The 288,358-nt window shown below is 40.6% G+C and overlaps 1 protein-coding gene across 1 annotated transcript; it reads left to right on the forward strand.

Annotated features, from left to right (window-relative positions):
- The first annotated feature begins 8,677 nt into the window (after positions 1 to 8,677).
- Stxbp6 (syntaxin binding protein 6) lies at positions 8,678 to 210,729 on the forward strand. The gene is made up of 6 exons (XM_038338171.1): positions 8,678 to 8,939; positions 67,453 to 67,641; positions 164,728 to 164,858; positions 165,656 to 165,821; positions 201,973 to 202,130; positions 207,542 to 210,729. Exons 2-6 carry the CDS (start codon positions 67,488 to 67,490, stop codon positions 207,563 to 207,565), a joined length of 633 nt encoding a protein of 210 aa, XP_038194099.1. The 5' UTR covers positions 8,678 to 8,939; positions 67,453 to 67,487; the 3' UTR covers positions 207,566 to 210,729.
- Positions 210,730 to 288,358: the final 77,629 nt, after the last annotated feature.

Consider the following 288,358-nt stretch of genomic DNA (forward strand, 5'->3'; position numbering starts at 1 on the left):
AATGGGAATCAGCAACCAGCATGGTTCATTTACCAAATTGAATTTATGTTACAAGCCATGTTCATGCTAAGGTGACTAGTTCATATCATTTTTTTTTAAAAAAATTCTAAGTTTTCTGCTACACACTATTTCCCAAGACTTCTAATTCAAATAATTCAAGAAATATTGGGTGATAGATGTATCTCAGTGATAGATCAGTTGCCCACTGTGTCTGAGGCCCTGCTTGTTAGTGGGGCATGTTTGTGGAAAGAGCCATATTTAACTACTGGTTACCAAAATTTAGTAGTTCCTGTTTAAGATTAACTTACGGTAGAGAAGCAATTTCTTACAAGTCTTCATGGAGTCAAAACCTAATAAGCAAGGGGCTGGAGAGATGGCTCAGTGGTTAAGAACACTGATCGCTTTTCCAGAGGACCTGGGTTCAGTTCCCAGCACCTACAAGGCAGCTTACAACTGTCTGTAACCCTAAGGTTGGCCACTCTCACCCAGACTTGCGTGTGAACGAAACACCAATGCATATATAATGAAATAAACAAATTATTAAATAAAAACTAATAAGAACAAGTGCTGAAATCACTGTTATCAGAATGTACCTGCTTTGACCTTGCATTTATTTATTTATTTAATATTTATTTATTTATTTATTTATTTTTCAGGACAGAGTTTCTCTGTGTAACAATCCTGACTGTCCTGGAACTTGCTTTGTAGACCAGTCTGGTCATATACTCACTGAAATCCCCCTGCCTCTGCCTCCCAAGAGCTGGGATTAAAGGGGTGCGCCACAGCTGCTGGCTGGCTTTTCTCTTTAAATATAGTAACAGGTGGGGAGACATTGGGACGTCTGAACCGGAAAAGTGAAATAATCTCAGAACACTTTCTGGGTATGTAAACTTGTTTTTATAATGTCATGATTGTCTCTGGTTGATAAAATAGATGGCAAGTAGCAGAGGCGATACTTCTTAGAAACAACTTGGATGAGAAACTTCAACTACATGATTGATTTCCTCTCAATTTTCTCAGTAACCAAGATAAATGGTTAGGATATTGAAGTAGCAATTCTCATGTAGAATTCTGTGTGCCAAGTGCCACGCTAAGTGTATTATATATGTTCTCTGGACCAGAAAAGCCAACTCTGGATAGTAATATGAATATTTTAAAGATAAGAAATCCCATAGAGAATTAAATTTGCCCAAGAGTCTGAAGAGCTGATTCAAGTTTCAAACTTGAATTTGTCTGGTATAAAATCCATGCCTTCCCCACGACAGCATGCTGCTTCTACACACTGGCCACTGGACCTCTCTTCTGAAGGAAGGACAGCTGGCTTCTGTGTCAGCAACTTAGGAAGAAAGGGCTTTTTGACTTATATTTTGAAGGAGTAGCCCATTGTGGCAGGGGTGCCATGATGGCCTGAACTTGAATGAGCCAGTCACATTGTACCTGTGGTCAGGAAGCTGTGAAAAATGAATGTTAGTGTCCAGTTTACTTTATTCATTCATTCATTCATTCATTCATTCATTCATTCATTCATTGGTTTTTCAAGACAGTGTTTCTCTGTAGCTTTGGAGCCTGTCCTGCAACTAGCTCACTAGCTCTTGTAGACCAGGCTGGCCTCAAAATCACAGAGATCTGCCTGCCTCTGCCTCTGCCTCGACCAGTTTCTTTTTCCTCCATTCCTCCCAAATTTTTCTATTTTATCCAACCTGGGACTCCAGTCCATGGAATGCTGCTGTCCACATTCAGGGTGGGTCTTTCCACTTCAGTTAAGGTACTCTAGAAACTCCCTTACAGACAGGCCCAGGATTTGACAATCAAGGTTAATCATCACAGGCAGTAATGTGAACAAAGACCTTCAAATTCTCTCTGAAGCTTTCTGTACTTTCTGTATACATTCTACCTTGGTTCGGCTTACTATGGCTGTGATGAAATGCTTGGATCAAAGCAAGGTAGCGTTTATTTGGCTTACACTTGCACATCACTGTTCATCATCAAAGGAAGTCAGGACGGAAACTCAAGCAAGGCGGGAACCTGGCAGCAGGAACTGATGTAGAAGCCAAGGAGTGCTTCTGCTTGCTCTTCCTGGCTTGTTCAGCTTGCTTTCTTATCGAACCAGGGATGACACCACCCACAATGGGTTGGGCCCTCACCCATACAAGATTGATTAACAAAATGCTCTTCAGGCTTGCCAACAGCCTGATCTCATGGAGGCAACTTCACAGTTGAGGCTCCTGGCTCTCGGCTGACTCTAGCTTGTGTATAATTTACATCAAGTTAGCCAGTGCACCTGTCCAGTAAAGTGCATGCTACTTTCTCTGCCTGAAATTCTTTCTTTGCTACTTTTTGGCTCAGTTCACCATTGTTTCTTCAAAAATTCTTTTCTTTGTTTATCATTCTACTCTAGACTTTTCAAAACCTGGTGTGCGTTTTGACTGTAAAACTTATTGCAAACATAATTTTATGCTTGCATATACATTTAAATATCAAATTGCTTATCTCTAAAATTAACTATCTTTGATCTTTAATAATACGCCCTAAAAGTGACATGCAATTGTCATTGTTGCTGGGCTTCTGTCTCTGTGCTAGGCATTGTGTGAGGACAATTTAAGGCTCTAAAAGCTTGTTCCCAGCACTTGAGGAAATATAAGTCTGTTTGAAAAGAAGTAGATAAAACACAATTGTTACAGAATAACCAAGTTCAAAGTACAAACATGTCTTTTTTCAAGATAAAAGTTTGCTTTGCTTTCATCGTCCTTCTCCCAAAGAACTCTATCTCTCTCTAGTTAGTTTTGGTCTTAGTCCTACACTGGCACACAAACTCTGATACATCTTAGAAGATAAAGTGATATAATCAGAGAAGTAGAAAGGAATCTGAAGAACAACAGAAGACCCACTCACCTGTGACAGAAGGAAATGTAGAACTCAAATAATGGCCTGGTCTTTCAGAAACTGGCCAGGATGCGGCACTGAAGTTCATAAAATTTGATGTCAAAAGTCGATATTTATTGTGGTTCTTGAAAGCACAGAAGGAATGAAATGATACCATGAGTACATTGGCATCAGAATACTGTACCATGAAACCATAAAGAAAAAATGGGCACAAGTTACAAATCGGCTAGGATAGTTATGGTTAGATAAAACTGCAGACTACAATTAATTTCTCTGAGAATAGAACAAAATCTGAAGCACAAGTCTATCTGAACTCTGAAAGTTTCTTATATTCCAGCAAATAGATGTCACTGGATGTGTAGATGTCTTAGAAAAGTGGTCCGTTTCCCACACAGAAGCATAGGTTAATCTAACTAAGTAGTTATATTCAGTTCTCAGTTGTAATACACTAAACTTGCATTGATTCTCAGATATGGGGAACAATAGACAAACTAAATGAGATGGGAAAAACCAAGGTGAGAAGGAGGGGAATAGCTGAGTGGGGGAGGAGGGGAGGAGAGTGGGTGGATGAGGGAGGAGGGAAGGAGAGTGGGTGAATGGGGTGGAGGGGAGGAGAGAGGGTGGATGAGGGAGGAGGGGAGGAGAGTGGGTGGATGGGGGAGGAGGGGAGGAGAGAGGATGAATGGGGAGGAGGGGAGGAGAGAGGATGAATGGGGAGGAGGGGAGGAGAGTGGGTGAATGGGGTGGAGGGGAAGAGAGAGGGTGGATGGGGGAGGAGGGGAGGAGAGAGGATGAATGGGGAGGAGGGGAGGAGAGTGGGTGGATGGGGGAGGAGGGGAGGAGAGAGGATGAATGGGGAGGAGGGGAGGAGAGTGGGTGGATGGGGGAGGAGGGGAGGAGAGTGGGTGGATGGGGGAGGAGGTGAGGAGAGTGGGTGGATGGGGGAGGAGGTGAGGAGAGAGGGTGGATGAGTGAATGTTGCAGGGGAATGGTAGGAAGGCAAAGTGCAGAAGAACAAGAAGGGGACTACATTCTTCTGACCTACTTCAGGACCAACTAAAGTCCTGCTGCTGTTCTCACATGGAGAGGAAGAGGGACATTTTCCTCTTCTATGTGACTCCCAGGCACATTGAAAAACTTAATACATTTCTTGGGGTTAGATTATTGAAATCACTTTTGTAGGAAAATGAGCATTATTGCAAGCGGTTTAAAGAATATATTCTTAGCCGGGCGGGGTGGTGCATGCCTTTGATCCCAGCACTCGGGAGGCAGAGGCAGGTGGATCTCTGTGAGTTCAAGGGCAACCTGGTCTACAGAGTGAGTTACAGGACAGGCTCCAAAAACTACAGAGAAACCTTGTCTCAAAAATTCCAAAACAACAACAACAACAAAGAATATATTCCTTGGCTATTGTAGGGTAGCTGAAAGGAGGAGATGCAGAGACCCACAGCCAAGTTCAAGTTGAGATCTCCATTTGGCCTCTCCACTTGGAACTCAAGAAACCCTTGAAAGAGAGAGAGAGAGAGAGAGAGAGAGAGAGAGAGAGAGAGAGAGAGAGAGAGAGAGAGAGAGAGAGAGACAGACAGACAGAGAGAGACAGAGAGAGAGAGACAGAGAGAGAGAGACAGAGAGAGAAACGTAGAAGTCAGAGGGGTCGAGGACATCAGGAGAATATAACCAACAGATTTCAACCTAGTAGAGCTCATAGGGGCTCACAGACAGAAGTGGAAATGATGAAGCCTGCATACAAACAATTTTTACAAACAGACTCTTCTAGATCTATAAACACTAATTTAAAGGGATATAAAAACATAAAATTGAAGCCAGGTGGAGGTGGTGCATGCCTTTAATCCCAGTACCCGGGAGGCAGAGGCAGGTGGATCTCTGAGTTTGAGGCCAGCCTGATCTACAAGAGATAGTTCCAGAACAGCTAGGACTGTTACACAGAGAAACCCTATCTTGAAAAAACCAAACCAAACCAAAAACAAACAAGCAACAACAACAGAAACCATATGAGATTTCCAACATTCAATAGTTTATGCTAACAAGCATGGTAGTTAGAGACTGTTCAACTTAAGAGGTAGTAAGCTGATAGATTCCAAAGTTGTTATTTTTTAATCTAAATTAACAGCATCCGAATGAAAATTTGAGACGGTATTAACTATGCAGTATAGAAGAATGTTTAAAAATGTAGAGATTAGAGGTGTTTTTAGTTCTATATGTATACTACGTTTGAATGGCACCATTATATATTAAATGAAGCTATTAAAACACTGTCCTATAACAAGATTAATAAAGACCTAGAGACAGAAATTGGGGTTCAACCTGAAGGTCAGAAAAGCAAAACAGCCAGCCACTGGCTCTTACCTCTACCTCAGTCTGAAATGGCGATCCAGCATCCAGGAATTTTAGAATGAGACTGTGTGTGACAGCTGTCTCCTCCCATTTCATATTCGTCTCCAGTTCTGGGATTAAGGGCGTGCACTACTACTGCCCGGTTTCTATGGCAAAACAGTGTGGCTACTGGGATTAAAGGTGTGTGACACCACTGCCTTTTCTGTAAGCCTGACCAATGTGGCTGTTTTACTCTCTAAACTGCAGGCAAGATTTGTTTATTAAAATACAAATAAAATATCACTACATAATGTGATTACCATTAATTAATTGATCCTATGACATCAATCCCCCATATCAAACTGTGACCGTGTCAATTCATTGCGTGTTTGTTTATTGGCTTTTGAGTATAGTCATGTTATATAACCCTTGAACTCATGGCAAATCCCCTGTCTCTGCTTCAGCCATGCTAATATTAGAGGCAGGAGCCATTCGTCAAAAATCCAGTCCGTTCATTATTTAGACAGCGCTTCCTCTACATACAGCCTTACAGGACCTACAACATAGATTGAGGTTCACAGTGAGCTCTAGGGCACTGTAGATGAAATCATTGTTTCGCATCACTTAATACCCACACAAAGGGTCCGGTGTCTCCTTGCAACCATGACATTGCCTGTGCCACAAAGGAAAAAGGAAAGGCCCCTTTTATGTCTCCCCCCTTTCTCACAGTGCTGTCAGTTAGAAGAGTTTTAACTTGCCAGTTTGTTGAACAACAGTGTCTTTTTTATTTCTATCATTTCAAGATTAAACTTCAAAGACAAAAATAAAAAGATCTGTGCTCGCTGTCATCCACTTGGCCATTTCTGTAACTGTGTGCAAGGAAAAGACAAGGCTATCTTTCCACGGCGTGGGAACTGGCTCCACTCTGAGACGAGTTCCTTTGCAATGCGTTTAAAAAATACCATTTGACATTTACTCCTACAAATTTTAAAATGTGATTATTTTAATATTTAAGCTGAAAGACAAAGTGCATGAAGCAGTTAGTTCAGTCCCTAATGCACATGCTCATGTGCACACATGCATACACACATTATCAAACACACGCAAAATATTTTTCTTGCGAGCCCCTCCCTATATAAATGTTTACATCCTGTTCTTGTTCTTGATGACATTATTATTATGAGTTTTTAAAACAATAATTCTTAGGAACTAGCGGAGGTGAACAAAGACCCGGAAGATTTTGATGATGGAAACTTTTATTTATTTTGTAAATATTTATGACTACCTGTTTGCGATAGGTCCTGGGCTAGGTACTTCCTGGTTTCCAGAACTTCTGGAAAGCTTCTGTGTAAACACTCGAGCGTTTTTTCTCCCTCCTTTGAGAGTTCTGCATGCTTAAAATACTTCCAATAGATAAAGGGTAGTCTGTTCTCTGTGAAAGGAGCAATTGATGAGCTCTTCTGGAAAGAGACTCACCACAGGGCACTGAGGGAAGCCCCAGGTGTCTAGCTGAAGCAAACACTACCCTGACAAAGTGTTCCAGAGTTAGAAGGCGCTTTGTACAGAGAGCACAGTCATCTTATATCGACCTTCAATACTGAGGCCGAGAGGGATTCTCAGCAGATCTTAGTAAACAAAACAGCTGAGCTCCTCAACAACTGATTCCAGAGTTTTATTAGCAAATTCGGATTTTTTTAAAAAGAAAAGCTTTTCAAATGGATGAAATTTGCTAGTTTAGACAACTTTTGTTCTGCAGCCGAGACTTCTTTATTCATAATGATCATGGTCAGTGCTTTCCTATCGCATAAACTCTCACTAGTTAAAAAAAAAAAAAACTTCTTCTAAACCTCTCATAAATAACGAGAATTGTCTTCTAATTCACAGATGAAGAAAAGAGCTTGGAAAAGAAGCCACTTGCTCACCATAACTCTTGGAGGCATGGCTGGGATTCAGCAGCAAAAACACCGTTTATTACTTTTTGGTGAAAAGGTAACCCAGCCATGTCTTTCTGAGACAGGCAGTACGTGGATGGCTTTATCACAGAAATGCCTCTGATTTTCATAAAACAGTGACCATGTCATAAGCAACTCCCATTTTTCACCTCCCACGAACATTCCAAACTACTGCTCAACACATCTTCCCTAAAGAGTTATCTTTGGATTATATAGCTCCCCCCACACCCCAGCATCTTAGTTGGTTCCAAAACATTCTACCAAATAAAGTGCTGCCATCACAGATTGGCGATCAGGACCTCGGAGCCCACCTTGTTCCATTTCTCTGAATGTACTACATCTTGCTGCTTTTACTCCAGCTAAGTAGGGTCAGGCCTGGATGAGGTAGGACACAAAATGGAAAGGCTGGCCAAAGAACTTGGCAATCAGTTTAAAGTTTTAATGCAGTATTTAAAAAGAAAGAAATTAATGCAAAATGCATGATAAAAATATCAAAATTTTAAGTAAAGGCAGGACTGGTACTATGGGGGGGCTTCCGTTTGCCTCGAAATCAAAAATGCCTTGAAGGGGCTCTCTGGCAGCTAGAATGAATCTAGCTTATCTTGCAGTGACCTCCCAGTCAGATGTTCGTACTCCTGAAGTGTCCTCACAGTTAGTTCTCAAAGCCCCTTTCCGCACTAGTTACCTCTCTGAATGCGCCAGCATTTATCGTTTGCTTGCTTCTGTCAGGAAAACCTATTTCCCCTTGCACTTTGAAGGCAGTCTGAATCATCTTGGATCCTTTCCAGCACCTTCCTAAACCACCCTGGGCAGGCCCTTAGCATCTCTTCGCAGAACTCTGCTTCAAACAGGCTGAGCAGGCACTGGACCCAGCCATAGGTTTTCGGTCTAGACTCTAGAATGTTGTTGTTGTTATTATTACTACTTATTCCTCGGGCAAGATGCAATAACCGTAATATTTTGCATGAAAAAAATCTATATGTCTACCAATTACTTATTTGTTCATAAAATAAAATCCAGCAAAGCCAGGTCTAATTCTTTTATGATAGCAGTGGGCATTTCTAGCAGGACAGCTGCTCTGCCTGCGGAGCTCTCTTAAACTGGCCTCCTCCTTCCTGCTTCCCTCATTTACTGGGCTTGCCAGGCCCCATTAGCTCTTGGATTTTGTCACCCTTGGTAAGCTTGGGACTGAATAAAACCCCACCTGCCGGGCCCACATTCCTGTAGCGTGTTTTCTGGTTGTCCTTTAATACTGGCTGGCAGAGGCTCGCAAAATCAGCCCACAAACTTCTCACAACCCTGCGACTCTCACTGCCTTGCTCTCGCTGACCCGCGACCCCGGGCCTTCCTTCACTTGTCCCCTGGGCTCGGAGCCTGAGGCCCATCCCCCGAGCCCTCTGCCACCGATCTTTGCCCCCGGCCAGGGCGCTCTGGCTCGCCCACGGCCGCACTGGGCATGCTCATAGGCAGCGGCGGGGGCAGGTTGGCTTCGCTAGCTCGCACTCGCGGCAGCGGGCTGGCGCGAGGCTGCAGCTGGAGCTCCGGTGCCGGGACTTGGAGTTGCCAGGAGTTTCCCCGACCCCTCCCTCCTCGCCGCGCGGCAGCAGGAGCCCGCGCGGGAGCGGCGAGCAGCGAGCAGCCAGCAGTCGAGCCGGGGCAGGCTAGTCCGTAGCCCCGGTCTCCGCGCGGGGCAGCAGCGGGGGAGCAGTGTCTCCGGTTGGGACGCGTGCCGCGCACTAGGCACCGCCCGAGCACGAGCCGGGCTGCACGGTAAGCTCGGGGACGCGGGGAGGCCAGGCCACCGGGCGTACAGAGGCAGCTACCGTAGCTGCCGGCTGGGATGCGCGCAGCGGGGCAGGCGCCGAGGGTAGGCGCGCGGAGAGTGGCGCGAGCAAGTTGGAGGGCGGCGGGAAGAGGGGGCTGCACGCCTGGAGCAGCTGCTTTGTGCGCGCGAAAAGGGATCTGGCTCGCTGATTCTCCCCGAACCCGGGACCTGGAGTGCAAGAAATATTGGTCTTAGCCTGGAGGGCAGTTTCCTGTGAGAAAGTTGGTGACAGAGCGGAGCCCTTAGGTCTGCACGGCCGGCTTGGCGGAACGGCCCCCAAGGGTGCCGCCTGGAGGCTCTGGTTATGGAGAACTCAGTGGGTCGCTGCGCCCCTAGTCAGAGCTCTCTCAGCTGAAATCAGCGAATCACCCCAATCTATGAATCCTGCTGTCTTCTAGGAAGATCGTTGCTGCCAAAACTGAGGCAGATACTTCTTGCGGGACAGGCTTCTGGCCCCCATATCTTTTTGCTCCTGTGCCTAACCTAAGAAATGGTCAGGGGGCTAGGTCAAGGCCTCCTCTGAGCTCCGGGTTTTTGTTATTATTATTTTTTTTTTCTAAAGAGCGCTCCAGAATCCGGCTCAGACATGTGGCCGGTCTGGGGTAGATGTTAGCTTGCCCCCCCCCCCCCGTCCCCCGACTTTTCCCATGTTTATATCATCACAGACCCCAGGACCCTAAGGTCAGTTAGACAGTTTAGAATGGTGCACAATTCTTCAGGAAGAGTGCATGGGAGCTTTTTTGCCTCGGACTTCACAGCAACCCTCTCCTGTTTCTAGCATTCTTCCACCTGGACTTTGTGGGAAGGAGCAAAACCAGGGCCAGAGGGCTGTCTGCTTCCTTACACTGGCTCTGAAGGTCTTTTGGGAGACTCAAGGGTCTGAGCCTGGCTGTAGCATAGTGCAAGGATGTGGAGGATGTCTGTGTTCTTCCTGGGTCCACTTTTTTCGCTTCTTGTTTTGAGTTTTAGGGTTTTGCCTACACACTAGTCCGAGCGGAGTTGTCATAACAGGGTGGGGTGTCAGGGAAGGTGGAGGAGCGGGGTTGAAGTGTGTGGAGCTTCACCCTGGGCTCTGAGTGGCTGTTTGCCTTCCCTAGGAGGCTGCTATGGGAGGAAGCCCGGAATGATTATGCAGGCTAGAAATAAGCCCCTCTCTCTTTCTTCCTTCCCTTTTTGATTTTTCTCTTCTTCCTTTCCTCGCTTTTGGCTGAGCACCTTGGCTGGTTGGTGTGTGAAGTGTTTAAAGGGACCTTGTGAGGAATTGCTAATGTTTTAGGACCTCACCGTTTCTGCTGTACACTTTTCTCTTGGGTTCTCCCTTGGGGACTGCACATTTGGGGAGAATTTCCAGATGTCCGGATGCCATTGGTGGGGTTATGCCACACAGGTTCTAGAGTCAGACAGACAGACCGGAGCCCCACATTTCCCTGATGACAGGCCTGGTGGGCAAGCTATTAGCCACTCTGAACTTCAGGGCTTTTCTCATTTTGTCTTTGTAACAAATAAGAGATGGTGGTGACACTATTGCTCTCTGTGGCATTTGTGAGCCTTGAATGACACCGTGGAAATGGAGAGAAACATAAGGTGGTATCTGCGCCTTCCGTATTGTTGCTGCGTACTGTACCCAGGTTTTAAAAAGTCTGTTTATTCTTGAAGATGACAGAGACAATTATCCTCCCGCTACGCAGTCCTTACTACAAGGTTTAGTTGCTGAGATCCATGGAAACAGCGATTTACACACCCTGCCCAGCTTCTCACACCCATGGGTCTATGGGTTGGAAATCCCTCTTTTCTGTCTGAGGGAGGCAGTGTGGTATAATGGAGGAGACCTTGGGGCCTGTGTTAACACTGCTCACAGTCCTGGGGCCCCAGAATTGTCTGTGTCAGCAAGGCTTTCCTTTGTGATTCAAGGCTGGTGAGGAAATCAGCAAGTCCTGCTTTAGTTCTCTCTCCTCCTCCTAGTGACCTTGAACTAAGGACTCAACCTGTCTTTGGTAAAAAACAGTCTGTGAGATTAAACACCAATTTAAGAGGCAAGGACAGGAGAGTCTGCATGCCACCCAGTTAACAAGGATTTAATGAGGGCCCCGAGCTTCCCCAGAAACACACCCCGAGCCTAGAGCAGAGCTTTCCAAATATGAGCATTAGGCCTTGCTAACCCATAGATTGCTGGTTTCCACTTCCAGTCTCTAGGTTTAGAGCAGAGGCACAGCAGTTTGTGTTTCTAACTAGCCTCAGATGGTGCTGGGCTGTTCCCCAGGCCATGTCTATAGAATCACATATTTGTATAGGAGGAGAAAGAGAGATGAGGGCTGTTCCAAATTGTCAGGATTTTAGTTCTTCATAGTAAAAGCAGGGTTTCTTAATTGCTGTAAGCATTTTGAACTCCAGGATGTGCCAGCTTCCCTTCCTCCTTTTAATGATTCTAGTCGCTTTTCAAATGAGCGATTTTATAAAAAGATAAGATTGCCCCTTTCTTACTGTCAAGTACTTAGTCTCTGGTCTCTAGAGACTTGGTAGGCATGGTGATCATGCTTTGGTAGAGAGAGATTGGTGATCCTTATATGTATACAAATCTCTGGGACAGACAGTCTCTTGCTTATAATTGATGTGGGAGGCTCAAGTCCAGTGTGGGTGGTAGCACCCTGAATGGTGCTCCTGGGTTCTTTAAGTAAGGAAGTTGAGCAAGCCATGGTGACAAGCCAGTAAGCAGTGTTCCTCCAAGGATCCTGCCTATGTTCCTGCTTGAATTCCTGCCCAGACTTCTTTCAGCGATGAACTGTGATTGGGACACGTAAACCAAATGAACCCTTTCTTCCCCAAGTTGCTTTTGGTCATGACATTTCCTACAGAAAGCAACATAGCACAACAGGTTAAGACCAACAAGTATCCTGTTTCTCTTTTTGAGGCTCTTGGCATTTAGTTTGCACACAGCGTTGAAGGCTGGAACGATGTGGTTTAAGGGACAGCTAAAATGACCAGAATGCACATTTAAAAAGGAGTTTTACTGATGCTTTCTCTGAACACACAGCTTGCTCAGGCCTTCTAGAAGTGGGAAGTGGACCCAGTGCCAGTTGACCCATCGTGATCAGACTTAGTCAAGATCTTCCATGCTTTCTGAAGGCTGATGGCCTTGGCAGTGACCTACGGCTTTCAGAGGCAGCTATGCATTATCAGCAGGGTGCCAGAGTGAATTAGCTTTTTAACATTGTTTAGACTCAACCAATCCAAAGCATTTTCCTTGTCTCCTGCACTGTGGATGGTTGTGTGCAGGGAGATCTTACTATGACTTGCTATGACCTAGATAGATTGTGTCTGCATTTTAACTAGTTTGCATCAGAGAGTCACTAGGAACCTCCTTGGAGCAGGACGGTTTCTGGGGAAGAAATGAAGTTTATGTAATACAGCACCCAAATCTGGGCATGTGAGATCAGTTAGCACTTTCACTACTTCTCGTGTTGCCAGGCCAAATGGAATCCCGGCTCGCCCTCAGCTTTATCTTAGCTTTCCATTTGTACTTTGTTTTTAGCATTAAAATGATTAATAGTGGGGACACTTATCAGTAAATCAGAAGCCTATTCAAAAACTCAAGTGTGCCTCTTAATGTTTTAGTAGATAAAACTGAAGGCCCGAGCCTGCCTTCCTGACTGTAATCAGCACCTAGAGAAGGAGCAGTTGCCAGTCTTAAGATTCAGTGGCTCTCCTAGCAGGAGCCACGCTCCAGCTTCAAGCCTCCTCCCCATAACTTGATGTGTGTATTTTGGGTGGTACGCTTACTTTTGCTGCTCTTCTGATTGTTTTCTTTCAGGAGTGTGAGTAGTCAGTCCCTTTCTTGTCCCTGTTGTTGACTTTTCTCAGCAGGAACTCCCTGGTGTCTTTGTTCTCTTAATACGTTTATTGTGTGACAATCATTATCATATTTCATTTCTCCTTGGTTGTCACTGGCAGTGTTGGGTCACAGGGAGTCAAAACCCAGCACCATTCTGAGCCTTTCTGAGGGCGCTTTAAACAAACAAACAAAAAAGTCCCTGGAACACTGCACTAGCTCAGTTCTAAAATACATTTGGTTGTTATTTGCTCTTCATTAAAAAAAAAAATCTTTAAAAAGCAGACAGCTTTTACACATTATGAGTCCATGTGTATTCTTTTTGGTAACATGCTAAGAGTGTTACCAGCAGATGACATCAGAAAACAAAGCAAATATACTTTGTTGTCTCCATATAAAGTGTTTTCTCTTCAGTGCTGTCCCGCTGATAGAATTGAGCAATAATTGGATTAGCTCAGCAGTTCTGAGTGTGTTGGAAGGATGCTGTTGGGGTGGCTGTTAATAGGTGTGTTCTTCTAGAGCACATATCAGTTTGGGGAACCCTACCTATTATTTTCCTCTCATACAGAGACGCTCAGCATGTGCACCATCATATCAAAGAAACTGAGGTGTACCCCACTGAATACTGTCAACAGATACTCGCTCGTAGTCATTCTAGTCAGGATTTCCCACATCACAAGGCGTTATTGAGGTTGTTTATGAATCGTAGGAGATGTTCCACTAAATTAGGATGTACTAACAATTCTAATATACATTATAATACTAGTATGAATGGAGTGGCTTCACCTACTATATTCCTAAAATGTTAGGGGGCATTTTCTGGATATTGGTTGATTAAAGAGTTCTGTAAGTGATGACTGGCTTGTATTGCAGAGAAAGAGTTTTAAGCTGTGGTGGCTAAGAAAATCTCCAGAAAGGGGCAGAGGTGTAGTAGTGTGACTAGGGACCCCTACTCTCCTGCACACTCAGAGCATTTTGGGTTGGTGGTTAGATGGAGTCAGACTACAGAGACAAGCAGTTGTGTCTGTGTGGATGACGGTCAAGGCACACAAAACAAGAAATGGTGCCTTGCTCAGCATGAGTCTTAGAGACCCTGTGGTGGTGGTCCAAACACCTGTTCTGTGCTTTCTCAATTCTGGAAATTCACTAAGGTTACAGGTAGGTTCTGATGATGGCAGGAGAGATGTTTGTGGACGGTAGAAGGCTTGATGTTTGGAGCATGACTGGTTCAGGGACGGAGAGTGGAGTTGATAGAACACCATCGTCCTTGCACAGTGGAACTCATGCGGCAGCTCCATGGAAGAATGCTGGGTAATGAGAAGGACTTTCCAGGAAGAGAATTTCTCCCTAGAGTTTCAAAAATAGCAAGAAAGAACTCTCACCATTCAACAATAAAGAGGCAAATCACCCAATTTGAAAGTAGATAGAGAATTTGCATAGCTATTCCTTTGAGGAGGACTGTGAAAATTTGCTCATTGCCATTAGTCAGCAAGGAAATGTAAATCAAAAGCACAAGGAGACACCTCCCATCTGTCAGAGTGACTGAGCAGAAGACACAGGGAGTAATTGGGTCTTCACGAAGAGTATTGGTGGAATGTGAACTGTGCAGGCAGTTTGGAAAACAGCTGGATGGCCCTTCAAAACGTAAAACATGGTCAACGAAAAGAAGCCCCCCCACTCCTAAGTATATTCCCAAAGGAAGTGCAAGCATGTCAAGATAAACTCTTAGGAGTGAATATTTATAGCAGCATTTAGTCATAGAGCTCAAAGATGGTAAGAACCTTCCTCCATCAACCAGCGAATAAACAAGACACAGTATGCCCCTACAATGGCAAACAGTCTTTCTGTGAAGAGGAACGAAGTTTGGATTCACGCTACAACATGGCTGAGCTTTGAGCCTACTCTGTGAAGAAGAGTGGGCCACGGAATTCTTTCTGAACTACCCAGAAGAAAAAGCCCAGGGAGTTCGAAACGAGTGTGAAACAGGAAGTGACAATGGTGAGCTTGGGGTTGTTCGTTTGGGGGTGATGTAATGTTTTGGAATTAGATGGTGATGGTTACATAATGTTTGGTAACTATTGAGTTGCATACTTTAAAAGGGTAATTTTTGTGGTATGTGAATTACAGCTCAATTTTAAGAATAGGAAAAAAAAATGTGCTGTGGCTTGAGAGTTTTAAAAGGGGCCTAAACATCAGTAATGGTTTCAGGTCAGCTTCTGCTACTGGAAAGCCATCTGGCTTACTTATTTCTCTTTATTTGTGGGACCTCTAGGTCCTCTGTGAACTTTCAGTAAACTCCCCTCCCACGAATTGAAAGGATTTTGCTCCTTCACCCCTGGGTCCCTGGTGAATGCCTGTTGTCTTCCCCTCCCCTCCTGTTTCTAGATTCCCTTTCTGAGACAAATTCCATATTTGGGTTCCCTGATCCTCAGCCAGCAGAGGCTCTAATGATCTGGCAGCTCATACTTAGCGTCTCCCTTCAGATTTGACTGTGGTAGACATTTATGTCATCTACAGGTTCCTGGAATTCTGTCAAGATCTCCCTCCTTGTTTTAAATCAAACTGTATTCAGACCTCCACGGGCTAAATCCTAGTGTGTGAGCATCAGTGTGTCTGAGCCAAGAGTTATGGAGCTCTAAGTATGTTTAACACCACTGGGGCTGAGGCAGTTGTCCTGTGGGCGGAGACACTCTTCCCTCTTTCCTGGCTTGGTGGAGCAGTGCTCAGCGAAGGAACGCTGGAAGTGTGAGGGGATCATGTTTGAATGCTGACTCCCGCTCAGCCAACTGCTATGTCGCTTGAGGTTCTGCAGTTCTGTCCAACCTGGAGTTGACACAGATGCTGTTTCCCCATGTGTCATACTTAAAGTGAAGCTGATATCCTGCAGAGAAGGCAGCTTTGGGATGGGGTGGGACTGACTGTGAATCACAGCTCTGCCCTGTGTCTGCTATGGGACCTTGGCAAGTTAATTACCACGTGGGCCAGTTTTCTTTCCACATCACGGTAAGACAGTACTCATAAAAACGTGTCTCAGATTAGCAATGCTGTTTGCCTTTTCCTTTCCCCAAGGGCTAGGAATTCCATGGTGAAAGCTAAGACCAAACAAAACAAACTATATATATGAAAGAACAAGTGATTTACGTTGTGTGCATGAGTTGGTATAGGGAATGGTATATGAGATTTAATCTCAGTCCTCAGGGAACAATTTTCTATTTATATTACGATACTTTGGGTGTGGTTTCTGTGTCACTCTCAGCTGAGTCTGGGTCATTTTAAGTCATGGGGATGAGTCTCTAGTCAGCTTTTGTGGGTCGTCTTTTGCTGACCAGAAGGCCATCACTGACCGAGCTGTCAGTCAGTGCCACCGTTCCTTGATAAAGCGCAGATCTGCCCATCCTTGTCTTGCTGGTTTCTGCCTTGTCTTACTGATATCAATCTCTAATGCAAGGGAGGCAAATGAAGGGAGCAGACACACACAGGTGTGCAGCCTCAGAAGATGTTTCTGGATTAAGATGGTAAATATTTGCTTCCTGGTGACCTTTGGAAAGCCTGGCTGCTTCGCTGCCTTCTCTGAGTCTGTTCGCCGTGGGTGGTTAGGTGGAATTAGGTTAGTAGGGAACAACTGAAGAGGAATCCAAGACTAAAGCCGTGACCATAGCTCTAGCTGGCATCTGTACTGGGTGCTGTGTGGAGTCTCAGTATCCTGTATGGTTAATTGACCAGGAATAATCCCTTCTGGCTGCCCACATGGGGTTTACCCAACAGTTACCATGTGAATTGGTGATTGTGGACTTTTGTTCTGCTTCTGTCACCTTCATTATGTGCAATAGAAGCGAATAGGGAATCATGTTTATATTTCAATTTATAGAGCCTGCTTGCTTTCTTTTGGGAAACAAGATAGAAGTACGATCTTTAAGACAAACAAATCCAGTTGCAGATCAGTAAATCTAAACAGCTTCCAGTTGTCGCAGTCTGAGGGTCACTGCTTTTGTAAAGGTGGGAAATGGATCCCACGAGACCCTGGCCCACACTCTGGTTTGGCTCTTGAAAGTGGGAAGTGTCTGATTTCTAGGGCACGTGATGTGTGTGATCTAGTTACTTTCTGTAGCTATCGGTATCAATGTTTTGTCTGGCAGGGCACAAATCAGTGAGGCTTTTTTGTTTTGGTTCTAGACTGCCTTGAAATGTGTTGCCTCACATAACCTAAGGTGAAAGCTCATAGTTCCTGGTGATTGTGAAGTCAGTATTATTCTTGATGAATTTAATCTACCCTATCATTAAATAGCAGCGAGGAAGCTGTCCTGCTGCTGAGGGGTGTAAAGCTGGGTGTTCCTGAAGTCAGTCCTTTAAAATTAAATCTGTAGACAACTATAACAGTAATTACAAAACCAAGCAAACCTCTACTTTTATGCTAGGATATTGTGCTTGTGGAAGCAGCTCAGTGCTAGTAATGAGGGTCTTTCTCCCCATTTTCTTCTGGTAAGTGCAAAATGAGACTGTCAGATCCCTTTCTCATATTGCCAGTTACACAGTGGTTTATCTTGTATTTAGTTTTGGTAAAAGAATGAACCAAGGATTCTGAACTCAGATGCCTTTTTTGGGAGTTGTCTTTGCTCTCTGGCCCCACACAACTGAAGTCCTTCAGAAGCAGAAATAGGGATCTTGACATGTAGTTTGCTTGCATCCCTGCAGATACTATGCACATCTGGTAGATAGAAAACAAACAGCAGTGTGTGGAACTAGACAGCTGCTTCCTCTGGGATTCCTCGTCACTGTCTAGTCTATTCATGATTCTGCCAGTGTTGTTTTCTTATGTAACTCTTGCCTACAGATTATATACGCCACGGTTTTGAGTACTTTACAATTGATCCCCTTAAAACTCACAGCCAGCACTTAGAAGTTTATAGAAATATGTAGCACTTCTATATTCTATGCCTTTTGTTTGGCATTTATTTTAATAGACAAGTGAAATCGTATGTGTCTATTGTATACAACATATTTTGATATGGGTGTGCATTGTAGAATAACCAAGTCAAGCTCATGATGCTTCCTGTTTGTGTCAGACAATTGAAACCTCTCGCGCAGTTTTCAAGTACACAACACACTGGTGTTGATGACTGTCATTTTGTTTGGTGAATCTTTTAAATTTATGTTTTCTAACTGAAATTTTGTATCCCTTGACCAACATTTTTCATGTCCATGAGTCTATCCCGTACTTCTAGGAGTTTGAAAGTATGACTTCTGCCCCCCTGGTTTTGTTTATGAGATTTGTCTATGCTGTGTGTATCACAGTAGCTTATTCATTTTCATTGGTAGATAATATTCCTGTGCATAGATATGCAGTAACTACGCATGACACACATTTGAATAGTTTCAACCTTAGTAAGAATACTTCTGATGTGAACGTTTGTGTTTATCTTTCTGGGTGACTATGGTTTGCATTGCCAGTTGAGTGTGTGTATATGACTGCTGAATCCTAAAAAGTTATGCTAGCTGGTTCTATGTCAACTGGACTTATCTGAAAGGAGGGAGCCTCAATTGAGAAAATGCCTCCATAAGATCCAGATGTACGGCATTTTCTTAATTAGTGCTTGATAGGGGAGGCCCCTTTTTATTGCGGGTTGTACCATTACTAGGCTGGTGGTCCTGGGTTCTATAAGAAGGCAGGCTGAACTAGCCATGATAAGCAAGCCAATGAGTAGCACTCCTTTATGAACCTCTGCATCAGTTTCTGCCTCCAGGTTCCTGCCCTGTTGAGTTCCTGTCCTGACTTCCCCAATAATAAACTCCGATGTAGAAGTATAAAACAAACAAACCCTTTCCTTCCCAACTTGCTTTCGGTCATGGTGTTTCATCACAGCAATAGAAACTTTTACTAAGACAAGTCGGTACCAGGATAATTGGGTGCTGCTGTGACAGACTTGTTGTTTTGGGAAAGATTGTGGAAGGCCTTCAGCACTTTGGGCTAAAGAGCAATTGAGTGTTGAGAGCTCAGTGAGCTGTTCTGTAGAAACTTGGAAGATAAGAATATTGAGAGCAGTTAAGACAATGAAGGTCTCGGTTATAAGGTGTAAATGGAGACTGCTTATTCATTTCCCAGCTGCCCAGATCTGAATAATCACACGGAAGCTATATTAATTACAACATTGTTTGTCCTGTTAGCTCAGGCTTTTTAATAACTAACTCTTACATCTTAAATTAACCCATTTCTATGAATCTGCATATCGCCACAAGGCTGTGACCTACCGGTAAGAATCCAGTGTTTTCTTCTTTTTAGGCAGCTACATGGCATCTTCTGACTCTGCCTACTCTCTTTCTGTATCTCTTTTTGGATTTCCCACCTGGGTTTCCCCTGCTAAGCCACAATGGCCAGACAGCTTTATTCATTACCCAATGAAAGCAACACAGAAAGACATCCCACATAATCTCCCCTTTTCTGCCTAAATAAAAAGGAAAGTTTTAACATTAACATAGTAAAATTATATATAATAAAACAGTTATCAAGCAAGAATTATAGTTACAATATTTAGTCCACTTATAGTTGGCAAATTAAGGAAAATACTCTATCATTTATTCTATCTTTGTGAGTCTAAAGTTTTATATCTAATTTATTCTTTATTATATCTAAGGAAAACTATAACTGTAACTCTCTGTTTTCAACTCTAAAGTCCACAGAAGGATATAATATTACCTAAGGAACAGTAAGTGCATTGTAAACAACTTCCAAAGTTCTATAATTGACAGAGACATTTTGCTGCCTCGCCAGTCACCCAAAGTTCTTCAGTAATGTTGGGGCATCCATCTTCAGCCTACAGGCCCATAGTATCTAGCAGACTTTCCCATGAAACAAGAAATTTGAAGATCTGTTCTGCCTAGTAATGACAAAGTTCATCAGTTGGTAGAGTGGAGCCAGTTGGAGTCTAGAAGGCAGGCAGTATGTGCTGCAGTGGTGGAGTGGAGCCAGTTGGAGTCTAGAAGGCAAGCGGAATGTGCTGCAGTGGTGGCAGTGGTGGAGTGGAGCCAGTTGGAGTCTAGAAGGCAAGCAGTATGTGCTGCAGAGTGAAGAAGTGATGAGCAGTTTCAAGGACCCCAGAAGTTCCTGAGTGGATCCCACATAATTAGACATCGAGTTGCTTATGCTTTTGGAATTTGGTTTTGCTTTGTCCAAAATATTGTGATCGTACCCTGATTCATCCCTCTGGAAGTAGGACAGTATTTGATTTCTTTTGTTTTTACAGGGGCTCAGAGTTGAGACGTTGATTTTCAGAAGCCTGTGGATTTTACTGCTGCCCCGCTCTCTGAAGGGGATGTCTCAAGACAGGGTTTCTCTGTTTAGCCCTGGCTGCCTGGACCTCATACTGTAGACCAGGTTAGCCTCAAACTCACACGCTGCCTTCCCCGCAAGTGCTGTGCCACTACTACCTGGCTCACTCTTTGGGTTTTAGAAGAGTCTGGTGATTTTAAGAAGACTGAATTTTTAAGTGTTTGAATTTGAGACTGTGGGGCTTTTAAATTTTGGATCATTTATATTAATGTGTGATCTTAAGGAAGAACAAGAAAGGGTTATAGCTTAACAATGATGTATTTATGTGTTAAGTTGACAAGGGATCAATTGTGATGTCTAGTTTTATGTCACATTGACCCCAGCTGGAGTGATCTGAAATTAGGAAACTTCAATTGACAAAATGCCTCCATATGATCCGTTTGAGGCCTTTTTTTTTTTTTTTTGTGCGATTGATGAGGTGGTGGTTATGGCTTCTATGGGAAGAGCAGGCTGAGCAAGCCACAATGAGCAGGCCAGTATGCAGTCCTGCCTCCAGGTTTTTGCCCTGACTTCTTTCAGTAATGAACTACAATGTGGAAGTGTAAGCCAAATAAACCCCTTTCTCCCCAACTTGCTTTTGGTCCTGGTGTTTGGTCATGGCAATAGAAACTCTAATAAAGAAAGACATGAACAGTTTTCTATTGTACTCATTTATACTTTATTAGATTTGAGTTTGAATTTTATAATCTTACCAGCATTTAGCTTGGTAAGTCATTTTGGTTTTAGTCATTGTGATGTCTGTATAGGGCTTTATCATTACGGCATTAAATTATATTTCTTGTGTTACAGTTTGAAGCTTGACATGTTTTTTTTTTTGTTTGTTTTTTTTGTTTTTTTTTTGTTTTTTTTTTTTGGTTTTTCGAGACAGGGTTTCTCTGTAGCTTTGAAGCCTATCCTGGAACTAGCTCTTGTAGACCAGGCTGGTCTCGAACTCACAGAGATCCGCCTGCCTCTGCCTCCCGAGTGCTGGGATTAAAGGCGTGCGCCACCACCGCCCGGCTGCTTGACATGTTTTTATGTGTGTATTAACAGTTGGATATATTCTGTGAAGTACCTGTTAAAGCTTCTTGCTTACTTTTCAGTTTGCCCACCCAGCAAATTACTGAGAACAGCCTCAGCATGAAGGTTCAGTGCCTAGTTATATCTTTATATTCTGGGAGACGAGGGCAGGGAGGGGTACGTAGAATCCTAAAACCCCTTTGTATGGAAAAATCTCCCAAAGAGGTAGAGCTAAACTAGAAAGTTATAAAGTTATGAGAGATTTAATCAATGTATGAGCTTTTATTTTTATAAGATTACTTTTGGAAGATGAGATAATATTGCTAAAGAACGCTTTGTGTGTTCTTTTGAATAGTTTTCCTCGGTTTTAAAATGCCCTTGGAGCATGAGTGAGATTTAGGAAAATAGCAATAGACTTCTCTTTAGATGAGGGGTATAGCTCCATGGTACATTAGTATAACACACAACCCCGCGTTCAATCTCCAGCACTGCAGAAACCAACAAAATACCACCTCTTGTGAATGTGGATAATCCTTCATCGGTGACTAAAGAAGGGCACTGTTCATGTGACAGAATTTTTGTTTTTTGTAAGCACAAGGTATCTTAGCAGAGTAGAGGAGCGTTCCATTTCATTACTTCTGTAGTTGAAATAGCAACCAGAGGTGATTACGCCTAGAGAAGGTTTAGGGATAGAGAACGTGATTCAGGAGTTGAGCCTAGCTGTGTTCCCATTTCCCTTTCCCCATCCTGCGTGCATCAGTCAGCTTTTGACTGCTGTGACAAAATGCCTGAGATCAGCAACTTAAAAGGAGACAAGTTTGAGTTTCCCTCTTCATGGCAGTCTATGATCACATGGCCTCTTTGTTCTGGGCATGTTGCATGGCATGGCAGAATCATGGCGGAGAGGAAGCCAGTAAGAAAAAGAGGAGAAAATTTCAAGGTTCCCGTATCCCCTTCAAAGGCCTGCTCTTAGTGACCTAAGTCCTTCCAATCGTCTCTCCTCCTGAAGTCCACACTACTTCAGGAAGCATGAAGTGAACTTTTGGAAAACTCTTAAAGTGTTTTTTTTTTCTTCCCCTTTGTTATTGATGCTGTTCCTTTGTTTTAAAAGAGTCTTGAGGTGTATCCCAGGATAAGTTTAACCTCACTTTCCCTGCCCTCACCTCAGCTTCCCAAGTCTTGGGATCACTGCTATATGTCACCATGTTTGGCCCGTTGAGAGGCATTTAAAATTTAGACCATAATATTGCTCCTCCTATGACAAATAAGAAAGGAATTACCTTTTAGCCAGATAGTCACAGTGAAATCTGTCCTGTCCTGTCCTGTGCAGTCTCAGGAACAGGCTGGGGTTGAGTGTTGAGAAGCATTTTCCTGACACTCTGGCTTCAGGACACAGTGACTGTGGCTGTGAAGGATTCTCAGTCCCTGTTGTTTGTGTATGTTCTTCAAGGCCTGTCAGAACTGATTGGCTGGGCTGGAAGCTTGACTATATCTGTTCAAAACTGGCAAATGCTATTCAGAAAATACTTCTGCAAGGCTAATAAACAATGTCATGGTTGGAAACCACATTCTTTGTAGACAATAGTATTTTTCTACCTAGGTATAATATCTGACCATAGAGGAAGAGTATTGCTGAATTCCTTAATGTTTCTTCATTACTGATCTTGAAAGCAAATCATCCATTGTTCTTCCCTGAGATTGCATGCGTTCATGTTTTTGGTGTGGAGTAAGGACTTGCAGAAATTAATACTATATTCTGGGATAGTTTCTTTCTCATAGACAGCCAGCTGCCTTGACATAGGAAGGAACTGGAAAAAGAGAATACCTTTGACTATCCTTGGCTGGCTTTCACCCTTGCTAGACTCCTGAGAGCAAGGCCTAGTTGGAGTACTTCTCCTAGGGCAAGAAAAGCCATCTGCTTTCTTGACTGCTCAGTGGGAACTCAGGATCCTGCAGAGTTCTCTGGAGACTCCTCAGTAGTGATGCAGAAGTCATGTTGTTCCTTTCTTTGCCACACCTTTAATCTAAATTGCCTTGATTTTCAGAAATGATTTGTGCATTTTTATAAAAACTTCCAGGGAGAAGGGATGGAAGAGTAGGAGACGAGAGAGAGAGAGAGAGAGAGAGAGGAGCGAGAGAAGAGAGAGTAGAGAGAGAGAGACGAGAGCGAGAGAGGAGAGAGAAATGAAAGAACGAAAGGGAGGGAGGGAGTGGAAGAGGAAGAAGAAGAAAGAATGCAGAAGAAGGGAGGCGAGGAAGAAGAAGAGGAGGAGAGGAAGGAGAAGAACCGCTTTACTCGCCTCTAGCAACCTACCTTTTCTTCTTCCTTCTCAGACTCCTCTCCCCACCTTTGTTTTTATTTCCCCTTTCCTCCCCTTCCCTCTTCTCCCCTCCCCCTCCCCTTCTCTTTCCTTCCCTTCCCTTACCCTCCTTTCCCTACTTCCCTTCCCTTCCCTTGTTTCTGACAGGTTTATAACTCTGGCTGTCCTGAAACTTGCTCTGTAGACAAGGCTGGCCTCTTACTCTGATATTCTTCTTCCTCTGCCTGTACTTGGAGACCAAACTCAAAGGCCTTTAGGTATAGAGAGATGTGCCTTTGCTGGGGTTAAAGGCATGCACCCACCACTGATGTGGGATTCCTCTCTGTATGCTGTGAATATCATTGGTTAATAAAGGAACTAATTTGGGCCTATAGCAGAGCTATAGGGGAACAGAGCTAGTGGGGAAAACTAAACTGAATGCTGGAAAAAAGGAGGCAGAGTCAGAGAGAAGTCATGTAGCCCTGCTGGAGACAGATGGTGGAACCTTGCCGGTAGGCCATGAACTTTGTGTTAAAATAATGGAGATAGGTTAATTGTAGATGTAAGATCTAGCTAGCAATACACCTAAGTAATTGACCAAGCAGTGTTTTAAATAATACAGTTTCTGTATGATTATTTTGGGGCTAAGCAGCCGGGAACCAACAAGCAGCCTCTCCCCCACAACATACCACTACCTGGCTAAGGGATTTGTTTTTATACCACATTTAATTCCATAGAGGATTACAGAGCAGGTGCAAAGAAGTGGGTGTTGCTAAAACTTAGCTGGTCTCGTCTTCAATGGCTGTGAATAGCTGGCACGGGTATCCAACTAAACCACTTCCTTTATGATTACATTAACTTTTATGTGTGTAGATGTGTACATGGCAAAACTGGAGTGGCTGGCAGATGCCTCAACTTAATACTCACCTCCTGCCAAAAGAAAAATGGGAAAATAGTGCTCGGTATTTTGAATGTTACAGTGAACAGAGGAAGGAGGAGATACACATTGTGATAGGCATAGTAAGGGCCTCCTGCATCCTTATTCTCTGGGAAGGAGTTAGGTAAGGTTCCAGTGATGGTGTTGGGTCAGTATGTTACCTTACAGCTGCAGTTGTCTACAGCTCTCCAGCAGGTGTTTAAGCTCTTCATTTGGAAATAAGGACCTTACCCCAGTCATATTAATATGTAATATTAATATAATATATAATTTATCATATAATTATTACATTACATAATAATTAATAATCGTTATATAATATATTGTATGGTGTATAATATAGTAATACATAATATATAATATTAATATAATATTAATTATATTAATTACTTACAGTTGTAGACAGGTAGGTTTTAAGGACATTTTATGGATTTTTTTGAATTATGTTATTTATATGTTTGCTTTACAAACTTAGAAAGCAAGAAAGCTTGTCCTTTTATACTTGATTCATGTAGCCTTTAGTGTGACTCCTGAATTCCCTGAGCACTGTAATGAGCAGTCGTAGTAACGAGCAACTGTAGAGTGTCATCAGAACCTGCAACTGTAGTGTCATCAGAACCTGCAACTTGTCACCCAGAAGTGCCTGTCAGTAGAAACATGAGACAGGTATCAATAGGAACTATATTTCTAAAAGAAACTTCCACATTTTAAATCAGCTCAGCTTAAGTGAGGCATGGGAAAATGAATTCTAGTAGGTACTGAGAAAAAAACAGGTTTTTCAAGAAGTCTGTCACTGACATTTGAACAAGGGCGAAAGACAGTGGATTTCATTTAAGGTCAGAGAAATATCTGTTGAAAGATACCATGTGTACTCTGTGGGGAGCAGCGGTCACTAGAGCAGTTAGTATTGTTGGAGAAAAGTCTTGAAGCCATGCAGGCAAGGCATGCAGGCATAGAGAGATGTGCTGCAGATCTCAGAAAACAACCTGAGGTCATTCTGAGCCTTTAGTGTTTGAGCTCTGTTTTTTCTATTCATACCAAATTCAGCTTTCTTTTGTCTGTAAGAGCAATGTAGTGATAGCAGTGCCCTTAGGCGTCTGCCAGGGATACATATGAAAATTCCTGAAAGGTTTGACATGAATTAAAGGCGATCTTTAATTATATTTCTTCCTATCGTGCAGTCCTCCCTACCACTAGTGGACACTGTTGCTAAGTGGGCATAGCCCCCAGGATGACAGTTGACTCTTGGCAAATACAGTCTATTTCTTGGATAAGTGCTCACATATAGGTAAATTCCTACCATCCTTCCTTGGTCCAAATTCATCAAATATTATCTTTTATATTTATAAATATACAGTTCTTGTACTTATCCCTTTGTAAGTGAATTAGTGGATGACTTTTGATTCATGTGACTCTAAAGACTGAAAAGGAGTGATAGGTTCAGTCTTTTATTTTTTATTCAGAGTACGTTAGACTTCAGGTTCTGGCTTCCTCAGACAAGTTTCAGCCTCAGGGTTGACAGCGTGTCAAGGACCTTGACTCTTTGTAGATGAAGAGGCTCACACCAGCCTTCCTAAAAATGGGGGAGAAGACAGTCTGAAACCTGTAGCCGACTCCCAATCTGCCCTCTTAGGGTTCAAGAGTGACCCTGTGATGTGTCTCTGCTGTTAGAAAGTTATCCTAAGTATGCCACAGCCGTGCTACTCTTTCTAGTTAACCTGGGGTGAAGAAATCCTTGTTTTGCAGCTTAAGACACTTAAGACTAAATAACACACTGCTTGAGAGCTGCGTGCAGGAATCCTAAGAGAAAGAATTATCCCTCACTCAGGTAAATGAAGCAAATTTATTGGCCACTATCCTTTTCTTTTATTTAAAATGTATTGATTTTTAAAAAATGGAAAGAGAAATTGTTTCTGTCTACAAAAGATCTATTTTGTGAATATTACAAATTCACTGCTTTTAGCAGAAAACTTCCCTATGTAACTAATTAGATGCTTTAATGTTCTCTTCTCCCCACCATATTGTCTTTCTATGTAATTCTATTTTTTCCAATGAAGAAGATAGCAGCTGTATAGTTCAATCAGGACTCCACCTGAACCTAGGTAGGACCCGTGACTTTGTATAATTTTAAATTTTTCAAAGGTTCTTTATTCTGTAGTCTGGTTCTCAGTTACCATCATTTTCTTAGACACTATTACTTTGATTTTTAGTAATTAAGTTAATTGTTTGTGTATAAGTAGGAAACCAAGACTTTGTCTTATTGTAAAATTAGTATGAAGATTTATAGCCTGATGGGTATGGTGCTCCATGCACTTGGGAGACCGAGACAGGGTAGAGCTCTGTGAGTTCAAGGCCAGTGTGGTCTACATAGCAATTTCCAGGCCAGCAAAGTTACACGAGACTCTGTATTGAAGCAAAACAACAAGGATTTATGGCTCTATAAATATTTTTGTTGAATTTGGCAATATTAAACGTGCATCTGAATGAATAATTTGAACTGTCAAATATTTTATGTCTGGACTGGTCACCTTTCCCACAGGAAGAGATTCAATCTGTGACTGTAAAGCATGCATCCTCCGTCAGTTACTATTTCGGTCTTTATGAGTTCTTGTCCTTGGGGCTTCCCAGTGTTTCCAGCTATCACACTGGGTGCCACGAATTCTCACAACAGTTGAGAACAGTTTTTACTTTTTTGGGGTAGAAGCGAAACATGGTGTATACTGAGGAGACACTGTTCTTCCTCTGAAGAGAGAGACCCTGAGTCATGCAGAGGGAGCACTGCTCTTCCAGAAAGCATGCTTAATCCAGAGACTCTCAGTGCCCCAGAGGAGCGGGCGGGGAGCGCAATGACTCTGTCAGTCCTTGTTAAGCCCTGCTATTGTGGTGGCTACTGAAGCTATAGGAAATGTGATCTCTGACTGACCTCTTTCTCTTCAGAAACTCTGCTCCCTGTCTCTGCTCATCACATTTTGTTTTCTGTGCTGTCTGCCAGGATGAAGAGCTCTTGAAAGAATCGCATCTTATCCTTAAGGTCATTGGGTTAGTCTCTTAGCAAGGCAAGAGACAAGCTTTCGGAATTCACAGGGCCTGTGGTAAGAAGAGAAGGAGAGAGAATTGTAAATTGTGTTGGGAAGGAGTGGTCATACTTTTCTGTGCCCCCTCTGCCTGCTCAAGTGCCCCAGGCCTTGCCTTTCTCGTCCTGTCAGGGAGGGTGTTGTTCTGATGGCTGAGATCAGGCAGGTGTGGAGGAGAGGAGTGTACCGAGATGGGTTTTTCTTCCTTGCTCCTCTAGCCTAGTGGCCTGTCACTTTTTCATTGTGGATGTTCCGTTGGCACTCAGTACTGATCAGAGGTCCTTGAAATTATCCACATCATTCATCTTTTGTCTATCCTGAGATCTAGTTAAGGGTTCGCAACTTCTTTCAAACTATCTGTGAAAATCAAATTTCCACGCAAGGCAGAGGTGCCATGCAGCTCCTCATGTGTGGTTGTTTGTTTGTATGTCCAGACTGAAAACTTGGTTAATGAGACAGTAACTTGTAGTTTTCTATCTTCAGCACACCGGTCACATCTTGAGTCCCTAGAAGGGGTTCGATGGGTTAGTGGGTGCAGTACGCTGAAGGCACAGAGAGAACTCATTTTTAGCATGGACAAAAGAGTTGCTTTTGCCTCGTGCTTCCTAAAAAAAAAAACCATGTATGTTATGGAGAATGAGACATGCCGTTCTTTTTCAGAGTAGAAACGAAATGGCTGACAAGAGGTAATATCATAGGTATTGGGATCTTTATTAAAATGGCACATTTCTCCTGTGTATAATGAGATGATCACTTTGTGAGACATGTTTTAATTAATGTGAGGATTAACTGAGATTTTCTAGGTAATAAGCTTCCTGCCTGGTCTGCAATGAGGTCTCTTCGGGGTAAATTGTAGATTGCTATTAATGTGATTGGTCTCTAGTGTGTGATAGCATCAAATGGCTCTTGCTACAAAGACCTAAGACAACATTCTCCCCATTTCAGAAATAAAAATTCTTAAATTCTTGGGTAGTCACAAAATAGGTGCCCAGGTGCTAGGATTTATCACAAGTGAGGTCACATATCTTCTTCCTCTGAATGCAGCTCAGTATTGTTATGGGGAAGGCAAGTACCTGCTGGTTTCCTGGGCAAACTCTACTCTTGCCGTCATCTGGCTCTCAAAGAAATTTTTCACATGGGCTATTACGCAAGGACCTTTCTGGTTGTTTCAGAGAAGATAGGCTGTGCCTTCATCTCATTATTTGGTACCCTGCAAATATAGATCTCCCTTTCAGTCACTCAAAGAATAAGTATTGAGCAATCACAGGTTGGACCTTGTACGGGGTATGACAGCTACTGATGAGACACAGCCTTTGCCTTTCCTTGAACTGCAGAAGAGCAGAGTCACAGGGGAATCTGGAAGACACTTCAAAAGCAGCCTATGGAGTCCTGCGTTTAAAAGAACAACCATACCCTGGAATCCTATCAAGAATTCAGGGGCTAATTGTGGAAGAGAACATGATTGGGGTGCAGCTGTATATGTGCTGTGGTTGAAAAGAAAACCTAGGGATAGGGTGCAGAGGAGCCAGCGTCTGCAGGCTCACTCTCCAGCAATAAGGTATCTGTCTCTAAGTCTGGGGATGGAGGGGCTAGATTCGGCTATCACATCTCAAAACTTGATGCAATAAGTCTTATACTCAACAGTCTTAGAGTATGATGTTGAAACATTTAATAAGATGCTAAGTAAAGAATGCTTAAAGGTATTCTCCAATCTGCCTGCCTTTTATATTCATACCTACTGATGTGACTGCCAAATCTCTTATATTCTACACTTGTGGTGATACTTGGTTTGTGATCTAACAATTAAAGCTTGTCTGAAGATCAGAGTGTAGAGCTAGCCGCAAGTTAGCCATAGAGGCCACATAGTGGTGACACACATCTTTAATCCCAGCACTTGGGTGGCAGAGGCAGGTGGATCTCTGTGAGTTCAAGGCCACCCTGAACTACACGAGTTGATTCTGTCTAAAAGAGAAACAGAGCCAAGTGGTGGTGGCTCAAACATTTAATCCCAGCACTAGGCAGATGGAGTCAGGAAGTGATATGGCTGGGCAGAGAGAGGATATAAGGTGGGAGGAGACAGGAGCTCAGGATTCAGTCTGAGGATTCTTGGAGACAGGATCTTGCCCCCTTGGGTCTGGGATTCGGTAGAGGTAAGAACTAGTGGATGGCTGCTCTGCTTCTCTGATCTTTCAGCATTTACCCTGATATCTGACTCTGGGTTTGTATTATTAAGACCAATTAGAATTCATGCTACACACATGCTACACATTGTTAACTTTAATATGGCTTTGATAGACGCCAGAAGCACAGTAGGCACCACCGGAAACTTACCAGCCTGTTTCTCAGCCAGCACCATCGCAGGGCTAGGAAAGGAGAAATGTTCTTTTCATTTTGATTTCACACGCACCTGTGGCACAACTTCTGTGTTGAGAACACTGCTCAAGGAATCGTGGAGAGTCCAAAATGGAAATAACCAAACTTATCTAAAAAGAATCCTGCCATGAATCAGGCCTGTCTTAATTCAGCTCTCATGTTATAAGTTCCTTAGCTTTTAAAAACAACAGAATTTTTATTTTTATTTTTTAATGCATGTTGGTGTTAAAATGAAAAGGCCCTTGCTCAGATGATGAGGGCGATTGAGCTTACACATTTGCCTTGCATTATTTTGTTCAGTAATTAGGTGTAAATTGGTACCCTTCCAAATGGTATTTTTGAGATGACAAAACAAAGCAGCCATTAAAGGATCCTGTTTGTTTATTACAGAAGACATTTCTGCTTGATTAGAGGCCCAACATGATGCTTCATAAATAACAATTGCTTGGGGTTCATAAACAGTCAGATGTGAGGTTTTTGTTGGTTTGGGTTTTTTCTTTGTTAACATGTCCCCTACTGAGTAGCTACCACACCTAGCAGAATGCTTACTACAGAAGTATTTTTAGGAGCTAAAGAAAAGTCAAGTTCTTTCGTTTGTTTTACTTAAAAGATGATTTATTTATTTTCATTTTATGTGAGTTGATGTTCACCTGCATGTGTGTCTGAGGGTGTTGGGTCCCCTGGAACTGGAGTTATACTGGAGTTACAGACAGTTGCGAGTTGCCATGAGAATTGAACCTGGGTCCCTCTAAAAGAGCAGACATTGCTCTTAATTGCTGAACCATCTCTCCAGCACTGAAAAGTCAAATGCTAATTTTGTCTATTTTAGAATCTATGCTTTTAAAGGGATTTGCTGAACTGATTCATTTATTTTCACCTGTTTATGAAAAAAGTTTTGGGGCACAGAGGGAATTCTATAGGAACTGGACTTTCTAATGCATCTAGAGTAGAAAACAGACCCTGAAAGTTGGCTGTTCTTCAGATTACTAACTGACTTTGGGTAATCTTTGAGACCACTAGTTTCTTATTTGTGAAGGGAGTTTTTCTGATTATGTTTTTCACAGAATCTGGGCCATATATTTTTGTTATGTTCTATTGTAGCATGTCTAGAAACAACAGTTCATTGTATAGCGTAGTCCAACTATGATGGTCATCCCCTTAACACAGTATTGCATCCATGAATCATGTAGGCAGTGACTCTTTAGCCTTGTCAGAATATGATATTATTTGCCCAATCTCCCATGCTCTTATGAGATAAATAAGAGCATGTCTATGGTTGTACTGATAGAGCAGGGAAGGCACATTTGGGCATGCCTTGAGGAACTTTTTCTCTTTTGTGTTTGTTATGGATACATTTTGTTTTTGTGTATCTTAAAAAATAAATGGAAAGGAAAAATTGAAAATATATGAATCCAGATACCAAGTAACTTTCTTGAGTATTCGAAATAGCAAATGAATTTCAATGAGATCTTAGAGTTGGTTTCCTGAAAGTTATTTTTTCTTTTCATATACTACTTGAGACATATTGGTCCTAATCGAAGGGATAGAGAACTCTGTGAAATATGGATGGATTTAAAGTAGAATAATCCCCATTAGATACTACCAAGTAGGATATAATTTTTCCAAGTTGAAATATTAGTTTTTAACTATAAAAATTTTTTCATGGTCCTTAATTATTATTATTAATTTCTAGTGTTTGTATTAAGGTCAAAATGCTTTGGGGAAGCTTGTCATACTAGCATTTAGGTTAGGATTGAATGATGAATCCCTGGTTAAGATCACTTTTCCAGAGATAATTTAATTCCAAAGTAACAAGTTGTCCCTCCTATTTCTCTTTCAGCTTATAGTAAGAACTCTGAGGAAGGCCACTTTTAGGTAGGTGATTAGGTGGGGTAGTCAGAAGGTCATGGATTTTATTTTGGATAAATTAAATTTGCGATGAGTTTGAGGCATCCAAGTAAAGATGTTGAGTAGGCGTTGAGTTTGTGAGTCAGAAATAAAAATGTGGCATTTTGGCGTAGAGATGGTAGATGAAGTCTCAGTATTGGATGAGATCACCTAGGAAACTAGGAACATTAAGGGGAGGTTGATGAACCAACTTCAGCCAGCAAACCTGTTTAATTTTGAGTGTACAATGTTTTAAAAATATTTGAATGAGTTGCTGCAGTGTGTGTTTATGGCTTTTTGGCTGCCCAGAATATATTTTCTGTGTTGTTAGCAGCAAATGTTTTTTTGAGACAATCTCCGTCCTCTGGTCTCAGGCATTGGACATTAGACACAGTTCTGGCTCTGGTTCCATACGAAGTGGGTGACCCAGGGTGATGACAGTGAGGGTGGTAATATCTATAATTAAATGGAGCCAACATGCCTGTTTACTTGGTACAACCCAAAACTCCTGGCTACTGTATGAAAATTCACAAGGTTGAAATTCCGGCAATTGCATTAATTAAAATTCTTACTAGAGCAGCTAAAAGAACTCCTGGCTCAAACTGGGTTACACCCAAAGGAGAATTTAGTGGCTCGTTTAACTAAAAAGCCTAGAGCTGTTACTTATCACAGGGTTTAGTTAGAGTAATTGGCCCCAGCCTCCTATCCGGGGTCCTCCTCTTTGTTGTCCCATGCTAAAGTAAACTGTCTATTCCACAATGCCAAAGCATTTCCTGGGACCACTAGTCCGTGTTCTGCCAGCTTTAGGCAAAACATAAATCTCTTTATAGATCATCCATAGCCTCAACATTCTCTGTATTTGGGCTAACTTAGATTATAAGCCGACTTTTGAACTGGATGTTGTAGGTAGGGACACTTGGGGTTGAATAAGAATGCCTTTATGCAGGATTTGGTATGTGTATTATGGATTTTTTTAAATAAGGGAATAAAACTGATAAATTCACACACATACACAAACACATACACACACACGGGTATCAGTCAGTTCTTTGCAGTCTATTAAAAGATAATTTAGTAGAGTAGTTTACTGGCACTGATTCCAATAGTCCAACCATGGCTGTTCCTCAGTGGAAAGGAAAAGAATTAGGTAGCTTTTTAGTTCACTAGACTGGACGTCTCAGTAGTACGAATCTGGTGCAACTAAAAGAACTAAAAGAATCCCAGAGGATTCCTAGAGCGCTGCTGGTCCTCAGTCTCTATTGGAGTCCAGGAGAGTTTCTGATATTAGGGAAGGAATACCTCAGCTACAGGATCCATAAACTTGGCAGCAAGAGTGGGAGCAAGCAGACAAGAAGTAAAAGCTTCCACCTTCCACATCCTTTTATGTGTGCTGCCACCAAAAGGTGTGGCCCAGGTTTCAGGTGGGCCTTCTTCCCTCAAATGATCTAGTTAAGAAAACCCTTCAACATGTGTCCAGCTGCTTGGGTTTTGATTACAGATGTAGTCAAGTTGGAGCCTAGAGTAGCCACCACAGTATATTAAAATGCTTGACTGGATGGGTGTGGTTGACAATTTAAATGGTTAGGAGAACAAAGGGGATACTGATAATGAGCCAGAGGAAGTAGAATAAAGTGATATCCCAAACCCAAATGGAGTTGTTGGCTTCAGACGAGAAGAGGGAGCAAAATCCAACAAATGGCATGGTTGGTATCCATGTACCTTAGCCTAGTAACAGTGGGTTACTCGGAAAGATGTTTTTTTTTTTTTTTTCCTGGTAGCAGTCTGAGAATGGGGTGGCAGTGTATGTGTCAAAAAGGATAGAGGTTTGACAGTGGTGGCATCATCCAGCACTGCTAAGAACGTATGTACAGCTGATACTTACATACGCTGAGTGACATAGGCTGTGAGTGTCTTTCTTTAGTGCCCGAGTGCTCAGTCATAGACCCAGAGATGCAGTTGATGCCAGAGTTGGGTGGAAAGTGAGCAAAGTCAGTTTAGGAGATTTGGTAATAGTGTCATGGGGAAATGTGATGTCAAGAGATGGCCGTACGGAAGTAAGGTGGTCAGAATGGACATGAAATTCAATGTCTAATGAGGCAGAGATTGTGGTTGCAGTGACACAGGGCAATGTCATTAGGCTTGGATGGTGAAAGTGTCTCTGCTGACATCAAGACTAGGTAAGAAAGAAAGAGTCTGACTAGCATTCAGATGAACTGATTGGGTGGCTGTCTACTAAGAATTCATTTTCCATTTCCTTTAAACCTCTTGAGTTTTGTTGTTAGTGAAGAGACACATGGAAGTGGCTCTGTGCCCAGCTGTCTGTTTTTGGTGTGTGTCCTAGGAGCAATGTTTTCAAATGTGTCTTTAATCAGCTTATATTACACTGCTAAAGGAACTGTTGTTATCTCGAGCTCAGTAGAGGATTTGTTACTTGATTTTGCCTTATGTGGTCATGCTGCTTCAGAAGGTATCTGACCCTGGAGTCAGAACCTCCAGCAACAGGGCCGGTTTTACCCGAATATCCTGCGGCTCTGACTGGGATACAGGAGGAACGGAGAGTAAGAAGGAAGCCATGCGGAGACATCTGTCGTCATGTCTGAAGTGGACCAGGCTTGCTGGGAAATGGAGCCAGGCAAGCCCACCCCACTTGCGAATTTAACTGAGCTCCAATATTCCTCAGAATGTAAGCAACCCAGCCAGCACTGCTTACACGTGAGAGGAGTTTGAAATACTTAAAAAGGCAGAAAAAGAAAGAAAAAGAAAAAAAAAAAACCAACTTGGGCGTTATACTATAATTCAAAAGTTTAGTCGTTTCAAAATGTCTAGAGAAAAAAAAAAAACATCTAGAGTGTGATGAAAATCCTCGGCATGCCAAAAACCATCATCAGGAAAAGAGACAGAAGATCTTCCACATGGAGTCTTTCAAACACTGTTCAACACTCATTACTAAGTCTGAAAGGGTCAGTGAACAACAGCGGTGGTGGTGGCGGCGGTGGCGGTGGTCCAGGTAATAAGCACTCAGTGCTCAAGGTGTCTGCCGTACAGTGCAGTGTTCTGATGTTATAGGAGGGCTTTGCAGTCACTAGACAGTTCAGTTCGATCTGTGTTGTCTAAAGCTCTTTTTAGCCTTCCTTAAGGAACGTTCTTGTCTGCCACTGATTTTGCTCTTATTTTTTCTTTTCTCCACCCTAGTACATAGTTTTCTCCTCTCTGTGTCTCATTGTCTCACCCCTTAAAAAGAATTAATCAAACGAAACACAGACATATGAACACGAGAAAAACAGAACCCCAAACACATTTTCTTGCATTTGTGTTTTGTGGGATTGCTGCTGTATTTTTAATAGTGTCATAGTTTATTCGGGTTCTGAGAAACTACCCAAACTAAGACACAAATGACTGCATTAAATAATTCGACTTAATAACCTTTTTAAAAGATTTTAAATGATTTTTAATTATGGTCACTGTGTGTGTTTGTGTATTGGTATGTGAACATGAGTTCAGGTGCTTGCAGAGCCAGAGATGTTGGATCTCTCTGTAGTTAGAGTCATAAGCAGTTATGAGCTGTCTGGTTCCCTGCCAGAGCTGTAGGTGTTCCTAACCACTGTGCCATCTCCCAACTCCAAAGGCTTAATAATCCTGACAGCTTCTGCTTGCCCTGAGGTATTCAGTAGTCCTGATACCTGTATTCTGGGGCTTCAACCCTTTGGGCATTGCTTTAGTTTTCTCCAAGGAGAAGAAGGAGTCGTTGATGAGCGTAGCCCTTCTGCTACTCTGTTTTTACTCATGTAATAGTGTCTCCTTTCTTTCCAAATGGCTCAGTTGCCTGCTTTGTTTTTTGCATTTTCCTGAAGACACGTGTTTAGTCAGTTCTGGTCATAAGTAGCTGTTTATTCTTCTGTGTTTTCATGAACATCTTCACTAAGCATTTTACATCCTGAAAAATGGATGCATGAGGAGTAAGGCCACAAAGTCTTCTTGGCTTTAACAGAACAGAAGGCAGTTGAGGTCTATAGAACCAGGCAACCCTCACTTTTTGAAGAGCTCTTAGAAAATCTTAGTTAAGATCAAGGTTGAGGAGACTGGGCATAGTGTCAAACACCTTTAATCCCAGCGCTGGCAAGGCAGAGGCAGGCAAATCTCTGTGAGTTCAAGGCCAACTTCAAACGATTAGTGAGTTCCAGAATAGTCAGAGATACACGGTGAGACCCTGTCCTGAAAAAACAAAATAAAACAATAAAAGAACGATGAGCATACCTGGCATAGAGCTGTGTGTTAATTTGTGGTAGATATTCTTATGGCGACTGGTTGGCTGATCAGGAAGTGTATATAATGGAAATTTGGAGTTTTTGTTTTTATATTTATTACTTATTATTTATCTATTTATTTGTTTGTTTTTGTGTTTAAATTAGGATCCTGCCCTTAAGGCTAGAAACACCGCTGTCACAGGAAAGGCACTGGGCCTGGGAAGTTTGTGACTGCACCCAAACCAAGAGAAGTTGTTTACATTGGCAAATTATAACTAGGACTCAGGTATCTGGAATTTGGAACCAGGTTTTTCTACCACATCAAGGTAAATGGCTCTGCAGAAGTCATCCTTACTGTAGGAGTGTGGAATGATAAGAGGAAAGAGCTAGGCGGTGTTGTTTGTCAAGAATGTTGTAGTCCTGGGTGGTGATGCCAATGAACAGCCTCAAATCTTTGTTCTGGTGTCCTGGTACTTTGTCCCATTACTCTGCGACGGTTGCCTTCTGTCTCTGGTACTTTTTAGCAAACTCTCTGTTGGTATTGTGGAGAGTTTCTTCCAATGCCTGGAAGGAATCCTTTCTTCACTCTCTGTGAGATGCTCATTAAGACACTTTTCAAAGAAATTGGTGGAAACATTAGGTAAGTTGGTTAAAGCAAAGCAGAGGAAACCCCTGTTATAGTCCTCAGATGCTGTCTGATAATAATTCTTAGCTTTTTGGTTAGCTGGGAAAGCTAGTGGTTAGTTTATACACTCCAAGTGATTTAACCAAGGGTCACAAAGCTATTAGTTCATATACAGAGGAGGGCAATAAATGGCTATTAATAGAACTGAAGGTGCCGCAAAACTTGTAACATCTCAATCTCCGTATAACGCTGAGGCTATAATCAGTTAAACGGCCTTGAAGAATGTTCAGTTGAACTGCAACTTCTTCTTCTGAATATTCATCAACACAGAGAGCAGCCAAAAATGTGTTTTCTGGTTATGCTAAGTTGGATGCTGTATATAATTGTATTGTTGCTATGGAACAGCCTGTTTTCCATCCTGTAGGTCTTTCCATAGGGAGATCTACAGTGATCTGTAACCACAAACATCTGGACAGAGGGAAAATTCAGGCTGGAAGCAGGAGCAGAAAGAAAAGGTGTGGAATTAGAACAAGCAGGTTGTTATCTTAGAATTCATCCTTGATGGGTTAGATTCATGTCGGAGAGCTCAGCCACCTAGGACCTGTCTGCTCCACTCAGCTGCCTGCTACGATCCAAGGCCAGGGAAATATAACCAGTCCACAAAGTAGTCACCGGTCTAGAAGCTGCTTCTGTGAATGTTTGTTCACAGAGTCAGAAGCCAACTTCCTTGGACAGGCTGTTCTTTGATGTCCCAGGAGGAACTGCTAACAGGGAAGTAAGTCACAAGGAGGCACCAATGAGCATGCCTTGCTGGTCCCCGAGAAGATCTAATCATTGAATACACAACATCCTTACCTGACATGCCAGCTTTTCATCCCTGTGACCGTCCACTTCTCAGGCCTCTACCACTTCCCCTCCTGATTTCCTGTCCTTGCACCTTTAACTCACCAACCTAATCTTTTTTAAATGCTTCCCGATTTCCTTTCTTCTGAATGAGTAGTGGGAATTTAATATAACTAGGAAAGAAATCCCCCAAACAAAGAACTTTGCAAGTTAGGTCCCAAATTCTTTGGCTATCCTAGAATGTCAGAAATGATGTGATTTTGTGATTCTGGGTTCCAAAAGTTAAGAAACAGCAGCCATTCATGGCTAGAAAAAGCAAAGTAAGCTCTAACACTGTCTTTATTTTTTCTTGAGAAAATGCTAGTTATTAGAGTGAAAGAAATCGAAATGTTGAGTTTTAAACAGTATTCACTGATAGAGCTTTATAAGCTTTTGCTCCTTAGATTAAGAAAAGAAAGAAGAAACGGGCTTCAGAGCACAGCAGAGCATAGTAGTAAGCTGGCCTTACTCAGGATGCGCAACCAGGCATTTGCAAGCCCCGGTACAACAACCACATTACACCTCTTTATCTTTTATGGTGTGGCGGAGGAACTCAGGAAGGCCTTCAGTTTCCCAAGGTCACATGCAGCTACTAAATGACAAATCAGCAATTTTAGCCTGGACAATTTTAGCCTGTCACACTGTGACAAAACCAAGCCGCCAGGTAATGAGTCATTTTGATGTTTTTCTTCATTGTGGGCAACCTCTGTAGTGGTTCTCAGTCAACAGGAAGATTGGCAGCTTCAGATTGTTTTCTTTTCTTGTTTGTTCATTTACTTTACAGAATTAAAAAGGCACTGTTTGATCTAAATCAAGTTTAGTTGGAAGCACATGGCCAACATAACAGTTGTCTATCCTAAATTTCTAACATTTTTCTTTTTTCCTGTTTATCATGAATGAAGAGTGTGCATGTTCCTAAGTAGGGCAATCGGAGAATGCATTTGATCCAAAGATATTGAGCATATCTTTAAGAACCTTTACCTAGAGGGATCATTTCCTTTCGAAAATAATAATACCATTTTTCTATGAGTAGTGCATCTTCACTAGGAGAGTATAGTGTTATCAGGTGTTCAATCTTGGCAGGAAACTAGACTTCTCCTTCCTTCCTGAGCTGATGGAAGAAGAGGACCGGGGGAGGTGAGCAGAGAAAGCTTGTATACGGAGGCAGCCATGCAGGACCCAGAAGCACCCCCTTCTTTAGGTCCAGACCAGTCCTCACTGTTGGCCTGAGCTTTGTGTGCTGACACTGAGGCTCCAGAAGAACCTGAGAAAGATCCTCAAGTCTAGATTTCCTTGTAAACAGTTCTCCTTAGTTTTGTCAAGGATAAGATAATATCTATCATCTACTTTCCCCAAACAAAACAAGGGTACTTTTTCTTTTATTATTTAGTTTTCAAGTTGACCAGAATATTTGTTTACGTTTTGTCTTTTTAAATTTATTCTTTTATTTTGTTTTTGAATAAATTATCCTGTAGTCCAGGCTAGTCTCAAACATAGACTCCTCCTGTCTCAGTAATGTGTTACCATATCCGCCTTCATAAGCACTTTAAATATTTTTTTGTGTATGTGGAGAATTTGAAGTTAGATGTTTATGAACTGTGTTTTTTTTTTTTTTTTCTCCACATAAAATAGGATTACTGTTCTCTCAAGGTTTATTATTAACTAAAGTTGAGAAGCTTTAAGCACTGCCCACTCTGCTACCCATAATGTTTTTAAGGACCACGGAATAAAATTAGACATTCATTTTCTTAAGAAGTTTGCCACTCAAAAGAGGAAAACAAATTCAGCCTGAGGGGCATGTACTGAGACTTCCTGGGAAGACAGAAAACAGAGTTCTCAGTAGTTGGTTTTTGTAGTCACAGCAGGACGTCAACGCTAGCAGAAGCTCAATCATGGTCATGGCTGAGGATTTCAGCCAAGGAAAAGCCTGCATGGCCATGGGGTTGAGTGATGGATTTCCTACTCATTTTTTGAAGCCAGGGTCCAACAGACTGTTCAGCTATGGTTCTTGTAACTACTTTATTTTAAATTCTGCATTTAATTGAAGAAAACTCTGGAGGAAAACATCCTGAGAGTGTATCAGTCAAAAAAACAAACAAACTAACAAATCAGTGATTTAATCATTGGCCTCTCATTTTTCCAGCACCTTGTATCTCTACAATGTGGATAGTAAAATCCCATAGGTTTTTGTAGTAGCTGGGGCCTCAGGAATCTTTATTTTATTCTGTCTCACTGAATTCAGTAGCCTGTTGTTTCATTGCCCTTCCCACTACCAGTAGCTTATCTTGGCTACATTAATTTCTGCTTTTCAGGGTCATGGGGCCGTTTCCACAGTCATAGCAGAAAGTCTGCTTTCAGAACAGCTGCCAGGGCCTTCAGAGGCTGTGCACATTGAAGAGAGGTTCGGTCTTATGTAAGGTCCCTAGTACTTTTCCACGTCAGTTAAATAGGAAATGTATACAAACATATACATCCTTAAATTTCCTACTAAATTTGTTGAACAGACTCATCTCCATACAGAGAACATGTGGTATGTGTTGATTGGTGCCTTGAAGTTATAGCTGGGGGATTCCAGGAATTTGGAGCGCTGTTGTCACCAAGGAAAATGGCCCCGCCTTTCTGCAGTTTGTTAGCCTTTTGAGAAGGGTCTGCTCTTTTAGTAGAGCCTAGAAGTTCTGAAAGGAAAGGAATTTTGTGTGTGGTGTATTTTTCCATGAAGTGCACTCCTAACTATAAAGTCATACTAAAGGTAGTTAAATGCCTTATTAATAAAGTTATAAATAAGCGTGCACTTTTTCATTTTAGTATTAAGTATATAGTAATAGCCCTTAGTAATTTGAATTAAGATTTAAAATTTGTATTTCTTTTAAGAACAGAGAATATAAATGTCTGGCAATTAGAAATTGGAACAAATTTTAATTGCTGAATAGGTTTTCTTTTTTTTTTTTTAAGACACAGTTTTTGGGGTAGTCCAGAAGTCTGTTTCTTTTCTTTTTCCTTTTTGGCTTTTTCAGGACAGGGTTTCTCTGTGTAACCTTGACTATCCTGGAACTAATTCTGTAGACCAGGCTGGCCTCAAACTCATGGAGACCTGCCTGCCTCTCAAGTGCTGGAATTAAGGGTGTGCTACCACACCTGGCCAGAAGTCTGTTTTGAAGTGGGAAGATTCCTCATAAAGTGAGCCGTACTTAACAACTTTTCATGATTGTCTTGGTTGAGATTCCTTCTGGTGTGAACACAAAATTCCAGTACTGAATCTGCAGGAGGAATCCATAATAGTAATGATTCCTACCGGACAAAGGCTATGACAGAACACGTGTGTCAGAGTGTGTTTCTGAAACACGAAAGGCTCTGCTTGGCCATGCACAGTGTCTTGGCATATTCCAGAGTTAGCACACAGCCGGCACCTGTTCTCCTGCGGAATCGTGGTAGGCAAGGAACGGCAAATGAACAGCAGAAAACGTTCTAATCTTCCTTGCAGTGAGAATTTGGTCCTGTGATGCTGTGAACATACTGAAGACCATTGGCTTGTGCGTTTCCTTTGATTTGGAGACAGGGTACTGTTTTACAGCCCAGGCTGGCCTCAGTTGCATGGTAAGACCCCTGACCCTGGCTTCCGAGTGCTGGGATGTCTGTGCAGCAACCTGCCTAGCACCTTGCACTCTTTCAGAGGATGGATAGCATTTCACTCTGGAGAGCACCAGTGTTTCTAGGAAAAGAGGAGGGATCTGCAGGTCCTGCCATGGTGTCACTGTTCAGAGTGTGGCAGTTTGTCCTGTAGAGCATGTCCAGCATGTCCACGTATGTCTTGGTGGCATTATGACTTGCTCTACATTTTTCTTGTGTGTGTGATCTCATTTGGTATGAAAAGAGGATGTTTGGGATCCGGTAACAGGAACCAGTGGTGGCAAATGTGAGCCTCTTAGAGGGTCAGCATTGTGTAGGAGTGTCTCACACTGGTACAGGCTGCAGGGTACGTACTGTGTAGTGTACGTTTCCTCAAACTCCAGTTGGTCTTCCTTCCTCAGTCTCCTGAGAACTGGAGGTTACAGAGACTTCAGAGTGCCGTCTTCTAAATACGTTTTTATTTTAAATATTTTATTTAATATCCATATAGTCCTATGATGTGTTTTGAAAACAGTCCACCCTCCCAGATGCTGCGAGTTCAGGTGAGGGCAACCGTGCCATCCCTGTAAGATAGCATTCAATAACACAAACAAGCGACATTCAGAGGGGAAAGTCCTGTGAAGTTAAATGAAATCTGAAGCTGCGTGTTTGAATTTTAGAATAGAAAACATCGAAGTGATAAGAATTCTGTACTTGAAGACTTCACTGCTTGCTGACTGGTCTCAACTCTTGTGTACTTGTGAAGTTGTGTGATACTTCTAAATCGGTCAGCACAAATTATCTGGAAATGGTGCTAGCTGTCCCTTAGGACAGTTGAAAAATTTTTATATGGAGTCCAGTATCTCTTGATAGAAGTTCTATCTTAGTCTCAGGGTTTTCTACATCATCTGTGGGTTTAGTACATAATATGCAGAGGCTGGCTGGCAGGTCTAGTTGGCGGGTGACTTTTGATAAGGAAATTGACTCATGAGACTCAAGAACCTTTTGACCAGAGCATGGTTGAAGAAAATCTTGAAAACTGAAAAGTGTGGAAAAAGATCTTAGAACAGCTTTTTTTTAGCAATGAAAAGCCATTTTATGAATTATTAGATATTAATGTTTGCTGTTCTAAGGATTAATGGAAGTTTAAAGTGTTCTGCACATATGAAAACTTCTGATGTGTACAAAGTGTTTTGTGTAATATATCTTCAAGCTTTAGTCTTTAATCACTATTTTTGGTGGAATTATTTAACCATATTTGAGAGACAACAGAAGAGTAAGTAAATAGGATCATTTTACTCTTGAAGATACTCTTCTTCATATGCCAAAAAGCTAACAAAGAGGCAGCTCTATAGACAATAGCTTGGTGAATAACAGCATCCCATGATTCTGGAACAGGTCAGAGTAATTTATCTGACCAAGTTCATGGCCAGTTGGGGAAAGTTGAACTTTTGCTGGAGCTACATTTTTCCCCTTTTAATAAATTGTGACTATTTACCATGTGTAGAGATAGGTATAGTGGCTGAACTATTTGTTTATATGGGATTCAGAGAGATTTCTTCCTAATGTAAAGGAATTTTCCATCGCTTCTCTGTAGCTTCATGGGGTGGGTGCCGAGGATTGGTCTGGTGAGGTCTTGGAGAGGACTCCTGGGGAGGACTCACTGAAGTGAGCCACACCTATGCTTGTAGTTCTTGTTTGGTGGCAAGCTACCAAAAAATGTGTCCAATTCCAAGACTGTCCATTCTTGATTCATGTGCAGGCATTAAGACAATAACCTGGGTTTCTGGAAACCCTGCTGGAGGCACAAAAAGTTTTAGTTTTCTGCGATGTTTGAGGGATTGAAAGACAATGGGATGTGTTGTGAGGGTCACTTCTTTGTGGCTTGAGTCTTCAGATGTGGAGGAAATCATCCATTTCATTGATGCCTTCCACAAATGCTTACTGAGTATTTGTACCCAGAACTGCTTTGGGTTGTATAGCATACACAAAATCCTCCACACACAGGGCTTCTGGTGGAGGAAACTGACACCCAGTACGAGCTAGAAAGAAGCAGAGAAGCAGGTGGGAATTATGTTGTGGTGATAGGGGATGGACTGGCAGTCTTGGTTGTGGTTTCTAATTGAACCCACAGGCATGAGGTAGCACAGAGGTAGGGTGTGACGTTCACGTGCTGTGACTGTTTATGCTCTCAGAGTGACTACTGCTGTTGTCACAGTCAGAGCACAGCCCTACACCTGTAATTAGCAAAGCTGTCTGCAGAGTGACTCATGAGGGCTAAGTGTTTTTCACTAAGATTGGCAGCCTTCTTACAGATACATGTAAAGAAGGTATTAATAAAAAAAATCAAGTGACTGTTTATTCAGTAGCTGTTTAATAAATGATGGTTGGCACAAAAGGCATTACGAGGAAGAGCAGAGTAAATCTCATGTCAAAGGAACATGTAGGTTATTATATTCATGGGACTGAGCATTGAACATCAGTGGTTTAATATTTGAGAGATAGGAAGAGTCTATGACATATGTTGATTCTTCCTTTTGCAAAGGCATGAGTTTAATTTGGATATGTTGGAAGGCCCATATGTAACTAATTTATCCAGTGTTTATCCAGTTGCCTGGTATCCACATGTTAATTGGGTAATTTTTGCCCCTTGTTTGAAGAAAAACATTCTTTCTTTGTGACATATGGCTCTGAAGAAAACTACTTTCCAGTGTTAGAAAGTGCCAAGCCTAAGATGAAATGGGACTTGGAAAATGCTGAGCCAAGATTAGATAGATCTTGGGTAGGAATGGAATTATGGAAGGCCTCAAGGCAACATTTACCACTTTGCTGCCTTTACAAGAGAAATGCTATGCTTTACTAATGTTTGAGGTCTGGAACATGAACCCTTCATGAACGTGTTGTACATGGGGACCTGATAAGGACCTTAAGGGTGCCTTTTCTGGAAGCAGAGTTTCTTTGTTAGCTTTTTGTTCTAATTTTTTGTCCTAATCCCAGATTTTTCTTTCTTTTAGAAGGAGAGTATCAACTGTGTTTGTAACTAAAGTCTTGGCATTTATACATCTGGGATCGAAGTTAGCTATGCAGAAAAATAGTTACATACATTTATATGTGCACACACATGCATGTACATGTATGGCAAGGAAAAATCTTCAAAGTGGAAGGAAAAGCTATAAGGTACGGGGAGAGAGGCTGTGAGCATCTCCCTCAAATCCAGGTTTTCCTGTGGCTATAACAAGAATACATTCTTGCGTCTTTTGCAGTTATGTGCAGCCATATGACCGAGTAACCAGTCACGGTGAGGACATTATGCCCATCAGTGTGAATCTGTGGTTCCTCTTGCGGAAGAACATCTCATTCACCTCACCGGCATTTTCAGAGCAGAGATATTAGACATTTCTGGTTTGTTTTGCCAGTGATTTCCTTTTCCTAATATTGTGATAACGTGTGGTCAGCAAGAGAAGCAAAGGCTGCATTTCAGGAACTGAGCCTCAAGCCTGATTATTGAAGCTAGTTGTTTCAGCGTGAAGGAGACAGTCCTTGCAAGAGGGAGGTTATTGTATGCTCAGACTGTGCAAGTGTCTGTGCTGTACTCAGTATTAATTAGGTCTCTGCTTCTTGCTCTACTAACCCCTCACCCACAGGCATAGGGTGGATTCCAAGGAGCAGAAACTGATGCTTGGTTTTCCCTCCTTTCACTCAATTGTTCTATTGTTTGCCTCGTAGGTAAACAATACCGGGAGCATGAAATGAGGGGAATGTGGGTCCTAGCCTGAAAGAGCTAACAACAGTATTAGCAGTGAGACATTCAGCTGGGGGTAATAAGTACTTAGTTCGAATTTCTCAAACAATAAATGATTTATTAGGAGCTAAGTGATACCTTAACTTTAATTGTTTTCCCTTTGAGTCCCAATCTAATTAGGTTTATCTCCTACCTATTGAGGTGTCCAACCACAAAGTCTAGTAACAGCTCCACTCAGCAAGACCTTTCCCTTCTTCTATGATCTGTGACGTTATCTGGAGCAGTGTGTTGAAGACCTCATTTCTCCTTAGATTCCATTGAGCTGGACCTACAAGAATCACTTGTGCTTTTGCTGAGAGTGTGAAGAGTGGAAACATAGAGACGGAGGCACTAGAGTTTGCAATCTAAGAAAATCTTAGCCAGTTGGGCTTTCAACACATTTTTTGTCTCCCTTAATTTGACAGTGAAAATTCAAAGATCAACCCATTTCTTCTCCTTTAGCTCTTCATCAATTTGCCCTTATGCCCCCATTGACTTATTGCTACCAATTTGTTTGTTGTTCCCCTGAGACCCTAAGTTGGCACCTTTATGCTCTAGGGGTAGGTGCCAGACTTCAGCCATCTTTGTGCTGTTCAATCTTCTGGTGCTGTGTTTTATGTGGCTCACATAAAAGTGTTTGCTGCATCAACTGATTACTCACTTTTCTTACACGGGTGGAGCTTCTTGCACTAGTTTCATGTTTGGTGATTGTTCTGTTCATGTTGAAAACTATATCCTTAGACTCGTGTGATGTTGTGTCTTGTCATTTGCCTCTATGACACTGACCTGGCCTTGGTTGGTAGCGGGACTCACTAAGAATTAGGTTGAAGAAAAGAAAGTGATGTTGTACTAAATGCTTTCTATTTAAGTGTGTTAAAGGTTTTATTTTTCCCAGATTTATTTTATTTTATGTTTTGAGTCTGAGTGTATGTCTATACACCATGTGTGAGTTGGGTGTGCATAGAGGTCAGAAAAAGGCATCCCCTAGCAGGAGTTATATATGGATGTAGGCCACCATTTGGGTGCTGGGAGCTGAACCTGGGTCTCCTGCAAGAGCACTAATTACTCTTAACCCCTGAGCCATGTCTCCAGTTCCTAGAAGATGTGTCTTAGTCTGTTCCAACATATGATGCTAGGTGCATGTCCTGGAAGACTCTGGACCACATTGCTTTTCTTTTCTTGGCAAAGAATCATCTCCATGCTACATGTACTATGTTGTCTAATTTAATAGAAGGAAACAAACTGATATTTTCCTGCCTGTTAGTAAGATTTGTATCTTAGATCCACTTTGGTGCACTGGAGAATTCTCTGAAAAAGGACTCATGTCATGCAGTCCATAATTAGGCCTGTTTTCCATTAAAAAATTACAGCTGAAATCCTTCCCTTGGGGGCTTGTTATCCTTCTTCTGAAAGGTACATTTTAATTGTGATAATAGTACCAAGTGGCGACTTACCAGGATTTAAGACAGTAAGTAGGGGAGATTGGGTGACCTCCAGGAGGAGCGGCCACTCTCCTTTGTAATTAGCTGCCTCCCTGGCATGTCTGTTTCACCGTGCAAGAGTGGGGCTATCATCCACGTATGTAGCGGTTGACCTTCCTTTCTTCTCCAGATGAGAGACAACTTTAAAGAAACTGACCAGACCTTTTCATCTGATCCTCTTCCGGCTTTTGTAAGAATCTTTTCCCAAATGACAGGGAAGCAGAAGGTCATCTTCACATCTGATTCCTCCAATCCGGCATTTAGTAATCTGCAATGTGAGTATTTCAGTGCTGGCTTGTAAGCAGAAATTTCTGTCCCATCCAGGCCCATAGTCATTCAGTCCCAACGAAACACACAGAGGCTTATATTAATTATAAACCATTTGGCCTATTAGCTCAAGCTTATTATTAACTAGCTCTCCCACCTTAAATTAGCCCATAAGTCTTGTCTATGTTTAGCCACATTTCTTGGTACCTTTTCTTAGTAAGGTTTTCTCATCCTGCTTCTTTTACATCTGACTGGTATCTTTGTTTCTGCCTTTCCTCTTCCCAGAATTCTCCTAGTGTAGTTGCCCCGCCTATACTTTCTGCCTGGCTACTGGCCAATTAGCATTTTATTAAACCAATATAAGTGACAAATCTTTACAGTGTACAAGAGCGTTATCTCACAGTTTAACTCTGGCCAACTTTGTGAAGACAGGGTATGATCATTTCTTTAACAGGATTTCCAAAGCCAGGATACAGTGGCATGGTGTTTACCCACAGAAATTAACTTCAAAATATCTAATCATTTCTCTTGATAACAGGGAGCTTATTGTCTTGTCTCAGCAGAATCTGATTGGTCACCTGTGAAGGAATTAAACACTCCCTGTATCTAACTCTCTGTGTTGTGATACCAGCTTGGAAGTGTTTCTGTAGCGATAGCTGCTTTTAGAAAACATGTTTAGAGAGCTATATCTTGAAGTATCAGTGTGCTGGGTTATAAAGAAAAGTGAGTTTGTAATGTACATAGATTATTGGTGCTCTCTTTTAGCCATAACAGATGGCGTGAGTCCAACATTTATAGTTGCTTGAATTATATCACAGATGGTCTCTTGAGAAGCTAGTTTAGTATATGGCCATACCTCCTGAATCCACCTGGTCTTGTCTGATCTTGAAAGCTAAGCAGGGTGGGGTCTGGTTAATACTTGGATGGGAGCTGGTCTTTTGATTGTGTGTGTGTGTGTATGTGTATATATTATATCATAAACCTAGCAGAAGGTACATATTTGAGCAGAATAATCATATATAAGTTGAAACTTATACTTTATTGTAGAGGAAACTATCACTCTTTGTCTTTGAAATTGCTATGAAGAAATAAATAAGAATAAGCATAGATAAATTTAATAATACGTTTTATTATGGAAGATAGTGCTACCTTATCTCTTCATTGTAGTCATTATGAAGAAAAATAAATTGTTATACTAGAAGTATGGTTACCTCACTTTCTATTACGTCACATTCAAGAAAAATAATATAAGATATGCTAAAAGGAGAGATAAAAGCTCACAGGAAGGACAAAGTAATAACACAAAACCAGACTGTGTCCTGATGCAGATATTGGGATTATCATATAAGGAATTTAGAAAAAAAAAGAATTCAGAAGACTATGATCTATTAAGGGCTCTAATATACACAATAAACGACTTTCAAGGACAAATGTGTGCAATTACCAAGGAGATGAAAACTGCAAGAAAAGGTGGAAGGAACGTGCTAGGGATAAAAGTGTGGTAACTGAAACAATGAATTCTTGAGCATGGAGCTGAAGGCTCTAACCTTCTAAACATGCCCTGGTGTTTCTGGCCACAACCCCATCCTGAAGCTGTTGGATCCTTGGGAAGAGTCATGGTATTAGTCTAACCTCAGGTCTCGTTGCAAGGATTTAGCCCCTTTGTTTCAGTCTGTGACTTAGACTTCTAGGAGGAGTGAGAAGGCAGAGGCTCTCTTTCTGTTACAGTACTTGAGTGTGTATCTCTGCCTCTGACTCCTGCAGAAGATAATGTGCCATGTAGACAGCAAAGAAGCCTAAGATCTCCATACACAAGGCTAACAAGGATCCTTCATTACAGGGCATTCTGGCTCTGTGTCAATTATAGAAGCAACCAGCCTTCTTCCAACTAATAATTAATGAAAAGGGGGTTTATGTTCACTACTGTGAGAGCAAGGAACATTTATAGCCAAGACTTAAAAAGCTGCATATCCTCCACAGACAGCATTGTTTCTGTTCATTTTTGGAAATGGGTTAAGTTGAACTTTTTAACCTGTTAAATATGACAGGCAGCATTGATGTTTTGAAGACAGTTCTTTGAAGCATTTCTATATGGTAAAAGTAATATTATCTCCATATAGGTTTCTGTTTTACACAGGAATGAAAAAAGGAGAACTCCTCAAGGTCGGGGCCCAGATCTCGGTAACATTTATGTCTTTAGTGTCTGCCAGACATTTAGTGTTTAGCTATCCAGTAAATTCAGGTGGATTTGTAGAAATGTATGAGTCTTAACAAATGGGCCAGTGTAGCTTCTGAGTCCTGTGCTAGAGACCAGTCCGTGTCTGGTCACCAGTCCTCCAGTAATGGCACAGAGCTCAGTCAACACATCCTTTGGTTTTCCTTTAGATGAAGGAGAATTAGGGCTTCTATGGCAACCAATGAGTGACTTTTTCTTTTATTTCTAAAGTTTATGTGATCTTTAGCCCAGTGGCTAAACCCAAAGACTTTGCCCTCATTTTTTATCTCTAACTTACGCTTAAGAATATATGATTTGATATTATTAAAAATTGGTTTTTGTTTAAAGGAACCCCTTTTATCTTCTGGACAACTAAGATGATCACCTTCTTATAACTTCAGAAATGAAAATTTTAATACCAGCCTATCTTTCCCTTATCAGATTAGCAGAAGCTAGAAAGACTAATAATTATTAGTATTGAACTGGAAAAGAACAATTACATACACCAGGGGAACTGTAATTAAAATTTGTGCTACAGTATAGAGATTGGCCAAATCTATCAACATTCAAAGAATGCATCAGATTTCACATAAATATTCATATAGACACACAGTAACTGTCTTGTATCTTTTATTACTGAAAAGCTAAAATATATGAATATACACTATTAGAAAAATGGTCCTATTAAGTGACATATTTATGTAAAGAAATAACATACTACACTTTAAAATGAGGTATGTTCTCTCTCCCTCTCCATTTGCAAATAAATGTGCATATATATATATATACATACTTCATATACATGTTATATATACATATCTAAGGGGGTGTTATTGTGATTCTTCCTAATGTACCACTGGAAATGTGAACTGTATATTCTCAGAAGTCTAGAAGATCGCACAGTATACTTGCTAACAATTACCTATGAAGGGCTGGTTCTTATTCTGGCCTTTTGCTTCCATTCTTCATTTTGTATTTTACAATGTAAAGAATTATAAATATTTAGAAATATATGTGCACATGAGCAGAGATATCTACGGACACTAGGCAGAATTTAGGAGCATTAGGGTTAGTTTGACTGATGGAGGGAGAGAATTAGAATCAGAAATAAGAAAATAAGAAAACAGCTATAGAAAGTCTTTCAATATGTGATACCTAGATATTTTAAACAAACTATTGTATATAAAATATCATACATCATAAATACTTAAATATATATATAGAAAATTGATATAATATATTTTATATAATGATTTATATAAGTCATGTTCATCTTCAGTGTCCCAATCTCTGAGCATTTAGACTACAGGAGTCGCCTCCTGGTCCTTTGTTTTCCTTTCTGTCCATAGTACTTGTCTCTCAGAGGAAGTTTGCTTAAAACTAGGAGAAGGCAAATTAGATAAAGATGGAGCTGATGCACTCTACGTCTTGTAGTTGGCAGGTAGAAGGTATCCCCACTGAGGGTTCTGCTGTGGCCCTGTGGCATGCCCGGGGCTTCAGGAGTTCACCAGTGTGTAACCAGTTCTGGCAAAAAGGAACATTCTCTCATTGTAGAAGATGGCAATCCTCTGCTGGCGAGATGGCTTCCTTCACTACTAGAGCTGTCTTGATTTGGATCTGTTTTCTTCCTATCCCAGGTCTGGCTGCAGCATACAGAGGCAGGGCCATTTCTCCTTATGCTCAAAGGACCTCTTTGCCTTATGCCCGTCATGTTGACATTCTCACCCTTTCCTGTCTTGTTCATTTCTTCTCGTTTTCCTTATTTTGTGTGAGCAGGCTGGATCTTCTTGCCTGATAAAGAAAATTGTGAGGGGTGACACTTACTGTGTCCTGTTAGTGTTACTCCAACTTTTTATGTAATTACTGTCCTCACACCTCTCCCAAGGCAGATGCTAATATTGTGGATTTATGGATGAGGAAACTGAGGTAGGCTGAACAAACAAACACTGTGTGAGGTCAAAGAATAGCAGAATGGTTGAAATGTGACTCAAAATTGGCAAAGCTGTGTCTGGATCCTTTTCGGTAATCGCAGCCTGCGCTTGTCTCTTGTCGTTTGTCACTTCCCCCCTCCTGGTTATTACTTTGCAACAAAACAGTCTCCATTGGTTGGTGTGCCTTGTGTGCTCTGGGGCTGTCTCTGCCGCTGCCCTACCCGCCTCCTCTCCCACTCCTAAAGATGAAATGACTGAAGTCTGACTGAAAGTCACACCAGAAGTGATTTTGAAAATGTTTTGAATGACCCCCATTGTGATTCTAGCGATGAGTACGAACCAAAGGTTCGGGTATAGGAATACCCTATGAAACTGACGTTTGCAAGTTTATCAAGTAATTTGGTGCTGGCCAGGAGAAAACAGGGCCCATCATTTGCTCTGTTATCAAAGTAGACGATAAGGGTTGATGGTAGAAACTTGTGGTGACGTCCCAGCTGCAAAAGCAACGCTCTACTCTTCTGTGCTACTACACCGTTTTCAGCGATGCCAAGGAATCTTAACCTGAAGATAAGTCTGAGAGGATATATTCTGAACTCGTATTTCTGCGAAATATATTGTTACTATCTGAAGATCAAGGAAAGAAGTTAGAAAAAATGTTCATGTTGGTTTATCAATTTTACCCTTAAAATTAAAGAAAAGTAATGGGAGAATTAAGTTATTTCTTTTATCTCAACTATTTGGGTTCGGGAGAAGGTAGATTCTAAATATAGAAACACACCTGCAATTAATACAGAAAATCTAGAGAGAGAGAAAAAGAGAAAAAAAATGTTACCTTTCTGAAAATACTCCGCTCACCGAGAGCTGAAAGTCGTGTTCAAACTTAGAGCGCATGTGGTTTAAACCTTTTCTAAAACCTCGGGTGTGCGTTTTGTGAGAGGAGAACAGCGGGCTGGCCTTGCAGAAGCAGTAAGCTCAGTTCACATGTCACTCTTCCCGCAGAACTTACAGGCGAGCCTTCCCCAGAGGGAAGCTGGGGCTGACAGACAACATGGCGTTGGCTCCTGTGCATTAGGTGGCTTGTGAAAACCGCCCTTCACTCTTTTCTTCCCTTTCCTATTAAAAAAACAGGGAAAAAGAAACACTAACACTGTCCGTGTGTATGTGCAGTGGTCGCTGTGCCTTCAGTAGAGATATGGTCTTGCTGTTGGCATTTGGGCAGCAGGACCAATGGGGAAAAAAGCTAGGGAAAGGTAACCGTGGTCACTTTTATAGCAAGGGGCCTAAGTGGTTTCTTTAGAAGAGAACTTCTAGAACTTATGTGGAATGGGGAGGAAGTCCGAGTATACACATTTAACGTATTATAGTAGGGACTGGGATTTAATAGCTCAGAATTCGGTTGGAAACAGAGACCCATGAGCATAAGATGAAAGTCCCCAAAGTGTGCTTGGTACAGGGATGAAGTTGTGCTGTGGTACGAAAGGAGGGTATATATTCTGATGTGGTGAGAGACAGGAAGAGGAAAAATGTGCAAACCGAGGAGGTGACCAAGGATTTTCCATTCCATGTTGCTACCCTCTCTCTGAGTGTGTTTTGTTTTGGTATTTTTTATCTTGTTGATTTTTTTGTTTTTGTTTGCTTATGTTGATTTTTTTGTTCTTATTTTTTCTGTTCTTTGTTTTTTTTTTTTGAAGGAGAGAAAAAGCATAAATTTGGGTAGTTAGGGAGGTGGGATGAGCTGGGAAGAGATGGGGGAGAAAAAAGTATGCGATCAAAATATATTGCATGAAAAATTAAATAAAAGTTTTATGTATTTAAGTGTTTGTCTGCATGTATGTCTGTGCATCATGTCTGCCTCATGTCTGGATGCCAGAAAAGGGTTTAGACCCACTGGAATTTTAGTCACAGAGAGTTGTGAGCTGTCCTTTCGGTTCTGGGAATTGAACCTAGTTTTCTGAAAGAGCATTCATCACTGGAACAGGATGCTGAGGCATCTCTCCAGCTCCAGTTTCCCTTTTAAAAACATACTTAGTGTGGGCTTGGGTTTGTGAGAACTGCAACCTTGATTTGGTTGGTTTCCCTCTTACATAAAGTACAAAAGTCATCTTGCATTAACGTGTCTTTTGACTGCATTCATCTTGCCTTTGGGGATGATGAAAGCTAGGCAAGTGAGCATCTGATAGACAGTGAAAGCCCTCTGTGTTTAAAACTCTGAACTGGCTGCCATTATATGATATACATCCCTCAATCGTGACAAATTTCGTATTCACATTAACCTGTGTTCTCACAGTGACTTGTCGGAGCCAATTTGGGCAGCTAGTAGTCCTTTCCTTTATAAATACAGATTAAGGGACACACACTTGCAGTTTTTATCTTGTGTACCACTGAATGTTCTTGACCATTAGATTTATTTGGTTACGTGTAAGAAACAGTTCTTTCTAATTACTGGAGGAAGGTTGAGTTTGTCTTGTGTTTGCACGTGAGCTGAGAGGGGGATGAGCAAGTACGTTCTATGTGTTTCTTCTTCTTTTTTAATTCTTTCTCTCCCCGCATCCTGCTGCTCTTCCTATCTCTACCACACTGTCTTCAGTTGCCAGGTGAACACTATCTGTAATTTTGCATGGGTATAATTAGTCTCGTCTACACCTTTCTTTGCATTGTAATTCTCAGCAGATCTTCAGCTCTCACTGCTGGCTTGCGGGTGGATGATGTGTTGTGTTTTCAGCCCATGGGTAGGAATAGTTGTGTTTCCCAGGAGTCTGATTTCAGAAGATAGGGCTGGCCTGACTTGTTTTTCCAAATGAGGTCACACTGTAGATAGATTGACTCCTCTTGGCCAATATTTCTTTTCTCTAGCCCTCAGTTTAGACTGAGAGGCATACCCAAGTGGCTCATAAAACAGGTCTTCCCCCTCTTCAGAATCATAGAGTGAGACCCAACGTCTTCTGAAGCAGACTTTTCTCTACCTATTGCATAACTCATTTTCTTAAATCTTCTCTAATACAATCAATCCTCATAGTAACACTACATGCTTACTGACTGCTCTTTATAAGAAGCAAGCAGTGATGATGTAGTCCAGTGCTTGCAGCCAATTAACAGTTGGGCGGCTGAGGAAGGAGAATTATAATTCCCTTTAAAACGGATTTAAGGCCTGTCTGAGCTACAAAGTAAGTTCAAGGTCAGTTTGGGCAACTTTGTGAGATCCTGTCATGGCTGCCACTGCCTCCTCCTGCTCTTTTTCTAGGAACTAGAACTTGAACTTAGGCCATAGAATAATGATGTGTGTATGTCTGCCTTACTTAGCTCGTGTGTTGTGGTGAACACTCTTCATGCTGATTTAACAATCATGAGGAAACCTTACCTCTCAGTCTAGCTTGAGGAAGATGCACCATGCATTGATCACTGGCTTAACATGTGCTCTGTGTAGAAATGCAGCCAGTACCTAGAGATGAGCAAGCCCAGCTGAGCTTCTGAGGTCAAATGCTTGGCAATAGCTTTTCAGGAGGAGCCCTGACTCCTAGGTGCCCACTCTTTGTCTGCCTCTTCTCCCATGAAGTGACTGTCCTGCTATGTTAACAGCCCCTTCCCACCGACTCTCTCTGGGTTGTATATTGGTCTAGGACTTTGGAAACACCTTGGAATCTTTTCCTTTCTTATCTTATGTGTTTTCATCAGTTTCTCCTCTGGTGCCTTTAAATTGTTTTTGAAGTTGTTTGTTGTTTCTTCCAATTTTCTTTCCCTAGATGATTTTTTTCAGTACCTTAATGACATGGCAATGGAATCTCAGCATAGTAGTTATATATCAAACCAGAAGGTTTTTTTTTTTCTCCCCCTCAGACTTCATTAAGAAGTTAGAGAATTTCAGTTTTGCTTTGGACCAAATAGGCATCCATCGGACATGGATTTTGTAATCAAGCTTGTTTAGTTCTGGGCATTTTATCTTGGCCAATTTCCAGGTGGTTTTTAAGTTCATTGCTTAGAAAAGGGATGAAATATTTCATTTTCTGCACTGTGTTGTTATGGCTTTGACATTTACTCGCTTGCTTTCTCCAGCTCACAAAGTACGGAGAGCTGCCTTTATGTTTACACACCACTGAGAAAGATTAGGATAGACGATGAGAACTGGAATAGCAAGTAACATAACCACTTCTCAGATAACTCAGCGTCAATGCAGTGCGCACCCAGGAGCACCCGGGCCATCAGCAAACACCAAATGACTGAGTGTTAATTATGTCATTGATTCTTTGAAGAGATGTGGCATGGAGGGCATTTATCAGCCTTAATTTGTTCTAAGTTATTTATCTTAATTTGGTGAATAAAAGTTTCTGATCTGTAGCTCAGTTCTCTTTCTCCTCCTAACTTCCCAGCTCTACTGGCATGGGTTAGTTAGGCTTACTCTGTGGAAACCATCCCAAGCGGGAGAGAGGTTTCTTTTTTATGGAAAGACACATGAAACACAATCAGACGAAGTCCTAATGTGTAGTAGAATGTAGTCATACAGGGACTAAAGCACACTGTCGTTGTCTTACATTGATCCTTTGGCATTGGTTAATTCATCATTCTCCAGTTATTTTTGGAGGTAACCACTCAGATCTAAGACATTTTCTTCATAGGACTTCCAACATGGCTAGTTGCAAATAAAAAATAATAATAAAAGGAGTAAAAGAAACACAGCTCTTCTGTAACCGAGCCACCAGGTTTTAACCAGTGGTCCTTGGAACACCAGTCCTTGTGCAGTCCCCTCCCACACACACAAGGTACTCTGACAATGTGACCCTGCAGTCCCCACCCCACACAAGGTACCCTGATAGTGTGACCTTACTGGGCCTTTCCATATATTACTGGAGAAGTGGGGGTCTACTTGTAGCTTCATAGTCTCATTAATAAAATAAAATTAAGAAATGACTCAAACAGAAGCTCAAGGAGAATGTTACTAGGTTTTAGAAGGAAAGCCTCGAGGCAGGCAAGCTGTAATAGAGGAGAGAAGGGGGAGAAGCCATGCTGTTTTAGGTCAGCAACATGACAGACAAGGGGATCTTTGGAGGAGTGAAGCCCTAAGTGTTAGGAAAACCACATCCAGAAAAGGGATAGAAAGAGGAAGGAAAAAGGAAAAGGTATCCTTTTTGCAATAATCCCCAAAAGCAGTCCATAACCTACGCCACAGTGTGGCTGTGTTACACAACCAACTGTAAGGTCAGGAATTCTGGGGTGGAAAAGCAGATGATCTCATTAACATCACCCTTATTCCTCCCTCTCTTTAGCATGACTTCAGGTGAACCCGCCTTCCTGAGGAGTGGCTCCTTAGTCAGGCCATTGACCAGTCAGGCTGGAATGCTAAGTGTCCACTCATCCGGCCAGAGGTTGCATTCTCCCGCTAAAAGAAAATCAGTTTCCCTTTACGGGCCTCTACTTCCACAGTGACACATCAAGTGGCTGTCCTATTTCTGGCTGAGATTCCTAGCACAGACTTGGCACATAGTAGATACACAGTGACATGCTTGACTGGAGGGAGGAATGCATAAATAAGTGGAGTTTCTATGGAATGCCAGCGTTTGTGCGGAGACATTAACTAGGTTGTCAGAGGAAGAGAACCACCAGGGTGGTATCTATAATGCTCGTGGAGATGCACCCTGGGGTATGCATCTTTGTCTACTCGCCCACTGATTTGTTCTGGAAAAGTATTTCTGAGCATAATTGCTATTGTGCTGGGTGTACCTATTTGAAAGTTTTTTTTTTAAAATAAACATAACTGAAATGTTCTCCGCAAGTTTATGCTAGTTGGCGACACGTGAGTCTCCTGGTAGTCCACATTCCTCTCACCCCATCACACATTTCATGGTGTTCATCTTTGTCTCTCTGGGGCCTGCATTTTTCCAGTATGTGTTGGCATATTGGAAGACAGAGCAAGGAAGATGGTTATATGATAAAAATATTTGCCATATGCTTGCTTTGTTATTATTCTTGCCTTCCTTCCATCCACCTAGAGGTAACGATTTTGTATCTCAGCTTCACTCTCCCAGTATCCAGTGTTTTATGTTTGTTTGTTTGAATTCAGTTCTGATTTACCTTTCTGAAAAACTGTGTGTTTTGAATGTTCTGCCTGCCCGCAGATCCACACTACAGATACCCAGTTTGAAGATCTTGGCTCCGAATTGATTTTCCAACCTGATAATTAGTAGTGAGTGGCAATAACCCAGCTTTATTCTTTTGCCTGGTCAGCTTCTCAGCTACTGTGTTGATTTGTGGCCTTGTTAGTTATTCTTGTGAACAAAGCCTCCTGAGAAGAAGCTGTGTCTGTAGAGACGGACAGACAGGTTAGAATGTCAGTAGTGTGGAGAGTTTGGACTGTAATCCTTATCTTGGGCTAGCTTTAGCCCCAAGAATAGCTATTCCTTACTCAGCCTCTGTGTCAGAATAATGTCCTATGACTAATAGATACAAACCTTCAGAGTCTACTGACTTAGTAGACACACTGGCTTTCACCAACCCAAAGCTAAGTGTGTTGTCGATAGTATCAGGAGGCCACAGAGAAGCTTTCTCAGGTGTCCTGTATCCATCTCTCTGATCTCCCCATCAGTGTATTTTAAACTTCCCCTGCTCTATGACTTCCTTTGTTTTGTAAAACTATAAAACTTAAATGGCTTCGACCTTGGAACATGGAATTTGGGGTAACCGAAATCCGTGTTTCTGAGCCAAGGTCATTCAACATGCTCCAAAGTTAACTATCTTTTATTCTCTATAAGATGAGAATTGTGGCATTAGCGTTGACATTCTTCGTACTCATAGGGATGGCAGCTCTCTGGAGGGGAGAAGACTCCTTTGCTCATTATCGTCAGAATCTTCTGTCTCTAGAAAGGGCTGCCACACTGAGTGAACACAACATGTTCTCTCTCAGTTTTGTTCTCTGTGAACATTTTCTTTTTTTCCTTTTAAAAAAAATGTTCCTTCCATCCTGCATCTTCTCAGGTCATACTATTATATTCAGTGCATGAGATTTCAGCTGTGGCCTGTCAATTATTTTCTCTTTAGGCTAGCAATTTATACGCCTAGATAAGGGCAGTAGCAGTGGAAGGCAGGCAGAATTGCTGGGGGCAAGACCCACTGTTTCCCTTTTTCTAGCCAGGAGAAGTGAGGCTATGTCCTCTTTCTCCTCACAGATCTGAAAGATGAAGGTACGGTGCTGCTGCTTGAGAACAGCTCGTGTCAAATACATTGTGCGGGACATGTGTTGACAAATGCCCTCAGATATTCTGATATGCTGGCAGCCTGTCAAGGGCAAGGCCCCTGAGGTGGGAGCTGATTTCCACACAATACTTCTCAAAAGTCTTGTGAAGTAGGTGCACCACCCTATTTCAGATATGCAGACACAGGCCTCAGAGGTGGGGAGTTTTACCCCGATTTACAAAGCAAAAGCAAAGACTGGCTTAGATCCGTGATGACAAATGTAGACGCCTTTACACTCTCCGTCAGCTGTCAGGTTGGGGTAGGAGAAAAGTCACCATTAGGCTTTGACCCCAGCTTCTTGATCACGTGGACTTGAATATCCTTCAAATTTGTCAACGAGAGACACCTTTAAATTTAGTGTTGGGTTCATTTTTAGGTAGTATTCAATGGAAAGATATTTTCCCCCTCATCATTATCAAATATTGCTCTGGCTAGTTAGGTCAGAAGTTAGTTATCTTCTGGACCCTGTTGATTAAGAGGGATTGACATTGAATGACAGGACTGCTGATTGGATGGAGCAGACTCTGCATTTGCATGTGGGCCTTGAGTCTGACCTGGATTTCTAAGTTATTCTGTAACAATCTGAGACAGTCACTAGGGCTCTCTCCCCACTATCTATTCCAACCGCATAGAGATTTCAGTCTTCGGAAGCTGGATCCTAACCTTGGTATTCCAGCTTACTGCTTCTGGGGAGTATCAAGGGAACCTGTAAAGACTCTGCAGTTACCCAGCAGGACCTCATGCAGCTGCCTGCGGAAATCAGGGTAGTCCTACCAGTTCTGAGAGCCTTTTAATAGAGCACTGATTACAGATTGCAGGCACCTGGTGCTGTTTTTGTATTGCGGCTGAAGGGTACCATTTCAAAGACAAGCACTGGGCTTGACTGATTCCTATTTCCTGCTCCATTGCTTGCCAGGAATAGGTACCAAGAAGCCCATACAACAGCTGATCTGGCTCCCAGTGTGGAGACTGCCAATGCCAAAGTGTTAATTCCCAGAATGATAATGTGCCTGTGAGTCGCGCTGAATGTATTCACCTGACAGTGGCTCAGGGCACCAAGGTTATGGAAGGACTTCTGCTAACTGGGGTCAGCACAGAGATCTGTGGGTTGGCACTAGGCCAGGGTTATTCTGTGCTTCTTGGACTCCCCAGCATGGTCCACTTGGGCCTGTTCCATTTTAGACCTTAACAGCCAAATGAGTGAATGTAAACTGTGGAAATCCAACAGGAGAAGAGGTGCTGGCCCTAAAATCAAGGCTTAAAGATCTATGGGCTCGAGTAAGGTATTGCAGGCTAGGACTTAGTTTGTGTCACTTCTCAAGGAAAAGAATGGACCTGAGCTGCATCGCAACTGTGTGGAATCATGCTTTCTCTTTGTCTTCTCTCCACTCTGCCAGCATCCCAACCTGTTCTCATGTCCACAATCATGGGACTGGTGTGATACTTTATACCCTCATACCATCCTTTTTAAATTTCAGTTGGAAGGAGCAGTATAGTGAAGTGGAGACCAGCATCTAGTCCACATGTTGGCTTTCTTTCTCTTTGGATATAAGACCTTGGAACTCAGCTTCTGCGTTAGATGGAACTGAATGAGACAGACAGTCACCAAGATGTTTCTGCTACTAAAACTTGAAGAGTCCAAATGCTCAAGATGCATTTGGACAGCATCTTTCAGTCTAAATATTATTGTGGTTAGGTAGGAATGAGAAAAGCTGTCAAGGCAATGGTTGTAGGTTATGAAAGCCTTTCTGAGAGCCTTCTTGGTAAAGCAAAGTATATGGAATACCCATGTGAAGCCTGGGGCATTGCTACTGACAAACAGGTTGCTTGGAGCATCACAGAAGAAGATAGGTATAGGATGTATGAGGGATGGCAATCAATGTTGTGCTTTTGAAATGCCAGGGAGAGGCAGCCCAGTAAAGGAACTCAAAGAGGAGTATCCCCTTAAGGACCAGCAGAAACCTTGGAAATCCTTGTCTTTTACAGTTAAGTCTTTTCCTCTTAGGAAAGTAGCTTACAAACTTCACAAAACGGCCTCATGGCAACCATCTGAGATCTTCTCAGGAACTGACTCCTGGCTGGAATCAAAAGGAGGGAGGCTCAGTGGGCATTGTCTTCTGCTGGTGCTCTGGTTGGTGCCCAGACCCTGGGAGAGTGGGGACTAAAAATGGCAGGAGGAATAAAGCCTCATGCAGTAGCCAACTTTATTCAGAGTGTCAGATAATTTATGCTCAGAGGGTCAAGAGAATCACTTGCGTAAAGTATACAATCACAAGGACAAGCCACACATGGCAAAACATATGTTTTTCCATAGAGGCCTATGAGTAACCACAGCCGAAGTGAGCTCATTCCTACTCACTACACCTGGGAGGTGCCTGAAAACACATTCCAAGACAATTCTCTGTTTTGAAAAAATTGAGGTACCAAGATTCTTATCTTCCTTTCTTGGAATTTTCTTGTAAGCACTCAGAACTCTCACACAGCTCCATTCTTGGATTGTGTTCTTTCTGGAGTGGGACATCTAAGGTAGAGTCTTACTCTATGCATTAAGCTCCAGTTTAAATTGGGGAATGAAAGCAAGTTATCTTAACAATACTATGTGATAGTCTTTGCCAACTAAACTTGGACACATCCAAGATGAACTGGTAGCAATGAGGAATGACCAGAGCCCGATTTGTGGACTTTGTAGTTGCTGGACAAGGTTAACAACAGTGTCTTGTCCATCAGAAAGCAAAGCTGATCAAAGGAAAGTCGTGAAATAATTAAGTTCGTTTCGATTTACCTAGAATGTGGTTCTGTCTCCTCCCTCCCTTCCTTTCTTCAGTATAAGATGGTGCAGAGGAACAGACAGACACTCTTCTGGAATTGTGTTTCTAGGTTCAGATTCCTGCTTGCCCTTTGATGCTGTGGGGTCTACAATAATTTACTAACCATTTACTTCTCTCATCTATAAAATAATTTCTCTTCTCCAGATATAAGCATGTCTGTAAGGAATTTTAATGCCAAATTCACATTTGTGCCTCTCATGTCAGAATCTGAGGCAGTAGCATAGAAAGGTGCTTGTGGGAGCTGGAGCAAGTCTGTCTATCCACATTCTCATTGACGATACAGGTACAAAGTCGTGAAGCCGAGGCCTGGAGAGAACAGTAAAGCCTGGAGTCAAATCCTTGGCCAGATGATGATACAAAAATTGTTGAGGAACCCAACTGTAATTTTCACTTAGGAAGTTAGGCATTGAAGGCCCTAGAATCTTGCTTTTTAAACCAACATGGTGAATATGAATAAAATGGACCCATGAGGTATCATGTTTTTATGTACCGCCCCCTTGACTGAGGAAGATTTCATGGCAGAAGGTACCATTGGTGACATATCAACTATAGAAGACACACTGCAGTTCTCATCCAAACTGTAAAGCAGGGGCATTTCCCATACTGGGCTTTCTGATATGGAGTACTAGTGTAAAGTTGATGTTATGATGAAAGTCTATTTTGCAGTAATTTAAAAGTAGTTAAAATCATACTGGTTTCATCCATACTTAAAGTATTTAGAAAGCTTGTATACATAAAAATTGGAAGTTTACTCTCAAAGGTTAGCTTTTTAATGTTATAATTCAGGTGTATTTTGAAATAGAATTTGCTTAGTTGAGAAAACTTAAAATTTACCTACGATTGCAGTCAGTATCTGCTGTAAAAGGCAAATCCTATTCTTGCTAAAGATTTCCCCCTGTGTGTGTGTGAATGTGTGTGTATGTGTGTGTGTCTGTATATGTGTATGTGCATCCACACACGCGTGTGTGCTTATCTAATCTTCAACACTTTTTTTTTCTTTTTCTATCTTCTCTTTAGCATCAATGAAGCAAGGGCAGTAATTCAGAAAGCATACTGAGTATAGCTCATAATTAAGTTGTTTGTGTATAGAATTGACCCTGTGTGGTTTTGACTTTGTTTGGACATGATTGAAATTGGCTTGGCCACTTCCTGTGTTCCTCATGTAGGTGATGGTCTCAGACCAAAGTACTGTTGTTGTTGTTGTTATTATATTTTGGTTTTGTCATACTGTTTGTTAATGTTAGGATGTGGCAGATTACAATACTACACTGTAAACAAATTTATAAACCAGGTCCGTAGAATTTATTTTTGACTATTAAACCTATAAGAAGGATGGACTTAGCAAACACATAAACAAGGAAAAATGAGCTGAAAGCAATGTTTGTAACTGACGTAGGCATGAGACATAGGTACTGAGAATCCTGTGACCGTATCTCCTACAGAGGAAAATATATATTTAGGGAAAAGAAAGCCCACTCTCTCTTAGCAGCAATGATGGAGACTCTTCCCTCCTTAAAGACATCACTGTGGCCAAGGCTGCTGTCTGTGCTGGTCAACGGTCCATGTTTACCAGGTCCAAAACGTGTGTGGTTACTAGAGCAATTGGAAGCTGGTGTATGGCTGCTGCTCTTCTGTCTGGGTGGTGGCCAGGTGGTCACTGCTGCTGCCCAGAGGGAAATGTCCTCCCCCATGACAGTCTTCCAGCCCCTCGACCACTCGCAGAATTAACCCTCCTCTCTCACAATGATTTGGTACTGATTGGAATCAGAGACAGTGAATCGAATCGCTGGAGCCCAGTGAAGTGTGTTTTTATGGTTTTCAGGTAAAGGAGGGAATAGTTCTGAAATCACAGATGTTTATGGTAGCATTCTAGTTTAGTGATGGTGAGGACAGCAGGAAGATTCTCTGGAGTATTTTCTTAGTTTGAAATCAAATAACGATATGAATTTAATAGAAAATATGTTTCTAGATGTTTTCTGGGAATAAGTATATAAGTATGCTAGGCATGGTGGTACACACCTTTAATCCTAGCATTTAGGAGGCAGAAGCAGGTGGATCTCCATGAATTCAAAGTAACCTGGTCTACAGAGGGAGTTCTAGGAAAGCCAAGGCTACAATAGAGGCCTTGTTTTAAAGAAACAAAATCCAAGTAAGAACAAAACAGCAACAACAACAAAGACACAAGTGCAATTGTACACTCGGAAGCTCATTTTCTGTTCTAGATCCTCCCTATTTTCACGCTGCACTATTTCATTCTTATTCTTCAAGTCTGTATCTATGAGTCCCCTCCCCCACATCGTTCCATTTTCATGTGTATGTGGTATGCATCTGTACATATGTAGTGTGTGAAGGTGCCTGTGTATGTGGGTGGGTGTGCACCTGGAAAATTATCTTGCCTCTCATTTAATGAGGCAGGGACTCTCAGTCAAATCCACGGCTCATTGATATGGCTAGTCTCATCAGCCACCTTGACCCAGGAATCCTGTCTCAGAGGCTGGAATTATGGCGGTGTGTGTGTGTGTGTGTGTGCGCGCGCGCGCGTTTGTGCCACACTCACTTATGAGTGTGTATGTATGGCCCTAATTGAAAACAAAACATATGTGATATTCCAATAGGTCAATGGGCTTCAGTTCCTCTGTATTTAAATATGAAAAGTTATGAGTGTTATCCATAAGGTGTTGCTTTTGAAATGAGCCCGAGGCAAGCTTGTGTCTATACACACGTTTCTCTGATAGTCGTTTCTGCCTCAGTGGGTTTCAGCTAAAACACTGTCTCCACAAGAAGAAATTATAACACTTTCCCATAATCTGTAGCCCAAAAGAAATTGGCTAAAAATGGCATAATTTGCCATTATAAAAATACATATCTAATGATCCTTATTTGCAGTCTTGAGATGATACATTCAGCAGCTATCTTGACCTACATTTGGAATTGAATGTGGAAGTGCTTTGTAAATAGGGCTGTCAACACTTAAGGATTCCTTACTAGCGCCGGGCAGAGCATCTGCCATGAACACCTGCTCAGGAAACATTTTTGTTAGTGTGCTTAACAAGGAAGTCTTTCAAGACAGGGGGTCACCGCCCCACCAAAAACAACGGTTCTAAACCTGCTTGCGCAGCAGAATAGACTGAAGACATTACATGCAAACAAGTTCCCTGGATCTCCGTGACTCAGAGACCTCAGATATAAAGTCTACTTGAACCCCCACATCCTATCCTGAAATGTCCCGTCTCTACCAACTGCCACCATTCTGATGGAAGTTTTGGCTTTGTATAGGGTAATGGCTTCTAAACCTGGTGGCCAGATGACCTGTGGAACCTGAGAATGAGTTAGAGAGTTGTTAAAAATAATTTACAGAATTCAGATGTGCAACTGGATGTGAGACAGCTACACACTGGCCTGCTTGCTTCCTGATTATTCTCCTTCTAGTTAACCTTCCCAGAATGACACTCAAAACAAACATCTTCACGTACTTCAGAAAGCCCTGAATGAATAACGTGACACTTGACCCTAGAATAAATATGATTCTCTCTCAGTAGTGAATTTTCAGAAAAGACCTATAACTCTCCATTTTTGTGTTTGTATAGAGGAAACCATCTATTTATGTGTGTTCATACATGGAACACAGCAAGGCTTTGCTAAGTGAAGCTGAGTATTACTCTTTTAGACATCTTCTGCTTTGCATGGGTACATTCATTCAATTTTTATAGTTCAAAAGATATTTCATAATTTGTATCATAATAGGAGTTAATAAAATCCTCCACCTTTAAGATTTTTTTAAAAAAGTATTGAGGAACTGGAATATGTGATCTGAACATATTAACCTATTTAGCTCTTCAGTTCCAAGAAGGAGGTAAAGGCATCTCCATGTTGTATTAAGTCAGTGGTTCTCAGCCTGTGGACTGAGACCCCTTTGGGGTTTCACAGAGATTGCCTAAAACCATCAGAAAACACACAAATATTTGTATTAGAATTCATAACAGTAGCAAAATTACAGTAATGAAGTAGCAATGATATAATTTTGTAGTTGGGGTGGTCACTAGAACATGAATAACTGTATTTAAGAGTTGCGGTGTTAGGAAGGTTAAGAACCACTGAACTAAGTAAACTGAGAGTCAGAAATGCTAAGATTTACCCATCAATTTCAGGCCTTATATCTTGGATCTGCAATTTAAATCTGAGCTTGTTTTATTTTGGATGTTATTGAGAACATGGCTTGCTTTCTTCCTTGGCTTTCTTTTCTGTGTTTTCCTTAGTGGGAGACATGAAAGACCTCAGAGCTAGAAAACTAATATGTGTTTCTCTATTTAAAACAAAAAACCCCAAAACCCAACAATAACCCAACAAATCATAAAACTGTCATAGGCACAGACAGTAAGACAGATGCATGCTGGGAGAAGTTCTTTTTGCCAGCTTGAGGGCAGCCACAGTGGCAGTGCAATGGAAACCAGGCACACCTGCACTATTTCCAGTATTGCATGGCCAACATGGAGAGAAACCCTGGTGTCAGTGCAAAGGCTATTGTCAGAGCACAAGTAAATCAGAATATACATACATATCTATTTCTATATCTATAATCTATCATCTATCTACATTATATATCACATCTACTAGACCCATGATATGCATCCTTAGTGCATGTGTCAGTACATCTTTTTGGTGCTAATAGAACCTGCTTTATTTCATAATTAAAGTGAGAAAAAATTTTAAGCCTGGAAATTCCTTATATTTCCTACCAGGGGCTTAGAAATGTAGACAGGTATGATTTTGCCATTGAAAGATATTTCCGTAGTCTTCCTTCATAAATCACTGGAATCCCAATGAAACTTTAAAATTATATTTATTATTTTAGGAGGTGCAGCATGCCACAGTGATGCATGTATGGAGGTCAGATGACAGCTTGTGGGAGTTGGTGCTCTCCTTCCACTCAGTGGGCTCTAGAGATCAAGCTAAGGCTGTCAGGCTTGGCAGCAAGTGCCGTTAATCACAGAATTGTTTCACTTGTCTACTGCTGAAACCTGTGATGTGGTCTGTAATCAACCCTTGTAGGACAGAGACCATATCTTGATTTATTATGGGTTTTCTAACATCAAACACAAGGCATCATATAGCGGGAGCTTCTCTATCATGTGGTCAGCTTTCGGGCAGTTCCATCAAGCCTTGAGCTACTTCCATGTCGTACACTGTGCTGCCAGTCGGTATACAGGATCTCACAGCACTCCACACAACCTGTGTGGGCAGGACAAAGGCTTCTCCAGACCTTCCATTCTGATTGGTGCATGTGATATTCATGTGTGTGCAGGTATGCGTGCATGTATATGTGGAGGCCAAAGATCAATGTTAGATAACTTGCCTCAGGCACTGGCTTCCTGCTTCATTTTTGAGTTCCCTTGGCCTTACACTCACCGCGTAGAACAGGCTGGCAGGCCAGGGATCTCCAGGTCTCACCAGCACAGCCCTGGGAATACACATGCATGCCACCACAGCTAGCCCGTTTCTTTTCTTTTCCCACCTGGACTCTGGGGATCAAACTCTGGTTCTTGTGTCTTCATGAGCTTTCTCCGTGAGACTAATTGTGAAGTTTTAAGTTGCCCGAATAAGTATTTGTCAGTGATAAGTAAATCCTTACCTGTACCGCAAGGGTGAAGACAGTAGATTTGCCAAGAACTCTGGAGCTGTGTTTATGTTCAGATTGATCTTGAGCATGAAAGACAGAAGCAGAATTAAGACCGTCAGGGAAGTACAACTTTGGGGAGCCATATGTAATGTGTGGGCTGTGACAGCACTAGTTCGTGTGTTGTGGGGGGAACTCGTGAGCCATAACATACTGCTTCATTTTCTTCGCGGCTGGTCACCCACTACCAGTTAGCCACAAATGTGGGACCTGCTCGGTAGCTTTTCCTAAATAGCACAAGTCTGACATGGCCACTGGGACTGCAGGAAAAAAGTGCAGATTTGGCAAGGGTCCAGATGGTGGTAGGCCTCTGCAGCGGAACATGGGACAGCAGGGCCCACAGCAGGAGTCTGGTAAACAAGATGATGATGAGAAGTGGCTGAGCACTGGCGAAATCAATGCTCTTCTGTTTCTTATGTGGCTCTTATGTAGAAGATGACATAATGATTTCCACTCTGAATGGAATTAGGAGAATGTATTTACATTGGAGTTAAAAGAGATCTGGAAGGAGCATAAAGAACTCCATTGAGGGGTTGTTAGTCAGTGGCGAGACTTCTCAACTGCAAGTGTTATTCTTGACAAAGGAGGAAGAGGATGGATACTGTTTCCAGTTAGGTAGAAATTCACAAGCCCCCTGGAGCCCATTGCTTGCTGTTCCTGCCACGTTGTGCTGGGTGTTTCAGGTAGGGGAAACACACTCCCTTTCCCTTTGCATCTTTTTTTTTTTTTTTTTTTTTTGGTTTTTTTTCGAGACAGGGTTTCCCTGTAGTTTCTAGAGCCTGTCCTGGAACTAGCTCTTGTAGACCAGGCTGGCCCCCTTTGCATCTTTGTAGACATACACTAGGAAGAGCTTGTTGTGAATGTCTCTGTACTTCGGAGCTTAAACTGCAGACTGAGCAACACTGCACCTGTGAACACTCCCTCCTCATTCCTACCAGCCCAACAGTATTGTCAGTTCCAACTTGCCTTTTCTTTTTCTTCAGAGAACTCCCTGCGTGGCCTCCTCGGTTTCTCTACAATGAGTGCCAAATCTGCCATCAGCAAGGAAATTTTCGCACCTCTCGATGAAAGAATGCTGGGCGCTGTCCAAGTCAAGAGGAGGACAAAGAAAAAGATTCCTTTCCTGGCGACTGGCGGTCAAGGAGAATACTTAACTTATATCTGCCTGTCAGGTAATGAAAACTAAATATTAACATCAAAGCAACTTTTGTTTTAAAATGCTTCATCGAAGGCATTTGGTAGAGTCATGCTCATTTGGTAACATGGTCCTTTCCACTCTTTTCTCCTGTCTCCCATCCTTGTTCCCTTGTGCCTTCTCCTCTGTTGTTGAGATTTCTGTGTACTGAAAAGATCGTGAAGTTCAGTCTTTCAGTCCCTGAAGAGTTTGTGCAGAGCTTGGCAGGCACTTTCTGATTCATTCCTTCCTTCAGCGGGAGTGGTCTGTCCTTTGGGAGTTTGTTTTAGAATCCTTCTTTTGGTTAATTGTTACCACTAGCAGACTGAGCTTCACTTTTTTTCCTAGACCACTGCCAACAATTAGTAACAGTTTTCCTTGAGACAAATATTGCTGCTTTAAGGAGCAGGAGAAAGAAGATTTCCTTTACAAATCCTTGCTTTGCCTGACAACCCCAGACATGTGAAAAATAACCATCTGTTTTTATAAGCTTAGAATTTGGTTGGATTATTATTTTCTCTTCCGGCTCGTGATGAGAGGAGATCCGTGGGACTTACAGTGGATGCGCACCAAGTTTTTCTGTGATAAAGTTGAGATAAATTTTCCATGAGCTTCCGAGTGATCCTAAAGCGAAGCACTGAGGGCATTTGTAATATTTCCCATGATATTTCTTATGATAGGAATGGATAAACTAAACCTACCACAATTCATTTCATCTTTTCTAAGATCTTTTTGAGTTGTGGTTCGGGAATACAACTTTAATTTTAAAACCTATTTTTAGCTTTTAAGCAAAACTCAGCATCTGGTAAGTTAATCATAATTAATTTTAAGGAATAAATGACTTTTCATTAGATAGATAAGAATTTATCAGACTTAGATTAGAATAAAATGAGAACATAGCATTTTGATAAGCATGCCTTTATAATTGTTAGAAGAAAACTTTTATTCATTCAGAGGGTGTGGGAATCAACCTGGAAACACTATTCTCTCCTTCCTAAACAAGGATTAGGTTGACCAAATTTGGGTATGGTTTAGAAAATATTTGTGTTTCATTAGTATAACTAAGCAATGCCCAAATGGGAGCTAAATTAAGAAACAGTGATTTAAGTTTTTTAAAAAGGAAAAATCAGCCAGGCTTTGGTGGCACACTCCTTTACTCCTTTAATCAAGGCCAGCCTGCTGTACAAAGGGAGTTCCAGGACAACCAGAGCTACAGAGAGAAACCCTGTTTCAGAAAAAGAAAAGAGAAAAAAATTCTTTCTTTTCTTTGTTTTGTGTGTGTGTGTGAGGGGGGGGGGGCTGTTTTCTGTATGACTTGTGTACAATGGTAGCGTGTGTATGTGTGGTTTGTGTGTGTGGGGGGGGTTTCCCTGCCTATATGTCTTCTGACGTGTGTGCAGTGGTAGTGGTGATGAGAGGCCATCAGATCTTCTGGAACTGGGGATACAGACCTCTGTGAACCACCCTGTGGGTGCTGGAATTGAATATGAGGTTCCGGAAAAGAAGACAGTGCTCTGAATCATGAAGTCTTCTCTCCGGCCAAAAGGAACTTTCTCCAAACCAGCCTAGGATTTTGTTAGTAAGATCAAGGTGTTAAAAGTACTTTCATATTTTAAATTTTGGACCCTAGAGGTTTTTTTGTTTTGTTTTGTTTATGAATAGCAACAATGGATGAAGCGCATACCAAAATCTTGTTTTGTATTTGGCTGAGCACAGACACATAATATTCTAATATTTAAAGCTTGTTTCTCTTCACTGCTCTGAGACTTCTTACAGGCATGTATTTGAATGAACAGTGCACAGTCCAGAAGGCAAGTCGGGTTTTGCCAGGTATATACCTATAACTGAAGGTTAACAATTTTCTTTGTCTTTTAGACTTAAGATTTTTGTCTGCCTGATTCTAATCATAAAGTCTCTGAGAGTGGTAATGGGGTTCTAACAGGCTCATCTCAGGGAAGCAGTGTAACCATCCCTCACAGCTGGAGGTAATGACCTGGGACTCTCAGCCGCATTCCTGTTACAATTACCAAGTCCTTCAGGACTTGGAAGTGTAAAATGACAAGAATTGTTTCTTCCTTGCATTCTAACAGAGGGGAATCCCTTGTTCTGAAAGTCTTCATCCTTATCATTTCTTTTTTAAATTGTGAGAAGCTACATAAAGTGGAGCTGACATTTTGGCAGACAATAGAACGGAAACCAGGGCAGTAAAGGGCCAGGTGGCTTTGACATGCACATTTGTTACACTGTGCGTTTTTCTTAAAGAACAGAGTAATAGCCGCCTTCATTTTCTGATTTATGTACAACTTGGAGGCGTTTCAGTTCTGATAAAGTAATGCTTTAACTAACAAGTTAATCAATATGTTTTATCTTTTATATGCTGAGTGTCCTAGGGGCTAAGGATACAGTTATAAGAAAAAATTATGCAGGTTAGGTGGGCTCCTGTGGACATTAATTTCTTTAAAAAAAAAACCCACATAATTATAAACTATGAAGAAGGCAAAAAGGAAAAATACAAATATGCATGTCTTGGGGAATTAGTCCTGTGTGGTAGATTGGGCTTCCATGTTTTGAATTGCGTTGTGGGTGGGCAGCAGTCAGGCAGAGCAATGGTGGTCTCATTGGCATGCGAGTGGTCCCTGGTTTCTCCCATTTCCTCTGAGTTACTAGGAACAGCTCTTTGTAGCTGACCACCGGTAGGAGGTTTTGAAGTAAAAGTTCCTTCTTGCTATTAGTGTAAATTACTATGCATTCTGGTAGGCCAACCCAGATTATAGCATGGTTGATGAAAAACACATATTCATTTATCAGAGGTGAATTTTGTATAAATTAGGGAAAGGTCTACAAATAATTTTTTTACCTTCCTTTCAGTACCATGGAGCATTATATCAGAGGTTAAAAAAAGAAGCTTAAAAAATCTGCACCTAGGCACCGATATATTAATATATTTTAGCTATATATATATATATATCTGTTTATTCAGTTTTTTCTTTGTCATGAATAATTTATAATCTGAGAACCAGAGGTATGTGACCATAAAGATATCTATGTATCTATCTATGTATCTATCTATGTATCTATCTATCCATCCATCCATCCATCCATCTATCTACCTATCTATCTATCTATCATCTATCTATCTATCGTCTATCTATCTATCTATCTATCTATCTATCTATCTATCTATCTATCTTTGTATCTATCTAAACTTTCCTGGATTATTAAGATATTATTTTGGAAGTGAAAAGATACTCAATCCAACTTATTCACAGTGAGATTACTGATTTTGATAGTTTCTTCATGGTCACACAGGTCTAATTTTTTTGAGCTGGTCCGTATCCTTAATCCCAGTACTTAATCCCAGACAATCACAATACCATGTATATAGTCATGCCCTCAGGAAAGCTCTCACAAACTATTGCAAAAAACCACTGACTTGTTTTTGCTCATGACAACCCATTATCATGTTTTTGTGCTTTAAGGAATTATGAGCTCTATGAGCCAAAACCTTTTTGTCTTTAATTACACATACGCTTTACGCATGGTACTTCCTGTGAAAACATCAGTAAATCTAAAAAGAGTAGTATGATGGTGAGTTGAAGAGCATACTTCGAGCAACAGACATTTTCCCAGCATGCAAGACACCTTTTACACAGCAAATTGGGCAGAATTTTTTCACCACCAAGTCTCACAATATTTAAAAATTTAATTTATTTTCATTTAATTTTTTTACACTCTTACTGTGTTGCCCATAGATGGCCTCAAACTCATGCCTTCAAGTGATTCTCCTGCCTCAGCTTCCCAAGATGTTGGATCTATAGCTCCTGGCTTTGTGCCTAGCTTAATGTTTTATAATTCTTGCTTTCATGTATACCTGCCCAGCTGTTCAAGTCTCTCTGTGAATCAATTTATACTGTTTTTCTTACTGATTTTTCAAATTAAATTCCAACATAGCCACAAATATACTTCCCCCAGAACACAACAGCATACACATCATTAACCAGAGTTCAGTATTTACTTACATTTTCTTTTTGTAGCATCCTTCTAGGTAAACTCTGGAATGGTATACAAATGCTTCCATTCTAAGATAGCTCTATAATTGGCATTTCGAACACATCAGTTCCCATTTTTTTCCTCTCAGTAATGATACAATGAAAAAGACCTGCAATAAAAATGAAAAAGACCACTAATGCCGAGTGGTGGCGAGCATGTCAAGGTGTGTGAGCTCTAACAACCAGGAAATCTGAGAGCAATGTAACTACGTTGGCTGGAAATTTGGCAATGTTTAGTGAAGTCAGATATATATCCCTATGCTAGCCATTTACATACAAGAAATAAAATCCCATGTCCACACAAAAGCTTGTTATGAAATGTTCCTATGTTTTACTCATCACCATAAAACCCAGAGATAATTAAAATCTCCCCCACGTGTTGAATGAGTAAAGCAATATTTTATATATAGGCAGTAGAATTTATCTAATTCTAATAGTGAAAAGAAACAAACCACCAATACATGCAGCCAAATGGACAGACATGTGTGAAAAAAAAAACACTAGACTGTTCAAAGCTAGAGCTGATATCCTCTTCTCGGTTCCTCATGGCACCTCCCACACTGCTGGCTAACCTTATGTAGTATGTGCTTATGGGAGACTGTTGTCTGGATTTATTATTTGCTGCTTGCCTGATTAGGGAATAGACTCGACTTGGGACTATTAATATATCCAAAGGATAAAGACACAACTTATCTCCCCATAGTAATTTGAGTCTGTAAATTAAATATTACTTTATTATTAGAATTCAGTTTCTACTAAACATTCTGTAATTTCATCCTCACAACCTGTTTACCTAATCCCATTTTAATTTTGTATGTATGATATTTTATATTAGCTTTCATATTTATAAATGGATAAAATCTTTCTCTGGCTGCCACTTTGTCCCCACAGAAGGGACACATGGAAACCAATTTTTGTGATCAGCACATTCTTTTATATATTTGTTGAAACAGAAAACCTTAGTTCTTTTCAAAATTATTGTCGATTTGTAGAAAGAACAAAATTGTCCCGTTAAAAAAAAAGTTCTGAATACACTGTGATGAGGTAATTTATGAACATACGTTCCGTGGAAGGCTGCAGTTTGGAGTAGGAGGATGGGAGCTGGTGATCCTGCCCTGTATCTCAGCAGCTCCTAACCCTGGGCGTTACTTGGATGTGGCCCCTTCCAGGGAGCTCGGGGAAAAAGTGTTAAATGTGTGGGACTCTGAACTAAGGTTGAAGCATTTTCACTATTTAAGGGTCTTACAATCTGGTTTGTCCACTGAAATATTTGACATGATGACTTATTTGGGGTACTCAATTTTATTTTAAAAAGTGCTTTTTAGTCCCCATGTTTTCTTTAGCCCTTGTTAAGATTCTACAGTTTTATATGTTCTTCAGTTGAAAAGATATCTAGGCTGGGGCTATAGTCCCCCCCACCCCTCTGACTTAGCTCAACAGGAGTGGTGTTTGAAAGGGCAGATTCTTCTGTTCATGATGATAGAGAAGTACCATTTTTTACACACACTGTATCTTCCTACTCGTGTCTAAGGTGTGGAGCAGTAGGCTTATCTACAGATGTTGTATTGTCAGGGTAAGTTATGTTATGAAGATTTGTATGTGCCTTAAGCCATAACATTAAGAAACTCTGGAAAACAATGACATACCAAACTAAATTTCCCTACTGTCTTATTTCTGTGACTTTGTTTGTGGTCTTTTTAATTTTTACAAAACTTTAATTTTCTCTGTTATAATGATTATTGAGTATTTGTAATAAACACTGGGCTAAAGTAGCAGTAGTGACCATTGGTTATGGTGAATTAAAAGAGAGGACTTTCTTCTACGCTTTCTGGGACTATAGACTTAGCCACTGTGATTACACATAAAGGGCCTCTCCGAAGATCCTGCTGGACCTGTGTCAATGAAGTGCCTGTAGTAGGCATGGTTATATCCTTTACCCTGCATTCACTCATTCTGACTTTACATTAATGCTATGAAGTAGTTCTTTGTAGGTGAGGAACTGGGGACAGACATGATTAGCTTGCTTACGATTGCTGTCACAAGTACCTGGATTTGAACATGGGTAGCTTGATTACAGTTTGTTTTCCCTCAGTGTCTGTGTTCTGGTTTTTTTTTTCCTGCTAGGTATAAGAGTTGTGTGAGAAAAGAATTCCAAAACCAAACTTCCTTCCTCACTATCTATCTCAAGCAACAAATGACCATTTCTTGGCTTTGCCTTGTTTTGTACAGGTGTATGCCTTTGGTTTTGGCTGGATGGTAAGATTTGTAAGGCAAGCCATTAAACCTATGAACAGTCAAAGATGCTATTGGCAGATCTATTTGACTCTTAGAAAACTGATTACTCAGGGAATTTCAGTATCTCCTCATAGTGACCTGTCTATGTACAAACTTGGTTTGTTCATTCATGTAACAAAATGTTCTTAGACGTCCTTATGATTCTAGATTGTCTCTTGTGAAAATTGATGGTAATATCTTTTCTCAGGCCCCATTGAACAGAGGAGCCCAGCAATAGATAACTAAGAAGTTAATGTGTACCCTCCCGGTTCATCTTCACACCAGCTTCTGTTATTTCTACTCTCCAGATGGCCCAGCAAAGGCTAAGTGGATAAGTGCCCTGCACACCGTTGAACAGCTAGAAAACAGTGCTGAGACCACACGTGAGACTTTCTGCTCCAAAGTATACACACTTCTAAATATTTTTTTTTCTCCAAGACAGGGCTAGGTCTGAGGAACAGGGTTCTCCCATTCCCTCAACACAACATGATAACATTCCTTGAGTAGAGTGTTCTGGTCTCCTGGGACTTAGAGGAAGTGCTGGCAGGCACTCCCGCTTTTCTAGTGGTTTAGCACCCGGCAGAGTTTTCTTTTTCCATTCTCTCTTGTGTGTGTTCCAGGACCCAAAACCAGATGGAAACAAGGGAAAGCTCTTGACAGAGGCCAGTGCCAAAACTTTTCATTTAAAAAGGAAACACCATCTGTGCGCTCCCCACCACCAGCCCTCTGCTTCCAGGAGCGGGTGTCACAGTCAGCTCACTCCTGTTGCTGCCGATGAGCTCCCACTAAATGCAGAGGTAGTACAAGTGGTTCAGGCGTCTGGAATCAGAGCTCCCTCTGGATTGTGGCTGACAAGGAGCCGTAGATATCTCTGACAGCAGCTGACCACGCAGGGATTGTTGTCAATGAGCACGGTTCTTTGGGGGATTTTCTAAGTGTGTGCGCTTTGCTGTGGCACGGAGAGTCTAACATCATCATCTACGGTTTATTAGTACTCTGTAGGCAGAGTAGGCACTAAGGGTCTCTCCTTCGCCTTACATTTCTACCCCTGCTATTGTAGAGAAACAAGCTGGGCATTCTACTGATGCCCGCTAAAGCATTGACAGCTGACTTTGTGGCAGCCTTGAAGCTCTGTGTTCTGATCTCAAGATGGGAGTGATTTCTGTACTCAGGGTAGCCTGAAAGGCAGCTCGACTCTGCTTGTGTCTGTGCAGTGCCTGGTACAGAGATGGGGTTCCACTTGGGCAGTGTCAGGGGTGTCCTAGGCAATCTCAGTTAATCTGTGAGCTCATTGATGCCTGTGACGACATCAGCACGCGGGTCATGTAAAGCGCTGTCACACAGCAGCTCGGATTCACTTACCTGCTGCTCCTCTGGGCCTCCCTGTTTAGGCATCTCTCGCTCTCCTCGCCCGCCGTGGCCGTGGTCCATCCAACAATCCCAGTCATTCCAACCCGTGCTTTCTAAGTCAGCTTCTCTTAAATCTCCCTACCCAGTCTCCCTCCCCCAACTCCACTACTAGGCGTCTTCGTATGTACTGTTCCATTTCAGGAATTTGGGCTGAAAAAAAAATTGTGTATTGCTGGGTATGTTGGGCATTGAAGTCAATTATGTTCAGGCCCCTGTGTCCACCTATGTCAGGAGTAAGAACTGGCTTAGTCCCTCAGGTTCCTGTCTCTGAAATGAGAGATGTTATTTGCCTACACCTATCTTCACTACATCAAAAGAAAAATTCAAACAGAATAGAACAAAACATTCTCTGGGGTCAGTCAAGTGCAGTGTTACTCAAACAACAGAAGTGGGAGAGGCTGACACGGATGCCTCAGGCCCAGCTTTCCAGCCAGCTCGGGTTCTTGTTTATGCCTCTGCAACTCTTTCCTGTTACTGTGTGTGTGTGTGTGTGTGTGTGTGTGTGTGAGAGAGAGAGAGAGAGAGAGAGAGAGAGAGAGAGAGAGACAGAGAGTGACAGACAGAGAGAGAGAGACAGAGAGAAAGACAGAGGCAGAGAGAGAAACAGAGAGAGAGAGAGAGAGAGAGAGAGAGAGAGAGAAAGAAAGGTTCAACATTTTACCCTCGGTAGTCATGCTAAGAATATACAGAGTTCTCTAGAAGAAACTACAAACGAACAGAGTCACAGCACATTTAGCATGTTTTCCGGGACCATAGAGCTCAGGGCCAGTTAGCCACAGCGCTCTGAGCACAAGCTCCACCCAACTGCACACTGGCACTCAGCTCAGCTCCAATCAGCAGGGATCAGCAGGTGTGAGCCTCTCTCCGGGATGGGCTGGTAGCAGTGATCTCTGCCCCCACAGCTGTGGTCACAATTCTCCCACAGATCCCTGAAGCCTGAGGTGGAGCAGATGCGAGCCTCTCACAGGGATGGGCTGGTAGCAGTGATCTCTGCCCCCACGGCTGTAGTCACGGTCCTCCCACAGATCCCTGAAGCTTGAGGTGGGAATGGGATGCTTTTTTTTTTAACTCCTGCTGTCTTTCTGGGTTCTACAATCTGAGGCCTGAACTCAGGGCTAACTCTGAGGTTTAAGCTGGATTGTGACAGAGGGGGGGTTTCTTCGTTTGATTCTTCACAGAAATGGCCATTTCTCACAGTGAGATGCTGCTGTTGGTGCCTGTCTCTCAGTGTCCTTTGCATTCATTAAACTGCTGAGCAGAACATTTTATTCCACCTAATGGCCCAGTTACCACGAAGAAAAGAGGGAAGTTTCTTCAGTCTTTTAGAGGCATTCAAAATGAGCAATTTATAAAAGCTTCCATTGTGACCCACGGTACAAAGCTGTTATCTCAGAATTTTGAAGTACCTGAGTATGTTCCCTGAAGAAAGACTTTATATGAAGAATAAATGATCATTTAATGGACACTGACTACATCAGACCTTCTCCCAAATGCTCTTTCCTCACAGGAATCGTTTCCAGTCTGCCTTTCCTTCAAGAGGGCTATCAAGATTAAATGGAGACCGCATTTTGTGTTTTAGTACTGACCTTTCTGATGGTGTTAATGCTGTCATTCCTGCCCCCCCTTTCAGCACGTTATTTTTTTCATCTACCATATGTGGACCCCATGTGACTGAGGTTGTAAACCTCAAGTTAGACTGTGTTCTCTGTTCATATCTGCTTCAGGAACCACACTGCTCTGAGAAGCCATGAGCACTTGGAAGTAGATTGGAGATGCCAAGCTTATATCTGACCTTTAATCCTTAAGGTACACATTTCTGTTTTCATAAAGGAAATAGTGGAGGCTGGGAGTGGCCCTCCTAAGCAGCACCCACACAGTTCTGACTTCTGGTAAGAATTTTTTTCTCTAGTAGAGAGATTCATGAAGCTTAGCTCATTTCTCTGAACACTTGTGCATGCACATACACATGTACAAGTAATATACACTAGACAGAAAGAAAACTATCTGGTGGGAAACATGTAAAATTCCTGACATTGGCTTTTTAATGTTCATGTTTTTCAATAATCCTTCTTTATGATATTCTAGATGTGGGGCTATCCCCTGGAGTGTGGTCAGCCTATAGGAGTCACATACTAAAATTCGGGCTCTGTTTCCCCTGCAAGCCATCAAGTGTCCATAGCTCCTTGGTTAAGGGTGGGAGCCCATGGAGTACCCACCCTCATCCAGACTGTTGACTGGCTTGGTTTTGTACAGATAAGGTCCACAGTTGCTGTGAACCTTCTAGTACTGTGAATGCTAGTCTGGAGGGAAGAAGTTTCTAGTTGGGCACCAGCTCAATTCTCCATGTTCAGTAGCATAGATAAGTTTTGCTTTCAGCAATAGAGCCTTACCTTCAGGTTGTGGAGAGTAACTAATAGCCTTGTCGATAGTGTGTGATGTTTAGGGATTTAGGAATATGTAATTTCTGTATGTTAGGAAGCTTCTATGATAGTAGGTTTCCATATGACTTTTCAAGTGACCTTTAATGTTAGTTGGCCCTTTCCATGTTCCCTCCTTTACCTTGCCTTCTGTGAGGCGTGTGTGTGTGTGTGTGTGTGTGTGTGTGTGTGTGTTTGAGACAGGGGTTCCTGTGTAGCCTTGCTGTTCTGGACCTAGGTCTATAGAACAAGGTTGGCCTCGAACTCACAGAGATCCACCTACCACTGCTTACCTAGTGCTGTGATTAAAGGTGTGCACCACCACTGCCCATTACCCTGCCTTCCAATTCTCCCTGTTTAATACTCTTATTCTTATTTCCCATTTCTCTCTCTATAATATTATATTCCATCTCCCTTTCTTTGGAAGATCCCCTTATTCTACCCTTGTCCCTTTATTAGGTACCTATAGCCTCTGTGATTATTCAGATGCATATCTAAAACTTAAAAGTATACACACACATCTCAGGAATCCACAAGTATGAGACAACATGCAATATTTGTCTTCTTTAGGTCTGGTTGCCTCAGTTGGGATGGTTGTTTCTAACCCTATTCGTTTAGCTTCAAACATCCTAATTTCATTTTTCTTAACAGCTGGTTAATATTTCATTGTGTAAATGTAATAAAAACTGAACATCAAGAAAACAAATTACCCTATTTAAAAATTGACGACAGAAATAAATGGAGAGTTCTTAAAAGATGAAACAAAAGTGGTTGGGCTGAGAAATACTTAATGAAATGTTTAATATCCTTAGCCATAACGGAAATGCAAATTAGAACTATTTTGAGATTTCATCTTACTTCAGTCAGAGCAGCCAAGATTAATAAAACAGCTGACAACTCATGGTGGACGATGCAAGGAAAGGGAAACGCTCGGCCCTTGCTCGTAGACGTGCAGACTTGTACAACTGCTGTGGCAATGCAGGAAGCTGGGAACAAGTCTACCTCAAGACACACCCAAAGGACTATACATCCCACAGTATAAAAGAGAGACTTGCTCATTGCTTCTCCATTCATAATAGACAGAAATTGGAAACAGCCGTGTTACTCATCAACTGATATATGTATTTGAACTTCTTGAATGATTCTTATGGAAATAAAGTAAAATAAAATCAAAGTTCCAGACTCCTGACTAGAGTTCTCAGTGGTAGTAGTCTCGCCTACTGTACTAAGAACTCTGTTCACTGCACTATATTCAATTTGTAAAGGCTCTGGCTTAAGAAGTAGCTGCTTCATGTGGTGAGCACGCAAACACAAGGAATGCCCATTGTAGTGGCTAGCAACTAGTGTCTCTAAATGATGGTGTCAGATAGTTGTGCCCTACCTCAGGTTGTCTGTTTTTCTGAAACCTGGCTGATATAATTTTTTTTGTTTCAGTTTTAATGTTTGTTTTAAACTGCATGCAAACATATGCAACTTTGCTTTTGGTACCTTATCATCAGATTGGGTTGGAATTTACTTAATTCTGATGCTTCTTGGCTTTTGTACAGTTTGTTAAAAGAAAAAAGGAAACCTGCATTTCCTTTCTGGACTGATTCATACAAGGGAGCCTCCCCTTTTGCTGATACAGCAATGTCCTTGGTTGCTGGATGGGCCATTCTCTTGGGCCTAGTGGTTTTCATTATTTGTACATGATTATATGTCTCTGTTGGTTTTTATATTGCATATGTATAGATTGCTTGTTTTAGAGTTTCTATGCCAACCTTCTTTAGGAAAGACTTTTTTTAACTTAAATTCCAACACAGTGGCCCTATACCCACATCCCCAGCTTGCACTCCAAGGTGTCTTATATATGCCATTCTCTCCAATGTCCCTATAATCCAGTTCCACTAATAAACTAATGCAGTGAGAGATAAGCAAAACAACAATAAAGAATTATAACAGTATACTTTACTTAACAGAAGGTATTGAGAACCTGAGTTTATTTCTGGAATTTTCTAGTTAATATTTTTAACGGCTGTTGACTACTGGTAGCTGAAACTAAGGGAAGCTGACTCAGAGGGGAAGGCCGCTGCAGTGTTTTGTCTGAGACGTTTAATCTTGCCACATCTCCTAAGGAAAAAGTAAGTGACAGGCCTCTCTTTTCCCCTGGATTTTGGAGCTGCTACAAATGCCACTTTTTCTCTCTCCAGAAACACAAGAGTTGGCCCCGAGGTTGAACTCTGTTTCCTTTCCTTTTATGCATTGGGCATCAGAACAGAGCCGCATGTGTGTGAAGCAGACACCCCACATCTGAGCTGTGTCCTTGGCTTTGGATGTGAGCTTTTGAGTTTTAGGTGGTCAGGGAGAGCCAACCCTGCTCTGCCTGTTTCTCCAGCTATCACTGGCTGCTCAGATGCCCTTGGCTTGCCAGCGCCTCTGCATCCCATCATGCAGGCTGCTACTTCTTCATTCTGAAACCTCTCTTTCCCTTTCCTCACCAACTCTCTTAAAAATTCAGCTGCACACAAGGTCTAATCTAAGATGTTAGTCAGGGAACATTACAGCTCATGAGGTTTTTGCAAACTGCTGTGTTGTTACTGATGGGCACATTTCCCCACATTTCCCCGGGGTTTGTACCTGTAGTAGATTACTTTGGAAAGTAGTGGTGCCAACATTTTACAGGTATGGAACAATGATTATTATCCATTCTGTGCTTTCCTAAAGTTTACATTTAGGGTTGGAACACTCAGTGACTAACGCCGGGATTGCCATTTGATCATTGTACTTTTGTTCAGAACTTTTTGTATGGTGTGAGATTTACCCGTAATTTAGAAGGTAGCCTAATGAATGGATTTTTAGTTTTTTAGTGTGTGTGTGTGTTTTAACAGAAAATAGTACTGAATAAATAAAACTTGATGCCAAAGAGCCTTGAATTATGCATTTTTATAGATTGGCTCACTAACACCAAGAGCAATGCAAATGCCTTCTTCAGTTGCAGAAGCAATGTTTGTGTGGTTTTTAAAATCTCTACATAGCCAGGCTTGCAAATAAATGTTCTCTTGCTTAGCACTGTGATGATAGGAGTCTTATTGCCAAGACTCTCAACATAATGTTTCAAACTCGCTTCCTTCCCAAATCTCATTTTATTTTGAGCTATAGCATAGCTCTGTGAACACTGAGGTCAGGAACAAAAAGGAAACTTTTTCTCTATTTAATATATTCATTTCTGGAAATAGCAGGTCACACGCAAGGGGAGAGTTTTGGAGAAATGACTTTAGATTTCCTTTTGACCACTTTAATTTTTACTTAGATGTAAGAATAGACCAGCGGTACTCAAAATTCTTCAGAGGATGCTACACTTGGTTCACTCAAATCATCCAGGGTTTACAGGATAATTAACAAATTAGCATCATAGCCAGTTCTAGATTAAGAATGAAATCTGGCTTGAAATAATTTTGTAGGTTTAATTTACTCTTTAAATAAGTAGACGGAATCAACTATTGCTCCTGAGTCTTGACAGTTTGTGGAATATCATTTTCCTAAATTTTGTGTGGGTCACAAACACAGAGTTGTCTGCATACACTAGTAACTAGGACCACTATGTGAGTGACAAGCCACTTAAGTTAATCCCCTCCATCACTCCAGCAGGACCAGTGGAGAAACATGTGGCTCAGTATGGTTCACGTGATAGTTCTGTACTCATGATCCATGATTTTTCCATTTCTTGGATAGCAGTAGCTCAGGGAAGTAACTATGTAAGAGCAAGGACTTGGAGGAGAGAGAAACATGGACTTACTATAAATGCTGCGATGTTCACAAGGAATCCCTTGGCCATTTAGAGCCATAACTTTCACATGTATAAAAACTGATTGTGAAACTGGTGTTTGGTGGGCACACTTGTAATCTTAATACTCAGAGGCTGCAATAACGTTTTTAAGGTCAAGTCTGGTCTGAGGTATACCGTTAGACCTGTCTAAAATGCCAGATCAAAAAACTAAAAAAATATGTAAATATTTGAGTGCTATCATGAGACAAGCAGCGACAAGCTGATGGAGGTTAACCTGAACGAGGCTGGATGTGTGCAGAGGCTGAGGATGCTGGGCGGTTAGGGTGGTTAACCTGAACGAGGCTGGATGTGTGCAGAGGCTGAGGATGCTGCACTGTTAGGGTGGTTAACCTGAATGAGGCTGGATGTGTGCAGAGGCTGAGGATGCTGGGCGGTTAGGGTGGTTAACCTGAACGAGGCTGGATGTGTGCAGAGGCTGAGGATGCTGGGCGGTTAGGGTGGTTAACCTGAATGAGGCTGGATGTGTGGAGGGGCTGAGGATTCTAGGTGTTTAGGGTGGTTAACCTGAATGAGGCTGGATGTGTGGAGAGGCTGAGGATGCTGCACTGTTAGGGTGGTTAACCTGAATGAGGCTGGATGTGTGGAGAGGCTGAGGATGCTGCACTGTTAGGGTGGTTAACCTGAATGAGGCTGGATGTGTGCAGAGGCTGAGGATGCTGGGCGGTTAGGGTGGTTAACCTGAACGAGGCTGGATGTGTGGAGGGGCTGAGGATTCTAGGTGTTTAGGGTGGTTAACCTGAATGAGGCTGGATGTGTGGAGGGGTTGAGGATTCTAGGTGTTTAGGGTGGTTAACCTGAACGAGGCTGGATGTGTGCAGAGGCTGAGGATGCTGCACTGTTAGGGTGGTTAACCTGAACGAGGCTGGATGTGTGCAGAGGCTGAGGGTGCTGGGCAGTTAGGGTGGTTAACCTGAACGAGGCTGGATGTGTGCAGAGGCTGAGGGTGCTGGGCAGTTAGGGTGGTTAACCTGAACGAGGCTGGATGTGTGCAGAGGCTGAGGGTGCTGGGCACTTAGGGTGCTGCACCAAGTGATGGTCCTACATGACTGTTTATGTCTCAGCCTCGTCTCTCTAGTTCTGATCGCAGAATATGCTCGACCTGTGTGAACCACTTTACTCTCCTGATAGTTAAGACGCCTTGTACCTTATGGACTTGGTGTGGAAGTTGTAGGAGACGACCAGCTCCTAGCCTGGTGCACCACAGACCTCAGTCAGAGCTAGTTGACAGTGCTGAACGGCGTGTGCTGTGGTCTGGTGAAGAGGGCAGAATCCTGCCGAATGTGGTTCTAGTCTCAGGGATTTGAAGATCCACAGGAGTTACACTGAAGGCTAACGTGTAAGTGCAGAAGGCAGTGAGACACACCACTTGCTCTGTGTCTCTGTTACCTGCTGACACCCAGAGTGCCCTGCCCTGACCTCATCATGACAGAGGGTTAAGTTTTTAGCTTTAAAGGTGACATCAGTGTATTGCAAAGCAAGACGACACAAATACCTGCCTTATTGTTTTGTGTGAGCTTTAGATTTCTTTTACTTTGATAACTAGATAAACACCTACTGTCGTGGTTTGAATAAAAATAGTCCCTAGAGACTTGTAGGGAATGGCATTATTAGAAGATGTGGCCTTGTTGGAGTAGGTGTGGTCTTATTGGAAGATGAGGTTTCAGAAGCTCAAGCCAAGACCAAATAGCTCACTTGCTCTTCCTTTGTATCCAAATGTAGAACTCTAAGCTACTTCTCCAGCACCATGTCTGCCTGCATGCCACTATAGTTCCTGCCATGGTGATAATGAACTAAACCTCTGAACTGTAAGCCAGTCCCAGGTAATGCTTTCCTTTATTAGAGTTGCCATGGTCATGGTGTCTTTCCATAGCAATGAAGCCTTAATGAAGGCTCCTAGCTTCCTGCTTTGTGTTAGGTTTTGTTTTCTTTTACTCTGTTTTTAAGCTGTGTGCTGTCAGTTCTTAGTTTCTTCTTCAAACATCTTTGTGGTATAGAGAGTCTTAAGCTCCAGTAAGCTATGAGCTTACTGTACATCCAGTCCTCAAGGATCTTGAATTCCTTGAAGCTTGATAACATTCATTCAGGATATAAAAGAAACTTCCAAAAACCAATTTCTGGCTTAAGTTTTTTCCATGTTCATTTTTATGCTAATGTTGTTTGCTTGGATTTTTTCCCCCTTCAAATGAGGACTTACTTTGCGATGTCTCAGTCCCGGAGTGTGTCCTGCATATCTCCACATGCAGTGCACAGTCCTCCGCTGCAGGTGCATCAGCCGCTAGGTCAGGATGCTGGATTCCCCACTGAAGTCCTGTTGTTTACTATAGAACTGCAATCAGAGGTGCAGTGAACGGCCCCTTAATTCTGACCCGTGTGACCAAATCAAAAGAGGCAATGTCTTCTGCATGTTGCTTTACCAGCTGCCTGTCAGTTAAAAACCAAATTTTTCATATGTCGGAGAATCAGTAGCCAATATTTGACATGCTACAGTAAAGAAAAGAGAATGGGTTTTTGAGTCAAATCACCATGAGCAGATTCTTAGACACCACTTGCGTGAGTCTTACACAGAAACCATTGAGACTGGTTACTTCCCCTTTGTGTGCTGTTTCCTTAGCTCTGAAGCTGATTGCTGTAAACATGAGAGGTAGCATGTGTGGGGCATCTTACTTTTCTTCTGGCACCTGGTGATTTCGATTGAATAATACCTGCTGCTATTAGGGCTGTTATCTGCTCGGTTGGTTTACTGTGGTGGCGTTGGTCACTGTAACCTGCTGCAGAAAGCTGAATCCCACCCCCAGATCACCTGCCAGATGCACCCCCACTTTCTCCGTCCAGCTACATGGTACCAGGTGTAAGGGTGGTCCTAAGGGCTCAGACTCTGACCCCAGTTTACCGAGTCACTTTGAATGTCCTTAAACATTGCTGACAATGAAAGCTCCATGCCATTCCATGCTGGTTAGTTGGAACTGTCACCCTGACAATGTAGAAGCACCTGAAAAAGAGTCTTAATGAGAGCTCACCTAGATCAGGTTGGCCAGAGGGCATGTCTGCGAGGGATTGTTTTAATATTCAATGGCAGAGAAAGATGGGAGAAGAAAGGTAGCTGAGAGCAAAGAAGCAAGCGGGTAAGCATCCATGTGCTCCTTCCCTCTCTGCTCTGGACATGATGTGAGGCTTTGAACACCTACTTTAACTTCCTACAGTAATGGAGTGTAAACGGAATTAGAACCAGATAAACCTTTCTTCTGTCGTGTTTCTTTTGGTCACTGTGTTCTATCACAGCAGCAGAAAGGAAATTGGAACACATGCCTAGAGGACAGTGCACGGTGGATATATTCTGTGTTACCTGTTCCTGTGAACAAGGACAACAGCCAGGAGTTTGGGAAGGTGAACAAAGAAAGGGGATGGGTTCTTCCTTGCTGCACCGTGCTGAAGACCCAGAGGCTACAGCAGGTGGGAAGGCTTTTGAGACAGCGAGAGCAGATGACCGGCATGAGTGGCTTGTGAATGAATGGTTTTGCATACCACAATCTTCCTGGTCAAGAGAGATGGTAGCTAGCATTTCAAGTGGCCACCTCATGAGTCCTTCTGTTATTTGGGATGGGGTAACTGTGTTAGCCATCCTCCTTAAGAACGTTATTCTCTTTTCCTGCCATACAGTAATTACCATAAAATATACTTATACATGCATGTATGGGTGTGCACATGTGGTGCATGCACATACACACAATTTTGGGGTCAGGGGCATGGAAAAATGCGTAGTTTAAGGTTTTAAAACTATATTTAGCTTAGTTCATATTGATTCAGAAATTCATCCATTTCTTTTTATTTTAGATTTTCTAAGATAGTGAAATGTAGTTTTAAAAGATATGTCCTAATCATTTTCTGGATTTCACTGGTATTCATTGAAACATCTTTTTTATTTCTGATTTTTTTAGGGGTTTTCTTGTCTTTCCATTTGTTAATTTGGCTAAGAGTTTGTTGATCTCATTTACCTTTCCAAAAATGAACTATGTGTCATTGGTCCTTTGCATTTTATTTCCTTTGAATTAATTTCTTCCCTGGCCTTAATTATTCCTTCCGTCTATGAATTTGAAAATTGCTCTTACATTATCCAGGGCCTTGAAATGTATCATTAAATTATTTATTTGAAATCTCTCTGACTTTTAATGATACAATTTTGACTTTGAATGAGATGATCCTAGATTAACACCCAACCAGGCCTTAAATTCCAACAAATGTATCTTTATAAGAAAAAGTGAAAATAAATGTCCCACATAGAGGGTAGAAGGTGATGTAGATGGATATCAACATATTGCCACCAGAAGTCCTAGAATTTTGTCACTTCACAGAATCTGGAAAAAAAAAACAAGGAACAAATTCTCCCCTAAACACAGAGGGACCATTGCCTGCTGATTTTTTGATTTGGAACTTTTAACATCCAAATCTGTTGGAAAATGAGCATATTGTTTTAAGTGATTCATTGTGTAATAATTTGTGATAACAAATGAACAAATTAAACATTGCTCCCCTTCAAGACACGTAATCAATACCTATATCTTTAGACATAATGGAATCATTTGAAAAGTACCAAAGATACCTGCACACTCCTACTAGCCAACAAAATTTTAACAGAATTTAAGTAGACACTTATGTATTGAGCATTTGCATATGCCTGCAAACAAGCAAAGAAATAAAATGTGTTTCAGGCCATCTCCCTATTTTTATAAGCTTCCTGATATGGTGTCTTTCTCTGGACCCCATTGCTTTTGAATCACATATTGTGGCTTTTGCTTATTTGAAAATTTATTGGCAGCATTACAGAAATGAAGAAAGAAGTCAACATTTCAACTTTCTTTTTTCTTTTAAGCTTAGTGAAATGATGAGGTGCTTATTTTATTGTGTGTATAATGAATATCAATAGTTTAAAAATATTTCAACCTAGAACCTTTGTTCTAATGATAATGAGTTTTAATTGTGGGGTTGAAAGGAATATTTCATGATGCATCACATTAAATCCCACTTGTAAAGCATGGGAAGTTATAATTCTGTCACTTCAAAGGGTAGTTTTATCTACAACAGCTCTAAAAAAGAAATATGAAATGTTGAAAATGTGGTTTTAGTAAGACTTCTACATCTCTGACTTTGAAATAAGCTTATTATTTGACTTGATGGCATTTTATAAGGATTTTTAAAAATCTCTTAGTAAAAATTTTGAGTGTACAGTAGTCAGGGTATGAATTTAGCCATCTCCCATATACTTCTTATCTAGGTAATATTCCACCCTCCTCCCCTGTTGTGTTGCATCTGTTTCCCCACTTTTGACTTTATTGCTTTTATGTAAATCACCTTTTTATTTATTCATATTTTATTGAGTCTATATTTAAATATATATTTAGAACAGTTTTAAATGTAATCAAATTAACATCTCAATAAGAGACTCAGTATTCAGCTTTCATGATTACCCCATGTGTATTTATATCTAAGAGACTCAGTATTCAACTTTAGGAATGCTCCATGTATATTTATATCTCATAAATATAATGAAATAAAGTAAATTGGATGAAACTAAATATTTTTTAGGTAAGAATAAAATCCATTTTATAACAGAAAAAACTGAAATATAGAAAAGAACTTATGTCTCTTCAGTTTAGCAATTATATAAAATAAATAAAAATACAAAAATATAAAAATTAAATTTTATTAGATGTATACAATTCTTCTCCATGTCATTATTCCCCAAACAATGTAGTATAGGAACTATTTGCTTACATTTTACGATGCTAGGTGATTAGTTTTCTATAAGTGCTGTAGAGGGGGGGGGCTTGTAGATTATAAGTAAGCACCATTCCCATTTTATTTAAGTGATGTGAGCGTTCCTGGATCTTGGTATGACTAGGGTTCCTGGACTCCATAGCCTCAGATAGCCAGAGACTACACAGTTGTGTTGACAAAGGTACCATTTCCTTGATTTCTGGCCCTGTCATTTAGATTTACATTTTTATGGCTTTTCCATAAGTATATACCGTTGAGTACTTGGCTTCTTTCTCTTGGTTCATGAGATTCATTCACTCCTCTTGCTTCGTGTAGCTATAGTTTCTCACTGTCATTGCTAAAGAACGTTCAATCATACAGAGTCTCACTATGCTTCATGGTAATGTTGATTGACTTTTAGAGGTGTTTTGTTACGAGTTTGGACTTTACAAGTTGTGTTGTTCTGAGGTGCCCCTTCAGCTTTGGTAGACACAGATTTTTCACTGTGATATTTATTATACTTATGATTTTTGTTAAGTTAAAATGTTAAGGAAATAGATTTTTGCTCAGATTAAAGGCTTTTTGTTGTTGTTGTTTGAGAAAGAGTTTCTCTGTGTAACAGTCCAGGCTGTCTTAGAATTCTCTTTGTAGATCAGACTAGCCTTGAAGTCACGGAGATTTGCCTGCCTCTGCCTTTCAAGTTCTGGGATTAAAGGTGTACGCCAATACTACCTGGCAATTAAAGACTTTTTAATGTGTATATTCTATGTGGACTATATTTTCATCTACAAATTATCTCAGGCTCATTTGTTTTGTCTGTCTCTGTCCAGGAAGCTGAGAAGGAAGGATTTGCCCCAGTTCCTCTGGGACAGTCTTAGAAATTTAGACTGGTGTTGAAGGACACTCTTATGCTCTCAAATCCAGGAAGTCTACAACTGGCCCACTTCTATAGAGTCTGCGACTGTTCTGGAATCCTTTTTAGTTTCTGCGTATTTGTGAAATTATGTAAATTGTGGAAAACTTCAGAAGTATTGGATAATCATTGTTCAGGTTAGAGGCAGAACTTCTTCAGTCCTATGCTTGTTAGGCTTTAGTGTTTATAAATGGATAATAAATGTTAAAATGGTGACACTGTTTGATGAGGTGGCCAGCTCTAGCCAGCTTTGTCTGCGAGATCAAGCACCTTTATTCTAATGTTACTTACTCTGGTCTTCTATTGAACTTAGCTTCAGTTCAGCACCTTTGTGTTTGTCCCATCATTAGCACCACAGTTACTTTTGTTCTATTTTCACCTCTCTAGCCTCCTCCCCCTTTTATCTTCCTCTGATGCTATCGGGTATTGATGGGCTTTAGGATGTATGCAAAGATATTACAGAAAAAAACAGAATCTGTTTTAACTGACTAAATCTTGCTCTCCATTTTCTGCTTCAGAATATGTTTCAGCAATATAGGGGAAGTCCTACTCCAGTACTGGTTCATTAGGTGATTTATGGTTAATTCATCACCAGTCTCATGACCTCTGTCTTATTTATATAGAGGAAAAAATAGTGACTTTTTTTCTATTCCTCTTGTTGATAGGATACTGTTTTTTTTTTCCTACAGAATCTATTATTCATTTAAAAATTCTTGTGAAAGTTATATACTATGGTTTATAAGTCTCTGGATAATCCAGAGAAGTTCCTAACAAAGTGAGAAAATAGCAGGATTTAAGAAACATTAAAGATGCTGTCTCCTAACAGGAAGAGAGACTAGTAGATAAGAATCATTAAAGATGTTACCTCCTACTCATTGCCCAAACAACTCTCACTTGCTGCTTGTTAGTTGAAAGAAGGTCCATAAGCTCAGATGGCCATCCATGTGAGCACCATGTCAGGAATTCCCCCTATGGTCTGGTGATAGCCCCATGCCACAGAACTGCTGGGTGCTGTGCCCCGTCCGCAGCTTTTGCCACTTCCTAGAAAGTCTTTATATAAAACACCAGCATTCCAGACATTGGCAGGAAGGTGAAACGTTTCATTAAGAACATAAAGTCAAGACTTCTCACAATTGTTGGTGGTCCACTTGGGTCCAGATTCTGGCCAATGCCAATGTCGAATAGACTCAGCCCCAGAGAATAATTTAACAGTCGCCACTATGCATTCCAAAATGGACCTTTATGCGTGAGTTTAGAGCTGTGTCCCAGTGTAGGTCCTTTTCAAGCACTCTTGCTTTCTCCACAGCCAAGTAGAGCTAGTACCCTTGTCCATTATCATCTTCATGCACATAGCACTATCTGCCTTCTGTGTAAGAGTAAGGTGAAGGGTATCACATCTGGAGACATTTTTATTAATATTTTTGTATTACATTCATATTTCTTTCCATATTGGAAGCTGATTCTGACCTAAGAAGCCAGTAACTACTAGTAAAAATTGTAGTGATATTCTTCAAGGCAGAAACCAATCTGTAAAGAAATAAGAGTTAATGTGGAAAGAAAATGCTTCTGAGTATAGATCCTTGGTTGTTAAAAGTACATTTCATTCTGAGAAATTGGAGACTGGCAAGATGTTTCTTTGACTTTGCAAAGTATAGCTACATAGAGAGATATGTGCGATTTGGAATTTTGGTGATTAAATTCTAGATATAATGTTACAAATTCTCACCCAGTCCCTTCCTATGTACTATACAGTTGACTTTCCTACTCCTCAGCCTCTCTTTGTTCTCACTGACCTCCATCCTCTGTATGTTAATCTTCTTAGTGTCTAGAAGCAAATGCATTGTTTGCAGAAATGTCTCTGTTTGGGATATCTGATGAGTGAATTACATGCTTCCTCCCCTCCCTGGCTTCTTCCTTCTGTGTTTGACAGTGGACCTTGATGGTAATAATTTTTCTGTGTCATTCTTGGGGAGTATGTAGGCTGAGCCCACATATGGGCATATTTGAGTGGCATTCCACTTAAAAGGTCCTGGATGTCCTGGTTATTTTTCTATCTCTTGCTTCTCTCATCACATTATGCTCCTCAGTCCCTTGGCACACAGAAAGCCATCTGTGTTCCCTTCTGTAGTTGTTACACCATGGCTGTCAATACTATGAGCGCACAAGCTACCCAACCAGAGAGGTAAGAACCCTGTGAATTCTCTTGTTTTCTTTGTACAGATGCAACTTTGGATTTAAATTGTTTTTCTCCTTTGTTTTCTTTCTAGAAAACTTACCTTACTTTGTCAATCAGGATTAAATTATTTAGGGGAGAATTTTTTACTAACAGATGGGCGACTTTTAATTCATTGGTGCTAAGCCCTTGACTCATAGAAATCAACCACAGCTTCTGCCTTTGTGCTCTTGGGTTGTCTCTTCTGAGCAACTTCTTAGGTCTTCATATTCCTCTTAAATTTAAGAGTTTTGGTGTTTTTGATTTAGCTGAATGAAGTCATGGCCTGAATTCATTTTGGTCATATGGCTCCTTTCTAAGGCTAGTTCTTCTGTATTGCCACACCCTTATGGTTTGACAAGCGCTGTGCTCCTCTGGTTATCTACCATCCAACACTCAGTAAAATTGTTCCTAAGTGCATATTATCAGCACTGCTGTATCCTCATTGAAAAAGTTATCCATCCATTACAGACTGTCTCTGGCTCATTTCAATCTTCTCCTACCATCACAAGTATCTCATTTTCTCTTCTACCTTGTTGCTTACTTTGTTTTGTTCCTATTGCAAATCTCTAGCACCTTTATCTCTTAAATTTGCAGACTCTGGGTCTCTGTTCTGGGTCATCTTCATCACACTTTCTCTTGTTTCCTCACATTTTTAGTAGGGAATTTTGCATTCTTAATGACTACAGGGTAATGCTTCTAGTACTTTTATATGTAAGTTAAAGGGCAGTGACAACAGTAATATGGAAGTTGACATAAATGTTCCAGAATACTGAATATAATAAAAATTGTTCTGTTGGCAGAGTTTCTGTCCCACCTGTCCCACAGTCGTTCAGTCCCACAGAAGCCACATGAATTATAAACTGGTTGGCCTATTAGCTTAGGCTTTCTATGAACTAATTCTTACAATCTTACATTAAATCCATTATTCTTGTCTATATTAGCCTTGTGGCTTGGTACCTTATCAGTGAAGGCATTTTCATCTTATTTCCTCTGGCATCTGAGTGACAACTATAGACTGAACCTTTCCTCTTCCCAGAATTCTCCTGTTCTGGTTACCCCGCTTATGCTTCCTGCCTGGATACTGGCCCAATCAGCATTTTAGTGAGCTAATACAAGTGACAGATCTTTACAGGGTACAAGACCGTTGTCCTACAGCACTGTTCTATTGCTTTATGTTTTATCTAGTTCCCCTCAGTTTTTAAAATTATTGTCAAATTTTTGGTGATAGCAAGAATGGTTGAATTTATTCTTCTTTTTATTTCAAATTTTAAACATCATAATTTTAATTCAATATTACGTGCTACCTAGCCCATCTAAAATTATATATATTCAGTCTATCAAACATTGGTGTAAATATTTTAAGATAATTTTTTGACCCACTTATCATTGCTGACTTAAGCTCTTTTGATCACTTTTGCAATCAAAATAGCTTAATGATTGACTTGAACTCTCTTGACTTAAACTGTTTCAATCATTTTTAAGTGGGTTGTGTATGTGTCTGAAAGCCACCTGGTGACTAATTCTGGAGAAAAACTTGTTAGATTATTTTTCTAAGTAAGTTGTTTTGGTGAAGGATTCAATGAGCTAGTAATCCTTTAGGACAGCACATAGCCAGTCAATGTTCAATAATGGTTGCTATTATTTTGTAACATAGGAAATTCCTTTAATAAAGAGCGTACTCATTTATTATAGTATAATGAAATCTGGCCTGATTCTTAACCCTCCAATGATTTTTTATTTGTAGTCCAATGCTGGTGAGTTCAGAATTAAGCAAGGCACTCAGAATATAGGAAATTATTTTTTTATTAATTATGTGAATCTGCAGAGGACAAAAGAGCTAGAGTTTCAGGCCATTGTGTTGCTGTCCTTTGTGGGTGCTCGGAACTGAGCTCCATCCTCTGAAGAAAAGCAAAGAGAGTATTCTCAAACACTGAGCCCAAGCTAGAAAAATAAAGGAAATTTCTGGCTAACTTAGTTGTAGGAAATAAGTATAGGTGCTTTCGAAAACAAAAATTTCCGGCTCATTCCTGTATAAGATGTGAGAGCTTGAGAGTTATTTTTATACTTAATAAATCATGAGCCTTGGAGGTGTATCTCTTAAACTATCATGTCACTCAGGGGCGACAGTTAGAGACATAGCTCAACTATCATCTTCACCAGCTCAGTGAGGGGTTAGAGACACAGCTCCACACTGTCACCTTGACCAGCTCAGTGAGTTGCGTCTGACCTCAGTGTAGAACCAAACAGGATTTGGTGGTTTTGATATGGAAATGGATTTCTGGCCTAGGCATTTTAAGCAGACTTGGAGCTTTTTATTAAACATAATTTAATATAGATTTTATCTCTAGAGTTAGGAGAAAGGAATGGCCAGCAAGGAAGACACGCCCATGCGTGGCTTTCTTAGGAGTGTCACAATTAAGTATCCTAGCGTTAGTCTAGTCATACATGCCGTTTTGGTGGCTTTCAGGTTAAGTCTTTAAACAAATGCTAAGAAACCTGTCTCCCATTTCCCTTCTCTTTGATAAGAGAGACAAGAGAGATCTTTACACAGATACTGTGGACAGAATGATAATCTCATACAAGAACCATAATCTGCTGGAGTTACACAAGGGACTTAGTACATGTCCTTTCCCTGTAAATGGAGTTAGCAGTTTAATTCTAGAAAATGTGGGGTTTACATCATGGATTGTAAGAGGCCTTAAGCAGTTGTTAATTGTGCTAAAAGCAATACTTTCCTGATGACATGAATCATCAACCAGATTCCTGGGTAGGAAACTCCTTTTTTTTTCCTGTTTCTATAATCTTCCCTGTCTTTCTATCCTGCCTAAATCACTTACAAAGTGGTTCGTTGAATTAAAGACCTTAAATAGTCCTTTGTCCTCACATTGCCAATAGTAAACCAACCCAGCAAGAATTCCGTCCCCAGTCATATCCTTTGAAAGTGGCATAGTCATGACAGGTCCATAATCCAGCTCAGGTGACATTTCGGATTCACCTGCCATTAAGCAGTGTATGAGATATCTTAGATTCAAGAGGGAGAAGATTCTGAAGTACTAATCAAGAACAAAGGGAGACTCAAGAGGAGGGTGATTGAGATCCGAGAAGAACATAGGTTTAAGACCAGAAGTATAGGGCAACACAGAAAAGAAGTATTTATTAAAAACAAAGAAAGGCCAAAAACCAAAACAACACAGGGTTTGAAAACTGGTGTAAGAACAGTAGTCCCATGTTGGTTCATGGTTTAGAGTAGTGACGGAAAGGCTAGCTTTGATGTTGGTTAAAACCTCTTTGACAGCTTAACTAGGTAGGCAGGAAGTAATGAAGGAGGAAGATCCCAGTCAGTACCTCTCAGTTTTTGATCTCAGGTGCGATGATGCACACTATCTGTAGACTTTAAAAAACATTCACATTTTCAACAGAGCAACTCCAGAGAAAAACTCTCTCACGATTTATCACGCTCCCAACAAAGTTATCTGGCTGTGCACACATTCAGCTGATGGGTTAGGACGGTTGCGACCCCGATGCCAATTAAAAAAACTTTAATTAGAATGTTATTCCTTGGATTTTTTAAATCCAGAAGGACTGATGTCTGTGTTGCTCGGACTCTGGCAGTAATCGGGGCTGTCTGCCCCCAACTGCAATTGTTATTGTGCTCCTTTTGTGGGGTAGCATGCCTCCTCACCTCAGAGATCAGCTGACGGAAATTCCTCATCTTGGTGTGTGACAAGCAGGCTTACTGCTGAAGAAAAGGTGGAGAAGTGTCGGGGAGAGAAACAAAGCAGCAACAATTCACCAAGACCTGAATGAAAACACAGACAGAACTAAGTGCAAGGACATGAATTTTAAATCTGTTTGGGGAGAAAGCAAAGCAATTTGCAAAGTTGCAAGACAGTTAGTATGCCAGAAAGCAACAGATGAATTGCCAGTTACAGCATTAGGGCTGTGCCACTATTTTGAGTCACCCAATTAGCCTTTTTAAAATGAGAAATTGTGTATTCATTCCAGGTTCCTGGTGCTTTAGAATCAAAGCTAGAGCTTGTAATGTCGGGGGTGTGTAATGAATTATTAGCAGGTTATTCTAATGACCAAAACCAGTTTTTACATCTTTCTGGATGTTATAACCCAATAATACGACATTACAATTGACTGAACACTCAGTTTAGTGCTGAGTAAAAGCCAGCTTTCATTATTGGTAGAAATTACAATTTCAAATGTCCTCTAGTTCAGAATAAAATCTGGCAGCTTTCGTTTCGTTTGCCTTTTAGAGGAAGAATTAGTTATGAAATGGTATAAGGACCATAAGACTGCTGGACATACACAGATTTTTTTATTATTAAAAATTTCTGCCTCCTCCTGCCTCCTATTTACCCCCCTCCCTCCTCTACTCCCCCTCTCTCCTGTCCAGAGAGCAGGGGTTCCCAGCCCTATGGGAAGTCCAAGTTCCTCCCCCCATCCAGGTCTAGGAAGATGGGCTTCAACACTAAAGTATTTAGAATGACTCATTTATCACCTAGGCTCCTCTTCTGCTAGCCTAATATACCAATGGCATTTTAAAAAAATCCAGAGCGTGTTTCTCCTTGGGCTCCCAGTGGTTACCATGACTCCTTTGCCTTGCTGCTCTGCCTACCTTACCTGAAATCTACAGGCCTTCCTTTACTGGACCCTCTGTGAAGCCAAGGTAGTTTCCCGCTGCCATATCTCTTTCTTAAGGACAACCCTAGTCTATTAATGAGACGGGGGTTGAAAACAAACTGTCGACATCCCATGTTTCACATGATCACCAAAATCAACGTGCTATTAAAGAGGGCGACTGTGAGTAGGTGTTCCTTAGTAACACTGCCCGTCTCTGGTTCCTGAAGTTATCTCACCCTAGAAGGCTAATGTTCCCAGCTCCAAGACTTTCGTTTTTCACACTGCTTTACTCTATGGCACTTTCTTCCTCCCTACCAGGGACAGTGGGGAGGAGCTGTTTTCTCTGGTGGTCTGGAGCTGTACCATGGTACTCCTGCAAGCCACAAGCTATCACTGTTGGCTATTGATCATTTACAGTTAAATAATAATCCCAGTTAATGGTGCCGTAAAGTCCAGACCTGTCCAATTTTGAAGATTTAGTGTAAGAAATAAGAATATGAAATGATGTAACAATCTTTTTATTTTTATTGCATACCATATCAAATAAGAATGTTTCACATTGCCGTTTCTTTACAAGCTGTTAATACACATTTCTGTTAGGAAAATGAGGATCAATTTGGGGTATGTTTGGTACACACCTGTAATTCCAGCTTCAGGTAGCTACAGCAGTGGTATTTTGCTATGGTTCAGATCAGGCCACATACTATGGTACATAGTTGAGTATAGTGAGTAGTCACAACCTTCCATGAGCTATATACTTTGGCTGAAGAAAAGAAGGAGGAGGGGAAGGGAAAGACAGATTTTTTGATTTATCTCTTGGAAACCAATGGTCTGAATTTGTGTTTCAATATGTAGAGATACCTAGTATTCATGAAGTACACAGATTGTAAGACTTCAGTAAACTTTCGTTAAAAACTTAGACTAAAGGAGAATGGTCACTGTTAACAGAACGCAGAAATCCCTGATTTTATCTCCCATAGTTGACTATTTCAGCTATAACTTCAGAGAAAAGAGTTAATCACAGTTGAAATATGGGCTGAAGGTATACTTTGCAGCCACCATGTAATTGAATCTGTTTCTGAAGCCTTCCATTAACCTCTGTTGTTATAAAGGAACCTACCAGACCTTTTAGAGTGCCAACCGAGCAAGTACAATTGGAATCAAGACTTCCTAACCTGGAATATAAGGCGAGAAGATACCCAGACCCCCAAAACTGTATTTTTCCATATGTCCAGATGGTTTGCTAGCAACATGTTTGTCTTGGTCACGAGTCAACCTTGGGAATGAAAGCTTTCAGTCATGGCAGAAAACTTCTTGATATTGACTTGATCTAAACCAAATATTCCTCCTGAGATGAGACAAATGAATGCCTCATGATTTATTTCTGTTCCTAGAATATCAAGGTAGAATAAGATTTATTTCCACTCTCTTGCTCTGATGCAGCATCTGCTTCCTTTCTGTGTATGTGACTGCTTTCTGTGTGTTTGGAATAGATCATATAATGCACAATTTTTGCCCACCCCTAAACACCAGCCCCAAACATGGTCAGTATGCGGTAAGGACCTTAAACCAGCAAAGTGACTTTTTAAACAGCGACATCCAGGCAGACAGAAGATGACTGGATGTTAAGGAGTAAGGTGGATCCTTTTGAAAGCTTTGAGGCATAAGCTCAACAGGGAGATACTTTCTGTTCTGCTACCAAAATGGCCAGGCCTGGTGTGCCTCCAGCACAGTAAGCAAATAGTCCTTTAATACACCCCAACATTAACATAAGCTGACTTGTTGTTTTTGTTTTTTTCTTATTAAAATGTCAAAGAATTTTATTTTCCTGAACAGTCTGGAAAGAGATCTGGTATAGTTGGTGTTTGCCTAGAACACTGAAGAAGGTAGCTTCTGCTATAGTAACAAATGAGGGTCTTAGGGGATTTTACTTCCAGTTTTAGCTTGACGATAATACAAAGATCAAATTACTGGGGAGAAGTAGAATCTCATAAAAAACCAAATCTTTGCAAGACTAAGATTTTTAGGAGATTAAAGACTGTATGCTTAGCTGGGCAGCAGACAGCGTCTGGTGAGATAGTGCTGGCAGTGTGTCATAGGACGCTTTGGTTAATGTTCTTGTATTTATAACAAAGGTTCTGGTGGGGTTTCGAGTGCTCACCATTCTAATAGCCACATTCTACATTTTCAGGTCAAACAGCCAAATACCAGGATGTGGTTATTATATATTTAATTAATAAAATCAAAGATCTCTGACCAGTATGTGGGAAGGGATGAACATCAGTGTTGAAAAAGTGAAGTAACTGGACTGGAGTAGGCTTAGCAGTTAACAGCCTTCACTGCTCTTCCAGAGGACCTGATGCTATTCCAACTGTCCAGGTCAAGTGCCTCTCACTGCTTATAACTCAGTCCCTGGGGGTTCAGTGCTGTCCCTAGGCCTCTGCAGGTTTCTGGGTACATGCACTGAACATCGACTTACACAGGCAAACACATGTACAAATAAATAAGTTTATCTTTTTTCTTTTTAAGGTTAAGCTGTTAGACTTATGGCTCTATGGCTCTATGGCTCTATGGCTCTATGATGCCATGCTAACCTGGCACAGGGCCTTAGGGAATGGAGCGAGCCTGTCTCGGACACAAAGCATAAATTAATTTCAGAGGCACCTGACCTTGTCAGACTTCAATTTGCAGTTTTAAGTGTCATGGAAAATTGTCACATACCCTTGTGACTCTACACACTGTTCGTTTTTCTCCGGTTTGTTTTGGAGTCTTGAGCTAGGTCCTCCCCTGAAGAATAGGTTACCAGAGTGAGAATCACAAAATTGCTTGTCTGGTCTCTTCAAGAATGAAAAATTTTTCTGCAATGTCTTCATTAGGAAAAGATTATTTCCCAAATCAATATTGTACCTGAGAAAAGACATGAGGCTATCATCCAATTTCTGAAAGACACCAAAAACAAAGCAATCAATGTACTGTCTAACTTAGTTAAAAGTCTGCACCGCCACTGTAACTGTACCATCTACAAATAAAAGTCTTGTATGCATTTGCTTTCTTATCTTACAGAATATGAGCATTTTGTGCACAATGCCCATCTGATTCCACGTAATAACTTCACTTTATCTCACAAACCTTTTATCACACACATCTTTATTACTTCTATTTTCATGCCAAATTCACATTGCTCTTCTTTGACTTAATTTTCTTTTTGATTTTGGTGAAGTGTCTCATTTGAATTAGTCCATATTGTGTATACACACACACGCACACACGCACACACACACACACACACACACACACACGTATATTCCCTCTGGTTTTTGTTTTTCATCTGTTTTTCTGTTGTTTTGACACTTATTTTCTACATCTATTTTTTTCTTCACTGCCCAAAATTCATTCTTCTGTGTAATTTGGAGATTCCTTATTACACATTATCCAATTAAATCTGTCTCCCACTAGGAGTCCCTGGAGAATAGATTGCTGGTGAAATCCTTTGTTACACTGAGAAGCTGAGTATGGGTGATAGATAATGCTTTATCTGCCCTCTCACATTTTCATATTTACTACATGATATTTATTCAATAAAATGTTAGAAAAGAACCAGGTTTCAGAATATGGAGCTCTAATGCTATGGAAAGAGAAGTCTCCCAGAAAGATATCCTTATACTAGGTGAATATGGACTAAAATACATATATTAAAAATAAGCCAGGATTTTCTTTTAAAGAAGAATACCTTATTATTAACTAAGTTCCTAGAGGTCTTTCTTGAAAGCCAGGTGGTGGTAGTACACTCCCAGCACTCGGGAGGCTGAGGCAGGCAGATCTCTTGAGTTTGAGGCCACCCTGGTCTATCTACAAAATGGGTTCCAGGACAGCCAGAGCTATTCAGAGAAACCCTATCTCGGGAAAAAAAAATATTTCTTGGTGTTCTTAACACTCAATATGTCTGCTATTGTTTTTCTTTTTAAAATTTAGATATTCCAATTACTTAAACTGCTTTGCTGTAATGGTTTGATAGAAGTGTATGATGTACTCTGATCATATTCTTTGATTGTGATAGTTCATCCTGATTGTCAACTTGATTATATTGACAGATGCCTGAAAGATTAGTGAATCACACCATTCTAGAGATAGTTTGATCATGAGGCCTGGGATTTAATCAATGTTGTCATCAATTGAGAGATTCAAAATTTGAATAGACCATTTGGAGGTAGGAGAATTATAGAGAATGGGTTCTGCTGTGGAGGCAAGCCTTGAGGATATGGATTGATTCTGGCCTCTCCCGGTTGTTTTCTCTGCCAGGAAGTAAGGAGTTTTTCCTCTACCAAGTTCTTTTGCCATGGAACCAGCCATCTTTGGACAAAAGCTGAAATAAAAATCCTTTCCTAATTTAAATAGTTTCATTCTGGTATTTAACACAGCAACGAACAGTGACACACACTTTGCTTGAGGCATTTTATATTGGAGAATGATCTTATGAGTTTTATAAACATTAAAACTTACCAGAATCACACTCTTAGACTTCTTGGCTTTTATTAGTTGTGTTATTTATTTATTTATTTACTCTGTCAGTGACTATATAGTAGGTACATTCTATTCTGACAACATGTTGTTTTCCAGTATTTTACTTTTGGTTCTATATATCAATGAGTTTGATGTCAGTTCTAAATCTTTTTTACCGTGGTCCCTTGGTTCCAGAGTTTCTCTTCTTGCACAGTCTAGATAGACTACATTTCATCTTGGAGCATTTAGTGATTTTTGTCAAGAAGTTATGAGCTTGTTCCTAGGGTCCCTGTGTTCTTTTGTGTTGATGACAGTGTGCTTATTCTGTGGATATTTGGACTTTTTCTCCACCATAGCTATGTGGCTACTGCAAAGAGAGGCTGAGAAAGAGTTCATTATTATTTTTGCTCAATTTCACATTAGAAAAGTATTTCATTGCATTGCGGATTTAACAGTTTACCCTCTATTTTTTTATTCTGTTAAGTCTCTATGTTTATTTTTCTTCATTATTTCCCCATTATGTGTATTAATATTCTGTGCTCCTTTGGGGAGGGGGCTTTTAAAGTATCAACTGCCTTGTGGAAATCTTTTTGGATTCTGTTACTGTCTCTTGTAACAGATCTTTCTTTGTTACTACCAGCTCCCAACTAATGATACAGAGACTTTTTATTAAGTATAAAAGCTTGCCTTTAGCTTAGGTGTGTTCCCAACTAGGTCTTAAAACTTAAATTAACCCATTTATATTGACATACATTGCTGCATGTCTCATTACATTGCCTCCATATTATACAGCCAAATTTCTCCAAGACTCACTAGCAATTGCTGTCTCTCCTCTCAAAGTTGCTATCTCTGCCCAGAAGGCCCACATATATTCTCCTGCCTACCTATTAGCCATTTAGATCTTTATTGAAACCAATCAGAAGGTACCTTGGCAGAGATACATCTTCACAGTGTACAAAAAGATTATCCCACAACAGTTCCTGTCGTGTCTCAACTTTGATATTTCTACCATTATGTTTACTATCACATTTTTTTTTGTCTTTGCTTTACCCAGGTTCAGTGGCTATTAGGTTTTTGATCTTTAAATTGCTCTGTTACCTTGGGGAGTATACTTACATCCATGAAAAATATAGGTTTTGTTGTAGAAATAAAGTTAGTCTTATATTTGGATTATGTACATTTTGACTTTTCAAAATTGCTACATTAAATATTATAACCATTCTTGATAAAATATAAGATACAATTGAAATTTCATAAATAAATTTATTTTTAAAAATTTCATAAGGTCATTCATTCTTTAATATTCCATGAAATTGACTATTCTGCAAAGATAGCACTATGTATTGAAACTCGATGAACTGTGTTCTTAGATTTTAAAGAAAACCCTCTTTTAGGGGGTAATCTGGATAGGCTATAAAAGCAGATAGCCCAACTAAGTTCTGTGGAAGCTCAAAGGAATAAGGAGGAAAAACAGGGAAGAAACTCTTAACATGAAACTTTTCATATTGGTAGGGCTAAATAGTAGCTTTTGGAGGATACAAAATATACTGTAATAAAAATGGCAGTCATTTTAACATATTGCTGCTTATGAACAAAGTTTCTTTTCCTATTCTCACATGCATCTTAGGTACTGTTTCAGTTTTCTTAACCTATGCTCTCCATCAGAGAAGCATGTCTCTGTATAGTGTTACTAGTTCCTATGCACTAACTCCACCGTAAGTGATATCTCTTGGACAGTGAAATCATTTATTTCGTTTGCCTGGAATAAGCAGAGAACATTTCCACTATAACAGTTGATCATAATTTCTTTTTAGAATCCTATGTGCAGTTAATAATTTGTTTATAAAGTCTCAATACCACAATACCATGACCAGAGAAATATAAAGTGAAGATTTTATCATAAAAGGGATTGTCTGGTTTTTTCTAATGAATATGACCTGTCTTCAAAAACTAAAAGTTCAGTGGAAAAGTAGTTAATTTTACTGAAATACTGTATATTTTTAGTAAAATGCAGGAACTGTGACATCTCCATATTGTCTCTGTGAGATTCATTGTGGGTCTGCTTTACCCAATGGTCTGATTAGCCATCAAAGGACTCTGCCACAGCTTCAGGGGGATTTCACCCCCAAAAGTAGATTTGTTTGTCGCCAACGAAAGCACTAAAAATGTTGAAGAAATTTAATAAGATAAACATTTCTATACCTGTAGTCTAGGGAATATTTTTCATTTAGAGTGACTCTAAAAATTTCTACCTTGCAACTAGGAAACAATGTTTTGTTCATTCTTACATATAATAAAATGCTGTTTTGTGAGTCAGAGGCGTGTTATCGTGACTCTTTCCAGCCAGATTGTTAGGCCTACCGCCCCTTCTCTCGGATGTCTAGCCAGCTAGTTAACTAGCTGTGAAGGTGTGTGTGTGTGTGTGTGTGTGTGTGTGTGTACAAGAGTGCATAAACACTCCCACACATACAATTTCATATGTGTGTACAATGTATTTTGATCATGTTCATTCCACAAAATCCCAAATATTCTCCACCTCCCTCCCACATTCAGATTTTTCATTTCTTTTTTGTAGCCAACTGATTCAAAGATGTGCTGCCTTTTGTGTATGCAGGTTTGTGTCCTTTCTCAGGAGCAGGTGCAATCAAGGGGCCGCATCTGTAGAAAACACCTGACTCTCCCTTCCCCAGGAGCTGTCTAATGCTACCACTCCTCAGCTGGGGTAACACCTCGCGAACTCTTTACCCTAGCCACGCTGAAACATTGACGGCCTTGATTTTATGTGACTCTTTCAGCAACTAAACTGGCTGAAGTGAGTTCCTGAGTACAACAGTTCCACCATGTCTAGAAGGCAGTGTTTTGAAGAAGTCCTCCCCATATCCTGCTCTTCACAGTATTTCTGCTCCCTGTTTTCTTGTGAGGTTCCCCCAAGCCTTGTGGACAAAGGTATAATATATAAGTCCCGTTTATGGCTGCACTCTCCACAGACTCTTATCTGACCAGTTGTGAGTTTCCATATCAATTACCATCCATCACAAAAAGAAGAATTCTCTTATAAGGCATAGCAGCTGACTAGTCAGAGAGTATAAGGGTAATTATATACATGCCCACTCGATACTATGTTCTTTAGCAAAATAATGATAGATTCTCCCTGTCATTGTGGCTTATAGGTTTTTGGCTGGTTTTAAAGGACCAGACATGAGTTTCCTCCTATGGAGTGGGCCTTAAATCTATTGAGAAAGCTGCTCGCTCCTCCTGAACATACATAGCACTGCGGTACCCATGGGCATATCTTTCCAGACTAGTTATTATAACTCTTAGGGTTCACAGCTGTGTTAGACTCTTGATGGCTTCTCTCTCCTAAAAGTCTCCAAAGGACCTTCTGCCCTGTGGAAGAATCGCCATGAGGGTGGAAACTTCCAGATCAACACCAGCTTGATTTGTCCATGTCCTGGGATCCAAGTATAGGGCATGTTTAGTAGCAGGTCTTAAAACCAAGTGTGATGAACAACCAAGAGGAATGGTAACAGCCTGTATTGTTTTGAAGGTCTCAGAGGCCCCTGACCCTGGCCAACAACCTGAAGGACGGTATCCCATACTTTGAGACTGAATTTTGTGTCACATAACTTACAGCTTAGTGAGAGCCATTAACCCCTGTGTATGTCATGCTTTTTAAAAAATTATGTTTTGGAAACTTATAAAACAGTAGTTCTTTAAATGCCTACAATCATAGAGGAGGAACAGTGAAGCAATTAGAGGAAAGTAGTCATTCCATTTCATTGAGCAATGTCCTTCCTGGGTGAAGTGGAGGTCACCTGGCCGTCCTCTGTAGGGCCTTACTTCTCTACCTAGGCCGTTAAAGCCAGAACATTTTGCTGATGATGTAAATTTCCAATTGGACAGAATTCCTCTTGTGTTGTGTATTCTTTTCCTATTGAAATATCTAAATGGGAAAGCAGACAAATGCTTATTAGCTTCTTTGGAAATTCAACAGTAAAACTCCCTGAAGCTACCGATGCGGGCACAAGGGCTCTTTACTACTGTGGACCACAGCTTTAAAATTCTGCAGACTCCCAGGAGAGACCAGATCATCTTCTGTAAGACAGGGTACCGTCTAAGCTGTGCATGGCCCCAAGCATATGTGTGTATCCTTTCAGAAGTCTGGTGGAGTACAGTATGCCTTGAAGCTGCTGAAGTTACAAACAGTCCATGAAAGAAGGACTAGAAGGGTTCGTCATGTGGGCCAAATATCTGTGGAAGTGGAAAGTTGAAAGGCTTCTGGGGATGCCTTAAGTTCTTAACAGCTTTATCTACGAGGTCCATGGCTTTCCCAAGAGAGTAACATCTCACAAAACTACAGGTTTTGTTGAAGTAGCATGTCCTGCTTGGTAACAGGCACAGACTTTTCAAGAGTGGAGTTTTTAGCTTGCAGCTTCCAGGTTGTTCTGTTTTGCTGTGAAGTGTTTTTCCCTTTTTCCCTGCGTTGTGCTTCCCTCTGTTGCCTGTCATCGGTCTTGGTCTTGTGAAATGATCTACCACCATTTCTCTTAATCTGACACATGTTGAGATTTAATAGAATTTCCAACCTAACAATGGCTTGGATTGATATATAGTGGTTTGTTGGTTTTCTTTCCCCTCAGAGAGTTTTTAGAATTAAAAGCTGTCTTTTCTTCTTAATGCCAGTGAGACAAATTATTAGAAATATTCCAATTCTGCCAGCACGTGGTTGTCTTGAAGTACCTTTGGAGTGAATAAATTGAAATAAACAATGATTAGGTATGACAGCTGCAAGTGCCGTTGAGCCTGTGCGTTACTGACTGCATGTTTCTTCTTTAATCACTGGGGTGCTAAATTATTTCAGTTATGTGTTCCTTGCGTCTATATTTAGGGTTGTCAGGATCTGAAGCGATTACTAAAGAGCTAGAAAGTGGTGTCAAAAACTGGGTTGGTTATCCAATTCTAATTTGTTTTCACAGTGTGAAGTTGTTAATAGACTCATAAGCTGGTGGAAGCAGAAATAATGTGCTTATGATCTAGAGACACTATTAAAATTGTAAATGAACAGATTAGCATATGGCTATGATGAAAATACAAACAAAACTGAGAAGACAAAAACAACAAAGGAAATATTGACAGAGTGTAAGGTTAATGAAAGGTGAACTTCAGCCTTTCCACCTTCTAGAATATTCTCTCTCTTATCTAGATCTTTCCACAGTGTTGCAAGTGTCTAGACACTCTTCTCTCCCTATATTCTTTTATATAGTTTGGGCTTGATTGATAAGGAAAATGAGAAGAGTGATCTGATAGATTAATGCAGTAGGGGATTATTATTTTAAATTCGGCTGGACTGTTTTGCTATAGGCAGGGCATCAGAGGCTCCTTCATGTTTTGATTCTCTGCTTTCTCTTCACCATTCCCTCCACTCAGTTGTCTGTGTGTGCAGAGGTCTAAGGTTCATGAGGAAATTGAGAAGAGCGGTCTGGTAGATGAATCCAGTAGGGGATTATTAGCCTAAATCCTGGTGGACTATTTTGCTCTAGGAAAAAAGTATTTGAAGGCCCATTCTCTGGTTTCTCCTCCTCTCTCCTCCTCCTACTCAGTTGTTGATGTGTGTAGAAATGTAGCCGGACCAGAGAGTAATTCAAAGGCTATCTGTGCAGTAAACTAAGATAAATGAGAATTTGATCCCTGGCTGATTATATGTTCCCCAAACTAGAAGGGAAAAACTTGTTATTAAAGTTCAAGACATAAAGGTTTAGGAATTTTTCACTCTAAATGTTAACCTAGATTGCTGAGTGAGGGGAGGGCCTAATAAAGAAAAAGAATTTCAAACATATCTGGTTAACATTTCTGCTTATTTTCACCCAAAGGAATGCTTCTGTGTGTTTCTTAGATGAGAAGCACTGAGACTAAAGTCTGTTGCGGCACAAACGCATGGAGAAAGACAGCATCAGAAGTGATTGCAAAGAAGCCAGCTGCTCTTTGAAGATGTCTCTAGAGGAAAGGTTATTGGAAAGTACGACAGTAGTAGACGTAGGACCTACGATCCCACTGCTTGCAAACTTTTGATTGAGTTTACAGGACCAAGCATGTATTCTCTCCTGCGGAAAATGCCTCAAATCCCAATCACAGAGCAGTTGGTTACCCCCAGCACACAGTCGTGCTGCTCTTGCACCAATGGATATATCCTGTCTAGAAAGTTGATATCATACTACGCAGGTCCAGTGCCTGCCGAGACTGTTGATAGCCCTATCCCAACTGCCTGCATAGCACCTTCAGGCTCTATGAGTACTAACTGGTAGAGAAGAAGCTTCCTTCTCAGTCCCAGCTTGATGTCTCCATGTCCTGTGGCTAAAGTATGTGGCTCTTCAGCATTAGGACTTTATTATGTAGTTCTGATGGACAGCTAAGGAATGACAACTGCCTGCATTCCATAAACATTCTTCTTGAAGAGTGGGTCCACATGCCTTCCACATAAGAGCATCTGCATGTCATACAGCATGAGAAGAACATTAGACATTCACCCCCCGGTAAATCTCTGCTCAAATTTTTAGTAAGAATAGTCTACACACAAGGGTTTGCTTGATTTTGTTCATCAAAAAAAATGTTGATAGTGTTATTTTCTATTTATAGATGATCAATCAAGCGAAGAAAGGTCCATTTACCTATCCACATGTACATAGACTCCTAGGTATAGGCTGGGATATGGGCATGCTCAGAGTTCTTCCATAACTCTGCTGGAAAATGCTTAGTGTCTACATTGAAAATATCTTAAAATCGTAATTCATGATTTACTTGTTATCAATTTTCTCTTCTGCTGTAGTTACAGATTTTCTTAGCAAGTAAGGAACAATAACAATCAAGCAGATTGGAGCTTTTCATCCTATATATTTTTTCCATAATACAAAGAATAAAGTATGTAAAAGCTTAATTATTTTGCATGCTTATCGTAAAGGATTATTTGCTCCAAAGGATGCCCCTGATACTAACTCCATGTCATGTATATGTAGGAAGATAGCTGTGTGAGTAGCCAGGGAGGTGTGGACATCTCCAAGACTCCAAAGAAGTTGTTTTTAAAAGTGGTTACACTTCTCCTGAGCATCCCTTACTTCACTGGCACCCACAGGTTCCTTCAGAAAGACTTTTTCTTTCGACAGTTTTCCAGAAGAACATTTTAGACTGATTGCACATCAAATAAATGCTTATTTGTTCATGTAAAGAAGAAGAATTAAAAGGAGAAAAACAAACATAAAATCCATTGCCAAAAGTTAACCAAACTAGGCAGTCAGCAGAGCAAGGCCGTGTTCATGTCTACACTGCATAATGCTTCCACTTGAGGGACACTGCCCAAGCTCTGCTTTCTGCTCCAACCGCCAGAAACACTGGCCCTTTGCCAGGTTTCTTCCTTGGTGAGATATTTCAGGGACTTTTGGCAGAAGAAAAAAAATACTGTTTCTATTTTTATTGGAGGTGGAAGATAAATTCCATGTAAGTTAGAAGTAGTGTTCTAGTTGAATTCTTCTTCCCTCCCATTTCAATGTAGGGAAGGGATGGAGGTTTAGGACATTTTCAGACTGTAAAATATTTTAAGACCTATTATGTGAACTTGTTTAGGGTTTTCCAAAGACAGTGAATTAAGTGATTACTCCTGTCAGACTGTCCTGTGTCTGTGTTCTTGTTAATCTTAAACAGTTGAATTTCTGGTTTATGAGAAGTAGTTCAGGTAACCTGGAGAGGTGGAGGGTATCTGACTGGGAAAGTGCTAGGGCTTCTCCTTGACATCTCCAGGAAGAGTAATTGCTGGACAGAACAAGAAGACTCCACCCCCCACCCCCACCAGTCTGCATTAGGATCTCACACTATGTTTTCTGACCAATGTTACCTTTGTTGTATTGTACCTCTCATGGTTTGGTTTATGCTTTGGGCGATATCAGGCTTTTTCAGTTTCGCTAGTAATGGGGGGAAAGGTTCTGACCCCCAGCACCCTAACATCTCTGTGTTAAATAAACTGTTTACCGTATGCTTTGTGCAAAACTGGAAGCTGAGCCAAGGCTCTGCTCAGGTTGATGTATCTTATAGTACGCAGTAGAACTATTTGGATACTGAACCACAGTTTTTCAATAAGTAAATAAAAATGTATTCAGAAGTCTTCACCATTTACTGCAGTTCAACATGAATTTACCCATACGAATTTCCATCCGGGTTTTAGTCAGTATTCTATTGCTGTGAAGAGACACCATAACCAAGGCAACTCTTATGAGAGAAAGCATTTATCTGGGGCTTGCATACAGATTCAGAGGTTTAAACCATTATCATCAAAGCAGTGAACATGGCGGCATGCAGGCGGGTGCTGGAGCAGTAACTGCAAGCTACATTTTGATCTATAGGCAAAAGGAGAGTAGACCAGGGCCTGGGACCTCACAGCCTGGCTCCAGTGACACACTTCCTCCAGCAAAGCCACACTCCCTAATCCTTCTAACCCTATCAAAGAGTTCCATTCTATCAAAGAGTTCCATGCCCTGGTGACTAAGCATTCAACTATATGGTGACCTTTGGAGGACATTCTTATTCAAACCACCACAATATCTCTATATTAACCATTAAATATTAGAAGATGTGACTTTGTTGCTTACTAAATGCATTGTATTATCCTTAAAACAGTACTAACTTATATTTTTTATATCTTAGCTCTGAGTATTTAGAAGATAAAATAGAAGACAAAAGAGTTCAACATCTATTGTTTTTATGTTCCACCAATTTCTCTTACAGATCTATCTATGCGGGAAAGAGTTCACAGGGTAAGGTGCCCTGTTACTTGTCATATTCTGGCACGTTAGATTCATCCACATAGGTTCTCCACATTGCAGACTGTGGATTAGTCATCTGGCTGTTCCCTAGAGCCAGCACAGCAATGAGCATAGACTGTGATAGATGATGAATGTATGCTTGTCTCTTTGAATTCTCAGTACAATTAAGACAGGCACAGTGGCTTTTAAGAGTGTAGAGTGTAGAATCACCAAACAAGAATAGTTCTTCTTACTTTGTTTTGTTTTTGCTTTGAGATAGTGCAGTATAGTACAATTGACCTCGAACTTACAGGCGGCCTTTGAGTTCTTGATCCTCCTGCCTCAGCCTCACAAATGCTTCCTTTAGGGATATGTGTGTGCCACTATGCCTGGCATCAATCTACATGTGTAAGAACTAAAAATAAGTCATGACTATTGGCTACCCTTGGATTTATTTTTGGTTTTTTTTCTTTACTGCTGCCTTAGATTTAAAAAAATTGTATTTCTGAGAGTACTCAGGTATTTTTAGTGATTTTTAAAATTTACATGAGTAGTGATTCCATTGCTGGGGTAGGAAAGGCCAGTGACTCATGAACACATCTGAGGTCCATTTAAAGTGAGAACACAACTCCATCAGCTTGGAGAAAGTTCTTGAAGCTTGGTGGGTCAGCACAGTGAAGGGGTGGAGCAGAGGAAACTTTAACACTTGTGAAAGGGAAGTGAACTGGTATTTCTGTCAATACCCTTTCTCATTTCCTACACTGTAAATGGAATACTCTTATTTGATTTCAGAAGGAATGATAAGAAGTGGTGTGATCCTCTATACCAGGACCTTCCTCTTCAGCGAGTCTGTATGTGTTTAGGAAAGCAAATACCACCTGAAGGTGTAAAATGTTCCTATAAGGCTCAGCTGCTACTGACTTCACTCTGGAGAACCTGACTTCCTCTTAAGAAGAAAGAGTGTTTGGACAGCATAGCTTGCAATATTGAAACAATGAATGGTAACATGGTGGTACTTTAATGATGTATAGGAAGGATTCTTTCCTATGCTACCACCTGTAGAAAGTTTAATCAAGCCGGGCGGTGGTGGCACACGCCTTTAATCCCAGCACTCGGGAGGCAGAGGCAGGCGGATCTCTGTGAGTTCGAGGCCAGCCTGGTCTACAAGAGCTAGTTCCAGGACAAGCTCCAAAGCCGCAGAGAAACCCTGTCTCGAAAAACCAAAAAAAAAAAAAAAAAAAAAGAAAGTTTAATCAACATAAAATATTAAATATCTTGAATGTGGTTATATATCTATGAATATATGGCTATGATTACACATACATAGTATTAATATGTGCATATCATTAAACATCTCATTCAGATGTTTGGCCAGCTTTGCTGAGGACAGGGACAGTGTCATGGAGCACGAATAATAAAAACCCAGATACAGATATTGGGGTACAAGCTGAAGATCAGAAAAGCAAAGCAGCCAAGCCATTAGAGAGTTCCTACCTCTACCAAGACTCGGAGAAGCAAAGGGGCGATCTGCCGTCTACATGACTACAATGCTCTCCACCAAACCTCAGACTGCAGTGAGCTCTTGTCTCCTGCCTTATATCCCCCTCCCTGCCCAGCCCTTTTATTCCTGTCTCCACCTCCCTAGTGCTGGGATTAAAGGCGGGTGACTCCCAAGTGCTGGGGACATCTTTGTGCCAGTCATATTTCTCTTTTTTGACGGATTCAATCTCAGTAGCTCAGGGTGGCCTTGAGTCTGGGACTAAAGATGTGTGCCACCACTCCCTGACCTCTAGGTGCTTAACTCTGCAGTATGATCGCCAGGCAAGCTTTATTTATTAAAACACAAATAAAATATCACTATAGTGTCACAGATTTTATATGAAAGCACCAGTGATTCTTTCTGTTTGTTTTTCCTTTATTGGGCAGTAGATACTTGTGTGTTTGCGATGTTTTCTCTATATCTTTTTGTCAGAGCATTTTGCCATAAAATTTAAAATATTGGCAAAAGGCAAGAATACATAACAATATAACAACACCATTAAAGATTAGATCTTTGAATCCAAACCAGTGGGAATCCAAGGCATTCTTTCAATTAAGTTTTTTAATGACCCAGAACCCCTATTACAATGTCTTAATATATTGGGGGTAGTGATAAGATACCATGACACTTTAATAGGGGGAACTTTAAAGGTTCCCCCTATTATGTAGACAGTTCTTAAGGTGGAATAAGCATGAAGTATTTCCCAGGCAGATATAACATAAAGGGCATGTCAAGGTCAACAAATGGAAGGATTCATTTATCCAGCATCAGAGATTCTGTTGGAATGTCAATATCTCTGTGTACTTATATGGCTTGGTAAATTGCAGAGACAGAAGAGTTGAAGTAAGCAGAAGTACAGCTTCCAAGATTTAGCAAGGGGAAATGAGATTATATTCACAGTAATGCTAGCCTGGCCATTGCAAGTAGAAGATTTGCCTTTGGCTGTGCATTTTAAAGATAGCTCACCCCAGGCTTTTCCTGATTCCATAGAAAACAGAATTTATTTCTATCTTCATGGAGATATTATGTATGACATTGCATGAATTAAAGACATCACAGAAATTTCTTTGATTCCTCAACCCATCCTTTTAGGTAGACATTTTACAGATGAGAAAAATGAAGTTTAAAAAGATTATGTGTCATTCTTATGAAACTGCAGTTACTAAAAGTTGAAGAGACTCTACATTCCTATCTTTGTGCCCGTGGGTTTGTGCGTCTTTCAGTCCTCATTGGAGAAGTGTCTTCTCATAGTGATCAGTTCTTAACTCGGGAACTCACAGCTGGTCACAGTGCAGAGAAAAAGCATTTGTGGAGTGCTCAGCCACATCTGGGCCTGTGAGACATCTGTATTCCATCCCCTTCCCTAAGACTCAGAGACTGTCTCAGAAAGGGGCATGAGAAGACTCTGATAGCCTAAGAGGTTGAGGATTGAAGCGAAACCATCTCTGTTGGGACTAAACAAGATCAGTGCATCGTGAACTCCCAGCAGCTGTGGTTGCCTGCATGATATTCAGCCAGGGAATATTCTAGTATGAAAGGCAGCAGTCAGACCCACCCCTGGCTGAGCCACCATGTATGGCTTCTGGGAGAGGAAAAGTCCGTTTTGTTTAAGGATAAAGGCTCTGGTAAGCCAACTACACTGTGGTGGTTGGCCCCACACCCAGAAGTCACTGGAGAGCGTAAGTTGGGACTGTACGGTATAAAAAAGCAAAGGAAATAGAGTTGAGAGGGAGTGGTGGCAGATCTGGGAGGAGTGAGAAGCAGAAATATGGAGGTATATGTGATCCAAATACATCACATGCATGTATTCAAAAAGTTAATTTTTTTTAAAGTTGAGGCTATTTGAAATCCAGTTAGACGTATATGGTTTTCACACCCCATTTACTAGTTAGTCCTTGCCTTTGATATCTGTGTCTTTCACACTGCCAACAGTACATGCCATGCACCTGACCTCAAGGCTTCATGTTGACATCATGTTGGGTGGTCGTAGCATGCAGAGAATTCTCAGTAACTGAACCCCTTTTACTGTTTACTAAAAGCTAGCATCATAGGTAACAGTCCTCATGAAAAGATGGCCTCCACTTGTCAACAGGAGCTTCTTGTGTTGAGGGAAAGATAGACATCGGGAAAACTGATATGAAAGGCAAGAGACTGTGGTTTAGGGACATAAAGGATGTGACACTGGAGACGCACTGGAGAGGAGGTGATGCCAGGATGGCTGAGACCAAACTTCCTAAGGTTCTCTGTGAGCACCAACTCTGCTGGGCACAGAACTTGCTGAGTAATAGAACATTGTCAATTCATGTCAACCGTAGTGTGTTTTAATAAGGAGAACTGCCAAAAGTGTGTATTTACTCAGGAGCCTTGGGCTCTGCTTTTATCAAACTAGGTAAAAACCAGTTTAAAACATCATCAACAGGGAAAAAATAATATTGCCTCCAAAGGGATGCCTTCAAATTTTTGAGCTGGAAATGAAAATATTAGATAGTATTGCTGAAACATTGACAATAGTTGAAGGTTTTCATGAGCAAACATTTTCAAATTGTCAGAAAAAAAGGCATTGTAAACAGATCTGAGTGGCAGCGTCCTAGCAAACGGCTGCACTGATCCATCCTTTAGACAGTGGTATGATGCGGCGGGTATGTACCTTCTACCAGTACGAGGAGTCCTGAGCCCCTCTGACTCAGCTTTCCGAACGACTCCACCAGGCCCGCTGCTGAGCTTCAGCGTCCATTGAAACAAAAAAAGAGGTACCGAGCTGCATGGCTTCTGGGAGAGTTTAAGCTTAAGAAAATGAGAAGTGGTGAAAGTTCAGCTCGTGGTAAATCTTGACATCTAGATGTTTAATGTTCCATCCATTTACAGTGAAAAGATAAAAACTTGCTCCTGAGAGTCATGATGACTAGATGTGAAAAAAGCCTGGAACGCCACACTTTCCCCCAAGGTTTCCTCCTTCTTGTTCTGTTTCACACTCTAGTAGAGTGTGGATGGAGTTTTAATCTCCCAGCCTGTCCCTCCTAGATACTATCAGCTCTGTGGCTTGTTCTCCATCCCAGGCACATTACTATGATTTAATCTTAGCAGCTGACGTTTTCTGAGAGCTCAATCTTACAGCCTCTGTCCTAAGTAAGCACCTGCCCTGGTTAGTGCTTCTCAGCTCAACACAGTTTGAGTTATCTGGGAAGAGGGTTGCCAATTAAAAATCTGCCTCTGATGGAGAGGCAAATTATCCATAGGCAAATCTTTAGGGCATTTTTTAAAATCAATGATTGATGTAGGTGGCTCAACTCAATGTGGGTAGTGTCTCCCCCTTGCTTGTAGACCTGGCTTGTATAAGAAAGCAGGCTAAAAAAACTACGAGGGAAAATTCAGTGAGCCGTGTCCCTCCATAGTCTTTTCTTCAGTTTCTATCCCCACATTCCTTCTTGAGTTCCTGACCTGACCCCCTAACTGTATATTATATGGTAAACTCATTCCTCCCCGAGTTGCTTTTGGTCATGGTGCTTTGTCACAGCGATAAAAACCAAATTAAGACAGTGCCTATGCAAGTATATTATATATGCGTTTACCTGATCTTTCTCATCGCTTCCTCTGTTAGCAAATATGCACATATCAAATTCAGTTTTCAGTAAGAAAATTTTCCATTTCACCAAACCTCAAAATTAATATACAAGGCAGAGCTACAGGTGTGCCGTGCATTCAAGGGTTTATTAAAGCCTTTGGAGACACAGATCTTGTCCCTTTGGAGGGGGTGAAACAGATCTTCTGTTTTCTTTTTCTTTGCTTGCTATTTTATTTTATTTCTTACTGATTTTAATGAGCTCTACATTTTTCTCAGCTCTTTTTTATTGATTTTATTGTGCTATACATTTATCTCTGCTCCCCTCCCTTTCTCTCCTCTTGCCTTCTACCCTCTTCCATGGTCCCTGTGCTCCCAATTTACTCAGGAGATCTTGTCTTTTTCTTCTTCCCATGTACATTAGATCCATTAAGTCTCTCTAAGGGTCCTCTTTGTTGTCTAGGTTCTCTGGGATTGTGATTTGTAGGCTGGTTTTTCTTTGCTTTATGTCTTAAAGCCACTTATGAATGAGTACATATGATATTTGTTTTTCTGGATCTAAATTACCTCACTCAATTTGATGTTTTCTAGATCCATCCATTTGCCTGCAAATTTCAAGATGTCATTATTTTTTCTGCTGTGTAGTACTCCATTGTATAAATGTACCACATCTTCTATATCCATTCTTTAGTCAAGGAATATTTAGGTTGTTTCCAGATTCTGGCTAATGATGCTGCTATGAACATAGTTGAGTATATGTCCTTGTGGTATGATTGAGCATCCTTTGGATGCTTTGCTGGGTCTTGACATAGGTTCTACATTCTTGAAAAAGCTGGTGTATCTTTTTATTGCTAGAATGTTCTTTTTGTATTTTGGATACAGCTTCCGTCATCAGGTATGTGGTTAAGGAGCATTTTCTTGGAGGCTGTACAATTGGCTCATCAGTAGTAAAGAGTACTTGTTGCTCTTGCAGAGAACCCAGGTTCAGTCTCCAGCACCAACATGGTGGCTGCATCCATCTGAAACTCTAGTTCTAGGGCATCTGACACCTTCTTCTAGTCTTTATGGACATCAGGCACACATATGGTGCTGAGTCATGCTTGAGTGCACAACAATCATACATTCAAATAAAATAAATCTAAAAAATATTTTATTGCATTCTGTAGATCAGTGCCAAAATGTTTCTAATTTTATAAAATATCTGTTCAACCATCTTTTTTGTCTCTTGTGCTTTCAGTTTCATATCTTAAAAAGGTAGTTTTGATTCAAGACTCACAAAAGGTCATGTCTGCGTCCTTTCTTTAAGATTCTTAAACTTTTATCTCTTGCGTTTAGTCCTGAAACACATGCTAAGTTTTGCTGCAGTATGAGATGGGTGCCTCATATATGCTTTATGTGTGAAAGTGAGTTCTCCCAGCATTGGGGATGCAGTTAATTTCTAAATGAGATGCTCTTTGAGTACTTACAGTGTTCCTGATGCCTCAGAGAGACTGTGTTGTACTCTGTGTTTGCTACCTGCCATTTTGGCTTCTTCTCATTCTCTTTCCACTGAAGAATGTATGAGGCTGCTGCTCTCCTCATGTGAGTCCAGTACCTTGTCAAATCGTATGCAAAGTACAGGGGCTAAATACACCCTTCTCCTTCTGCTTTTCCCAGCCTTTCATCTATTTTTTGTTTTTCTCTTTTACAAGACTTATCTACAGAATCGTTATATGAATTGGTGTGATTAAGAAAAGTTGCTGGGCATGGTGGTACACAACTTTAATCCCAGGACTGGAGAGGCATAGGCAAGTTGATCTCTGTGAGTTCAAGGACAGCCTGCTCTACATAGCAAGTTCCAAGGTTACATAGCGAGACCATATCAAACAAAAGAAAGTCATCATTGAAAATGGGTTTTAGTATTAATAATTTTGGCCCTGTAGTATGGAGTTGTACAACACTCTGACTCTCTTCAAATGCTGGAGTGTATCAGGTGCACCACTGCATTTTCTTCCTACTCTTAATTTCTTTATTCTGTGCTTCCTGCACAGAATATGTGCACACTAATTTTTTCATGACATGATGCTCCTAGAAAGTATGGTCTAGGAAAGGTCATATTTTCCAGACAGTTAAGCACTTGTAATTTCTTAGGTCTTCACTCTGAAAAAGTCTGTCACTCTAAGTTAGCAAACCAGTATTTCAAACTTGAATACGCATGCCTATCAGTGAGGAGTTAAAGGGCAGATTCTGATTCATTATATGGGTGGAGCTTGAGGTTCTGAATTTAAAGCAAGATTCCATAGAGTACTGATGCCTTTGACCTCCTCATTGCCTCACACTTTAAGAAATAAATATTCTCTGATTGTGTTTGGATCTTTGAAGTCATACTAAACAAGATTCAGTTATCTATAACTTTTCTTTAAACAACCCAACAAACAAAACACTTCCAAAAAGATAACATAATGCTTCCCTTGCACCTGAATAGAACAAATAAATCCATTCAAATATGCATGCTAATAGCCACAGTTGGGAAATGTTAGATTGGTTAAAGAGATTTAAATCTCTCCTTAGAAAAATCTGTAGACATTTTACTGTGAACTCTATAGCTGAAATGGCTGTGTTTGATTGGCTAGAATTTCTCCTCTGGTCTTTGTGTTCTCCATGCTGCACCTCACTCAAAAAGATGTTGCATTATCTGTGCTTAGATGAACAGAGTATCTAGATTTCCCTATCTGGTTAAAGAATAAGATAGGGTAAGAGTTGGACTCCTTTTACCTGCTCAGTGTTACAATCTTTCATAGCAATCTTTAAACTTTGTGTGTCACATTTCTTTGTAGCAAATTTGGTTTGTTATACAGTGAAAACTACTTACTCTTAACTTGTCAGAGTTCTTCTGATGAAAACTATAGCAATTCTCCTAGTAGTCACTTAAAATTCAGCATGAATGACACTTGAGCACTGTTTCTTTCTTCTTTTTCTTTCTCTTCCTCCTTCTCCCTTTTCCTCCTCCTTCTCCCTCTCCCTCCTCCTCCTTCTTCCTCTTCTTTCTCTTCCTCCCCTACTCCTCCTTCTTCTTTTTTTGAAACAGGGTTTCTCTGTAGCTTTGGAGCCTGTCCTGGAACTAGTTCATGTAGACCAGGCTGGCTTCAAACTCACGGAGATACTCCTGCCTCTGTCTCCAGAGTGCTGGGATTAAAGGCATGTACCACCACCATCCAGCATGAGCATCATTTCTAATGGGGGATGAACACCTGTCTGTTCATCCTATAAACCACTGCTGAAATGCTACTGAAGTTCTCAGTGCAAGACCACATTTCTTTTGGTTCTTAGGATTATTGGAGTTCTGTATGTTTGTTTGATCAGATGGTTAATTTATATGTCATCTGTTGTGATCTGTACACTTCAGCCTAGGAAAGGAATGGGGGATTGTTTGATCAGTAATGCATTTATTAATTATACCTTCACTTGATAAAGGTTGCTTATTTTGCAATTCAGTTGGAACTAATACAGTAAATTTAGTGTTCATTGTTAGGAGTAGAGTAGAAAGAAGATGTAAACTACCAGAACCTCATGCTTTATTCTAATTTCTGTGACTTAAAACACAAATATTTTTAGAAAGGTTTTTTTTTTCTCCAGAAGAAGTTTGAAACATGCCTTTGCTGGAACATAAAACACAAAACTGCAAATAAGAAATTATATAAATTCAGAAACAGAACTCAAGTCCCAATTCATCTAACGGTACTCCTGAAATTACCTTTAGTGCTAGGCCTTTCTTCAGCTTTTGATTGGTCAAGACCGGTCCCTTAGTAAAACTAAGGTAAAAAAAAATGCTGGAAATATGAGATGGGTGAAGATCAGCCCATGTTCTTAAGTTCTGGTAGATGAAGGAGCTCTCCCATTTCTTGGTTGCTGCTCTGTATCAGTCCCCTCTTGGTGTTTCTGTTATAGAACACCACCGGACAGCATGGTATGGTGATCATACTTTGAGTAGCATTAATCTCTTCTATTCAGTTGTGGATGAGGCTGATCCGTGTGTTCTTACTTTTTAAATAAATTGGCCTTTAAACCACAACTTCTTAAACTGTAGGACATAACACCACAGGGTTATATAGTTGAAACAGTAAGAGATTTCTGTATACTCATGACCAAAAATTAATTTAGAATTGAATAAATATAAGCTCAAGGTTCCAGAAGCATGATGTATCTTATGACTTCTCTGCATCTGCCATTCGGAGCACACAGCATGCACTTGGCACTAAGCAAAGCCATACAACAGCAACCAATTCTGCCTGGATGTCTCACCCTAACTGTGGCTCACAGCAGTCTGTTTCCAAAGCCTCCATCTCCTCCCTGGCTGTTTCATAGTCAGTTGCCTGGCCACACTTGGCAGTTGCTCAGCTCAGTCACAAGAGATGTCCCCTTCCTCTCCTCATCTATAGTACTGGATCCTTGCCAAGGTGTCTTCCAACTTTGAGAAGCAGATAGTCAGCAACTTTGCTCGTCTGTGAGGAAGATAACCCACTGCTATGGTTCTTGTTTGTTAACTGTGAAGCAGTTTAGCCATACAGAGAAGCACAGGTGAAGTTAATGTCTGGCAATATTCACATCCTCCCTCCTGCTCTTTGTTTCAGATACAGCTAACTGCTTGCTCCCACCTTTCCATCTCTAGTTCTTCAAGAATCCCTGTTCTGAGATTCCCTTGTCAGGAGAAATGTTGCCTTTACTCTCCAACCTTTTCACAGCCTCCAGGGATCTGTGTGGTGGATCAGTGTCTGATGCTAAGAGCTGAAATAGGAGCAGATGTTTGATGGTTTTGATAAGACTTAAGTTGTCATCTGTGCTTATGCTCTAGTAACTAATTATCATATATATGTGTTTCCTAATCCTGTAATCTTCTAGCTGGTATAAATTTATGAACTACAGCATTTATTGAAGACACATATTTTAATGTGAGAAATGTTATGCATTACTTGTCACGTGGAAGACAGACCAGGGCAGGATTAGAAGATTGTATTCAAATAATATCACAAGTATTCGTACAAGTAGCTCATCCAGTGCTTTGATTCATTTGTTAGGTCGGTATTCAAAGGATCTGCACTGTGCCACCATAGACCCTAGGCTTTGGAGGTACTAACAAAAGTAGATAGCCTTGCTTTTGTGAAGCTTATGGCATATTTGTAAATAAGCAGATGAAAAAATACACTAGACAGTAAAGATATATGTAAGTGCATAGTAGAGTAAGTGAAGGATTGGGGATGGGGTTCCTGTTGTATCTTGGACAGTTAGCAAAGACATCTAATCAGGGAGCCTGTGGGTAGTGGACTGAAGGAAATGGGGACCAACTACAGATGTCGGCAGACAAACATGTTAACGATTAGATTCACAGGACTTCAAGTGGAAGGGCGCCTCACATGGAACCTTGCACTGCTCCTTCATACAGTTCTGTGGTGTAGCTAATGGAGCTGCCATTTTATCCGTTTTTGTACGTGGTGACATTAAGGCAAAATCGTGACTCTCTCAGTACCATACTTGATAGTTGGTAACAGAGCCAGCAGTAACCGATCTTCTGTATCCTAGAACATTCTAGTTGAGAGGTACAACAATTTACTCTTTAATGTGCCAGGATTTGCAGCAGCACCATCTGTGATTACCTTTATAAATGATTCTTTTGTAGGATTACATAAAACGTTGGAACACCAGTCCCCAGAACTATAAAATGGGAGATGTAGCATCCTGCATTGTGAGAACCACAGGGCAGTTGGGGGCAGGTTCTGTGAACTGTAATGCACTTGCACACATAATATGCTGTCAGAACACAACAATTCTGTGGCAAGGTGTCTCATTGGCCAACGAAAATTTCTAAATTTAATCTATTCAAGACAAAGCTATATATCAATGTGTAATACTTTATATTTGTGATGTCTTAGGAATCAAAGGATAAATTGAAATATAGATTCAAACAAACCCCATGCCTATATTTTCTTTTCTGCTTGTCCCTACAGATAACATAGAAATGTAAATAGGGCTTGATGTATTTGGCTGGGACTAACTCTACTACTATATATCTTACCTATTTCTATTTGAGTGCATTTCCTATTGTAATTTCTTGATTCCCTTTATGTTCTGCCAGTTCTCATTAACTTGTCCTTGAGCTGTGTAATCTTGGGCTTAGCTACTGGAGGATGATGGGACTTGCCTGAGGTGAGACGTGACTCCACAGAGTCATCAGTCATGCAGTGCTGTAACTCAGCCTGCCCTCCGACTGTGGAAGGGATGTTAGGTTTGGAAGAGAGAGGTCTGTATGTATCAGCACCAGCTGTGCTTTATGAAGAATCTGAAATAAATTCATCTGTTTCCATCTGAGTAGTAGAAGGAGGACCATTTTAGAGACAGAACTGAGAAAGCTTCCCATGCAGAAAGGCCCCAAAGACCCAAAGAACGATCTAATTGAGGAGCCGAAGAAAGGCCAGAAAATATGGAATGGAGTGAGAGTAGAGAAGAAAAGAAATTGAGGAGGTAGGTGGGTCTAGATTTTGCAAAGACAGGTCTGCCAAACTCTGTACTGTTACTTTTATTACACACTTAGTAGGACATAGAAGATGGTTATTGCGTAAAATGTTACTTGATGCATTTGACATTCTGAGTGCCATAAAGATCGGGCACAGAGCTCACACTTGGGAGCCTTGTACAGATGTTTACTTGTACAGAGTCTTGTGTTATCTAGATGACACAAGAGAGAAGAAGATGAAAGACATGTTTGAGGTTCAGTGCGGTGGCAGACAGCTATAATCCTACCTACTCAAGAGACTGAGACAGGGGGACAATTTGAATTCATTAGTTCATCACTAGTCAGCTTAGTGATGTCCTGTCTCAAAGAAAAGGGCAGAAAGAGAAGGACAAGGACTATATACAACATATATTGTGGTGGCACGAGTTTGCTAATGATTGAGTTGCATGAGATGGTTAAATAAGGAGATTATAGGTAATTTGTAGATTTTCGATGTCAACTGAGTTAATTAGTGATTTCACTTACTGTAAAGTTATAAGACTAGAAAGGGTAAAGGCAAGAAATCAAAAATGCCACTGATGGAGTTACACACAAGAGGCCCATTGCAGACATCCATGCGATAATGCTGGTTAGGTGGCTGTGACCTGGAGTCAGTAGTTAGAGGGGCAGTAGATATACAGTGCTCTAACTCAGCCTGTGTTCTGGAATGCCTTAGTCTGCTGCTGCTATTTGAAGCCTGGACAAAGAATACCTTAGAACTCTTATCGGAGAAGGAAAGACGAAGGACTACAAACCCCAAACCTGCAGTCCATGGCGGGATGTCTATAACACTGTTGCCTCAACAGGAAGATTCAGTGTGCCAAGCTAGAGACCTAGAAATTGCATGTCTGTATATTCAGACATTTCACTGTGGTGGCAAAGACCTGAGGAAAGCAATTTAAGAAGAAGAAAACTTGGGACTGCAATAAAAGCATATTGTTCTTACAATGGATTAGAGTTCCATTCCCCATACCCTTGTCATACAGCTCAGAAGCACCTGTAACCCCGGCTCCAGGGCAATCTGGCCTTCCTTGGCACAACACATGAGTGTACAAACATACATATACACATAATCACATTTTATAGAAGGAAGAATGGTTTAATTTGGCTCACAGTTTGGGTGTGAGTTAGCTGGCTCTACTGTTTTCAGTCTGGAGCTGGTACAGGGAAAAGGAAGTTGCTCTCCTCATAGAGGAAATGCAGCCAGAGGCAGAAAGGACAGCAACAACTTATACAATTCCAGGGCATGCATCCTTCCTCCAAGCAGGCCCTACCTCCTACTTCCTGTGACCTTCAAAATTGCCATTATACTATAAATTTATCAAGGGATTGTCTACTAAGTGGCTCAGAACCCTCAAAATGTATCTTAGGGTTTCTATTGCTGTGAAGAGATGCTATGACCCCACAGCTATTATAAAGGAATGTATTTAATTGGTGCTAGCTTATAATTCAGAGGTTTAGTCCTCTGTCATCATGTCAGGAAGCATGGCAGCAGGCAGGCAGACATGATGCTAGAGAGGAAATTGAGAGCTTTACATCCAGAACAGCAGACAGCAGGAAGAGAGAATCACACTAGGTATGCCTTGAACTTTTGCAGTCTCAAAGCCCACCCCCAGTGACACACTTCCTCAAACAAGGCCACACCTTCTCCAACATGGCCACACCTAATAGTTCTACTCCCTACCGTCCTATGGGAGCTGTTTTCATTCAAACCTCAACATGAGGTCACCACCTCTCAGTGACTGGAGTAACAAGCTGGAGACCAAACTTTCAACACACAGGCCTTTTGTTGGGGATAATGCATATCAGCACCATAACATTTTCACTCTTAAAAAGATAAGATTATAAAAGATATGAAGAGAGGAAGCAACCAAAATACTAACTTAGCATGTTTTTCCAATTTTTTTCCTTGTGTCTCTAAGACACTGTTTAGGTAATTTAGGTAACAATACACGGATTTTAACAACTGTGGATCATTTTCTTTATGGTCTCCTTTATAATGGGAGTCATTTCCCATATTGCAAACTTTTAATTAAACATTTAATTCTTGAATCTATATTTTTAAACTTAGTCTTTGAATGCTTCCAAACCTTTATCTTCACTATTTTTGTGTAGTTCCTACTTCCTTTGTTTTTTCTCTGTGTGAGGTAGGCTGTTCATCTCCTCAGTTTGATTATTTCCCCTTCACATCAGTTCGTACGAAGTAAGGTAAAAGCTTGTCAGTTTGCCAGCTTGGAACTTGGATTTAGTGAGATTTCCCACAGTGAGGGAGACTCTTGATTTGAAACCCATACAGTCCTGCACTGTGTCTTTCTTTACTTTAAATGAAAATAGATGATGAATGTACTATTCTCAGGTTAGGTTACATAAGAAAACCAATCTTTTAAAATATCTAAATCAAATGACTTTCAAATAAGATGGCTACTAAAAATATTCAATGATATTATATATATATATATATATATATATATATGTATATATATGTATATATATGAGGTTCCCTAGGCACAGGAAGCTAAATATATTTTCTGTACACAAAAGATCATTATCAATGTCAGTTGAGACAATGATTATTTTTGGCTTTTTCTTTGAATTGCATTACATAAATCTTTTAAATGGCCTCATATCTAAACCTAAGTAAAAGATAAATGCCATGCCAAAAAAATAACTGTTTTTGAAGTTTTTGTACTGCAGAGGATTATTATGTCTTTAGATCTTTGTATTTTAGCTTAAGGCATTCATATCTAAATTGAAAAATAATATGACATCTGTTTACTGATACAAGGTGTGGGTTGAGAAAAGGCCATCATAGAGGCCTTCAAAATAGAGGAATACAATTGTTATTCTTAAAGCCTTTTAAAAATTAATCTGATTCTTTGGAAAAATAGAAGCATATCTTCAATGAAGATGAAATCTTTGTTAAAAATTCCATTGCTAAAAATGGTAAAAAAAAAAAAAAATTAGAGGTAATCAATGGATTGTCCTATATCCACACACAGTTCCTTTATTCTACTCTAAGTTTTACCCACTTTCTATAACAATTTCTTCTTGTAGAGGATAGCTTTTCCTCTGGCCCGTTGAGCTCAGATCATACACGAGTGTCCCTTTCTACAGAAGAAGAGCCCTGTGGAGGGAGGCTCTCTGGCGTGGGAACACACTTCTCAGGAATGTCTGGGAGAGCTGCTCCAGTCTTGGTTTCACACTGTGTACCACCTGAAGCTTCCATTTAGGAACTGGCTCACTGAAAAGTTTTAGATATTCCCTTTTCAAAGTCAAAGGATGAAGACAGACTGCTGCTTCAAAGGGCAGCTGTGGAGTAGAGTGTAGATAGCACAGGACCCAGACAACAACTTTATTCTGCCCGGAAGGTTTGCTCCTTAGTCTATGGTGCTCAACCCTGTGCTGTTTGCAGATCAGAAGAGCAGGCTCCCCTAGAGGCTCAAGGGTTCCAAACCAGACAGGTGGGAGCAAAAAGCCAAAGACTAATACAGTCTTAGGGTGGGAGGATAGAAAAAGAGCCACATTTGACAAACATTGCGTATCTATCTGCTCAATTCTGTACGCTGCAGTAACCACCTGTTGAATGCTCCTCATGAGACACTGCCTTCAATAGATGGCATTGGGCAGTTGTTTTCATGAACAAGATAAAGCTAATGTTTGTCCATTCTCAGGCCTAAGGGTGCTGTATGTAAGGAAATCCTGAAACTTGAAACTTGAACAGACATCTCCTGGCACAAACACGAAGGAGATTTTGAGATAATGCAAAAGAGAAAATATTATTTTGAAATAATCCAAAAGAGAAGTTGAGTCAGTCCCATCTGAAATAACAGTGCATGTCCTTTACTGTAGTAAGCATATTCATACAATCAGAGGAGATTTATATAAGTTCCATCATACTAGTAGAAAAGATGCCCATACTTATGGGAAATTGAGATGTATAGATGGCTAATGATTTTCTCAGCAACTCCTTGCTACTAGTAGTAAAGGCCAATACTCCTCTCCTTGTAGGCTGGGATATTTCAACATCTCCATTTTAGCAGTTGTGAATAGCATAAGTGATGGACCTCCCCCCTACACACAACAGTAATAAATTCTAATGTTCTGGTGTTCGTTCTACAAGCCGGCAAGGTAATGGTAGGTCATAATAGCTTGTCAAATATTTCACTAATAATTACAAGAGAGGAGCATGAAGGCTTCAGATCTAAGGACATGAAAATGTTGATTGCCCTGCTGAGATCTGGGCATGCCAAATGTGTGTATTAAAATTATCACACTGGGAACTGGAGTGTTGACTTGGGGTTAAGAGCACTTGGCACTCTTGCAGAAGACCAGAATTTAATTCTCAGCACTCACCTGATGACTCACAACCATCTGTATCTCCGGTTCCATGTGATCTGACAAGTTTCTTTTTGCCTCTGTGGTCACCAGGCACGATGAGTGTGGTGCACAAGCAAAATATCACGCAAATAAGAATTTTTAAAAAATCACATTGTACCCTGAATGAATTATACACATTAGTGATTAATTCCAAATTACCCATTATGCTTTGGTGTCACAGTCAGAAAAGAAATAAAAATATTTATTCTTCAAGTTATTTAATCAAGAAGTGAGTCTAGATTTGAATTCTGTTTCATGTTTCCTGTGTCTTCTGTTTGTTGATGTCAGTTGCAAGGATCGGTGCCTGCCCAAAGGCTATCTTGTGATTCTGTCCCTTTGACTGTGTCTTCTGTTCTGTGTCTATTATGTGACTGTCCCTAACAAAGGGCTTTGTTTTGTATTTGTTGAATAGTAAAGAAGGCTTCACATGGGGGAAGGAATGAGGGATACTTTATAGAAATATTTAACAGTGATTAAGTTATTGGCTCCAAGTGATCCCAACTGACCCAGACAACAAACATCATTGTTTATCAACCAATATCCATTTTTAAAAGGTTGCTTTGAATTTCTGTATTTGCTGATTTCAGAAAATGATACACATACATTCTCTGGATCAGGAACATGAAAGAGTACATAATTTAAGATTACAGCTATGCCTAGGTTGCAAGAATTGACTTCATGGGAAATCCAAGGCAAGTAAGGTTTACTGTTACCAATGTTGTTTTCTTAAAGGTTGTTTAAACAAACAGGCTGAGTACACAGTAGGGCAGAAATCTTAAATTTTTAGTGACTTCAAGGTATATTATGAACTCTGTCTCTGTGTTCTAGCAAAAGTTCTAATGTCTTAGAATGTAATAGACATTTTCAGAATATTGTATTGCCTTGCTACCCCAATAGTTACAATTATGTATTAATAAAATCTCATTTTTTAAAAGAGGGAAAGTCTTCTCCAGTAACCATTGGTTGGATAGAAGGGTATTTTCTCCAGTACTGGCTGTAATCAAGTACATTTGCTCTAGGTGATTTTTATTCATCTTTTTGGACTGCTTTAACAGTACTGTAGAAACAACAGGAATTACTTTTCTTACAATTCTGGAGACTGGGGATCTAAGTTCAGGGTAGCCATGAAGAAAAGTTTGGGAAGTCTCTCTCCCTGGCTTCTAGACTATAGCTATTGCTTCCTTGTGCATCCTCTCTGCAGAACTCCTACGCTGGTCTCTCTTCCTCTTCTTATCAAAACCAGTCATACTGGATTAGGGCTCTGTTTTTATGACCTCAGTTAACATGTATTACTTCCTTAAAGATCCTGATTCTAAATATAATCAGATTAGAAATCAGGGATTCTACATCTGATTTTGAGGCGACACTATTGGGTCCAAAAGAGGAGTGTTAAAGCTGCGGGTCCCCATCACCTGAGACAAATCCTTTTTCTAGCCATTTAAGTGTGAAGTTCCACCTGGATGCAATCACCCCATTATCCACATTAAACCTGAGGGTTTTGTTCATTTGTTTAATCTGAGACAGCTTTGACTCTGTGCTTTGACTGGAGATGTGAAATCTGGAAAAGACAGTCCCTTCCAGTTCATGATGCTCCCAGATCTCACGGGAGCAAGTGGCAAGGTCACCCACAAGAACAGTGTCCCAGTGGCAAGCCACTGACACTGTTCAACTGCTCCCACAAGCCAGCCCTTGAGCTTTGTGATGAACGTCATTGTTCTCACTTGAGAGGGATGATAACCAAACCTATCTATATTTTTTTTCAGCCAAACTATTCTAATGCGGCAAAGAGAACAGGGATGTAGCCAGGGTTAGAAGGGAAAGCAGCAGCAGGTGTACAGTGGTATATGCACCTGCAGGCCCCAACTGAAGTACGTGACTGAGTCCTGGCAAACGTTCTCTGGCCTACCATCCTCACTTTGTTAATAACAAACTTGAAAGTCAGTGGTTTTATGTGGTTCATGGTTTTTAAAGGAACTGTGAAGCTGTGCTTCTGATTTGGGATTTTGCTTTGTGCTCAGCAGTGTTCAGTCCCTATACCAAAATACAGCTTTCCTATTTGGTCATTTGTCTTTTGACAATTAAGACTTCTTTTATGTTCAGAGTGTCTGTATGTAGCTTTCAGGAATCTTCAAATTTAGTATAGCTCATTCCACAACATTTATCAAGAATCTTTATCCTTTGACATTCTGAACCAGGCAGTACAAAAAAAATTAAAATGTATTATCTGTCCTTAACTAACTTCCATTATAGATGAGAGAAAGTTTATTGATGAGAGAAAATATAAAGTTTAGTGTGTGTCATGGAATATGTTAGTAATAAGGCAATCAGAGAGACAATTGCCATGCATACAGGTAGTTTAAGAGAAGGATTGGGGATAGAGATGGCTCAGTTAAGACTGTTCTTCCAGAGAACCCAAGGAATTCGTATCAGGCATATCTGCCAGCTTACCAGGTCACAATGGCCTGTCACTCAGGGTTAGGTTTAAGAAACCTGATGCCCTCTTCTGGCTTCTGAGGGCACTGTACACACATACTTACATAGAGGTAGGCAAAGACATATGTATATATCTGTTTAGCTGATGGGGGTCCACTACTTTAACACTCCTGTTTTGGATCCAGTCATGTTACCTCAAAATCAGATATTGAATCTCTGATTTCTAATCTAATCTATATTTACATCTCTCTATATATATGTATATATGTATATATGTATATATGTATATATGTATTTATCATGTATATTTATGTATATATGTATTTATCATGTATATATGTGTGTAGTTGTATGATAAAAATAAAGATATTTTTTAAAAAGATATGAAATACTTAAACATACCCATGCTACCTACCTTAGCCATCAGAAACAATCAGTGAATCGTGGTGAACAGTAGTTCTACAAGAAAACAGAGAATAAAACCCAACTGCACGGAATGGCAGCTGTAACCCATCAGAAAATTTTACTGGATAGTCTCAGGCACGTGTGACAATTCTCAGGCATTCGATAAGAAAAGTAAAAGATAATGCTATTAGTTGCTTGTTGTGAGTGAGCTGCATTTTAATGTGATTATTAGCCAAAGTTCAAAGGAAATGTGAAATCATACTCAAAGATCATGTATTTGGAAATGTCTTTCATAATTCATCCGGGCATTGGTAAAGTATGTGAACAGCTTCTTAGATAAGGAGCTTTAATTCAGTACCTGCCTCTATGCTGCTGTCTATACAGTGAGTCATGGGTTTCCTGCAGACAGAAGTGAGCTAACTGAAGCAACAGCACTCACCAGAAACTCTACTATGGCCTCGTCATTCACCTCTCACTTTAGGAGACATTATGAAGACATCATATTTCTTGGTTAACGTTCTCGCGTTCTCTCTCATATTGGGAAGTGGGAAGGATGGTGCTCAGTGGAGGTTCCTGCAGTAACTCGTGAGAGAGATAAGCGAACGGGTCTGCCAGTCAGTAGGTACGCAAGCCGCAGTTTACTCCGTGATGTCTGCTCGTAGGTCAGCAGGTGTGTCCACAGCTCAGTGAGAGAGTAAGAGGTGACCTTGACTGAGGTGTTTCCTCAACCATCTGTCAACCACCTGTTGAGAGGAGAGTAGTTACCTCATCTTCAGTGTAGCCATACTACAAACTAGGGCTTCAAGTCACAAGTTTTACACACACACACACACACACACACACACACACACCTTAATCTTTCCACATCTATGAAGAACATTATTGCATCTTAATTTAGTTCAAGTATAGACTGACAAGAGTTTCTCTGTGTATCAGCCCTGGCTGTTTTAGAACTAATTTTGTAGGCCAGGCTGGCCTCAAAAATCACAGAGATCAACCTGCCTCTGTCTCCCAGGTGCTGGGATCAAAGGTGTGAGCCACCACTGCCCTGCTAGACTTTTAACGTAAGTATGCACATAGTCACTTAGTTTTCTATATGTAAGTGCTTTTTCTTAAGTTTTGACTATAAATAACAGTTTGACAGGTAACACCCTTTTGACTGAATGATTACACCTATCCCTTCATCAGCAACATCAATTAATTCATCAGAGTTTATATAACTGAAGAGACACCATGACCACAGCAACCCTTGTAAAGGAGAGCATTTAACTGGGACTAACTCACAGTTTCAAGGGTTTTGTCTATTATCAGAATGTTAGATAACATGGTGTCATTGCTGGATACAGAGCTGAATTCTACATCCTGATCCTCAGGCAGCAGAGAGAGAGCTTCTGAAATCCCTATGCCAACCCCCAGTGACACATTTCTTCGAACAAGGCCACACCTACTCCAACAAGACCACACCTGATTCCTCTTCAGGTGGTACCTTTCCCAAGCACTAAAATATAGGAAGGCCTCTGGGACCATTTCTATTCAAATGACCATACCAGGTATTGCTCACATTTTTATAGAGACTGTATTTCTTTTTAAATGCATAGATATCAAATTTTTCAATGTTAAAATTTTATTATAGTAAGGAAAAGGAATGCTTTTCATTTTCAGTCTATTCCTTTCTTGATTGAGGTATAAGGAATCTGTAAAAGGCGCAGCCTTAAATGTATAGCTTATTGATACTTTGCATATGTGAACCCATATTTAAACCCTACCCAGTTGAAGGCATACAATACTTCCACCATCTGGTGCTATTTCCTTGCTCCCATTTCCAGCCTGTAACATCCATTCTTAAAGAGAAGCGCTTTCCTGATTTTTATCAACTGGGGTAACTCTGCTTTTCCACAGTGCATAGATTTCTTTTATTCAATACTTTTTTTTTTTTTTTTTTTTGGTATTTCGAGACAGGGTTTCCCTGTAGTTTCTAGAGCCTGTCCTGGAACTAGCTCTTGTAGACCAGGCTGGCCTCGAACTCAGAGATCCGCCTGCCTCTTATTCAATACTTTATAAGACTCCTCCGTGTCTTATGTGTCTTACCCATAATGGAGGTGGGTCATTTGGGGGGGGGGGGGTGGTAGATTTTTGTTGCTGTCATTTGTTTTTGTTTTTTTATTGCTGACAAGTACCTGTTCTTAAGGTGTGTCATTATTTATTGTCCTGTTCTGTTGTTTGGGTTGCTTCCAGTTTGGGACTATTAGGAAATTTCTCCACACATTCTAATATAGCCTTTCTAGCCACACACACTCATTTCTCTTGGGCCATACATAGATCAGAGCAGAGTTTCTGAGTCTTAGGAATGCCATGTTTAATTTTTTCAGAAACTGCAGGCTATATTCCAAGTGGTTTTAACATTGAACCCTGCACTTGTGTTGTGTAAGTAGCCCAGTTGTTCAGAATTTTCTAGTCTTAGCTTGATACAGCAGTGCTTGCTTTTGCTTGTTTGTTTTGTTTATTTGGCTTTTGTACTTGTTTGTGTTTGACATCCAGGTATGTGTGTTTTGGTAATTTATTCATTTTTTTCTTCAATCTCAAAAAATCATGTATGTCTCATCTGGGCCTAAGTTTGAAAAGGTTGGTTTTGCTTATGAAAAGAATGTTTATGGCATTCCTACATACAGTTCTGCTTTTAAATAAGTTAACAACAATGACACAAAACTAGTGTGTATAGTTAAAGTAAGTAATAGTTCCTCTTTTTATCTACAATGAGATTGGTCATTTGGTTGTTCTTGAGGTTAGGCTTTTAAATTTAAGCTGTAAACACTACTTAGTCTGCCCTGGGGTAATGTAGTTTATGTAGCTATAAGCAGAATTCTTCCTTTTCCCAATTATGCATATATCCCAACTTTTATTGCCTTCATCACTGCTTTAGATTTTGCTGGTCAGCATTTATTTCTAGAGTTTAATCCAAAGTGGGCTGTTGGCAATGTGGTTTCTTCTGAGAGGACAGATGACATACTTTCCTTACGGGACAGGAAATACTTCAATGTCAGGCAAAGAGGTCATTTTTCTTCATGATTTTTATAGCAACCTCATTTGGTCCTGTCATTTTCACAGGCAGATAAGAACCTCATTTTCTTGTCTTTCAATCCTAGGCAGATAGCTCAGAAACCTCTGCATACCACACAGAAAAAAAAAATATTCAGGGCTGAATCACAGTAGCTCAGTGAAATCATTTTGTGGAAATCTCTTGCTACTTAGCTCAGTTGTTATTTGATATTGAGTGCTGTCAACATCTTTCAGCACAGACCTGACTCTTTGAAGCTACATCCCATGCCACGAGGAAGTGCGGACTTTACTTTGGACTCCGTGATACATTAGAAGATAACCATCCACAAACCCGCTGTCTTGCTGTGGCAAGCACATTGTTTCCACTCTTCACTCTGCTCCCCTGTAGTTCACGTTCTCTTAGAGTGCTATGTTCTAGAGAGCTGGGGATGGTACTGAATGGGGCAGGGAAATGATATGGCTTTACCCCAATGGAATTGTGGATACCCTAAGGAAGAGCTTGATATCTGATAGTCCATGGGTTTCAGGGATGTAAGACACGGAAGTGTAGATTTCCATTATGAAGACTAAAAAGATATAAAAAAAGAAAAAGTTGAATTTTCAGAAACAAACACTGAGCAGATACAGTCAGATTGCTTGCATGTATTTCAGTCTTGATCAGAGTTGGGACACTTTGGTCTTCTTTAATTTCTCGCCATGTGCAGTTTTGTAGTTCATGTAGTCTCTCTGATGCTTCTCTTCTCTTGTGAGCATTGTCAGTAACAATGCTCAACAAACTCCCGTTTCAGAGAATGGTGAGAGGTGTGTAGCACAGGATCCAAGAGCACCACCCAAGGGTTGGCTAGTAGGTTAAATTCCTTCTAAGCTTACAGCACTCGGTACCCATTATAGAATGATAATGTCATCTGACTCACAGAACTGTAATCAGATTTCAGGAAGCTGAGGAAGTCCTTCTCTTTTCTCTTGCACACTGTAGGTCCTCCGGAAATTTTCCTGAGTGGCATTTCATTTGTATTTTAATAAATAAAGCGTGCCTGAAGATCAGAGAGTAAAACAGCCCCACTGGTCAGCATTACGCACCGGGCAGTGGTAACACACACCTTTAATACCAGTAGCCACACTAGTTGCCATAGAAATCAGGCAGTGCAGGCCTCTAATCCCATTGGTGCATGCCTTTAATACCAGCCCTAGAGAGGATTATAAAACAGGAGGAGACAGCTCTCAGTCACAGTCTCATTCTGAGATTCCTGGAGGCACCATCACCATTTTCAGACTGATGTCGAGGTAAGAGCCAGTGGCAGGCTCTTTTGCTTTTTTGGCCTTCAGTTTGGACCCCAATTTCTGTCTCTGAGTTTTTATTAATCATGCTTCTAGCTATATGTGAATTATCTCTGCTAATTTGAACATTCATGTCTTCTAGCATTACTAGAATAAGAAAGACCAATTAGCATCGATTTTCTATTTAATGTGATAATTACTTTCACTAAAATAAAATTCTAAATAAAGTCAATTATGATATTTAAAGATAGTTTGGGAAAAATCGATGGTCAAAAGAAAATTAATTATCCACATGTCCACCACTCAGATATAACCATTTTATGTAAATGATGCTTTGACTTATTTTCTATTCAGAGATGAGCTTCATTTTTACCAAGTGTAACCATCCTGTAAAATTAATTTTTTTTACTTTTCATCTGTTCTGTTCATTTACCATATAATCACAAGCATTTCCCCATTTTTCTCTATGGTTAAACAAAGGATATCTCACTGTTCATATGATTTTGAATAGTTCTTTTGTGTTTAGTGGATTGTTGAGCAAGGGCAAGGTGGCTGTTTATTTTTTCAATACTGTAATATTGATTGAATAAATATCATTTCTTTAAAGTTGTTTCACAAAGATAGAATTACAAAGCGAAGGAATATGAATGTTTTCTTACCTGCAGGTTATTTTCTGAGAAAACTTGTCACACCTGTAACCCATCTTCCGGAAATGAAGATTTTCTAGAGAGATTCATGCCAGCCAGATCAACATGAGACCTTGGCCAAATCACAGAAACAGAAATCTGTGCTCAGATGTTATGAACCCTTCCCCAGGAAATGCATGGGGTGTGAATGACTGAGCCAGAGGAAAACAAGGATTGCAAGAAACAGATTCCACATGGGAGAATGTGCCTGAAGTCCTGGATGAGGGTAGCATAGGGTTCAGGATGCTGTGTCCTAGCATAAACAACAGGTCTGTCTGGAAATGTGCTTGGTGCTGCTCCGGTAGCCTGGCTAGTTGCAGAATTGAGGGAATAAATATGCCAAGTGTAAATAAAAGATGGGCCCAAAAGCTAGTAGCGTCTACTATTTCTGGAGGATAAATAAGAATTTATGGTACTTTGAATTTCCCTTTATAACCTGTTTCTATGTGTTTCAAAGGAATACATTAAAATAAAATTTCCTTTGAAATTGCTGACCTTTTGCAATCTAGTTTCTAGTACAGCTTGTCGGGAAACCCCAAAGAATCGAGTTCTTAAACTCCTTTCTCTTTATGACTTATTTCCTTCCACCTAGAAAGCCTCTAAGGCTTGTCCGTGCCCTGTGTCCTGCAGTTTTGTAGTGACATGTTTTCAGGGCCTCTCTTCATCTATTGTGTTATGGTTTGCAGGCACCTTAACACTCCTCAGGTTCTTTCAAATAGTCTTGACTCACTTTCAATCCATGAACCCTTTCTACCCCTCACACTCTAGCTTTCACCCCTCCCGTCTCTCCCTCATTCCCCCATTTCTCCCGCCCTTCCTCTTCCTCCAGGGTCCTGCTATATAGCGCAATGTGGTCTGAAACTCATGATTCTCCATCCCCCACCTACCAAGTTCTGAGATAGGCATATGCTCAGCCAACACAGTGTTTTTTCTGTGAGTAATTTTTTTTCTTTCTAACGCTTCATTATTTGGGTGTAGATGATCTTTTGACCTCAGACATGCTGAATTGTCTATCTCACATGCACTGCAGCTTTCTCTTGGTTTACCCTTGGGTACCACCGAGTCTGGAAGCTGTTTTACAGCTCACGTGGCAGGCATCATTTAGATTCTTCTGTACAGATACCTGTCCATTAGCAGGTACGGCAGAGGAAGTCTTTTCCCCGGGCAGCATTGTGAGGCATCAATGCTGCAAGTCCTGTCTTTTAGTCATGTGGACTGTGACATATAATATATGACAGGCCCGTAACCAAAGCTCTCACAATGCTTCCACTCTTTACTTCTGGAGTTGGCAGTGATAGCAACGGTTTCTGCTTCAGGAGAGTCAGTCTCTTGATAGGATTACTGGGTAAAAATACTCTGGTTTTGTTTTGTTTTGAATTTCCCATGTTGTCCACTGAGGTTTCAGCTTTCTGGGTTTTCAGCTTGAGTCACTACCATCTTTCCATGTACTCTCTAGCCTGGCATACTTTGTTGGTATTGTATTGGTCTTAGCTAGGGTTTGTATGGCTGCCGTGAAACACCGTGAGCAAAATGCAAGTTGTGGTGTAAAGGGTTTATTTGCCTTACACTTCCACATGGTGATGACTCACTGAAAGACTGGAACAGGGCAGGAACTTGGAGGCAGAAGCTGATGCAGGAGCCATGGAAGAATGCTGTTTATTGGCTTCCTCATCATGACTTGCTCATCCTGCTTTCTTTTAGAACCTAGGACTACCAGCCCCAGGAATGGTACCACCCACAATGGACTGGACCCTCCACATAACTGCTGATTAAGAAAATGCCCCATTTTTGCCTACAGCTGGATCTTATCAAGGCATTTTCTCAGTTAATGCCCCCCTCCCCTTTTCAGTTGACTCTAGCTTTTGTCAAATTGACAGAAAACTAGCCAGAACAGTGTTCCTTTTAAGGTTGCATGTATGAAAGTTTTGCCTGTGGTCATGTGTGTCTGTGTGCGTGTGCGTGTGTGTGTGTGTGTGTGTGTGTGTGTGTACCTGTGTGTGTGTCTGTGTATGACAGAACATTGCAGCCTTGACCCAGAAATGGTTGATTTTTGTGAGTTATGAGACACAGAGCTACTATATGTTTGTTTCCTGACTCTTAAACTTGATAGTGTATGCCCTTTGGGTGTGTATCCATGTTTAAAGTAGAATAGAGAATAGCTAAAAGAAAAAAAAATCTGGGTATCCAAAAATACACACTCATGCATTTCTGTTCTTGCCATTGGGGTTGTGGTAAGCTTTTCTAGCACCAAGATCCATCCTTCACACTGACTAGAAAGTACTTGATGGGAAGTATCTGCAACCAGCATCTTTGCACGGGGCAACAGTGCTCGAAGTGCTAAAAATCTGTATTTTCCATCCAAGCAGCATGCATCTTGGTGGTTCTTGTTGTGGAATTATGGCCAATCAGAACGGATTTGCTTGAGTTCTGTGAAGCCTTTCACATCAGCACATTCTCAGTATTCCTCATCGCTCTAGTGCCTCCAGCAAAGATTTAATAAGCCCTGTTTGCAAAACAGAAAGAAAAAGCCTAATGGCTCAGTAGAAAACCCCATTAATGTTTCAGGCTACTGACTGTTGAATCCAAATATAGATTTTAGGAAGAAGCAATGAACAAAGTGAATTGCTTTTGAAGTAGAAAAAAAATTTCTTTCTTTTGCCGTAAGGAGAGAGATTAAAGTTAGTTTCCCATCTAAGTGGGAAGAAGTTAATAATGTCAGTGTTGCCCCAAATATAATGGTTGGTTTTTATTTGAAATTATTTAATTTCTAGTGATCTTAAATTGACAATGTTAAGATTTTGTTTGTTTTCAGATAAGCCACCTGCCTGTTCATGGACTCTTCCACTGCTGTCCAGACATTTGTTTTACAAAGGCCCCATGTGCTACCACTCCTCCCACCTCCTGACCCCCCAGGGCCACACCCCTGCTCCAACTCAGGCAGATCTCCCCTTCTCAGGAGCAGGTCACATCAGCCAGAAGAACAGCCCCTAACTCAGATGGAGAACCCCTGTCTGACCAGAGGCCACTCTAGCTACCAGAAGTCTCGCGTCCAGCTCAGAAGGAGACACCCTGCTGGACCAGAGGCCACCAAAAGGTACCAGAACTTCAGGCAACAAAGATCAGAAGACCAAAGAGAAAACATAATACAGAAAAAAAAATCCCTGATTTCAAGCTCTACTACAGAATTAGAAGAACAAAAATCCCATGGTAGTGGCATAAAAACAACAACAAAAAAATTGATCAATGGAATGGGATCAAAGACCCAGACATAAATCTACACGCCTATTGGCACCTAATTATTGATAAAGAAGCCAGAAATATACAATGGAAAAAAGAAAGTATCTTCAACAAATGGTGCTTTTCTAGTAGACCCATATCTGTCACCCTGCACAAAACTCAAGTCCAAGTGGATCAAAGACTTCCACATAAATCTAGATATACTCAACCTGATAGAAGAGAAAGTGGAAAATTACCTTGAACATATTGACACAGGAGATAACTTCCTGAACAGGACACAAATAGCACAAGCACTAAGATTGACAATTAATAAATGGGACCTTATGAAACTGAAATGTTTCTTTAAGACAAAGGTCACTGTTATTAGGGCAAAAAGGCAGCTCAGAGAATGGGAAAAGATTTTTGCCAATTCCACATCTGACAGAGGTCTAATATCCAAAGAGTATAAAGACCTCAGGAAACCAGATATTAAAATCCCAATAATCCAATAAAAAATAGGGTACAGATATAACAGAGAATTCTCAATTGAGAAATCTCATGTCTGAAAAACACTTAAAGAAATTTTCAACACCCTTAGCCACCAGGGAAATGCCAATCAAAATGACTGAGATTCCATCTTACATTGACAGAATGGCTATGATCAAAAACATAAGTGACAGCTCATGCTGATGAAGATGTGGAGCAGGGGGAATACTCCTCTATTGCTGATGGGAGTGCAAACTTAAATAGGTACTTTGGAAGTTTATATGACAATACCTCAGAATATTGGGCATAGATCTACTTCAAGTCCCAGCTATATCACTTCTGATACGTACCCAAAGGATGCTCTGTTCTAGCACGATGACAATTGCTCAACTGTGTTCATAGAAGTTTTACTCATAATAGCCAAAAACTGAAAACAACCTAGATGTCCTTCCATAGACGGAGGTCGTGTGTTCGTTTCCTGGCTGCCCAGACCTGAAGTAATTACACAGAAAACATATTAATTGTACTACTGTTTGGCCAATAGCGTAAGCGTATTTCCAGCTAGCTCTTACATCTTAAATCAACCCATTTGAATTATCTTATATTTTACCACAAGACTCATGGTTTACTGGTAAGGTTCAGTTTCCAGCTCACGTCTTTCTCCTCTGTTGGCTACGTGGCGTCTCCCAAGACTCTGCAAGACTCTGCCTACTCTCTCTCTCTCTCTCTCTCTATATATATATATATATATATTTTTATATATATATTTTAAAATATATATATATTTTTCAGCCTGGCTTTAGTCTGTTAAGCACGTGACTTTTATAGGATTAGGGAGATATACACACTATGTCTTAAGGTTTTTCTGGTATAAGAGAACACACACACATACACAGCTTCTAACATCCTTAACCATCTTTCTATATCACTGTATTTCATAACATTGGTTCATGATATTCAGCTATATGAAAATATTGCAGAGTCTTTAACCAATTTCATCTTGTTGGAAACAGTTACTCATTTCATTATTATACAAAACACCATGCTGTAGCTTTGTATTAAGCTTCATTAATATCCATTAATGGTTCCTCAGGAAAGAACATTGCTAATTTTATGAACAAATGAATGTATGGTATACTGGCAGTCTAGAACTAATCAGGAAGTTGAGAGGAAATTATTGGTTATTCTGTTTGAAGTTTTGGTACCCATGACTAGAGGCAGTGTGAGGACCAGAAGGGCTAACTACATAAACACCACTGAGGCATTGGAAAAAGAGCAGAGTGGGTACTGCTTTGTACAGACTTGACACAGAGGAGAGCTTCACGGATGCTTAGAGCAGCCTTCTCCATTTGCTCGGTGTAAGGTCACAGGACAGTTTTGGCTAATTAACTCAGAGCCAGGTTTCTAAGTATGAGAACCCCACTTATATCCCATTATCCAGAAGAGATAGGAGTTGTGGACCACTTTACAGAGGTGCCTGACTTGACAGATTTTCACAACCGTCTGTTGGCCTTTAGCATCCAATTCCTATGAAGATACTCATATGCCTTCCCTGTGAAGCATCATCCAGTTGGCCATGGCTCCTCCTCTCTTTGCCCTTCCTTTCAGAGCTGCACAGAATTATGACTGCTCCCATCTTTTAACTACCCTGCCCTGCACATGCCAGCCACTCAGGTTACCTTCTTTGAAATATGCATCCATGCCAGGTACAGCAACCACACCTGTAATCCCAGAGCCTAACAGAGGAGGCCAGTGAGGAGGAGGTCAGCCCGGACTTCTGAGTTCATCATCTGCCTGGGAAATATAGCAAGTCCTTATCTGAAAAGCAATCAAACAGACAACTCCTCCGTGTCATTTCTGTGAACAGTGCTCCCGTGAGTTCCCTGACTGTGCTTCTGCTGCCATGGTGTTCAAACTCCGCTATAGCCGAGCTGTTTCCTGTCTTGAGGAACTGTAAAAGCACATTGATGAACCCTTTTCTGTCCTCAGACATTCTGAACTTGTGAGTGGCATCTGTGTTGTCATTCCTTGTATTTCGAGTGTTTTCCTCCTGCGAAGTGTCTCCTTCAAGATGTTTTGAGTGTGGCTCAAAACACCAACTTGTGTTCTTTTCTGAAGTCCACTCCCTCAACAGGGTTTTCTTTTCTCCTGTTCCTGAAAGAGTGTTCCAATGTAAACTTCATCTGCTGGCTGGAACTCTGGCCACCCACCGCAGCCTGGGAAAGACAGAAAGATTCACAAAGCCAGAGCCCCCGAAAAGGTATCCCCCAGAACGCTGCCCCCGAGTCTCACCCTTGAACTAAGGGCATGCAAACACTGAACACAACATGGGAAGCCCCTGCCACTCCCAGCGCTGCATTCTCTTAGATTACAGAAAAAAAAAAAACAGAAGGCTATGCAACTCACCTGCAAAGTCCAGTCTGTGGAAGAAAAACATGGATGTGACAGAAAAGACAGCAGAGACGATGCCTGAAATGATGCGGGTACCTCTGGACCAGGACCCTTGTGTAGATTTTGAGGCAGTGAAAAAAAAAAACACGCTCAGGAAAGAAATTCAGCAAGCTCTATGAAGTGTGACTCTTCCAGTCTTCCGAAGTTGGAGCTGCCCTGCAGTGCCACCAGCCACCAGCTCACCCAGCTTCTCTGCCCTCCAGCTGTCTCCTCCCCACTCTTTTTCTGCCTACAGCCATGGGAAAGAGATTTAGATGTTCCATAATGATTGGCTCATAGCTTGTCTGTATCACTGGGCCATACATCCCTCACTGTTTTGGGTTTGATTTTTTTTTCATAAGCATCTCTGCTACAGATGAGCTCTCTTGTGAACTGAGCTAATTGGAGATGTTTGTTTCTATATCCCCTTTACTTTTCATTTTACATTCAGGTCCCAAATCCCCAGCACCGAGTGGTGTGGTGCAGTTACTTACATCCCTAGATTCGTTGTAACTACTTCCAACACAAAGAGCTTTTCCCTGTCTGAAGCCTTTGATGTGCTAAACCTCAGTCATACCTGAAGCAGTGGACGCGATATCTGATACAACCTATGGATGTGAACTAAATACCTATGTGCTTTTAAGACATGGCAGTAGGTTTTACATTCTTTGAGAAACATTAGAAATCCTTCACCTGTCTCTTGTTTTGTTCGTTGGTTGGTTTGTTGGTTGATTGGTTGGTTGGTTGGTTGCATTTAGTTTTTGTTTTTTGCCTGGCATGCCTATCTTGGCACTTAAAACATGAAAATAAAAAAAATTGCCTGGAATTAATTCATACTATTGCCTAACTAAGAAAACTTTCTGGTGGCTTCTCTAGGAACTATTATGAACAATATAATAAATAAAGTCTGTTTTTTTAACTTGTTTTCCCAGGATACTGTAGCACAGATTAAGTTAGAATATGATTGGGAGAAGCAGTGATAACTGGTCAGTCACATGATCTCTTAGCTTTTTACTCACAGCTGTGCCCAGACACTATTCAAAATACACAGGTGTCAAGCCTGCTGGTGCTGGTGGTTCACCATTCAATACAGGAAGAGAGAGAGTGAGCAGCAGGCAAGTGTGAAGAACAAGAAATGTATCAACCAAGGATTGCTCTCAAGTGAGTGGCAAGTGAGAAGCAGGTGGTTTTGCACACCTAACTGAGCACTAAGTGACCCCAGGAGCCCCACACAAGACACCTTGATGCTCCTGGGGGATCATTTTGTCCACCTGGGTTTTTATTGTTGAGAGGCGCCAGCTCTGCCAGCAAAGTATCCTGCATGTATTTCATTCAGTAATGTCTGAAGGTAGATCCATATATGTCTCTCTTAGGGTCTTCATTGTTGCTTAGGTTCTCTGGGACTGTAAAATGTAGGCTTGTTTTTCTTTGCTTTATGTCTAAAAGCCACTTATGGGTGGGTACATATGATATTTGTCTTTCTGAGTCTGGGTTACCTCACTTAATATGATGTTTTCTAGATTCATCCATTTGCCTGCAAATGACATAGTTTCATTTTTTTCAGCTGAAGAAAACCCCTCTGTTTTTCTTCTCCCATTTTTAGGCTCCTAGGTGGATTCTGTAACTTGGCTGTTAATCTGTCCAATCATTATAAGCACGTGTGCAATATTCATCTTTGCCGATGTGGCCTCCCCTGGGTCTGTTCCAAGCGTGATATGGCTACATCTTATAATATTCATAATAATAGCTTTTTGAAAAAATTCCATTCTAATTTTCATAGTTGGGGGACAACTTTATATTCCTACCAATAAAAATGACCAACATCCCATCGCTGACAGCATTATTATGGTTTATTTTCTGGATTATTGGTGTTTTCTCTGTCTTGATTTCTTTTTTCTTTTGGTTTACACGTTTTATTCTTGCATAAAATTCCTAGTCTCCTTACATTTGAGGCACATGATTGTCTGTGCCAAATACTGGGTAAGGAGAATGTTAAGCACCTGTGTTTTAATAATCATCCTTTCTCACCCAGAGTTTCTCTGCAAAGAGAATGAGCATGGGCAGAAGTTCCCTTTGGTCATTTACTGTTTTGCATTGTCCACATAACTCTAAGGCAAAAAGCAATTTTTGAATTGAATGGGAAAGAGGTCAGCGATAAGAATGTGAAGTGTCTTGCGAGTGACGATCCTGACAGGTTTTCTGGGAAGTCAGTTTTAGAAAAGGTCACTAGATACTTGAATTTCAGTTTTGTCTCAACCTGGGCTTAGTTATCTGGTTGGACATAAGCCTACAAGTAGAATTTGTGTTCAACATAAATGAATGAATAAATTGGTCTGTGTTAGAGGTCGTTTCTCAAGTCTGTGAGAAAATGTTGAACTGTTAGTAAACAATATAGGAACAGTTGCCATCTGAATTTTTAATTGAGCTCATGTTTTGTATCGTATTTTTTCAAATTTTATTAAAATAGTATTACATCATTTTCCCCCTTCCCTTTCCTCCCTCCAGCCCCTACCAAATCCCTCCTCCAATTCTTTCCATGCCTACCCCTGTCTCATATTGGTAGCTCCTTCTCCCCTAATTAATCTCATTATATTTGTATGCATGTATGGATGTATGTGTGTGTATGTCAGTATGTATGTGTGTATAGTATAAATGTGCATGCATGTATGTATGTAAGTATACATTTGTGTATTATATATGTATATGTTTATGAATATGTGCAAAAATAAAACAAAATCCCAAGTCCATTTTTGTTATTTATATGTATGTGGTTTCAGGGATACTTTGTATTGGACACCCAATTAGGAGGCTCATCTCTGGGAGAGGCTAACTCCCTCTCTCAGCAGTCATTGGTTGTCTGTAATTAGGAATTCCCAATAGGTGCAGAAGCTAAACATAAAAAAAATCCTTTTCAACAATACTTAGAATGGGGTTGGAATAAGGAAGTTGGGATAATTCCTGGCTGGCTGAAAGTCTTGAAATCATAAAATGGCGACTGTTACAAGAATATAAAACAGCATAACCATTAAAATACTGCAGCACAGAACATCATGGTCAAAAGCCAAATGGCAAAGGATGGTCATATTGGAGAGCTTATTTCCTTAGAGTGGAAAAATTACCAGAGATAAGAAAGACCATAAATAAGGAAAGATGATTAGCATGATAGAAAAAATGGGAAAATACATGAACTACGAATTGGTCCTAAGCCTATGAAAGCATTGTTAATGGTTACAACAAATACAGAGATGATGTACATGGTGGTGTCATCTCTATTTCTTTGCTTACTGCCTCACCGTGCCCTGTGCCCACATGCATGTGAGGAAATAGACATCGGATTCCAGTGGGAGAACGTCGTGCCATATGCCAGCAGAACGCTGATGAAAACATAGTTAAAATTACTTATGTCCTTGCTTGTTGATACAGCAATTGCATCTAGATCCGGACCGTTCTTGAGGTATGCTTGCAGGATTATTGGATGTAACATTATTGATGATTAACAAGAATCCACTATTCATCAGTGTGGGGGGGGGGCTGGTTCAGTAACCCATGTCATATTCTTAGGACTAAGTATGTATTTTGAAGCTATAAAAAGGAAAAAATTCAACTGATAGTACTTGCATGCCTGTACTTATATGAGTATTTATACCGACCAAATAGTAGAAATAGCCTGGGTCCCATCCATAGATTAGTAGATGGGGAAAAATGTGAAGTATAGCTTAGCTAAAAAGAGGAAATTTTATTTCATTTTCAAGAAGATTTATGTAGCAAGAGATCATATCATGTGAGAGGTGAAATAATCCACACTCAGACAAGTCCAGCCTTTTCTTTCATGCGGAGTGTAAGGGAGAAAAATAATCAGAGAAAGTTGAAGGTGGAGAGTTCTGAGGGTGGCAAAGTGGGCTCGGGGCAGCTGGAGGAGAAGTAAAGCCAGAGTGGTAATGGTGACTGTGACCAACGCTTGTTATATATGCACCCATGAAAGGCTACAGTGAACCCAATTATTTTGTACAATCAGGGCATGATAATAAAGAGAACTTGAGCGTTTCTATCTGCATGGGTCTCAGAAGGGTTCCACGGTTCAGTGTTGTTTAAAACAAGGAAAACCTTCCACCTTCCCTCGACCGGGGAGAAGGAGAAGAACGCCTGTTCATGTGTGTGGTTTCCACAGCAAGAGGAGGGGAAGGGGCTGAGTGAGGTGGGCACAGATGCAGGCGTCATGCCTTGGTATCTTACTTTTAAATCGCGTGTGTGTGTGTGTGTGTGTGTGTGCTTTACCTGTTTAAAATAAGGTAAAATTTACAAAGAACAATTAATGTATGGGCATTGGCTGAATTTGCAAGCGTCTTTGGGGTCTCTGGGAATAGACCGTCATGAAGAATCAATGCTTTCAGTGAACAGACCTCAGGCTGAATGGCAGATGCCAGAGTGTGCAGGTGCTCACAGGTGTTCATTGTTGCTTCCTTACGGCGTTGAAGGTCATTCTTGCCGTTCCCTGTAGAAACTAAGTATTATCTAGTAAACAATTGAGCAGTGAGCAGAGCAGTTTTCTGGAGTAGCACACTAAGAAAGTAAAATGTTCCGATGACCCCTGCCACAGAGGAGGTTTACAAAAGCTCCTCATCTGCTCACATCCTTGGCTCTGTGTGTGTTAAACTAGTGCCGGAATCCAATCGGCTTTCCACCTGCATCCAAGTCATCATCTCTCTAATTTTTAATGTTCTCAAACATTACCTGTTGAAGCTGTTAAATCCGGTAAGTACTTTCGCATACCCAATTAAATACCCAATTACCAATTTGAGACTCTTGACTTACGTCTTAAAATGAAACAAACCCGCCCTGCAGCTGCATTGTTAATGGGAGTAGATTTTGAGGTAAGCAATGCTAGCTGTTCTCTCACCGTTTAAGCAGAAGTATGATGTTGTGCTCCTACATCACGCCCCACGAACCTGCCCACACCGGTGTTGGCTATGATTTTGTATATCCTCTCAAGGGGAGGAAGAGGATTGGGGCAAACAGCAGTTGTCAGGGCTCAGGCAGGAGTGCTGGAGCAATTCCCTTTTCATGAAAATCATAGTGCCTTTGTATTAAGGCCAGGGAACCAGACCAGGAAGTCTAGAGCTCTAGTTGTGAATATAAATATATATTTAACAAGATTACTTCCTAAACATTTAGCTTGGACACAGAGAGTACCCTGGGTCCTTGGCCAGGGTGTGCGTCATCTACAGGCTCACCCCAGCTCAAGGCAATCTGAAAGGAGGAACTCATAGACTGACAGCATATCTGTACCTCCTTGTCCAGTGCTTTCCCCTTAGTGAGCTCGCCTGTTTCCTTGTGGAAGCAGAAATGTGGCTTGGGGAAAGAAGCGTAGCTGTGCTTTGCTTCCCATGAGCTTTCTCTTGAGGACAACAGACTTAGGGAAGGGTACTTCTTCCCTAAGCACACTAAGCTCAGCTCACCTCTCCACATCACCATTTCTTTCAGTGTGTGTTCTTCCCGTCCTCATACCTGACCATGTGAGATGATGGTAGTGAGAAGTGTGCCCTGTGGCATCTTTGATACCCTGCCTATATTCTAGCACTCAGGAAGTACATCTTCTAGGGAGTCCAGCCATGTTCTGTCACCTGGCTGCTTCCCTGCATCATCTTCTATCTTCATCAGTTACTTTACTTTCAGGATGCACACAAGAAAACATTGTTTGAATGGATGTTATTTGTGCCTTTAAATTTTCTGGGAGAGAAAAAAAAAGTCATGCTGCTTTATGATCCAAGTGTTGGCAGTTTAACTTCCTCTTAAGTGACAGAAAATTTACATATACTTCCCATATCTAGCTGTGATTCTCTCCAGGGGAATTTAGGAGAAAATTATGAGCAGAGGGTTTTGCCACTCCCAGCAGAAAGAAAAAAAAACCTTCTTATAACATGAGGCTCCTTTCCTGCAAAGAGGATTTTCTAGCCCTCTCTGAGGCAGCTCCTCTTAGCCATGCAGAAGGGATGGCAAGGATGGTCCTCTCTTTACGAATCTCTGATGAGTCTTGAAAGAATGACTCTGTACCAGGAACTGAAAACAGCCTGAGTGTTAGACATTCAGAGTATGTATTTCTCATGTCCTGCTTGGATTTGCAAAGGTTTAGAGCTTTCTGCATTACCCAGGAAGTCTGTGGCTGTGTTTGTTTCTCATTCTGTTAGGTCCAGGTATCTGGACCTGAGAAAATGGTCCCCACAGTGTCAGTGTGCATTCATTTCTGTTACTTTTGGAATCAGAAAATGTTAAGACTAGATGGAGTGAATAGTGTTTCTCTGGCCCAGGTTCGATCTTAAAGTTGATAATAGACTCAAACAGGAAAGGTCCGTGTGCATAGGCAAATAGGCAGCATGCGTCCCATTTCCCCAGATTCCCTGTCCCCGCTGCTCCCTGAGGACGTCTTCAGGTTAGTATTGCCGCTCTTGTTTGACATCCAGCAGTGGTGCACAAGGTTCATTGCCATGTGGAGCATCCTTCCCATGGGACAGGATGCGTAGATTTTAGCTAAAATCCCGTGCTGTTAATGTTGTTTTGTCATCTGATGAACAGGAGGAAATACAGTATAATCAGACAAAAGAAACATTGTTCTGCACTAGAAAGCTGCTTTAGTAAGCTTGTCCATTTGGTAGAAAGCAAAGAGCATTAGTTTTCTCTTAGGGGCAATAGGCTTATCTGTAATTCTTTGAACACTATAGATCTGGGACCCCATAAAAACATACCTTTGTGAAGCTCGCAACAAGAAGCATTTTTTTTTTGATTCTCACATAAACTTCCCTTTACTTTGTCCTAGCAGCAAATAAACTTTTTCATAGGAAAAAAATAGCTACTAATTAGCTTTAGTCTTGTGAATAGAGGTGACCTTCCATCTGCCATAATGCATGAGCTGCATAGTAAAGACTTTAATAACAAGACAGCATGGAGGGCATGTGGCCTCCTATGTAATGAGGTTTGTTTCCGTGGCTAGAACTGGAACAGGAGTGTTGATGATAATCTTTTGTCTTTTGAAAGCAATGCTTTTAGGTAACAACAAAGAATGAATTTGATCTGATGTTACTTCCGCGTACACCCCTCCCCCATCTGCACTTCTCTTCTGAAAAAACCTGCACACCCCTCTGTGGTAGTGTAGACTTAAGATGGAGACCAGTGGCATGATGTATCCACCATGCTTCAAATTTGGACCTCTGACCTGAGGGCTGTCCCTTCAGCTCTTTTTGCTCTTCACTTTAATGCACAACCCAGCAGCCTCCCTCCTCAGCCTCTGCCCTCATTCAGCATACAGACCCTCAGACAAAATCTTTCCATGAGAGAAGAGTACGCAATTTACCAAGAACAAAGATACTGCCTTCAAAACCCCCATTGCTTAAGATTTGTAAGCTCCCATTTGGAGTGTTCAGTGTATTTTAATTTTAGTTTGTAATCAAGAGCATCCATTACCTCATTTCTAGGACAGAAAATTGACAGTCAGGGGATTCTGCATATGTACATCAGCAAAATTATGCTCCTTGTCTATTGGAGGCAGGTGTGGTGTTATATGAATTGTCAGATGTGTCCTGGGGAAGACAGAACTGGAGTTTGGGCACATAGAGTCTGTGTCTGTTATGTTTGGACGCTGTTCCCACGCTCTTCCTCCACATCCTCATTGTTCTCAGTCAAGGAAGAGGGATCCAGAGGGTGAACTTCCAGCTGCAAAATAAATCACCTTACAAAGAGTCCTCAGTAGATGGCGGGAGCAAATGGAAAAGAAAAACAATCAAAACAAACACCACGGCCAAACAGCAGTGACCTTTCCTGTCCTTCCTTCTGCATGGCTGTCATGGTCCTTCCAGCCCAGATACAAAGTCACTGTGCTCCTGTCCCTTTGTTACCAATCCCAAACCAGTCACATTTGGCCATCTTTATCTTTAGTTTCTCCCCTCTGAAAATGTGATCTAGACATTGCTCATTCCTATGCTTAAACAAGTGACTATCCATAGTATTTATCCCACCTTTTGGAAAGATTTTGTTTCCTTTCTTGGTCCAAGCCCCACTTAAGAATTTAACTCCTTTTAATGATTCCCTTAGCTTTTGAAAACCTCTACTTGAACTGAAATATAGCTACCATTGTGAGTTTGGGTGTGTGTGTGGGAGGGTGTGGAAGGGAGGAGAGAGAGAGAGAGAGAGAGAGAGAGAGAGAGAGAGAGAGAGAGAGAGAGAGAGAGATTGAACCTACAGCCTTATGTTAGTTAAGCAAGTGTTCTACCATTAAGCTCCATCTCCAGCTTGACTTGCTTTTTTTTTCTCTAAACACATTGTGAGATCCCTGGAAAGTAAAGGACCATATCCAAATTTGCCTGGACAACTACTACACACATTACACTACAGCATTTTCAGGGATGTTCTCAACTGAGAGAGTTTCATGCATTCAAAATTTAAATTTTTTGATCATTATATCTGTGTCCATCCTGTTGATTCTGTTCCCACAGAGAACCTTCATTAATAATACAAGAGTGAACTGGATGCCTTTTAACCGTTTATGATGATCCACTTTGCTTAAAGAATCAACATTATTTTCTAAAATAGTGTTGTAGTCTTTATCAGTAGTCCAGACTTGAATAATGAGCACTTCTGAGTAGTCTTATAGCTAAGCAAGTGTGCTCTACCTGTGACAAAGCAGGTTGACAGCAGTAATATGGACTTATACCAATGGTGTTTGTAGACAGAGGATCAGGAGAGGGAAGAGCTTGGTGTCAAGAGGTCATCCTTTTAATATTTGAGAAAGACAGTGATATCCCTTGTGGAATTCTCAGTTGCATAAAGCTACTGCCTCTGACAAATGGGGGAAGTGTCTTAGTTCATGATCCTCAGCAATAATATCTGAGTAAACTGTAATTTCAATTAAAGGTAAACATCAAAGTGTTTGATGTTAGTAATCTTTTGCAAAATTTGATCCAGTTTTAAACATTTATTTACTTGTTTCGCGGATGCGGTGGTGGATTGTGGCACTCCTTCAGTGCGTTGTATGGAGAGGAGAGGATAACTTAGAGGAGTTGGTTTTCTCTCTCTCTCTCTCTATCATGTGGTCCCAGAGATCATACTAGGGCTAGCTTGGTTGAAAGCACGTTTACTTGCAAAGTCCAATGGGATCATTCATATCACAAGTCCTTCAAATGCCATTCAGCCATGGACCTTGAATGGCAGTAGCAGAATGCAAACAATCTACACTGGATACGAGATTTTTGATCATTTGCACTGCAGGTAGTAAATGTTCAGCTGGTTGCTGGTTGTGAGAGTTCTTGTGAGCTTTAGATCCACTGATGACATCATCTGACACATTCCCAGAATACAGCTTGACAGGAAAAGGCCCACAGCTCCTGTTTATCTTGAACATGGAAGTTCCCCAAACTGACTGACTCCTGTATAGATAGGGATGGTGGAAGGGTTTTCCATCTTTCTCCCTGTACCTTGGAATCATCCTGACATTTTGAGCAGCCTGTCTATTTAAAGTCCATAACATTCATTCAGTGTTTACTCACCACTGATGCCATCTGCTAGATACGTTATTTGTCTCCCAAGAGGAGCTCAAAGTGGGCTTTCTTACACCATGGAAGAATACAATGAGGTATAAAATACTGGCATAGATTATAGACAAAAAATGAGCTCCCAAGTCAATTTTCTCTATAATTTCTTTGAGAATGCAGCCAAAGAATGAGCCTCTAAACCATCACTATAGATAACAAGATAACCATAGATATGTTACGTCATTAATTTAAAAACCAGTGTACTCAAATAGGAGGTCAGATAGGGCTGGTGCCGAGCATGTGCTTATGCCACAGTTGACATTTTTGATGTATTTTTATACTGCTGATATTTTCCTCCGTGTCAGAAAATGGGAAGTGGGAACCTCAGTAGGAGTCAGTGAAGGACCATGAAGCGTGGGTGACATGTTAATGGGTGCGTATGACAGTGCTCCATGTTATAGACTATATAGGAAAGTTTGGCAGGATTATTAAACACATACTGGAAACAATTTAAATAAAAGCTCTCAGGCTGTGGAAATGTAAAAATGGAAATGATGGTGATTATATTCTATAAAGAGTTTCTTGTCAACAAATTTTTTAGTTGTTGGCATAAGTTATAAATTACTTTGATGAGAATAAGTTGAAGGAACACTTATACAATGTGTCTTAGAAGACTGTAACCAAGGGAAATGTGTGGGAAAAAAAAAACCTTTTGAGATACCTTTCCTGATAGACAGACGTGCAGCGCATACATGTATGATATGTAACGTGAACTCTATGTCAGATTGGTTGATAAGCTGAACAAAACTTTGGCTTGTACATTGAAAGAATGGAAAACATCACTTCTGAATAAGAGTTATAATTTTATTATCCTCTGGATCTCAGAACTTTCATATTTGGCTTTTAGTTTAGCTTTAAGTCTAGTACAGATTACTTTGCAATAGAAAGTGGTAATTTCTGACACAATTTTAAGTTGAAATAAAGTAAACAATGAGAACCTTAAGAGAGTCATGCATGGATCTAATCTACATGGAAAGTAGAAAAAGACAAGATCTCCTCAGTAAATTGGGAGCATGCCAACCATGGTAAAGGGTTGAAGGTGAGGGGAGAGGAAGGGAGGGGCACAGAGAAAAATGTATAGCTCAATAAAATCAATCAATTAAAAAAATCACAACTCAAAAAAAGAAATAAAGTAAAATTTTGTATTAATCCAATATTATGCAAAGCATTGGAGAATTCTGGGAAATGTCATGCTTTAATAAATTTGTTCTTTGTCAGACATAAACCACATCTGTCCATTATGTTATCCCTGCTATCCAGTTTTTAGTGTGACACCTTGACCTTCCAGTAGAAGATTCGAGGTAACAATCACTTACTGAAAACCCATTCCCTAGTGTAGGCACTGAGGGGTTGAAGAGGCATTGGATATGTATCTGAACCTAAGAGAATCAAGTTGAGTTACTCCCATTAGCATTTGCAAAAGCTACAGCTTCTCTCTCTGTCACGGAGTAATGGCTCTTTATAGTGACTATTCTCTGCTTCAGATTGGTTTTATCAAATGTGGTAGTTTGAATGAGAATTGCTAACATAGAACCATATATTTGAAACTTGGCCCCGCCCCAATAGTTAGAACTATTCAGGAAGAATTAGGAAGTGTAGCCTTCTGAGAGAAGATGTGTCCCTGGGGGTGGGCTTTGAGCCTTCAAAAGTCCCCACCATTCCTGTTTAGTCTCTCTCTCTCTCTCTCTCTCTCTCTCTCTCTTCTCTCCCTCTCTCTCTCTCTCTCTCTCTCTCTCTCTCTCCCTCTCTCTCTCTCTCTCGTGTGTGTGTGTGCTTCATGCTTGTGGTTCACTTGTCAGCTATGGCTCCAGTGTCATGTCTGTCTGCCTCCACCGTACTCACTGTTGTGATGGTCATAGACTCATTCTGAAACTGTAAGCCCTAATAAACTCTTTTGTCTGTAAGTTGCCTTGGTCATGGTGTCTTATCACAGCAACAGAACATTAAGACATCATGGGGGTCTCTTTTAGGTGCTATAGCTAAGAGAGGGGAAGAAAGGAGGGGCCAGAGGGGCCAAGCACATGGAAGATTGCATGCATTGTAGCCAGCTGAGTTGAGAAGTGTGGATTTATTGATAGTTGGGCCTCATTTCCTTAGGACAGTTCATCCAGCAATTATATTGTAATTTATGTGGAAATTAAGTATAAAACTGAGCCAATTAATACTCATTCAGCATTCACTCCTTTTGTTCTAAATCTTCATCACGATTGTACTTTGGAAAGACCCCAGAGATTTTTCTTAGGAAGAAATCATTTAACACATGTGGCCTCATTTATTTCAAAAATGACTCCTAGGCTGTTTCAAAATGGTAATGGCATGCATAACAATATGTTCCACCTTGGAATTTGCAGCAGTAGTCACAGAGATGCAGAGGGGTGACTCTGATTTCCATGTGCAAGGCAGCTCTTTACCATATGGAATAATCTGCTAGTCAGGTGTAACTGCTTAGCCTCCCTGGCATATCTGTCTTAAATAAGTCCAAATTTCAAAAGTTTTAAAATAATAATAATAATAATAAATGGAGAGATGGTCAATGAACGCAGAGGGTGAAGTTTTTGTAGCCATAGTGATCAGTACATACAACTCTACGGCTATTTCTTAATGGTTTGGAGATGATGTGACATTCTGCAGACTAGAATCAGGACACTGAGTCCACACGCCTCCAATTACTTTGAAAAAAAATGTATTCTCAGGGTGTTTATAATATGCCATATAAAACAACTCCTATACAGACATATATGTATATATATGTATATATATATACATACATACATACATACATATAAACAAAAATACAAAGCAGACAATGATATACTTTTAAACAGTATCCTTCTATCCACTAGGCATCTGGCTATGAAAATCATGGTTAATTGGTAACTGACCTTCAGGACTGTTATTTTCGTATTATCATGATCTTCCAGTGATTGAAATTTCTGTATTGAGCCTCGACAGCTGTGGAGATTAGAGTGTCCACTGCGCCACTGTTTGCACTGCATTTCTTCCCTGGGCTACAGGATCCTGTGTTGCAAGGGACACCCCTGCTTTTGTGCACACTTCTGCCATGACGTATGCACTACAACAGCCAGTTTTGAAAAGTCTGTCTCGCTACATCCTGACTCATGTCTACAAAGCCCTTTATACCAGGCTCCTAATGACTTGCACTTGTTTTTGTCCATTTTCTTTCAGTTTCTTCTTTCCTTGTAAAGCTTTATCATCCTAGATAAAGAAACTTGTCTTCTTTGAGGTGTTAACCCTTCTATATCCATACGTGTTGCACTAATTGTCATACCCCCAAAATCTTTCTGTACCTAAAAATGTCTTAGGATTTTTATCTTTGGTTGTGTAAAGAAATAGAACATCTAGGGCATATACATACATGCATATGTATTGTATAGATACATGTATTGTGTAATGCATATATGTGTGCTTATGCACACATTATATGTGTGTGTATGTGTGTGTCTATGTTATATTCGATGGTATTCCATCACTGTGACAAAATATCTGAAATCACCATAATAGAAAAGTTCTGCCCAAGCATATGAGCCAGATGAACAAAACGTTCAGAAACCAGCACAAGCCAAAATAAACCCTTACTCTTCCACTTCTTTGCCATGTATTTTATTGCAGCAACAAAAACCAACGACCACAAACGTTGTAAGCAAATGCTGTCACTCTCAGTGCTTGCAGATAAATGTTTGACAAATGTCGTCTCCTACTTTAGAGACTGATTTCATCCTCATGGAATTTTTTTGAGAGATTGTGTTTTGAATTGTGTAATCCTTCATTCGTTCATGGATTATACTTTCATAATACAGTGACATGTTTGTGTATCCCAGTGTCCCAAGTATTTTCTCTTGTGCATTCCCTTCTAAGTTTATATCTGTTGGTGTTTATGATACTTGAGTATCATTCAGATGGACTTCATGGATAGTAATAAAAGATTTCATTTTGTTGCACCCAGTTGTTCTAGTATTCTGTGTTCTAGTACTTACGTTTTTGTTAAAACCCACATGAGCATCTATGTGCTAGATCTTTGCCTTGGACGCTGCCCTCTGTTCCTGCATTTATATGTCTCTTTTTCTAACTGTCACACATTGTCTGGGGTTGGATTTATCAAAAATCTTGTAATCACATCATGTTAGTCTTCCACTTTTCACTCAATGTCTGTTCCTCTAACATTTATTTCCTTATGAATTTCATACTCAGTTTCCACCAAAATGCCCAATGACATTTTTAGTGAAGTATTAGTAAATCTGCATATCATTTGAGGAGATTGACTTACTAATAATGCAGAGTTTTCTAGCCTGTTGCCTCTGTGACTCTTGATTAATTTAGAGATTTTTGCCATTTTAACCATGCTGATTAATTCATTTGCTTGAACATGAAATAGTTTTATATTTGTTTGATTCTTTAATATCTTTCCTTATGGTTTTCAGTGTGCAGATCTTTTGCTTCTTTCATCAAATCAGAGCATATATTTGTGTGTGTGTGTGTGTATGTGTTCTGTTACTTAGCTGTAGTAGATAATAGTTTGAGTTAACCAAGATAAGCTCAGCTAGCTTGAATCCCAGATGGCTTTTATAATGTGGTGGAGTTTTTGTTTGAACCAGAATGTTTTGCTTGATTTTATATTCCATTATCAAGCAGTAAAGAGTTAACATGTCAGATTCTGAGTGACATCACTCACTCTTTTAGACTATCAGTGATGCATGTCTTTATTTAAAATCTATGTAATTAGAGATATATCCAGTAAGTGGTGGTAAAGCAGAGAGCAGCTATGCCTGTCTTTGCTTGACTGATAGTTGTAATTATATTTGACAGCTTGTATTTGCTAAGTAATAAAAGCTTTGATTTTTCAAAATACTAAGGATATTAAAGATTTAATAACTATTCCATTAGGAAATTGTGTTAATTCTGGCTCTTCAAGTTTTAACCACCTTCTTTTTTTCCTCTCCCTCCTACCTTCTCTAGCTTCCTCCTGCCGATGATCTTGTCACAGAAGGAGACCCATAGTTGTAGGAAATCCTCCCATGCTTCATTTGTACTGAATATGTGTTGTGAAATACTATCCCCAGTAGTGACGCATGGCTGAGGGTGTAGCCTGGAGGAACTAAGACCCAGAACCACATCTCACAGTGGTCAGCATCTGTCCTCTTGCAAAACTGGAAGGGAATACGTTGTCGCCACACTTCTCTCTTGTAAGATGTGTTTTCTCAGCTTTTCTCAGCTGAAACTTGCTTTTCTCAGCTTGCCAAGTTATAATATATACTGAATTTTTGCCAAATACGGCGTTTTCCAGAGGACAGTTACTGCTTCACCTATATTTCCAATATGTAATGTTACTGCTGAAAGAAAGTGTAACAAATAAAAGACATTGTCTCATATTCAGTGACCTTATCTTCCAGCTTCTTGTGGAGAATTTTTTTTTTGTTTTTCGAGACAGGGTTTCTCTGTGGCTTTGGAGCCTGTCCTAGAACTAGCTCTTGTAGACCAGGCTAGTCTCGAACTTACAAAGATCTGCCTGCCTCTGCCTCCCGAGTGCTGGGATTAAAGGCATGTGCCACCATCGCCTGGCTCTTGTGGAGAAATTTAATTGATTCTTGATTCAGGTAGCTGCGGCTTTGATTCTTCTGTGAAATGGTCTACTGTAAATCTCTTCTAAGAATAGATAAAAAGCAATGCTTACATTATTTTCCAGAGAAAATGAGGAAGTAAGAACAGAGCAGACTCTCTGCCTGTAGTCAACCCCTTCTGTTTCCTTGTTGTATATTGTATATTACAGTCCTTAATATTTCCTGAGTTGAATCTCCTTCAAATCCCATCATAGTTGTTTCTCTGAGTATTTCCTTTTCTTATTTGGCTGATTGACTCAGTTCATTCCATGAATCAGGAATTTCATATATTTCCCAGAAAGGGAACAGAAACGAATATTACTTTTGTTTTGTAATTTGTTTCATATCCCATTTCACCTTCAACCCAACTTGAAATAGATTTGTTCTCCAAGTCTATGACAGATTGTGTAAGGAAGTTAAACCATCAAACACATTGACAATGGGTCACATCTCAGGGCTCAGGTCATGTTTCCAGGGATTTGGAAGCAAAAGAATTACTTGCTAAGGAGGCTGCTCGAATAAGGTTATAGGAAAAAATAGTATAAGTGGTTTTAATGCTAAAATTCCTCTCCTATTTCTCATGACGTTTCTGTAATTTCTTGATGTTTACCCTTCCTTATCACTCAAGGTCCTAGGATAATCCTCTTTTCCAATAAGATGTTCAAGTCTGGTAAACTATATCTTGATTTTTAAATCCTAGCAGTTAGACCTGAAATAAGTTTTTCTATGTATCTAGTTTCTGGCGGGCACAGAACTGTTCTTTATCTCTGGGAACCAATCATACAGTGACTAATTCCCTTGTTTATGCATATGCAATTTGTACTTGTGTCAATTTATGGGATAGAAGACATCAATGAGTTGCTATTCTATTGCTGTGAAGAAACAGCATGACCAAGATAACTTATAAAATAAAGCATTTAACTGGGGGCTCACTTAAAATTTCAGAATTTTAGTCCATTTTCATCAGGGCAGGGAACACAGTGGTACAGTGGTACCAGAGACATGTGGTACTGGAGCCGTAGCTGAAAACAATATCCTGATCCACAGACCAAGAAAAAGAGAGAGACACTGGGCCTAGAATTTGAGCTTTGCAAACCTTAAAGCCCACCCCTAGTGACATACTTCCTCCAAGAAAGCCATATCTATTCCTGACAAGGCCATACCTTCTAATATTCTGATCCGTTTCAAATAGTGCTGCTCTCTAATGACTAAGCATTCAAATATAGGAGCCTGTGCGGGCCATTCTTACTAAACCACCACATATCATAACCCTAGTTTGGAAAGAGCAATGGAAACTCATGTTTTTAGGGTTTACACTTCTTTTCAGACTTAAGATGATGTAAAGGCTCAAGACCATTTGTGCTGTACCTGATCCCAGTCATCTACTTGAAATAGATGCGTTATGACCCTGGACTGCTACATTCTAACAGCATACTACATCCTCAACTGGTAATTTGAAACACCAAAAGAAGAAGAACCTCAGCAAAGTTCTACGAAGTGGGTACTTGCTCTATCAGTGGATAGATACATACTCTGAACTTCTCTGCAGAAGGCTTTAATGCAAGATAACTTATCCTAATTATTTATAAGAGAAAACTTTTTTATATAAATGGTTCCTTTTTCATATCGTTTTGGAGAAACTTTCTGGTTTTTCTATCGCTACCACTGCCACCATCCTCATCACCTCCCAACCCCACTTTTCTCCTCCAGCTTAAAATAGTGGTACCAAATAAGGAATCTTTTGCGTAGAAGACTTCTTCCTTTATGGTTAGACGCCATGGAGACCAAAACCATGTATACTGAATCTCTACCTCCTTCACTTGGAACTAAAGAACAGGGATGGCTTAGCAGTGTTCTCCTCCCATCCCCAGAGTTCCTTGTTAAAACTTGCAACTGGTTCCCATATCTGCCCTTCCTATATCCCAACCATCCTATTCCCCCAAGCTCTTCCCATCCTCCACTTCACACTTTTCTCTCCCCATCCCCCTCTCCCCCATCCCACTCCACCCCCATGTTCCCATCTTTTGTCCGGCAATCTTGTCTACTTCCAGTATCCAGGAGGATAGCTATATGTTTTTCTTTGGGTTCACCTTCTTATATAGCTTCTCTAGGATTTTTTTACGAATTATAGGCTCGATGTCCTTTATTTATGGCTAGAAACCAATTATGAGTGAGTACATCCCATGTTCATCTTTTTGGGCCTGGGTTACCTCACTCAGGATGGTGTTTTCTATTTCCATCCATTTGCATGCAAAATTCAAGATGTCATTGTTTTTTACCTCCGAGTAGTACTCTAATATGTATATATTCCACACTTTCTTCATCCATTCTTCCACTGAAGGGCATCTAGGTTGTTTCCAGGTTCTGGCTATTACAAATAATGCTGCTATAAACATAGTTGAACAAATGCTTTTGTAATATGATTGGGCATCTCTTGGGTAAATTCCCAAGAGTGGGATTGCTGGGTCCTGGGGTAGGTTGATCCCAAATTTCCTGAGAAACCTCCACACTGCTTTCCAAAGTGGTTGCTTAGTTAAGGGAGCCATTCTAGGGCTGGCAGAGACTTGACTCTAGAGGGGTTCCCAGGTGTCCAGGAAGACGCCCCCAGCTAGGTCCTTGGGCAGCTGAGGAGAGGGTGCCAGAAATGTCAAGATCCTATTGCCATACTCATGAATATCTTGCATATCACCATAGAACCTTCACCTGGCATTGGATGGAGAAAATGACAGAGCCCCACATAGGAGCACTGGACTGAGCTCCCAAGGTCCTGATGAGGAGCAAAATGAGGGAGATCATGAGCAAGGAAGTCAGGACCGTGAGGAGTGCGTTTACCCATTGAGACTGTGGGACAGAGCTAACGGGAGACCACCAAGCCCAGTTGGAATGGGACTGATGGAACAGGGGACCAAACCAGATTCTCTGAATGTGGCTGACGGTGGAGGAGGACTGAGAAACCAAGGACAACGGCAATGAACATGGACTCTACAGCATGGACGGGCTCACTGTGAGCCTTGTCAATTTGTTTGCTCACCTTCCTGGACTTAGGGGGAGCTGGGAAGACCTTGGACTTAACATAGTGAAGGGAACCCTGATGGCTCTTTGTCTTGGAGAGGGGTGGAGTGGGGTTATGGGTGGAAGGGAGGGGAGGGAAGGGTGAGGAGGAGGGGAGGAGATGGAAATCTTTAATAAAAAAAAGTGAGAAAAAAAAAACTTGCAACTGGAAGGGTACTTGGGCCCAGTGAGGGTCCGCAGAAGTCTTTACAGAGAGCCCTGGTTTCTAAGATGGGAAGAAAGGAGGACTGATCCGCAAAGCCATATCTAGCAATTTTGGAAAATAGTCTGAACCCAGGGTCACCACCTTCTGGACTTCAAACATATATGAGGTCCTAAACAATCACACCTTGATATGTTGTATAGCAAGAAATGGACGATATATAGAAAGCCGCATGTCCCATCTCCCACTAACTTTTGCAAAGGTGAGGGTTCCCTACTCTGAACGTTTTTGTGGTAATTATTCGGGAATTTTTGTTTTTCAGCTTTATAAACATTCAGCAACCTCACCTGACAAATTTGCTGATGCAGCTCAGATCTGAAGTGTATTTCTCATGCGCATTATGAGGTCTAATGATAATACATCAGAGTTTTAAGAGCCAGAAGGAAGCCAGTTTCCAATAAATACCATTTCTTTTTTTTTCTTTCTTTCTTTCTTTTTTTTATTTATTTTTTTTCTATTTTTTTATTTTTTTCATTTTTTTCCCTCCTCCTCCCCCCTCCCTTCCCTCCTCCTCCCCCTTCCCTCCCCTCCTTCTCCCCCTTCCCTCCCCTCCCCTCCACCCATACCTCCCCTCCCTCCCTCTCAAGGCCTTTATCCTGCTCCTTTGCAATGTTGATAGCCAGAAGCCATCCTTAAGTTTGATGTCCTGAACCCATGTTGCAAATTTCTTTTGTTGTTGCTGCTATATTTTTTTTTTTGTCGGTCACCCCTGGCACTGTCAAAGAGCAACAATGGTAAGATTACAAATATCACCTTAAAAATATAGAGAGTATATATTTCTCATCAAAAGCCTTGAATATAAAATGTCAGGGCATTAGACCATCTGAGCTGGAACCTGAGCTATACCACTAACACTGAATTGCTCTTACATGAAAACTCATAATAAGACTAATGTATGATGCTGTTTAAAGTATTTAAGGTATGTAGGCACGGTGATTTCTCATGTTAGTTGCCTAGCCCTACATGCCATGCCTACGACATGCTAAATAGTTCCTCCTCCTGCCTGTTCTTCAGTACATGATTCTACTATATAGACCATAATAGCCAGGAACTTATTACATAAACCATGCTGGCCTTGAACTCATAGTGATCCTCCTGCCTCAGCCTTTCAAATGGTGGAATTAGAGGTATATATCTCCAAGCCTAGTTTATTTGTTGGTTTCTAATTAAGTGAAGTGTTTTCTAGGTGGGTATAATTAAAGTTTGTTATCTCCATCTTGTGATTCTATTCTGATTCTATTTTTGTATGAAAATAGAATGTTTCATGGAAAGACCATCTTCTGAGATGTATTTGAAGCTTCAGTTCATGAGATGGAGATAAAATACAACTTGTGTGAGAGTGGTAATGATAATCTGGACACAATACTTAGTATCACTGTTTCTTAACTATATTTAAGCAATAGCCCAGAACCTAGGACCATGCTCTATTAAGATTAAAGAAAAATCATTAAGCCATTTTGTTTTCTTCAGAGCCCATAGCAAAATGACCTGGAATTGATTTCTGCTGGGCTTTGGTCTTTCTCCAGTGTCCATACAGGAATCAGTGGCCACCAAGAGTGGAAAGGCATCTGGAAATATTAGGCCTGGATCCCTTCAAAGCATAATGGATGAGTCTCAGTATGTACAGTATGGACCCCGGAGGAGCCATTTGCAGATGTTTTATCCTAGCTAGTAACGCATTCTTATTTTGATGTTAAAGACTAACACCTGTCTTAATTGCTAATCATCCATTCACCAAAGCCTAAATCTCAATGCTAAGCTCTCTCTAGCTGGAAATTAATAGTGCATACATTTTAACTATGTTTACCACATTGCTTTCTATTTAAGGAAAACAAAGCTCTGCATATTTGCAACTTGAATTTATTTTGTCTTTCATTAACTTATTTGAGTAAAATGTTTGTTTATTTAAAGGGAAATATTAAGGAAACCATTCAGGAAACTATAAAAATCATAGTAAGTATCATTAGAAAGAAAGGCTTCAATTAATCCTTACTTACTGAACATCCCATGCCAAGTAAAATGTGACATTTGACATTGTGGCAAGAATTTGCAATAGAAAAAGCAATGATTCAATGTTTCTCATGTATGTCGTGGTTTTACCAGTTATTAGGTGTGACTTTGACAAGTCAGCTTTTTCTGTGCTTCACTTTTCTCATCTATAAAAAATGGAAAGCATAGTTTTTGCCTAAGTCACAGAGAATAATCAAACTGTACCAAAGAGATGTCTGCAATTACACACTATTTTTAAAAGTGTGTGGAAACATGTGTCACACACTGATAAGTAGTGGCTTAGATTCCTGTGGAAATATATCCATCTCACATATGTTTGCGGATTCATCACAAGACATAGATCTGATTTGATTCTTCACAAACATCTTAGAGAAGCAAACATTGGATATTGTATCCAGGCTTGAAATAATCTATTTTTCACACAAACACAGTTCAGTGTCGAAATGTGCTAAGTGAAAGCTACATAGAAGAAACACATCTATGGTTGATAAATTAACCTATAGCCTAGAATATGAACAGTGAGCAAGAAACACTGAGAGAACAAAGGAAATGACACATCTACCAAGGGTGTGTCGTTTGCAGGAAGTCTGGAGGACAGACCTTGCCAGGAGCAAATGACAGCCAGAGCTTTGGGGACAGAAAGGGAAGTGAAATGTGATGTCCCTAGCACCCAAGGGCAGGTCATCTAAGGCTTTGTAGGGCATAGTAAGAGGCTTGCATTTTACTCTAAATGCTTTGAAATACCCCTTCATTTAAAAAACATAATTCCCAGGATTAGGGGTTTAGTTCAGTCATAGAGTATTTACCTAGCAAGTGCAAGGCCCTGGGTTTTGTCCTCAACTCCAGAAGGAAAAAAAAAAAACATAATTCCCTATTCTGTGTCCAATTAGCTTGTCATATGTCATAGACCAACTGGGAAGAAATTGGTGGTAAATCATGAAAACCCCTGCCAGGGATGATGGTACACTGCCGGAGTTTCTGTGTCTGCCAGGGATGATGGTACACTGCCGGAGTTTCTGTGTCTGCCAGGGATGATGGTACACTGCCGGAGTTTCTGTGTCTGCCAGGGATGATGGTACACTGCCGGAGTTTCTGTGTCTGCCAGGGATGATGGTACACTGCCAGGGATGATGGTACACTGCCAGGGATGATGGTACACTGCCAGGGATGATGGTACACTGCCAGGGATGATGGTACACTGCCAGGGATGATGGTACACTGCCGGAGTTTCTGTGTCTGCCAGGGATGATGGTACACTGCCGGAGTTTCTGTGTCTGTGCAACATCACTTTGACTTCTCTCCGGTCTGTGCTTTAGTCCTTGAAGACGCCCACATTATTTCCTCAGATGACTTACATATCATGGGTCACCCCAACCCCATCCATCTACGCCATCCCCATGTATGCAGTGCTGTGCTGCAGAATTTTCATCCCTCGTATTGCCACCTGGGTTCTTGATCAGAATCCCATCTTACTAGTCCCAGAATTACTCACAAAACATAAATATTTGTTAAATTGATAAGGATATGTCCAGTGGTTCTTGGCAGTCCTTCATCCTCAAAATTAACCGAGTAGATTTAAAGTGTGTATGTTAGGGCCATGTCCCCAGAGGTTCCCATTCACACAGCTCGTTGTATTTGCTGTAGAAGCTTCTGGGTGATCCTGATGCTCAGTTATTGCTGAGAACCAAGAAAGAGGACGGTTACTGCAGTATCTCCTGGGGCTGTCATATGCACCTGCTGCTTTAAATGCCTGTATCTGTGTGTCCTTCATGGTTATTGAATGTACAACAGAAATTGCAGTACTTACTTAATAGTTACTGAAAATAATTAATTGAGGATTATAGTTTATATAGATAGTGAAGAGCACAGCACTGTGGCATTTATTTTTAATATATTATTTGTTCTTTGAGAATATCATACATATATACAGTGTATTTTGATCATACAAACACACATACACACACACTTCCACTCCAACTCCTCCTAACCTTCTATCTCTTCTTCCACCCAACCTCATGTCCTCTTTTCTTTATCGCCGAGTCCAGTTAGGGCTTCCAATATGGACTTGGCTTTAAGTTCAGCTGCTGAAGCATGGGCAGCCTATCATGAGTCATATCTCTGAAGAAAACTAACTTCCTCCACCTCTCTTCCCATCAGATACTAAGTTGTCTGCTGTTAGGGGTGGGACCACACCCCATCCATGTTGAAATGTTGATTGGCTTTGATGTGAATGTAGAAGGAGCTGCAGGCTGCCTCCTGCTGCCCGGCTCCCAGCCACAGGCTAGCTTTATCCAAAATAATTACACAGAAACTGTATTCATTTAAACACTGCCTGACCCATTAGCTCTAGCCTCTTACTGGCTAACTCTCACATCTTGATTAACCCATTTCTATTAATGTAGATCGCCACTTGACTGTGGCTTACCAGCATGAGTCTAACCACCATCCGTCCTGGGTAGGAGAAGCATGGTGTCTGCTTGTGACTTCTTTCTTCCTCCCACAATTCTGTTCTGTCTACTCCACCCACCTAAGGGCTGGCCTATCAAAAGGTCAAGGCAGTTTCTTTAATTAACCAATGAAAGTAACATATAGAAAGAAGACCCACCTACATCATGTGAGTGCTGTGATATTTTTTATTCAGGTAATTAGTTTGCATTGAAGAGGTGCTTTCAACCGTCTTCCTGGTAGATACTCTCTTCACTAGACGGGTGAGATTTGAGGGCTTCATTCATTCATTCATTCATTCATATCAGCTATGGACTCCCAATACCAGGAGGGAGTTAGATCACATTTTCTTCAAGTTTTGTATTCAGAAAGTCTGGAGTGATATAAGTGTTTTGATTTTGTAAGAGGAAATTTTTGTTTAATTCTGTAATAATGTGTATATAATAACATGATTTCAAGGCACCTGCTTCAGACTCAAAACTTGGATGTTGGAGATAATAACAATAAACAAAAATCAAAACAACCCGGGCTTGGTGCCCAGGAAAACTAGCCAGATGACTAGAACTGAGAGAGCAATAAAGTAATTATGGAAATGAGGCAGGAGTGGATAGAGCTGTAACTATATGCTTTATAGCATGATCTCTGCTGAGCGGTTTTGTGAGGGCTTTGGTCATTGCAGGTGGGGTTCCTAACCAATTAGTTTGTGTCAATGACAAATGTTGAGTGGAATTTGCCTTCCTGACATGTGTCTTAAACATGCCAGGAACATACGGTGTTCCTTCATTGTGTGAGAACTTTTAAAATGCTACAGACTCCTTGGAGAGACAAACAGAGCAGAAGTAAAAAACAGGTGTTCATGACAACTTTACCTGAAGCCAGGAGGAAAGCCTAGAGTCTCCCAGGATGCTGGTGTGCCGTATGATTTTCATAAATGGGAGGAAATCCTCCTGTGTGTCCAAGGGTGTGTCTAATTCACGTGTCTAATACCCATTTCCTGTTATTGAAAAATAGTCTTTAATATATTCAGCACATTTTCGGGCCTGCTCATAGTCCAGATGTGTTGTTTCTTTTAACAAGAAAGTGTAAGCACAGAGCATACTATCAGAGAGGCCCATTCAAGTCTCTTTCTCACCACAGGAGGTATGTGTTGAATGAAGGAAAAGTAATTAACAGGAAAGAAAGGGACATGACTCCTAGGTATGGTAGAGCAGAAAGTTTATTGTAGGTTAAAGGGAGAGTGTAGGTAGAGGCAGGGTCATCTGGGAGAGTCCGGAGTGGACATCTGAGCTGGGCTATGTGGAGAGATGGGGATGGAAAGAGAGAAGGGGAACTAGATGCAGCAGCCAGGAGGCCAAAGGTACAAAAGGACAGGTAATCAAAATGCCTGGATTATATTGGGAGGAGCCTCTAGAGGAAGACACTCCAGTCCCTGGGCTGGAGAGTTCAGGGTAGGGGGTGTGGAGTCTGCCAACCATATCCTGTCACAGATAAGACCTGAGGGATGCTAGGACAACTTGGCATCAGTTAATGATGTGTTAATTTGGCACCACAACCATTTGTCCCAGGAATGATACTTAACACATAACATTTGTGTGTGTGTGTGTGTGTGTGTGTGTGTGTGTAAAAATGGTGATTCCCAAAGTTTCCAATAGTCTAGAGCAGTGGTTCTCAACCTTCCTAGTGCTGTGGTTATTTAACACAGTTCTTCATGTTGCAGTGGGCTCCAACTATAAAATTTATCTTGCTACTTCCTAATTGTAAGTTTGCTAGTATTACGAATCGTAATATAAATATCTGTGTTTTCCAATGTTCTGAAAGGGTTGTTCGCCCTCCCCCCTCAAAGGGTGATAACCAAAAGGTTGAGAACCCCTGGGCTAGAGGCTGAGAGGCCATTGGTGATTCTGTACGGGGGGGGGGGGGGGTAGTGAAGGAGTGATGACTTCCTAACCACAGAAGAAAGGGAACTGGTGTGAAATGTTCAGAACATTTTATCCAAATATAACTGAACTAATAAGCAACAAGCCAAAACATTATTTGATGTCTAAAATCATTTGCTAAATTCAGTTTAGGAGCAAAAGGAGATTGTACTAAGGCCATAACGACAGATTCCATGCTGGACCTGGAGACTCACCACAGCTGAAGGCAGAGTCACCTCGTTGACTTCTCTCTTAGGCTCCTGACTACTTCAGCAATGAGCTGCAGGCTACATGAACCATAGAGGCTTTATTTTAAAATATGTGTTTGTGTGCGTGCGAACATGGAGCTGAAGTTACAGGTAATTGTGAGCCTTCCAGTGTGGGTGCTAGGAACCAAACTCATGTCTTCTGCAAGAGTAGCAAGTGCTCCTAACTGCTAAGCTATCACTGCAGACCTATAGAGGCTTCTTATCAGCAACTATTAGAGCAAGTGTTTTCTCTTGCTCATCCCTCAAAACTCTGTGCCACCTGCTAAGTATCTGCATAGTTAGCAGAAACACAGGTACAATACTCCCCAGATGCACATTCTTCCTTAAGGCAGCAACTGGGATCAAATGCATTGCGGCCAACGGTTTTTGGCGCTCTCCCTGGCTCCTTCATGATGTCACATGATTTCGCGTAGCTTCCCTGACTTCCACAGACATGACATAGTGGCTCCTTGGAAAGCCTTGTCGGGATCTGTAATGACCTCCTTCACCATCCTTGAGCCCTAAATTATCCGCGTAATCAAATGCAGGAATGTTTTGGCATGCCTGTTTACAAGTACTTGTGTTTGACTTTGCCTGAGAAGTGATGCTGCCCACCTGCCTACAGCACAGAAGATGAAAAGCTACTTAGGGGGGAAGGATTGTCCTGGTCCTCAGGTTTAGGGACTAAAAGAATTCGTGTTGGAGCTATGCCCAGAATCCTAGGCAGACAGTCTTAATCAGAGGTAAACTAGATACAAACTGGGTCATGCTATAAAGTCACGTCTATCACGGAAGCTCCAGTATTTACAGTGAACTATAAAACCAGAAATAGGCCTGGTAACTACCCCCAAGGAATTAGTAACCTTTCCCTCATTTAAAATTCAGCCTTCCTAATGAGTCCTACCTGAGGCCTGCCTGCCCTGCATACTTCTTTTCCTGAGAGCTGGAATTGTGCACTTGTAGCCTCCATTAAATTACTTAGTGTAATTCAGTTAAGATATTTTCAGTTCAATTGGACGAAGACATAAATGAAGCAACAATCGCATTATAAACTGCTGTGAGGCGGGGGGTTATAACTTCTTTTTCTCTTGCATGCACTTCTCCCTAAAGGTGGCTCCCATCCTTTCTCCATGCGTGTGCACATTCAATGTCATGTAAAAATAACAGTGATTGAGGAAATCAGCCAAAGTGCCCGCCCACTAATCGTTTTTTTTTTTCTTTTTGTTTAATAGTGACAAACAAGAAACCCACACAGGCATCCATCACAAAGGTCAAACAGTTTGAGGGCTCCACATCCTTCGTCCGAAGATCCCAGTGGATGCTCGAGCAGCTTCGCCAGGTTAATGGCATCGATCCTAACCGGGTGAGTGAAGTTCTTAATGCTAAGCAAATGACTTCTCTTCACACGATAACTCTGCTTGAGCCCAGCAGTGGGGATGGTAGTGAGAGTCATTCTTACGAGACTATTTCTCACTTTCAGTTGTGTGACCAAAACTCCCCAGTCCCCGCTCTTGTCTTAGGGGAAATTATAAATCTTCCACGTTTGATATGGAAACCCAAGAGATGGCCCATGGGACACTGCTGTCTCCAGCATGTTTATCAACTTAGGGCAGAGCTCAAAGAATCATGTCCTTAGGTGTGAAAACCCCAGATGTGTCAACATTTCATTTGCCTCCTAATGCTAATAAGGATCCTAATGCCTTAGGATCTCAACAGAAATGTTTTACGATGCGAGCAGGTATTCGAAGGACCCGTTTCCTTTGGTGTTCACACTACACTGTCCCCAGACATCAATGATGTACTTAAGGAACAAGGGGAATTCCTTCCCACCCTTTGGATAAAGAAATTAACAACAGCAATAAAAACAATGTGGAAAACTTAAAAGAATATTTCTTTCTAGTAATTGGGCAGATACTACACAGTCATCTTTCTGACACATGAGTCTTGACCACTGCAGTTGTTAGCCTCCTAGAGACATCTCTAAATATAAAAACATTTGGATTTATTTGCTTGACAAAGACTTGCAGACTCTCCATAAATTTGGGTCCATTTTTTTGGAGTTTTTGTTTTAGTTTTTGTGCCTCTTTTGACAGGCCAGAGCTCAAAGTGGAGGAAGTTTGTGTGAATTGCCATCAGCAGTTACTTCACTGTCTTTTCCAGGACTCTGCGGAGTTTGACTTGTTGTTTGAAAATGCCTTTGACCAGTGGGTTGCTAGCACGGCCTCAGAAAAGTGCACCTTCTTCCAGATCCTCCACCATACCTGCCAGAGGTACCTCACAGACAGGAAGCCAGAGTTTATTAACTGCCAATCCAAAATTATGGGAGGTAAGTGGGCACTTGCACTATTACAGCCATCCTATTTCCTGACACTCATTTTCATATAAGAATCTGGGTGTTGAGCAGCATAATTCAAAACAAACAAAAGAATCAAAATGCTCAGAATTAGGTGACATTAGGGCATCTGTTCTATACTACGTCTAGGGGCAAAGGCAGGCTTTCACTCTTCCATGAGAGCTGGTCTTATTACAAAAAATTGTCAGCATAACCAAAACAGTTTGTACTATGAGAACAAGTCTGTCTCTTTATTAGAAATCCTTCTCAGTTTGATCTCGTTGCTGCCTTTGCTATAGGTCTATTGCAAAACACTCTTCTAGGTTCCTCCCATTTTCCTTCTTCAGTTTCTTCTAATTCCTCCTAATACTGTCCTTACTGTGTTAATTTTTAATAACATCACTGTGATAGGATACTTGACAGAAACATCTGATGGGAGCCAGGATTTGTGTTGGCTCACAGTTCAGAGAAATGCAGTCCACTCATGGTGGGAAACACATTCACAGGGAGGTTAGAACAGCTGGGTCTGTGGCAGAGGGTGCTCACAAAGTCACTTTTTAGGAAGTGGAGATAGTCTGTAGCCTTCACATTTACACATCCCCTAAGTGTAAGCCCCGTGTCCAAAAAGTTCTGTGACTTCCAAAATCAGTGCCCCCAACGGGAGAACAGGTATTTCATCACATAAACCTGTGGAGGGCATTTCATATTCGGACTGTAACACTTTCTATCAAAAGCCTTTCTTTTCCATTCAGGAATAGCATCCAGAGGTGAGTTAGTATTGTAAGCCAGGCTTAAGGGGCAAACATTGGTGCTGGAAACATTTAAGGGTGCCCACATTTATGTTTCCAATGGCAAGGCCTTTTAGGAAAGCCAAGCTGACAAAAAAGAAAGCCTTTTGATCACTCGAAGTTGGGGAGATATTTTAGAACATTGGTCTTTCTACTGATCGAGAAAAATATTTTTAAATGTACCAACTTTGCCATCATCAAATACTGAGAAGATCCCATTAGAGATGATGCATCATCCCCTTGGGTTCTATTTATCTTCATGTGACTATGGGGCAGAATGTATTGCTTTGTGCTAACAATCGATCTATTCATACTGTGCTATTCCTCTATGAGATGTCATATTGAGAATACACTGTCTACTCCATTATTTCCCCTGTGGCTGTTTATATCTTAGGAACTTTAGGTGGTCTTTCTTATGCATCTCTAACTTCCCTGTTTAGTTCTAAAATATGTGGGATGATGAATCCCCTATATTCTTCTTTAAAAATACATGGTCATGTCATACAGCATGGCTCTGAAAGATGAGTGTAGAAGGGAAGTGGTACAATGGGTTATTGTTCCCTGCTATGCCTCTGCCACTTGGAAATCTTCAAATTAAACCTGCATTAAAATCTCATCCTTATCCAATTTGTTAAGTGGGCAAACTATAGTTTTCGGAGCACTTGCAGCTATTTTCAATGCACAGTAAGTTGTCCAGGAAAGCAAGCGTTTACTCATTCTTCATCATATGGGATTTTCTCTTCTGACCTAACATCAGATTGGTTTCTGCTGTAAGCCATTTTCTTCGTTGAGGTTGGTATGTACATTAGCTTGCCTGGCTGGCTCTCTCCTGTGGCTTTTCGAGAGGCCTCCCTGCGCATTGCTTCTCTCTATCCCACACTGAGAATGGAGAGTCCAGAAGGAGACCTGATGTCATGGGAGACATCTTTCACATGTTCTTCATTCACCTGGAATATACTCACGCTCCTCACAGGTCAAACCTAGCTGTGTCTATTGGTCATTGGCCCTATCTTCTGTTACCTTGTGAACCCCCCAAAATGCAGCACTGACATGCATGCTCATATTTCTAATGCTTAGCAGTTGGTGTGTATGGTGGATAAAACTAGATTGCGTTCCTCTAATCAGAAAAAGAATAAGCTAATGCGATTAGACACCAGAACTAATTTCGCCTCCTGTGACTCTATTTCTCTTAGTTTTTAGTTTTAGTTTTTCTTTTATTTTCCTTTATTTTTCCCAGGAATAACACCTCCTAATAGACTAAAGGATTTCAGTTCTATCATTCTGAGCAGCCATAATTCCTGAGGCTTAGTTTGTTGTCAAATTATTTCTTGACTAAGGAACTAAATAATTTACTCTGTTAAATATCGACTGCTCCCACTTTCCTTAGGAGAAACAGAAAGTTTGTATTGAGCATGCTGTAATTTGCTGGCAGCATATGTGTCCCTAATGAATGCAATTTTTCTTGTTCAAACAGTTGTCTGTCCTTGATAACAGTTGTGCCAACACAGCCTAATGAATTAGTGCTCTTATTATCTTCCTCTCTTTCAGTTGTGTAATTCTTAAACATAAAAATGGTGTTTCTTGGATGACTCCAGTCTGACCCTTTTACTTTTGTGAATCTGTTCCATCTTCAGCAGATTAAACTCCACATAATTTCTCAAAATCTTTGCTTATCACCTTCTATTCAGGTCACAAGTTGTAGATGCAAATGTTCGTTTTACTTTGAAATGTGGAAGTTTTGTGATTTTTTTTAACTATTATCGTTATTGGTATGCTACCCTCCAACAATCTTTCTACATATGTTATCTTACTTGGCATTAATGCAACCTTTGGAAATACAATTTATTATCTCTGCAGAAAAGAATCAGAATCAGGGCTATTAACTAGCTAGGGAAGGGTCACGTCACTTGTCTGGAGTAGAGATAACAGTCCAGCGATGGCTTTCCCAGCCCTAACAGCATCTTACTTAGAGAATGTTACGTGGCTTCAGTGTGACTAATGCTCCCTGGAGTTCTGTAGGAATTGTTGAAAACTTTTTAGCCAGAACATTCCTGCTTTTTAAACGGCGACAGGATAGGCGAGATGAACTAGAGGTTGTGGATAGTTTTAAATGTCTTCTTTGCCACTTCTTGTGTATATAATAAAGATGATTATCTACTTTTTGTCCTAAGAGCCATGAATTCATCAAAGACCTTTAAAATCATCTGACTTTGAATTGTTTATTGGTTTTGGGGGGGGGGGGGGTAAGTGTGAGTCAGAATTTCAGAACAGTTATAAACACAGGAAAGATGGTACTGTCATGGCCTCCCAAAGATTCTGAGTGTGCTCCAGTGCTGTCCTTGGAAAAACTGAGATCCAGTGGTTTTAAGTGATTTTATCAATGTCACAGAGAATATATCTGTCCTCTGAATAACACTTTCTTTAATTCCGGTCCAACATAAGGTTATCACCTAAATATCAACAACTGCATGTCATCCTACCCTTCCATTTGTCAACTGTGCAGGCCAGGTGTGATTCTATGCTTCTTTTTCTCATGGGGAAGGTCAGTTACAAAGAAATGAAATTCTTTCTTTGACATATTCAAACTTTTCTGCTTTAAAATGGCATTTCCTTAGCTCCAAAGGAAAACGGGCATTTAGGCCTCCTCACCGCTAGTTCATGGTCTGAGAAAGAAGCGAGGACGTCTTCGTGGCTAGTTGAAGGCCTTCACGAACTGGAAGCAAAGCTGCACTCTCTCAGAGATGTGAACGGGGACCTGCTGGCAGCTCCTCATTCTTCCGCAGCTGTCTCCTTATCTCTGGATAGCTGAAGATGATTGACCTAGGACAGCATCCCAATCCCATTCCCAGCCTTTCTATCCCGTCCTTTCATTCGCTAAGATTCAGTCTCTTCAAAATTAAATCCATCTTTTAGTTTTCTGATTTCTCCAAACTACCTAGCAACCTGCCCAGATGGATGAAGTCATTCATAGCTGCTGCAAGGTGACGTGGTATCATGACTGGGATCCCTGAGGGTAAAGTATCAACTTCACACGAGTTGAGTATACTTCTGGCATCATAGCTTTTATTTTTCTCTGTATTTGTTTTACACGGAGATGATGATAGAACATTATACATACATATGTATGCTTGAATCTTAGCTCCTGAGGGGAGACTTTCATTTTAAAGAAATACAGTCAGCTCCAAATAGAGCATTCCTTTAGGTAATGGGAATTCTATTTCAAATTAATTTGAGGTCCCAAGTCTGGCTTTGTTATCTTGCTTGCTTCATTACTCTTAGTAAAAAGTGAACCGTTTCCAATGGCTCTCACCCTGTGTTTATGACTTCACCTTTTATAGTGATTGCTGCCCACCTATTTGGATATCTGGTATTTGGGGCTTTAGTTTTCTATTTCTAAGAATTTTCATAACATAATGAGATATCTTTTGAGAGGAGACTCAAGTCTGAATGCAAAATTTATTTATGCTTCATACACAGCTTATGCACAGAGCCTGAATGTAGATAATAGTCTTAATAGCTCTGAATATGAAACAAAGTTTTTCCACAGAGGAAATGACTGGGTGAGTCTTTTCCCTTACAGATCCTAAGCAACTGTTGGCTTGCCCCTGTTTTTCTCTACAGCCCATCATGAAATCAAACTGGAATATTTCACATGTCTGTGCCCAGAAACTTTTAGGTTTGGAGGTCATTTTGGTTTGTAGACTTTCAGATGAAGGATGTACTAGGAGCTATGGACAACTCTCTGGGTACTGACTCTTTCTGTGTTGAAATCACAAAGTCTGTGTATTGTAATGATAATTTCATTTTCAGTAAGTGACATAGATTATTTATGGAATAAAATGATTTATTCTCAAGGTAAGCATGCAATGAAGTTTATCTTAGAATTTTTCTTGAACACCAAGTCCAAAGGCCCTGACTCATTGGATTACTTCCTAATATTTTGGTTCTTGCTGTGTCATCCTCCAGCGGCTCATCCAACAACTGTATGAAGTTCAGGCATGCACATCTTCTCTTGTCACTGATCCCATAGGTGAATCCTCAGCCCTGTCCATGTGTCAGGCACTGAACTATCCAGTTATGTACACCCGCCAAGTGGGCACTACACCTCCTTAATTCACCTTCCTGGTAGGCATCAGACTTAAAAAGCAAACTGCACATTGGCAAGGTAATGGTCATGTTGCATTTTAAGGGATGGCTAGCAGCTGACAACGGGGCAAGGTGAAGTAAGTTTTCTCTTATTCCAGCAGTTAATCCAGACAGTTTGATTTCTATGTTAACTATATTCAGAATTTGTAACGTGGCAGATTTCTTTCTCCAGGAAACAGCCTGTTTTGAAGAGCCATATATTTGATCAGCAGCAAAAGGTATTTCGGACACATTGCCCTTGTGCACTCTCTTTTTCAGAAGATGCTATAAAGCCCAGATTCTGAGCACTATTAGGATGCCGGAAACACAGATGCCTCTGATGTCTCCTTTATCCCAGGCTGCCCTTTGTTTGTCCCTGCTGATTGGTATACTAGAGAGGAAAGCCAAAGGACTCTACTCTCTTCCCCACGGGTGGGCAGAATGCAAAGACTGAATCACAATGTGACTTTAGTATTATACTTTTTTCCTACAAGCAAAGCAAGGTCATCCTTGTAAAGTGTGGGGATAGACTATGTCACCTTGTGAATGTCACAGGCTCAGAGAGTGTAAAGTAAAACCACACACTAAGTGAGGAGAGGAGGTGGAGATGGCTCAGTGGGTGAGAATGCTTGCTACACAGAACGAGGACCTAGATTCAGATCTCCAGCAACCAAGGAAAATCCCAGGTGCAGCTATATATCGCAGCCTCCACCACTGTTGGAAAGGGTACAGGTACAAGGTTCCCAGGGGCTTCCTGGTACCCAGCCATCTCCAGTTTCAGCAAGAGACCCTGATGCAAAGGCATATGGTGGAGAGTAGTACAGGAGGCCATGTAGCCTCCGCATGTGTGCACATAGGTTCACAGGTCTACACTTACAACATATATACATCCTTCACATATGCCACACACATGTTCATGCATGACTTCTTTTTTTAACTTTACAAAAACTTTTCAAACGAAAATATAATTACATTATTTTCCCTATCCTCCCTCCCCCTCCAACCCTTCCTATGCAGACCCTACCCCAACTCTCAAATTTATTGCCTCTGTTTCTTTAATTATTATTAAAATATACAACAAGAAGCTGGGCATGGTGTCTCATGCCTTTAACCACAGCACTTGGGAGACAGAGGCAGGCAGACCTCTGTGAGTTCAAGGCTAGCCTGGTCTACAGAGTGAGTTCCAGGACAACCAAAGATACACAGAGAACCCCTGCCTTAAAAAACAATAACAACAAAAATATACAACAAATATACATATATGTGTGTGTGTGTAGACATAGGTGTACATGTATATATGTGTGTACATATATGTATATTTATATATACTATATATATTCTTTAATATAAAAATGCAACCATAAATATATATATGTATATATATATATTCCTTAATATAAAATGCAACCTTCTCAGTCTATATAAAATACTTGTGTGTATGTGATTTCAGGGTTGACTACTTAGTATAGATAACCAATCTATGTGTTCTTCCTTGGGGAAGTCGATTATTTCTGCTATCAGCATTCCTTACTTGACTCTAGTTTTTTTTCAGGGTTGAGGTCCCAAGAGATTTTCCCCATTTCTTATTTGCATGTCTTTTGGTGTCTTTTTTTTTCATCCTGTTTACATGGCCTTGTTGGTGAGATTTCACACATGTAGCTTCTTTGACATTTTTAGCAGACACAATCCCACAGCAAACTTCCTGTTCCTCTTCTTATTACAATCTTTCTATCCCCTCTTCAGCTATGATGAGTTTTGGGTACAGGAGTTGGATTGTAGATGTTTCCATTGTGGGACTGGGCACCAACACTCTCTTGTTTGCTTCATTTTGGCCAGTTGTGGCCTAGTGTCTGTTTTATGGGGGTGTTTCATTGATGAACTACACTTACCTGTGAGTATAAGGTAAGTATTTACAATGTAGTTAAGAATTATGCTGGTTTAGAAATGTGGCAGGAATAGGTTCTTCGCGAAAATGGATGCTCTAACTGGCTCTAGCTAGTTGGCTTTCTGGTGCTGTGAGAACTTGTCCTCAGGGAGGAGATTTTCAGGTCAGATCAAGCCCAGATCCTCCAGGTCTTGGATGTGCATGATCTCCTGTGCAATAGGGACTTCTCTTTAATCTCTGAGTAGCAGCCAAGGGCAGCAGCAATATGTTCTGGAGAGTCTCTTGGAGAACTTTGAACAACAAGCCAAAGGTGCTTCTTATGCCTCATGTTGAGATTTTTGTTAGATAGTCCATGGCTCTCGAAGGGAACACTGTCAGTCCCGATGGGGAAATTTCATTTAAACTATGTATATATGTGTATGTATTGACTCACATGTGTTATAGGCAATTTTAGGTAGATAGATAACATGATTCCTAATGACATTTTGAGATGTCCTTACTGTTATTTTACCCCCTCCCTCCTTCTTCTATATTAATCTTGTTCTTTGTGTGCTCTAATTAATCCCTTGTTCCCCCATTCCCCTCTTCAAATCACATGTATCCTGCTGTTCCCCTTCCTATTGCTCCTCCCCCCCTTCCATGATCCCTTTACTTTCCTGGTTTCTGTAGTTATTCCAGAACACATGCATGCGTTTATGGGGGAAATATGTGATGAATATAATCCCAAATTCCAATTTATTAATATGGTTCTTCAAAGGAACGTGTTAACATTTGCTATAATTGTTAGATTTCTTCTATTATTGAATACTTTATTTTAATATATAAAGGTTTTATGGATCACAAACATGAAAATTCTACATGTGGTCTGACCAAGCACATTAACATAAATTGCCTGTTTCTCTAGAAATTCTTGTGTACTGGCACTCCTAACTGAAATTCAGTACACTTAGGAATATACACCCATCCCCCACCCCTCCCTCTGCCTATCTTACCCCTTACTGTACTTCACAGGTAGAATTAACTTGTTTTAAAGCTTCCATGTTGTTTCTTGTTATCTAGGAACAGACACAGAGCAAGAGAGGACGAGCTTCACAAATAAATCCTAGTTATTGCAGAGCCACCAAACGTCTCTTCTGGTCCTTTAAATCAAGAGGACTCATTGTCAGAGTTCCTCTGATGACTATTTTGTTGTCCTTGGAAAAGTAGTAGCAATCTTTAGTTATCCTCGCCCTTGGTACAAATGAAGAAAATGACTTGCGAAACACTTACTGCAAATCCCAACAGTATTAAGGAACAGAGCTGGTGTTTGAGTTGAGATCTGAGTCTTTTTCCCCATCCATTAAATGGAGACAAAGACTTACAAGACCCCTTCGTGGACAAAGGGCTTCATTTCTTTGTATTGATTAGCTTAGAAGAGGAAGTAATACGACTTTAACAAGTTCTTTGTGAGACTTAAATTAAAAATTGTGTTTATACACTCATGAATGGCATTTAATTGTGTTAATGTCCAGATAGAGAGACTTATTCCTTCCATAAAACCATTTTCATTGCCGCAGCCAACACGTCTTTTCCCGGACAGCGTGTTTTTTTTCAGACTTACCTCAGAGAGCTTGAGGGTACAGCATGTGTACTGCTCTCTGTCCAACCCCTAATACTGAAGAAAAAGAACACCACAGAGTACTTGCTGGAGACAGGAATAAACGATGAAAAATTTTAGTGAATTACTAAAATTAATGATGATGAAGTATATAATTGGAAAATCCTATTTGGAGGAGATACTTTGTTTTTGTTATTGGTATTCTACAATTGTAGCACTGCAGAGAAAAGAAAAATAGAAAAAAAAACAACACAACTGTGGGGCTAGAGAGATGGCTCACTGATAAAGAACACTAAACTGCTCTGCCTCCGGACCTGGGCTCAATTCCTAGGTCCACATACAGACTCGCTGTAGGGGTTTGTTTTGTTTTGTTTGTTTGTTTGTTTTGAGTTTTGGCTCTTTGACTCTTTTGGGGGCCCACAACCCAACTCCCAAATAAACCACATACATGGAGTCTTACTCTTTCTTAAGAATACCTGGCCTTAGCTTGACTTGTTTCTAGCCAGTTTTCCTTAACTTAAATTATCCCACCTACTTTTTACTTCTGGGTACTTTTCTTTATTTCTGTATACCTTTCTTTATTTCTTACTCCGTGGCTTGCTGTGTAGCTGGGTGGCTGCTTCCTGGAGTTCTCCTCCTTGTCCTGCTTCTCAATCTCTCCTCCTGAATTTCTCCCCCGTTTTATTCTCTCTGCCTGCCATTTTCGCCTTACTATTGGCCATTCGGGTCTTTATTAGACCAATCAGGTGTTTTAGGCAGGCAAAGTAACACAGCTTCATAGAATTAAACAAGTGCAACATAAAAGAATGCAACACACCTTTGCAGCATTAAACAAATGTTCCACAGCGTAAGCAAATGTAACACATCTTAAAATCATTGTCTACAACAGCTCACAACTGTCTGTAACTCCAGTGTATGGGGGGCAGCATCTTCTTTTGGCCACCAGATACCTAAATAGTACACATACACACATGGAGGTAAGACACTCATAAACATAAAATTTAGAATGGATTTTTAAACAGAGGCACAGGTGTCTTTCCCTTACTACATGATCCATCGACATAGCTCTGTGTACCAGATTCACTTGTCCCTGCCTGAGATGGTCTCACTCATTAGCCCTGTGACTTTCTCTAAGCAGTTTACATTATACTCGGTCTTTCTACTTTACTATATTGTGGAGCAGTAATGTGTACCTTAAAGGAATGGCATGGAGGTTAACTTTAAAATATTCAGTCAAATGAGTCTCCTATTTTGAATAGACAATTATATATATTTATTTACATATAAATATATGTTTATATATGCATAATAGTTATATATTATATATAATCAAATTATGTTAGTTACATGTCTAAAAATTTCTAAATGAGACCCATTATTTATATAAATGATATACATTAGTAAAAGCCCCAAAATTTAAATGTGCACATTCATATTATTGCATGTTTTTCAGAGTATTTATCAAACATTTTCTTTATAAAGAAAATTCCCTTGTATTCTTGGTCATGTTTGCCATGCAAATAGCTGTATATTAACTTCTTTGTTCCAGATAGGAATGAGCTTGCTGCATTGTAGATATTTCAGATGCTTGGGATGCTGAATTATTTACTATGGTTTTATAGAATGCTGAAAGTGTTGCATTTTATGTTTGACATTTATGGGGTGCATATGTTACTGCTGACTTCACAAAACAATGATGTTCAAAATATATTGAATGACACTGTGCCAGAGTTTAGGGCACATAATTCAAAACACCTAGTTAGAAAAAAAAAAAAAGTTCCAAGGCATGTTTTTGCAACTTTACAAGAGAATGAATATATGTTTGCCACAAAAAAAAATTTTCATGACTCTACTTCTAGTTCCTCTGCCAAAAATGAAAATACATGAATCACGTGAGGCAGCTTTATAATGAGAAGTGAATTAGCATTTCATCCACAGAAATAGACACCCTGTGCCATTCATGCACTGTTATACAAGAGCATTTTAAAGAACTTGGAAATCTAGCTCTCCACTTGATCTTTCTGTCCTGTGATGGACTAATGTGTGTCATCTCTTCAGCAACAGGATCTTATCTTCAGATTTTGGTGAGCAACCAAGCGCAATAGCCTGAACTATTTTAGGGGCCTTGGGATATTCCTCACAAACAACTCTAGGGGAGATGTTCTATACTTTCACTGGACTTTTGATTTGGCAACCTACAGCTTCTAGGAAGAACATTATTCCTTGTGTAGGGCAGTTCCAGTTGAACTCCTTTATTACACACATTTATACACATGCACACACACACACACACACATTCATACACATCCATGCACACAAACACACACACCACTTCCAATTCCCTCCTCTGACCTTTTTTCCCATCCCTTTCTCCAGCTAAACCTTTCCCTATTATTTCCCTTTTCTCCTTATTATCTGTACCTCCCCTCAGTTAACACCTTCCACATGAACACACACACATACAAGAACACACATGTGTACATACACTCACAAACACATACTCTAATATTCCAGTTCTAGTTTTCTGGATTCTAAGAGTGCTTCATTTAAGCACACAAGTCCAAAGATTGCAACATTTGTCTATTTGATCTGGGTTATCTCAGGAAGCTGCTGTGTGGGGTTCTCAGGTGGGAGATCATCAATAGTCTTCACCCAGCTATGAATCTTATAAACTACAGCATTAAACTGCATGTCAAGATGCATGCATGGGATGAGAGCAATCAAATCTTTTCAATTGGATTTAGAGTCCATTTTATAGGCAGGCCTCACAGTTGAATTTACATCCTGCTCAATGAATATAGTATCAAATGGCCCTCTAAGCTCATTTCCCTATGCTGCTAGATTAGGTCAGATCTCAGCTCTTATCCGAGAAGTTTCTTTATGCAGTGGACACTCATTATCCAGAAACTCACAACTAGTCAAAGTGCAGAGAAGAAGTTTAGTGAAGTGATCAACCACAAATGGAACATCTATATTGCTGCCTCCCCTGACAGGCCATTGTGGAAGAGGACAAGGAAAGGCTATAGAAGCTTGAGGTCAGGGAGGACCGGGACAGAACAGTGTCTTCTGGTCATAACAGGACTGCTGCATCCTTGAACTCATGACAGCTGTGGTTGCCTGCACAAGGTCAAACCAGTCAGCCTGGAAGCATGGAGGAGGAGGGGCTCGTAAGCCCCAGCTGCTAACTGACGAGCTGTTAAAAGTTCATGGTTTCTGGGGGAGGATATGTTTTCTTTAAGGGTTTGGTAAGTTGTTCACACTTGTGGATAGCCTTACACCTCTGAGTATATGAGCAACACAAATTGAACTTACTGAGCTACTTTGTAAGGAGGGGTGCAAGAAAGTCAGAGGGAGTAAGGAGGTGGGTGGTAGATAATACCTGATAAGGTTAGGAATCAGGGGTTATTATAATTAAAATACATTGTCTATAATTCTCAAAGAATAAATTGAAATAGTATATTTTTTTAAAAAAAATAAGAATGTTACATACCGTCTATTAAGTGGAAGATTTTAATCTCTCCTTATTTCCAAATGCCATTATTACTGTTTAATTCAATGACCCCTTAGACTTACAGTGGTACTTGAGTACTCTCATTCTTCCTGATAATAGGACAAAGAAAGTGACCAATAGATAGAGGTCTTGGATGAGAGATTATCTTATAAGAAGCTACTGTTCCTGGTGTTCAGAGTATTTATGAAACTGAGTTTTAAAAAAGTTGGTTACCCTTATACTATTCAGTTCACTATTGTACTCACAAACATATCTTGCCAACCATTACTATAGCTCCACAGGGCTCACACCTACGTAACACTGTTGGTGAGTTCTCCCCCAGCAGCCTACATAGATCCTTATGGTGTGATGAAAGTAGGAAGCTCCTTGATCAATACCAACTTGATTACTCCAAGTCCTGTGACCAAAATGTATAGTTACTGTCTTCAGCAATAGGGTCTTGACATCAAATTATGGTGGGCAACCAAAAGCAGTGGTAATAGCCTGTATTGTTTTGGGGATACATGGGACACTTATGATCAATAACTCAAAGTTAGGAATTCCAGACCTGGCAATGGGCTTTCATGTGGTGTCCTGTGACTTCTGGGAGGAATATTATCTGCTATCTAGTGCAGCATCAATTTATCTCCGTTATGTGAGAAAAAAATATGTGTGTGTATGTGTTTGGAGCTTATAAAACATGTTGATTTCTGTATTACTTTTCCAAACATTCTTAGTGTTATTTATTCTTCCTTCCCCCAGAAAGGTGTACTCACCAATTTTCAGTAACAAGTGAAAAATCCAACAGGAAAATAACTGAACGCTGGAATTATCCAAAATAAAATGAAAAGGAGAAAAAACAGAAATCTGAAAAACAGTTTAACTATCTTTAAGGTGAATGAAGTTAATAATAAAATAAATCAAAATTTGAAATTATGTGTTTATTGGAGTAATTCATAAACTTCATTAGGCACATTTTGTTGATATACAATGGGAGGAAAATTTATTCTATACCAATCTGTGGATAGGTGTTAGTGCAGGCTGCTCATTTGATCTTGGGTGCTCAGACCCAAAATAATCACATAGAAACTATATTACTTGCAACACTGCTTGGCCAATGACTCTAGCGTATTACTAGCTAGCTCTTACATCTTAAATTAACCAATTTCTATTAATCTGTTTATTGTCACAATGCTGTGACTTACAGATTAAATTTCTGGGTATCTGTCTCGTCCAGTGGCCTCATGGTGTCTCTCTGACTTTGCCTACTTTCTCCCAGCATTCAGTTTAGTTTTTCTTGCCTAGCTCTATTCTGCCTTATCACAAGCCAAATCAGATTCTTTAACCAGTAAAAGCAACATATATACAAAAGAGCTTCCAACATCATCTCCCCTTTTCTATCTAAAGGAAGGTTTTAACTTTAACAAAGTAAAATTACTTAAAACAGGTATCAAGCAAAACCTGTGGTTGCAATACCTATATCTATTTTATCTCTTATCATAACTAAGGAAAACTATAATTATCTATTCTTCAACACCATCAAAGACCACAGAAGAATATAATATTACTTAAGTAAACAGGAAGTACACTATAAGCAAGTTCCAAAATGCTAGAATTGACATAGACATCTCCCTTCCTGGACAGTCACTCAAAGTGTTGTAAGGAGGTCACTTGTTTGTTTCCCAGCTCTCCAGCAGCTCAGATGCAAAATAATCATGCTGAAACTATATTAATTGAATCACTGCTTGGCCCATTAGCTCTAGGTCCTTATTGGCTAGCTATTACATATTAATTTAACCCATTTCTGTTAATCTGTGTATTTCCATGTGTCAGTTGCTTACCGACAAAGTTTCAGCATGTCTGTCTCTGGCAGAAGCTCCATGGCTTCTCTCTGACTCCTTTTTTTTCCTCTCAGCATTCAATTTAGTTTTCCCCGCTTATCTCTTTTCTACCCTATCATGCCAAACCAATATCTTTATTGATCAATGGTATTTACAGCATACAGAGGGGAATCCCACATCACCTCTGCTTTTCTGTTTAAATAAAAAGGAAAGTTTTAACTTTAACAAAGTAAAATTACATATAACAAAACAGGTATCCAGCAAGAGTTACAGTTACAATATTTATATTTACTTTATCTTTTATCATAACCAAGAAAAACCTATAATTATAACCATTTATTCTTCAACTCCATCAAAGACTAAAGAAGGATATAGTATTATCTATGTAAACAGGAAGTGCATTGTAAGCAACTTTCAAAACTCTAGAATTGACAGAGACATCTTGCTCTCTGGACAGTCACCCGAGGTTCCCAAGGTTCTTCTGTAACATTGGGGCATTCATCTTCAGCCTACAGGCCCATAGTATCCAAAAGACAATTCCAAGAAGCAGGAAATTTCAAAGACAGTCCTGCCTATATTGGCAGTTTGTCAGTCACTTTTTTCTGTGTTCTAGAGAATGTCTAGCAGACTCTTTCATGAAACAGGAACCCCGAAGGACCATCTCACCTTTAGGCAAGTTCAGCAGTCATTTTTCTATGGGTCCTGCAAATCCTGTTCATATGGCATAGCATCAAACAGTCCAGGCAAGAACAGTTTCTTGCCCAAATGGCTAACAAACTCCATAAAGGAGCCTCTTTGTTGCCCATCATCCTCAAAGTAAATTGGTGCTGCCAGGAGCAGATGTGTCTGACTATCATGAAAAGTCCTAAGTTCTTAAAACATTTTAAATGATATATTCTGTAGTCTTTGGGAGTTCTGGAGAATACCTATCTAACTGAAATATATCTCAATATATCTGGACAACCTAAGTAACATGACTACAAGTTTGACTATTATAGATGACTATCTATTAACATGTATTTCTTCAATACCTTAATCAAGAACAGAAATATACATATAACAAAATTGACCTCAAATTTGTATCAATCGACCAAGATCCATACCAATGCAAAGTATTCATATCTATAGCAGATAGGGTTAAAATAAGATGAAGTATATGGGAACCAATGTATACGTTCCATCAACAGAAAATAGATATTTATTTATATCCAAAAAAAACCACTCCAGGCACTGACCTACCTTGTTCTTCCTCTCCAGAGAGAAGGGATGAAGCATACAGATTCAGTACCAGAAATGCCTAGGTTCTAATGACTCCTCTTTGAATATGAGCTGTGAGCTCAGATAAGTTTTTTTTATATGACCCTTAGATTTCCCATTTTCAACATAAACCAACCTTATAGAATTTCCCAGATGATTAAGTGAGTTTTTACAGACCACTTTGAACAGTGTGTTATGTGACTTACCTGTTCACTATGTATTAGCTAGTAGTGCCGTTATTTCTCAGGAATGGAAATTTGTAACAGAGATGGTTGCCTTAGGCACTAGGGACTGCTTCTTTAACATTGAAAGCTGGTTTTGTTTTTACAGGGCATAGAATTAATGCTTCATCACTCAATTGTACTTCCATTCTTTTGATTTACAAAATATGAAGCATGATGGGTTTCAGATTGTCTTTTGCACATGCCCAAGTATTTTATAAGATAAATCAAAATGCTATATTGTATAGACTTTTGTGTTCTGATACCAGCCAGCTGTGTTGACTTACTCCTTGGAACATTAGGGCAGAGGTCTATAAACTGCAGGGCACTGATCAAATCCAGCCTATTTTTGTAAATAGAGTTATATTGGAGCACGCCACACCCCTTAGTTGCCTGCCATCCCGTTCCAACATATAACAGCAGTTGTAACAGGAGCACTACCACTTGAAAAACCCAAAGTATTTACTCATTGGCCATTTACAGAACTGACTCTTCTGAATCCTGCCTGACAGATTTTCAGTAAGTCTATAGTCGAAACCAGAATTTTTGGTACATTTCATCAGGGAACTTACTATATTTAGAAAATGTAAGGGACAATAGAATTATAAAGAATTAGTGGTGAAAGGGATCATGTTCCCAATGGTGGTGCATGACGTGTGTATGTGTGTGTGTGCATGTGTGTGCATGTACATGTATGTGTGCATGTATATGTGTGTTTACCTAAAATTACAAGAAGAGATGGAATTCATCTACTTTCTTGGTGTGGGAAACATCCCATTTAGGGCTGCTTGCTGCCGATCTTTCTGTGAAGGGATGCTGTCAAGGCCAATATGTCTAAAATTAGAGCACAGAGCAGGAGGGCAGACAGGGACAGACAATGCAACTTTCACTCATCATTGCAGAAGCCGGCTCCCTGTGGATTTGCCTGGCCAGGCTCCCAGTTAGGAGGGGAGGATCTTTGTAATATTTTCAGTGTTCATTTTCAAGGCCTGTTGACCTTTGAATGATCTGAGCTTTTTCTTCTCTGTTCTGTTTTAATTGCTTGTAGTTTTGTTTGCTTTTAAGTATGTTTAATGTTTTAAGAGAAAGAACTACTGTATAAGTTTGTGGATAATTTCATAGTATAGAAAAGATAATAAGCACCATGGAATGAAAGTAGGAGATAATTGAGTTGTCTATGCATATAAGTGTTGATGCTCACACTAGCTCAGTCCCTCGAGATATTTCTAAGAGATGTGTGTCTAATGTAGCTACTAATAGAATATGTTCTCTATCAAAAATATCAGCCATTTGACAATGTTTGTTCCCTTTAATTGCACAACACAGACCCAAACAAGTACTTTTGTGCCCATTTTGCCAGTAAAGGTCTGAGTTAAACAATGCAGACATTTGACTAGAATGTAACAACATGGAAAAGATTTTGTTTGTGGATGAACCAGGAGCCATCATTGGTGGTGCCTGCTATTCGTAGTCACCCACAGCTCTGCAGGGCTTTTCAGACAAACCGACCTACAGAAGACAGTGTCTGGAAGACATGCCTCCACGTGAAGTGCAAGGCAAAGACTGATCTTAGTCCTGTCCTGTGAAAGTTGAACTGTGTCCCAGACCTCCCTAGATTCCCAGCAGGGCTGTGTGCCTTCTACACATTTTGATTATTTTATTGTCAATTTCACAAAGCTTACTTTTGTCCTAGCCCTTGCTAAAATGAACGCAAGTCCCTGTGCGGCTAACTCCAGGTGACTATGGTATATGCGTTCCACATGTCCTCAGCTCAGAAGACCTGGAACATAAAGATTCCAGCCTGTTCAGTCCAGTCCTCTAATCCACTACCGAAAAAGCCACAGGACGGCATTTCATCAGCTCTGGTTCCTGATCTTAATTCAAACTCATATGCCAGTCTCCAGGAAGTATTCAATATTATTTGAGACCTGATACACTGTAGTTACATCACCATAAGAGCTCAGATTTCGCATGCGCATATGCTTCTGTTATTAAATGTAAACTAATAAGGGCAGATATCACTAGCTTTTTTGTTGCGAGTTTGTTTCTTGTTTTTTGCTCTTTAGAGACAGGATTTCTCTGTGTAACATCCCTGGCTATCCCCAACTCACAGAAACCTGCCTGACTCTGACTCCCGAGTGCTGGGATCAAAGGCATGAGCCATCATGCCTAGCTCACTGCTGGCTTCTTACTGAAGTGTGAATTTAGATATTTGGTAGAAACAAATGCCAAATAGGCCTCCAAATCTGCATCCTAAGGCCATTTTTTATCTTAAAAAAGATCACCTTTCCGTGCTTTACAGAGTTTGTGGCTGCGCCCCACTTTCTTCCGTCTTTTCTGCTGCTCCCACCCCTTGTTTTAGACCATTGTGTCAAGTTACATGCATTCAAAATAAGCAAAGCGTTCAATTACCTAAAAGGAGAATGGGGGAAATTGCAGTGCCATATATACCCCGTAACCTCTAATAATTATGTCTGGATCCGCTAACATACAAATTAAAATATGCACGTTCTTGATGTCTTTCTCATCCACAAAAGGGAATGATTACTACGTTTTGTCAAACTCATGTCAATATGATGAGATGGTAGAGTTTTGCCAGCAGCTGCACGTTAGCCGTATAAGGAAAGGCTTTAATTATAGCTCCATCCTGCAGCAAAATGTGTAATTGGACTCATGTAAAATTTTACTTGAAACAAGAATTTTTTTTCCTGAAGATTCAAAGAATTAAGAAATGCTTCTCTTTCCCCATTCACCTTTCTGTTTGCCTTGCTGGCCTTTACACCTACGGCCTGCTGTCTGCCTATTATAAGAGTTAACAAGAAGAAAATTTCATCTGTCAGTTGATGGCTTTCTGAATGATGTTTGGTTTTCATTTCTGAGTTGTGAATTCACAAGTGATATTTATCTTTGGTGTGTAGACCAATTATTTGGTGTATTCCTGCAAAGCCCCTTTCTGTACTCAGTGGAGTATGAAAGACATAATGCAATCATCCCATCATTCAAGTGCAAATGTTTATGATTTCACACACATGTAAGAGAACTCCTTACTAACAGGTGTTGCTGACAACTTTCTCAAGGCGCCACACAGAGTGAATTAGCAGCTGCTGTGGTCTCCAGTCTCTCTGACAGTGAATGTGATCTCAGTGTATCATCACACCTAGAATCTACAATATTTATTACTTATTGTCATTTGTTCTTTAAGTTTACCCAAACGTAGATTTTTAATGAGACAAGAAGTGAATAATTTTGCTTAATTCACACTGCACAGAAGATAAAATGCGCTATGGGTGTTGTCACCAGGAGTTAATATAGTGTCGCTAAAAGTTATGGTCACAAGTCCAATGCAGGAAATAGGATGTTTATATTAGTGTATTAACCTCAAGTCTAGGCCTTTTTTATTTTGATCCATAAAATAGGTTTATTAGTACTTATTTTCCAAAAACACCCATTTGTCTTTAATGACATGATGGAAAATACTTTTTATAAAGTAAAACCTAGCTTTCAGTTGCATAAGCCATGTTCTTTTATTGTTGCAAAACAACACTTGAAAAGGATTCACTTAGATAACTTCATTTACTACCTGCTTACTAGATATTTAGTATTTCCCCCGCCAACCCCCAAACACAGTAAAAACAACCTGTTGACCCCATGTGTTTTAAATTAATAATGCATTTTCAAGAGGCTTTTAAATTTGGGCACTCTCCTCAGAATATGTAGAAATTGTCAGCATCAACCTTCCACAGTTCAGAATTCGGTCAATACAACAGCAATACTTCCTTCCTTCTCCATGCCTTGTGACTGGAAGCCTTCCCTCCCCTCACACAGTTCATATGTTAGGAACTGAGGACTCAGTTTGTGTTGGTCTCTGCCCTTCCGGAGTCAGTTCCACAGTGGAAAAGAGAGATGGAGGCCCGCCACAGTAACACGCTTTGCCACTACTGACAATGCACTGGCCATATTGCCAATTCTACTGCAGGGGTCTCCTTAAAACATATGCTTAAACCTGTGTGAGAAAGGGAAAGAATGGGGAAGGAAGAGAGAAACGAGACGCTATTCTGTGGATGGATCTCTAGCATTATGTATGTCAAATCGTTCATCTGGCTCATAAAGGAAAACACTTGGGAAGCACGGCTTTAAATCCTTCAGATGGTAAGCCTGGTCTGATAGTTATGTGATACGTAAGAACCTTATATGGATGAGGATCATTCCTTCCTCAGTATGTCTTTCTAATGCCACTTGGAAAATATGATGCATAACATATAACCTCTCTAAACTGGCATATATCTTTATCACTAAGTTGTGTGATTTTTTTTCTTAACATTTTAATCTTATAATGACTAGGGAAGAAATGTATTAAAGTTTGTTGTTCTAAATATGGTTTTCAGTGTTTAACCCTTTTCCCTTTAAAGTGTGATATTTAAACAGGGAGGTGTAAACAACAAGCCTTCATTTTCTCCAATGAAATAAGCATGGAAAAAAGCAAAATCTGTTTTGGTTCAAACTCATTTTGTATGTCATACTTTCCCCACCAGATCATAGTAGTTTTGGAAACAGCAATGTTTCCAGTGAAGATGTCTCTCTATATAAAATAGCTTCAATTAGATGTAGTTTATACATGATTAGATCTTCAATAGAGTAAAGAAGTCCCTAACAACTTGGAAAGCAATATTAACCAAATTAACAATTTTTTCACCATGTCCAAAATTTCACTCTTTTTTGTACTAGCCATATCATAATCTTTGATGAATGGCAATGAAAATATGATTTAGATATATACTAACCATAGCATGTTTTTATGAATCCATATATCTTCTATTTCTAGTCAATTTCCCATCCATTCAGCAAGGATCAATGAACACCTACAAAAGGACACATGTTGTTCCCGGAGATGCCAGAAAGTCAGAGATGGTGCTGTGCTCTAGAAAGGGGCTCCAAGTATGACAAATGGACAGCTAAGTGGATGCCAGTCCATCAGAGAAATGCAGGTGGTGGTCTGGGAGCATAAGTAGCCTTTCTTACTTGGCTTCAGTGGATCAGAACTTGATTCCCAGAAGAAATGTGGTTTAGGTTGCCAAGCTGATGAAAGGCAATATGGACAACAAGGGAAAATCCAATCTTGGCACTTAGATTCTGCCTCATAACTGTGCCTTTAAATATGTGAAAAGTCTCATAGTACAAAGAAAGTGGTATCGAAGCCAACCATAGCTGATCAAATCAAGATTTTATCGCAGGCTAGTAGTATAATTTTGTGTGAGTTTTGGCGTTTCACTGGGCTTAAGAGATCATGATATATATCTTAAACAATAACTATTAGGATATAATAATGAGTGTGAAGCATTTAATATTGTGCATAGCACATAGTGGCCCTTAGTAAATCATAGTTTCTTATAATGACGTAAATGGCAATGAGCTGCATTTGTGACTCTGGTAATACACATCCAGGTATACAGTTGGTTGGCCGCTCCTTTCAGTTCGCATCTTGTTAATATGAATTGAGAAAATATTAATGGCTAAAAATAGTACAGTGTATATTAGCTCTTTTCTGTTAATTGATCATAATTGGCTTCCACTGATGATAATTGTAGTGGATTTTAATGACAAGTTGTCAGTTCTCAGAAAAATTCATCTTAGGAAGTAAAAATTTATACCAAGAATTCATTAGTAATCAAACAAAATACCATAGAATAACTAATTAATAGTCATGAAACACACTGTGGTTGTATAATTTCAAAATTGCTAAGTACCAGAAAAATTGTAAAAGTGCCCACTACTGCTGCCAGCCCAGGCAGAACTGGACTGACATTGGTTAGCATGGCCATATTCTGGGCCTTGTCTTTGACAGGAGGTTTTCAACTTTATATTCACCAAATTAAACGCTGAGAATTGATTTCCAGGTTCATGTAAAGGTCAGCATGGTCTGAGAGACTAAAACGATGAGCCCAAAGCAATTCCTCTTTCAGTTGCTTGTGTCAGGGATTGTGTGACAGCCATGAGAAAATAGCTAATGGGAGAACTAATTCTACTTATTGCCTTCTAAATGATAGGAGTCAACCATATAGCAATGATGACTTAGCCCTCTTGTAATGTAACCTTGGTAACTACAATAGCAGTTTCTCCTGCTACACTCAGCGCATTTCGACTAAAATTGAGCACCAATGTCACCTGTGCTCTGGAGACTCATTCCTCTCATTCCTGTTTCAAATCTCATTGCTGGTTCTTATGCTTAATCCTAAGTACATCATTAGTGGTTTCCTCACAACGATTTACTTATCTTAAAGCCATTAGTTAGCCGTGAAAGATGCTAGTGATAGCCCTGAAGTAGCCCCCTTTTTTTTGCCCTTTTGGGTTTTGTGATTAGTAACTAAAGTGTTTACTGAAATTATAAACTCTTGTATGTGCGTATGCTTAGTGGAATGAACTTCTCAGCAAGTAAAGACTTGACATTTCCCAAAAGGAATGTGCATCGATTGGTTTAAGAAAATCGGGTGTTGGAGTCTTGATTTCCATGGTTTTTCTTTTTAAATTCTAGAGCTCATGCAAGCTTAAAAAAAATTGATGTTGGTTAAGACTTCTAGAATCTGATACTCAGAAGTTGATTTTAGGCATATTTAAGTACAGTGCAATTTTGGAAAATATTTTCTGGTGACAATTACTACAGTAAAGCTCAAGAACTGACTACATCACTTTTTTTTTTTTGCAAAATACATGTGACCTCTTACGCAAGAATAGGTTCTATCTCTTAAAGGCCTGGGAAAAGAATCTGGTATGGTCTAGGTCATTATAGAGGTCACCAAGCTCCAAAGTATTTGACACATCCCTTAAGGCTGGATTCTAATGACTGAGAAGAAATCCTCAAGATAAGAATCCAGACAGAGACAGAGTAGTCTGGGGGATTCTGGTATGGCCCTGCCCTATAGATAGCACAGATTACTAGGCTATTAACAACAGCCACCCCCAGCTCTCTGGATGGAAAACACACATACACATCCCCCCCCCCCCCCACATACACATTCGCCTGCCCCATGTTGAAGAGACCAGCCTGTGTGCTTAACATTCCTGGTTTCTCTAGTGTTTGCCTGTGAGCACAAGGACCTCATGTCTTCTCCACCAGGCTGCATCATTCCCTATACCATGTTAAAAAACAAGCCTTCATATGTTTCTTCTCCTTCGTGAACACTCTTTATGTATATACCCATTAAATTTTTCCTCTTTTTATGGGTTTATTTTCATGTAAACCACATGTTATATGTAATGAGTAGGCCCGAGTTAGGGTTAGGACAGTTTGAAGGCAAGTGCACAAATGAAGATCAAACACAGGAAAGGGAATTTTGAAAATTCACAATCTGGTAAGCTAAACAGATGCTTAGCTGCAATATAGTGTGATTGATGGACTACATTAATAAAGGCATGAATACAGTGTCAAGGATGCACAGACATGGGAAACTTTCTGCTTTGATTTTGGTGAAGTTGAGGCTGAGAAGATAATGTTTGCTGCCATCCAGGCCACCCACATCTGTCTCAAAATATAAGGGGGACAACCACTCAGTGTCAACACCCAGTGTCGACCTATGGCCTCCACACACTTATACATACTGACATGTACACACATAACTAATGGCTGGTTTACCTACATTTTCTGCCACTTGGACTTTAGTTATAACAAAGGAAATGTTTATGAACCCTTCCGCATTGTCTTCTGTTGAGCCCTGGGCCAGCTTATACCATTCTCTTATGAAAAGGTCCAAATTTTATCTTCATCCTAGACTTTGTTACGGAGTTTCTTACTATCATTACCTGTTTTCAGGCAGCACTTGGAAATCTTACAGGCACTGTCAAAATAACATTAGAAGTGAAATACTAGATTCTCATCTTTCATCCTCCATGGAAATTTGCTTTTCTTGTTTTCATCTTATAACTAGTATTCCAGTTTCCCAAGCCACATCCGTATTCCTTTTCATTCATACTTCATACCCTGTCCCTCCATATGTGTCTTTAATATTCCCTCCATTTATCTTCTTCCCACCTACATCATCCCAGTATTTGGCCAACATTATCTCTTACATGAAATCATTGCAGTAGCTTCCTGACAGTTCTTTCTGTTTCCTCCCTTGCTCCTTTTTCAAACTATAGACAAGTAATTACTTCGAAAATCTTAGTTCATGTTACACCTGTTTTAAACACAACAATACCCCCCAGTAGCACCTAAGATCCACCCATAAGTCCTGGAGAATCTGACTCCTGTTTGTCTCCTGCCTCTTCCTCTTCATAAGCCACAATCCCATCTGAAGCCACATCATTCTTCCTCCGACAACATTCAAGTTTTTCCTCTTTCAGGTCTTTGCATGTAGACTTTGTTCCCTTTGTCTCTTCCACAGCACAGCTTAACCCATTACCTCTTCAAAAGATATTCCCAACTGACCCTAAATCAATGTTCTTCCCCTTCATTTACTACTACAGCAAATTACTGGTGAACGTTTAAATTGCTTGTTAACTGTCTGTCACTGTTTTTAATTTTTCAATTATTGACTTTTGCCTAGAAATTTTTAACCGTGTTTTAAAATTTTCATTTTAATGGTAAATGTATTTTTACATATGGATGTCTACCTTTACACATATTTTTGACCTATGATTTTTCCACTCCCTGACTTTAGACTTGCAGTTCCTTTCCTGACATTGATGAGGGGTGCTGTATATGAGAACACAGCTGTCTTGTCTGTGACCCTGTTTCCATCCTGATTCTGTACCTAAATAATAGGTAATCCCCAAAATATTTCAATGAGTGCACAACAAGCCATCAGGGAAATTTATGAAGGTAGAATTAAGTCTGCTGAGTTTGAACTGTTGGTGGGTGAAAGAAAAAGACAGGGTGTCATGGGGTTGAGTAAACAGAGTTTACAAAGTCTCAAAGCAAGAAAAGAGGCTGTATGTGCATATAGGTTGATTACATTCCTTCAAGACTGTAAGGACATTCAATTCAGTAAATATTTCTATTAAACATAACTTGGAAAATAAAATTTTATTAAACTTGTAAACATTGCTTATAAAACTTAGCTCACTGAACAATTTAAGTTGCAATCAAAACTTAAATGTTTTGTATAGTTAAGATAATGTAAATAGATTAAAATATGCAATATTCACAATTTTAGCACTTAGAATATTTTATTTAGTCCTTTTATTTAGACTAACAACATCAAAAGTTTGTATTTTAATTATTGTGTAACTTCACAGATCTTTCAAATTTAATGAAAGTGCTTGTTTTCATGTTTTTCTGAGCTTAGAGGAATTGAGATGTCAAACAGTTGTTTTTAGAGGGGCATTGATTCTGCTTTCCTCTCTTAGTGTGATTCCCTAATAATTATTTATAAATGTGGTTCCACCAGCAGTCATACTGAGCCTAAGCTGTTCACCATCATTCAGTATTTTCAGTCTAATAGATCTCCCAGAATGCTTTACTGTTTGCTTTTTTGGCCAACATTACATAATCTTCCAACTGATCACCAATCTGGTGTGTTAAATAACAGACACAAGCAAGTGCCTTTTAAATATCTTACTAATTTACAAATTATCAAGATGTTTCTCCCCTGGTGGAAGGGGATCTACTATAAAGAGCTGAATTTCTAAAGAAGAAACTATCTCACCTATGAACCACAAAAACAACCAACATGGTGCAATAACCTAGGGGTGCAATAGTGGCAAAATATCTTGGCAGTAACTAGTGGGATTTAGACCTACTCAATAAGATGTAAATCATCTGTGGCACTGAAAACCTAACCAACTAGCAAGGGCTAGTGAAGTCATCATTCATGGAGGAGAACCTACAAGCACTGCTTTACTACGTGTAATCAACACCATCAAGAAAACTTCTCTCTGCAACAGATGGAGACCATTACAAAACACCACAACTCTTGACAGAGGTTTCTGTCCTGCCTGGTCCCTTTTTATTATTTAAATCACTGTTTTGCCAATCACTTAAACATATTGCTAGCTCTTATATCTTTGGTTAATCCATTCTTGTTATTTTATAATTTACCATGAGGCTTGTGACCTACTGGCACAGTTCCAGCTAGCAGCTCATGTCTTTTGCCTGTGGTGGCTTCATGGCCTCTCGTGACTCCACCTTCTTTCTTCCAGCATTCATTTTAGTTTTCCCCACCTAACTCTACTCTGCCCTATCACAAACCAATGCAGATTCTTTATTCATTAACCAATAAAAGCAACACATAGACAGAAGGACTTCCTACATCAAATAACCAATTAAAATGCAGAATTGTGACCCCCCTCCACAGTCTCAATGGATACATCTACAAATTAACTACTGCACCTAAGGTTTAGGAACTTACTGAAGAGGGAGAAGAAAGATTGTAAGAGCCAGAGAATTGGGGAGTTAGCTATGAGATGTGTCTCCTTGGAATCTCAAAAAATACACCCATAAAGTCTCACCAACATGACTGCTCAACATAAGATAAGCAAGGACAACAACAATAGACATGCTAAAGTAGAGGAAGGATCAAGAGGCATCAATCATATGCAGAAAAACTGCAAGTGTCTAAGGAATGCTGAGAGGGAGAAAGGGTCCTTCCCAGGGAAGAGCACACCAGCATGTTATGAAATACCAAATTGTCAACCCTAAAAATACAGATACAAGTAGCATCATTCAGACTGAGCAGGCTATATTTAGGGACATATATGTTTAGACATATGCATTTAACAACAAAAAATGAAAAAAGAGGCCATGAATTTGAAAGAGAACAAGGAGGGATATGTAAGGGGATTTGGAAGGAGGAAAGGGAAGAGTGAAATGATGTGAATAAATTATAATCTCAAAAATAAAAGAAAAAACAAGAAGAAACAGTCTGATTTTGGAATATCCACTGTCACTCTGGTTAGCAGTTATATTTTATCATTAAATTTATTGTCAGCCCTTCATTGTAATAGTTTCTGCTCTTCCTGAAACACTTTGGCTTTGCTGTATTTTTCCATTGCTATCCACACAAATTCAGACAAATACATGCTGTCTTTCTTTGTTTTCTACAGCTGTGATAAACTCCATGACCAAAAGCAACTTAGGGAGGAAAGGACATATTTCACCATATATCTTGTAGTCCTTCATTGAAGGAAATCAGGGCAGGAACTCCGGAACTGAGGCAGAAGCCATGAAGGGATGTTGCTTATGGGCTTGCTCAGCCCACTTTCTTATACAACCCAAGACTACTTCTCTAGGGTGGTACCACCAATGAACTGGCCCCTCCCACATCTATCATTAACCAAAGAATGCCCTAAACAGTCTTGCCTACAGACTATCTCGGTAGGAGGTGCTTTTCTCAACTGAGGTTCCTTTTCCCCTATAAATCTAGCTTGTGTGAAGTTAGAAACCAACCAGGATAAATATTCTTCTATACAGAGAAATAGTTAAAGAAATGAAATAAACAAATATTAAATTATCTGTTCCTAAATAAAATGAATGAAATAAATGAAGCATCCAGTTTTATTTTGTATAAGCATCATTAGTATATATTTTATATGAACTCTTTGTCTTATTAGCATTAAAATGTTATGGAGATTTTTAGATAAAGCTAGTATAATTATATCATTGCTATAACTTTTATTACTGTTGGAATTCTAAATATCACAGCTTGCCTGGAGGAATCCACATTAAGCTAGCTTTTTATTTCAGTACCACCCCTACCAGTTGAAAGCATTCTCAATGTCTGGCAATAAGATGCTTCAGAAGTATCTGAGTGTTTCTTTTCCCAACTCATAGAATCTACTTTTCAAAGAACTTCCCTTTCTTCTAGCATAAAACTAATAGACACCAAAACCTGACTACCAACGCATTTGAAGATGGACTGATACTGCCAAATATCACCTGAACGCTCTATGGCTAAGGTTAGGAACAAAGATGGACACAGTTTTCCTTGTTCTTTTTTTATTCACTTTGCTTCTCCTTCAAGACTCATTTACTACATGTGTTTCTCTAGAGTAACACACTATAACAACTTCATAGCTGGAAAAAAATAGTGGGGCAATAGATAAAGGCCAGAGAACCATGACAGGATGCAAGTAAGTAGCCTGGGACTAGATCAAGAGACGAGCCTCCCTTGTTGACTCTGTCATATCATGAGTGTGGGCCAGCACATTATAGAAACAAGAAGTTGCCTGACCCACATTGTTTGTGAAGAAACAAGGTACTGGAGTCCTAAAAAGCAGTGGGAGGGAAGTCAGGCAGGATGCTGTCTGTGGTTGTTTAATTGGGCAGACAGAATCTAAAGTTCCATAGTAACTAGAAGTAAGTGGAGAGCTAAGTGCCCTTCTGAGGTGGGATGTCCCAAACTTAGGTGGGATAATATAGGTTACAATCAAAGATGTTGACATGAACAACATTGTAAATTCAGGTAGACTGGTACAGTTAGAGGAAGAAGACAAAAAAGAAGGACTAAGTTAATGTCAAGGTATGATATGTGATGCATGTAGGCTGGTTATGTGTGCAAAACATGTGTTCTGTGGTAAGTGGATTGCAGAATATGTAGTGAGCATTTTGCTAGGTATATATTACCTTTACTTCTTATAATAGATACTGGGAAGCAGGTACTTCCATCCCCTTTCTACTGACAAGAAATTATAACCTCAGAGTAACTTATCTGAGACCAGAAATGGCAATTTGGCAGAGCCAGAATCAAGCCCAGATGTTTCTAGTTTTATTTCTCTAACAAGAAAAAGAATAAAGGGTGTCATCAATGTGAGTGGTAGAAATAAGGAAAGTGTATTCTAGAAGGAAAATAAAAATATAACTTTGTGATCCAGTGGCCAGGCCACTGGTAATTCTGAGAGTAGAAACGCTCTGTATTGGGGACAGGGAGTTCGATGCATATGTAAGCACTTGCACAAATTTGTGCACATGTGTAGCAACCAAAGGAGAACAAGGTGTCCTGCTTTATTTCTTTTACTCTCTGCCTTATTTCTTTCAGACAGGCTCCCTCCCTGAACCTAGAGCTAATCATTTTTCAACTAGGTTGTCTGTCCAGCAAGCCCCGGTGATCTTTCTGTGTCTGCCCTCATCCCCAACTCTGGTGTTAAAGGTGTGTGCAGCCACACTTGGGGTTTTATATGTATGTCAGGGCCCAAACTCAGGTCCTCATGTTTGAATGCCAAGTACTCTTACATACTGGGCATCTTCCCACACCTGAGAGAAGAATCATCATATAGTCAGTCAGAAGGATCACACTGAGCGTTCAAAATGTTGAGGAAAATCCTAGAGAGAGACCCACAGAAGGCTGGTCACAATATGGGAATGTGAAATGAGAGATGAGCTGAGGTAGGAAACTGAGCAGAAAGATTTTTGTGCCAGATTGTTTTGTTAATACTGATGGTTGACTATCTGTGGCATACACTTGTACCTCGTACTTGGAGATAGTTTCTGCCATCCATTCTTTGGGGATAGGTATACTTAACTCATGATAAAGTAATTAAATTGCAGCACAGAAAGGAAGGTAACTTGTTCAATGTTGCATGGCTAGGATGTAGCAGACTGTACATGTTGAACTGGATTTGCTTTATAAACCACAGAATTAGGTAAAGGTATTTCATATTATGTGTTCATGAAATTGTAGTTCTTAAAATAAAACCCACCACCTTACTCCTCTATTAAGATCAAAGACCTGCTTGGCATAACTTGATCCTTACCAGACTTAACAAAAAGCATAATCCATTTCTCTTATTGAGAATCTCTTAAGTTTTTAAACCTCAAAACAAGGTGTGGTTGTACAGGGCACTTGTGAAGTGTCACCCTTTTGAGAGCCTGACACTCTAAACTGAACCAACATATATGGGCTTGCATTCATTGTTCTCATACACCATAGCTCATAAGAACAAATCCCTAGGAACCGAGACTCAATTTTTGATAAAGGTATTGAGAAAGGTATTTGATAAAGGTAAGTGTTGAAAGGGACATGGATAAAATCCTAAATGTTTTGTCATTGAGCATGCTGGAATTGAATTATGAAGTCATATTTACCTATGAGATAAGGAGAGAAGGAGAAAACATAGGACTTTTTTCCCCCTAGTCTTAAGGGTTTCACTGAATTACCTTGACATAGCCAACAGGGGACATGCATTTAGTAGAATGGGCCAGTTTCTTCTTTACTAACTCCATCAAAAGATCCCAAGGCATCTTGCAAGTAGGCTTTGAAATTTATGGGTTTACAAAGTATTCCTGGATTCGGAGTCCATTTTTCTGAGTCATCCAGCTCCAGGCAACTTGCAAGTTTCATGGTCCCTGAAATTAGCCACCAAACTGAAACAAAAGATAATTCCAGAACTGCCACTCAGCGTGCTATATCTGTTTTACTGCCTCTATAAAGCAAGGCCTTTGAATATAATTACATGACTTGTCTGCCCGTTACTAAATTGACGGTGACAGCCCAGATTCACAGCCTTTTCCCTTTAATTTAGGAGCGAGTCTCGTTCCTTGCAGCCCTTTCCAGCACGAGTTCTGCTTCCGCACACTGTCCAGGAGGATCCCACAAGCAACTCTGTTTGAGAAATTGCACACCATACTTTCTCCTCATGCTCACCTCATTTAAATGTGTGACTTGCATAATAAAGGGTTATCTAAAATTCGGCAAGAAAGATCCTGATTAGATTGTATTTTATAGCTATTTTGACATGTCATTTTGCTTTCTTTGTGCCACATAATTTATAGCATAATTCTTTATTGATTCTTCAGGAATCTCACATCATGCACCCCAGTCCCTCTTGCTTCCTCACTCTGGTATCCTCCCTGCATCACCACAGCCTCCCTCCCCTAAAGGAAACCCACCCATGTAATTAAAAACAAGCCAACAAACAAAAAGCATCTTGCTCTTCCATCTTTCCCTTCTCTCCAGCACCTCTTCATCTGTCCTTGTGGCATTAGGAACTGCAGTGTGTCACACATTGTACCATTTGTCTAATCAGCCCCACCTGCAAGTGTTCATTGCATTGAATCATTGGTCTGGTTCAAGACCTTGGACACACCACCATCACTGGACCATCACCGAAATGCCTCTCGAATATCCTGCTGGTACCCTAAGTCATGGAGATCCTGCAGCTGTCCTTGCACAGACCCAACCCCTTCACACGCTCCAGCGGGTCATAAATGGGGAAGATGTTAGGGTGGACCAACCTAAAGCCCAGGATGCGGGTCTGGGTGATAGCTGAGCTAGTCATTCTAGGCCATTGGGACCAGCCCTTCCCTTCTGGGATAGCTGCCCCTGCCCCAGATGAACACTGCAGCAGGAGAGCTGGCTCTGCCCCATCGTGAGAGAGAGCTGGTCCCACCCCTTACCACAGACATGAGAGAGCTGGCCCCAGAAGGCATGGGCCTACGAGAGCCATTTATTTTTCTTAATACAAGAACCACATTCAGAAACACAGAGAGAAAGGTTAAGAGGTTTGGAGTTAGTATGAAGGCTGTTCTGGGCTACTCCCTGTTTCTGGAACTGTAAGATCAGAGTCAGAATGTCTTCTTTTGAACAGTGACCCCTCACCAAGGTACTTCTTGCATTGTAGACATTCATGGATGAGAGCTGTTCAATGATTGGTTCACATTCATACTGCATCTGGCCCCACCCAGATGGGTTAATACTTTTTTTTTTTAGAAAGGCTTGATAGAAGCACTGTTTTTAAAAGACGTTGTTTATGTGGCCATCAACACGAAAATACAAGTAAAATTTGCTCTTTAGAAGAACCTTCATCTTAAATAGGGCACTAAGGGCTCCAGCACTGACATGCCCTGATGTGGTGTTACTTGGTTAGCCCATATAATGTACAAAGACCTTGTTATTATTGCTCTGAACCTTAATTGATGGAGTCTGTGAATTAGGAATCAACTTATTTCTCTGGGTAAGTCTTTGCATCTCATCACTCATTTCATATAGATAATAACTAGCCTCGTTGGCACTTAAATTATATTCACTTCTAAGATGTTGAATGCAGGTCACATGACTAAGTCTGCCTTAAAGTACTAGGGAACTGAAGGACCACGGAGGAGCCAGAGTGGATCTTCTTATCACAGGAAAAGGACGGTGTAAGTAGAAGTGAGCACTTTCAGTAGCGGGCGAGAATCCAAGTCTCTGGGAAACTTTGTTTTGCTAGAGGTAGACTGGAAGTAGAGAAGGAAAGACAAGCATGGGAGATTAATCCCACATATTAACGTCCATTTAAAGCAATGTGTATGCTACTAAGCCAAGCCAGACTTAATTGTACCTTAAACCTTACCCGTGGAAGTGGTTTTGCTAAGAGAGTTAATCTCCTAGGTGAAAATTGAATAGAAGCCATTTAATCTACTTGGGGAGCAAATTATTATGGAACAGTTTTAGCATGCATATGAAAGTATTAATTTTTTGGTATACTAACGGATTTATTAAAATAAATCTTCCTGCCAATTTCTGTGAGATGTTTTGCTTTGTTTTGTTCTGTTTTCACTTTGGAGAACCCAAATAGTTCAAACAAAGCCAAAGTATTTTTAAAAATCTGGCTAGAACAAAGGCCTGGTGGCTAAGAGTTCTTACAGCTTTTTCAGAGGATCCTAGTTAAGGTCTCAGCACCTGTATCAGGTAGCTCAGAACTGCTTATGACTCCAGATTTGCGGGATCTGATGCCCTCTTTTGGCCTCAATTTGGAATTGCAGTCACTTGACACAGACACACATGCTAATAATAATAATACAATTTAAAGCTTTTTAAAAACTTATCTAGATGAAGATAATTTATTATTTCTCTCTAGATGATTTTCTTCATTTCCTAGAAATATGAATAATGCATATTTAAAATATATATGTATTATATATAGAGAGATAGATGAAGTTTTTCAATTACCTTTTTAATCAATATAGTATTAAAAGTTTTAGCCAGCAGCATATAGGCTGAGGTCTACATTCATCCAGTTAATTCCTGTTGGTGTCTGAGCTATTGGTATGATTTATGTACTTATACAAACTCTGTTCTCTTAATTGTCTTCATCTATCACTTTCTGTGTGCTTTCCTCAGTCTCCATTCTCCTTGCTCTCTCTTCTAATTTGGTTCTAATGGTGACTGTGCACAATGATGAGTCTTCATCGCATGTTCCTCTCCCACTGTTCTTTAAATCACTTAACACAAAGGGAGCTAGCATGTGTTTGTTTTAAGACAACATCAAGTGGAACTGATGGGAAGACCACATCAGTGAAGCCAAACCGGTCTCCCTGTGCCCTCCAGAGTCTGTAATTCAAATGGCAGTTGACTCTATTTGGTGTGGTTGACAGCTTCTTCTCAGACGGCTCGAATAAATTTGGGTATTAATATGCTTCCTGTCTATTTAGAAAGAATTATGATTCTTGCTGTCTCGGGAGATTGCTTCATTTCCAGATTTAACAGCACATGCCTTGACTTAATGGATGTGTGTTCATCTCCCCCTAAGCAAGACGCTGAGCTACACATAGATACTTAAGAATCATCTTTCATTAGTTACGAAACATTTATCCCAGGTTAAGAGGGGAAAGATGGGAAAATGTAATTTTGCCATTTTCTAAAACTTCTCAGGAAGGCATTTGTGGCCTTCCTTAGAGAGGGGGTGGGGTGACGCACCCGCACGGAGTGCTACAGCTCCTTTGTTGCCATTGTAATGTCCTCTGTAGCAGTCAAATGAGGTAGATGGCAGGAACCACGTTTTGAATGTAAAGAAACTGAACACCAGATAAGTAACATCAGGGTGACTACCAATTGCGTCAGTTCAACAGTGCCTGCTGCAAGTAATTCTGAGTGTTTAATAAGAGCAATTTCAGCATACACTAAAAGCCTCAGAGAGTTTATGCCATTTGAGCCGCCAACTTCTTTAGTAATAATTGTAAAATATGTGAGAAATTTAAAAAAAGTAAAAGAGTAAAGAGTTGGCCTCTGTGTGAGGAGCACGAGGGTGGCAAAGAGCACAGTGTAGCCAGCTGTCGAGAATGCAGTCTGTGCTTATGTTGGTAGCGTGAAAGCCTACACACACCCCTAGACTTCTGTCTTGTGAGAAAAGATGGACAGATACTGGAGTCATTCATAGATTAGGAACGCTACAGAAAATACTATAGGGTCAGGTGTAGACATATTTGATTTGAGGTAATTTGGGGGCATTCAGTTGGAGTCCAGTAAGAAAGCACATGGGTCCAAGCTTAGAGAGCTACCTTATGAATGATGAAGATTTGGGTTCATGAAACTGAACTGCATAATACTGCCACAGGGAGAGGCCAGAGCCCTAAAATTAGTATAAGAAAGGGTTCCAGAAAGAAGGAAGTCAAGTGAACCAATGTAAGTCAAAAGAGAAAAGTCATTACAGATGTAGGGAATGGTTAACAGAGTGAAGGAAATCAAGAAATCGATGATCCAGCTAAACATTGTGCATAAGAGGCTGAAAAAAAAGTAAAGTATGAAAAGAGGTTGACTTGGTTTAGGTGCCATGGTTACACTTGGTTAAGCACCCTGCAAGGACATAGGTAGTGAGCCTGATAGGTGAGCGGAGTTCCCCAGGCCTTCCAGTGCGGACAGCATTGAAACTGGGAGAGGTCATTTCAACTGAAAGAGATTTTTTGAGATTCATTCTTATTCCTGAAAATAACCGAAGGTGGATTTCTTATTGGCAGTACTTATCAGTGTCACCTGTAAACAATGAGTGTGGCATTTGCTTCCATTTTAGTTACACAATGTATTTCCTTCTATAGCAGCTATAAGAAACTGGGTGTGGCATTACCTAATGTCATGTACAAGATTCATCCCAAGAAAATCCTGACGTAGAAGCAGTGTGGCTTATGCATAGGAGATTCAGTCCAAATTCATAGGTGTATGTACCTTAGGAAGTCATATGGTTCTATTATAACTGGGAAAATATGGTGATTATATGTCCTTTGAATTTCACTGCAGTTACTCCCAGAGTCCCTTCAAATAGTAATACAATTGTTCTTAACCAGGATGTGTTAGTTACTTTTCTCACTGTTGTGACAAAATGCCTGGCCAAAGCAAACTAAGGAAGGGGTGTTCTGGTTCAGATTTGAAGCACAATCTTTAGTAGCAGGAAAGAAGTGGCCAGGACGGCGACTCTAGCTATGCCATCCAGAGCAAGAGGCAGATGGCCATACTGCACCTACAGTCAGGAAGGAGCGATGGATGCTGATGATCTAACCACTTTCATCTTACTCAGCCCTGGACCCCAGCCCAGGCATAGTATCATCTACATTCACATCTCTGTGAAAATACCCTCATAGACACAACCAGAGTCTATCTCTTAGCAACACTAAATCCTGTCAGCAAACTGAGAATTAAGATTAACGACCACAGGTACACCCCTTGTCAACTTGCCGCCCAAACACACTTCTTAATGTCTTATCCCCATAGATTTATGGCCATCTCATAGTGAAAAAATGTAATCATTCCATCTTAAAATATCCCCATAATTTTAAAATGTTAACACCTTTAAAAGTCCATAGTGATATGTGGCAGAGGTGGCAGACATCTTTAATCCCAGCACTTCGGAGGCAGAGGCAGAATTCCGTGAGTTCAAGGCCAGCCTAGTCCACAAAGAGACCAGGAAACCAAGGCAACATGGAAACCCTGCCTTGAAAAATAAAAAAATAAAACACAATAAAAAGGTTCATAAGAATCAATCTAGGAAATATCAGACTAAGTAGGAAAAACACCAAATTCTGCCACTGATTCTTTGGTTTCTGGGGTTCATGGTATCACATGGGCTCCCAAAACCTTTGGTAGCCACTTCTCTCTGGTTCTGCTGCTGTAACACATACAGTCTTTCTTTATCTGGTTCCACTCTGGGCCTGCAACTTTCTGAAACTGACAGCCCATAATCCTGGCATCTCTTGGGGGTGTCCAGTGTGATGTGTAAGAAGCTTCATCCTTACAGCTTCTTTCCCACAAGCTGCAAAGTGTTCCCACAAAGGAGAAATTAGGAAGCCTCTGTAGCCAAAACTAATGAAAATTACATTTCTACATTTCTATTAAAAGCTATTTGTGGCTAGAAGCATCCAGTAAAATGATGTAATCAACTTATTCAAAGACATAAAGCTATTGTATAAAATGCCATGAAATGTCTTCCATTCGATGTTAACAAGACAGAGGTATAATTTTTCCTGAGGTTGTCATTTCGCAATGTGCTTGTCCCCAGCGGCTAATGGGCCTCCAAGTCCTTCACCAAGTTGTGCTGCCTGTCTTGGCAAGTTGGAGTATCAGGGATGCAGGACATTTTGTGATGCCGTTGGCTTCTACTTTCTCTGGTGTCATTCCTGAATTTGCAAATGCCAGGTTTCTTCATTTGTCGGTTTCTGAAATGGTTTCCTACCTGCTCGCAACGTACAGTGCTGCAGCTGTTTGTCATAATCTAGAGCTCGCACAAGGAAGCCCGACCATCACTGCCACAGCACAGGACTGGAGGTTGGAGGCCATGATATCTCCCTAGCCACACACTGGGGAGTGTGGCTTACTGGCTAGGTACAGGGATAAAATAAAGAGGAAGGGATGTGGAACATTATATGTAGGAAATCCCTATGACACAAATTTTACTGTGATTATTGAACCTAAGCTTCAAGTCAAAACAAACTGTGAATCTGAGATACAGCCAGTGGGGGAGGTTTTGCCTCACATTCACAAGGCCCTGAGTTCTGTCCTCAGGACTGGAAGATGAAAAAAAAAACACCCTCTTACAGGCTTTATTGAGCATGGAATCCCAGAGGCAAAAAGATGAGCTCCCAGGCTAGCCTAAACTACACAGTGAGATACTTGTCTCAAAAAATAAAATAGGCAGAGGTGGCTGAGCAGGTAAGGCCCTTGCCACCAAGTTAACTGAGTTCAGCTGCTGGGACTTTGGTCTTTCCATAGTGTGGAAATCTGTCACTGTGACTTAGACAAGCCAACTCTTGACACTCTTGCAATTTTTCCAGGAAATAGCATCCTCCATTCAGCGGCTGACAGTGTGACCAGTGCAGTACAGAAGGCAAGCCAGGCCTTGAATGAGCGTGGGGAGCGGTTAGGCCGGGCCGAGGAGAAGACAGAGGACATGAAGAACAGTGCCCAGCAGTTTGCAGAAACCGCACACAAGGTGAGCCAGCGGAGAGGGTGCCCGTGCTGGGTTATAAGAGGTCATAGTACAGAGAAACTTCCTACGGCGAGAGAGAATATCAGGTCGCTCTTTATGTCCCATTTGATTCCATGATTACTAGAGTCTAGGCTTTTTGGCTTTCGTGGTCACCATCTTGTTTCTAACATTCTCACCTCTTCCTGTGAACTTCTGAGTTTTAGGTATATCAGCTAACAGGGAAAAAATCTTTAATTACTATCCCAAATATCAGGGTCCAAGTCAGGTCACAGGAAGAAGGAGAAATGAGATCAGGTTTCAGGATATAGCCCTGTCCTTGGCCACAATTGAAAGAACTATAGGCCCCAAGTCTTCTTGGGTATCTTTCCTAGTCTGCCCATTTCTCATTCTGTATCTGTCATGGAGTGTTGTTAGATTTTTGACAGACATAAAGCAAGTCCTGGCCTCAAGACTGATTTCCACTCTGGAAGTGGCTGGGTGTTGATTCAAGACCTATAGTCTGGATCTCTAATTCTGAGCACAGGTGGCACCAAGATTATCCGCTGGCCCTGACATCTGAGAATGGTACCTCTCATATAATTGGAAACTTAGCACGCATGTTCCTCCTTTTGCTGAGAACCGCCTATTAGAAGGGCGCAGGACTGTGTGTGTACTGGCAGCCCCTATCTAAGGCAGTCATAAACGGAAGGAAAGAGGAGGCCCACTGCTCAGGCGATAAGGGAGATTTATTACCATGTGTGTACTTCATATCAAAGAGTGGTTCATTTCTAGCTGGTGATTTGAATTTCCGGAAACCATTTCTTGGTGACATATTGGCCTGTCAGGCTCATGACAGGGCCTTCAGATAGTTTTTAGTTGATCTTTAAAGGATAATAATTCAGTTAGCCTCAACAGAATACACAACTTCCGCTGAGGAAACGGAAATAGAGAACCAAGAAGCAACGGGAAAGATGCATTCCAGTGGGGCAGAAGATGCCTCTGCAGGCCTCATAGAGGAGACTGGCTCCTGCTGGATGTTTATGCTGCCTTTTCTGCATGGTCCCCTTTACACATAACTGTCTAAGTGTCCCAGTGACACTGTCCCTGCGACAGTGGTGTCTTAGTGCCCTTAGCGCACTGCCTCTGAAGCCTCCACAGAGTTCCTTGAAGGAGAACTAGCCAAGTCTGTTTGAGAAAGTAGACAGACAAGCTGGAATCAGGACCTCACACCTGTGAGCTGTTCCAGAAGGAGGAAACTCAGACGCATGTTTCCCCGAGGCTTTGTGTACAGAGGAAGTGATGGCATGGAAATGTGACAGTCCCCAGATGCGCTAATACGAAAAACAACTCCAGTTATTTGAGTGGGAGATGGACAGTAGAAACCTGGAGGGAAACTCCTCGTGTTGAGGTGGGGAAGAGAAACCCAAAGTCTGCAAAACGCTGGGTTGTCCAGGCGATTATCTCTCCTGCCTTCCCACAGAATTGAGCAATCAATGGTGCACTGATAAAGCTCTGCTAAAACAGTTCTGGCTAATGATTAAACCATGAACCACGTAACCAAGGAAGCTGGGAACTATTCTTCCTGATGTGGGGTAGACAATACCTGGATGTCATCCACATAGGCGTCCCTCTCAGGAGAGGTTGTACAAACACCCAAGTTCTTGGCTGTTGCAACTGTTTCCCTGACACTGTGGCCAAGTTTGCTGGATGGGTGGGAAATAACATGGTATAGTAGTTAGCATCCTAGCACTGTCATTTACCATCTGGGTGACCTTGGACAAGGGCTAAATTTCTCAAAGCCCGTGTTTTCTCATCAGTAAAACAGAGGCAACTAATTAAAAACAGCACCTACCTCCTTGGGTGCTGAGATGAGCGTGCACATAAATCTAAATTGTTTATGATTTATTTCAATAGACATAGCTTCTGCCGAGCCTGTCCCATTTGGTCACATAATGAGCTCAGTAATGAGGCTGGAGAATTATTACAGATGACTGAGAAACTTTAAAACAGCAATATAAAAAAATGGAATACAGATGAAAATTGTGTGATTAAAATCAAAAGGGTAGGGCAGCAGGCAGTATACAGTATCTGAGCCGAGAGCAGTCCTTACAACAGCCTATGAAAACAGAAGTTGATGAGACTTCAATCAAATGCAAGGGGGTCTCCAGCTTTGTCAATGCAGGACAGTTGCCTGGTCTCAATGAAGAGGGCTTAGGCAAGAGAAGTTAGCATTTTAATTGGTTGCCCCTCTGGAGGGTATTCCCAGGGGAGAAGAGACACTGTAGAGTTCCTGAGAGAACGTGTGTGAGGGAGCGTAAGACAGTGTCAGGGCTAGGCTTGCGGATTTCTAAAATGGGAAAATGCACTTATGAGTCACTAGCCTCGGCTGCATTCCTAGTGAGGAGGCTGACCTCTTTAGATAAAGTGTGGCTGCTTTCTCATGGGCAAGAACTGCTCATTTGTCCCCGTTGGTATAGGCTTACCATGAAGATGCCATTTCACTGGCCAAGCCCCAAACAGGCCTGCTGCTGGGAAGAGGGTTCAGAGGAGGAGCCAGGCCTTCTGCCCTCCCCCCGCCCCAGACATGTGTGGCCTGTTGACTAATGAAGAGTGGGGTGTGTTTACAGGAGAATGACACAGTGCACATGGCATCTGTCATCCCAGGTGACAGTTCCTCTGGGGACTACCAGTGTCCAGTGGGAAGTGTGGCCTGTCTCTCTGGATTACAGTAGGAAAGAAGCTTTGTTTTGTTTTGTTTTGTTTGCTTTGTTTTTCGAGACAGAGTTTCTCTGTGGCTTTGGAGCCTGTCCTGGAACTAGCTCTTGTAAACTAGGCTGGCCTCTAACTCAGAGATCCGCCTGCCTCTGCCTCCCGAGTGCTGGGATTATAGACGTGTGCCACCATCGCCTGGCAGGAAAGAAGCTTTGGTCTTCTAGTTTTTTTCAGGACCCCTGCAATGACCCAGGTGCAAGAGTGGACAGTCACTTTTATACAACTACATCCTCAACTTGTGTAGGTGCCGGTCCTCTCTAGAGCAGAGACGGACAAGATCCTTCTCTCTTGTCCAGACACCCTCCTGACCCCAGCTCTGGTTGGCCTGTCTTGAGGAAGTATGATTCCTTCCTAAACTGTGGATTTGGCACAGGTCCAGCCATCAGGAAAGAAGAGCTCATAACGGAAGCCGCTCTGCTCACTTTCCCCTGCCCCCAAAAGCTCAAGGTTGCAGCAGCGTTTTCCAGGTTTTGACAGCCCACCATGGGTGTGAATCAGCAGGCAAGAACATTGCCCACAGTTGGCACCCTCAAATGCCGTTTCTCACAGAAAAGAGCACTGATCTGGCTTTTCTGCATCAGCCCACATTTGTGGGGGAAGGGATGACAACAGGCATTATCATCTCTAGGAGGGGGAAATGTCAGTCTCTCTCCATTGTCTTCCATTGCAGTTCCTCCAGGCCAGGAGGAGAGGGACTCATGTCCAGAGCACATCCCTAGCATGAGTAGTGATTCTTTAAAATTATCATTCTGTAAAATAGGTTACAAATCATAAAAAGGGGTTTCTGTGAGGCACTCAGTATATAAATCAGGAGGAAGTTGTAAATGAGGAACTCCAGCAGCTGCGTTCATCTGGGGCCGTTTTTGCAGGCATGGGAAACAGTGGGAATGCAAGGTATTCTTGACTTTGGAGCTTAGCGTCTTACAGCAAAGTTGTATAGTTCAAGTTTCCTAATTTTCTCAAGTCCTACTGATCTTTCTGCCTTAATTCTAAGGCTCTTCATTCCCAGAGACTGAAGGAAGCCAGAGTATCAGTACTTCTTACCCAAATACCTGTTATTAGTCTGTTCAGGCTACTTAAACAAACAAACAAACAACAAACTGGTAGTTGATAAACAGTGAATTTCTCACAGAGAAGACTTAGGTCAAGAGGCTTGATTCCATGCCTGGTAAGGGTCTGCTTCCTGATCCTCTTATGGTGACCTTTGAGAATGTCCTATCATAGTGAAAGCGGAGTCTGTAGTTCATCCTGAGACCTCGCATCCTGATCCAGTCACCTCCCAAGCCCACCTCCTAATACCTTCTCCTGGCAGTTAGATTTCAGCACATGGCTTTTGGGAAGGCACAAATATTTAGACCACCATGAGACCTGTGTAGCAGATTGTTCTATCCGATTGCCTTTCTGTAAAGTACAGGTGGCCATGGCTCAGGGCCTGGCCTGAGCAGCAGCCCGGTCATCCTGATGAGGAGTGACTGTGTGAACTGGCACAAGCCCGTTAGTGGGGAGTCACGAGCTCGATAAATACCACGACGGTAGCCTTGATCAAATATTTATGGTTCGTATTCATTACGCACAACACTTAACAGCTCTGTGTTTATTTGATGGACGTCATTGCTAAATAATGCATGAAAACTGGAGGCAGAACAAAAATGCAGGCCTGACAGTAAGGGGCCCAGAATGGGACTGAGGACTGGGATAGGTCTGAGGCAGCGCCCTACCCCATCCTTTCCTGTGTTGTTGACGAAATACTTTAATGTCAAGAATGATTAGGCAACACCACAGATGTTGGAAGCAACAACAATAACAACAAAGCTCTAGCATTCAATATAGAAGAATGGGTGATGTACTCAGAACTCACACATTCTGCATCTGCCAGCTGACTAAACACTACCGCAGCCAGCAGAAGTTCTGAGGAAGTCTTCACTGGCCGTGCCGTACAGGGGTACCAAGGCTTTCAGCTGAGGGTTTCCTTAAGGAGAATACCAGGGTAGCGTCTAGCCATCTTCTGTAACATGCAGCAATATTGATTCTGTTTTCCCAGTGGGAGCTCCGGGTTCTAACCTCTCTCTTTCAGCCTCCAAGAAGATGACACTGTGTCTGCCCCGAGCTTTTCTAGAAAGATGGATTGTTGACGTATTTCAGGATGAGGCCAAACCCCAGTAATTAGAAGTTAAGATCTATTGTTCATCCCTACTCAATAATACAATCTAATTGCCTGGAGCTTTGGGCCTGGTTGAAAATTCAGTATTTTTCATATTATAGAGATGATTTTAGATTGTCTCTTAGCATGCTGTTGAGCTTCCACACTTAAATAATAACATCTCAAGAGTGTTGCTTCCTGACATAACCAGTGACCTAGGCACTCCACCTGTCCCTAGGGTGAGTCCCTCGTCCTCCCTGGGCATCTTGTTTCCATTGTTCCTGCAGTGGGGTAAAAGAACACTGCATAGCATCCTCCACCAGCAGACACATGAACCAACAAGGGTGACAAAGTGCAGTCTCCGGCGCACATCTACCAGGAACCAGGGAGGCTGGGAATGGTGGCCGTCACCACACATAGAGTCTGGTGACGCATCTTGTCCTGGATGTGGGAGGGAGAGGCAGGAGAGCTCCCTGTTAATAAGGTCTCATCTGTTCTCATCCTTCTCGCTCTCTCTCCTTAGCTTGCCATGAAGCACAAGTGTTGAGAAGCTGACTCTCCTGGTGAACCTCTAGAGAAAGTGGAAGAGTTTGCTCAGCCGTGATTCCAAGAATTCCAGACTGCTGCTTCTTCTTTCTTTTTGTTGTTGTTGTTTTGTCTGTTTATTTGTTTTTCCAGTATCTGGACATTGAGTGGTTTGGCTTTTCATCTTCAGATGTTAATACGAATGAAAATGTGTTGCCTTCATATATTTCCCTCTCTTGCTAAGAAATGCTGCAATAGCATCAACTTTATCTTTATTTTTCCATTTTGTGTGTGTGTGTGTGTGTGTGTGTGTGTGTGTGCGTATTTTCCTTTTGAAGGAAATTTTTTGTAGTTTGAATATAAAATTCAGACTAAATGATAAACCAGGTCTAAACTAGCAAAAAAAGAGAAAAAACGTTTTTTTTTTTTTTCTTTTCACCCTTGGAAACTAAGCAAGAAAACAGTTGAATATGCTGGCATCAGATGATGGTCCTGAGTAAAATTAAAAGTCAAGCAGTGGATTCACTTACATTCCTGGTTCTCTTCATCTGAAGAGCAAAATTAAAATTCAGTATCCTGGGATTTAAGTCTGTGCTGCAGAAAACACACTTATCAGGAAGAGGAGCGGCATTGGGTTTTGCTCTTTGCATCTTAATCTTTTTGCATGAGCCATCACTAGCATTCACGAAACAAGTCGGAACCACAAATAGAAATCTACTTTCTGGGCTGAAGCATAAACATTTCTGCTCCTTCTTTTCCAGTCTGGTTAGTAGGAATTTTCACATGAAGGGTAAAAATTTGGGTGTAAAGACTTTTACAAAAAACCCTCCTTTAAAAGCTCCATGTCTTTATGGATGTTTCTCTCTTTTGTCATTCTCTCAAATTATAGTAGCTGACTTTGGGGTGGTTATATTTCTAACAAGAAACAATGTATCTAGACTCAGTGAGGTAGCATAGTAGATGAGGTGTTTATACCATAAACCTGGTGACTAGATGCCACAGAGTTAGCCTCTGACGTCCATACATGTGTCGTGATACAGCATATAAAACACATACACAAAAACAATAATAATAAATAAATAATTTGTCTAGATAAAAGGCTATGTAAATCATAATGTGAAAAAATGCTACTTTGTTTTTTTCTCCTTTTGCAAAGTTATGTCCAATGTTAGAGGTACTCTCACAGTAGCCTTGGGAAAGGACCCCAAATTTCTTGGTGTCAGGGTTTTGGAGGTTTGGATATTGGTTTTGGTTTTGGATTATTTTGTGTCATTTAACATGTGCTTCGTGACAGACTGCATATGTGTCCATTTGATCTTGCCTGTTCTGGTACAGACAGCATGTTTCCAAGCCTTTATGTTGCTGTCAGAATGAACAGAATCTCTTCCGTACCTTTGGATTCAATGTTGCTCAGGATAATACTGCACTTAGACTGTGGACGTTCTGTTTTCTGGAGGATTAAAAACTAAATATAAAGAAAAAACAATCTGTGCTTGTTCCTCGTAAAGCAACGAGGCAAGCAACACATGTCAGACACTCACTGCAATGCATGGAGTTTCCAGCTGCCTGGGTCTTAGGACCCATTCGTTCTTTTGTATCCACCTGTTTGTGTGTGATGTAGCCTCTGAGGCAGCAGCATAAGATGACTTTAGGTTACTAATGTGATTTAAATAGTGTAAGTTCTCCTAATAATACATCCCAGGGAAAGAGCACATGGTTCAAGGAATGTCATAGGTATGAGGTCAGGAGGATGGAATTTGCAGCAAATAATCCTCTCGGGCAGATAGTCCAGTTGAAGAACATACTGGAAAAATGTTTACTGTGGGCTAGGAATGTTTACTATATCTTATACGTTTCTTTAGGTGTCTTAACATTTTAAAGAAGCCAGGAACATGCAATCCACTGACTACTGGAACTATCTGATTTCTAAAACGATAAAAATAAAAAGACCCCACATATCACTCCAGATAAGTTTCATCTGCAGACTTTAGCTTGGAAAACACACATAGTCAACCTCCAAAACTGGATTCTCGTTTCAGAGAGTTAGCATACATAGTTGAGAGAGGTGGTCTTACTTTCCCCACACCACTCAAGAACAAAATTGGTTGTCTGCTTTGGGGCAGCTGATTCAGAAGGGGCAGAGGGTGGGCCATATGTATACTGTGAAAGCTGAATCTTCCTCCTCAGCCTAATTCTTAGAGTTCCTTTTTCTAAGTGTAAGTGCCCTTCCCCTGCCCTCCTCCGGTTCTTCCTGTGGATCACAATAGGCCCAAGTTATCTTAGAAACAGCCTGAACTAGAAGAGAAGCTCACCGGGAGTTACGTTAGCTGCCTCTACTGATCAGTCAGCATCCAGACCCTCACCGTGGTCTTCACCTGCTTGTCCTCCACCAGATGCAGGTCTGTAACAGCTCTTGCTGCCCCTCTTCAACTGTCCATCAGCCGTCCAGCCTCATGCGGAGAAGCCCCCAACAGCACATGTGAAATTCTCGCTATCCTTTCGTAGAAGGTGCTGCAGTAGCAAATACTAATGCAGTCCAACCCACTGAAATTTGTTCAAGGGACTCCTGTCATCTGGGCCCAACCCATTTGGTTGAGCTTGCTGGAAGATTCACAGTGCTTATTTGATTTCTGCATTTCACTGTGAATTTTGGAAATGAAGTCTTTCTCCAAAGGACTTTGCACATTCACATTGACAATGCACAGAGAAAAGGAGCTTGCCAGTGTTTCCCCTTCGTCCTGGAGTTCTTCACTGGAGTGGTCAGATTCCTATGTACAGGAGCAATGCAGTTATTCAGGTTGATGTTTCGTCTTAAAGAATGTATTTGTAAAATGTAACAAGATCAGTAGTTAACTTTTTTTTAAGGTCCGATAAAAGTAAGCTTACGTGTTAGACTTAAAATTATAGTGACATTTGTCTTATCCTATTGTGAGTAGAAAAAGGTTATGCATTTCTGTAGAAACATTTACAGAGTTTCCTAAATAAAAGAAACTAGTTGAGATAGGTTTCACTCCTAACTTTCAGAATTGTGATGCTGTTAACGTGTGTTGCTCTTGGTTCCTCAGAAATTCTCTCTGACATTGAGCCCCCTTTGCGTTTCATTCGGAGACAAGCAACAGCTGTTCTGTTGGTTCGCAATTACAGCTACTCAAATTTTGTCATTAAATATTTTAACTCTGTGGTGAACATTTCTTCTCTCAGTTATTTGGGAAACCTGTGAAACCCCACTCAGCAGGTGAGCACCATCACGCCTGCCATGCTGGTGGGGAACCCTGCGTGCCTACAGGATATCCAAGCACTGAGGCCAGCATGATGGTGGCATTATGGGAAAGCTTGAAGTGTAGAAGATGGAGGAGCTAAGCTCAGATGCAAGAGCGTGCCCGGTATTCAGCGAGAGTGGGGTCTTGTTTCCATCTTTGTGAATGAAGCAGTTAGGCTGATCACTGCATGCCCTCATGCTGATATCGGTCAGTAATATGTGCTCAGTTTAACAATTTCTCTCAGTATGCTCATGACTCAAGAGACCAGTTCCCTGCTCTGTCAGATGGTAAGGTAGACTAGAGCAGATTGTGTCCACTTGCACACTTATTTCTGTGGCAAAGCAAATGTCACTCCATTGGTTTTCAAGGGAAGTGGTCTGCATAACTTTGTCAGCAAAATGGCCATCTCTGGCAGGCACACACAGGATAGGTAGACTCAGAGACTCAGAGACTGTGGTCTCCACTGCTCCAAGAAGAATCAGTGGGGATGGAGTTTGGTTAAATGAGTACCGCGAGTTAAGGTAACGGTGCACCTAAAGACACCTGCTTTTGTGAACAACATTACAGCTTACCTGGCTGACCTTAGATTATTATATTGTTAAAATTATTTTATTTGTTCTCAGTTATACCAACTGATAACAACTCAAATTTACCAACTCAAATTTTGAGAGAATTAATATGATAAATTGATAAGGACCTTAATCAATTAGCAATCTTCCCAATGTTACCACCAGGAATGTGCTTTTTTAAAAGTGTGTGTGTGTGTGTGTGTGTGTGTGTGTGTGTGTGTGTGTTTGAGATACTCAAATGTATGCAGCACCACACCAAGAAAAATAATTTGACGTCTTATCAACCTTATCAGTATAGATAAGCAATTTGACATGGGAAAAGATGGAAATGAGAAGAAGGGCGATGGGGAATTTCCTTGATGTATTTTGAACCAAAATTCAAATAAGTGGATTTCTTATTGATAATCCCAGTGCCTCTCACTGGCACAGGATAGCATGGGTGGCAGGCAGATGTAAGCTCACACACATATTGCCCTGCTGGCCATGTTGAGGAAAGAGCTATGCGGAGCTCCCAGAAAACTCACCGGGATCACTTCATTTGGAGAGGGAACTTGGCGTCACCAGTGACACTAGAAATGCCCCAGATAGGCCCTTTACCCAGTGACAAACAAAGATGAAGACCTGCATGGCAAGGATCAAGGACACGTGCCTAACTGGTCAGCACTTCTCTCCCTGTGTAATCTGGACTTCCGTGTGTACATACAGGAACTGGACGTAGAGAGGAGCTTACGTGTGGGAGGAAGGGGTTACAAGGAGGGGAACACAAGAGGAGGCCGTGGAAAGACAGACGGACATTGCATGCTTTCTTTCATGTGGAATCTGATTTACCACATGTGTATGTGGAGAAGGAAAGGGCGAGAGGGCAATGGGGTGAACATGAGCAGAATGTAATGAGATGCTTGAAGACATCAGTGACGGCCCGAACTCTGCATAATAACTAGTTCATATCCCACACGTGCCCACGGGTGAGTCTCAGCTCAGCTCAGAATGAGAATGCTGACTCACCAGCAAGGTGCTCCCAAGGAAGGCTGTCCTCGGGCCTTGTTAGAAATTCCGAAGTTGTTTCTACCTTCTACTTGACAAGAAATGGTGCAGTCACTCTGTTTCCGTCCATTCTGTGACGGTACAGACACGGTGCATTTGGGTCTCGGTTATGTAACAGTATACTACCACAGTGGTGCAAAACTGATCACCTTGTGGCCCAAAAATGAAATGTAGATGAAAGTCTAGCTCCCACAGGCCTCCTTAAGAGTACAGTTTCAATAGCTTGAAAATCCCCACCCCCGCCGGCCCACGTCCCAGTAGCCTTGGAATGGTGATGGACCAATGTTCACCAGGCAGAACTTTTGAGCATATTATAAATTCAAACCATAGGAGCATGTAATTATTTTATGTGGGAAGCCCTCCTGATGCAGAAGTTACCTTCAAACCTTCGCAAAAATGTCTCTTCTGTCCCGACCCTTCTGGTAGGTCTGCTCAGTCCCTTCTTCAGCGCAGCCTTTCTAAGAGTCACGTGACAGCAAAGTGTGTACTCACCAAGGGTCACAGCCATTTCCTTCACCCCCGACTGCCTCTTACAGCCAATTGTAGTTTGCTTAGAACATTTACTTTTAAATTTGCTGTTTTGCTGTCCCTGATAATCTTGCCTGTTGCTAATAAATAAATAAATAGCTCCCTCAGGACCCAGATGGTGGGCACCTGGTTTTCCCAGATGCTGACTAGATTTAAACCAGCAAATAAAAGCTGCCAAGAATATTCAGTATACAGTGTACTTACACTGTGTTGCTGGTGGGTTAGTCTTTTGCCTTGACTCTCATATTTTCACATTTGAGCCTCTTCTGAAACCTCTGGATTTCTCAAATCCTGTTTTCATTCCCACTGCCTTCTCATATGGCATTTTCCTGGGGAGATGTGAGTGAATGTCTGCTCACCCCAGATAGAGGACTTCGGAAAGACGAAAGTAAAGATACTATCAAAGCCCAATGTGGTGAGTCATGGGTCTCCTTGATCTTATTTATGAGCATATATGTGAGAGCAGAAAAGACTCCCAGAAAGGCTCGTCACCAAAGTCCACTCCAGAATGGGTGGCAGCTCACAAAAGCTGGAGACTTGGATCATCCTACCCAACCTGAAGACAGCTGGTCAGATGGGAAACAGTCTTTTCCAGGTGGCTCTACTCTGCCAGGAAGCTCAACTGGCCTCTTCCTTTTCTAGGCAGGAAATCATTATTCTGATAGAATACTTCACATCGCTTCAGAACACCCTGTGTCTTCCCACCTCCACAGTGGACATTTGCCTCAGAGGAAGAGGCTATGGAATATGTCTTCCCTTCAAGTTTTCTGTCACAGTTCTTTCTGTTTGCTGAGTCATGACTAGACTTCATAGGGCTTCAGGGTGACTACACCAAAAGTCTGTCCGATACCATGGCCCATCCCATGGATACTATGGACTATGGTATACAAACAGGATTCATGGTCATGCCTACTGGATTATGATTTAGCTCCCTTTATTAGGCATTTTAAATGCTATTGGTTCTTTCGGGTGGGAGGAAAGTTTATTTTACAGCACATAATTACCCTTTCAGTCTGCCCCAGGTGGCAAGTTTAAATGTCACACATGTAGACTTAGGTGTGTGTGTGTGTGTGTGTGTGTGTGTGCGCGCGCGCGCGCGTACGTCTATTTGGAAAAGGGAGCCCCTAGTTCTTTGAGTCCTGGTATCAGTTGTCACTTGCTAACATTAGCTATGGATGGAGCCTTTGTCCTGTGATATTGTATCACAGTTGCTCTGCCAACGTGACTGTTTGTCAGGGGACACAAAGATAAGAGAACTGAGACCATGAATTCCTCAAGCTTTCCCATGAGCACTAAGGCTGGAGATCACAAACTCTAAAGAACCTGCTGTGTAAGCACTGATAGGTGCACCAAATGACCTGTTTAATTACAGCTGCATCCTTTGTAGCTAATACATAAAGTTTTCCTTAAAAACAATCCCATCTTTTTCTGGTTTTTGGAGGACAAAGAATACATTTTTATTGGAGAATAAGCCTGCCTTCTGTCCACAACACAGAGGGTTCCCTCTGAGTATTTTCTGTTCCAGGCCTGGCAGTAACACCCAATATTTGGGGACATATTTACATATTCTGCAATGTTTCAGTATTAAAGAAGCCTTGCAATTTAGACAGAAAATGTCCAGGGATCTATCTGGGGAATGCAGTTCTGCAGTAGAGTGCTTGTCCAGCTTGAGGCCCGGGTTCCATGCCCACTATTGTGAGAAAAGGAAGAAAGGAAATGTGGGTGGGAGTAGAACATAGAATTGTAACACATGCTTGCACGCACAGCTCTCCATAAAAATAAACCATTGCCTTTAGTGTGGTGAGTTGGTGCAGGGCACCCCCTTGTGGTTACTCACAGGAGTAAGCATTTCAGGACACCAAAGAGGGTCCATGGTATAACCATCTGTCCTTCAGAATCCAGCACCAGCTTTGTCACATATGTGGCTATGCAGGTGACTATGATGGTAGCAACTGGACCTCCATGCTCAGTGTATGTCAGGTCTCTCAGTCTTTCCTGCGATGGACCCCAAGGCAGTGACTTTGCAGGACTTTAATGGCTGCTGAAAGTGGTGCTGTTGATCCAAGGCATGTGGAGCAGATGTTAGCCAAGGCTCTCTGGCCTTATGATCCATCTACATTGCATAGACAGACACTCTAGCAAACGAGAGAGAGCTGACCTCAGTGACCAGCCACTTTCTGAAAGAAGCATCCAAGAAGGCTAAGAAATTCAACTCTATTTTCTTGGGCACCAACCACGGGAGTAAAAATGAACAGTTCGCAGTCTGGGAGATGTTCTAACATATCATTTGAGAAAGAATTTATGCCACTCTTTAAAGAATAAGTTCAAAGTCGTTCTGCAGATGCATCTGTGTGATGTGAAGGAGAAGAAGACCTTTCTCAGACTAGTTCCCCAGGCTACTTAAAAGAACCATAGGCTGTGTAAATTGAACTTAGCCTAAAGTGAAAACACCTCAGAGAAAATGGAAGCAACTGTATCTCACTGGTATATAATTGGTGATGGCATCTCTTTCTGGAAACATCTGATGTATTCAACTAAAAGATAGTCTCAGGAAAAGTACGGCAATGGGATACTATTCCCAAACAGCTATGGTGTTTTATTTATAAAATGGAAACATGGCATTATTAATAGGCCATTTGTAAAAGACCATCCAGGCAAGAGAGGTCATGGCAGTTAGAACAGTAGACTTGCCCCAACCAGAATCTTGAACTTCATCTCTCTAAATAGTATATTGTTACTTTTCCCCCAATACAAACTATACAGAATTTCTTCTTGACAAAGTGGGTTGATTTGGATCCTTATTAGAAAATCTCCTGGCCTTGATATTAGTGCTGTGTCCTTACACAAGTGACATTTTTTCTGTATCTGGCTCTTTATATCCCAAAGTAAAATAATCTCCTGTGCGTCTGCCTCAAGCGAGGTAGATGAAGTGATATGTGGGATAGCTGTGGAGAGTGCATGGTACAACGGAGGTGGGTATTTTCCAAATCCTACTCTTCACTGTCCCCACCCAGTGCTCAAGGGTTTCTTCTGTGTACCACCACCTCTCTCCCTGTGGACACACCCTAATAGCAATGGATGGAATCAAAATTTGCTTTCTTTATCAAAAGGAAAATAAAGACTCCCCCATTACCATTGTCATTATGGAATGTGGAACAGGAAACTATTGGGCATAGTCACAAATTGCTTATGGAAGGAGGCAATGGTCTTATAAGCCATTCCTAGGGGGTAAATGTTCAGGACATCTCCATGGTCAAGGTACTGCATTGTATAGGGCGCTTTGGAAGTAATGCACCCTAAGACTGCTGGTAATGCCGGAAGTAGTGCACCCTAAGACTGCTGGTGGTGCTGGAAAGCCCTGGCAGCCTCTTGGAGAAGCTGATGTCTACCCACCATGAAAACGTTAAAAACAACAGCAAAGTTTCAAATGATTCCAGAGAAGTCAGACATTCATGCTCAAGAGCTGATATGAGACCCCTTCATCCCCTCACTGGACAGGACTGTTGTCCGGAGATTAGTGTCCTAACATTAGCTAACAAAAGGGAAGCCACAGAAAAGAGCCAAGTCTTGAAATTCACTAAGTAAAGGGGAAGGGGATGGTGGTTAATAAGTTATCTGACAATCAGGTTCTGATAATGGGAAGACAACTGATTGACGGAAGACTCAGCTCCCCTCCACTGAACCTATAAGTGCAGCACTGTTACCCCATGGAAAGTGGTAAGGCTAAAATCAGCTGTGGTAGTTTGAATGTAATTGGCACCTATAATCTCCTAGGGAGTGATGTTACTAGCAGATTTGACTTTGTTGGAGGGGATATGGCCTAACTGAAGGAAGTGCATCACTGTGGGGCTGGCTTTGAGGTTTCCTATGCTTAGGATACTGCCCAGTGTCTCAGTTGACTTCCATTGCTTGCAGGATGTAGGACTCCCAGCTACTACTCCAGAACCACGTCTGCCTACATGCACCCTTGCTCCTCATCATGATAATAATGGACTGAACCTTTGAAAGTGTAAGTGAGCCACTCCAATTTAATGTTTTTCTTTAAAAGAGTTGCAATGGCCATGGTGTCTCTTCACGCAATAAAAACCTAAGATACCAGCTCAGTTTCTCCTTGAGAGCACCAGTCTGGCCTCACTTGCCCCTTGAAAGCAATAGGAAAACGGATTAGAAGTGATATAAGTGTCCCCACCCTTCAAGTTTAAGGTTGAGCTGGAGAAAGCTCTGACCTTATGTTCTTATTTTTTCTGGGTTCCTAGTGACCCTCTATGATGGGGGTCAGCTTCTCTCCTCAGAGTCCATCATCTGCCTTTTACTCTCTGCCCCCTCAGGTTCCATCATATGCTTATCACCCCCAGATATGCAGGAGAAAATCTGAGGACCTTGCAGGGAGCATAATATATATTCTGCCCACTGGACTCCTTCGTGTCAGCTCTATTTTATCTTTCCTTTGATTCTGTGGAATAAAGCAAGAGAAGAAATTGGAGAGAAGGAGAAGAGGAGCGGAGAAGAGAGGGGTGGGGAGGGGAAAGGAAGAGGAGGCAAGGGAAGGAGACTCATACACAGTTCCCAGATCTGCTCACACTTAGAGAGCCGAATCTCCCTAAATTCAACCAGGACCCTGAGTAGTTGCTACTTCATTAATCGCTGGCTGTAATTGCCTGGCCACTTCAAGCATGTCATGCTCCTTTGCACTTGAGAACCTCCACAAATGCTGCGTCTGCTGCCAAGAATACTTCTTTTCCCCATATGGCACGTGCTGACCATTTTTCAACTCCTAACTAAGCTGTCTCAGAAAGACCTTCCCGGGCCAACCCCTTGCAACATCTTTCTTCATGGAGCCTACATACAAAAGTGTTTGTCTGCAGGTAGTTCATCTTTGTTGTCTTGTACACAAGCTATTGAATTCTGAGAAGCCAGGAGCCATGTGACTGTGACCTGGAGCCTACGATGTAGCAGAAATTTAATACATTCTTGGTAAAAAGAGTGAACCTGACCTATTAGAAGCCTCCAAGCAAATGGTATGTATGGGAACTTACTGGGGAAAAAAATAAAACCAGTGAGTTCCAGGCTCAAAAAAGCAAAAAGCTAACAACAACAACAACACCAAAAAAAAGCCAACTAAATTTAAAAGGTAAATAATGCAACTGAATGGGGGTTGAACTGAAGCCACATCTTAGAAGGCTGAGTGCCAGCATTAGGATGTGGCTGCTAGTATCATCCTCAGTCACCTCTGACCTGGACCATGCTATGAGTTTTATGTGGACCATGCTATGAGCTTTATGGCCCCAGGCATGTGGTGGTTTAAATAAAAATGGCCCCCATAGGCTCATGTATTTGAAAACTTACTCACCAGGGAGTGACTTTCTGCTATATGAAAGAATTAGATGGATTAAGTGTGGCCTTATTTGAGGAAGTGTGTCACTGGATATGGGCTTTGAGGTTTTAAAAGATTCTGGTCTCTCTCTCAGCCTGAAGGTCAAGATGTAGCTTTCAGTTCCTGCTCCAGCACTGCACATGCCACCATGTCCCACCATGATAAAAATGGACTAAACCTCTGAAGCTGTAAGCAAGCCCCAACTAAATGCTTTCTTTTATAAGAGTTACTTTGATCATGGTGTCCCTTCGCAGCACTAGAACAGTGGTTAAACCAAGGCAGAGGTTAAACCAAGGCAGAGGTTATGAATAGGAGCTTATTGGAAAAAATCCAAGCAATGAGTTTCAGGTTAGTCAGGCCTAAATAGACTCTGTTCTTGTCTCAAAAAAATCAAAAAATAAAACATAATAATAATAATAACAATAATTTAAAAGATAAATAACACTTGAGTGGAAATATAAGTTGAGGCCACATCTTAGAAGGCAAAGAGCCAGCATTAGGATTTAGATTGCTGGCATCTACCACCCTCTCTCACCTCTGGCCTGGGACTATGCCACAGACTGGCTTTTGGTCCTGGCTTTCCTATCCACACACAGAGTGACTTAGGTTTCCTTCCAAGAGCAGAAAATGCACTGAAAGTTTCTTCAACTTCTGCAGAACACAGTGACCAAGGGTCCCAATGTCCCTTTGCAGTGGTCCTTTTTGATACTTCATATTAGCTCGTATTGCTTCTTCATCCAACTTCTGCAGCCACGCCTGTTCCTAGGTCCTCAGCACTTTCCTTCCGCCAGGATTCTGAGTCTGGAAAAGAAACAGAAATAATAGAGGCTCCTGGAGCTTCCCGAGAGTCTTGTGCAACTATGTTTCTCTCGAGTCATTTGGTCGTCTGTTCCATCAGTCCCATTCCAACTTTCACAATAGCCACAAATAGCATAAAATATCTTGGGGTAACTCTAACCAAGGAAGTGAAAGATCTATTTGACAAGAACTTTAAGGCTTTGAAGAAAGAAATTGAAGAGGATACCAGAAAATGGAAAGATCTCCTGTGCTCTTGGATTGGGAGGATCAACATAGTAAAAATGGCAATTCTACCAAAGGCAATCTATAGATTCAATGCAACCCCTTTAAAGGTCCCATCAAAATTCTTCACAGATCTTGAGAGGACAATAATCAACTTTATATGGAAGAACAAGAAACCCAGGATAGCCAAAACAATCTTATACAATAAAGGAACTTCTGGAGGCATTACCATCCCTGACTTCAAACTCTTCTTTATTAAAAATACCTCCTACCCTTCATCATGCTCAAGCAACCACAGGCAAACTCCACTTTTCTCAGTTTTCTGGAGCATTCTGTTATTTATCACAGGTATGAACTGTATCATTCATAGACAAGTGGCCCCCAGAGAGCTAAAACCAAATCCCAGTAATATATAAAAACACACATGAGTAGCACAATAGACGTGTGTGTTTATGGACTAAATGTATATATAAATACAATGTGTTAGCCAAGTATTTATTGTTTCCTCTCTCAACCTAAGCAAAAATATACTTTGAGTATTTTTATGCATACATCTTTTTGCCATCTCTATGTAAATACTGATTTTTAAAATAGTTTTCCTTTGAACTAATCTCTTCTGGATAATATATATATGCTTTGCATGTGTGCATTAGCATATGTGTACACACATTAGAAGAAACATTCCTTTCTCATTCAGTATCAGAGTAGTGCTTTCTCCTTACTTTCTGGTCAGCTTTGGTAAAGGGAAACTCATAAAAAGAAATGCTTTATGTTAATTCTTATCATGGTGACAGCACACTGTAGGCGCTCAATGCGTGTTAACTTTATCACAACAATGCTTACATGTTTTGCTATAAAAAATGTCGAAGTCCTCATTTTCACGATAGAATGAATCTGAAAGACTATTGAAACTAGACACCCGAAGGCATAAATATCTAACTTTTCATTTAAAAACGTGTGTGAGTAGAAACTACCGGGAAGAGAAGGCCATTATATGAGAGCCTGAAACAGGTGACAGAGATGACATCAGCACAGGTGTGACAGCCGAGGGCAGTGGGGAAGATAGTTTTGTTCTAGAATAGAGAAGCTTTGAAGCACGCGGTGTTTCCTGTCTGGAGAAGTGGTAATGGTATGAAAGTAGGAGTAGATTTGGTCCTTTGCGGAACATAGCAGTAGGGAGAGAGGACGGGAGATGTGCCCTTACATCCCAATATCTCTGCTATCTACTGGAGGCTTCTGCCTATACTTCACCTCTCCATGCTGTGCAGTCCAGGAGCCAAAAAAGACCTGAGTAGGACATTCTGAGCCCTAACAGGTAAATGTCTAAGATGCTTTAGAAGAAGGTCTCTTTTCTTTGACTCAGAGGAAACTTATATATCACATGTCTTAATTCCTTCTAACTACCTTTAAAAGACAAGAAGAGCACATCAATTTTAGTGATGGGGAAATCGTCCTCTCTTCAGGTGGGCTTAAACCAGGCTTATGAAAACATTGTTGATGGCTAGGACTGTTGGGGGCAGTAAAGCCCCAGATCCTGAATTTCTTGTAAACAACTTGTTTTCCCTTGATCTGAGTGCCTACAGCTGCTCTGAGCATCAGGAGTTCCTGATGGCAGGGGAATGGTTTCTGGTGCGTTTGGCTGGGGCGTGGCTATCCCTATATAAGCTGCCCCTGAACATAATAAAGGGGGCATTCTTGGGGCATTCCTGTTTCAAGGATGACCCGTGTCTCTGTCTCTCTCTGTCTGTGTGTCTTTGTGTGTTTCAATCTCTAGCCCCTTGCCTGGTTCACGAACTGTATGGTAGCGCATAGAGTGCAGACGGGCATGGTGCGCCGCATAAGACCTTGAGATAAGCCCTATGACAAGGTAATATTCTAGTTTGTGAGGGTCATTGGGGTAGGCTGAATAACACTGCTTTCAAAGGTATGCACATCCTGACCTATGGTACCTATAAGCATGCTGTTTTACATGGCAAAGGGGATTTTGCACATATGATTAGAGATCTTGAGATAGGTTAGGATAGGTTACTTAAGTGAGCCCATTGAATCACAGTGATCCTTATCAGTGGGAGACAGGACTGTTAGAGTCAGGAAAGGAAATGTGGTAATGGAGGTGGGGAGAAAGGGAGGAAGGAAAAGAGAGACAGGGAGGGAGGAGGTGAGAGAAAGAATGAAAACTAGCCCTTAGCTTTTAAGATAAAGGAAAGGGCTAGAAGACCATAAGTGCAGATGGCCTCTAGAAGCTAGAAATAACGTGATAATATGAACACAGAACCTCTCCTAGAGCATCCAGAAGAAACGCAGCCTTGCCAGTGCTTTGCCTTTAATAGAACTATAAATAATAATAATACATTTGCAATGGGGCTGGCAAGATGGCTCAGTAGATGAAACACTTGCTTTGCAAGTATAGGGACCATAGTTTGATATGAGAACTCCATCAGCCAATATTAAGATACCGGCCCACTTTGGGCCACTTTGGATTGAAATCTTTTTTTTTTTTTTTTTTTTTTTTTTTTTTCTGAGACAGGGTTTCTCTGTAGCTTTGCAGGAGTCTGTCCTGGAACTAGCTCTTGTAGACCAGGCTGGCCTCGAACTCACAGAGATCCGCCTGCCTCTGCCTCCCGAGTGCTGGGATTAAAGGCGTGCGCCACCACCGCCCGGCTTGGATTGAAATCTTAAAGGCTATTGACTAAAAGAGTTCCCACAGCAAATCCCCCCTTTTGTCTAAATAAGTGGGCTTAGTATCTTAGAGGCTATTGGCTGAAGGAATTTATATCCTTAGCACCCATAAAATCCAGGTTGGCATAAGAGCCACCTGAAATACCAGCCCTCAAAGAAGATCTCTCGAGCCAGCTGGCTAGCTGCACTAGCTAAAGTTGGTAAGCTCCAGGTTCAATGAGAAACCTTGTCTCAATAAATAAAGTGAAACGCAATTGAGGAGGCAATAAGACCTACACACACATACACACATTCACACACACACACACGCACACACACACATACACACATTCACACACACACACATACACACATTCACACACACACACACACACACACACACACACACCAGTTACATACATGTGAAAAGATATCCACAATGCATTCACATGACACATGCATACCACCCCAAAATAAACAAAAATAAATCTATTTGTGTTTGTTTACTCCCCTAAATTGGTAATAAGTTGTTACAGCTTCAATAGAAAACTAACAACGTCTTTAACCTCCAAGGTAAAGCATATAACTTTTCAGGAGGGATCATGCACGAGGTGGGACTACAAGGAGAAGCCAGGGAACATCCTTGTCTACATTGGCATGATGCTCTTCATGCTCAGCCTTTCCATGTGATGGGCTTGAGGCTGTGCACCAGGTTGGTCCAGGATGGTACAAGGTCATGTCTGCTGCCTCAACATGGAATCATTGGTGATTCCTTTCATCTTGACAATTACCTGTTTCTGGATACACATAGAGAGTCACTGATGATACATTAGAAAGGAAGTCACTGGCCTCACCTTACACCCCTCAGACGAGCTTTGAGCCTGGATCTCAATGTAGTCCCAAAAGTGATCCCCATGTCTTTATGCGGCAATGAAATCTCCGAAGAGAAGGCATTTGGATGATTGACAGTGAGGGAAGCAGACATTTCAATAATAGACACAGTACTCAAAATTCCTTCCTGGCACAGCCAAAGCAAGGAAACTGAAATTACATTACCTAATGAAAACAGCGATTTTAATATATGATAGCTCTTACAGAGGTGGCAGTTTGAGAGACGGTGCTTTGTATTGTTTTGATTTAATTTGATTCATTTTGGTTTTTAGCTGTGCTTCTGGGCAGACTGGTGATAGAAGCAGAGAGCTAGGGAAAGGAGGGGTATGGGCAAAGCAAAGCACAAAACCATACAGGCAAGAATGAAAGGAAGGGTCCTAAGCTCCGGACACCTTCCCACCTTCTCCAGCTTTCAAGAGCTTCCAATAAATATCCCAATAACCTTGGATCTCAAGCTACCCTCTTTTCAAAGACACACCCTGTTCTGGAAGGTACAGCTGAACAGTGGGTCTGCAGGAGTGGGGTTCTGAAGAATGTCAAGGTGAGAACTTCACGTGGTGCTTCAGATCCATCACACGGAACCAGAGGTGGACTGAATACGCCACTCAAATTGACCCTAAAGGGATGAAAATTAAACTGCTGACAAAATGAACATCATCAAATTATAGGAAGCTATTTAATAAGGCTCAAGTTCACACCTACCTTTGAAGGGCTTTAACAGGAGTCTGTCTCCCAGCTGTTCTCTGCTCTTATCTAGCAAGCAATTTATTAGGCAGGACTATCACCGCCTTTAATACAGGATGTCTCTCACAAGCACCTCCTTTTTTTCCTCTTCTTTTTAATTCCTCTTTGGGGAATTCTCCAATTCCCCTAGATGCCACCCTCAGGCTCCTGAGCCTCCCTCTGCATGAAGCTGTAGCTGATCTCCATCTGTTCTCCACTCCCTCTGAGTCCTACCAACATTCCGCTCCCTCTTCCTTTCTCCGCACTCCAGACTTCCTAGGGGAAATACTCACTTGCCTCCGAAGATATTTTTGCAGTTGGTGACAGAAATAAAGAGAGGAAAGGGGAGTCACAGGGGAGGAGAAGAAACCTGAGTTACAGTGCATGAGGAGACAGGGGGAAAGTATGGAGAGGAAGGCTGGGAGGAGTGTATGAAGGAGACATGAGGAGAGGCCTGGTGGCCAGGCAAGGGGAAAAACCACCAAGCACTCCTGGCTGCTCTCCCATAAGCCTGCTCTGTGCTAATGGTTCAGAGAACATGAAAGGGGGTCTGCGGAAAGTCATAACACTCACCAAACCCTTGACAACAGCTATTCTTTACAGAGACTGTGAACAATTGCCTGCCTGCCAGTGTCTGACTGGAATAATAGCTGTACCTACAGGATCATTTGGAAGACTGATGGTAGACGAAACCCCGTTTACCTGCCAACACTCATTTCACGAGTCTCACTGTCCTGTCAAGCCAGGGTGGGAAATATGAATGAACGCAGCCTTGCTAATTAGCCATGCTCATTGGGTCCTTGTTGTTTCAAAGGGAGGACCCCACCCACCTCTGCCCTGCTCCTCCACCTTTTCTTATTCGCCGGACTGTGCTGACACCTATTCCAGGTGCTTCCAGAAAGGCCTTGGGTACTGTGAGAAAAAGCAGGCCTGCAAAGCCTGGAAACTTTGCGGCTGGCTGTGTGGGAGCTCATTTCTCATCCATTCAGTCCCTCCTCTTCTCTTCTGGCAGCCCCTGTCTCTGCTGTTCCTGTTCTCTACCTCAGTGACAGCCACCTCTCCTATCATTTTTTATAACGGTATTAAGCCAGATATTGCCTCTCTGTGCCGTGTGTATGGGCTTGGAGAATATTGGGGCGCTCTATGGCATTTCGGTACATCTGAGACCCTTGGCTATCATTCAAAAGCCCTTTCTAAGAATTCATATGCGGGAATGAACCAAAGTGAGACCGGGAAAAAGGACAAAGATGGAAGGCCAGGCTCATAGCATTTCCCGGTGCAGAAAGATAAGGCCCCGTGCTCATTTTCTCACTCTTCGGTCACCATCCTGAACCTCTCCATAATTTTTAAACAATTCCCCAAACTGTCATTTTGTAGTGAGTCTTGAAAATTCAATGGCTGGTTTCTGCCACAATCGGTAGACAAAGGGCAGAGCTGAGAGTTAATAAGGTCAAACTGAGAGGCTAAAAATCCCCAAGGTTTCTGTAAGTTGAGAGAAGTGAAAAATCTGCCCATTTTGGTCAGAGAAACATAAACAACAAATGCTATTTGTGTCTTGGAGAAGATGACTTTTTATTTTATTTTATTTTATTTATGGGTTTTTTTTTTTTTTTTTTTTTTTTTTTTTTTTTTTTTTTTTTGTGGTGCTGGGGAAGAAACACCGGGCCTCCTTTCGGCTTAGCAAGTGTTTCACTGAGCACACCCTCAGCCTGAAGCAGCCTGATTTTAGTGCACTGCTAAAACAAACTTTGTTAACCTGCAGACACCACACAGTCGTAAACTCTTCAAGGTAGCGGCTTCACCAGTGATAGCTCCTGGGAACAATTATTGTTGGCACGGATCCTTTCACTGCCGTACAAACTTCACTATGTACCAATTATCCTGAAATATCAACCAGCACACTAGAAAGATTTGTGAGAAATAAGACTATGGTGTAAGGGGGCAACTGCAAGGGGGATACATTAAATGCCAGGCTGAAGAAAATACAGAAGTGGCTGAAAATTGAGTGTGAGAGCAACTGCTGAAGACCTAGCGACCCAGCAAAGGAAATACTCCTCTTGAATCCACCCCGCTGTTTCTTCATAAGGCTTGCACAGTTACAAGTCACGCTCAGCACCTCATGTGGCATGCATGAGCCTTCCCAACACTCCCCTTCCTCACACGGCCTCTTCCACCCTGCTGTTAAGTGACAAGACTTGTAGGGAGATGGAAGCCACACATCTACTCGCCCTAGCGAGGGAAACCATACCAGATCACAGTATTGGAGGTGTAACAGGAGCTCAGGCAAGGGGTAACTTACAAGGGGCAGTGATGACTCAAAAGCAGCTGCATCACCAAAACCAGCTCACCCCAGCACCAGGGAAGGCTCCTGGAAGTCACTAGCTTGAAGCTCTCTGCAGAGCTTGCAAGCAGCCCCACAGTCTAAGACTCTGTTCTCTCTGTGGTTATTCTCTTCTAGCAGTTATTCAGCCATTTTTAGATTGCTTGGGTGGGACCATCAGAAAATCCTACAAGTTTCTGTTCTAGACATCAGAGAAATACAAATTACAGCTATATAGAGAGTTCATCTTACCCCAGTGAGAATGTCAGTTATTAAAAAAACAAATTACAACAAATTCTGGCAAGAAAGTATTTCCTGCATAGTGGTCAAACCCACTCAGGTATCCAGGATGAACTAGGGTAGGTCATGGCTTCTTCCCATGGTATCGGAGCACCAAGGGTGGGAACTGAGCGTGAGCTGCAGTAAAGGTAATGTCTTATCCTAGGTACTAACTCTTCAACAGAGAGTGGGATGGGCCCGTGTAAAGTTTGACTCATGAAATGTGAGATCACCTCAGAGTACTGGCAGCATTTCAAAGGTCTGAGAGTTACTCAAAAAATTAAGAAATAAAGACGCTAATAAACATACCTATTTGTTTGGGGAGGCTGCTTGTTTGTTTCCCGGATGGCTAGACTCCAGAAATAATCAAACAGACTGTATTAAAACACTGTTTGGCCCATCACTTAGGTGTATTGCTAGCCAGTGTTTATATCTTAAATTAACCTATTTCTATTAATTTGTGTATCACTACATGGAAGTGGCTTACCATGCAAAGTTCTGGTGTCTGTCTCCTCCTGCGGCTACATGGTGTCTCTCTGACTCGGCCTTCTTTCTCCCAGCATTCAGTTTAGTTTTCCTGGCTAGCTCTATTCTGATAAGCCACCGGCTGAAACAGCTTCATTTATTAACCAAGAAAAGCAACACATATACAGAAGGTCTTCACACACCACCTACTTTTTAAACTTGTTATTGCACAGCATGTAGAAACTTGATTAGTACAAAATGCGTCAGGGTCTGTGTCTTTGTGTAGTCAATGACTTAAAAATCACTTATTAGTATAAATAAAAATAGCACTTTTATCTTCAAACAATTAATTAGTAAACCCAGAAGTAATACACAAAGGAAAGGGCTGCAAAATACATACAAAATTAAATATTGCCCAATGATTAAAATATCCTCACTCCCAGGGGGATATTCCAGTCTCATTACAAGTTGATTTATCTATTTATCTATTTTCTCAATATCTGACTCTAGTCCACTCCAGACTTAGGAAGACATTTGGCCAATGCTGCTATTATCTTCCATGAAGGTCCTTTCTTGTATTAATCCTGTCTCAGAAATGCAGTGCATCACTGAGTTTTTTCTGGGTTTATGATGCTCTTGCTTTTAATTGAATTAACTGATTGGAAATGAGAAACAGATGGACACTTGGCCCAGATATTAAACTCCATCTCTTGTAATTAGATAGTGTGTATTCATGCTTCCATGGGATCCTCCTCCTCACTAAAAACAAAAGAACATTCCAATGGGTGTTTCTCAAAACATCATCTTTTGAATTTACTGAAGGATTCTGAAGAAACAGGAGTTAAATTTTCTTTGTCTCTTTGGTTTTCCTCTGATGGTTTTGCCACTTGACTTTGCTTTTTGGCAAGAGTTGAAACTGCGTAAAGGGAACACTGGATAATGCCTAGCTAAATTTTACTTCCAAATAACAGAACTTAATTGGGGGAGAGAATGAGCATCATAGCCATAGGAAAGTTCTGAACTGTGACACTCAGCCTCTCACCTCTTCCCAAGTGATCACAGGAAAGAGCATGGAAATTGTCTACCCCGTGTTTGAATCTTAACCCAGGGGGCAGCTTTAAAAATCTGTCGTGTGCTACTAAGTGCTTAACAAGAGTATCTCAAAATATAAATCTTGATTTATAGCATGTGTCCATTTCTATGGCATGAATTCTTTTTAATCAAAGCTTATTTCAAGCCACTGAACGCAAGGTTAAGAGAGGTTTATATTTTGAGCTCAGCTGTCCTACATAAGATAACTGTAGAACGCCTCTCTGTTTAAGCCTCAGCTTTTTCATCTATAAAACGGTGGGGAGGTAACTTTCAGGGTTGTTAAAAAAAATAAAGTATAATTAAAGATAAAGAAGGTAACTCTCAGAGTGAAGATGAAGTAACTTTCAGAACTAATATAATATAAAGATTAAAGTAATAACTGTAATGCAACCAGGACACCCTGACCACTAGAAGGTCAGTAAATTGTTCATACACATCTCCACTTAAAAATGGGCTATAAGAAGTGGCTTCACTTTTCTCAGCACTCGAATCATCAGTCTTAAAACTTTAGCAACTAAATTACCCTCCACAGCTGTGGTTGGGAACCTGGAGATTTGATTCACATTAATCAAGCTCATAAGAAGCATATATATCTTATAATAGCAGTTTACCCTTTTGATTTAGTGCATACAGAATTTCTGAAACAGCCATATAGCACAGTGATTAATTTTTACTTTTAGTGGCTTTGGAAACTGTACTACAAAAACATAAATATTAATTATATTCAAATATGCTTAAATAAAATCCTTATTAAAAATTAACTTGAGGCTGCCCTTGAGCCTATGTTTTCTTTACTATAACCCTGGCCTAAAAGCCATGACTGATGGTCTTCTCTGGTCTCCTTGTAGGCAATTAGTTTTGGAAGGCTGTGGAGGAAGCCATCATTAATAAAACAGTATATTTAACATCCCTGAGGGAGTTCTGCCTGATGTTTCTCAGCTACAACTATGATAGATTTTAAATTCACCAAGGAGGAAAGACAGAAACTAGTGTTTCATTCTATATGCTAACACATGGGTAGGTAAAGAACATGAAATATTCCTAGAAGACCTCAGATGGATTCAAATCTTGGAAGCATGACATACATAGTATTCTTTTCTCTGTCCCTGGGATAACAGATTGAACAACCCAAAAGATACATACTGTAGTGAAACATAATAGGTAAATATGGATAAACATTAAAAGAGAAAAGGAGACTTACTATTGTAGAGGTGACTGTTTCCATAAAATATGGGATTCTATAAAAATTAATAAAAGAAAATTAACCAAAAGTAGAAGGAGAGAGAGGTTTAGTATAGCAGTTCTCAATCTGTGAGTAGCAACCTCTTTGGGGGTGGAACAGTCCTTCCACAGGAATCACCTAAGATCACTGAAAAACACAGATATTTATGCTATAATTCATAACAGTAGCAAATTATATTTATATAGTGATGAAAATAACTTTATGGTGGTGGGTCACCACAACATGAGGAACTCTATTAAAGGCCACAGAATTTAGGAAGACTGAGAACCATGATGTAACAGATCAACGTTGTAAGAATTCAGGAGTTCCCAGTTTGGTAAGTACACTCTCCCATAAAACCAAATACACTGAATCTGATAAAAGAGAAAATAGGAATAGCCTTGAACACATTGGCATAGGAGATGACACTCTGAAAAGAATAATAGAAGACAACCTCTGTGTCATTTGACTTAAGGTCCACTCTGAGAAGGGATCCCTACCTACCACTGCTTGGGTAACAAAGAACCAGAGATTAGATAGCTCAGAGACCTACGGTAAATTAAAACACAACTGATCTAAAAATAAAAAATCAATAAAATGATTACTAATGAGATTTTGTGATATTCATAGATCAATACCTAACCCAGCCATCATCAGTGGGGCTTCTTCTGGCAGCAGATAAAAATAGGTACAGAGACATGAATCAACTAAGCAAGGCATACACGAGCTCAGAGAGAATGGAGCAGGGAGCACAGGGCCTGCATGGGTCTTTCCCAGGTCCTCCGCATGTACATTGTACTATCAGCCTAGTGCTTTAGTGCACCTCTGACTCTATTGCCTACTCTTGGAACTCTTTTCCTCCTGTTTGGTAGCTGTGTCCAACTTCAACACAAAAGTTTTTGCTTCATCTTATTATTTTTTATTTTGTCATGATTGTCATGGTTGTTATTTCATAGAAGCCTGTTCTTTTCTAATGAGAGAGAGAAAGGGAGTAGATCTGAAGGGAAGGGAAATTGGAAAGGGACTGGAAGGAATAGAGAGAGGAAAAACTATAATCAAGACATATGATATGAGAAAAGAATCTATTTTCAACTTTTAAAAAAGACCAACTCTTCTAATTACAGGTATAGAAGAAAGAGAACAATGTCAGGATAATGGCATAGAATAGACATTCAACTCTCCAAAATATATTAAAATTAAAGCACTAAATATACAGGACATATAAAGAGTATTGAAAGATTAAAAAAGAAAAAAACACAAGTCATTTATAAAGGAAAACTCTTCAGAATAACGCAAACTTCTCAGTGGAAACTCTGAAAGCCAGAAGAATTTGGAACAACGTACTCCACGTTCTAACAGACCAGGAATGCCAATCTAGACCTATCATATGCAGTAAAGTAATCTGTCATAGTTGAAGAAGAAAGAAAAGATTTCTATGCTATAAATAGCCTAAAATAATTCATAGTCACCTCATCAAACCAGTCCTACCAAGAATACTAGAAGCAATACTTCAGACTGAAGAGGGGAATACACAAAGTCAAGCAACTAAAAAAACAAAATAAATCAGTATAAAATAGAACCATCAACACAAAGATCCAAAAAAGGCAAAAATTAACACACATTTTTGAATAATAACAATTAATAGGAATGACCTCAACTTTCCAATCAAAAGGCAAAGGTTCATGAAGTGATTAAGAAACAAAAATTGACAAAGCTTGTATCTCTAAGGAATTTAACTTACCTTCAAAGACAAGTATCACCTGAAAGTGAAAGTATGGGGAGAAATTCTGAGCAAAAGGACCAGAAAAGAAAGTCACTGTGATCCCATAATATCTGACAAATTAGACTTCAAGCTAAAACAAATGAGAAGAGGTAAAGAAAGAAACTTCATTCTAAACAAGGAGATGATTAATTGAGGATATTGCAATCCTAAATATATATACACCAACTTCTGGCATTCCCAGCTTCATTAAAAGCATACTAATGGACTTAAAGACACAGATTAACTTTGACTCACTAATAGTGGGTGATTTAAACATCTCACTTTTTCGACTAGATTGGTTATATGGACAAAAATAAACATAGAAATGTGAGAATTAAATGATACCACATATCAAAAGAACATAATAGATATTCACAGGTTATTTTCAAACACCAAACAATTATACAGTCTACTCAGCAGCACAGGGAAGCATCTCTAAAATAAGATAAAATAAAATAAAATTGGGATACAAAGCAAATCTTAACAAATTAAGATAAGTTGAAACACCTCCGTGCACAATCTATAATGCAATAAAGTGTAAAATTAACACCAAACTAATCTCTAATAACACAAACACATGGAGATTAAACAACTCATTACTGGCTCATTACTAAATAATTAACAGGTAAAAACAGAAATAAAAATAATTCCTGGAGTTAAGTGAAAATAATAGAAGAACACAACAAAAGTAAGCAACAACATTCAAAAAATATCAGAAAAAAGCTGGGCAGTGGTGGTGCATGCCTTTAATCTCAGAAACCAGAGGCAGGGGGATCTCTGTGAGTTCAAAGCCAGCCTGGTCTACAAGAGTTAGTTCCAGCATAGGCTCCAAAGCTACAGAGAAACCCTGTCTCAAAAACCCAAAAAGCAAATAAATAAAAATAAAAATAAGAAAGAGCACAAACAAATGACTTAATGACACAACATAAGAATTTGAAAAAAACAAAACGACATAGTCTCAAATTCAATAGATGACAAGAAATAGTAAAAATCAGAGCAGGAATTAATGAAAAAATGCCAGAAATACATATCTTAATAGAACCTTGGCCCAACTAACCAAAAGAAAGAGATGACTCAAATTTACAGAATCAGGAATGAACAGCAAAATATTACAACAAAAGAAATTGAAAATATTATCAATCGATACTTTAAAAAAACTTACACTACTGCTGCAGAATATTTGTACACTGTGAAGAGGTGTCTCTGTTAAAGCACCTTCTGATTAGTTTGAGAGAAAGCTGAATGGCCAATAGCTAGAAGAAGAGGCTAGGCAGAATTTTCTGGGAAAGAGAAGAGGAGGAATCAAGGCACAAGGATTTTGCCAGAAGACTCAGAGCAAGTAAGACGTTCTGTAGTAAGGGAAGGTAAAAACGTTGTGGCAAAAGGCAGTTTAATATAAAGTGGGTTTAAGCTATAAAGCTAGTTAGGTACAATCCTAAGCTATATGTCCACTTTCATAACTACTAAGAAGTCTCCATGTCATTATTTTGGAACTGGTTGGTGGAATAGAAAAAGGTTCATTGCATACTCCATTAAGTTCGAAAATCTAAAAGAAATGGGTGAGTTTCTAAAATCATCAAAACCATCAAAGTTGAACCAAGAGAAGACACATGATTTAAATAGACCCACAGTATATAAGATAATAAAAAAAAAATAAAAACCTTCTAACAAAAACACCTCATCAAAGGACTCTACAACTGATCAAAACATAGAGAGCAACCAACTGTGTGGTACACATCCCCAGTAAATCTCAACACAACCCCTATATCAAAATCTTAGGAATATTGTAGAGGAGGGGTAGAAATACTGTAATAGTCGCAGGGAGTCTGCTGTGAGACAGCGTCTTCAACATAAAAAGACCTTCACAATGAGAGTGCCTGCTGACATCCCAGCACGGATGGGGAAAATCTGATGAGGCCTCACCCCTAGATGAAGAGCTATAGGCAATTCATTGATTCTGAGAAAGGTGTCGGGCCAAAATTATCTCAGAGCCTGTACTTCAAGCCTATAGGACAGAGAAAAGCCTGGCTTGAGTTTGAGTGAGGATAAGATAGGAAAAATTAGGTAGACGCCCTTCCAGTCAGAGAGGGTTTGGATGAAGGTACCCTCACATCTCACCATGTCACCTAAGCTATATAAGCTGATGCTCACAGTAACAAATGGAGTTCCTGCTTGACTGGACTCCCTATTGCGTCTGATTGTCTTGCATTGTGGGGCTGCGGATGGGCCAATAGCATACTGCATTCACCTTTCCCTGGGTATGAATATGGAGTCTCAAGAAGCCTGACAATTGGAGGCCAAAGAAGGCAGCAAAAGGAAGAATTTCTCTATAGGATGTTCTCCTGACAGGTTATCCAATCTCAAGCTCTACACACATACATATACCAGCAACACTAAAAGGATTTAGCAGGAGCATACATATATACCTGATATGTATGTAACAGTAAAAATAATAGCAGAGGTCATGAATTTGAGAGGAGGTGAGTTGGGGGCACAGGAAGGGTTATTGGAGGAGAGAGTGGGGTGGAAATTTTGTAAATACAGTGCTCGTATATGAAATTATCAAAAATAACAAAGAAAATGTAAAGAAATATACTTCTGAAAGGAAACAAAGAGAACTCTAGAACTGAGGTAGCCCCTTCAGAATTTTCAAGGTATAAATGAGGCAGTGTAGCCATTACACCATGCTGATCAGCTACTGGATACAGGCTTCTGCTAGAAGAAGCCCTATTAAGGGTGCACAATTTTCTTCAAAAGAATCTGATAGCTAAAACTGTTTTCCACCAGAAATTCCCAGGGCTTTATTCCAAGAAGGAAATATTTTCTCCCTGGGCATGAATATGGAGTCTCAAGAAGCCATTGATGTCACAAATGTCGTGGAAAGGTTTCATGAGAAGATTCTAAGTCAGAAACAACAATATGTGTGCAGTAGTTGATTGGGCCTTGGTCTCAGGGACAACTCAGATGAATAACCATTTACAGAGTGAGTAATAAAGGATTGGGAAAAGAAAGTGAAGCTGAGAGAGTTTAATCTTATTGAAACAGGGTCATGCTAGATTACTTCATATTGGGCTTGAACTTGTCATTGTCTTGTCTAAGTCTCCTAAGTAGCTAAGGTTACAGGCACATGCCCCTGTGCCCATCTACTTATGGTTATTAAAACATTCTTTCCTCATTGTCTATAAAAATTATGGGTGTTCAGATGTTTTATTCTAGGCATCAAGTCTTTGATTAAACTTGGGGGACCCAAGCATAGGGTGTCAACTTAACAATAATGAAATCCAGGGCGGGAAGTGAGCCTAAAATGGGTTCTAAGAAGATGGTTCCGATATGCTTCAAAAATGTTGAAAACAGCTGCACCAATTAAAAGGCAATTAAATGCATAATAAGTGGAATGCTACCAAATTGTTCTTCAAGGAGAAGACCAAGGAATGAGACAAAATACATTGGAGCCCCTAATCAGATAAAGAATTGAAGGAGCAAACATGTATTTCAAGATTCATTCACCTTAAGCCTTCATCTGTAATAACTTGAAGGTGATCTCTTGTGCTGTCAGAACATCCTGCATCACTTGTGTATGTATGTAAGTGGAACTATCTTTCAAAGCACCCTGGGAGAGACCAAAATGAAGAGTTGACTGGAGTCACCTGAAATCAATTTTCTCTTCACAGAGGACAAATTTTCTCTACAGCATGTTAGAATGACAATGAAAGGATCCACGAGAGGGGAACTCAGTTATGTTCTAGATGAATTTCACATAAGCTGCTTCTCTAGGGAGGTAGACATAAATAAAGTACTGTACTCAGAGGTGGGTAAACACTTAAGGAAGTCAATAAAGAAATATTTCTGCATGGTTTATATGGGTCTTGCAGGGGTAAAAGGAACAACAAAGATATGAAAGCAAGGATTAAGGTTGCAAATTCTTATGAGCAACCTCAAAAATTCTATGCTGTATTGGGAAAGAAAAGATACAAAGAGTCTTACCCAGCTGGGAACTTTATGAACTACAGAAAGAGCCTGACAGGCAAGATGTGCTTGCCTGTACAGTTATGACATCCTTGTTACTGGGTAACCAACACTTCTATGATTGGCTTGGAGGCCCACTGCACAGGAAAGAATCTACACCAGATACTGTAAACTTCGTTGACAAAATTAAGAGTAAGGGAGACCACAGACCTTAGGTGGTAACTAAGAACCATTGTTTAGCTAGCTTGAATGGTGTCAAACTACCTTTTAAATGCTTTTGTTAATACCCAACAATAAGCACTACGTTCATTCTTAATTGAAGAAACCACCATTTTCAGTAAATTGTGGTGAATGCAGAGGCTTCACAAGATGCTGAAAATAAGTGGTAAATGAGTACTAGAACCTATGAAAGACATTGTTATAGCCACTAAGGCTCAGAGAAAATTGAAGAAAAAAATAAGCAGGGACTGAAAGCACATAAGAGCCAGTAAATAGGGAGGAGTGTAAAATATCATCTTTTGAACATAAAAATGGCACAAGCCACTGCACTCAAAAAACGAACAGCCATTATGAATGTCTGCCCTTGGTGTGGTAGTTTGAATAAGAATGGCCCCCATTGGGTCATATCATTGAATGCTTAGTCATTAGATAATGGAACTCTTTGATAGATGAGTCAGAAGGATTAGAAGGTATGGTATTGCCGGAGGAAGTATGTCAGTGGGAATGGACTTTAAGGTTTCAAAAAGCCCATTCCGAGCCCAGGAACTCTCTTTCTTCCTACTACCTGTGGATTCAGATGTAGAACTCTCAGCTACTTCTCCAGCACCATGTCTGCCTGTGTGACATTGTGTTCCCTACTATGATGACAATGGACTAAACCTCTGAAACTGTAAGCAAGTATCAAAACTTTTCCTTTATAAGAGTTCCTTGCTATGGTCATGGTGTCAGATGCCCCTCAACTGAAGAATGGATAAAGAAAACCCTCGTTCCAAAAATAATCTAAGTCCCTGAGTACTGATCACTGCTTTTTTTAACCAGGTTCTTCCATTCAGATTCAACACAGTTTGTACCATTTTATGAATATATAAAGTGTTAATGCATATTCAGAACTAAACTTTACTTCATGTCAGAAAACCTTCTTCTCCTATCTACATCTGTCTCCCACCACTGATTCTCCATCTTAGCATAGAGTCAAAACCCCGATACTGAAGCATTCTGCCATTTTTATTGAGTAACACAGGTTCAAGAGATTTTCATAGTTCAGCAACCATCATATTAATAACAGCCCTTTTTCACAGATGTCAGACTAAAGCTTCTGAACCACATCTGGCCTAATGGTCTTATTCTCATCATTTAAATTTTGCTGTCCCAATTCTAGTTTAAATGTTAACTCTGCAAACCCTCCATCATTGTTTAGCATAACAGAGCACAGAGAATGCAAAGATTTTGTTTATATAGGGTTTTTCTTATTTTTCTGCAGGCATCAGCATCTAGGTTGTCTAAACTGCCTACTTGGATATCTAGTTTCTCATGAAGCTCACCCCAAATGTTGCCAATGTTCATTGTCTGGGACCAGGTACCCCAGGTTGTTTGTATCTTGTTAAAAAAAACTGAAGAAATACACACAAACAGCAAAGTAATAAAGACACTCATTTAAAGATAAAGTTTAAATAGGACAAAGTTGCTGCAAGGGAGCAGTGGTCTACCTGAGCCACAGTGTTCCTGAGCTACTGCTTGCTGCCCAGGGCTTGCTTCCTTCTGCAGGTCCAAGAGGAAAGCGAGTTGTTTGCCATGGGTGGAGTGTGGGTGATTCTTTGTTTTTGGTTATAAGACTTGTTTACTGTCCAGGCTCTTTCCCATGATGCATGTGATATTAATCATATGCCTGCCCAATCATGCATAAGCACAAGATGGTAAATAGGGAGTTTATTCTAAAAGTTGATGCTTAGGACATAGTTTGTCTTATTGCACTCAAAACTAAAACCAGCCTAGGTGGCATTAGCCTACTACTCCTAGTTTCAGGATATGTGTTACCAAAAAAAGGCAGCTTGCTAAATGTTTCTGGAGAACTGTATGTCATGATGACCTGATTGCTTTTATTAAAGAGTCACATGAGTGCAGCTTAGTGCAGGTTGCCAAGTAGATTTTTAGCAAACAGCATGTATGTACTTTAAGAAAATTAGGCCCTAAGTTGCTTAGCTATTCATATGCTTACCTGCCTTAGAAAGACATGTGAATTTTGACCTTTATTCTACTCTAAACAAACCCCTTTCTTTCCAACTTATTCCAACATACACAATAGTTTAGATAAAAAAAATGATTCCTGCATTGGAAATACAATTGTGGGTATGCATAGAGTGTGCCAATCCTGGTGATTTTTTTCATTCACTTTCATAATTTTGAACCCATCACTTTTCTTTTTGTGGTTCAGATTTGGTCCATCTTCAAATAAAGATTCCAGGTATAGGTGATGTTTGAGGTTTGAAAATAATTTTGGAGCATGGGCCCCTATTTTTCAATCTTCGTTCATTTACTTTCTCGCTTGTGTCTGGCTCCTATGTCATGGTATTACGTATTAGTGCTCAGCACTGTTGGATTAATTGGGCTATCAGTGGTTACCTTAGCTCCACTTGTAGTACTGTTTTCTTAGTAGGTAACCTAAGCTAACTGATTACACAGTTGAATATGTTCTTGGAAACATTGTCTAGAAATGGAAATGGGTTACTTTAGCCACCTGTCCCTCCATGTTTCTAATGACACACTTGTAATCAACAACTTTCCGGGAAGAGGCCCCCAAGTAGCCACAGTTAGAAAGTTATATGTAGGTTGCTCTCCCTGTGTTTGAACTACCCAATTCTTATTACCATGAATTAGAATTAAGACTCTGATGAAAAATCAGTTCCAAGGTGTTTTCATCTTATGAAGGCCATTGTGGAGTCCATGCATTCTCAGACTTGACTTGGGGAAGGTAAAGAGAGAAACTGGCTCCCTCTGAGTTGGAAGCTCTGGTTCCAGGAGACTTACTTCCACTGGTGCCTACAGAGAAAAGCATAGGGCAGTTTTGAATGCAGAAGCTGAAACTTCCTTGGGGATTTCTGAAAATGCTGGACAAGGAACAGCCTATTGCCTCGAGTCAGCCACAGAGAAAGCCGGAGGCCCCAGGGCCGCCCCAACCAGTGGCTGTGTGACTTCTTCCCTGACTTGGGGTTCCTAAGGGAGCCTTACTGTCCCCGTTCTCCACAGCTTACTCCCGACATGCGACACAGTGGAAGGGCTGACTCTCTGCTGTCACATCAGTTAAAACCCAGCCAAGCAGTGGGAATTCTCTGGATTTTGTTCTATTATTAGAATCCAATTACCATCTGGTGGCATCAGGAAAGGCTATTCTTCTGTGTCAGCGAACACATAATGCAGCACCGTGGTGAGCAAGCTAAGAGCTTTCAGAGTGTGGACCAAAAGGAGAGAAATGATATTTCGCTGCACCCTAACCTTAGACTAAAGCTCCCCTTTCTCTCTCTCTCTCTTGCCGTCAAAACAGGGTTATCTAAGCCTGCAAGGATAGACAATGCCAGCCATAAAAGGAGCTGGTCACTAAGCAAAATCTCCAGCAGCCGGTGTGGGATACCTCCAAAGGGGGTTATGTTTGTTACTTTTTGTTGGTGTGATAAAACACCATGACTAAGAGCAGATTGTGGGGACTTCATTGACCTCCAGGTCCATACAGAGATCTACAACAGCAGGCCAGCATAGCAGCCAGTATCCGGAGCTGGAAGGTGGCAGATCACAGGAAACTGAGAGCAAAGTAAATATGGAGTGAAGCCGTTTGCTCTCAAAGTCCATGCCAGTGACCTACTTCCTTCAGCCAGGCTCCATATCCTCAACATTTCATGATTTTCCTAAAGAGCTTCATGAACTGAAGAGAAAGTGTTCAAATACGTGAGCCTCTGAGGGACATTTCTCATTGAAATCTTAAAGCAGATGTTGGTCAAGGAGGCCACAGAAACTCCCAGGACACTACATTCTCATATCATTCTTCTTGGTTACCCAGCAGAAGTGGCTAAGAAGACCCTACTGCTGAAGGTATTCTGGACTTTGGTTAAATGACATAGAGAAATCAAGCTAGAACTGTGCTGGAAGCTTCCTTTCTGATGGGCAGTTCTCAAATGTGCTAGATGGTGCAGGGAGGTTCTTGGAAGGCCTAGGCGGTAATCCTTACCCAGGTGTGAACTCCATGAAGTACAATACTAACCTGTAAGGCAAGATGTGCCCATTGGTTTAATAGTTGTGCGACTGTTGTCTGTTATGTGAATAATTGACCACCCCCTGATTGGATTCCCAAGATTTGCAAGAGGGAATCCATACCTAGCAGTGTAAACTTGGTTCAAAACCTATGACTGAAGAGGTCTCAGGTTCTAGAGAAACCTAACATTGCTTCTAAGCAAATGTGACATAATATCAAATTGTGTTTTAATTTCTATTTCTATTTCCACAGACAAAGGCTACCCAACCCTAAATAGAGAGTCTTCCCTTGCGGTGAATGGAGTGGAATATAGTACTCATTGATTCTCAAGATGATAAGAATAAAGGAGAATTGAAACATATTCATGGGGTTGGAAAGATGGTTGAGTGGTTAAGAGCACTGGCTGCCCTTCCAAAGGACTCAGGTTTGATTTCCAGCATCCACATGGTGGCTCAAAACCTGTAGCTCCAGTTCTAAGGGATATAGTTCCCACTTCTAGTCTTTGTGGGCACCAGGCATGTACATGGTACACAGACATGCATGCAAGCAAAATACACATACACATTAGATATTTTTAAATAATACATATACACTACTGATTTTTATTTTAATATGCTTTTTATCATTTAAAACTATTTTTAAAATTGAATATATTTTAATCATATCCTTCTCCTCCCCCAACTCCTTCCAGATCCTCGCTGCTTCCCTATCCACTTAAGTTCGAGATTTCTCAAACAAACAGAAACCCAATACAACAACCCCCTCGAAAAGAATAAAATAGCACTCAAACAGAAAAAAAGTAACAAATAAAAGAACACAAAAAACTTTGGAGTGCATTATATTTTGGTCAATGGCTACTAAACATGAGGCCTGCCTTTAAGTGGTTGATACATCGAGTACCACTCCATTGGAGAAAACCGATTTCCCTTCCTCAGCAGGTATAAATGACAATTCAGTGGTTTGCCTTAACCCTAGTAGCTAGATTTTCATCCATCCATCCATCCATCCATCCATCCATCCATTTAAAAAATATAGCAAAATAAAATATAATAAGATAAAGCAAAAACTGTCACACAGAAGTTGTACCGAACAGAACAACAGAATGAAGAGAGTTCAAGAGAGGACAAAGGAATCAGAGGCCCTACTTGTTCATACATGCAGGCATCTCATAAAAACACTAAAGGGGAAGCCATGATATATACACGGAGCTTTATGCAGACTCGTACAAGTTCTGGGAATGCTGCTTCATTCTCTGTGAGTTCATATGATCTTTGTTCATAATGATTAAGAGGGACTTGTTTTCCTGGTGTCCTCTACCCCCTCTGGTTCTTACACTCCACCTCCTCTTCTGTTGGGTCCCCTGAGCTCTGAGGGGAAGAATTTGGTGGAGACATCCCATTCTAGGGCTGAGTATTCCAAGGTCTCTCATTCTCTATGCACTGTCTGGCTATAGGGCTCTGTATTTGTTCCCACCTGTGGCAAGAGAATGATTCACTGCTGATGCTTCCGTTTCAAAAATAATAAAGACAGCATTTGCTCTCATGTAGGCAGAGTTCATAATGAATAGCAGGTATTCCGAGTCTCTCTGCTGCAGATGCACACGTGGGTGGTATCTGAGGGATGTGCAATACAATGGAGAACATTGTTCTCTGACACATGGCAAACAGGAGAAGGAATAGAAAGGCACCATAGGCTCTCAGGTTGTGTAGAAATAAAACAACGTATGGGAAGTTTAGCAATTATAGCAAATCTCTTGAATTACATGGATAATTATAAAGACCTAACCTTTTGAGTTCTTAGTAACATAAATAAAAATAAGACAACACATCAACATATAAAGAAAGAGAAGCAAGACATGAGCAGTTTACCTGGAAACTCAACTAAAAAAAATCTATTGCTGACACTTCCATAAGAAGAATTTATGAGCAAAATGTGGCTGAAAATAGTTAAGCTGATTTGAGGGACCCAATTAATCATTTTCATAGTGTCCATTTTGACAGTACAACTTCAAACCCTCCTGATTAGAATTATACTTTAAAAGACCAAATACCCCAGTGTTGGGGTGATGCACATTAGCAAAGTGTGCTAAACAGGGGTTCCCTGTGATGCTCAGGGAGACTGCGTTTTCTGCCTGTCTGCACTCCCACATGCCTCTCACAGAAGGAGCAGTGGACAGGGAAAGACAGTTTCCATGACGGTTGCCCTTGAGTGAGGCTATGCTAAAAGAATGACAAGGACCACTTCTCTTGTTCTCGACAAAGACAATGCAAAGACAAAATAAGTAATTCATAAGCCTCCTCAGTACTCATCATGAAAATTAGTTAAAATAATTCATTTATAGTCAATCCTGGAGTGGTATTTATTACTGGATAAACTGTATGCACTGTATTTAGGTCACTGGAGACAAATGAATTGGGAAGTAAAGGATTGTTAAATATCTTTCTCCACTGGGCACTTCGTTGGGTATTATTTGCATCAAAGACTAATTGGACATTTAGTTGACTAGGAAGTAGTAATTGCTTTGAAATGTGAGCTGTTTTGAATAATAGATACCATTTTAATAAATAAATCTTCTGCAGACTTTATGGTCACAAAAGGATTCAGAAAAAGACTCCAGTTTATACAGCTCACCAACTCCACTAGACAATATTTAGGAATTGGGTTTCAGCTTGTTATTAAGGTGAAAGAAAATATTCTGGAATTTTAGCCTCTCTTGCTCTGGGTCTTGAAGGACCCATTTGGATTGACATCTGGCATCTCCAATTTTTTCATGGAGGGAAGTAAGTGTATTTATTTGATCACGCTCACTGGAAGCCCTGGAATTTTTTTTTTTAATTCAAACTCAGAATCTTGGGTTGAGGAAGGGCTCTCCCTACAGAGCTGTATCCTCAGCTGATATAATACATAATATGTATATACAAATAACTGGAGAATTGAGAAAATCTGTCTGTTTTCCCCATCTTATCTTATGCCTACTAGGTAAGAATCCCACCACTGACAAATCCCACCAGTATAACAGGTCCCCAGATCCTTACAAGCCATTACACCTTAGCCTAGTTGAGGCCATGATAGAAGGACCATTTGGCTTTGGAACACAGCGCATAAGCAGCAACACCTGCCAGCATGAGAACAAAGACCTAATCCATCAAATCTATAGTTCTGGGAAAGACCTTAAATGTGCTTGTGTTTTGGCTCCCATAGTTCTGATTCTGCCTAACTGTCCTTGCTAACTGAGGTGAGGTGTATCTGATGTGGGAGGGTCTTCTGTTTTAATAAAGAAACTGCCTTGGCCAGCCCTTAGGTGGGTGGAGTAGACAGAACAGGAAAAAGGAAGTGAGGTAGATGGCTCAGACAGTTGTCCCACCTCTCCTCTCTGGGGCAGACTGCCGTGCCTCTCCTCAGGGAGCCAGATGCAATGAAGCTCCTGCCCAAGATGTACGTACCTTAGAATCTTTCCCGGTAAGACACCACTCGTGATGTTACACAGATTATTAGATATGGGTTAGTCAAGAAGTGAATAAGAGGCTGAAACTAATGAGCCAGGCAGTGTTTAAAAGAATACAATTTGTGTGATGTTATTTCGGGGTATAAGCTAGCCGGTAGCCGGGAGCTGGGCAGGATGAAAAGCAGGCCTGCCCGCAGCTCCTCACTACATGTATCAACCCAGGTACAATTTTTGTGCTTACCTGCCCAGTCCTGCCCAGACCAACTACCCTGAGAACTACTCAAGGCTACATGGGGTCAAACAGCTGCAGCCACCAGCTGATTAATACTCTCTTTTGGCTTACAACCATGTTGGATAGGTTTTCTCTTGTGGATACCCCACAATAGCAGTACCTCAGCAAAATATTTCTGTAAGGGTTAAATGTATTTGTTCTTACTTTTCTTGATATTCTAGATACCAGGAAATAAAACAAAATCTTCTATCAACTTGCTATGTGATTAAGATGAAAAACAAAGGAAAACACGACAAAAATATAATCAATTTTCTATCTATCTATCTATCTATCTATCTATCTATCTATCTATCGATCTAATCATCCAATAAGCTCTCCACTTCTCTCAGAAGCCTTCCATGGTCACTCCAACCAATAGAAATTTTCCCCATGGGCTTGCATGAACTTATTTCTCCATATGCACTTCTTACATATAGAGACCAGGTTTACAGCCTACTTCCCTGTGTGTACTACATGCTCTTGTGGGGAAGACTCCATATCCTGTTTATCTTTTACTCAGTGCCACATATGTGACATGGAGTCAGATCAGATCTTATCAGTGAACGAATGCACAATAACTGTCTCCTTAAAATTTGGACTGTTGTGTAAATTAGATTTCAGCATAAAGTTTTATTTTCTAGTCAACATTTTTTTCGTGATTGCTCCACAAATGTATTCATCTTAGGTTTGTTCAAATCAGCATCCAAATGAGGACACATCTTGCAATCAGTTGTAATCATCTCTTTCAGTCTATCCGTTTTTCTTTTCCTAAGCATTCTTGAAGAAACCAAGTAATCATTCCCATAACAACTCCATATTATACATTTCATAGGTCACTTCTTGGTATTGTTTAGCTTGTCTTTCTATTCTTGTAGTTCGTGCACACTGATAATTAGTTCTAGATGCTTAATAACATCTACATTCTAAAAGAAAGTGTCATGTAAGACATGCTAATATGTCTTAATAGTGTATAATACCATGCTCTCTGATTTTAGGTACTATAAAGATGAACAAATTTTTTTCAGTACAGGAAGTTGAGCATAAAGCCTCACACATGCCAGACAAGCATTCTAAAACTGAGCTAGATTCCCAGGCTTCTTAGTTTTATTTTGAGGTAAGGTCTTATCAAGCAGACCAGACTGGCTTCAAACTTGCTATGTAGTCAAGGCAGGCATTGAACTTGGATTCCTCCTGATTTACCCAGACATCTCTGATTTATAGCCTAACTAAGATTGGCTATTGAGTTTTAATACTCATTATAAAATTCTTCATTAGTATTTATAGTTTCTTTAGTAACCATGAAAGCCTTAAATTTGTATTTTTATTTTATCAGTGGTTGCAAACTTATGATTTTTAATTTTATAATTTCTTCTATATTTGTTACTCTAATATTTCTATGAAGTACTTTCCCATATCCCATATTTGATAATTTGAAATAGTTTGTATGGAATAAAAGAAATATTCAATCCTTTCATTATCAATTTCTAGATTAATAAAATGATAGCCTATTCCAATGGTGGATGATGAGATGCTTTCTTGTTATGGAGTATTGTCATGAACTCATGAATTTTTATAGTTTGAATAGTGTGCCAAACAATTGCATTCATTGTTCTTTTTTGATGCTTAAATTATCTCATCCTAGATCAGTAGGGACTTCAAATTGATTTCTATGTATTTTCATCCATAACAATTTACTTGGACATTTTCAAAGAAAGAGAAATTTAAAGAATATAATGAACTTCCAAATTCCAAAAATTAATGGCAACAGTTTGCTACTTTTGCTTTACTTGTGCATGTATGTGCACGTGTACATATGTGTTCATGTCTATGCATAGTTTTTCTGTATGTGTATATGTGTGTGATATGTATAACTATTTAAGTATAAGTTTTAGTTCTCTTAAACTTTTGATAGTTCAGTATACACATTTTAGGAATGAGAACATTCTCTTATAAAAAACCATAGTCTTTTTTGAAACCTATAACTTACAATGCTTTTCTCATTTTATTCAGTCTTTAATAATACCATATTTTCTTCATACCATTTTCAATCAGCATACAAGGTGTTAGATCATTGTGGTGTTCATAACAAAGTGGCAACATCAAATTTTTTAAGGTTTGATCCAGTTGATGCACTGATTTTGGAATTTAACTCTTACTTTTCATAGCCTTAACCTATATCTATAGCTTATTTCCTGTAGGTTAGAAAATACATCTAGATCAGGACTGTCCCATAGCAATATGAAATTTATCATAGGCACGATAAAAATTTATCTAAGAGCCACAAGAAAGTAAAAATAAGAGACATTTATGTCCACTATTTCCATAGTTCAAGCATCTAGGAAATTAGAGGAGAGGCTTCATGAGATACTAGGGAGCCAACATGGTCATGCTCCCAAAGCTGGGTGATTGCTACACTCCTTCCACCTGTCCTAAGGATGGTTTCTTTGCTCTGTTTGCTTGGCCTTATTGTTTCTTCCTCTTCTTTTATCTCAACAGGACACACAGACAGACTCAACTACAATGGCCCTGAATGTTATTTAGAAAAATGCAAGAACAAGACTTGCTCCATGGCAGAGTAGTATATTTCCCTTCAGTGGGGATCCTAACAGCTATCCACAGACTAGTCTCTTCTTACACCTCAAAGGACAACTCAAGGCGCAAGAGAATGAGATCCCATGGTAGATGTGAGAGACTTCATTGGCCTATGAATTCCATGTCACCAAAGCAAAATAGTATTTCTTCTAACATCTTGCTGGCAGAGCTTCTAAGGAGTGGAAGAGAAAAATCACGTTAAAGGAGCCCATAACCATGGCTTCTGGGCAGGTACAAACAATGTATTTGCCATCTTCCTAACTCAGGTGAAGTTTACTGATTGCCAGTCCTCTCTTTCAAAAATGCTCATTTTAGGGGCGGGGGAGAAATAGTACTTAAGTAAGCCACAGTACAAGCCCCAGTTTTCTTTCTTTCTTTCTTTCTTTCTTTCTTTCTTTCTTTCTTTCTTTCTTTCTCTTCCTTCCTTCCTTCCTTTCTCTTTTTTCTTTCTACATTCTTTTTGTTTATTCTGTGTCTTTTACATCATGTACCTTGACCTCATTCATTTCTCTATCCCTTCTCATCCACCCTCCCCCAAAAAATAAAACAAAATTTAAGATAAAAAGGAAAGAAAACAAAAGGGAACAAATTAAAAATCTCATCATGGAAGCTGCAGTGTGACACAGTGAGTCATGCAGTAAACCCCTTTATCCATATATCTTCACTTGTAAGTGTTCATTCACTGCAAAGAGGCATTAGTTTGGTTTGCGGCCTTTGGTGTCTAAAATACTATCGATGCTGGGCCCTCACTAGGACTACTTTTGAATATCCTGTTATTGCCCTGTGTTGTGGAAATCCTGCAGGTCAAGTCCCTTCACTTGTTCCAGCAAAACATAGATGAGGTGGATGTGGAGGCTGACCAAGTCATCACCCTGGACCTGGGCCTGGGCAGCTGTAGGGTTGGTCCACCTGTCAGTTCTTCCCGTCCTCACCACCAGGATGAGCTCTTCAGCATTGCTTGGGCTATTCACCTTTTGCAGCAATAAGCGAGGGGTGGGTCCAGTTCTGTTTCATGCCCTCAGGATCGGTGCTCCCACACCTACACCATTAGGGCCAGCTCCATTGTGTTGCCCAGGCAAGGTTCAGGGGCCATTCTTCAGAGCGCTGAAGATGGTGAGGGATAGGGACTGTCCTCCTCTTATGATCCCAGGGCCAGCTCCTCCACCTATCTCAAGTGTTGATGGGTGGGAGGTGAGGGAGGAGGCATCTCTCCTCCTGGCATGTTACCAGGCCTCTGATCAGTAATGGAGACAGCTCTCCTTTGCTCCTAATGTTGGAGCTGGGTCACCCTCACCTCTGATCACAACTCTGTTGTGCTGCGTAGGCAAGGAAGCCTCAGCTTTCTAATAGGAAGAGCAAAGGTTTTACCTTCCCTCTAATTTGTGTTTCCTGTAGACTGAGAGTTACCTTGATAGGTTTGGTCAGATTAAAATTCACTATTTTGCAAAGACCAGAGAAAGATGTAACACCAGTTTGCATCTCTTTTTTTGTAGTGTTAGCAGTGCCAATTTAGAGTGCTCAGATAAATTATTTGCTGGGATTTACAGATGTGATATTCTAATTCTGTCATTCCTTTCCCATTTATTAGCCAGAATACTCTTACACCGAAAACAAAATATCCTTTCAGTGAACATTTGTTAAACTGAATATTCTGAGAAGAATGATAAGATAAATGCCTGATCCCTCCTTTTATTTCCACTTACGATAATAGTGCATTAATCTATTAACACTCTTTAAAAGTAATGAATGAGGAAGCCATTCTAGAAATAAAGAAGAAAGGTACAAAGCAGGGAAAGGGGTTCGATGGCTCAACTGGATAAAAGGCAAAATCAAAGACGACAGACGGATCTGTCATTGACAAAGGAGAAAAGTAACACTCAGATGGACTCTTTGCTAAATTCTGTATGAAATAATTTTGAAATTGAATGAGATATATTATTCTGTAAGAAAATAAAACTTACCACTCTCAAAAAATTAGAAAAACATATCTTCCAAATAACAGCCATCCTAAATACCTTTACAGAAGAATTTTACTCAGTCAATGGAAAAATCAAATAAAAAACAAAAAAAAATCCACAAGGGAGTAATTCAAGATCATCAAAAATAAAGAAATCCTTTTAATTATGTTCCTGATTTAAGTATAATTTTACACCAAAACCTGCTTTTAATGGGGGGGGGGGGGAATCAAGAATATTTTCACTAATAAAATCAAGGTCCAATGCTCACCAAAAGATCCAGAAGGTAGATTAAAGAATATATTATGCATACTAATTGAGGCTCTTTGGAGAAAATGGAACTAATAGTAAAGGCATGGCATGCCACTATTACCAGCAGCATGTATAATATGCCATTGTTGGGTAAAAATGTAAGAATGTATATGGGTATTCACTTGGATATTAAAAGGAAGGAATTCTGGATGGACATATAAGAACCAGGGATGGCAGAGCAGGTAGGGGGGTGACTCTGAACAATTAGGTAACCATAATGCAATAGAGATGCTTTACTGTACACATAGCTACACACAAGTGCGTGTACACTTACAGGTAAACACATGGATGTAGCCATATGAAATTTTGACTCATATCTCAGAGTTCTTTAGTAAAGCAGAACTACAGCAAAGTTGTCCACATCTCTTTATAAGACTAAAAATATTACTATAGGAATTGGCTTAGATGATTAGGAAAACTGAAAATTAAAGGCTTAATGAAGCTAGTTGTATAATTCTAGTCTATAATTAGTCAAAGAGCTAAGAAACGAAGGAGTATATAGGGTTTAAGTCCTGGTGTAAGAAGTAGGAGTTGTGATGTCCACGGTGAGGGAAAAGGTGAGTGCCAACTCCAGCGGAGAACAAGTTTTTCATCCTTCCTTGGCTATTTCGGTCTTTCATATCCTCAACAGATTGGCTGCTGTTCTTCTCCACTGTGGTTACCTTCACCTAGTCCATTCATTTATAAGCAAGTCTCTTTCAAGACCATCCCTCAAAGTCACCCAGAGTCATCTTTAACATCTTTATGGCATCCCCTAACTTGATCAAGATAATGCACAAAAATAACTTCCACAACTACCTTTTAGAATTTTTGGTGAAAGAATTAGATAATTTTAGAGAGAAGATTGTAGATTTTCCAGGTTTTTAGAGACTGAATTTGTAATCTTATGCTTTATTAAAAAATAAGACTGCTTTAACATCCACACATAAGGGCTATCTAAAAGCATTTCTCTGGGGGAAAAACACATGTCTTAGCTGTACTTTGTCATTAAGGATTCTGGTGTTTCTGAACACAGCATCTATATGCCTCATTTGTCTCTGTTTTAGTAAGACTACATGCTGCATAATACATCAAAGTTAGACTTCTTTATAGCCTATAAGTCACACAATCTCTTTGTGGGGATGCTAGAAAAGCTTTTTCTGAAAACCGGGAGAGAGAGTTATGGTCTAATTTTTATCCACCCTATATGTGCCTGTTAACACTGGGATACTCTAAGAGCATTTTAAACAATTGTCTCCATAATCAAGATCCTTTATGTATTGTTTCTAAAAGCAGAGGGCAAATTCTACATCAAAATTTTTGAGGAAGCTGGGACCTTTAGTTCCAGCTCCCTGGAGACAGAGACAGGTAGATCTCTGTTGACTGAGGTTTCTGTCCCACCCGGTCCTGCAGTCATTCAGTCCCAAAGAAGCACACAGATCCACATTATATATAAACTGATTGGCCCATTAGCTCAGGCTTCTTATTAACTAATTCTTATAAGTTACATTAGCCCATTATACTTGTCTGTGTTAGCCACATGGCTTGGTACCTTTTTTTGCAAGGCAGTCACATCTTGTGCTTCCTCTGTGTCATCCATCTGAGACTTTCCTCTTCCCATAATTCTCATGGCCATGCCTCTATTTCCTGCCTGGTAACCAATGCCCCACCTATACTTCCTGCCTGGCTAATGGCCAATCAGCATTTTATTAAAAATAATACAAGTGACATGAGAAAAAAACACTGTCCCACAGCAGATCTCTGTTAATTTGAGGGCAGCCTGGTCTACCTAGAGAGTTACAGGACATCCAGAACTACATGGAGAGACCTTGTCTCAGAAAAACAAAGTCTTTGAGTTAAAGAATTTGAGCAGCTCTCAAATAAAGACCAGAAGTTCTCTCAAAAATCCTGTCACAGTATCTACTGTATATATTCTAGAAAAGAAAGGACAGGGCTACAAAATAGGAGCTTAAAGCTTTGGACATTGCTATTATTAATGTCAAGGGGAAAGGGGCTTAAATTAAAGCCAGTTACACAAATAATCACCTGGTCATTATCCCTCCTTGTTGTTCCTATTTGTAAAGTAAGAAAGAATCAAAATGCTACAGGCTGAGAAATAGTCCTAGAATACTGCAGGTGGTGGGATTTAGGGGACCCTCACTGGCTCTACCTGAGCCCCTTTGTGTTCAGAGAAGACAACAAAGGGATGTAAAGGAAAAGAACTGGCCTTCGAGGTTCTTTTTAAATGCAGAATATCCTAGTTTTCATCTCTAGAAGTTTCATTAAATTCTTTTTCCACCTTTCATATTTCTACTCATTATGCTTGGGTTTTTCTTAAATCTTTGAGGCCATATAGTATCTATTCTAAAGTCCTTGTCTGATAATTCAATCATCTCTTTTATTTCCAAGTCTTAGTTTTTCATATATATATATATATATATATATATATATATATATATACCATTCTCAGCTTTTTTCAATATCAAATAATTTCTAGTTGGATCCTGAGTATCATTTATTTTATGTTGTTGAAAGCTGGGTTTATTTTAGTCCTTTAGGTATGTTTGCCCTTTTCTGGTAAACAGTTAAGTTTTATCAGAGTATTATTGTATACCGAGGATACTAAGAGAGCCATCAGCAGCTACAGGGCACCACACTTACAATTTCAGAAGACTCAAGATTGTATGAAAAAGTCAGTCACTTCAGTAAACCTTAGAACCAGCTTATTTTTCCAGTGGCTACACCACAAAATCAGTGGCTACACCACAAAATCATATATAAATATATCATTCAGTTAATCTCCATACTGCCTGATTTAAAGTACAATACAGAAAAACATATGGTAAAATGTACAAGTAGGGGCAAAGAGAGCTTGCTCAGCAGTTAGGAGCCCTGGCTGCTCTTGCTAAGGACCCAGACTGGGCTCCTAGCAAAAGTCTGCAACTCTAGTTCCAGGCAACCCAACGCCATCTTTGAGCCCCCACAGGAACCAGGCACACAAATGGTGTATGCACATGCATGCAGGCAAACATACATACATATCAAATGAAAATAAATAAATATTTTATATAGAAGCATAAATTAAGGTGAGAGATGCTTTCATTCCACACAAAGTGTTAAAAAAAATCAATTGTAAATCAATTTCCAAGAACAATAGTCAATGGTAGAAATTATTTCTTTAAGAAAAGAAGATAAAGATTAATTATTCCCCCAACACTCTTGTATCTTAGACAAACATTTGTATTCTTAAGGACAAAAGCAACTATTACATTTTACTTTCTAAGTTGTGTGCCAATAGTACAAACCTTTAATCCTAGCACTCAGGGGACAGAGGAAAGCGGATCTCTTAGTTCAAAGCCAGCCTTATTGACAAAGCAAGTTCCAGGACAGCCAAGACTACACAGATAAACCTTGATTTCAAATACCAAAGAGAGACAGGGATACAAAAAAGAAAAGAACAAAAGAAATTTTACTTCCTATACCCAAACCCATCTCTCAAAGTCAACTGAGAACTATCTGAAATTAATTTTATATTTTTACAGCAGTTGTTTCCCTCCTTCTTTGCTTCCAGTCCCTCCCATCCTCATGCCCCGCATCCACTCCACCTCCACTCCTGTTAGGAAAGTGGCAGGCATCCCATGGATATTGGCAACACATGGCATATCAAGCTGCAGTAAGACTAATCACCTTCCCTTGCATTAAGGCTGGGCAAGGATGCACAGTATGAGGAATAGGGTCACAAAAGTCTTAAAACAGTCAGAGACGTTCCCTTCTGTTAGGAGTCCCACAAGAAGAACAAACGGCACAACTGTCCCACAGATGCAGAGGGCCTACAAGTCCCATGCTGGCTCCCTGCTTGTTGATTAAGACTCTGTGAGCTCCTAAGTATCCAGGTTAATTGATGCTGTGAGTTTTCTTGTGATGTTCGTAACCTCTCTGGTTCCTACAGTCCTTCCCCACTCTTCAGCAGGATTCTCCAAGCTCGGATTATTATGTGGCTAAATTTTTCAGTCTCTGTTTCCAACAGTTGCTGGATGAAGTCTCTCTGATGACAATTGGGCTAGACACTAATTTATGAGTATAGTAGAATACCATTGGGCATCAATACAATGATTTTTCTCCAGTCATGTTTGGTTCTATCTTAGGCTACCCTTATCCCAGCATATTCCAGACAGGACAGACTGTAAATTGAAGTGTATGTGGCTGGGTTGATGTACCAATCCCTCCACTGATAGGTTTGCTTGATCACAGGAGATGGCATATTCAAACTAGGTATGTGCTATTTACTAGGAGTCTTGGTTGGGATCATCCTTATAGATTCCTGGGTGATTCCCTTGCTTCAGGTTTCCACCTGATCCCAAATCTTCCATTTCCAGCTGTTTCCTTCAGTACTGTTCCCCTACATCCCCTCGACCTGATCAGTCATGTTTATATCCCCAACCACCCTCAGGCCATTCATAAAATCACTTCTATTTCACCTTCCCAAGGAGATCCAACCACCCACCTGAACACTCTTTGTTACCTAGTCACTCTGGGTCTATGGATTGCAGCATAGTTATCCTTTATTTTACAGCTAATATCCACTATGAGTGAGTACATTCCATGTTTGTCTTTCTGTGTCTGAGACTGGTTGCTTTTTTTAGTTCCAACAATTTGCCTGAAATTTTTATGTCATCATTTTTAACAGCTAAGTAATCCTCCATTGGGTAAATATACCACATTTCCTTTATCTATTCCTCAGTTGAGGGACATCTAGGTTGTTTCTAGATCCTGGTTATTACAAATAAGGCTTCTATGAACATAATTAAGCAAGTCTCCTTGTGGTAGGATTTGGCATCCATTGGGTATGTGCCCAAGAGTGATATTGCTGACTCTTGAGACACATTGATTCTCAGTATTCTGAGAAACCATCATATTGATTCCCTAAGTGGCTGTTCAAGTTTGACCTCCCCCAGCAATGGAGGAGCACTCCCCCTGCTCTATACCCTATCTAGCATGAATTGTCATTTGTGTTTTTGATCTTAGCCATTCTGACAGGTATAAGATCGAATCTCAGAGTAATTTTTATTTGCATTTCCCTGATGGCTTAGGATGCTGAGCATTTCTTAAATGTTTTTAATCATTTGAGATTCTTCAGTTGGTAATTCTCTGTTTAGATTTATATCCTGTTTTTAAATAGGATTATTTGGGTTTTTTTTGACTGAGTTCTTACATATTTTAGAAATCAGCCCTCTGTCAGAAGTGGGGTTGGTGAAGTATCTTTTCCCATTCTGTAAGTTGTTGTTTTGTCCTGTTTATGGTGTCCTTTGCCTTACAGAAGCTTTTTGGTTTTCCTGAGATCCTATATATTAGTTGCTGATCTTAGTGTCTGATCTATTGCTATTCTGCTCACTTTCCTGAAAGCTGAATTAACTTATTCAACCACTACAAATAAAATTCAAGTTCTGTACAAAAATACATTATTATGGGATGCAAATATATGTAGATAAGTCACTGTTCTTCTCCCCTAGAAGTTTACAAATGAAAAAGGAAGTTGAAGAGGTGGAGGAAAGCCTTGATATAGCATTTGCCATCTCGTTTTTCCTGTGCTCGTCTCTCTAAAGGCATTCTTTCCTGAGACCTCTCTGACTTTAGCCTCCAATATAGTCAGAAATAGCAGTGGGCAGCTCTTTGATTGGTCTTTATCATAGTCTTTGGTTGTTCTGGTTTGGTTTTCTGATTTTGTCTCTGGTTATATATTCTTGACCTCCTCCTTGCTATAATCAACTACAGAGGCTCCACCCATCATTCATCTAGTCAATCATCGATTTAGAACTCACCCATCCATTCTATTCTTTAACTCCCATTGAATTCACTGTCCAGTCTCACTTCTCACACTGTGCACAGGAGTAGCAGTACACTGAACATGTTAAATGTTCTCTTTCGGCCTCACTATTTGAAGTTGATTTTGAACAATATATACTTGCCTCATTGGAGTTATTGATTGTCCAGTAAACTGGTATATATGCTCTACTCTAGAGTAGAGTGCATTGGCCTCAGCCCTGAAGGACCCTTCTGTGCAATAAGAAAGCTACATACAAATGGCCAGGAAGAAGTTAAGAAGAATTTAGTTTATCAAAACATAAATTCTGATGATATAGATAGATTTCTGTATGTATATATGTACTTACATACATATGTGTCCACATGCATTTTAGTCTTTCTATGATTTTCATTAACTCAATGCATTTTAACTAAAATATAATTACATCCCTTCCCCCATTTCTTCCCTTCCTTCAGCCTCTCCCAAGTCGAACCCTTTTGACCCCTCCCATGTCCTCTGCTCACTCTCAAATTGATAGGCTCTTCCTCCAAGATTATTATTACATGATGTGTGTGTCTGTGTGTGTTGTGTAAATACAAATTGCTTAATCCACTCTTGGTGTTTGTGTGCATATGGTTATAAGGTTTCAGGGTCATCTACCGGCACTGGGTAACCAATTAGGGAACTAATCCCCAGAAGAGGTTAGTTCTCCCTCTCTCCACATTCATCAGTGATCTATAGTTCTGTGTCTAGGGAAGGGATGCCATGAAGATTCCCCACTCCATGTTAGCATGTCTATTGATTTTCTCATTGTTCAGATTCTTGTACATGCAATCATTTCTAGTCAGACTTACATTCTGACTTTTACAACTATTCCACCCCCTCGTCTGCGATGTTCCCCGACCCACAGATAAAGGAGTAGATCCACAGATGTGTACATTGGAGCTTCAGCCCCTACAATGTTATCTCTGTATTTTGATCGGTTATGATTTTCTGTGATGGGTCTCCATTGCTGTAAAGAGCAGCTTCTTTGACAGGTGGTGGTAATTGAATTAAGGCTTTATGCTAGTCGAGCAAAGTGGCAGCATCAGATTCTGAAATCCACAGCCTCAGTAGCTCCAGGTAATTGGCTACGTTCACAGTACCAGGCATGATGTTCTTCCTGCTGAGTGGATCATACATTCAATTATACAGCTTCTGGCTGCCACCATCATGCGAGTGCCACTTATTGGACTTTTATGGGTATCTGGCTACACTGGTCATTGATGTGATTCATGGATGTCACAGCTGGGTAAGACTATAAATTGCTTTCCTCCCTTGGCAGCTTGCATAGCAAATGTTGTTAGTATAAAAGCTAGACCACGGGAAGGCGGCTTTCAGATTAGATTCAGTTCAAATTATTTACTCCTGTGCCCTAAGTATGCAGTGTCTTTGGCAATAGGGACTTAACTTCTTCCTCTGAGAGGCAACCAGGAGATATCAGTCCAAGTGGCTCAACTTCATTTAAGAACTTTATTCTAACTTATGTGTTGCATATATTTTAAGACAAATATGCAATAATGATTTTGTAAGGCTTTGCAAACAACCTTTGTGTTATTTGACTCTCCTATTTCTGTTCTGACTTCCCCGACCTTTTCCCAGTGTTGGCCTCCTCTCCATTTTTTTCTTTTTCTCTTCCATATCCCTGTATCTTGCTAGTCTTTTCTCAAGCTGTCCCTCATAGTCCCTTTACGCTTTCCTGGTTTCTGATGTCACTCTAAATTATATACTCACATCTGAAGTTTTGGAGCTAGGAACCACAGATTTAAGAAAACACGCAGCATTTTGTCTTTCTGGGTGTAGGCTAACTCACTCAATATAATCTTTTCTAGGACCACCCATTTACTGCAAATTTCATTATTTCATGTTTTCTTTGTAGCTGTTTTGTGTTTTCCATTGGGTATAGGTACCATATTTTCATTATTCAGTAAGCAGTTAAAGAACATTTAGGTTGTATTCACTTCCTAGCTATTGTGAATAAGGTGGCAATGAGCAAGTATCTGGAGAGAAAGACATTGTGTCTTAGGGTAAATGGTAAGTGCTATAGTGTATAGCTGGGTCATATGGTAAATTCCTTTTTTATGGAGGTTTCTCCACACTGATTTCCAGAGTGGCTTTACCACAACTAATGGTGGTTCGCCTTCCAATAGCTTCACCAGAGTTTGTTGTCAGTGTTTTATTATCTTTTTATTGTTTTTATTGAGCTATATATTTTTCTTTGCTCCCCTCCTTTCAATCTTAACTATTCTGAATGGGAGGGAGGAGATGAAATGTCAAAGTTATTTTTAGCTTGCATTTCCCTAATTGTTAAAGATTAATGGATACTTTTTGAGTTATTTATTAGTCATTTTTATTTCTTCTATTGATAACTCTGTATAAATCCCTAGACCATTTTTAATTGGGTCATTTGTTTCCTTGACTCTGCTATTTTTTTCATTTTTTTGTACATTGTGAATATTAATCATCTATCAGTATCTAGCAAAGATTCTCACTCATTGTGTGAATCTCTTCTTCTCTCTGTTGATTATTTCCTTAGGTGTACAAAAGTTTCTAATTTTATGACATCCTACTTGTCAATTTCTGACTTTATTAGTTCCTTGGCTAATGGGATCCTACACAGAAAGTCCTTTCCCACACTTCTTTCTTATAAGGTCCAGCCGATGTGTTGTACAGATTTTAGCTTTTCAGGTTTCAAATTCAGGTCTTTAATTCATTTGGAGTTAATTGCTATGCAGGCTGATAGATATGGCTGTTATTTCATTTTTCTGCAGCTGTACATCCAGTTTTTCCAGCACCAATTGTTGAAGATACTGACTATGTTTTTGCTTTGTTGTCTGTCATCAGATGGCTGTAGTTGCAAGTACTTATGCTTGGGTCTTCTATATCATTTTACATTTCTATATGTCTGTTTTTGTTCCTTATCATATTTTTATCACTATAGCTCTATAATACATCTTGATACCTGGAATGACAGTCCTTCTGGTATTATACTTTTTGTCCAGGACTGTTTTGTCTATCGGGATCTTTTCTTGTTCCATATGAATTTTAATTTTTTTAGTTTTGAATTATTTTCCTATTTGCATCCTTTTCATTTCCTTCTCTTGACTTATTTTGCCAGCTAGTACTTCAAGCACTATAATAAAAAGAAGTGGGGATAATAAACAGCTGTTTTGTTTTGATTTTAGTAGGAATTTTCTCAGATTTTTCTGTTTATGATAATGTTAGACATGGGTTTGGCATATATATCCTTTACTATTTTGAGGTGTGTTCCTTCCAATATTATCCTCTTTAGGACTTTTATGAAAACATACTGTATTTTGTCAGAGGCTTTTCTGCATCTATTGAGATGATCATGTGACTTTTGCCTTTAAGTACATTTATATGATTTAGTATATTTATTAAATTGTTGAACTCTCCCTCCCTTTCTGAGCTAAAGCCCACATGATTAATAGACAGCACAGACACTGAGAGAAACAATTAATAAATGGGACCTCCTGAAACTGAAAAGCTTCTGTAAAGCAAAGGACACGGTCAACAAGACAAAACAACAGCCTACAGAATGGGAAAAGATTTTCACTAACCCCACATCAGACAGAGGTCTGTTCTCCAAAATATACAAAAAACTCAAGAAATTGGTCATCAAAAGAACAAATAATCCAATAAAAATGGAGTACAGACATAAACAGCAAACTCTCAACAGAGGAATCTAAAATGGCTGAAAGACAGATATCTGTTTCTTAATCCAGTCAACTTGTGCCTATCTGCTAGTCAAATCTTTTGCTTGGAAAGATGAGGTTATTAATATTTAGAGCTACTATTAAAAGCTGTGTGTAGATTACAGTCATTCTGTTGTGTTTTAATGGTTTGTATTTTTAGTTGTGCTTTGTATTTTATTAATTATAGATTGCTTTATTTTGTTTCTAGAATCTCTTGGCTGTGCTTATTCATCTCTTCATTTCAAAGTATTGCTTCCAGCTTTCTGTTTACATTTTTATCTTATATAAATTTTTTATGCTCTTTGACTCATGAAAAGATTTTTTTTTCCTTCAGCTTTTAGAGATAGTTATGAGGATTACTGTAGTCTAGGTTGGCAGTTACGGTCTTTTAGAACTTGAAGTACATTGCTCTAGGCTCTTCTGACTTTCAAAGTTTTCACTGAGAAAACAACTTTTATGATGAGTTTCTTTTATATGTGATTTGTGGTTTCTCTCTTGAAGCTTTCAATATTTTTTGTTCTGTATATTCAGTGTTTTGACTATGATGTACCATAGGGAGAGTCATTTCTGGTCTAATCTCGTTGTAAGTCTGTGTGTTTCTTCTTTCCTATGAATATGTCTCTCCTTAGTATTGTAAAGCTTTCTTATATGCTCTTGTTAAAGATAAGGTCTGTGACAATGACCTAAGACTCTTCTCCCTCATCTATGTCTGTAATTTGAGATTTGGCCTTTTGATGTTTTCCCTTATTGCCTTCATGTACCTTCCCTGTGTTTTAATACATATATATTGTTTATTCGGTCTATATCCTCTTCTTTATTTTCCAGTACCAATTCTATCATTTGCTTAATTCATTCTATGTATAAGGCTTCTTTTTAGTTTTCTAACTGAGATATTGAGTTTTTTAATTCAACATGGTAGAAGAAGGAAAGCAGGAAGATTTTAAGAACCAGAATACCAGGAAGTCAGTTGTAAAACCATCTCTCCTGAAATGGCTTCATAGTCAAGCTGGAAACCAAAGCAATACCAATGAACATATAAATACTGTCAGGGAAACTTTCAGGAGGTCCCACCCCTAGACAAAAAACTATAGGCAGCTATTGACTGCTGGGAGAAGATGTGACCAATTATTGGTTATCCAATATAAAGTGGTCAGCCTTAAAACCATATACACGCAAACCACAAGATGAAGCTATTAGATTGCATCTAAGTAACTAATACAGTCAAAGACAGATGAGCTTGTTTGCTTGAGGGAGGATTGATGGGGGGGTCTTGATGAGGGGAAGAGAGGATATTATTCTATTTCAATTAAGACATTTTTAGAAAATTCATCTTTATTTCAGCTAATGGTCTTTTTCGGTTTCCTTTTTCTCTTTCTTTTTTCTGAACTCAGTTTTTAAACCCTGAATCATCTTCACCATTTCAGCTATGCATCTGTAATTTGGGAGGTTGTTTGCTGATATCTTCTTAGAGTTCAATAATGTGTTTGCTCTTGTCTTCTTTAGATTCTCTGAATTCTTTGATAACATTTATGATTGTTCTTTTAAATTCTGTGTCCTGGGATTCATCGGGGTAGTTCTCATTAGAGAATATATTTATAGGAATGATTGGTTTGGCAGGAGACATTATGTCTTGACTATTCATTCACATTGATTCTGTTTAAGAAAGTTGACCTGGGCATGTGGATTTCTTTCTTTGGCTGTTTGTCAGATGTGAGAATCTGGCCTGCCTCGGATTAGACCAGTGCGAGAGCTTCATGACTGGAGCATGGCCTGGTAAAGCGGGTGGATGAGCTATTTGATGGGTCCAGGCAAAGATGGTTCCCAAAGCCTGGATCTGGAATTGGCCTGTGAATGTAGGGGTGACAATGGGGCAGAGAAAGCTAGGACATGAGAGGTGCATCTCACCGGTCAAAAGTAGCTCACAAACAAAACAGTCTGGAGGAAGAAACAAGTTTCGTTAAGGATAGCAAAGGGAAGAAACAACTCACCAGGCAAAGGCAGCTCACAAACAGTCTTGGCTCTTATGGGTATGGAGAGAGCCACAGGCAGTGGCTTTGGGAATCTGGGAAAGGGAAGACTTGACTTACCTAGCAAAGATGACTCCTAAATAAAGACGGTTCATGGGCTGTAAAACTGGAGCTAGGCCCGTGGGTCTGCAGATTGCTGGGGGTGAGGACTAGACTTTTTTGTATATGGGTATTTTGTCTGCATGTATATCTGTGTACCACGTGCATGCGATGCTTAAGGAGGCCGGACCTGGGCATTAGATTCCCTGGAATTTTAGTTACAGATGGTTGTTGACCTCCATGTAAATTCTAAAATTTGCACCTAGGTCTTCTGAAAAAGCATGCAATGCTCATAACTGTTGATACATCTCACCATACCCCATTATAGCTTTATTTTGTTTGGCTTTTAAAGATTAAGCTCTCCATTATGTTGTCTAAGTTGACCTCATATCCCTAGGTTCAAGTTATCCTCTTGTTCAGCCATGAAAGACAAGCCATGAAATTTTTTTTGAGCTCAACAAATGTTTCATTATGGTTGGGGGCGTTATACCTACTGTCCATTACCAGAGGATTATTAGTAATTATTGGCTACATTTTTGTCTTTAGAAATGAAATAAGGTAGTGTGGTGGATAAAAATCTTCATTTATGCTGAGCATCCATCTTGGTATCAACTCACAATTTATCTCTGACTGCTCCCTGGAAAATAGGTTCCCAGTACCCTGGCTCAGTGATTCCCTCACCTTGTTTAGAAAGGTATAGTCATGACTATCTACTTGCTATGGAACGCCTAACTTCCTTTTGGCATCTGTAACTTGCTTACACAGTCAAGATCAGTTTTGAAGTCTCCTTGACTACTTAACGTTGGTAGAGAAGACTCACTCCTGGTTTTCAAGGTCTTCTTGTGGTTTTGACCTCTAAAAAGCCTTTGCTCACTCTCCTTCTCACAGCAATCTCAAGTTTGGCTCAGGGATTGTTGTCCTGCTAGCAGTAATCTTTAAATCCTTGAATTTAATTAAATTGAGTTTGTGCTCTTTTCTTGCTGTTTTTGAAGTTCATACTCATAGAGCTAAAAAAGCTATTTAAATGGATGTGCCTGTACCAACAAAAAGACAGTACCAACAAGTCTGTCCTTTCTCTGAGCCTCTGCACCGTGAACAAGACTGTTCTCTTAGCTAGTTTCTAGTGCTTTGTCTGTAATTTGGAATCAGATGTCATGCTTGAATTATGAACTGGCTTTTGGACCCAGTTTTCCTTGATGCTTGATGTCTTTCGACTCTCCCTGTCTCTATGTTAAAAACCTTACATTAGACCCAAATATCAACCCATGTTCACTTCTATGTCAGACTAATATCGTTGAATATTTAAAAATCAAACTATCAACTTATCTGAGAGAGTTATATGGATAGTTTTTATATTATATCAAAAGATGCTGACTAAGAAATAGCAAATGATGACAGATAACAAAAGGAAAGAGAAGAAACATGATGAGAAAGCCTTACTAAATAACTTAGAGATGTTTAGTCTTTTGGTAAAGAAAACTAGCCAGTGGCTGTTAGGAATTTTCCTAACATGAGCTCTCTGCCAATGCAAAAATCCCAATCAAGCCAAATCACAACAAGCCAAATTAAAAAATATCCAGGTTTACTGGGATTCCTGCACTCTCGGGTGGCCCCAAGGGGGAACAAGGAAGCTGCAGACGCGATCACGGGGGTTGGGGGGGAGACCATGAGGTGATTTTCCGGGGGAGCAGTTTAAATAGACTGGAGGAGTTGTCAAGATTTTGGAAGCTGTCTTGACTTTCCTCTGGGGAGAGGTCAAGGTTTGGTGGGCACAGGGATGGGGCCTCCAAAGATGGAGGATAGAGACCGGGACTTAAAGTGGCCTTCAAAAATTATATAGAGGAAAAAAAGGTTAGATGGAGAGCTGAAAAAAGACCAACACTTGTATCTATTGCTAACAAAGAACATATTTCTATTAATAATCAGATTTGGAGACATTTAAGCTTGAGGAAAAGGACCTAGCTGTTAGAAATTTTGTAGACTGTGGGTGAGTCAAAAGTCTTACTCATTGGGAGTTCTCATACGTGGACTCAGAACATAAGAATTACCATTCCAGACATACAAATACTTAGTCAAAATAGGAAAAAGGAATCACATCTCAAAAATTTAAAATAAATTGTATTAGCTTGTTTTCTAGTGTTCTGATTAACGCCATGACCAAAATCAACTTGGGGAGGAAAGAGCTTATTTGGCTTATCAGTCCACATAACAGTCTGTCACCAAAATAAGCCGGGGAAGAAATCAGGCCAGAAGCCTGGAAGCAAGAGCTGAAGCAGAGAACATTTAAGAAGTCGGCCTGCTAGTTAGTTCTCCATGGCTTGCCCAACCTGCTTTTTTATACAACTAAGCACCACCTGCCCAGGATTGTACTGCCCACTATCAGATGGGCCCTCTCCTATCAATCACTAATCAAGAAAATGTCCCCACCCCCCACAGATTTGCCTATGGGCCAATGTAAAAGAGGCAATTCTTCAAGTAAGAGGAGTCCTTCTTCCCAGATGTTTAGATTTATGTCAAGTTGACAAAAAACGCCCAGTACATAAATAAAATGAGTTCTGAATTAATGTATCCAGCGTGAGTAAACAAGTTTGAAAACTATAAGAACATTTAAGTTGTGAAGAAATGATGAGTACAAGAATTCTTATAATTAAGAAGGTTAAATGCCCAATGAAACTTGATGTGAATCTGCAGAATGATAATCAGGCAAATGTGTGGCTATAAAAAGCACTGAGACAAGATGACCCATATTCATTCTCTCTGCAAAGACATAATCAGTTTGTACAGAAGGATTCAAATGATGGGGGCCAAACAGGCTTGCTCACATTTTTCCCTGAGGCAGACTTCCCCAAAGAAGAACAGCAAAGCCTCACAGTTTTATATACCTGTTGAGTAAGAAGGGGATATTTTAAATCCCTGACTTGAGCCCTTTTACACCTATTTATTACAATGCCTGAATTAATACTGTATCAGTCATCCTTGCAGAAACAGCAAGGACATGAAAAGAAAGATCCAAACCCAGACCCAAAAATATGAATATGGTATGTACTCCCTCCCTCATAAGTGGATACTAGCCATAAACAAAGGACGTCAAGCCTATAGTTCATAATCCTAGAGAAGCTAAGTAAAAAGGTGAACCCAAAGAAAAACATATATAGACTCACCTGTAAACTGGAAACAGAGAAGATCACATGACAAAATTGGGAACAGAGGGTCAGAGAAAGGAGGGGAGAAGGGGAAGAGGAGGGGAGTAGGGGAAGGTTGAGAAGAACTTGAGGGAATGGGATAGTCAAGATGGAGGAAGGACAGAGATGAGAGCAAGGAAAGAGATATCTTGATTGAGGGGGCCATTATAGGGTTAGCAAAAACCTGGCTTTAGAGAAATTTTCAGGAATCCACAAGGATGACACCGCCTAAGCCCCTAAGCAACAGAGGAGAGGGGGCCCGATCTTGACTTGCCCTGTAATCAGATTGATGATTATCTTAAATATCACCATAGAAACTTCATCCAACAACTGATGGAAACAGAGGCAGAGACCCACATCGGAACACTGGACTGAGCTCCCAATGTCCTGTTGAAGAGTGGAAGAAATGAGAATATGAGCAAAGTGGTCAAGACCATGATGGGTACATCCACTGAAACAGTCTACCTAAGCTAATGCGAGCTCACCAACTCCAGCCAGACTGGGAGGGAACAAGCATAAAATCAAACTAGTCCCTCTGAATGTGGTTGACAGTTGCATGCCTGGGGCAGACTGAGGGGCCACTGGCAGTGGCACCAGGATTTATCCCTACTGCATGTACTGGCTTTTTGGAATCCTATTCTCTTTGGGTGTATTCCTTGCTCAGCTTAGATATAGTAGGGAGTGCTTTGGACCTTCCACAAACAATGTCCCTTACCATCTTTGAGGAGTGGATGGGGTGAGGTGGGAGGGTATGTGAAGGGAATCGAAGGAGAGAAGGGATCTTGGATTGGTATTTTTTTATAAAAAACAAATCTAATAAATTAAAACAAAGAAAGCAAAAAAAAACCTACTTAAATTAATGGAAGACTAAAGACATTCCAAAAATGATACAACTGGCAAATTGTATGAGTGCTATTTGGATTTTAATAAAAGCAAAACAAACAAGCTGTAAGCCAACAATGACTCAATGTTCTTGTAGGAAATGCATTGACAGGCCCAAGGAGGTCCCTTTTCAGTCTTCAGGGACTTTATTCTAATAACCCTGACTTTTGTTTTTGCCCTTGAAACAATGACAGAAGTGGGCACACGTTCACTCTCGCGTCCTCCACTGTCTCTGCACCTGAACAACATCAGGGTCTACAGGACAAAATTTTAGTCTCATTAACCCCCAAGGACTTCACATTTTGAAATCTGATTTTCAAGAAAGCTCCAAAAATTAATTAATTATCAACCTATTTACATACATTATTTAATTATTTGCATTATTACATAAAAATTGTCAGTTCAAAGCATGAAATAACCAAGTCTGCTATGAAGAATATGGTATATTTCTCATTTACACTTTGCCTAGTCTGTACAACCTTATTGATTGTATCTGGGAATTTTTATCATATGATGAAAATAACTTAAGGACTTGGTTTCTGGCTAGTGAACAACAGGTCAAGATTTGGGTTTGTAGAGTTAGAATATTTACCTGGTGCCTACTTTGAAATATCCTTTTTACTATATAATCCAGAAAGGTTTTATAAACAGAAAGTTGATGAATTTGCAGCAGAAATGGTCAAAATATAGCTGCCTTAATGGGATATGTGGGATGCTGCCTGTGTGGAGCAAGGTGGGAAATTAGGAAAGTCAAGAAAATGGCAAGGTCTTTGAAGACACAGCACCTTGTCTGCACCCCAGACCACACATGTATCAAGCTCTCAATATTTGGTGAGTAATTTTTTTTAGTATCTGACTTTTTCTTTTAAAGTGAACATTTACTGTCACACAATATTCAAGAAGAAAAGCACACCAAGTGACTGCACCTATGTGACCAACATTTAGATAAAAAAAAAAAAAACCTGAAGCCTTCTTATACCTTTCGTTATTTACACCCCATCCCTCCTGTCCTGACCTCTAAGATCACAGAAAATTAGCTTTATTAGCTTCTTAAAATCACATATAATTTTTCTTCTGCTCAGTGCTATTTATGAGAAGGCAATTCTTTGTTACTATTCATTTGCTTTATTTTGGACTATTTCATGATTGTGTACAGTGTACTGTGATCACAATCACCCCCCCCCCCCACTGCCATCCCTCATCCCTATCTCACTCCCAGTGACTGGCTTCTTCTCAACTGCTAACTTTATTTTTTATTAATTAGTTTATATGTGTATGGGTGTTTTGTCTGCTTCTATATCTGTGCACCAGATGTGTGGCTGCTTGCTGCAGAAGCCATAAGAGAGTGTTGGATCCTTTGGAACTCACATCACAGATGGTTGTGAGCTGCCATGTGGATACTGGAAATCAAACTCGGGTCCTCTGGAAGAGGAGCCTGTGCTCTTTACCACTGAGAAATTTTCCAGCCCCCAATAAAGACCATTTTTATTATTGCTTACAGGTCTTTCTCACAGCTGTATTCTTACTTATTAATATAGTGTACTTTTTAAATCCGATTACTTATGTTGATCCCAGGTTTCTGCTATTCTGAATTGTGATAGAATTCGGTTGGAGTGCATGTTGTTATGTTCTTGTTTTGTGTATACACACATGACAAGTGTCCACCAAGGAGCTCAATTGATAAGCCAGTGGGGGAGGGGACAGATTTCCAAATACTACCAAACAGTTTCACACAAAAAAATTATGCCGATTTTGTGTGTTCCCTTATGTACCATAGTTGACACCAAATACGTTTAGAGAAGATAAATAATGAAGAGAGTTTGTTCCCAGGCTTATAATTTGGAGCCTAGGAAAGACAATATGGTCCTAAAAATACAGACCCATCTCTCATCAATTTGTTGAGGAGTGAACTGACATCTTTATTCCTATGTTTGGGGAAGGAAGGCAGAAAATTGCATAAAGCAGAAGAAAAGAAAGTGATGTGATTAGATGCTAACCCCAAATCCCAAGCATTGCCAGTAATTGTCCTTGTGACAAGTTAAACTGGCTGATATTTAAATCAACTTTCCCAGAAGTCCCAGTTAAGGACATTCTCCTTAGAAGCTACCATATACAGAAGTGGATGTTTTTAAAGCACCTACCACCAAGCATCCATTCCAGCCCAATAGATAAGATTCGAGCCGAAGTATAGGAAATACAAGCTCTGCCTTATACATCAGCATTCACCACAAACTTCTAAACTTGTTTAAGGCTTGTGGGTAAAGTTATGATTCAGGCTACTCAATTAATCTTGAAAGAAGCATATTTTTATTTGCCAAAAATAGATAGGAACTATTGTTGAGCTTTCCCATAAGATTTCTGTAGGAAGTTTAATTTGCAAATAACTAAGCAGGAATGGAAATGCCCAATACTCTCAGACAGAATAATTGGGTTATTTTTCCTACTTAAATGTGTCTGCACCTCTTTTGATTAAATTCAAACTTTTCCTCTCAATGTCTCAGAAATCTCATTTGCCAAGAGTAACAGAATTAAACCACCCAGTGAGACTCAGTTATCAAGGCAAAGAAAAATTCAATGCTGCATTTACAGACAGAATTTGATTGCTAGTTATGAAACCCTAAGAAATATGTATGTATTTCATAGTTATTGCTCGACAATTGAGAAAGAAGCCCCAAGGAAACTGTGGCCTCCTGTCAGCTAACATCCTCTCTGACACGTCGCTATGCACAAGAACCTGTATACTTGAACCTTTCCTATCTCTCTTATTTCAAATTGTTTTCCAATTCAGAGTGATTTTTTTCTGCAACAGATACCTGTTGCACATAAAGTCATGAGACAGAGAGAGAGAGAGAGAGAGAGAGAGAGGGAGAGAGAGAGAGAAAGAGAGAGAGAGACTGCCTACCCTTGCACAGAAAAACCTGAGTTTTTGCTGACTTTCTTTTCCTTGGGGCAATTTTCAGGAATTAAGTTTGACAAAGTCCTGCCTATTTGCTTTTCATCTAACATGCTTGACAAAGGGGTCATTTTATTTACTGTGTCTCCAGAATCCATGTCTAAGAACATTATCTATTAGGAGGCCTAAGGAAGCTGCTACTCTCAGTGGCCAACAGGAATGCTTGAAAGCCCATGAGCAATGTGTTAAGAGACAGTTCTTCCCACTCTGTGTTTCAATTGGCCCACCACAGAGATGCTAGCTGAACTGTCACCAAAAGGGAGAAATCAACAAAGCGTAAGTAGTTAGTAATTGTTCCAATGCCATCAAAGGATCTAGAACCTTCTGAGCAGCCTCTGGATTATACTAAAGGTAGTAGGACTATTAATAACAGGCATGTTCAGAGCTTAGCCAGCTTAGTAGACATGCAGGTCACTCTCCTACAGGGCCCCAGATGTTAACATTCACCTTAGGCGCCTTATAGGCACAAGTGGACAGTCATAAATCACCTGCTACCCATCCTCCTACAGACTATTCATTAGTCACCCCCAAGTCAGGAAGTGTAGGGTTCTGGGTGAAACTGTAATCTATTTCATTCAAGTTGCTTCTCTCCCCTGTGAATCTGTAGAGGCATTTCCATGCCACACCCTTCCCACTTTCAACTTTTCAGTTTTCAGTGCTCCATTAATTCTAAGTTACTCTATTTTTAATTTGCATATGTTTGTGTACAGATGTGTGCACAGGTAGGGGTGGAAGGCTCAGGAGGCATGTGTGTGCATATGTTGGGAGCTGTGAACCCCCAGATCCTGAATTTCTTATAAACAACATGTTATGCTTGCAGCTGCTCTGAGCACGAGACCCTCCGGAGTTCCTGGTGGCAGGAGAGTGGTTTCTGGTGTGTTTGGCTGGGGCATGGCTATCAGTTAAGGATCCTTATATAAGTAATTCTGGTACACAATAAAGGGGGCATTCATGGGACATTCCTGTTTCGAGGATGTCTCATGTCTTCTTTTCTTTTCTTTTCTTTACTTTTTTTTTGGTTTTTCGAGACAGGGTTTCCCTGTAGTTTCTAGAGCCTGTCGTGGAACTAGCTCTTGTAGACCAGGCTGGCCTCGAACTCAGAGACCCGCCTGCCTCTGCCTCCTGAGTGCTGGGACAGACCCTGAATTTCTTGTAAACAACATGTTATGCTTGCAGCTGCTCTGAGCACAAGACCCTCAGGAGTTCCTGATGGCAAGAGAGTGGTTTCTGGTGGGTTTGGCTGGGGCATGGCTATCAGTAAAGGATCCCTATATAAGCGGTTCTGGTACACAATAAAGGAGGCATTCTTGGGGCATTCCTGTTTCAAGGATGGCTCGTGTCTCTGTCTGTGTGTCTTTGTTTGTTTAAATCTCCAGGCCCTTGCCAGAGACTCAAGAATGGTCCTGTAGTGCAGGCTCCACAATACAGGAGCAGCACCATACTGTCATGTAGTACAGGCAGACGACACATGCATATATGTTAAAGCTGAAGGACAATCTCAGGTGCAATGATGTGGGATTCCCCTCTGTATGCTGTGAATACCATCAGTTAATAAAGAACCTGCTTTGTGCCTATTGCAGTGCAAAATATGGCAAGGTGGGAATTCTAAGCAGATAGAGGAGGAGAGAGTAGGTGGAGTCAAAGAAAAGCCACGTAGCTGCACAAGGAGAAAGATGTCCACCGGAGCTCACTGGAACTTTGCCAGTAAGCTATGACTTCATAATGATGCACAGATTAATAGAGATGGGCTAATTTAAGATGTAAGAGCTAGCTAGAAATATGTATAAGACAATAGGCTAAACAGTGTTTTAATTAATAGTTTCTGAGTGGTTATTTGGGGTCTGGGTGACCGAGAATGAGCAAGCAGTTTCCATCTATAGCACAATCCTCAAGAACACATGAATCTCATTATAGACTGGGTCTGTCACTGACCTGGAGATCACCAAGGAGGCTAATTTAGATGACCAGCAAGGAACAAAGACCTTCCTTCACTACCTCATGCCATTGCACTCACTTTGAAAAAGGAAAAGATAGTGGTTTTGATTATTCTTTGAGAATTTCATATGAAATGTTTGGATCATATTCATTTCTCCCAACCTCTCCCAGATCTTCTCCCACCCCCATACCAAACCAACTTCATGTTCTCTCTCTCTCTCTGTCATTCTTTCTCTCTCTCCTTTTACTTATCTCCTGCTTTCTCTCTCTCCTTAGAAACAAACAAACACACAAAAGAAACCAAACAAGCAATAACAAAAAACATGGGGTTCAGTTGAACTACGCCTGGGACTGTCCTGGTGTGTGGTAAATATGCCAAGTGTCACTCCATTACGGAAAATCAACTTCCCATCTCCCAACAGCAACCAAATGCCAATAGCTCTTTAGCTACGGATAGAACTCTATTCCCACTTACCTTTCTCCATGCTAGAATTTTTGTCTGACATGAGTTTGTACATGCCTTGTGCGTGCAGTCAGCAGATCTGTGAATTCATATGTATATCTTCCCTTTCATGTCCTTAAAACATTGTTTCCTTTAAGCCATCTTACCACCTCTGGCTCTTACAATCTCTGTTTACCCTCTTCCTAATTAACAATAAGACATGGAACTAAACAGAGAGTTCTCAAAATATAAAATACAAATGACTGAGAAATATTTTTTTCTTAAATGTTCAATATCCTTAGCCATCAGATAAATGCATATTAAGGCTATTTTGAGATTTTTATCTTATTCCAGTCAGAATAGTGAAGATCAACAAAACAATATCAGCAAACGATGGCAAGGATTTTTCAAAAAGGCAGCGTGTTTTCAATGCTCATGAGAGTGCAAACTGAAATTGTCACACTGAAAATCAGTGCAAAGGTTCCTCACCAAAATAAAATATGGATTTCCCTTCAATTCTATCTGTTACCACTCTTAAAGATTTTCTAAAGAGATCCCTACACATCCATGTTTATTGCTGCTTGTTTCACAATAGCCAGGAAGTGGAAACAGCTTAGATATCTCTCAGCAGATGAATGGATAATGAATTTAAACAATGGAGATTTCTGTGTTTCATTTACAATGCCATCAAAGTTAAGGTAGCTAGCAAGGGATCAGTTGGGCTGTGGGGTCTTTCAAAAAAGTTGGTATCACCCTACAATGGGGAAACAATGCCTCAGTTAGAATATACACAACGAAATAAAGCCCTAGTGCCAGGAATGTGTAATTCTTTGTGAATTGTTTGCCAATTGAATTTCATAGACCTCTGCACTAACCTGAGCAAAGGGGTTGAGCTGGCTGACCCTGATGGCTTGTACATAGGAGAGTGGACTGACCAAAACTCTGCGACCACTCTGGCCCAGATCCAGGACTTTGAGGTAGCTCACCCCAACACATACCCCATCTACAAACTGATAGATCTTGGTACAGTCTAGGCCCTGCAGAATCAAAGCTGCAGGATATCCATGACATGGGGCAACAGCAGGATATCTAAGAGGAGTCCTGCAGTAGCTTCAGTATTGATGAAGCCAGAGGCCTCATCCAAACCAGACCAATGACTCATTCCAATGAACTTTTCTAAGTAAAGGTATTTGAAAAAGAGGTAGACTGGCTGACACACCTTGATGTACCATAGCAGTTTCCATTGTGAGTTTTTTCTCTTAAATTTGCAATTTTATTTTTTTAATTTTTAATTTTTTGTTATTTTTATTATTTTTTATTAAAAATTTCCACATCCTCCCTGCCTCCTCCCAGCCTCCCATTTCCCTCCCTCTCCCCCCACTCTCCTCCCCCTCCCTCTCCAGTCCGAAGAGCAGCAAGGGTTCCCTGCCCTGTGGGAAGTCCAAGGTCCTTCCCCCTCCATCCAGGTCTAGGAAGGTGAGCATCCAAACAGGCTAGGCCCCTCCAAAGCCAGTACATGCAGTAGGCTCAAAACCCAGTGCCATTGTCCTTGGCTTCTCAGCAGCCCTCATTGTCCGCCATATTCAGGGAGTTCGGTTTTTTGTTCCATGCTTTTTCAGTCCCAGTCCAGCTGGCCTTGGTGAGCTCCGATTAGATCAGCCCCACCATCTCAGTGGGTGGGTGCACCCCTCACGGTTCTGGCTTCCTTGCTCATTTCTCCCTCCTTCTACTCCTCATTTGGAACTTGGGAGCTCAGTCCTGTGCTCCAATGTGGGGCTCTGTCTCTATCTCCATCCATCGCCAGATGAAGGTTCTATGGTGATATGCAAGATATTCATCAGTATGGCTATAGGATCGGGCCATTTCAGGCTCCCTCTCCTCAGCTGCCCAAGGAACTAGCTGGGGATATCTCCCTGGACACCTGGGAACCCCTCTAGAGTAAATCTCTTGCCAACCCTAAAATGGCTCCCTTAATTAAGATATATGCTTCCCTGCTCCCATGCCACGGACCGCCTCTCGTGGAGACCACCAACCGCGGGAGAACAGGGAGAAAGCTAGGAGAAACAAGAGACGACGCAAGGGAAATGACAGACAGACACACTATGGAGTGTAATTCTGCTGCAAATTTACTGAAGTTCAAGCATCAGTTTTATAGGATTACAGAAGGAAATTGGCAAACAAATTACATGAAAAGAATGATTATAGGCAATAATCAAAAGCTTTACATGAGAAAAATTGATTACAGACAATTGATTGTTCCCAGTATGCCTTGTGGTTAGGGCCAGGTGAGCAGAGCTCTTCTTTGAAATCCGTCTCACACCACTAACCAACTATTTTCTCATAGCCCTAAATCATATCTGTTCTCATGGTAACCCAAAACACCATTCTTTAGGGTTATACTCCCAAGGCTTGCTCCGACGGTGAATAATTGGTTTCTTAATGTCAAGAATCCTGCCTTTCTCTCTAGTCTAAAATGCACCTGGGGGTTTCTCATTCTGGCTAGCCTCTCCCATCATGAACTTCTTTTATTCTAGGGTATTCATAAGTTTTCCCAGAGAGCGAGCCAGAGTCCAATATGTCTCAGTAGTTTGACTATTATTATTATTGGTAATGTCCTGGAACTTCTTGACCTGCTGACAAGACAAAAGAACTATACAGAAACAAAGAAGGAACAGAAAGCTCAATACAGCGCCAGGGCTAGCCAGGGAACTGCCTGGGGCCCAGCCCCCGGGAGCGCAGACCCCAACCCCTCAGCGTCTACACAGGCGTGACAGCCGTGGGCATAGCAGTGTATTCCATAATTGCCTTTTCCCTTCATGATTAACCCATCTATTACCCAATTCAACATACTCTTCCTGTGTAAGGAAGGGGATCCAGGTAATTTCCAGACTCTGGTGTCCAGTGCGGGGCTGTCCGCCACTGATCATTAATCAAGTACTGAATGTATTCTTTCGGTAAATGTCTTTGGGGAATTTTTTCTAATTCCTTGTTATGTTTCTCATTCTCATCACTATGCTGATTTCCCCTCAACATTTCTATTCTGACCTCCTCAGTTTCATTATGTTTTGGTTGAATAAACAGCTCTCTTTGCTCCGCGTCATCCAAGAACCTCCCTAAATTACATTGTGGGTTTATGTTAGTTTTCTCAAACTCCTGAGCATCAGCCTGAATAAACAGTGACGCAGAGTCAAGTAGATCAGTGTCCTCTGTGTCATTTCGTTCTCTAGGATTCATGGTAGCAGTCATCTGTAAACAGGAAAGATAAGAAATACAAAGAAAGAATACGCAGAGTAGCAGGAGGGCTCGCTTCCAAGGCCAGTTTCAAGGCCTTTTTGTTCTAGCTGAATCAGTGCCTTCACGGCAGCTGATTGCTAGGGGACCACCTGGGGCTTCGCTCCAAGAAGCTCTAACCCCAATCCTTCAGCGTGTGTCAGCCAGAGCGATGGCATTTGCCACTACACGGCAGTCACTGCTGTAGACGTGGCACTCCCATATCCACCCTTCCTTTATCCCAACCATCCCATTCCCCCAAGCTCTCCCCATCCTTCCCTTCACACCCCTCTCTCCCCATCTCCCCTTAGCCCCATCCCACCCCACCCCCAAGTTCCCAATTTTTGCCCGGCAATCTTGTCTCCTTCCAATATCCAGGAGGATAAATATATGTTTTTCTTTGGGTTCACCTTCTTATTTAGCTTCTCTAGGATTATTTTTGGAGAGGAGGTTGCAGGGCAGAGGGCACGTACAGAGCAATGGGGAGTGATTTGAATAGGGGGTCATGATATAAAATTCACAAAGAATCAATACAAAGTTTTTATAATGAAAAAAGAAAGAAAGTAACTATCCTGAAGATATCCTTACCATTAAGTTTTGGAATACTTGAAACTCCACAGAAATCTTCTTAAAAATTATTCTTCTATCACTATATCCTCTAAAAGATTCCAAATAAACAACAACAACTTATTCATTGTTTCTTCTGCTGACTAAATTCCCTGTACCACCAGAATAGCACAAGTTCTTAATACAAATATATACTTCATTCTGAATATGTGGTCAGACGATGGATCATAAATGTCCCAAAAGATTAAATGAAGGATGTGGTCTTTATCAATAATATGGATTTTAAGCATTTGACATTCCAAAAAACTGACAAGAAATGAAATTTTAGAGATCAGTTGGTGCAACTTGTTCAAGAGCCAAGACTACACAGAGTTCTGATCTCATATTCCTTCTCTGTGCCAATTTTTGGTGGGTCTTGCTAACACATTCAGCTCTATTATTTAATTTAATCCATATTAAAGGTCGACTTTGGTGCTGGATTGAGTTGTGCAGAATCTTGGTGGACAATGACTAAATTATCATTTTTTAAAAAAAGGCCACCAATTCTCAAAGGAGATATTCATACTCAGCAAGACACAAAATCCTGTTCTTAACTGCCATTATATTTTATCTTCTTCCCAGTGGCTGTGTCCTTTTTTGAACTTCAACAATTAATCTTAGGAAGTGGCATAGTTTCCCTGGATAATGAAAATATAGAGTGTATTGACATATAGCTAATTCAATCTTAAAGACCCAGGGGCTATGAAAAGAAAACAAGAAATTTCGCAGTTAATCACAAAATATTGCCATAAGGGGAAATAGACATGTTTATAATCATTAAAGTTGAAAATCAGGTTGGAAAAGTTTTCTAGCTGTTTATCTCTCTCCAGTTCTGGAAGTATCTTTTATTGAAGTCTCCCTCGAGTTTTAACACTCTTAATGATCTGCAAATGTGAATGGATTATGACAAGTTGCATATCTACAAAGAATCTAGAAGTTGATGTGAACGCCCACTTTTGAAAGTACTTGTGGTTAGATAGACAATAAAAGTAACTAATTTGAGCTTAATTCCTTCCTATTTTTCAGTAATGACAGGAGGAGCCCTCGGCCCATCATATGAACAGTAGTCTTCTGCATTCTTTCAAATGAATTCATAATAATAGATTTATTTGGAAGTGTTCTGAATCTCTAGACAGCAGAACCTACTAAATCATTATAGTTCTTATTTTCAAATTATTTTTCACATTCTTTCTTAAATTTATTTTTAAATCAATCTTTTCTCACTTTACTCATTCTTTATTGTCCTATTAAATCACCTTCACGGAGTAGGTACTTACTGAAGTTCAAAGCCGCCAACTGACTAGGGTTCTTTGCCTTAGTCTCTTTCCTCCAGGTTAGAGTCAGGTGATATAATGTACACCTTTCCTATTGCTGCTCCAAGTTCACAGCCAGCTGAGCAGAGAGAGCAGAAGCACAGACATCAACCATCAACAGCAGTGCTCCTTAGAACCCATCATCATGAGGAAGTGAGCAGACTCAGGATTTGTGATGGCTTTTCTTGGCTGTCAACTTGACAACATCTAAAATTAACTAAAATCCAAAACTGAAGATCACACTTCTGAAAGATTTTTGCTTAATTTGAAGTAGGTAGATCCACTTCTAATCCAGACCATTGAGGTAGGAAGACATACCCCTTTAATCTGGATCTTGAAGTAGGAAGGCACACGTATAAACTGGGCCACACCTTCTGCTAGAACCTATATAAGGACATAGAAGATTTTGTTCTTTGTTTACTTGTACTCACCTTAACAACACATCCATTCTTTCACTGACACTAGAGCCTACTTCTTCAGGATTCCAATGTTTGTGTCTACCAAACACCAGCTAAGACAACCAGTCTCGTAAACAGAACAACTATTGGATTCACAGCCAGCCAGTGTTGGATTAGCTTGACTACAGCCTATAAGTAACTCTAAGATATATATGGAAAGAGAGAGAAAGGAGAGAGAGAGAGAGAGAGAGAGAGAGAGAGAGAGAGAGAGAAAGAAAGAGAGAGAGAGACTCATTTAATAAATTGTGTTACTCTAGAGAACACTGACAAACACATGGCTATTTCTTAAATTAAGCTTGTCAACCCTGAGACTAACTCTAGGCCAGGGTAAACCCTTCTCTCCAGTCTTACCACACAGTGGAGATAACTGGTCATAGCACATTATCAAGCATATCAGGCAATTTCTGAAGAACAAGAAGTTAGAAAATACTAAAGAAAATATAGCAAAAGACCTTCACCTGCTCATTTTCCTCTCACTCCCAGCAGTTTAATCACTTGCTCCTGTCTTCCCCCAGTGCATGAATGTGGGGGCCCAGAGTGCCATCCCATTCCAGGGGATCCTGAGCTTAGGCATCTCTCACAGTCCTCAGTGGTCTCACAAGTGCAGATTACTGGGCATCTTGGGTATTTTCTTTCTTTTTGTTTTATTCTTCTTCTGATAGTGTTTCTCTGTGTATCTGTGGCTACCTTGGAACTTGCTCTGTAGACCAGGCTGGTCTTGATCTCAGTGTTCCACCTGCCTCTGCCTCCCGACTGTTGGGATTTAAGGTGTGCACCACCATCTCCCAGTCCTGTTGTGTTTCTGATTCAGTATGTGTGAGTGAGGCCTGAGAATTCATATTTCTAGCAAGTTCTTCATGTTGCTCAGTCACTCTCCTAAGCTTGACAGACACTAGCATCACTAGAAGAGAGGAATCTGTGTTTCCTACTATTCTTTGCTATTTTTTTTCTTTCAATCCATGAAGCTCATATGATCCTGTGGTCTAGCAGGAGACTTGGCATTGTCACCAGTGGGAATCAGCAATTTATCTAACAAGATAGCTCCACTTCACCAGCATTCCCCATCCACACTGACATCCTTCACGAGACTAGTGGAGGAGAGTGATGATTGTTGCCTCCAGAAAATTACGAAATGAATAGAGCATAAACTAAATCAAGAGATGCACTGCCGCCAGTCACACTCTGCTCTGTTTCCCATCCTATGATACAACCAGTCACAGATTTTGTGGTAGATGACACTAAAATATGCTGAAAATTTTTCAATAACAAAATATTCCAAATTGCAGCTAATGATTCTTCAGTCATGAATTTCCAAGGTTGAAATTACAATGCTAAAATCAAATTCATGAATATTAGCACCTAAAATCAAATTATTTTGCCTTTGTGTGAAAAGCCAAAAGAGATTAAAGACTCATATTCTAGCCTGCTCAATTTGCCATTCTTCAAGCATCTAGAATTTTATTTTCTTTCACTGGCCTAGCTTCCTCTTGGAATCCTCACAATCCTTTTGTGGGGCAGCTCAAAGAGAGCATTAGTGATTATCCAGATACAAGCTTTACATCCACTCAAATTAGAAGGCACATCAGTTCCTGTCAGTCAAGTCAGAAAATATCTCAAGCAAATCATATCCCCTGAACCGTCTATTAATTGTTGCCAGTTATCTAGGAAGATTGAGACTGAGAGAAAATAGGCAACATTCTTCATTTCAAGTTTACTGTGGTGCTAGACACTTTGTCTTTGTTGAGGGAACACAAATTTGAACACAGATTAGTCTCTCCTGAGATTTATTACAGACCCTTTTTACCTATAAGAAATAAAACAGGAAGGTTATCTATGTATACTGCGGACCTTCTTTATTTATTTTGGTGTGTATTTACTTATTTAAGGAAGTGCCAAACTTTTGTTCTGTAACTTGGCTAAATGAGTCCTTTAACAGTTTCTCACATGTAACCATTATATCCTGATTACTCTCACCCTGCCCTCTCTTCGTCCCCTCCCCTTCCTGATATTCCTTTCATCCCTCTTTACAAATTCTTTTCCCACACTGATACCTTTTTGTTTGTTTTGTGACCCGCTGAACATTACTAAGGCCATCTATGTGACCATGTGTTTGGCTATATCCACTCCTGTCAGTAGTCAATGGTTAGCAGGTGGTTGTTGAGCCCTTCCTTAGTCCATAGTTCACTGATGACAGATCCAAGTGAGCTTGCAAAGGCTCACTGAAGGCAATCACGGCCGCTGGGAAATGATAATAGCAATGGCTACGTCATGCTCTGAGGATGTATTTTGCAGCCCTTCTTACTATAATCTAGCTCTTATATTCTTTATGCTCTCTCTTCCGTGATGTTGCTTAAACCTTAGATGAGTGGTATAACTATGTAGGACTGAAGACTCAACCATCACATATTCTCAGAAACCTGACCAGCAAGGAGTCTCTGAGTTTACCACCATTAGCTAAAAAGAGAAGCTTCTCTGATTAAGAGAAGTATCATCTGTCTATCAGTATGTGCTAGCTGGTTTTGTGTGCCAACTTGACACAAGCTAGAGTCATCAGAAAGGAAGGCACCTCCATTCAGGAAATGCCTCCATGAGATTCAGCTGTAGGGCATTTTCTCATTTAGTGATCAAGTAGGGAGGGCCCAGCCCATAGTGGATGGTACCATTCCTGGGCAGGTGGTCCTAGGTTCTAGAAGAAGGTGGGCTGAGTGGGCCAGGGGAAGCAAGCAGCACCCCTTCATGTCCTCTACATCAGCTCTTGTCTCCCAGATCCTGCCCTGTTTGAGTTTCTGTCCTGACTTCCTTCAGTGATGAACAGCAATGCTGAATGAAGTGTAAGCCTAATAAGCCTTTTCCACCCCAACTTGTTTTTTGGTAACGATGTTTCATTGTAGCAAAGGAACCTCTAAGAAGGGTATAAACATAAATATCAGAAAGCAGTTCGACATTAGGTCAACACAACAATACTCACTTCCCTCCTAGGGTCTGTGATCTCTCCTACCACAGACCAGGCATTGATTCCCTCCTGCGGAGCAATCCTCAAATCCAATCTTAGAAGTTGGTGACCCTCTACACAGAATGCCACTCTTTCGCCAGTGGACATATCTTGTTGGCCAGGTTTGCAGAATAACTCTTAGCGGTCACAGCTAAGCACACTTGAAATGTTTTTCCTTCTCCCGCACCCTTCACAGACCTTCTAGTCCTATGAAAGCTAGCCAGAAGGGAGGGAGCTTCCATCTCAGTTTGGGATTGATTTTTCTACATCTTGTAATCAAGGCATATGTCTTCGGCAATAGAATGCTGTCATCTAGTTCTGATGGCCAGTCGAGAGGAATGGCGAGAGCCTGTGTTGCTGTGAGAGCATCAAAGGGCAACATCTCATTGCATTGCCACAATGAGTGTATGAGGGTTCCAGATGCCTCATAAACTTCCCATTCTTTACGGAAGTCTAGTATTTTAAAACCGTGGTTTGTCTTTTAAGATTTTGATACTTTTTTTCATAGTAGCCAACACCGTGAATATGTCATGTCATTCCATCTGCATTTCCTTCATGGTGTTGAGCCATTTTTTTTCATGGCCTTATTTCCTAGCATCTCTATGCTTCAGGGAAGTACCTATATAAATCACTTGTCAGACTTTTAAACAGCGAGTTGCCTCTTCTTAATATTGAATTTTTTAAGGGCTCTTGATTATTCTGGAAGCAAATTTTCGCAGAATGTGTTTTATAAGTATTTTCTTCTAGACTGAGGTTTGTCTTCACAGTTTCCTAACAATTGGGAGTAACAATCTTGGTTCTCATGCTGAAGTTTTCGTCTGGTACACCTCTTACCCAAACATCACAGACACTTGTTTCCAGAAGGATTTCTAGTTTCACTCCTACAGTCTGGTCGCCAGCTCGTTTCAAACTGGCTTTCCTATGCCGTGTGAGAATATTTCGCACAAAGTAGTTCCACCACCATTCAGAAGGCTACCTCCCCACCTTATTCAGTGACCCTGATACTTCCATCAAGATTCAACTGGCCTCATTAGTGTGATAAACTTCTCTATACCGTTCTGACCTGTGAATCTATAGTTTATCATTATGTGGATCCCGCACTGTCGTTCCGTGTAGCTTTATAAAACGTCTTAAATTCTAATAATTCCTCTTTGTTATCTTTCATGCCTTCTCCACTCTATGTCTTTGCACTATCATATATGTTTTAAGATTTAGCAATTTATATATGTCTCCAAAGGAAAATATATTGAGGTCACTTGAAACACATCAAGTTGAGAGAAACAATATTGAGTGTTCTAACCCATGAGCATGGAGTGTCTTTCCATTAAGTCTTTAATATTTTTCTCACGAGTATTTTGCATCTCAGTGCACAGGGTTCATAATTTGTTAATTTTTTTAAGTATCTCATGGTTTTTCAATGTATTGTTAATGATATTTCACATTTTCCACTTCTAATTATTTATCTACATCTGAGATTTTCACTTTTCTTTATTCTTCTGTAAACATTGTGTTTTAATATTTAATTGCTGTTGTTGTTTTTTTTGACTCTTTGTTCTTTGGGCTCTTTGATACTTTTGGGGGAGGGCTGCCACCAGCTCTAAAATAAGTCACACATGGAGTCTTACTCTTTCTTATAAACGCCTAGCCTTAGCTTGGCTTGTTTCTAGCCAGCTTTTCTTTAGTTATCCCATGCACCTTTTCCCTCTGGGCTTTTTCCTTTTCTTACTTCTGTATTTCTTACTTCCACTCTTCCTCCACGGGCTGACTGGGTGACTGTGCAGCTGGCCCTGCATTCTCATCTTCTTGTTCTCTTTGCTCCTCCTTCCTTCTTCCGAATGTCTCCTCCTATTTATTCTCTCTGCCTACCAGCTCCACCTATCCTTTCTCCTGCCTTGCTATTGGCTGTTAAATTTTTTATTAGACTACCAAGTATTTTAGATAGGCAAACAATCACAGCTTCATAGAGTGAAACATATGCAGCATAAACAAAAGCAACACATCTTTAAATCATTAAACAAATGTCCACACCATGAACAAATGTAACACACCTTACAATAATATTCCACAACATTTAATCTCTAATATTGATAAACCTATCTTTTTTGCATAAGACTCCCTGTTGTGGGATATTTGATCACACTTGGAAAAGGTGTTGCTGTCTTATTCTGATTGGTTTAATAAAGAGCTGAATGGTCAATAGCTAGGCAGGAGAATAGGCAGAGCAAGGAACTCGGGGTTAGAATCTAGAAACATGGGAAATGTCAGCAATACAAGGAAGGAGTCAGATGTACAGAATAGAGGAGGGGTAAAAATCTACCTAGGAGGATGTAGATTAATATAAGCAGGTTAATTTAAGTTATAAGAGGTAGTAGGGAACAATCCTAACCTTCCATAATTAATATAAAAATTTCCATGTTATTATTACAGAGATGGCAGTTCCCAAAAGGCTAACTACATTTGGTGCCCAATACATGGGCTATATATCCACATAGGACCCAGAAAGCTGAAAAAAGTTCAGAGCACAGACTCAGACATGACTTCCTGGAGAAGTCTCTTGGGTAGGCCTGGTGCTTACAATACAGTGGTGTGACTGGGATGGCTAGGCATGGCTCCCAGCACTGCCTGTGACCCCAAAGGGGGTGAAGCTAACCATAATCACCATGTGCTAAGGGGAGCCCACAGCAAATAGTCTAGCTGCTCGTTGTTGCTTAAGGTGTGGCTCAGTCAGTCAGAGAAATACAGCAGAAGTGCTAGCCAACAAACAACAAAGGCAGGTTCAGGCAGAAAAAGAAATCTCTGAACTGGTACAGTATGCTTAAAATGTGTTAGATGCTAAAGAAAGAAAAATGGGTATTAGGCAGTCATAGAAAAATAATTTAAAGACAATAAAGTAAGGTCTTTAAAGGAAAAGTAAACCAATATAAAAAGAATAAGCCACATAAGGATGAAAATACGCAGGGCATCTGTATGCTGTTTTGTTGACTTTGAATTTGTGAAATCTGATGAATGAAGAGCAAATGCTGCTGAGAGACATTGGATTGTAGAAAAAACTGATAAATTAAACTAGCCTATATATTTTAAGATTGTCTTAACATAAGAATGGAAGTCAGGAAATGTGCTGTGTTGGGGGAGATATTGTGCCTTTGTTTCCACGGGAGACAAAAGCTGTGGATTTCTTCAAAGTCAATAAAGATCAGATTTGAATGAGGGAGACCGCCTGAAAATCACAGTCGCAGACATGAAGGAAGAAACCAAGAAAGCCTACAAGACCAGTGACATACATGCTGATCTCCTGACATGGGGACAGCTCTGAGACTATATGAGACAGGATACACCTTGTTGGCTACAGAATTCCCATGACTTATTATTACAAGTCATCCTTTCATATGGCATGGATAGAGATTTATATTACAGTTTGGTTTGCAGTCCAAATGGATCTATAATGTTGGCAGATACCTTTTATCTACCCAAACATAGAACAGAAACTCATCTTTAGCTGAGTTTACACACCACACATTTCATACTTGTATTAATGCAGATATCTATGTCACCTTTAAAAGTTTGTATGTTTTCAGAAGCAAAGAGACCAGATATCAATGAAAACAAATATCCCAGCTAAGAATGCCTCTGTTGCAGTTTCTCGAAAATCTGTATCCATAATGGCTTCAAAGCTGCTGGCTATGATGGTCCAGCCTTACAGATTACTACAGCTGGGACTTTTCCATCACACAGCGACTGAACAAAAAATAATACCACTAGTTCTCCCAAAACTTGACCATTATCTCAATTTTCTCAGGGTCTTCTAAAGATGCTGTCATCCCTAGACAACAGGAAGTAATTTTAAGAACATTACACTCACATTCCCAAGAGGTGGAGGAGATAGTCTTTGGTCATACAATGGAGTATGGACACTTGTCATTGTTTAGGGGGACTGGTTGGAAATTGTTACTGACCATGGTCAGGAAAAAAATAAGCAAAGGAAGTTAGATTCAGGGATCTTTTTCTACAAAAATAAAAAAGTGAGAATATAGGAGTAATAGGTTATAAGGATAGATTGTTGAATCTTCTTTTAAACTAAAAACAATTAATAATCTCAAATATTTTACATTGATATAAATTTTTGTGTATTGATACAAGTTTCAGGTTGTTTTTGTTAGAACATATGGTGTATATATTTCTAGCCTTATTTAAGATATTTTGTATATTGATAAAAATTTAATGTTATTTTTGTTTGAACCTAATATAGATGGGTGACTGTACATACATACAGATGTCTCTGTTGTTTCTATAGTTTTGGAAATTGTTTGTTCTGCCTGTTTACTCAGGTAATATTATATCCTTCTTAGGTTTCTTAACCTAAGATTCACTTAAAGAGGAGACAGTTATAGATACAGTTTTCCTTGTTGCAGAATTCAAAAAAGATACTCATAAAAGAGGTGTAAATTGTATAAGGTCTCTCCCTCCCTCTCTCTCTCTCTCTCTCTCTCTCTCTCTCTCTCTCTCTCTCTCTCTCTCTTTATCTCTCTCTTTCTCTCTGCTTAACAAGACCACTGCAGTTCTTGCTTGCTTACAAAGCTGGCACTTGCTGACCTGTCTGTGTAAAAACAGCTACTTCCCCTTGGATAAAGTTAACATGGTAAAAAGCACTTTGGACTCTGCTTAGAAATGCCCAAAGTCAGTGCTGCCAGTGCAGGTCCCACCAGTCAAAACCTAATCACACATCTGTTAAGACTAGCCATGTGGTAACTAAACCCCTAAGAATCCTCAAAATAGTGTGTGTGGGGGGGGGTGTCCTGTTTACCCCTCTTATGGCTTAAGAGTACTAAACCAAAGTCTTAAAGCTTTGGTTCCCTAAAATAAAACTGCTTGGTTGGTTTCTCAAGGTTTCTGGGTAGTGCTCCAAATGCTGGCACACAGAGCTTGTGACATATGGCATAGTGCTGCCTATAGATGCCCTAACATTTCATCACCCTCCTGTGCTAATGCCAGGCAAATGTGGAATAAGGTTTATTTGCCTAGTACTCAGCCCCCATACTGGCCTCTTGTTTGGGAGAAGAAAGTTGACATTGCTGACCCTTCCGTAAGTCAAAGCCTTGCTTTGTTGCAGAGTGAGAGAGACTACTACAAGACAGACTACTAGTAACCTACAATGGAGACACAGTTGGGAAATGTCCCACACTGGGCACCTTAGGTGGGGAATCATGCGGCTGTCTCTCTGTTGGCATGGATCAGGTTGTAAGCAGGAGCCTCAGGCTCTATTGTGCCTGTCATTCTTTAAAGTAGCCACTTTTATTCATGAATTCCTCTTGTCCCCATCATCCATGCCTTTCTCTTTCAGAGTCCGCATCGTCTTCCTGACCTTCATTCTAAGTGACCCTTGCCCTCTGCCCTGGAGAGGAAAGCATGGCCACAAATCTCTCTTATATTAATCTTTACTGAGGCCTCCACTAGGTTCTAGAAGCCTCTCAAGGTCATCTCTTGCAATCCTTAGGAATCTTCTTCAGATGTCAAACATAAAGGACAAAAGCTAAATACTAAATGTTTCCTTCCTTTTCCATTTATGTATTCTGATCGACTATCCAGACATATAAGAACATATGAGGAACGGAGATATCAATATTTCCGGATGCTAGAAGACAATGTGTGTGAAGAGGTTAAGCAACATGGCAAGATGCACCACTTTCTAGAATGATTACCTGGGTTAACATGGTAGGAATGGTTGTGAGTTGGTCCAGAGCAAAGCTAGGACACAGGACGGAGGCTAATGAATGTAGGATGATTGCTTCTAAAATGAACCTGTGGTAAGAAAACTGAAAGATGAAGAGCACGATTATTTTGAGTCTACTTTTTTTTCTGTGTTGGTGGCACCTTTCTTCCAGTGAAACCACTTCCTACAAGCCTCCCTCAATGGGAAGCCCTTGTGTCATTAGGCAGGACACCTATGAAAGGATTTTGAGGACTGCATCTCATTCAAGACCTTTTCCAAGGCTATGACTTTTTGGCTACATTCATACACCAGATATAAACATAATATTAAAACCTTGAGAAGGCCAAGCTTAAGACTGCAGTATATGCTAAAATACCAGTCGTCAATATTAGAGCCTTTCCAGGCTCTTGTTTAGTTTACTGTGATAATAGGATATTTACAGATTTGTTCCGATCAGCAGGCAGGGTGCCGCTCTGATAGAACTCTGTGGTAAAGTCTTACAGATGAGTCACAGAGACAGTGGAGGAGGGAACCCCTGGTGCCTGAAAGATCTGAAACATTGGCCTGGAGCTTACAATTCCAGAGAAAATGGATGCTTGGTGGGGTTTGCAAAGCTGATGAAGAAACAAGGTTATTTTGGGTTTTGTTTGTTTTGTTCCTTTTTCCTAGTTGACTTTTTAAACAAAATAAGTTTGGCCATTCTTAACAACTCTAATCACAGTTGGCTTCTAACCTGTGACCTGAATAAGGTTCAAGTATCTCAGTTCCAGCAACTACAGCTGCTCTAAATGTCCTTAACCTAACAGCAGAGGTGGAGGCTACACAGTTCAAAGTCAGGTTGAGGAATTGGAGAGATGGCTCAGAGGTTAAGAGCACTGGCTGCTCTTCTACAGGTCCTGAGTTCAATTCCCTGCAACCACATGGTGGTTCACAACCATCTGTAATGAGATCTGCTGTCCTCTTCTGGTGTTCAGGCCTACATGGAGGCAGAATGTTTTACACATAATAAATAAATACATCTTTTCTTTTTCAAGGGAGGCTGAGTTTCTGTTACTCTCTATTTGCAGCACAGCCTCCCCTTAGGCCACAGATTTACATTCATGACACCTGGTCACCGATTCTCTGCTGTGTGGTGCTGGAATTGAAATCACACATTCAGTTTTGAACCAAATCCCCAGCCCCACACCAGGCTTCTCAGTGTTACTCAAACATTCCAGGGTTGCTTTCAACTTAAAGCCTTGGATCTTCATATTTCTCTGCCTGGGATGCTCTTGTGAATGGCTGCCATTTTTTCTACCAAGCATGTCAAGGATCAGAGAGGTCTCCTTGGCACCAAATGGTGTGTTAGGCCCTTTTCTTCTCAACTGCACATTTTACTTTCTTCATAGCAAGTCTTTTTTTACTCTCTCCAAGTAGACTGTGTATCCTATGAAAACAGAACCCTTAGCTTCTTTGTCCAATACTGCGTTTCAAGTACCCACACAATAATGCCTGGTACAAAGTAAATACTTAAGTCATGCTAGTTTATGAAGAAAAGAGACGATGGGGAAACACATCCAGCACTACTCTGTGAAGGGGCCGAGCTTCTCTGCTTGTCCAACAAGAAGCACAGATGAATGAGTGTCCTCTAAGGCTCTGGAAAACACATCTTGGTATCAGCACAGCCACTTGCTCTTCTAGGGCTACAGTGTTTGGCCTCCAGTCGAAAGGAAGAATTACAGGACTGTACTGAGAGCTGTGTGCCATGCACCAGCAGGTTTTCAAGATACTGAGGAGGTACATAGTACTTTCATATCGTAGATACAATAACTGTCTCTGTGATGGCTAGTCTTGGGTGTCAACTTGGCTGTAGTCCTGAAGTGGAGGCACACTTTTGGTCCAGAGTCCAGATCTTGAAGCTGGAAGACACAAGACCTTCAGTCTGGAAGACACACACTTTTGATGGAGATTATTTTCTTTTTCTTTCTTTCTTTTTTTTTTTTTTTGGAGGTGGGGTTTCCCTATGTAACATCCCTAGCTGTCCTGGAACTGGCTCCTGTAGACCAGGCTGGCCTTAAGCCCATAGAGCTCCACCTGCCTCTGCCTCCCAAGTACTGGGTTTAAAGGCGTGCACCACCACTGGGTCACACTTTCTTGATGGAAGACTATATAAGGGCAATGAAAGAAGGCAGGGTTCATTTGTCCATAGTCTGATTGCCCTTACCTTGCCAGTGCACCCATTCCTTCACTGGCCTTGGAGCCCACTTCTCTGGGATTCCAGCATACACAGAAGACCAGCTGAGACAGCAAGGCTGTGGGACTGAGCAGCTACTGGATTCTTGGACTTTCTGTTCACTGATAGTCAGTGTTTGACAGCAGCCCGTAAATTAGTCCATATATATATATATATATATATATATATATATATATATCATATACATATGATATATATATATATATATCACTTAGCTCAACCTGCCTCCAAGAATAATTCTCCTGACACATATATAGTTAATATAAAATTGTCTAGCCTTTGTTAGAGTAGACAGAACCATGTGGAAGGATAGGTATCAGTATTTTACTTAACTGGAAAAACAATAAATTTCTGAAGATTATATTGCAATTAAATTGATCTTTTTCCCTTTAAAACCATTCTCTGTGGGCAGTTGGTAAACATTTTTAAGTTTGGACCATAAGGAGGACCATAAAATTTTTCCTTATGAAATAACCTAGGGAAAAAAACCTAACACCATTGGCTTTCTCATTTATAAACACTTTCTGTTTGGCACTTCTGTGATTCTTTGTGAGGTGAACGAGCCTAGAGTTTAAAATCATTTGCTTGTTATCTCACTCAGATAGGAAATGATTTCTCCTTAGTCGGCGCTGATCATGCAGATTGCACTGAAATCAGATTACAGCTGCTTGCTCCCATGGATTGATTGATTCTGCCTTTAACAATCACTTCTGTCTCTTATCTGAGAGGAGAAAGCTGAGGAAATCATTAAAGCACTCCCTTGTAAGTTTCTGTAAGGGTTTTAACACGGAACTGTGCAGAAACCACTCCTGTGTAAAAGAAGGTAGAAGCAGATTTCCTTTCACAGTGCATATTCAGAATATGTCAAACAACTCCAGGAGTCACGAAATCATTAACCCACTTTAACGTGATCTCTGTAGTGCTAAGACCAGCTCATCCCAGGAACAGCAAGGACTAGAGAGTGGGTGGGATTTCACTCTCCCGTCGCGGGACACAAAGAGGCCTGCTCTCAGCTTCCAGCCCATTCTCCCACTCAAAAAAATAAAAATAATAAAAAAATGTGTTAATCTAATATTCTGGGCAAGCGTTGAGCCAAGTGCTGGCATAAGAGCCGTAGAGTTTGGCTTTATGGAGAGGCCATTTATATTCCAAACTCGGACTTGTACATTGAGGTGTCTCAGCTTCCCACGTCTGGGTCCATGACCTTGGGCATACTTTCAGGCACTGTTTGTCTCCATAGCCGCAAAAGAAAGTAATACTGTTCTCTAGCAAAGTTTTGGGAAACATCAGTGACCACATAGGTGAAGTGCCTAGATGAAGGTGTCGCCCCTGATAGGCCACCGGCATGCGACAGTCCCCAGATCTGAGTTTGTTTATCCCTTCAACGGGGCTTCTATCCAGAAGCAAATGCCACAATTTCCAGCGTCTCTCTCATAAGTTTATCCTGCTGGAAGGTGACCTTGGAGAATCTGCGCCAAGACAAGTGACGTGCCTTTCTTGGCCCTTGGTTCTCCAGCAAAGAGGGTTATTTAGGGCAAGGGACAAAAGTCGTGTAGCGCAGACAGAAGCTCTGCAAAGGCAGGTGAGAGGAGGCTAGGAAAGAAAATCCTGGATAATGCGTCTAATTTGATCCGTTCCCTGGAGTCATTAAAATGCATCCTTCCCTGGACTCTAAAATTCTTGAGCTGAAATAATCAGTCCAACAAGATTTTCCCCCTAAAAAAACAGTAGAAGCCTTGTTTATGAGGCATTCAAAATCCCAGGCCTGTTGAAATACTGCCCCCTTGTGTTTCAGGGTGGGAACAACCTCTATGGGAAACAGCCTTTATCTAACATGCTGAATACACAGAGGGCCCCAAATCACCCCTCTAAGGCAAAAGGTTAGAATGCCTGTACCAGAACCCAATTTGTATACGTGTTATTGTAAAACTCCACCGATTCCATTCCTGCACTACGTGCTACGGGAACTAGGTTGAAAATTTAAAATCATACACACCAGACAGACAGACAAATGGGGCCACGGGGACATCCTTGAGACAAGTGTGCCAAGAATGCCCCTTTTTTATATAATTATGAGCGATCTCTCAGCGTTCCCTTAGTTCCTAATCTCTCTGAGGGCCTCCACTGTTAGACCCTGGCATCTGTACTATGTTCTACGGTACTACGCCTGTAGCTCCCGACTGTCCCGTAGCTCCCGTGTCACTACAGGACCAGTTGCGCCAGCCAGGTATGCACAGAGAGACGGAGACCTGGGTCACTTTCGATACAAGAGTGCCAATCTTTATCGTGCTCGGGGAAGCTTGTATAGGACTCTGGCCACGCCCCAGCTCTCGGGATCTTTCAGCTGCAGACTCATCAACCTACCATCAGGGTCTCCTGCTCAAAGCAGCTGCAGGCTGCTCAGACAGAGGAAAACAAGTTTTTTTGCTCAGTTCACTACAGCAGGCAAAGGGTCTGAGGCAAGCAGAGAAAATCAAGGGGCCAGGGGTTTATAGCTCCCAACATGTGAATAACACAGAGACAGACAATTACAATTTTCAAGGGACTCCCAGGTGAATTTGGAAGAAATTACTGACCTCTTAAGCATCCTCTCTTCAAAGAAGAAAAAGAGAAAGACTACGTCAAAGAAATTATGAGGTTTTCCCCTTCTATTGCCCTGTCTTCTCTTATTTCTTTATTTCTCCCTCTATTTATTGAGCAACCCCTGGAGTCAGGCACTCTGGGCTTAAAATCTGCTTTTACAATTGGCCATTTGTGAAAATTTGGGCAAATTATTTAACATGTCTGCACCTCGGCTTTTTAAGTCTGTAAGATGGTGGTAAGGGTGCTTGTGATTCTTCGCGTTTAGTCCTTACAACAAGACTTGCCACACTGTCAACACTGAATAATTACTGTCTATTTCCCTGTCTCAGGATGTACTGTAGAGCGTGGACAATGTGCAGAGAGTGAGAGATTTCAGAGCACTCAGTCCTCAATGTGACGTCCTTATCAACAACCCTGTCCCCCAGGGTTCATGGCTATCTGCAGGAAGAGGAAGGTGGTAATCGTCAGAGATGGTGGATGACAGGAAGCCACAACAGGAAGGATGCCCAAATGAGCTCACAGGGAGAGCGGAAATATGCCCAAGACCTGCACAGGTTCAAAGAGGGCAAAATCCCAGCACAAAGTGCCACCTCTAACCAGCAACCTATTTCAGCTGACACCTTGGGAGAAGACATATCAGCCTTCTCCAACACACCGATATGTCACCC

Source organism: Arvicola amphibius, chromosome 7, assembly GCF_903992535.2.
Source record: "Arvicola amphibius chromosome 7, mArvAmp1.2, whole genome shotgun sequence".
Lineage (NCBI taxonomy): Eukaryota > Metazoa > Chordata > Mammalia > Rodentia > Cricetidae > Arvicola > Arvicola amphibius.

Excerpts from the sequence above, each read along its gene's own strand:
- Stxbp6 (XM_038338171.1), top strand. The coding sequence starts at position 67,488 with ATGAGTGCCAAATCTGCCATCAGCAAGGAAATTTTCGCACCTCTCGAT. Across the intron at positions 67,642-164,727 it reads AACTTATATCTGCCTGTCAG|TGACAAACAAGAAACCCACA; the intron begins GTAATGAAAACT and ends TTTGTTTAATAG. Across the intron at positions 202,131-207,541 it reads TTGCAGAAACCGCACACAAG|CTTGCCATGAAGCACAAGTG; the intron begins GTGAGCCAGCGG and ends CTCTCTCCTTAG.